The sequence below is a fragment of the Mauremys mutica genome, chromosome 6, assembly GCF_020497125.1.
Source record: "Mauremys mutica isolate MM-2020 ecotype Southern chromosome 6, ASM2049712v1, whole genome shotgun sequence".
NCBI classification, from domain to species: domain Eukaryota; kingdom Metazoa; phylum Chordata; order Testudines; family Geoemydidae; genus Mauremys; species Mauremys mutica.
This window is the reverse complement of record NC_059077.1, coordinates 12,871,883-13,160,240: the sequence shown is the minus strand read 5'-3', so window position 1 is coordinate 13,160,240 and position 288,358 is coordinate 12,871,883. Positions and strand designations below refer to the sequence as shown.

Sequence of the window (288,358 nt, the reverse complement as noted above, 5' to 3'; positions counted from 1 at the left end):
GCCTTTAAATACCAAAACAACAGCAACACATTCGCCCAGCGCTCCGCCTTCTATTATGCTATGATTTTCCATTTCTGAAACAGAAAACGTAAGTACTCCTGAAATATAACAGAAAACTCTCTTTGGTGAATTCAGAAGAGTCATTAACATTCAGCTTTAAGTGAATGTTAACAGTAAATAAAGAAATCTCTTGATTGTAATAGTTGTAACAAAGCAATAATAAACCAGTGGGTGGTCATCAGTAATGATAAATGTATCATTATTACTGTGTGTCTGGGAACTGGGTTTGGAAAGTACTTCAGACTTTTTAGTAGCAGGCTTGGTGGCAATTCGTTTCTTAGCCTGGAAAAAAAAGCCATATAATTTTATACACAATTTAGGTGAAAATAAATTTAAATCTGTATATTACATTTTTAATTTCAAGATAGTAATTAAAGTTGGTTCATTATATCTCCTCTGAAACTCTCAGTGCTCTTCTTAATTGCCTGTTTGTACAATTTGCTTCTAAGACACCCAAGGTTACTTGGTTCTAAAAGATGCAGAATTTAATTATTTACCAGCATTGAGTTTTCAGATGATCACATCATGTTTTCTTCAAAAGTTTGGTCTTGCTTTTCCTCCAACCCCAGTTGGTTAAGGCCTCATTTTCAATTGTAACAGTTTGTTTCTCTTTTAAATAACTTGAAACAAACGTGATTCTGGTTTCAGAATTTCAAAGAATGGTTTAATTTATACATTTTTAAAAATCAATAGCCGAGGTTTATTTTCTGGAGGTCAATTCACCAATGTCTAAATCTGCAGTTGCTCCCCTCCCCCCATATTAACTTCTATAGTCAGGACAAAGCTATAGAAATAAGGACACTTGAGTTTTTAAGGTATAATGGTCCCAAAAAGCGTAAAGAAGAGATACCTAGGAAGAATCTAGAGTGTAATTTCTCGTACTAAGCATTAAAATAACAGATTGCACCTTTAATACAATTCCAACACAGCAGGTTTAATGTTGATTGCTATGATACCACTTTAATATGCCTACAGTGGAACCATCCGGATATGCTTACAAAGGTTTGCAAATATCTTGAATAATCACAATCTCTGCCTTCGACGACTCGAAGCATATTTAACGGTGCAGTCAGCAGTTGCTGGGGTCTTCCTCCTACTGAAGACCTATCAACATCCACAGAAATATCAGTTCCCTAAACTCTCCCACTGCCTTTAAAGTGTCAGTAGAAAGAGACCATGTTGTGCCTCTTTCCCCATGATTCTGATTATAGCTGCATCTTTTAGACGCGTCTTTTGCCAGTGAAAACTCCACCTAGATCTCTGCCCTTTTGTTGTGTTTAGCTAGGAGGTTATTCAGGAGCAGAGACAAAAGCCTGAAGTGATGTGATCTAAATGAGCTCCGGGGTTTTCCAGATGGGGCCATCTCAATTCCAAATGCCCCCTTTGCTTGCCGATTAAAATAACGTTGTTGTTGTTGTTTTTAAATCAACTATTAAAGAGGGCTTCCATGTAAACAAAAAGTCCCAACATAAAATCATTATCAGTAATTTTAAAAATCATGCTTCAGTACATGAATCTATTTCAAATTGAAATTACACCTTGGGTGCCTATTACTTATAGCTGCAAGTTTCATTGGGATGGGGGTGGGGTGCGCATAATGAATGTGAACAAGGGTTGGTTTTCTTTGTGGCTTTTAAATGCAGCAAGGTAACCTTGGCAAGGAGTCCTGTGGCACCGTATAGACTAACAAACGTATTGGCGCATGAACTTCGTCGGATGCATGGTAACCTTGTTCCTCCTGCCGTGTCTGGTAGAATTAAGGCTGCTGGAGTAAATAAAAGCTGTGAGGGAGGGTTGATGTGGAGTAAACATGAAGGGCTGAGCTGGATCTATGGTATTTTCCCCTTTCTCTACAGTTGCTTTCAAATCAGCCATTCCTCAAGGAACAGGAATCACTTCTATTTGAATCAGGAGCGATCGCTATATACAGATTATTACGCAGAAGAGGGGCAGGGGGAGGCGCAGACCAAGCGAAAGAGTGACTTTCTCTGTCCACATCTGATATGTTTGCCCACGGTTCCTCTCAAGTCCTTCTTCAGAGGTGACCCCTGGCCCCGGTCCTTCCTTATAAAATAAGCCATTCAAGGTGGCAATTGACGGAGAATGTCTCCAGATTTGCTCTGTTACACCGGTGTAACTCCAGACTCCCCGAGGTTACTCCGGATTTACACCCTATAAGTGAGACCAGAAGGTAGAGCTCCTTGGTCAGAGAGCGGATCTCTTTACCTACAATCTGCTTGGCTGCATAATTAAATGACAGAGACGCTCCCACTAGAAAGCGAATCTGTTAGCCAGTGCAAAGCTCACTCTGTAGTTCTTCCAGCCAGTTAGCAGGCCACGTCTGAGCTAGGCCTGCCTGGATAGTGAATAGTTTTTTTCAGTGCAAATCCACAACAACCACGTTGCGTTGCGCCCTTCACGAATCACCATCGGTTCTTTTCACAAGGTTTTCCACAAGCAAATCTGGATTGTGGCTAAAAGGCTCCGCGTAGTTAATAGGACGCCTCCCCATGCTTCTTAACTGGGCAAGTCTCCTCTCACGTATGCCAGTTTTACCCTGGCTACTCCGCTGATTTAAGAGCAGTTACTTCTAATTTCTACACTGGTATAAATTACCAAGTGAATCCGCACCTCCATGCTTAAATAGGGAAAACTTCCATGGATCTCAGAACCAGTTGCTCCTGCATTAGTATTACCCGATGGGGCCCATTAGTGTTACCCAAGGGCTCCAGACAAGCTATTACAATCTACCCAGCAAAACAAAAACACGTTTAAAAATCTTCTTTAAAAATATAAGACGCTAAATATAAAACGCTGGCTAAGGTTCTTTCGGAATTAGACTCTTTTAAATATGTATTTCCTGTTGTATTATTTAGCTCATGAGGGAGGTTTGCTGGTTAAAGGTATTTGCCAATCTGAAAAGCTGTCCAAATGTGTTTATAGACATGCACTGGTGGCATCCTGATATGTGAATTTACATGCATTTCTATAGGACTATTTCCCTCTTTTCTGTGCTGCTGCAGAATAGCATCCGTCAAGCACAAAACAAAGTGATGATCTAACTTGGAACCAACAAGACCAAAGGAACACAAAAAGTTGAAGCAGAGAGAGACTCTAGCAATCGGGCGTCTAAACGGTGGCCAATCTGACAAATTATGTACGAGATTTTCCTCTTGATTGTTGGGATTTACAGGCCTAACACCCATTAGCCTTAATGGGAATTGGGGCTTTGTATCCCCAGGCATTGAAATGAATGTGTATTTATTCAGTATGTGCTGCAAAACCTAGGCAGGAGATAGGATGAGCACAAGTTTATCTCCACCTCTGCATTTCCTTGCAATTAGATCTTCTCTGCATTTCCTTGCAATTAGGTTTCTTCTGAAGTTATTTAAGTAAACTATTGTAATTTACTGTCAAAACCTGTTCAGAAACAGGCTCCAACACACTTGAGGAAATATATGCAGTTTTGACTATGAATGTACTGTTACAATATCAATCTAAATAACTCCATTTTCAGATACAGAGAAGCCAGTCTAAGAAATCACCAAAAATAATACCAAAATCCAAAATGATTTGGCTCTTCTGAGGCTGAAAGGCCTTAAACTGGATCTCATATTTTTGAGATTCTTCTTACTTTTGTTCAAAGATGCGTTGTTCTTAAATATTTTACCCGATAATGTGCATTTTATATATATAATCTATGTAATAAACACTTACATGTATATATGCACAGAGAGAGAGAGAGAGCGCGAACAAATATGTAATACAAACACATACATACGTGTATGTATATATAACGCTCCTTTCCTATCTGTACCATATACGAATCAAATACCAATTTAGTGAAGACAGGAGAGGAAATTTCTCCGTGGCGTGGTAATAGATCATACAATGTGTGACACTGGTTTAACCAATAAAACAATTTGAATCAATTAGCTTGCGGAGGAGAGTTTTGAAGTGTAAAATTCATGTCAGTCTGGCTAGGAAGCATTGATTAAAATGTCACCAATCTGAGGCGTACAGCTATTGCTCACACGAAAGCAGCAGGCTCCGATATGGAAGAGAATCAGAAAAGCGGGGGGGGGGTCCCTTTGTGACAATTGCTGTGTACGGGCTAGCAGGATTTAATAAAAGGTGACAGAAGTAGTAATAAAGATAGGCTTTTGCATTTCAAAGTTTTAGCGAGGATCAGGCGTTGCAAGGGCTCTGCAGGTTAGCTGTCTAGGTAAAGATTAAAAAGAGTTTTCCATATTTCTGGAATATCTGTTGGTAAATTATGCTAAGAGTCGAAAAGGAAAGCTGCAGCTCGCTTTAGCATGCACTGGATCCTTTATAAAACGCATTTTCGGGATTAAAAACCACGCGGAAAGGTTTCCCATGTTTCCCCTGATCTTTAAAAAAAAATCTTTAAAAAAATAATCTAAGGAATATTTAGAAATACCCAATCCCTTGGCCCTAGATCCATCCTGCTGTTTAAATGGATCTCAGCTGGATCTGTTTGCCGGATGCTATTCGGTTTTGCTTTCACTACTAGCAATGACCTGACAAACTTTAGAATGAGAAAACCCCTTCTCGTCTCCGGTTGCTATTATCAATACAAAGTTGAAACCTGGTCAGTCCAAACACATATCTTGTCAAATCTAAGGGGCGGGGGGGGGGCAATCAGGTGTTTGCTCTAATGTTTTCTCTTTGAAGAAGTGTTGAAGACCCGCTACATATGAACGATTGTTCATACAGCAAGGATACCACTGCTGATCTTTTTCATAGCATACAGCTTTTCATGCTCACCTCTGCATCTATCAAGGAGACCAAAGCATGAGCTAAACTGTAGCCTGGCATTCTTGGAAAGCTACAGGAAGGAAAGGGGGAGAAATATTTCGAAATCTTGAGAAGTTCCTTAAAGTCAAAAGAAAGAGGGAGTGTCAACCTTAGGCGTGGAAATTACTTATAGTTGGGCGAGGAGGAATAAACGTGGATAGTTAGATCGAATATTTTTCCTGCGCTATGCTGAAAATAACGCCAGCGTCTTTCTTTTTGTCAGGAAGTTAAAAGCGCTGATTATCTGCTTGACAAATACAAGTGCAAACTTTACTATCTTGTTTAAGACCTACTTCATGGTCGTTTCTTCATTTCTTTTGCCAATTTTGTGCACACAAAAAACCAGTCCGTCTCCTTGGGAGATTTTCACGACGAGCCGTCGTGGAGTCCGGTTTCAATATGTCTGTGCTGCCTGCATTAAATTGTTTAGTTTGCTTGGGGCGCCACATGTTTATGACTGTCCATTGCGTTTGTTCTTTAGTTCTTGCGCCTGAGCCTATCGGAGTCGTCTGCTAGAAAAGTTACATTGCACCCATGTCATGTAATCCTCATTCTTCGAACCAAAATGTTTCCAAAACAGTAGCTTTTATCCTCCAATTGACTCACCTCCGCCCCCAATTTCTTGGCAGGGCTAAGGCTTAAAACACTCAAAAACATTTAAACAGTTGTTACAAGTTAAATGTCATTTAAACTTTCTACGCTCTTCCCTCTCTGGTAAAACGTCTGTAATACTCCGTCCTAACTTCTGGCCAGTTAAGGGGCAAATATATTGACAACAGATTAATATCCTGCGCTCTTTATTCAAACCTCTCTTTAGGCAAATCTGCCATTGAGTTTGTTTGTACACTGCCAACTACCACTGGGCCCTAATCGCTTTTGGGGGTCCCGAGGCGCTGGGCCATAGGAACGAGACAGACACAAAATTACGTTCAAATGTTTTGCCACGATATAAAGAGCCGTTGATTTGCTATTTAAAGAATCGCGCAAAAAGGATTATTTGTTCTTGTTACGGTCATTTTAAACGTGGATCGAAATTCCCTTTTCAAGACAACCCGCGACATCTCCAGCTCAGCCAGGTCACCTCGCTACCCATTTGGACAATGCATCTGTTTTAAACACAAGGCAATCCACAGATTTATACTCAACCGACATTAGGAGTGAGTAGTCTGCATGGCGTAGTCTTTGTGCCGGTTTTCTTCAAAGTACGTTTGAGAAGGGGGTGGAGAGGAATTATCCACAGGGCTCGATGCTGCTATTCAGGCAAAAAGGGGAGTACGGGTCTCGGGATCGGTCCCCTGATGTAATTTTAAAGACGTCTCCATACTGTGTGTGGGGAGGGGTGGGGGGAGGCGTCTCCCCTCTCTCCACCTGTTGGGGAAGCAGCGGGAGGTGGGTTGTGAGAGCTGCTGCTGTGTGTAATCGGAGTGGGTTGCACGGTGAGGCTGTTACATTACCGGGTGACAACAGACCCTCTTTTTCCATGAATCCGGGGAGAAGAGATGCCTCGTTCTGCCAGGGTTGGGGCCCTGGCAGGTCGCCATGCGTGGCTGCACCGAGGCGTCCCTGAGCCCCCCATTTAAAGCCCATCAGAGGCTCCGCGAGGTCAGGGCGCTGCCGGTGGGTCTCCGCCTGCCCAGAGGCGGGCGCCCGGCGCACCATGCCAGCCCCTGGCTGCGGAGCGCCCGGGAGCCGGTGACGTCACCGTGCCCACTGGGTGTCGTCCTTTGGGTCCGCCTGGAGTTCGGCGGCAGAGGGGCAGGAGCTCCCGCGAGCGCTCCAGCTGGGGCTGGGCGCCGACCCGCTCGCACGCGTAGAGCAGCGGCGGGTGGGGGGGGAGGACTGATCCGGCTCGCCATCTGCAACCGCCATGCTCCGCTATCATTAACGCAGAGGACAGCCTGCCTGCGAGCGGAGGAAGCCTTGCGAGACTCCCTTGCCTGCTTGGTTTGAGGACATGCTCTGATGTCTCTTCCCTCTCCCCCCCTGCCCTGCTCCTTTTTGAGTCCCCCCCTGGAAGCCGGTCAGGAGGACACACATGTAAAGAACACCGTGATTGAGGAGGTAAATATTTCATCCTCGCTGCCTGTGCGGGTCAATGTTAGCTCCGGTCAGGTTTTCTGCATAAAGTTCAGGGTGTGTGTATGGGTGTAATGGGGAGGGACAGGCAGGTTATACATTAAATTAATTGGGGAAAGGGAGGGTGCTAGGGACCTTTTATAGGATGTTTGCTTGAGTAAAACTTTTACTTTCTTCCAATTGTCTTTTTTAATCTTATTGACATCTTTCACCAGTATTGATATATGACTTTCCCCCCCCACCCCCTCTGTGGCAGGGGAGGAGAGAAGGGGGAAGATTGGGGAAATGATTTCTAAATCATTTCCACTGGTTTAAACAACGCCTGGTTCACAAAAACCCTTGAAAAATCGTACCAGGAAAGTCTAGCGGGACTGAATCTCATTCAGGTCCGTGTCTATGGCTATGTAAAAGTCAGCATAGTAGCTGAGAGGATAAGAATCTTAGCTGGTCAGTGAGGGAGCTATTTGAAGAGTTTGTGTAGGGGAACCAGGTATAACTGTTGTCTCACATTGCCTATTAAGTAACTATCGCTCCGCCGGAGATAGTGTATGTGATCCATCCGAGGTGACAAGCTCGGTTCCTGTCATGTTTGAACGTGTCTAGGTTTGTTCAGCAGTCCTGAAGGCCAACCGTCTAATGAAAGCTGAGAATCAGAGAAAGCAATATTGTGAAATAGTAACGATGTCATATGAAACAAAGGTAGAATTAGAATTGTATAATGATCTTTCAAATCAGAGATAAATATGACCTGCAACTTATTAAATATAAATGATACGGTTGAGATGGTCAGAGAAGGACAATGTTAAGCAACTGATGTAGCCTTTGATTAGCTCAATTATTGCCCAATGCTTTCTAGGGAGAGAAGATGGTGTGTTGTTTTTTTTAAATTAGGTAAAAAGAAAAACCAGTTGTTTTGCCCATAGGCGTTTTTGTTGTTTGGTTTGATACGATTCATTCTAAAGCCTTATTTTAACTATTATTTGCTTTGGAAACATTCTTAACTGATGCATTTAAAGAATTGACTATTCTCCTAACCTAAGATGATATTAGAATGTATGCTTTTTAAAGCACTGACCTTTGAAAAGATGGCACTATCAACCTTTTGAAGATAGAGGAAACGTCCCGATAGCATCCAGAGAAAGCGGAAGTAATCAATTCAATATTTCTGCTGAGTGTGGGTGGTAATTGGGTGGCTTCCTTGAAACCTTGTCGAATTCTTAAACCACTTCTCTGTAACATTCTTTACACACCCATTGCTTTTCTAATGTCAACACAGTAATAGGTAAACATTTGAAAATGGTTTCAAATCAAATACCTTCTTCTATTTAGGAAATATTTGGGTCTCAGGAATGGCGATCCAGATTCATCCTGTTGATCAAACAGATAATATGGTTTTAACATTTGATGCGCCAAAAATAACTAAAATATTTCCGTTTTGTTTTAGAAGCTTTCTAAATTTTTCTTTTTAGCGACTGAAGACTGCGTTTTACACTGCAAAAATACCACCACTCACTGGAATACGTTGGTGAGGTGGATTTCGTTTCATGTTAGAAAATTATTTAAATTTTCGATTCAAAATTGTGAATTAAACCTGGTACTAAGGACAATCGAGTCATGTTAAATACGTTTTAGAATAAATACATTTTAAGATTCTTTGCCATTCAGAACTCCCACTGAAGTCAATAGATGTGCTAGGTATGGTAGGAATGCAGAAAACAATCATAACGTGAAATGACTCCTTTCTGGAGGTGGTGTTTCAGCCCTGTTGGTCCCAGGACATGAGAGACACAAGGTGAGTGAGGTAATATCTTTCCCAAAAGTTGGTCTAATAAAAGATATTTCCTACCTTGTCTCTCTCATGTGTAGATGTCACGTTTGTACTTTTACAGCGCTTGTTAGACTGGAATAAGTGTATAAGCGCTTGTCAGGTCTGATAACCTTTTCGCGTCCACGTTTTTTAACAAAAGGTTTAACTTTCCTCAGTCCGAATCACTTGTAAATAGACCAAAGTCTGTCCCAGACCCTGGCAGAAGAAACTCAAGTGTGGGGCTTCGGTTGGGTTGTGGGTTGGCCCGCGACGGCGGTTATATAATACAGTAGGGCAAATGTTCTCGGGACTGCCTCTGAAAGGAGTGATTTTTGTCTTTCCTCACTTCACTGTCCCATCCCCAGCAGACCCATGTTCTTTTCTCTTCCAGTGGGCCACAGAAGACTCCCGAGGCTGAGCGCTGAAGAGATGGCGACAAGCCCCCGGCCACGACCTACGGACATCCTGCTCTCCTCCCCCTCCAACACTTACCAGCCGGACTCCATGAGCCAGCAGAGAGCCAGCCACGGCAGCATGAAGCCTAACCAAGTGGGCCAGGTGATTTTGTACGGGATCCCCATCGTGTCTTTGGTGATCGACGGCCAGGAGCGGCTGTGCCTGGCGCAGATCTCCAACACCCTGCTGAAGAACTTCAGCTACAACGAGATCCACAACAGGAGGGTGGCGCTGGGCATCACCTGCGTGCAGTGCACCCCGGTGCAGCTGGAGATCCTGCGGCGGGCCGGGGCCATGCCCATCTCTTCCCGCCGCTGCGGCATGATCACCAAGCGGGAGGCGGAGCGGCTCTGCAAGTCCTTCCTGGGGGAGAACCGGCCCCCTAAGCTGCCGGACAACTTCGCCTTCGACGTGTCCCACGAGTGCGCCTGGGGCTGCCGGGGCAGCTTCATCCCGGCCCGCTACAACAGCTCCCGGGCCAAGTGCATCAAGTGCAGCTACTGCAGCATGTACTTCTCGCCCAACAAGTTCATCTTCCACTCCCACCGCACGCCGGAGGCCAAGTACACGCAGCCCGACGCCGCCAACTTCAACTCCTGGCGCCGCCACCTCAAGCTGACGGACAAGAGCCCCCAGGACGAGCTGGTCTTCGCCTGGGAGGACGTCAAGGCCATGTTCAACGGCGGGAGCCGCAAGCGGGCCCTGCCCTCCGCCCCGCCCCAGCCCGGCGCGGCGGCCGCCGCCCAGTGCCACCCGCTGGGCTCGGTCAAGGCGGCGGCCGCGGTGGTGGGCGGCGGGCTGCTGAGCCCGCACCTGCTGGGGGCGCCGCCGCCGGAGCTGCAGCAGAAGCGGGCGCGCTTCGAGGAGGACGAGGAGCTGGAGGCGGCCGCCGGCGGCGGCAAGAGCCAGCGGAGCTACCCGGTCATCCCGGTGCCCAGCAAGGGCGCCTTCGGCGGCGTGCTGCACAAGCTGCCCGGCTGCGGCGGCCTCTTCCCGCACCCCTACGGCTTCCCCGCCGCCGCCTTCGGCCTCTGCCACAAGAAGGAGGAGGGCGCGGCCGGCGAGGCCCACAAGGCGGCCGGCGGCCTCTCGGGCCTCTTCTGGCCCGGCCGGAAGGAAGCCGCCTTCTACCCGCCCTTCTGCATGTTCTGGCCGCCCCGCGCCCCCGGCGGCCTGCCGGTGCCCACCTACCTGCAGCCGCCGCCGCAGCCGCCCAGCGCCCTCAGCTGCTCCCTGGGCGACAGCCCCGGCCTGCTGCGCCAGGCCTTCCTGGACCTGGCCGAGCCCAGCGGCGAGGCGGCGGCCGCCGGGCTGGGCGCCCCCCCGGCCGCGGCCGCTCCGGCTCCCCCGGCCAGCGGCAGCGGCAGGGACCCGCTCTTCGAGACGCCCCCTGGCGGCGGGGACGCCGCGTCCCCCGCGGCGGAGGCGGGCGGCGGGGGCAGGGTGCCGGCTCGCCACCCCCACCCGCACCCGCACCTGCTGGAGGGCCAGGCCGGCCGCAAGGCGGGCAGCGGCTACCACCACTCCAGCGCCTTCCGGCCGGTCGGGGGCAAGGAGGACTCGGAGAGCCTGGCCAAGCTGCACGGGGCCAGCGGCGGGCCCCACCACCCGGCCTCCCCGCTGCTGCTGGTGCAGGAGGAGCCGAGCTGCGAGCGCCACCCGCCGCCGCCGCCGCCCCAGGCCCCCCACCGCCTCCTCTCCCCGGGCGGCACCAGCTGCAGCTACCCCAGCGAGGAGAGCAGCGAGGAAGAGGAGGAGGAGGACGAGGAGGAAGAGCAGGAGGTGGACGTGGAGGGGCACAAGCAGCCGGAGGAGGAGGAGCAGGAGGGGGACCAAGGGGTGGACGCCCTAGGGGGGAGCAGCCGGTACCTCCAGAGCCGGGGGCTGACGGAGAAAGGAGGAGGCAGCAGGGACCGGGCTGCTGCTACTGGCCTCTTCCCCATCAACTCCTCCAGGCAGCAGCAAGAGGAGAAACTAGGGGACACCAGTGCAGAGCTGCATCCTCCTCCCCCTGGCCCCCCGAAAGGGGGGAATAGCAGCAGCAGCAGCAGCCCAGTGCACCATCCATCACTGGAGGAGCAGCCCTCCTACAAAGATGTAAATATCCCCTTTAGGCTCCTTCAAGCTAATTATTATTATTGAAATGCACCTTTAGGCTGAATCGGTTCCACATGCGTAAGGAAGATGGATCGCTCGCGTTCCCCACAGAAATAAAATATGCGGGGTGGTTCATACAAATCGGCCCAATTGTTCTTGAATTCAGACCAAATGTAGAGGGTTATTTCTCTTCCTTACAGTAGATTTCGGTTTGTAAAGTGGAAAAATCACCCCCTAAAACAGAAGTAGGGGAGAGCTATCTGCTCCAAAGGTTACATCCTTCCCCAAAGAATATTTTTGTTTCCTACAAATGGGTCACTTGAAGGCCTTAACCATGTTTTTAAAAACATACAGCAATTTAGACATAATTCAAACCAGACCACAGAAGGGTTTGGGGGCTTCATTCTGTATTTAAATGTTAGTACTAGAAATCAAGAGGTGTAGAAGATTTATTAGGTCATCTTGTCTTACTCCCTGCCAGTATAGAATGGCTCCTTACAGTAAGTTGTTTTCAGTGGATGAAAGCATTAGGTCCTTTCTGATAGTTCCTGTCCAGTTAAATCTACCAGTGGCAAATTAGCTCAAGGAAGAAAATAATCCAGGCCAACCTGCACACCTCCAATCTCCATTACCCGTCACCCCACAAACACAGAAAGTAGAAGTTGTGTATAGAAGCTTGTAACATATTGAACCTGTACAAGGTTTATAAGGTTTCCAAAAAGCCAATCATCAAAGATAATGTCATGGGGGATTCCACAATAGTCACTTCTATTGATGTCCTTTTTTTGCTGACTTGGTATTTGCCTGGGATTGTATATCTGCATACGATTGTCTCTAGATATTGATTTTGTGTGTTTTAATTATTTTTATTCCTGTAGAATCAGAAAAGCAAGGAAGGTAACCAAGTCATTTTGGCTACAAAAGAGGACAGCAACTTTTCAGGTAAAGACAAATATATTTTCTTTTTCTAAAATCGATGCAGTCACCAAAAGGCTTAATAAACCACAGCTCTGTGGGTTGTATCAATTTGTTCTCTATAACATGACTTAAACAAAAATAAATCACTTCCATGATTTCAATTAAGAAAAAACATTCTAATAGACTCTTTGATGGCAATTTAACATTATATTCATTCACATCCAAAACACATCTGAGTATGTGTTTGAATATTAGGTATCTATTTTTGTTGGAGTCTACTGTTGTCTTGGGTATGCTATTTCCTGCTACTGAAAGCATTTTAAGTGTTGCTTTTGTTTTTTATTTTAGATAAGAACAAAGAGCATAATTTTTTCATCACAGAAGAGCCTTCAGGAGGAGACTTCTGGCGAGATATAGCAGGTATGCTCAGGAAAGTGTAGGGGATAAGCAGACAGAGACTAAAATTCATAATCAAATGTCTGAATATTTAGTGCAAGGGTAAAACAATTCCAAGTAGATATAACTAAGGAAAATGCAAATGGGGGAAAACAGTGACATTAATAGCAATAAGATTATTAATTGCTGGGCATATTTCAGCAGAAATTTCAGAAATATATCAGGTTACACAATGAAACAGGCTGGAAAAGCATAAAATGACAATAATTGAAATGTTCTCTTTGAAACCTTCCATTAAAAAGGATCACAGCTTATTGCTTTTAATATCTGTCAGAAAGACATTAAAGGTGTTTTATGACATCTATGCCAACATTTATATTATCTCCATGATAATGATCTCTACACAAAATGTATAATACATTTACAAAAATTACATTATACAAATTAAATGAAACCACCTTTTACTGATTGCTAAATGTCTCCAAGGGGTTTGGGAAAGACGTGATTAGAAGTTTTGATACTAAGTTGTCTATTGCAGTGTCTTAAGGAGAGGGTTTTGTTTCTTGGGAAAAAAGAATCTAATTTTCCATTTATGTAATGCAAACTGCCTTGGCTTTGACTATTCACGGTTAATTGACTGTCAAACGAGGTTGTTATCCTCAGGCAATGTCTGCAAATTTGCCTGTCAAATGAGACAGAGAGAGCAAGCGGGGAGAGGGGGGGAAGAGAGAGAGTTGTACAAGGAGTGGAAATGAAAAAAATAGGATCTTAAAGAAATCTTATATAATAGCAGAGAACAATTGAAAAAGATCACAAACATTTCTAAATTTATTGCATTGGTAAATTTATTGCATTTGAAAAAATGTTTCTTAAAATACTTAATGCATCTGTGATGCCTTTTATTATTGTTATGTGGAGGGGTGGAAAGAAAGCGCATTTTAAATCATGTGAATATGTGAAGAGATTGATATGTTATTGTGGGTCAGTAGATATCACTTGATTATTTTGGGTATCTTAAAATACTTGCTATTGATTAAACTTCCATGACAGTAACAAGTAATCCTGAGTGATGTAGTAAGAATACAGGGCACATTGTCTGTATTCCTCACTGTGGCCAATTTTTTTAAAGTACAATTTTGCTTTTTTAAGTGATTCCATCTATGCTAATTTTTAGACAAATTATAGTGATGTGGTTGTTTTTATTTAGCTATTTATATTGCAGCCTTATGCAAAAATCTGAATGCTTTGCATTCACTGATATTGCTAAACAGTGATAGCCATATATTTCAGTTACAAAATGTACATTTTAGTTTGCAAAGATGTATAAAACATTGCATATTTTGAATCTGTTAAGAGTCTTAAAGATACTAAGGAATGATCGGCAACACTTTGATGGTTAAAAGTGTTGGGACTGGAGGTGGAACAAATTGCTGCTAGAGAACTGAAAAAAAATATCTAAGGGCCTATTTATGAAAATGCTTACTATTAGGTGTTTTGCTGTCTTACCATAAGCAGTCCCATTATCTTCAGTGGGACTAGGTATGATAGGAAGTATTTTCAGGATTGGACCCAAATGGTCCTGCACAAAGTCAAGGTATTCATAATATATTTACAATGCCATTCAGTTGGATTCGGTGTTATCAAACTGCTTCCCAGAAATTTCTAAGTATTCAAATGACATTATATAATTATATATAATTAAAACTTAAAACTACGCATTTCAAAATATGGAAGAAATAGTTTAGAAATATTTTGACACATGTTCAAATTGTTCAGCAGTTCATCAGAATAAAAATAGCTTTAGAAGTAGCTCAATATCTTCTGCGTTGGAGAAACACAGTTGGGATAGTATGCGTGCACACTCAATCTAGCATGCAAATTAACCAGGGCTGTTTCCAAGGCTGAAGCAGATTGGGACTGAAACAGCCTGTACTGTACGCCCAACAGTCAGTGAAAATTCTTTTTTCTTTTTAATCAAGAAGTGTTCAGGAAAGAGTTCTACATTATTCAAATTCCCATGGCTATTTCAAGAGCTACCTGTGACTGACTTATATAACTGGTCCAGTTCTTTGGGAAAGCTGTGATAATTTACCACCCTGACCTTCCTTTAGCATATGGAGCTGAAGAATAGAAGGGCCGAAATTCCTAGGCCACAATTTGTGGTGCACTACAAATACTGCATATTGTTTACAGAAAAGCTCAGTTCCACAACTAGTGTACTCAAACTGCCTCAAATTTTGGCTCAGGAAGAAATTTTGGGAGTCGTGAAGTGGATGCTCAAAATTATAAAGACCATTTCTGATTCTCAAATGTTTTTTAATTGTAAGAATGACATGGCAGTGATTTCAGAAAAATCTAAATTATAATGAATGGGCCAAAATCTGCTTTCCTTTTCATTAGTGTAAATCCAGAGTAACTCAATTGAAGTAAATGAAATTACTGTAGATTTGCACCAGAGTAATGGAGAGTACAAAGCGGCCCAATGTTTGTTAAGCACAGCAAATTACAGGCCCAATCCTGCAGCCTCTATTTCCATAAGTAGGCCCCAGTGGCTTCAGAACCAGGCCCCAAATTTAAACGACATTAACATTTTCACACAAGCTGGTGGCAAAAACCGGAGAAGCCAAAACTCCAGTACTGGGAGAGAAAAGGGCAAAATTGTAGATTTAGGCCTTGATCCTGCAAATTGTTCAGTGGGACGCTACATAAGCAAATGGATCTGCACTCACAGAACAGATTGGGGCCTTCAGTTTGAAATAACTGGCTTCTGTCTCTTCAGGTTTTTCCCAAAGAACCTTCAGCAGTATGCCAAGTCTCTTGATTTTATCAATATTTGGTGTTTTGTAAACCCAGCTCCTGGAATCCTGTGGTTGCATGAAGAATCTTAGCTTCCATTAAAAAAGTAAATTTCTAGCCCTTGTGCTTGCAGAAGAAAACTTGAATATGTATCCTAAGGGCTCAAAAATCAAAAGGCAAAAAAAAAAATCCCAGATTTATGATTTCTTTAGTTTCAAATTGGAAGAATTTTTTTTTTAATCTCATGATTTTTGAGGACCTGATAATGGTTTTTGTATGTTTTGGGTTTGGTAATACTGGACCTCATTCTTCATGCACTCTCTAGTCATATAGATTTTTAAAAAATCGATTTCTTTGTTTTTAAACATTAAACAAAATAGACTGTAGTCTATAAAATAGACTTTATCTGCACAGAAGTACAACTGATTCCTTTTTAGGGATATTCTTTTCTTTTTTCTTTTTTTTTTTTAAAGGTAAATTAACCTTTAAACATCGAGCTTTTGAGAGATATATTGATATACGTCCTGATTCCGGAAGGCACTTAAGCATGTGCTTATGTGTTTTCCTGAATCCTGGTTTACATACTTATTAATCCCAAAATGTGACATGGCTCCTTTAGAAGATGTTTGAGTGTTTTAAGTAAATGCATGCCTAGGTAGGATTTCTTCAAGTATTGTATATATGTTAAAGCCACCGTTATTTACTTGTTAACACAGAATGGTTCCTTTTGGAGGTCTCATAGTCTTCCAGTTAAAAATCTATCTATATTTTTAAATGCATATTTATCTAATAGACTCTTGTGGCTCCACCACTGCAGCTGGTTGTTTATGTACGTAGGGCTGTATCCAGCATAAAATATCAATGGCCTCTTAGTGATATATATCCAGGCAGGCTATGGATGCTGACTTCATGGCAGGCTGAACTATCCAAGGGGGAGAGTCAGCCTGCTGTCGAAGTCTTTAAAACAAGACAATAGACAGCTCCAGATAGGGGTGAGATGCAGAGGCAGGGACTAGCCTGCAGTAGTTACTACAGCCCTAAGGCAGCTATGGATAGGGGAGCATGAATCCAGCTGACCAGGCTACAAATAAATTGCATGGAAGTGCTGAAGTAGGGGGAATTTTGTGAGAAAAGGAAGACTGGTTTTGGAGGGAAAGCGTAGTACTGAGTCAGAAAATACTATTACTGGGCTTGATACAGGCTTGCTGTGTGACTGTGGCCAAATCAATTAGGCCATATCTACATTTAAAATGCTACAGCAGCACAGCTGTAGCACTTCAGTGTAGACACTACTGTGATGGGAGAGGCTCTCCCTTTGCTATAGGTAATCCACCTCCCTGAGAGGCGGATTACACCAGGGGTCAGATCATTTTACCTGCTGGTTTGTCTACACTTGAAACACTACAGTGGCACAGGATTCTTCTGTCACCATAGGTAATCCACCTTCCCTCGACCCAGCACTGTCTATGTGGGGACTTAGGTTGGCTTAACTACATCGCTCTGGGGGATGGATTTTTCACACCCCCTGAGAGAGTTAGCTATGCCAATGTAACTTTTCAGTGTAGACCAGCCCTTAGTCTTTCTGTACCAACTTTCCCCATCAGTATAGCAGGGGCAGTGTGAAACTTATTTAGTCATTGTTTACAGAGCATTTGAACAGCCTCTGATGGATTGCTGTATAGAAGTGAAAAACACTTAAGGTGACACACACAGGGAGAAAAAATCATGGGTTTGTGTCCCTTTTGTTTCTTTATTGTGTGGGAAGATGCTCTGAAATGTGGGCTTTTTATTTTTCTTTTAATTTTTTAATTGGTTTCTTTAAATTAGAAATTCAGGCCTTTGCTACTCTGGCAACTGGAGTGCTAGTGAAATGTTGACATCACAAGAGCCAAGGCCTTGTCTGCACACCAACTTGCACCTGTTTACCTGTGTGTTTATAAACTGATGTAGTTAAATTGGCGCTAACCCCTCTGTGACAGAGTGCAGGGAGTGAACAGGTGAGCCTGCACGCTGATCATTTGGACACCAATTAGTTCCCTGGAGATAGCTGATTGAGGTAATTAGATGATCAGGCTGGCTGAGGTAAAGGGCCCACCAGTCCAAAAAGATAAAGAGACACAGGAAGGAAGGAATGGGGCTAGCTGAGCCAAGTCCCACGCAGACCTCATGGAAGGGAGACCTGTACCCCTCTCAGGTCCTGAGGAGAAGGTCTAAAGTGCAGAGGATATTGTAAATAGCCTTGTTGCATGGGCCTGTAATGGTGTTGGTGGAGCACGGTGGATACATTACCAGTAGAGTCTGAGCCAGTTTCTGTTGTGCAAAGAGGCAGCAGCAGAGCCTGCCCCGCTACACCCTCTATAGACACTCGTTATTTCCAATTAACAGTGGCCTATTTCAGTTTAGCTTAGGCCTGGTCTACACTTACAATTTATAGCTTTGGGGTTCATTGGGCCTGAAAAACGCACTCTTCTGAGCAATTTAGCTATGGTGACCACTCCCCCTGTGTAGACACAGCTAGGCCGATGGAAGAATGTTTCCATTGCTCAGAGAGGTGGAGTTCCTACAGAGATGGGAAAACCCCATCCATTGCAGTAGTCTGCATCTACACTACAGGGTTATACCAGCAAAACTACAGTGCTGTAGCTATGCTGCTATATTTCCAATAGTGTTGACATGGCCTTAATCTGCTTTCTTACAGGATTAAGCGAAACCAAAACTGGCCACTCTTAAATCTAAAATAAGTGTCTACCCAAGGCTTTGCACCAATTTAACTACTTTGGTTTTAAAACACACCTTTAGTTTGACAGGCATAAGCTTGTGTGTAGGAAAGGCCCTGCAGAGTGATAGCTGTGCTATAAAGAGGGGAAGGGATTTTTCCTTATACTGATTAAAATTGTTGGGGGGTTTATTGATTTTTTTTAGACATCTATTTAGCTTTTAATTAATATTTAAGAGAAAGGAAGGCCATTAAATATTCAACACCTCCTCCCTTTCAATTAAGGAGTGAGTGTACACAATGGATGCTGAGCCCCCTAGGGAAGTACCTCAGGAAAAACGGGAGACCAGACTTAACATTCCTAGATATATATCTATATTTTTAAGGTAAAAAACAAGTAGGGAAAAGTATCAGAGGGGTAGCCGTGTTAGTCTGGATCTGTAAAAGCAGCAAAGAGTCCTGTGGCACCTTATAGACTAACAAGACTTATTGGAGCATGAGCTTTCGTGGGTGAATACATCCGACAAAGTGGGTATTCACCCACGAAAGTTCATGCTCCAAGTAGGGGAAAAAACACCTTTTTTAAAAGGTTCAGGCCCTCTTTGTACATCAGAAACAAACACACACACACGTCATATGCTCTATTATTAAAGAAAACTCCTTCTCAGGTCACCTTTAAATCTCTCGCTTCTCCCATCCCACCCTCAGCCTCCCACAAGGGTAAGGGTTGGGGAGTTACAAAAATGCCTTTCTCTGCCTGATAGGAAGCCTCCCTACTCCCAAGATCTCTGTTTGTTGAAGCTGAAGGAGGTACCCATCATGCCATGTGCCCTTTCCTCCATTCTGATATTCAGCTTTCAGTCAGAGAGCCAATGACCTTAGACTATCCTTTTAAAGTTTAACCAAGCAAGTGGGGAAGAACTTTCCCTAGCACTATTCCATTTCTGTGCTAGAATGTCAGAGGATTGAACTTTCCCAAGAATCTGACAGCCATTTGTGACTTCCTTTAAAATGGGGGGATTGCAGGATACTTAAGGGCGCAGCTTCTGTGGTTGTAGAGAACGAAAAGCTTGAAGGACTGTGTTTACCAGCTGTAGCTGTGGTGCAGACATCATACTATGGTAATATTTTCCTCAGAATAACAGTTTAAAAAAGATCACCTGAACTCTTTGAGGAAAGACAGACCCAATGAGATGGACCGATTTAAGAAAAGAAATTATGGCTGTAACTTATATAGCAACAATATACATGCTTAATATAATTTGTATCCTATCCTGTCTCAACTCTGCTATATTCCTTAATTTTTTTACTTATCTTTCACATGCTCATTTAATACTTCTGTAACAAAATAACTACTGTCAACAATTCTGTTCGCTTTTAACAAAATGTTAGTAACTAAAAAAAGTTATTAATTCTGAGTTATACAAGCACCCAGTCTCTTTCCCAAAAGAAGTATAAACTGATCATCCAATTTGTATTTTCTCTTATTTTAATGTGTTTTTAAAAGCCTAATTTTTTTTAAAATTTTATTTATTTATTTTGGTTAAACATTTTTTCTGGACTGAAAGATCTTGTATATTTTATATCACCCCAGAATGAATTTTTACAATCCTATTATATAAACTCATCTTATAATGAAAATGCTAGCCCCACAGAAACTATATCTATATAAATACATAGGCATAAATGAGCTTTTATAATAAATGTAGAAGATAGACCAGATGTTGAAAAGGTACATGTTGAATATGTTTCATATATTATGATTTTCACGCATACTTGTTGTAAGTGTGCATTGATTTCTGGAAGTAAACAATAAATGTTTCACAGTAAATCTTCTGAATACATGTAAGAGTTTTACTTTAAAACTAGCTCATAATGAAAACATTCCCAATTACACAACAACATTCAGGATTTTTCTAAATAGTTGGCAACTTGCATGTTGTGTAGTGATTTATTTAGTGCTGTACTGCTCATATTTTTAAGAAGATTCTTTTTGGCAAATTCTTAAGCACATGAATAACTTTCTTCACCTAACTTCAGTGGGACTACTTATGTGCACAAGTATCTGCAGAATTGGTCTGTTGGCTAAAACAGTACATTTTGAAGAATTAGGCAACAAATTAATATCTTTCAAAATGTTGGGGTCCTGTTCTGCTTCAGTTGTAAACAATAGCAGATCTGCCACTAATTTCAATGGGAGCATGGTTTGGTCCTTCTTATATTTTTAAAATAATTTATTTTCCACATTTTCTGTCTCAGATATCTAAGAGTTAATGAAAATTCAAGAGGGGAAAAAGTCAAGTCTTTCCAGAAGATAATTAAATAGTACCTTATGCCAAAATGTTTACAATTTAGTTTGATAACTCTCTATATGAAGTAACCACATTTTTTAAAAAATTATAAAAAAATTCAAGAGAACATATATACACCTAGAATTACACTCAGAGTATGTAATCCAGAAAATTTACACCTTCTCTATTACCAAAAGTTGCATCAAAATGACTTTGACTTCCATGGAGTTTCTCCAGAATTGCATTGGCATAGCTGAGAGCAGAATTTGGCCTGTAAGTTCTCTATAAATGTAGTCAATCCAGTAGTTCCATATGAACAAAACTGCCATTGGAAAAAGTTTAGCAATACTGATCTCAGTTATATCCAAGTAAATCTAGTGAAACTCCACTGATTTCAGCAAAGTGACTTATTTTTACAGGTGTACCTGAGATCCGAATCTAGTCCATTGTGTGAGATTTGCATTATTTTTTCATTCCTAGGGTTTTAAAAGTTTTACCTTGAATTAAAATAACCAAATCAAATTTAGCAAATTTTTAACATGCATACAAAAAAGGAGAAACTGATTAAATTTGATAGAACGGAGTGAAAAACAGACTATGGGAAAACAAGCAAGAATATAGGAATAATACCTGTGTTTATATTATGTGGTTCAGGCCCCTTGAAACAGGCATAACCTTCCCATATCAGCCTTTAAGAGTTTTGCTGCGTTGAGACCTTTAGTGTTGGGAGCACATCAAAGCACCAAGTCTACTTGCAAAGTGCAAAACAAAAGAATGATGGACATGTGGTCAAGGGACTGGACTTGGAAATGCCTGGCTCTGCAATACGCTTGCTGTGTGTTCTTGGGCAAATCACTTAAACTCTCTTTGACTCAGTACCTCATCTGTATAATGAGGCTAATATGTCTTTTCTCCCACCCTTTGTCTGTTTAGATTTCAAGTCCTTCAAGGCAGCGACTGTCATTGTTCCTAGCACAATGGGACTCCAGTCTCAGTTGCAGGAGAGTAGCACCTGTACAAACAATAAAAAACAGGAGTATTTATTAAAAAGTAATCATTTCAAATGATTACCACATAGTAGTATCTGCGATACCACAGTTATCTGCTATTCTAGATCTGGGGAAAATGTGCTGACATTTTAATGGCAACCAGTATATAAACCAGGGGTTCTCAAACAGGGGGTCAGGACCCCTCAGGGGGTCGCGAGGTTATTACACGGGGGAGTTGTGAGCTGTCAGCCTCCACCCCAAACACTGCTTTACATCCAGCATTTATAATGGTGTTAAATATATAAAAAAGTGTTTTTAATTTATAAGGGGGAGTCGCACTCAGAGGCTTGCTATTTGAAAAGGGTCACCAGTACAAAAGTTTGAGAATCACTGATATAAACTATATTAATCATATCTCCATTGCAATCAAGCAGGCCAGGCTAAACTTCCAAATTCCTATCCCACCATGCATGGGGCTCAGTGTTTCATTTTTTTTTTTTAAATAATGTGAGATGGAATCTCTGGGGTTATTCTTTTTTGGTTATTCCAATGTCCTGGGCAGGAATCTGGAGGGGAGGTTCCTCCCAGTATGTTGCAGATGTCACCATTGACTGTGCTTCTTCATGTCTTCTGTAGTACAGGCTCTCCAGATCAGGGCTGTCTGTGTGTTTTGAGAGAGACAGAATTGGGGCATCCCCCTCTGCACTGGCTTGTGCGCTGTTTCTGGTGTGCATAACTGCACAGGGAGCCAGAATTTGAGCCTGTCTTTATCCCTATTTTTCAGTTTGTTGAAATGCAGTTCTGCTAAATCTGAATGTATTGCCTAGAGTCAGCCAAATGTGGTAAGGTGCTTTGCAAACATCCCCCTGAAGTTCTGCCAATTACCTGCTCTGCAAATCCCATTCAGTTCTAGATCTCTGTTAAGCAGAGATTGCCAATTATACCACATCTTTTACAATGTGGGCAAATATCCATTAGGTTCTAAGTGTGGAACATCAAAATGATTTCATTTACAGTATGATGTATACCAGATTTCACGCTGGGGGACTGAAGGAGGCAGACATTAATGTCTCTATATCACCTAGCCTCCTGTCTAGTCGTGTAACTAGCTTTCTGCTTAAAATTTAAGACCTTTGTCTATTTGTCTTTGCACAGAATTTTAAAAACATGTATAAAAGGAGCCTCGTCAATTTTAAATGTTTAAAGTTCTGCTAGTCTGCATAAGTGTAATATTTAACAAAGTCTAGGTTCCCAGGAATTATTTTAACTATCTGGCTTTTTCACAGATTTCAAGCAGGTAAACATCAGGAGTCGTGCTCCATATAGTAAATACAGCATGTTTTATTTACTTAGAACCAGTCTTGAAATTGGATTCCTTAGGGCAGGCTCACTGCAGGACTGGGGCCTTAGATGCTACAATACTAAGCCCAGATCAGAATTTTCAAAAATAGAAGCCTAAAGTTAGGCTCTTAAATCCATACTCAGATGAGTGGGATTTTCAAAAGCAGCTAAATGACCTAGGAGCAAAAGTCCCATGGAGCTGAAGTTGACTTTAATGGGACATTTACTCCTAGGTCACCTGTTCATTGAGGTCAACTTCAACTCAGTGGGACTTTCTCCTAGGTGACTTAGGTGCTTTTAAAAGATCCCACTCTTCTTGAGAAAATGTTGGCCATTATGTACAAACCTAAAACAGTGTATCAAACACTTTTAAATCCATGGAGAATAATATAAATTTAAAGTCAGAAATTACCTGAGTCCTCTAGCGCATTGGTTTTCAAGCCAGGGGGCATGCCCCTCTAGGTGGCTAGTTGCAATGAGCCTATCAGGGGGAGCGAGGTAGGGTGCAGGGCTGATGCTGTCCAGATGTCCAGGGCAGGGCAGCATTGGGGAGATCACGCAGGGAAGCCCCACCCATCAGGGGGAGTGCAATTCTGCACCAGCCTATTGCTCTCCCCATCCTGCCCGCTGGGGAATCTCTGTGCACTGTCCCTGCTGCTGCGTTGGCCTGGCCTGGCTGGCCGCACCCTATGTATTTTAAACCATCTGGAGCCTCTTGGAGTGAGAGGCTGTGGGGCAGGGGGGAGGGAGGGTGAGGAGCCCTCATCTGCTCTGCTCCCAGGAGCTCCTCCAGGGATGGAGCCAGCTGGGTCCTGATGCCAGCAAAGGCGTGAGCCGGATGGGTGGAACTTGGGCTTGGGAACATCTGCTCTACCATATCCTCTAACACAAGCTGTGCAAGACTTGTTTCACTGAATCCTTATGCTTGATTTTCTCTCTCTTCACAAATGAAAGTTACTCTGCTTTCCCTGTTATTTAGTATTGATTTAGCATCATAAATCTCTCACCCTACAGAGCTGCTAGAGATGCAGTCCCTGCAGTGAAGTGTATGATATATTTAAGGTAGCCAAGAAAGCTATGGGGTAAAATTTAAAAAAGCGCATAAGTTCCTTTTTCAAATGCATCTTGGACACTTAGGAGCCTAAATCACATTGACTTTCAGTTAGGTTCCTACGGTCCAGATTTGTAAAGGTATTTAGGCACCTGAAAATGTAGATAGGCACCTAGTGGGATTTTCAGAAGTGCTTAGCTGTCTAACTCCCATGTCCACAGTCTTTCAAGCCCTCTGCTCTTGGAACTGTCATTAAAGTCAAAGCGAGTTCTTCACACAGCAGTTTTGCAGAATCTGGCCTGCCCAGTGCTTGCAAAGAGCTAAATACCAGTACTACAAAAGTGAATGGAAAACTTGCTCCTAAGCCAATGACAGTGATGGAAATAGAAATGTTTCCTAAACAGATGAGATTGTTCTGTGTAATTTAGATTGTGCTGACCCCCAGAATGTACTAGGCCTCTTTGAAACACAAAAGAGGACACAGTCCCTCTTCTGAAGAGCATATAATCTAAAACCCAATAATTAGCATTGCCAGTGGGAATGCATGCTCCTCCCTCCATCCCGCACAAACCTCAAATCTTGTGCTAATTTAATACTCTGCCAGTTAATTCCAGAAAGGATATTCAATCTGTTGTATTCCCACATTCATTTTAAAGTATTTATTACATTAAAGCATTCTAAACACCAAATTAATCCATTTTAAAAACAAAATCTTTTTATTAAAAAACAAAAGAAAGGGATTCCTATTTATACAAGTTTATTGACAAAGGCCAATTATCCAGTATGCTTCAAATGTACCATGTTTGCTCAGATTTATCAAGTCCATGCTATAAATTAGGGCCTAATATCAGAGACCTCATGCAAGCAAAGAGGCTGCTTCAAAGAGAGTTTTGTCTGTAGAACTGGCCTGTTTCTAGCCAGTAGGAGCAGGAAAGGGTTCTGCCGATGGACACACCTTTGTGATGGGCAAAATAAATCCAAATAATGTCCTGCCCCTCTATTGGGTCACTTTTTTGTGGGCATCATAGATTCAGTAAGTCTTCAGGAGGGATGTGAATGAAGAGCAGGCAGTAGCTTGGGCGTTCTGTGCATAGGGAGTGGGATGGAAGAAGGTAGGGTGATGTTTGGGGGAGAAGTGAATGAGAGAGGCATTGAGGTTGGTATCTGTGACAGTGCAGAGGTGACGCAGTAAGAAACAAGGTTCAAGATGTAGAGTGAGACAGAATTATGCAGGGCCTTGAAAGTGAGGACAGGAAGTTTCAATTTGATGTAGAGAATGGGGAGCCAGTTGAGCCGTGCGTAGTTGGGGAGTGGGTTGACATGGGCATATCTGGGGAGGAAATTAATGTTAGTGACCACATCTTGGATGAGTAGGAGGTGGGTGATGTGGATATCAGGGAGGCCAGAGAAGAGGGAAGTGACATAGTCAAAGAATGGATGCAATTTCTTTAGCTATCGGAGAGAGGACCGTTTAGGACTTTGATATATCTTGGAGGAAGGGCAGCAAGATTTGGACTTTGCTTTCTCTCTTATTGATGTAAATCAGTAACTATTCCCCCCTCCATTTATCACATTTCCTGTCCTTAAACTAGCAGCAGCATGGTCTGCAGCATGGTCTGAACCCCACCCTGCCACTGAGTTGGGGAAGGAATGCTATCCCCTGCTCATCTGTGCACCTGCTTTGACCTTCGCGGAGCACGTATGCCAAGTAGTTACCATCTGAAATTAGGAGTTAGTGTACACTAAACAGCGTGATGATAAATTCTGTTTATAAAAAGTACTTCTAAGCAATGAAATTTTGTGCAGAGCATTTCTGAAGCCTTGGACATCCATGGTAACACTTAAGATCATAGAAGATATGACATCAGAAGTCTGCAAAGGCAGAACTCCCTTTGACATCAATGATGGTTTGTCCTAGACTGCAGGAGTGAGCTCTGCATGCTGAAACCTTCTGTCCAGACTTTCAAAGAGGATGTAAGAACAATAGCCAATAAGAAGCAACGTATATAAATCAATAACTTTTTTCCTTTCTTTATTAAGGTGAGCACACACAAGAAACCAATTCACCTCATTCACTGAAGAAGGATGTAGAAAACATGGGGAAAGGTAACAACTCCCCCCCCCCAGCTTTGATATTATTAAAATGCTCTTGGTTTTAATAGAATATAAGGATAAGAGGGAAGTATTTTTGTTCAGCATCATATTTTAAGCTTGACAAGTAGCATATGAATAATATATGGACCTTTGGGTGGATATAATTGAGATTAATGCATACATATCAATCAATACATGACACTGTAATACAATACTTTAAAATAATATATTACATTGATTTATATTCATGGATTTTGCACAAAATCTATCCTAGATCTATACAATGTTTTTTTTAAAACTACTAAAATATTTTCTTATAATAATGAATTGCCACACATAGCAGTTTGCTCAAGAGTTATTTATACAAATTAGTAAAACAGCTCTTCTTTTCTCTTTGTTAGAAGAACTTCAGAAGGTTTTGTTTGAACAAATAGATTTACGGAGGAGATTAGAACAGGAATTCCAAGTGTTGAAAGGAAACGCTTCTTTCCCAGTATTCAGTAAGACACATTTCTATGTTTTCACTGTTTGTAGAATGTCATCATTATTTATTATCAATTTATAAAAGTCTAGGAGTGATGTTCGTAGGTGTGTTTGTCACTAGACACCTGAGCTGGCCCCACTGAAGTCAATGGGAATTCTACCATAGATTTCAATGGCAGTAGGTCAGGCCTTTCAGGCATAAACTTGAAGCAAGATGATGTATATTTTTGGATAAGTATAAACAAGAATTTTGTCTCACTGGCTTTGGTAACTTTCCTCTCCCTGTTGAAAACATTAGGGGTCCACCAAGACCTGCACCACTATTGTATTCTGACCATAAAGCCAGCATAAGAACCTACAGCATTAGGGCCTATGCCATACCTGTTGTCCCTGCAGCTGGCCAAAAGGGAATGGCTGGGGCTTCACTATACCCTGTAATGCCCATCTGTTGCATCAACCCCATGAGGCCTTGGTAGCCAGTGGCCTTCAGGCTTTTCTAAGTGATGGAGGGGGACTGGCCCAGCCTAAATTTGAGGCACGTAAAGGCTACTTCTGCATTTTCCATCCTGAGTTGGATTGCGTGTTCTTTGGCCATTGTTGAGGATCTGGCCCATTAAGAGGTGATGGAATATGCCATACAAACAAAGGATTATGAGGAACGTCATAAAACCAATGTGGAATTGTCTGCCCTATGGTGAAAGACCAATTGCTTGAGGTTTTTCAAAAGAGACTGACTGGAGGAGTGGAAAATAAGCTGCAAGGGAAAATCCGGCACTGGCCAGGGTCAGATTAGACGACATAATAGGCCTTTTCAGTTTCTGATTTGTATGATTCTATAGCGCTGGGCAAGCCAAGGTGCCTCTGCAGCTCTCTGCTTCTTGTTATGCCATGCAGCACAGCACTCAGTACTGCAGTTCAGCTCTTCCCACGTGCAGCCCACTGTGCATAAGGAGATGTCACTGTCATGCAGCTGTTCAAGCACCCAATCCTCTGCTGCCATTTGCTCCACTGAAGAGCGGAGGAGCGAGGCTCAGCGTTAAAGGTGTCCCGAAAAGGAAAAAAACTAAACCTTTGGTGCCCTTTTCTGCTTCTTCCTGGTATCTAAAGAAGGCCTGAAAGTTTGGTTGCATTTTTGTTTTTAAAGTCTGTTTGCTTTTAACTTTAATATCAGGTCTTGTCTGTGCCCCTTTTGCTGCAGGGTTCTGTGGATTGACAGAGAATTATTGAGAGTAGGACATCACAAAAGCCGAGAAGCTGAAACTCAATCAGCTGGGAGGGGAAGGGATTTTAGTCAGATGCTTGTATTTTATCACTTATCTGACTGAAGGCACAGACGATTACTTGGGCAAAAAGCTCTAAACAATGCCATTTCTTCAGCTGCAAACCATTCCAGTTCTTTGGTCCTGCAAATAGTCCTTCCGCAAAATCAATGAAGACAAGACTCGATATGCCAGATATTCCCAAGGTTTAAAAAACAAACAGAAGAACAGGCCTTTGCACATCCCAGAGAAGGGAAAGGGGAGTACGAACAGTATTTTCCCCACCTTTAAGTAGATAGAGTAGAATTTTACCCCCCGTTCCCCCCCAAAGGCATGACATCAGGGAGAATACAGAAAAGCTAAGAAATGCAAGGAAGAACTCTCTGAATGTCTCCCATCTTTAGCCTGGATATCAAAAAGATTAGTACATCTTCATAAATTAATACAAAGCAAATCCTGAAGATATGTGAAATATGCCATAAAATAAGAATAACCGAATATGCAGTACAAAATCAGTCATTATGCTTGGAGCTAGAGGATTTTAAAGTAATTCATGTACACCTCTACCCCGATATAACGCTGTCCTCAGGAGCCAAAAAATCTTACCGCATTATAGGTGAAACCGCGTTATATCAAACTTGCTTTGATCCACTGGAGCACGCAGCCCTGCCCCCCTGGAGCACTGCTTTACTGTGTTATATCCGAATTCAGATATATCGGGTAGCGTTATATCAGGGTAGAGGTGTACTTCAATTCATGTACTTGAAAGCATTTACATTCATGGGATTGTAAAAATGGCATCTTGGAATCATGCCATTCAGGTCTCACATTTATCCTTTTGTTCTGCAGTAAAATTAATACTCCATCATTGCCATGTAAATAAACCCTGCAATTAAACCACATGAAATACAATTCATATGAAAGAAAATAATGCATACTGCTGACCAAGGAAGTGGCATCCGTGCACACCAGCATGAAAAATAGGTGGTTTCAATACACCACAAAGCAGTGGTCAATTTTACTCTAGTTTAAAATAGAAAACAAGTACTTGTGCTATAAACACTAGATGCAAGTGACTGTAAAACCTGTTTACAGATTTAGATTTACCAAACAAACAACCCCCTCCCCCCAACATATATAGTAAAATGGGAGAACAGGCCTTTCTCAAGAAAACATGTATAACATACTAGCTGTGACCCTCTTGACAGGTTGTTCCACAGCAGCTCTGCTGCTACCTGAAAAAGGAGTTTCTTTTTAAGTTCAAGTGCTAGAATTTTTTGGTTTTTGGTTCTGTAGGTCCCAGGTTTGCTCCACATTGACAGCTTGTGCTGGGGCCATCACAGAAGGACCAGATAGATAAATCTCATGGTAGATGGCAGTTGAATTGAAAATGGTGAGGAATTAAAAGTACAGAAAATGAGCACTAGAAGGAAAATGGACCTCTTCTTTCTGAGAGACTGATGACTCGAGGGCAGCAGAGTTTGAAGAAAGAGCATGGAGCTGGGAAGCAACAGGTCCTGATTTCCAATCCTCTCACTATGTGATCTTGAGGAAATCAGACAAAGGATTGAATGGGCTACGGAGGTGAAGCTACTCTCCCATCCCTAGAGCTGGCTGGGATGAAGGCATACTGGGTGGGGGCGGGGGGCAATTCTGGGAAATCTTGCACCTCCCCTTGCAGTGCTGGGGCTGCTGTTGCCTCTTCTATACCTCGTCTATGGATAAGAGGCCTTTGGTCTAACAAGTCTAACAGTTCACACCTTCACAATCAAATGTATTTTAAAAAAAAAAAGAGGGAAGCTTTCATCTCTGCCATAGGGCAGTGAGCCAACCCATGTACTTGGAAGACAGCACTGTAATAGCCTGGCAAACCAACTAAAGTTATCTCCCACAGCTTGGATTGTAAACCCGTCCGGGTGGGGCCCATGGCTTGCATGTCTGTACAGCACTGAGCAAATTGTGGGCACCGTATGAATTAATAGCATTGGCACTGCCATCCAGAGCAGTGCCACAAGGTCGTCTTTAAATATTCATCTCTGTTCCCCTCGGTATTGTGGAATGTTATCATTGCCACTATAAATCCATTTCCCTAGCGAGCTATACCGAAATTCTAAGCCATTCACACTGAAAAAATGATACCCTCTGTGATAAAACAGTGCACATTACATGGGCGGGGAGGGGTGTAATTTCTCAATGGCCTGGGTATGCCAGCTTTTCTCAATGCAAAACAGGTGTGTCCACCCAAAGGCAGAACTTTGCTCCCTCTTTGTAACTGTATAAAAAAATCGGTCACGTTTTTGTATTATTCAGGTTTCTTTAATGGACAAGAGAGAAGTCCTTCCAAAAGTTGCAAATGTCTCATTTCCATCAGTTGCTCTTTCTTGTTGAGGCAGCTTAGAGATGAGCGGTCAAAGGATTTTGTAGACGCTCATTTAGGAACTGAGAAATTGGAGATGAATCAAAACTATGTGGTCCTCATGTTAATCCTCTTAGGCAATGCAGAATTGTTTCCTATAGCATGTTTTCCAGGGCTTTGGTCTGGTCCAGTTTAGTTCTCAGTGACTCAAATAGTGGAGTTCCACCTACTTCCCTGGGAGAGACTGTTTCACGCTATAACAGACTTCATTGGTCAGATTTTTTTCCCTAATATTCAGACCAAATTTTCCTTTGTTTAATTTCAAGTTTCATCACATCACTCCTTATAGATTCATGGATTCCAAGGCCAGAAGGGACCATTGTGATCATCTAGTCTGACATGTATAACTCAGGCCATAGAACTCAAAATAATTCCCAACAGAACTTTAGAAAAAAACCCAGTCTTGATTGAAAAAGTGCCAGTGATGGAAAATGCACCACAACCTTTGGTAAATTGTTCCAGTGATTAATTATTCTTATAACTAAAAATGTGCGCCTTATTTCCCATCTGAATTTGTCTAGCTTAAACTTCCAGCCATTGGATCATGTTATAACTTTCTCTGCTTTGCAACACCCTAAACAGTTCCTTTCCTTCCTTGCTGTTTATACTCAGACACTTGTAGGCTGTAATCTTTCTATGCATCTTACAATCTTATATGGCCCCATCACCAGAGTATCTGAGCATCTCACAATCTCTGTGTATTTATGCTCACAATGCTACTGTGAGGAAAGAAGTGTTGTTATCCCCATTTTACAGATAGTGAACTGAGGCACAGAGAGGCCAAATGCCTTGCTTCAGGGAGTCCAGGGCAGAGGAGGGAATTGAATCAGATTTTCTAAGTCTCAGGCTAGTGTCCTGATGGCCAAGGGGTATGTCTAGTTCTTTTACTCATTAAGTTGCTCCTCATATAGTTGCTCTTCTCCAAATTCCCTCTGATTTGTTGGCATCTCTGTAGAGGTGCTGCATGCAATAATCTATGTGCAATATCATCAGTGCAGGGGAGGACTGTCATCTCCAGGGCAATGCCTCTGCTTCCCAACTTAAAATGGCATTAGGTTTGGTTTGGTTTGGTTTTTCACCGCACTGTATAGAAAGTTCCTATCCAGTTGTCCAGTGTCAGCCCCAGGTCACCTTCAATGTTGTTGCTTTCTAAGTATTTCTCAAATAAAGATCTTTATTTTAGATTGTATTTGTCCAAGTTAGAATCTCATTTTTCCCCCTTATAAATTAGTGGGACACATAGTCCAACAAAAAAAATATCTTTTATCCTAGTGAGCTTTTCCTCCAAGACCTTTAGTGTGAAATGGTTATCAAGAAAGAAACCAAAGGTTGTTGCTTTATCTTAGAATCAAACAGAGGAAAGCCAGCTTGCACTGTAAGCCAGCTGTCTAGGACATGGTGTTCTGTCTCCTCAAAGATCTCTCCCTTCCAGTTACTGTATTTTATAGAGTTTCTTGTGTTTCCTGAGTCTTCTGCTTGGGCTTTCAGTCTCCAGCCCTGCTTTATAAAGATTCAAGGCTTATCTATATAGTGATTTAGAGCATGACAGCCTGGAGTGTGAATCTGTAGTGCTAACCTGTCATGCACTAAGTGGACCCATCTGCCATGCACTAAATGTTCTGTAGTGGTCTTAGTAAGTCAGAGTGTGCTAATGCGCAATAGATTCACACCCCAGCTTGCCGCACGCTAAGTCGCCACAGAGACAAGCCCTGAGTCAAATCCTATAGCCTGCTACCCAAATTCTGTTCTCACTTATTGAATATCTCCACTGGAGTCAAGGGATTTATACCAGAGTAACAGAGAACAGAATTTGACTCTTTAGGAGATTTTGCTCTTCCCACCCAAGTCTATGGCCTAAGCAATGCCTGCAATTGAAAGAATGACATGGGATGTCCAGTTTCTTCTGTCCAGTTAGCACTGACTTGAACACCCAAATGCTAGATGCCTACAATGAGCACCTAAACTTAGCTGCCAGGATTTGAAAACTCAGTCTTTGGTGAAACTAAATTTGAACCATCCAGAACATTTCTGGAGTCATCCCCATGTTCTATCCCAGATAGGAAGCTTCTGTCAAGACTGCCCATCACTGGAGGCAGATAATTTTTGGACAAAGGACTGTGCTGCATTTAGTGGTGGTTTGACTTTATTTCTACAAATTCTGTGGTATGGGTTGATGGTTTTAATTCATGCACCTCCACTCTTTTTTTTTCCCCAACCCACACAGATAATTTTCAAGATCAGATGAAACGGGAGCTGGCATACAGAGAAGAAATGGTGCAGCAGTTACAAATTGTAAGTTGTCCTTCTCTACGGGAAATGTTAGGAACTATCCCTGTACTCTCTTATTTACATTGATAAATATATTCTTCAAATTTTGTTTAAGCAATACAAGTGTATTATTACTGAGCCCATATTAACTTCTACATAGTCAGGCTTGAGTGTGCAGTTTTCTCCGCTGTTTTGAAGTCTAATTACCAGGAGATTTACTTAAAAATACAGTCAGCAGGTGTGTCTGCAAGGTTCAGCTAAATAGGAACTACTTTCCATGGGTTGACTCAACAGACAGATGTACATCTTCAGTGAAACTGAGGACTTAATCTACACCAGTCTAATGAACAGTAAGCAATTAAATGTCTGCATATTGTGCTAGCAATGCTCCTCCTATCATAGATGCACACTGGGTAAAATTCACCTCTCTGCAAAAGATTGGCACCAGGCCCGAGCTTTAAGTTGTGCATAGAGAGAGGAAAATAGTGGTGTCCCCCCAGGGGTCTGTACTGGGACCAGTCCTATTCAACATATTCATAAATGATCTGGAAAAGGGGGTAAACAGTGAGGTGGCAAAATTTGCAGATGACACAAAACGACTCAAGATAGTTAAGTCCCAGGCAGACTGAGAAGAGCTACAAAAGGGTCTCTCAAAACTGGGTGACTGGGCAACAAAATGGCAGATGAAATTTAATGATGATAAATGCAAAGTAATGCACATTGGACAACATAATACCAACGATACATATAAAATGATGGGGTCTAAATTAGCTGTTACCACTCAAGAAAGAGATCTTGGAGTCACTGTGGATAGTTCTCTGAAAACATCCACTCAATGTGCAGCAGTAGTCAAAAAAGCGAACAGAAAGTTGGGAATCATTAGGAAAGGGATAGATAATAAGACAGAAAATATCATATTGCCTCTTTATAAATCCGTGGTACACCCACATCTTGAACACAGCATACAGATATGGTCCCCCCATCTCAAAAAAGATATATTGGAATTGGAAAGGGCTCAGAAAAGGGCAACAAAAATTATTGGGGGTATGGAACAGCTTCCGTATGAGGAGAGATTAATAAGACTGGGACTTTTCAGCTTGGAAAAGAGACGACTAAGGGGGGGGATATGATAGAGGTCTATAAACTCATGACTGGTGTAGAGAAAGTAAATAAGGAAGTGCTATTTACTCCTTCTCATAACACAAGAACTAGGGGTCACCAAATTTAATAGGCAGCAGGTTTAAAACAAACAAAAGGAAGTATTTCTTCACACAATGCACAGTCAATCTGTGGAACTCTTTGCCAGAGGATGTTGTGAAGGTCAAGACTATAACAGGGTTCAAAAAAGCACTAGATAAATTCATGGAGAATAGGTCCATCAATGGCTGTTAGCCAGGATGAGCAGAGATGGTGTCCCTAGCCTCTGTTTGCCAGAAGCTGGAAATGAGCAACAGGGAATGGATCAATTGAGGATTACCTGTTCGTTCCCTCTGGAGCACCTGGCATTGGCCACTGTCGGAAGACCGGATACTGGGCTAGATGGACCTTTGGTCTAACCCAGTATGGCCATTCTTATGTTCGTATAGACTTGTAGTGACTGTTTGCATAGGGATGAATTTCACCCATTTACAAAAAGTGATTAACAGCATTAAGGGTCAGATTGTCTAAGCCCAGCAAAATTTGTGCATATGTAGCTGTTAAACTTTTTTTTTTTTAACATGAATAAGTAATGTATGTTGCTCATGAATGTCGATGTCTACACATGTATCCTTAGGTCTTTCTACATGATTGGTCTGTTTTGAACATTTGGTCCCAAAGGTTTAACCTAGACTGACACAAACAAAGAAATTAGAAGTTGAGATTGCTCCAAGTCAAAGAACTGTGGATAATCTTTCACAGAGAAAGAAGTATCTAGTAAATGGAAGAGTTTCAGTTAATGTTCATCTTGTAAGTGCCAAACCTTCTTCATACACAGTCATCAGCCTGGTGTTATTAACACTTCTATGAGACAGGCTTCCCAAATATCCCCACTTATCTAGATCAGTTCTGCAATTGAGGATCTATATTTTCCTTGAGTCTGTCACAGACCCTGGGGTCATCCAACCTTTGGTTAATGTCATGACCTAGAAGATGATGTTGGAATACTATAGGGAAGCTGAAGGCCAAAATGATCAAATACCCATAGTGAGACACCCATGGGAGTGGTCTGGTTTTTCAGAGATGCTGAGCTCCCCAAATCCAGCTAACTTCAGAGAGATTTCAGTGGAAGCTGGGGGTACTCAGTATCTCCAAAAGTAAGGCCATTTATTTTGGAGCCCAAACTCTGTCCGAAGAAAACCTGACCATAGTTAAGAAATTTTCATGTTTTGGGATTACTGCAGTTAGTCTCCATCCCTTTCTCTCCCCCACAAATTTTGGAGGGTTATTTTGCTAATACGCTGGTCTTTGCCATGAGACTGGTCTTTGCCATGAGACTTCCATTGAAGTCAGGCAGGAACATTTGTCAGACCTGTTTATAGTTTAGTAGCAATAGCTGGAGATCAATGTCCCAATCTGGCAAATGCTTAAACAAGTGCTTTTAACTTTAAGACTTGAGTAGTTCCATTCAGTTCAATGGGAACACTCTCTTGGGAGTAAAATTTAAGCAAATGTGTAAGTGTTTGCAGAATTGGGGCCTGTAGCAGTGTCGAAGAGTCACCAATGCCGGCGCTCCTGCTGGTCATCTCGGGAATTAGCTCAACTCCAGCTCCAGAGCGCCCTCTGCTGGCCGGTGTCCCACCTGCCTCCGGCCCCGTGTCCCTCCCAGACCCGAGTGCCCCTTTACCTCAGAGTTCTGCCCCAGCAGGACTCCCACTCTTGGGGTTTCCCCTCTCAGGGGAACCTCCCCCCCTCTACTCCCACCTTGCCTCACTGGCTACTGCCAATCAGCATCTAGTCCCCTCCCACTGGGGCAAACTGCAGTCTGTAAAGGCCACTCATCATTGGCAAGGGGGTCAGACCAGTTGCCTCTGCCTAACCCCGGGCTACACATCTGCAACCCCAATACCTGCTTTGGCCTTTAGCAAGGCCCACAGCCTGGGGATTTGCCAGACTGGAGCTCCCCAGCTCCTCTTGTCTTTCTCCAGCCCTGCTCTACTCCCTTAGCTCCCAGGCAGCCAGGTCCTTCTCTCTCCACAGCTAGAGAGAGACTCACTGCCTTCTGGCCCTGTAGCCCTTTTATAGGGCCCAGCCTGGCCTGATTGGCTGCCTCTCCTCCGCTTTTTCCGATTGTCTCTCAGCCTCAGCCTTCTCCAAGGGCTGGCTTTTAACCCTTGCTGAGCCAGAGCGGGGTGACTACCCTGCTACAGGGCCCAATTAGCTCTCTCCCCTCCCATCCCCTGGAATCCTCTTGTTTTATCTGCACTTGCTGCAGACTACTATGGTCACTGATATGCAGCTAAATAGCATAACCTCCAAACCTGGTAGTGGGTCAAACACTTTTTTTTTTTTCTGAAATCTCTTTAGTAAAATCAGAAACTGGGATAACAATTTAAAGCTGCATTTTGCCTCCCTGTATAGTAGCCACTTAGATGGGTTCACAACAGCTTTGCCTCGACAACATATAGTTGCACCTCTGTAATGCTCATAGGTTTTGAGGAATCAGAGTTCTGAAGTTATATCGCAAACTAGATCTCCCAGATTTTCTTCTCCATCCAATCAACTAGGAAAATTTCCTTAATTTACAGCAAATGCAAAAATCACAAGGTTCAGTGTTTTATTGTTTTCGTGATCAGGAATAGAAATGTGATCATGGCAATTTATACCATCTTCGTTTCCCAATGCCTGCCAGAAATATACTAATAGTTGTTTAATAAATGGCTACATAGCACTGCATGGATGTATTTACAGTGACAAGCTCTAACCTGTATTTTTAAGTCCTGTGTCAAAAATCTAGGGATCTCTTCTCCATTCACTGGGACTGCCTAAGTTCCATTATTGTTTAATTTTATCAGAATATTGGGGGAAGAATAACAACTTTTTAGGCCAATTTCTGATCACATCTGTGCAGCTCCATTAATATCAGCAAGGCTGCAACAGTACAATTAAGGCCAGAATATGGCCCTTTGTATTTAAAGAATTAGCATAAAATAATGCAGTAAATAGCTGATGATTTCTTTAAATTCAGTGCAAAAATCTTCATTAATATTTCGATTGAGAATTTAAACACATAGTCAGTACATTTGAAGTTAAGCTTCCTACAGGAACTGTAAGCCATTTGCATATGAGTATATTCTGTTTTGTTACATATGGTTTTAATCTTTATAGACCAAATATATCCATGGTATAACTCCATTAATTTCAGGGGATTTACATCATAGATTAATTTGGTTTAAAATATATGTACGTTATGGGTACTTTGGGAATCATAGTTTGAATTTCTTGATTTTTTTGGTTGTGCATCCAGTGATAGCATTGCATTAATTTAGTTGTCTGCACTGAATTTCCTTTTATACTGAAACAAGAAGAATATAGAGAAGAACTATTTGTTGCCTATTCAAACAAACACATGGGCAAAATTCTGATTATATTTTCACTAGAGTGTAACTGGAGTATTTTTACTAACTTCATAGGAGTTAGTCCAAATTTACACTGTGTAACTGACTGCAGAATTTGACCAACTGCATTCGTTTAATGTAAGAGTCACATAAACACACTGAACAAGTTTTATATGAATGTTCTCATGTGTATAGGGTCGTGTAATGTGAATATATTATCTGTGCATGTTTATTTCAATGGGCAGAACTCCGGAAGAGCATAGATATGTCTTTAGCTCCTCACCTCATGATATTAAAAACAATTCATACCATGCTTGCACTGTATGATTTTCAAACACTTATAACTTTGCTCATTCTAAACCAGTGGCTCTCAACCTTTCCAGACTCCTGGAAGGAGTCTGATTTGTCTTGCATACCCCCAAGTTTCACCTCACTTAAAAATGACTTGCTTACATAATGAAACATAAAAATACAAAAGTGTCTCAGCACACTATCACTGAAAAGTTGCTTGGTTTCTAATCTCTACCATGTAATTATAAATCAATTGCAATATAAATATTGTACTTACATTTCAGTGTATATTATATAGAGCAGTATAAACAAGTCATTGTGTCTATAAAATTTTCATTTGTACTGACTTTCCTAGTGTTTTTTCTGTAGCCTGTTGTAAAAATAGGCAAATATCTAGATGAGTTGATTTACCCCATGGAAAACCTCTGCATCCCCCAGGGGTATATGTACCCCTGGTTGAGAACCAGTGTTCTATACCAAAGTTGTTCAGGTCTGATCATTGCTGACTAAGCCAGTGTTCATTTGGAATTTTAAAAATAAGTTGAATTTGAGTTATTCAAGCGCAAAAATAGCATTTTGAGGACAAAAAAAATCACCATTGGGCTGAGACTAAGCATGAGAGAGTTTAGCCTGAAGCATCATTTTCAGATGCCAATTACTCCCAAGACTTTCTAATGTAAATGACAATTGTGTCTTGATTGTTAATGTGGAAACAGTATTTGAAGCTAGTGCCGCATGTGCAGCTAATACTTACGTTGAATGCACATTCTTTTGTCACTATTCTTGAATTACATTGTGAAATTGCAATGCAGAACACTTGATAGATAATAAATTGCTAAACCAACAACATTGGATGAACTGGAGTGACAGGTATTTTGAAGCCATATATTAGTCTTGAAGTGCCCTCTGCTGTTTCCATGTGATTACTGCACTTTATGGCAGCCAGGACGCTTCATAGTTTTAAAGTTCTCCATTAAAAACTTCAATTAAAATAATCAATCAATACATTTAATGTTAATGTTTTTTCCACTATGGACTTGTAAAGATTATTTTATGACTTCCTGACAGGCAGGAGCAAAATTACTAATTTCTGGAAAAATCATGGGCCAAATTCAGCGCTCAGCTACACCCTCTGCAAAGGGTACTGACTTTGGTGGGGGTAACTGACTGCAGAATTTGGCCCAGTGTGGGGTTGTTTTTTTTTAACAGCAGTTTGACCCCAATGTGAGCTACAGCAACTGTCAACGAGAAAAGAGTCGATCAACAACAGGTTCATTCACTACGTGCACTGTAGCGAGTGGAAATGTTCCAATCTGTTCGCTCCTTCTGCTGAGAAGACAGGGCCACCTGGGGGGGGGGGGCACGAGAATATAGTATTCTATAGTAGTGCAGCTTTTTTTAATGGAAGGGGCCCCCAAATTGCTTTGCCCCAGGCCCCCTGAATCCTCTGGGCAGCCCTGTGAGAAGAAACTAATCATCGCCTCTAATGAGAAACTGGATTTTAAAACATTGGAGTCCTCTCCCTCACCAAAAACTGACAAAGTATAGTAGTTATGTTTGGAGGAAGATTACATGCTTGAAATAAAATACAACGGCTTCAGCCAGAATGGTCACCACACTTGACCTAATGGCTCATGAGAATGAAAATCTCCTCCTAGAAGGGTGGGGTAAATTCAGACCTAGTGTAAATGGGTGCAGCCCCAGTTGAGATGTGGCTTATGGTAGGTCTGATTTTGGTCCAACTTGACCAAACTGATGAGCATCTCCAGACTTCAAAAATCTAATCAGCTACTCTCTGAGCACCTGCTTGAGACTCCAGGTCCGACAAATCTGCTAGTATAGTCTTCTGAGCAGTTGCCTATTTATCTGTGCACCAGATGGAAAAAACCTGGGCAGCAATAAACAATGGGCAACACCCTGTGTTCCAAAGATGGAGAGAGCACAGTGGTTTTCATCAAATGCTTCCATTTTGGTTTTGATTTGACTCTGTCCTGTTTTTCACAATGGTTTCTGATCGACGTCTAGTATGCTCCTGTATATCCTTGGATATTTTGTCTGTCAAATACATCCTGCAGGTGAGGCGAACACCTTTCATACTGTCTTCCCATGCGTGGAACAGATCAGAGGTGACATTTTAGTCTGTTCAGGGCAACAGAAAAGGTTACTGTTTTGTTATCCTATGATTATAATTCAGCTCTCCAGAGGGTAACTAATAGACCCTTCTACACTCTACAGTGTAATGCAGCAGTGCTTTTATAAAAACTAGGAATGTAAACCATTCAAACAGTGACCTCACTTTCTATTTGGTTTTTATTTTAAAGGGACTCTGGCAAATCCTCCTCTTTGTTTGCTCAACTTTGGGCTGGTCACAAAGTTCAGATCCATAATTTGATCCAACTGGAATTTCCTCAGAGTTTGGATGTGCTGCATTTTGGAGCTATCTCCATTTCTGGCCTCTTTGAAGAACCGAGTAATCCAGCAACTATTTGACTGCAGAATTGATGTCTACCTCTCAGTCCCGCCATTCATGCAGGTTTTTAAATGATCATGAGCCACCAAAAAACAAAATTCTGCCCAACAATTTGATTTTTGAGGGCAGGAGACCACACTCCTCATTGGGTCCTTAATGTGCTACTGTAATTTAAAAAAAACAACCCACCAATGGAGTTGCACTACAATTAAAGAGCTCACAATTTATGTTCTATGAAGGACAGGCCCCTTTTTATGACCACGATGTTCAGTGTATGTGTGAGAGTGTATCTAGTTGTATGTGAATGAGTCAGATTAGGACCTGTCTGCCTGTCTGCCATTCAGAATTCTTTGGCTGCGAGTAGCAATGCAACTCAGTGTGTCAATGGCATTACCAGTTTGTTTCTTTGCCTAAAGTTTTTAGACTATATTGACCTTGGCAAGGATATTAGAGGCAGAAATCAGTGTTACGGAGTGGCTCTGGATTCCTCGAGCCCAGCCCTGTCCTCAGCTGGTACTTATGTCCATTGATACCCAGCTAACTATGTAAAAAGTGGCTTTGTGGGACCCCATTGTTGTTTCTTCCTGATATCCAAGTCAGATTTTCTCACTTTACAAATGAAAAGATGTTTCCCTTCCCTTCCCAAACATACCTGCCAGTTCTGCAAGCTTGGTTCTCTCCATCTCATGCATTATCACCAGTAATGGAGATACTTCAGGCCAAATTCTATGTTTGGTGACACTATGCAGCCCTGTTGTCTTCAAATTCTGCATTCATTTGACCTCTTTACAGAGAGACAAGTATAAACGAGAGCAGAACTTAGTCCCACAGTTGCTTGATTAACAACTCTGGTGAATGAGCTGGAATAGAATCCAACTCTCTTCCCCCACAGTTGGTTTTGGCTCTGCTGGGGTATAAAGCAGTAAAACTTCCTTTTGTTACTGACGTCAGCATATATGACTCTGAATACATACAGCAAGCTGCTCTGCTGGGTAATCAGGTGCCATTTTATCTAGTCGTTTGGTTGCCAATGGCTACTTTTTAAAATACCAAACCTGTACCTGTGTCCCTGAATGTGCTATGTTAATAAGATGGAACAATGCTCCTTTCCCAAGGTTTGGTAAATCCAGACTGGAAAAGGATGTCATTGTGGAGTCAGCAACAAAGAGTCCTGTGGCACCTTATAGACTAACAGATGTATTGGAGCAGAAGCTTTTATGGGTGAATACGAAGTGAGTATTCACCCATGAAAGCTCATGCTCCAATACATCTGTTAGTCTATAAGGTGCCACAGGACTCTTTGTTGCTTTTTATAGATCCAGACTAACATGGCTACCCCTCTGATTGTGGAGTCAGTGGTTGCAAAAAGTAAAAATAAAGAGGGATCAACCGAATGGCTTTCCTTTTAGGTAATTTTGTAATAGGGTCATCGGCACTTATTCATTTGACTGAAAAATGGTTGTCCTATGTATCCAAAGCCAGCTTTCCAAAGGGGCCTGAAACTAGCCACTGCTTGTGCATGTGCACAAAAAAGCATGCAATTTTTGTGCTCTGTTTCTTATACATATGAGAGAATATACACGCACCATACCTGATTGCACAAAGTGCAAAAAAGTGACAATCAGTTTACACTACTACCCAGTCACAATGAAAGAGCTTGATACTCACTCTCCATAGTTGTTTAAATGATTGCACAAGGTGGAAGAGAATCACACCCTTCCAGTGCAAACCCATTTGCATTGAATTTATGCTCCAGTTGGCACATGCTAAATGGAGGTTTCTGAACGCATGCTTTTTTGGCTTGGATACCTGGTTTATGCAAAAATACCACATGCATAAATACAGGCTGTTTTGAAAGTCTGGCTCTTAGAAGCAACGTTTGATGTGTGTGTTAAACTACACATCTGTTTGTTTCCCTTTATGGATAGTCTTTGTGGTAGGCTTTTTGCGTTGGCTAAACCAGAGTCTGACTAATTTTGTGTGTCTACCCACCTGGAGCAGTTTGGCTAAGCAGATTATTCAGATACAGAGTTAAAACAAGGGCACTGGACAAATGGAGATTCCAACTTTCAACCACACAGGTAACGATTTCAAGTCAGTACAGTGAACCACGTGTATTTCACATAGGATTACGACACAATGATGGAGCCACCTTCAGTGGATGGTACACAGAAACTCCTTTACTATTGCTGATACCAGCACACATTCTTGTGACGTAGGATATAAGGAACACACTGGATCTTCATGTCTATTTGAGGATCATTCCTGCTTTTCTGGTTATCTCTATTGTGATCACCACCACAAAAGCATAAAAACGGGGGACCCTGTTGTCAGAGAAGAGCATTAAACTCTGCTAGTTCCACTGCTGCTGTGGAGGCTTGAAATGGAATCTTCCAGAGAGGAACACAGAAGATGATTTGGTACTGCCCTATAGCTGAACTCCTTCTGGAACAAAATGGAAATTTCCCTCTTGGCCTACAGCTACATATTTGTAAAGGTAAAACGGACAGACCTACACATGTGGAGAAAAAGCCTGTCATGCCAAATATATCAGAGAAATTATTTAAGAACAGTTAACTTGTGACAATATGAACCTGTTATACTTGCATGGTCTGTAAAACCTTGGCAGATCTCCGGTATTCGTGCCAGCCATCCAAGTGGATGTTGTTTGCTAACAATTGTGTGTATGGGCAAGATTTCTACACCTTCTGGTGAGAACACTGCAGTGAAACTATTCGTAAAACACTGATTGTATTAGTGTTTGGGCATCTCACATTCAGTTTAACAGCATTGACTGTGAGTCACCCAAATGAGTAACCCAATAAAATACATGTATATAATCCCTGTCCTGAAAGATTGCTAATTTACCAGCCTGTGTAAACAGGGGAAGCCTTTCACTATATGCTGGAGATCACTAGGTTCATATAGTACAGGGCCATTGGAAGGAGCAGATTCCACCAGGGAGAGAGCGCTCTCTACTGTGATCCAGGCTCTGGCAGCAGGCCTCTCCTGCTCTGAAGGGAAAGGGAGGCAGGACTAGCCATTTAAACAGCTGAGCTTTGAAAAATCATGAACTTTTTAGGCCACCTCTTTCTGTTTTTCTTTCTCCCCTTCTGTCCGTGTGCACTCCCCTCTCGTGCTGTTTGCACCTGAGTGGGAGGGGAATACTTCTTGAAGGACTAGAGCCAAGAAGGCTCATGCATTTGTTCTCTCTAACATCTCATTGTTGTGGCTCTTGGGCCACTTTCATTCAGACTGGCCTCGCTTCATTGGCGATTCTATAACTCTTGAGTTGTAGAAGCTCTTTGATTTAGTCTTTTCATGGGAATTACCAGGTCTCTCATTTACTCCCATATATGGTTACCAAGCACATTCGATGATGGATAACACTGAGGTAGGGTAACTTACACAAGTACACTGATACCCTGAGTATAATGCAGATACTCTTGGATGCTGTGGGGTTCAGTGTAATGAAAACCAGAACAGGACTTTAAAATAATACAATTTGGGACAACTGAGAGGGGTTGATTTTCAGAAATAATTTCTTAGGTTAAGCCTACAAAATGTAGGTATGTGAGTGCAAATCCCTGTCTTCCTGTGTTGAATATGCAGTTGCATATGCAAAGTGGCTCATTGACCTCTTTCATACATTTGCACAGTTAGTCAGCCCTTTTTGCTCAAGCAGCTTCAGGCTTTAGGCCTGACTGATCTATCTCGCTTACACTGGTTTATTTGAAGTTACTCCTGATTTATACTGGTGTAACTGAAAGCAAAAGCAGGTCACTCATGTGCAATTACCTGTTTGTGTCCCCACGCGGTACATTTTGCAGTCATGATGAAGGCACTTCCGAACATTTAAGTCAGTGTCCAAATTTGGTAAATCTCTAGTAGTTTGGATTCCCAAACATGAAGAAATGTTGGGTGTGGCAGAGTTTTGCTGTATTCTATAGCCTACTGCATAAATCATTCCCAGCTGCAATATTTTCTCATGTATGTATCTTTTTTTCTGTGTTCTCCTTCCATTTTTCATTACTGATTCCACTGTAGGTGGTGTAAATCAAGGAGAAACTTATAAAGTCCAACAGGCTATGCTGATATAAATGAGTAGGGAATGAGACCCTTACTTTTTTTTGTTCTAATTGTACAGAGGTAAATACTTCTGCCCACTTTATTACACAGCAGCTGATTTTTGCTGCTAGGTTGGTTGGTTCATTTTTTTAGATTACTGCTATATGTGTTTAAGAAAACCCTCTCAGAACTTATATACTACATTGGTTTGTAAGACCTGGTGTGTTGTTTTTATTTTGTGTCTGCCTCACATTTGTACCAACTGCTTAAAGATCTCCTTGCTTTATTTCAAACCATCTTGTCCTAAAATATTACAGCGAGGCAAAATAAATTAACTTCCAAGGATTCCATTGTATTGAAGGATCTGGCTTTGACACTTTTTATTATCAAATTCTTGGCTTACCGCAGTGGCTTTGTCTCCGTGTCGTTGCAGATTCCCTATGCAGCAAGCTTGATCAGGAAAGAAAAGCTCGGCACACACCTCAGCAAAAGCTAAAAGGTGAACTTGTTAAAAAGGAATGTATTTTGGCAACTAACTCTTCATATTTCTAATTACTGCCATTGCAAGTATTAAGAGATTCATTGTGTGAGACAGAAGCATTGCTACCAGTACTAGCCTGAAAGCTTTATTTTGGCTTAGTCAGTACTCTGGCCTGATGGTATCTATAGAGGGGTTCACCCATCATGCATGTGGTACGTGTCCAGGATTTGGGTTTTCCCAGGGACAGCATGCTATAAATGCCAGGAAGGAGAAGGAAATGGATATAATTCTAGGGTGCACGTGATCTTTAAAGACTTCCCAAACTTAGGTTTTTTTAATAATTCATATTTTCAGTGATGTCTTGCACCTGATAATTTAATTCCACCATCTCGTCCTGATGTTGATGGCAGTGTTGACCAAGTTGATGATTTTCCAAAGTCATTGCTGGGTTCTTCAGTGCTGTCTCTAATTGGCAGTCTTGTACATTCTATAGGCAGAGTAGAGAGGGATTTGGACTCAAAGGACCAGATCCTCAAAGGGACTTGGGTGCTTAAAGCCCAGATTTAGGCACTGCTGCGATCCCCAAAAGCCCCACTCAGCTACCACCTAACCGCGTGGATGCCTAAACTCACTCGGTTCCTACATTTTTTGCTGTAAAAGGTCCTTTAGGTGCCTACATTTCTGCCTTTGGGCATGCGCACTGCTGCTTCAGGCCAGTTCTGAGGCATCTATCTCATGCCTTAGCCCCGGTGCGGTTCTCAAGCCAGGGGAAGACAGGTGTTGCTCTATCTCACCTGCAGGGCCTGAGCTGGTAGGTGTGCTCTGAGCATGTCTAATTCCACACAAAATGCATGGGGGCTCCATTAGAACATCTAGTCCAGTACTCACCCAGGATGTGGGAGATCCTGGGTCAATTCCCCCACCTGGCTGCTGAGGAGACAGGATTTGGCCAGGGGTTTCCCACCTCTCAACTCTGAGGTGAGTGCCATAACTACTGGGACTCTAGGATATTCTGGTGTGGGTCTCCCTCAGTCTCTCTTGTAGAAGATGTTCTCTAAATTAAATAGTTAAATATTAATTGGACCACAGACAGAATGAGAATCGCTCTATAGCCTAGTGGGAGGGGAGAAACCACTGGTCACATTTCCTTGTCCTCAGGCAGATGGGGGAATCAAGCCAGGCCCCTCCCACCTCCCCAGGTGAATATACTAGCCACTGGGCTAATGGTTATGGGATGCGATGGGATGGGATGGGAGGCTTCCTCCTCCTCCTCCCTCCTTGGCCATTTGGTGGGAAAAGGCCTAGGTGTCGAAGTCACCTGACTGCAGGAGAGGCGTTCCTGGCTGTGGATGGCAAGCAAAGAGAGATGCCTCCCTGCAGCCCGGACTTAGGCGCCAGGCTCCATGAGAGGGGCGGGGCTTAGGACACATCCCTCTCACCAGCCGTTCCCATTGGCTAACCGAGGCAGCACCCCACCTAGCATGCTGGCTTTTGAGAATCCCATTCTTTGGACCTCTCTCTTCCCCTGCGTTGTATAAAGAACTCGGGCACCTAATTCAGGCTTTGGGGATTCCAGTGATTTTTCTAGGCACCTAAGTCCCTTTGCTGACCTGGGCCAAAGGCACTGCAGGAAGCATAACATTCCCAAAGTCCTGGGAGGATGAGGCAGTTTTGGAGGTTCCATTTCCAGGTGGCAGAAGCCCCTGGCATTTTTGTTTCTGTTGCTTGTCTGGCAAAGCAAAGAAGGCTGGGAGGGGGAGAGACACAAAGCATATAGACTTGGTGGTGAGTTATCATGTCACAAACTCTGTATTGTGGCATCGCTGAATAAATCCCTCAAAAGGAATAGAGAGATTAGAAAAGAGAGAGCTTCTATTTACACAAAGAGATCACGGTAATCCTCAGTGGGAAGGAATTATGGAGAAAGTCTGGGGCATTTGAACAAGGTTTTGATAACATAGATTATTAAAGCTTGCCTGCGTTTTGTTGGGGGGGGGGAAACTGATTTAAAAATAAAAAACTTAGACATAAACAGAGAGTAGCTAGACTGATAACTAATGCTCCCTGCCCCCAAGCAATCGCATAGTTAGTTACACAGGTCAACATGACATTCAGATCATTCTATTCTACTCTGTATAGGTTCTTCCACCACTCTCATTACCATACTATCTGACTGCCTTCCAATAGATTCTGTATTAAATACCAATTTAAAATACAATTAAAACATATTAATAAATTCAATACTAAAAGAAAAATCCCTAAGGGAGAGAGGGGCCTCCACTGGAGTAATTCAATAAGGTGTTGATCTAAAAGAAAACCATTTGTCTGAGCATGACATTAGCCCTCTAATGCTCTTGTGCTAGAGGTCAGGTTTTCACACCCAGTTATGCACCGCACAGAAGCTGTTGGTACCAGTGAGATGACAGTGGCATCACAGCTAGCAATGCCTCACATTTATGTGCAGAAAGAGCGAAGGATTGATGCATTTCTCATGCTGTTTTTGTTTTCAGTGACATCCCTGCAGACAACAGGGATTTCTCTAAGTAGACCCTAGTGCTTTTGAAAGATTAGTGGTTACTTAAATGCTAAGCTAAATCAGCCAAGCGGAGAATCACAACCATATTGTTAGAAGTAATTTCTGATTCTCAATGTGCCAAGCCAAAAGGAGTTGCCTCAAGAGGAAATGTGCACATACAAAATACTCTGAGGGAGGTAAAGAAACTTTGCATTGCTGAGCAGCCACAGGCTACTCAATTAATGCCTGATGTGTCTGATGAAAGTCACCCTTGAAGTATCATCTCTCCTTCCACTGCCAGCAGGTGTATTGTGAACGTCCGTTCAGCCTCCTTCCGATAAACCATATCACGGTTTTTAGAAAATGCTCTGTGCCTCTCAGCAAACCTTTGTGTGCTTGGCACTGCTGCTTCCTTCAGCTGCCCTGAAGTGGGATATTGTTTGTACTCTGTATTGTGGTGTATTGACCACGCTTTGTTAACTCTTTGCATTTCACCTTTCATGAGAGGCTCTCACAGTTCTTTAGATACAATAACTAGCTAATTCTCACAAAAGTGCCTGTGAGGTGGGTAAGTTATTTCTATCCCGTTTAATGGATGGCATTAATTGAGGCACAAGAAAGGCAGTGGTTTGCCCAAGGTCACATAGAGAGCCAAGAATAGAACCCAGGAGTCCTGACTCCATTCCCCTCTTTTAACCACTAGGTGACACCCTTGATGAAGAAGTGCTCTTTTACCTGTTCCATTTGAATTTACTGTTATGAAATAAAAGGGAGACATCCATTTTGTAAAATTGAGTAAAGAAATAAAAAAGTGCTACCACTGATAAACTCTCATGTTCACGCTCTCTCTCTCTCCCTCTCTTTTAATAACAGAAGCACAGGATCCTCTGCAGCTGTTATCTTGTAAGATACAACCCACCACTCAGAAATCTGATTTGTATAAAGACTGAGAAATGGAAGGGCTTGGGAATTTAAAATGCAAACAAAAAATTCAGGTTCCTGTGAGCCCAAGGACAAGTGACCTCAAAGCATCATGGACAACCATGTAAAATAGAATGTAGCAGCCATTTATTAGTAAAAACAAAAAAAATCAAAAAATGCCTGTACTGGATCTTTTGGTGGTACCAAAGTTTAAGTCTCTGTGTTTTTAGAAGGACAATTGAACTTGACAGAGTCTGAGAAAATGCTTTTGAAGCACATGGAGAAGCTGCGAAAGGAACTGCTAAACCTTTCAATGCTACAAACACTGGAAACATCTGCAAGTTCATCTTTTGCTGTTGAATAGTGATTGTTTGATGAAAAGAAATGTGTGTCTTATCAGATGGGCCAGAATCACCTTTGACTGAATGGAAGGAAAAGCATTAGCCATACACAGTGCTTTTGAAAAGCAGACTGAAAATTCTAACGCCCCCTTCCTCCCGGCCCCCCTCCTCCTCCTCCTCCTCCGGTACTTTGCCTGCTGTATGAATTAAGATTGTACTCTTCTGGAAATATTTTACAATTTAATATTGAGTGTAATTAAGAATATAATCACTTATCGAAAAAAAAGGTATTTAACTCTGTTGTAGTTTCTTTATCATTCATGTGGATAAAAAGTCTATAATAAAAAAAAGAAAACTGACATAATAGTTGTGCTTCCCTGTCGTTTCATGGTACATTGATTTGCTAATGAAAAGAACAGGAATTCTGTACATGGGGACTTTTCTTCAAGGAAATATTTTAGCTTGTAATCATTTAAATGCATTTATTCTTAAAGTGGAAATCCATTTAAATGGTTATTAGAAAGTAAAGTTTGGCAGCAGATGAATGACGTTACTAGAGATGTACGCTTTTTAAATATGCTCTGCGGTTTTAGCTGACCTTTGCTCCCATTAGAGTCAACGAGAGTTTTACCATTGACATCACTGGAGTAGACTTAGGCCAGTTCTGAGGGCTTTTGAAATCAGACCCATAGTCTGCTAACGTATTTCCAAATTATATGCAATATGATTTCTTTAACGCTGAGTAAAATTCACCCCCGTTCAGGTGACCCACTTTAGGCCCTAGACACCGCATGATCCTTCAGTGTAGAGGTTCCGGGGTGTGAAGGACCTTATATGCTCCCTCGGCACCATTGTGAGTTTTACCTTTGTTCCAGACCTTACCCAAACAAAGCTGTGTTGGTAAGTGGTAAAGAGACTCAGGGCCAAAGTGGCATTAAATGTAGTGGAAAGAAGGCACTCTGATGGAGGTGCAAACTGCAGAGGCTGCAGGTCCCATTGCATGCTGGGACCTGTAGTTTCTGCAGGATGTCTCTCTTCTAATAAAATTGAAGGTATCCATTAGTTTTGTGTAGAACTCCCTTCAACCTTCAGGTTGTGCTTTTGACCACCCTTGTTCTAGAGTTGTATCAATAGTGAAGGTTATCCAGTTAGAAGAGGAACCCTCGCAGTTTCTAAATGGGGAGCTAATTTTCAGAGCTGCTGAGTGCTCACAGCTCCTATTGACTCCCAACAAGCAGATACTAAAGTTGTAGTCTTCTTTTTAAAAGAAAAAGCATTTATCCTGTAATCCAAGAAAACAGGTATGCCCTCTGCTTTGCAAGCTCATATTTACTCCAAATGCACTGTACGTCAAGAACTGACTTGCCAATGGCATGCAAATTAGAGTTAGGTTCTGTGCATCCTCTTTGCTGGAACATAGAATCTGGGCATGCCTGGTTGAGTGAGAATCGTGGTATAAATATAACTAAATGACATCTGCAATCTGAAGTAGAACACTAAAGTCTTATTACTGGGAATACTATCTAAAACAAGCCTATAAGATTTGCCATACCACAACAGATCAACAGATTCTTCAAAGGAATGCAAAAAACCTTATAAAACACCTGGCCAGTTGCAGATGAGGGAATACTTTTTCCTAAGTCCAACTCCTGATCGCTTTAGACATTAAAATCATATGGCTTTGATTTGCTACTTGCCAAGAGTCATACTCTACTGGAATTTACTACTTAGAATGGCATGGCAGCAGCTAAAGGGGTCTGGATAGACTTGGTCAAAGATTTTGATGTAATACCTTGGCATTGTTGTTCCAGTTACTGACCGTGTGTTGTGGCTTTAGGATTCTTCATAGGCACTGTGACAGGGTCCTATTGGGTTTTGGGGAGGTGGGAGGGTGCAAGCCCACCCACGGCTAAAGGACCCTTCCCCAGCCTGTGGGGAGGTTCCATTGAGCCCAGGAACTCAAATGATTACAGGGGACAACAGAAAATATAACAAGGGCAGGTGTTAAAGATCAAAACAAAGGGATCCTGAAGGGGACACTGAGCAGAGAGCCCTGAACAGCACCCACTGCTCTTTGAAAGTGTCAAGGGAGCCAGCGGACGCTGCCCAGAGGAACTCTGCCTGGATGCATGAACAGAGGGAGGATCGGAAATAGGCCCCACAGTCACAGAGAACCCCCTCAGCCAACATCCTCTCCCTGGCACTATAGATGGCCATTTTGGCTGTCACTAGGAGGAGATTGATGAGGAGATCCTGTGACTTTGTGGCGCCACAGGTAGGGTGTGTGTATATAAGGAGGTGAGGGGAGAAGTGCTGCCAAAAATGCAGCAGTAGGTCAAGGAGGAGCTGGAAAAGGGGCTGCAACCTGGCGCACTCTAGGTAGATGTGCACTAGGGTCTCTCTCATGCCACAAAAGGGGCAGGCATCAGGGACAGAGGTGAACCGCACCAAGTACACGCCTGTGCTCACAGCTCTGTGAAGGAGCCGCCAACCAATATCCCCAGTGGGCCATGGAACCAAGGTGGAATATAGGCTGGCCCACTGGGGTTCCTCACCCTCAATAGGTGGCAATAGGTCCTGCCACTTAGCATCAGGGCGGGACACGAGGGTGAGGAAATGGAGAGTATGGAGCACGAGTGTGTACAGATATGCCCTTGGCACAGTTTGAAAATGAACCGGCTGCAGGTCATGCAGCCGGCTCGGGGTGTGGGGGTGGGGCGGCCGGGGGGCTCACAAAGCCTATGAAGAGGTCCAGAGGGCTTGGGGTGCGGGGAGCACCCTCCCGCAGGACCCGCTCAAGGTAAACCCAAGCAGCAGACTACCACAGTATCTGGAGTGGCTCATGACTGCGTGCCAACCTCAGGACAGTGTCAAAAGCAGAGCAGACACCCCAAGCTGGTGGTATGTTCTATCATTAGATTTTACCAGTCCAGAAACAAATGTGAACTCCTGGATCTCTGTAATGGTCCTAACATGGAGTTACAGACAGTCCCCTTGGGCGTTCCAGTCTATCTTGCTACCCAGACAAAGTGGATTTAATGATAAATGGTCACTTACGCCAAAAATTACAAAATATTCAGGTTGCTTCCAGTCCCAAGTTACCAATCACTTACCCCAGATCAATTTGTACCTTAGATCTCACACCAAAGACAATGCTGGTAGCCAGTCCTATAGTAAACTAATTAAGGATTTATTAACTAGAAAGAAGAAACGAGAGAGTTATTTAGAGATGAAAGCAGGCAACATATATTCACAGATTAGTTCAGTCTATAGTTCCAAAAGGTGACAGAGATGTAGCAATCAGTCAGCACTGCATGTCTTTTCAGAGCTAAGCCACGGTGACCCTGGGGATCTGTTTTTTGCTCCAGCCCTTGGAAGAATCCAAACAGCAAAGAGATGAAAAATCTTCATGGTAACTGTCTTCAGTTCCTTCTTTCAAACTGTTTCATTCAAACTGAGGAGACAAGGCCTTCTGCTCATACTTCTCCATGGGTGGATGGGCCAATCAACAAAGCTTTTGTCCTACAATGGCCCACTTAATTTTGATAGTCCTCCTGGCTGGGGGCAGAGAGGGGTCTCTTGTGAACTTGAGTTCACAAGTTCATAGCAGGCTTTTTCACGATTATAAAACAAACATATTTTACCTTGTAGCATGGAATACAGGCATTACAGGTAAGATTAATGCATGCAGCAAATTACAAGCATTTTATAGAGTCAAAACACTAAACATATCCTTACAAGTCTAACACCTCTCTTGAACAATATTAATATAGAGGTGAGCTGATCTGGTTTCTAGCTATTAATGTGTCAGGGCTTAGCTGACCCCCTACAGACTTGTCCAGAGCTGGCACCTGGTTTACCAGCATCACAGAGATACCACTGGGACCCCCTGAAGTTATCTAGTTAGAAGAACAGAAGAAATTCTTTAATTGCCTATAAACCCGTGGTAAGAGCCTGGGTAACAAATGAGAAGAATTGGAATTGCTCATTTATGAGCGTAAATTTGATCTAGTTGGTATTACTGAAATTTGGTGGGATTATTTGCATGATTGAAATGTTAAATTAATGGTTATAACCTATTTAGGAAGGATCAAGTGGGCAAAAGAGGAGGGGAGTGGCAATCTATGTCCACAATGCCATTACTTGTTTCCAAGTGACTGACAAGTTGGTGGCAAATGATCCTGAATGGTTATGGATGAATGTTCTAACAGATAAAACACAAGATGTCTGCTACAGAACACCAGATCAGCATTACCAGGATGAACAGCTCCTTAAGCACCTATCTATAATGTGTAGGGGAAACAATGCTGCCTTATTATGGGGGACATCAGGCTGAGTGACATATGCTGGAGGTCTTATGCTGCCTTATTAAAATAGCCTCCGAATGTCTAAAAATTATAGATGACAATGTCCTAAGTCAAAAACTGTTGCATCTATCATTGGGGAACTCTGTATTAGACTGCATCCTGACAGATAAAGAAGAATTACAGACCGGTAAGTCTAACGTCGATACCGGGCAAATTAGTCAAAACAATAGTTAAGAATAAAATTGTCAGACACATAGAAAAACATAAACTGTTGAGCAGTAGTCAACATGGTTTCTGTAAAGGGAAATCGTGTCTTACTAATCTATTAGAGTTCTTTGAAGGGGTCAACAAACATGTGGACAAGGGGGATCCAGTGGACATAGTGTACTTAGATTTCCAGAAAGCCTTTGACAAGGTCCCTCACCAAAGGCTCTTATGTAAATTAAGCTGTCATGGGATAAAAGGGAAGGTACTTTCATGGATTGAGAACTGGTTAAAAGACAGGGAACAAAGGGTAGGAATTAATGGTAAATTCTCAGAATGGAGAGGGGTAACTAGTGGTGTTCCCCAAGGGTCAGTCCTCGGACCAATCCTATTCAATTTATTCATAAATGATCTGGAGAAAGGGGTAAACAGTGAGGTGGCAAAGTTTGCAGATGATACTACTCAAGATAGTTAAGACCAAAGCAGATTGAGAAGAACTTCAAAAAGATCTCACAAAACTAAGTGATTGGGCAACAAAATGGCAAATGAAATTTAATGTGGATAAATGTAAAGTAATGCACATTGGAAAAAATAACCCCAACTATACATACAACATGAGGGGGGCTAATTTAGCTACAACGAGTCAGGAAAAAGATCTTGGAGTCATCGTGGATAGTTCTCTGAAGATGTCCACGCAGTGTGCAGAGGCGGTCAAAAAAGCCAACAGGATGTTAGGAATCATTAAAAAGGGGATAGAGAATAAGACTGAGAATATCTTACTGCCCTTATATAAATCCATGGTACGCCCACATCTCGAATACCGTGTTCAGATGTGGTCTCCTCACCTCAAAAAAGATATTCTAGCACTAGAAAAGGTTCAGAAAAGGGCAACTAAAATGATTAGGGGTTTGGAGAGGGTCCCATATGAGGAAAGATTAAAGAGGCTAGGATTCTTCAGTTTGGAAAAGAGAAGACTAAGGGGGGATATGATAGAGGTATATAAAATCATGAGTGATGTTGAGAAAGTGGATAAGGAAAAGTTATTTACTTATTCCCATAAAACAAGAACTAGGGGTCACCAAAAGAAATTAATAGGCAGCAGGTTTAAAACAAATAAAAGGAAGTTCTTCTTCACGCAGCACACAGTCAACTTGTGGAACTCCTTACCTGAGGAGGTTGTGAAGGCTAGGACTATACCAGGGTTTAAAAGAGAACTGGATAAATTCATGGTGGTTAAGTCCATAAATGTTTATTAGCCAGGATGGGTAAAGAATGGTGTCCCTAGCCTCTGTTCGTCAGAGGATGGAGATGGATGGCAGGAGAGAGAGATCTCTTGATCATTGCCTGTTAGGTTCACTCCCTCTCAGGCACCTGGCATTGGCCACTGTCGGTAGACAGATACTGGGCTAGATGGACCTTTGGTCTGACCCGGTACAGCCGTTCTTATGTACTTATGTTAATTGATCACAGAACTAAAAACCGGTGATTGCATAGGTACATGTGATTGTGACTGGATTACATTTGTTATCTGCAGACAGAATGAAGTCCAAACCAGTAGTATAGATACTTGGTGATTTTAAAAGGTCCAATTTCAGAAAGCTGAAAACAATTCTGAACCAAATCAGTTGGGTGAAAGAATTTAAACAGAAAAATCTGAATGATTATTGGGAATTGTTTGGTAATATTTTACTAGATGCCTAGAACACCACAGACTCACAATCAAGAAAGAAGGCTGCACTGGTGAAAACGGGAAAGTGAAAGCTGCAGTAAAACTAAAATAACCCCACATATAATAAGTGGAAGAAAGGGAAAGTTGATAGTAATGAACATAAATCAGAAGTGAGGAATTGTACAAAATTGATAAGGGAAACAAACTTATTGCCCTTGATTCTGTTGGCCCAAGAAGGAGTTTTTTAAGTATATTAGGAACAAAAGGAATCCTAACAATGGTATTGGTCCATTACTAGATGGAAATGGTAAAATTATCATTAATAATGCAGAAACAGCAAATGTGTTGAATAAATATTTCTGTTCTGTATTTGGGAAAAAGCCAGATGATGTAGTCATATCATATGATGATGATGAAATATTTTCAATTGCAACAGTAATTAAGAGGCGCTCTCTAGCTGTTAATGTTGATAATAAATGTCTTGGAACACTCATGAAATTTCAGAGGACTGGAAGGAAACCAATGTCATGCTACTATTTAAAAAGCATAAACAGGACAACCCAGGTAATTATAGGCCTGTTCGCTTGATATAGATTAGGGCAAAATAATGGAATGGCTGATACAGGACTCAATTAATAAACAATTAAAGAAGGGTAATATGCCAATCAACATGGGTTTATGGAAACTACAGCTTGCCAAACTAACTTGATATCTTTTTTTGAGGAGACAATGAGTTTGGTTGACAAAGGTAATAGTATAGAAGTAATATACTTAGAACTTCTGTAAGATATTTGACTTGATAATGCATGACATTTTGACTAAGAGACTAGAACAATACAAAATTAACATGGAACATTACATTGATTAAAAACCTGGTTAAACGGGTTTGCTCAAAATGTATTTGTAAACAAGGAACCATCATACCGCAGGTGTGTTTCTAGTGGGGTCCCACCAGGATCAATTCTTGGCCATATACAATATAACATTTTTATCAATGACTTGGAAGAAAACATAAAACCATCACTGATCAAGTTTGCAGATGACACAAAGATTGTGGGAGTGATAAATAATGAAGATGGACGGTCATTGATAGAGTGATCTGTGCAAGCAAACAATATGTGTTTTAATATAGCTAATGCAAAGTTATACAACTAGAAGCAAAAAATGTATGCCATACTCCCAGGATGGGGGACATTAACCTGGGAGGCAGTGGTTCTGAAAATAGCTTGGGGGTTGTAACAGATGTTGCAAGCCCATGCAGTATATTTGGAGACCGTTGTATTACATTTATAAATGGTTTATGTATGATTGTGTTCTATTCTGTGGGGGAGGGTTATCACAACTCCTATGGAAACTAAAAACAGTAGGTGGTGGTTACCCCTGGGATTGTAAACAGCTGCAGAGAAGCACCACCCCCTGGGGTGTTTGCATATACCAGTTCAAGCTGGGTTTTTCAGAGACCAAGAGATAAAGAATTTGGGAGGGTAAATAGACTCTCTGGGCCTTCATTCTGAGTGAGCAAATGGACAGGCCATTCTGTCCAAGGGGAAGCTCCAGTCCTGTTGAAGGGTTGGAATGACTTTAGCCTACTAGGCCCCATAAGACTGATGGGCAATTTCTGATACATTTATTAGTAAGTGTGTAGGACCAGTTATTGTTTTTATATGCAAAAAGAACAGGAGTACTTGTGGCACCTTAAAGACTAACAAATTTATTTTAGCATGAGCTTTCGTGAGCTACAGCTCACTTCTTCGGATGCATAGAATGGAACATACAGACAGGAGATATTTATACATACAGAGAACATGAAAAGGTGGAAGTATGCATAACAACAGGAAAAGTCTAATCAATTGAGATGATTAGACTTTTCCTGTTGTTATGCATACTTCCACCTTTTCATGTTCTCTGTATGTATAAATATCTCCTGTCTGTATGTTCCATTCTATGCATCCGAAGAAGTGAGCTGTAGCTCACGAAAGCTCATGCTAAAATAAATTTGTTAGTCTTTAAGGTGCCACAAGTACTCCTGTTCTTTTTGCGGATACAGACTAACACGGCTGCTACTCTGAAACCTGTTTTTATATGTTTTCTCTATAATGCTTTTGCCCTAAGAATAAATGTACTCTGCTGAGACAGAGCTGCATGGTGACTTGTAACTCGGACGGAAAAAAAAGCACAGGTGTTGCCCTTTAGGTAGGCTGGATTGCCAGGGATATCACAGTGTAAGGCAAGGACCTGTGCAGCCGTAACACCCCAGATCAGAAAGAAGGGAGACGCGGGTCTCTGCCCAAGAGAGGTGATGGCTGGGAGCCTAAAACCTTAACTGGGTGCTCCTGAGGGACCATGGAGGAGCAATACAGGTGCAGTTACTCTATAAACTGTGACAAGAGTCCTGGTAGATAATCAGTTGAACATGAGCTTCCAGTGCAATGCTGTGGCTAAAAGGGCTAATGCCATCCTTGGGTGTATAAATAGAAAGGCGCATACACTCTGGCAAGTCAAGGGTAAAAAGTATAATTAGGCAGGCCAAAAAAGAATTTGAAGAGTAACTAACAAAAGACAAAAACTAATTGGAAATGTTTTTTAGGACATCAGAAGCAGGAAGACTGCCAATCAATGGGGCCACTAGACAATCAAGGTGCACTAAAGGAAGACAAGGTCACTGTGGAGAAGCTAAATGAATTCTTTGCATCGGTCTTCACTGAAGAGGGTCTGAGGGAGATTCCCAAACCTGAGCTACTCTTTTTAGGTGGCAAATCTGAGGAACTGTCCAAGCTTGAGGTGTCAGTGGAGGTGGTTTTGGAACAAATTGATACATTAAACAGTAAGAAGTCCCCAGGACCAAATGGTATTCAGTAAAGAGCTCTGAAGAAACTCAGATATAATATTGCAGAACTACTAACTGTGGTATGTAACCTATCACTTAAATTACTCTCTGATTGGAGGATAGTTAATGTAAGGCTGTTTAAAAAAAAAATCTCCAGTGGCAGTCCTGGAAAATACAGACCAGTAACGTAACCTCAGTGCCAGGCAAACTGGTTGAAATGATCGTGAAGAACAGAATGATCAGACACAAAGGTGAACACAATATGTAGAGGAAGAGTCAACATGGCTTTCATAAGAGGAAATCGTGCCCCATCAATCCATTAGAATTCTCTGAGGGAGTCAACAAACATGTGGACAAGGGTAGTCCAGTGGATATAGTGTACTTGGACTTTCTGAAAGCCTTTGACAAGGTCCCACACCAAAGGCTCTTAAGCAAAGTAAACTGTCATGGGATAAGAGGGAAAATCCTCTCATGGATCAGTAACTGGTTAAAAGACAGGAAACAAAGGGTAGGAATAAATGGCCAGTTTTCACAGTAATGAGGTAAATAGCAGGGTCCCTCAAGGATCTGTACGGGGGACCTGTGCTGTTCAACGTGTTTGTAAATGATCTGGAAAAGGGGGTTTACAGGTGCAGATTATTGCAGAGTGAGTCACTGTGCATGTTCTTTCTCTCACGGAAACTATATTTGGTTTCGCTTGCTTCTTGCTTTCCTTCCTTTGAAATAAATCAACTGGACTGAGAAATACATGTTTTGCTATTTGTATGTATGTGAAAGCATGACAATTGGGACATCCTAAACCAGAGGATACTGGATGCATTTTGACAAGGTATCTTACAGTTCTTTGATTGCTAAAGCTTTTCATCCCCCTTTAAAGACCTTTTCAGGTTTTGTTGTCCTTATTCAGAAATGCTTATGTGGAATCCAGTGAGTCATGCACAGACACTTTGAAAGTAACTATGTACCTGCTCACATGCAGCTGTGAATAATACTTTCATTCTAAAAAGCACATTGTTATCTTATCTCAGTACCAACAGGGTTCAATCAGCAAAGGATTTATAAGTCTGTAGGAGTTTTGCATGAACAAGAACTGCAGGATATGACCCAATTAATGGTCCTTTCTTCACAGGCAGGAAGTTAAAAGGCTGCTGGGATTTTTGTACAAGTCAGTGATCAAAATCCACTGGAGCTTATCACTTTTCAAGAAATTACCGCTGGGTCTTTCCAATTTTCCAGTTTCCTCATGATCATCAATTTCTCAATTCAAAATAAGAGCAGGTGTCCCAGGAGTCTGGATAGCAAGATGCTGGGAAAGCCCAGAGAAGAGTGGGAGCTGCTGTTGAGATTGCACTACCTCCATTTTACTAAACATTAACAATTAGTCTCTGCAATCTTACATTTACCACTGATTAACTCATTTACTGTTCTTGTGTCTTTTACTTTGTCTTTCATGAAGGGCTTTACCTCAGATTATCCTAAACTTCATTCTTCTTGTTCCACATACTTTCTGTAACACTTTAAGGCCAGTTGTAGCAAAATTATGGCTGTGTTACAATTGCAACTTCCTAGACAACAAACCTGTTTCCTGTATTGAGCTGCATTGAGTAGGGAGCGGTGTGTAGCTACTCCATACCAGGAGCAATGCGGAGAATTAACTAAAACCCAGAAGGTAACAATTCCTGCACCTCCAACCCAATTTCACCTGATTCTTAGAGCCCAGAGATGCCAAGAGTTGGAGTGAGATTTAAAGCCCCACAGAGTGAGGATCAAGGCCAAAGTTTGAGACTTTCCAGATGCTGTGGTAGGTCATTGATTAAGACACGGACTCTTATCTTTGGCAGGGGCGGTTCTTGGGATTTTGCCGCCCCAAGCATGGCAGGCAGGCTGCCTCCGGCGGTTTGCCTGCGGAGGGTCCGCTGGTCCCGCAGCCCAGGGCGGACCTCCCGCAGGCACGCCTGCAGAAGGTCCACCGAAGCCACGGGACCAGTGGACCGTCCGCAGGCAAGCTGCCAAGGGCAGCCTGCCTGCCGTCCTCGCGGTGCCAGCAGAGCGCCCCCCGCGGCTTGCCGCCCCAAGCACGTGCTTGCCATGCTGGAGCCTGGAGCCGCCCCTGATCTTTGGTCCTTGGTGACCTCTAATAGTCCAGGTTTTTAATCCAACCAGCACTTAATAGTTTGTTTTAAAATGTACCCTGCTTAATATTGCATATAAAACACTTAAATGTCCTAATTCATACTAAAGTCTAGGGCACATGAGAATTCTATATGCAATTCACACCAGTGGATTTTAATAAAAACAATTATTTGCTGATTGGAACAAAAACCTGGATGGTTGGACATCCCTGAGGCCCAGAGTTAATAACCTCTGGTTTAGGCACACAGTCAGTGGACAGAACAATTTATTTTTCAATATTTTTCTTGTTTTTATATAAACCTAACAAAAAAGAAAACTGTTTTATCATTACAAGACTAGGTTTATTTTGCATATCACCTTGTCATAGTGATCATCCCTTTGAAAAACATTTTACAGTACAAATATTATTTGGTTTGTATATTTTGTTCATGTTATATGTGCAGCAAATTAAACTAGTCAGATTTTAAAAAAATTGCAAAATAAATTAATTAAAATTAAATAAAATAATACACAATCAAACAATGTATTAAATGAAGATAAATAAAAATACCAAATTGAATTTAACTAATTTGAAGCTAACGAACCATATATAAAGGACTCAGATTCCACATTTCTTTTCATATCTAGTTTGTTTTCACATTTTATTCATGTGCTTTGTTATACTGCCAAGTGGCCCCCTCTGCTGTTTTTATGACTTCTTTTGGTGGCTCATGCTTGAAACATGGCTCAGGATTTGCCAGCTTCCCTTGGATAATAGAGGACAGTGTCCTGTCTAGTCCAAGGTTTGTCTGAATGGTGTCTTATTCTTTCGAACAAGACTGAAACTCTCTCTTCTCTTGCCTTTGAGTGGGGTAAAGCTAAGACAAGCCTGACAACCCTGGACAGTAATGGGAACTTTGAGAAGACCATTAGGGTTTTTGCTCTCAGGCCTCCTGACCCCCGCCTGGGTTTACTCCTTGCTAAGAGATGCCCACACAGTGTCCATCCTGTATTGCACAGTAGTTTTATCTGTGTCTGTTTGTAGTGTTGCTTTATCCCATACACACTAAGGGATAGCTGATTTCTGCGTCAACTGGCAATCAACAACTCCTCTTGCAGATTCTCTATTTCAGGTGGAGAGAGCGATTGAACATGTGCTGGTATCTGCCAAGTACTCAATCTGTTCAAAAGTGCAGTTTTCCCTAATATCAAAGCTCACAAATCCTGCCCTCTTTAACATTTCATCATTCAAAGGTAGCTTCTCACATGCAGACTTGGCTATACTGGTATAGAATGCTCTGGCTGCACAAAAGACCTTCCATTTTGCAAGAGGACTAATATCCTCTTGCCAGGGCCGGCTCCAGGCACCAGCATTCCAAGCTGTGCTTGGGGCGGCAATGTGCAAGGGGCGGCAGTCCCTGTTGTTTTGCCCCCAAGCAGCGCGCTGAATTGCCGGCGGGGGCAGTCTGTGTGCCCTTAGGGCGGCAGGCGCGTTTCCGTGGTAGCGGCAATTCGGCGGCAGCTTCTATGTTTAGCTGTCCGCGGTGGCTGCAGTTAAACATAGAAGCTGCCGCCGAATTGCCGCCGCTGCAGAAACACGCCTGCCGCCCGAAGGGCACATGGACTGCCCCTGCCGCCCATGGCGGCAATTCGTTGCGCTGCTTGGGGCGGCGAAAACTGTAGAGCCGGCCCTGCCTCTTGCCCTTCCAACTTCTATACAACCTGTTTTGTGACCAAACCTACAAATACTGTTTGCTGTCTCTTTCAGTGCCTGAGGTAAAAATATTTGAAATCTTTATATCTTTACTCAAAATGAGTGAGGTAAGCTTTGGAAGAGAATGAGATAGCGTGCTAATGAGCAGGGCCGGTGCAAGGATGTTTCGCACCCTAGGCAAAACTTCCACCTTGCGCCCTCCCCCGTCCCCGTGCCCCCGCCCTGAGGTGCCCCCCCATGGCAGCTCCCTCCCTCCGCCCTGAGCTGATTGGCGCCGCAAGCCTGGGAGGCGGGAGAAGTGAAGCAGCCACGGCGTGCTCAGGGAGGAGGCGGGGCAGGGGTGAGCTGGGGCGGGGAGTTCTCCTGCATGCCGCCCCCGCCCTTATTTGCTGCAGGTGGCCCTCCCCGCACTCCCCTGCCCCAGCTCCCTCTGCCTAAATGCCAGCGGCGACTGGGGCGGCTGAAGATCCGGCCACCGAAGAAAATGCCATCCCCCAAATCCTAGTGTCCTAGGCGACCGCCTAGGTCGCCTAAATGGTTGCACTGGCCCTGCTAATGAGTGAATCTCACACCCAGTGAGTGAGACTTGACATGTCTGAGAACCCTGTTATAACAGCATTGCTTTCCAAAGTAGAATCAAGCTCTAAGATAAACAGTTGGAGCTACTCCTTGACTGAATACCACTATATTACTATAATCTTCTGTAACTCTTTCTTTACTGTGTTCATCCATGTAGTTTTGTTTTATTTATGCCATCAAATGTATTTTCCTATGATGTTGGTCGATTGTTTGGTTTGTCCAGTGACACGTTATGAGAGTGTTCTGTTCCAACACTGCTAGTCTATGGCTAAGGAAATGTTTCAATAATAATACACCTCTACTTTGATATAAGGCTGTCCTTGGGAGCCAAAAAATCTTATCACGTTATAGGTGAAACCGTGTTATATTGAACTTGCTTTGATCCGCCGGAGTGCGCAGCCCCACCCCACCCCCCTGGAGCACTGCTTTACTGCATTATATCCAAATCCGTGTTATATCGGGTCGCATTATATCGAGGTAGCGGTGTATTATACTTAGCACTTACTGCACCCTGTGTTTTTCATCTCCAAACATTAATGAATCTTACCACATCCACATGAGATAGGTAAATAAGTCTACAGAGGAGGAAAGAGTTTAGTGACTTAAGCCAAGGCCACAGAGCAAAATCTTGGCACAGTCAGGATTAGACCATGGAAACCAGGCTCCTTGCCCTCAGCACAAACCTCTAGCCCACACAGCTTCTCAATTTTAACCTCTTAAGACATGTAAAATGGTTTACTAGGCCCTATCTACACTGGGTAAGCTGCACTGATGCAAATCAAGTCTTACGTTGACTTTTGCTTGGATACACTAGGGCAGGGGTCGGCAACCTTTCAGAAGTGGTGTGCCAAATCTTCATTTATTCACTCTAACTTAAGGTTTCGCGTGACAATAATACATTTTAACGTTTTTAGAAGGTCTCTTTCTATAAGTCTATAATATATAACTAAACTATTGTATGTAAAGTAAATAAAGTTTTTAAAATGTTTAAGAAGCTTCATTTAAAATTAAATTAAAATGCAGAGCCCCCCAGACTGGTGGCCAGGACCCAGGCAGTGTGAGTGCCACTGAAAATCAGCTTGCGTGCCACCTTCGGCACACGTGCCATAGGTTGCCTACCCCTGCACTAGGGATTTGCACTGATGGCTGTAACCAACACAAATCCCCTGCGCCATCCAGGGAAAAAAATCGCCATCCTCACTATTGCTCCAAATTCTGTGTTTTGTTTTTCATTTCAAACTTCGCAATGAAATCTTAATTTAGGGCTGGGCAGATACCCCAAAAACAAAATTGCAAACACTGTTTTGAATGAATTAAAACCATGAATTCACTTCAATGGTATTCAAGAGCCATTTTTTTCCTTATTTCCTCCAAATGTTCATACAACTGAATTTGGATTACAAGGATATTTGTAGACGAAACCATGTTTCCAAATGCACACATGAGTATTTTCACTGGAAGTGTTGACAGGAGCTGTGGACACTCAGCACCTTGCAGGAGTTGTTAAACATCGGACAAGACTGGGCTCCTTTTTTGTGCAAGTTGAGTGGATAGGAGATAAAATATCTTTCATATAGGGCCTGATTCAAAGCCTACTGAAGGCAGTGGAGAGACACTCAATGAGTTTGGACCCATAAATAGAATCCCAAAATGTTTCCATTCAGCAAGAGAAGGTAGGTGAGGTAATATCTTTTGTTGGACCAACTTTTGTTCGTGAGAGAGACAAGCTTTCAAGCAACACAGCTCTTCTTCCCATCTTCACTCCCAGTACCTTTCCCAGACCTGAACATTTGTTTCTAAGACAATGAGTAAAATTTTCAAATGTGCCTGAGTGATTTAGGAGCCTATGTCAGCAGGGCTAAACTGCAGAGGGATGGGTGTTGAGTGCAGTGGCTACTGGGAGTCCGCAGTGCTGGACTGTGAGGGGGGAGGAGTGGAATGCAGCAGGTACAGACTGGAGCCAGGAGGTTGATAAGAGTGTGTTGGCAGTCTCTGGGAAGGCGCATGGGAAAGAGTTTTGCAACAGTGGATGCAGGGGAGAGCGGGCATGGAGCTGCTCAGTTTGCAGTGTTAGTAGCACCTGGAGTGTGTCTGCTTGGCGCTCCATAACGTTTAAGAGCTGCTCCGTGGCTTCATTCCGGCGCGCCGCGTTCTCCTTTCGGTCCCTCTTCTCACTGTCCCGCCACTCCTTCAACTCTTGTTTTTCAGCCGCGGAGGGCATCATGACATCCCGCAGGAAGTCCTCTTTAGTTCTTCGTGGCCGCTTTCTAATTCTGCACAGCTGTTCAGCCATCGATAACAAAGAGGGAGGCTGGGCTCCCAAGGTCATCTCTGTGAAGCCAAAACGCAACATTTTACAGAAGCAGTATTGTTTGCAACACAGAGACCACTGATTCAGTGATTTCAAACACAGCCACTATTCACATACCTGTCACTAACTGGCTGACTCCAGGCAAGCACCTCACCTCACAAGACCCCCAGAATGGTGAGTAACCGCAGGGGCTGGGGAAATCAGAGTTCCAGGACCGTACTGGGCACGTGGCTCTTGGGGAGAGCCAGCACTGCATGGGGGCCTTATAATCATTCCTGTCCCCACATTTTCCACAGGCTGTGTTCATTATGGAAGGTATCTCGCTGCTGAGGGTGAGCAGGGAATCCAGGGACGGTCTTCTCCGAGACTGCGGCTTCCACCCTAGCCCTTATGCGGCTCGCCTGTGTGCAACAGGGATCCTCCCCCGCTGCCCCCAGAGACGGCAGAGTGGCGCAGGAAAGTTACCCTTAATGGGGCAAGAAACAAAGCAGCTCTGCCAAAGAACCTGTGGCAGCGGATTGCCCAGTATCTCCATGAGAGTTTCGTGGAGATCTCTGAGGCAGATTCCCATGAAGTGAGGGAGTCAATCAACACCCTATTCCGCCGCTCAGACTAGGCATGTGGTGGTACGTGCATCATACAGACAGAAGCCTGCTTTCTGCAACCCTCCTGCCCCCAACAACTCGCTTCAGTGATTCCCAAAATCAAAGCCACTTACCAGGGGCCTCCTCTCCCGTTTGTGCTTCATCATGCTCCACCAGCTGTGACTGGCTAGCCTCCTCCGGGGTAGAGAAGACCTCCTGGCTTCATACATCTCTGGCCTCTGAGTCATCCTCTGCCTCTGGGTCCCCCTCGCCCTCCACGTCTTTGTCCCAGATTTCCTCCTTCCGGCTTGGTCCACTCTCAACTGGCTTGCGAGCCACCGAAGTATCCACAGTGGCCTTTGCAGTGGAGGTGGGGTCGCTATCAAGTATCGCGTCCAGCTCTTTGTAGAACTGGCAACTCATGGGTGCAGCACGGGAGCAGTGGTTTGCCTCCTGCACCTTGTGGTAGGCGTTCCGCAGCTCCTTCACTTTGACCCTGCACTGCAGTGTGTCCCGGTCATGTCCCCTTTTTGTCATGCATCATGATATCTGTCCATAGGTATCATAATTCCTATGGCTGGAGCACTGCTGGGACTGGACAGCCTCCTCTCCCCAAATGCTGATGAGGTCCAGCATGTCGCCATTGCTCCAAGCGGGGAATTGCCTGGTGCGTGGAGCAGGCATGCTCACCTGGAAAGATGCGCTGAGACCACTGCATGCATCTCCGAGCAAACAGGAAGGGGACTTTCAGAATTCCCAAGGAATTTAAGGGGTGGGGCTCATGGTTGGTCACCTGAGGGCAGGGCAGTAGAGTTCAAACCGATGACCAGAGAGGCGAGAACAGGCATTGTGGGACACCTCCCGGAGGCCAATTGCAGCGCTGTAATCAACCAGGGTGTCTACACAGGCACCCCAGCACTGTACCCCTGGCACAGAAAGCTGTATGCCTCTCAGTGGGGTGGTTTTTTTACAGCGCTACAACTGTGCAATTTCTTTGCACTAAGTGGCTTGGCAGTGTGTACACCTCGGGAGTTACACCACAGAAAGCTGCTTTACTGCACAGAAACTTGCCAGTGTAGACAAGGCCAGAGTTTTGCTGAGAAGCTGTAGTGAACAGGTCCTTAGAGTGCTTCCATCATTTAAACAGCAACACGAGATTTGCCCAGAGGCAACATGCAAGGGGGGGAGCAATGCGGGGTCATGTGCTCCCCCAGATTGGCGGCTTGGCTTGTACTGAGCATGTTCACATGGACTGGGCATGCTCAGTAACATCGCTGAGGCAGACTGCCCTCACTCTGCCCCCTCACTATCAGCAGATACCGATCATCTCTGGGTTTGCCCCAACAAATCTTTCTTGAATTTAAATGATAGGAACTGCTTTAGCTCAATGCCAGAATACTTGCTGTAAACCAAAGCTTAGTATTTGCTAAGATTTCTTTCTTCTGACTGCTCAGCCACAGAACTGAAGTTAAATCCTGTTAGTTAACACATGGAGAAATGTACCTTTTTTCCTAATGTGGACGTGGCCTTGGAGTCCAATCCTGCATCCATGACAGCCCCAAAAATCCCACCAAAAGTCAGCTATATTCCAGCACTTGTAATTATATGAAAAATAGTAATGACACTTTTGGCTGAATTTTTTTCTGCGTAAACTTGATTTCTTTTTTTTTTTTTTGTGTGTGGAAAGTTTGGCAAAATTAAGATTGGCTATATTTTATTTATAGAAGCATGAGAAATAGTTGTTTTTCATGCTTAAAGATATTAAAAAACGTTTGTTTTGCCTTGGATAGCTAAAATTGTTTTATTTTAAAATTTTAAACTTGCAGTTCTCAGTGAGGATTGTTGGTGAACCAAGTTCAAAAAATCTAGCTGAAAAATAAAGAAATTATATTTAAGGCCTCAGTCCTGCAAATTTGCTTATGTTTACTCAATTGAATAATCACATTGACTTCAATGAGATTGGTAATGTGAACAATTAAACAGTTTGTGATCCACCTCCATATTTTATTGCTCTTCTATAAAAGTCGAAGAGTAATATACCCTATCATAAACACTGATTAGCAGAGTCCAACAAAATGAGTAATCAATCCAGGTAAACCTCATAGAATATTCTCATCCCCTCAGTCTGACAAAGTGAAGCCAACCAAAGAGTCGTCTACAACAACAAGGTAATTCAGAAATTTATATAATTTCCTCGTGTTCTTTTCTAGTTACTAGTTTCCACGGTAAACTGATTTTCCTTTGAAACAAAGGGCACCAGCCTGATCCTGAGAGGTGTCTCTCCAATTAATGTTAGTGTTCTAGTATGAAAAGAGAAGGTGGTTCAGTACGTGACTAGCAGACATGGTTCATATTGTGAGTTCAGTTGGAGGGGCAGGGGATCATCAGCTCTCAGGATCAGGCCTTTAGTTCTGCTCTTCTTACATACGTATTTCCCAAAGGAAATTTCTCATGTGAGTAAGGCAAGTGAGATCTGGTCCAACATTTTTTCCTTTAGGCACACGCACACACACACACACCCTCCCAGTGAAGCCAATGGGAATAAGTCGTGTGTCTGAAGGAAGAATTAGAAGACCAATCTGGTTAACTGTGCAAATGTGCTTTATGCTTTTCCTGTTCAATCTTTTTTTTTTAAAGGGGGTGGGATTTTTCACTATCTTTCCCAGCTTTTGCAGAATCTGGCTCATGCCAAACACAGTATTACAATATGAACAGGGTTCGTCATTCCAAGTTTCAAACCTGGTATTGCATTTCATATAAATCTGAGAGAGGGTTGTTGTTTGGGGGGGGGGGTGTTTTTCCTCAGTCACTTGTTTCTTCATATGCAACCTGAATGGATTTTTCACAATAAATCTATTTTAACTTAAGTTTATTGTTGCAGAGAGAATATTATTTAAAGTGCTACTTACGTAACACTAGGTACAAGCTCTTCTGATACCTGAGGACATACTGCAGTCGCTTGATTAACATATTTATTAAATGTTGGATACACATTCTATAAATCTACATCTCATTTATATTCTGAATAATGGGCTGCATAAATACTGGATGGAAACCAGTATATTAATAACACAAGGAAAAAGATATGTGTAAGTCAGAAGCCCTGGGATCAGTAAATAGGGGGAAATGGGGCTTTATAGCCAGAGGATTTAATGGAGGATCATACCTGAGTCTAACTTGGGAATTATTTTCTATAACTCTTATCTGGTGTTTTGTCAAATGTATTTTCCCAGTAACAAAATGTTATTTTTAACCATACTTTGAGAGAGAGAGGGATGGTCCTGTGGTTAAGGTATGGAACTAGGAGCAGGGAGATTGAGATTTAGTTCCAGGATCTACCACAGACTCCCAGTAAGACCCTGGGCAAATCATTAATAGCTCTGTGCCTCTGTTTCCCCATCTGGAAAACCGGGATAATAATGGTTCCCTACCTCACAGTAATTTCAATAATGCGTTTAAGCTTCTCATATCTTGGTGAGGTTAATTATGGCAAACAGCTTCATTGGAAGAAATGATATTTTGTTATTCTGCTGCAAAGCAAGAAATTGCACCTTGTATATCACATTATCTCCAATGTCTAATCATTCCCACTTAGAGTCTCTCCCATGATGGCTGAGGCCTTGCCTACATTGCAGATTTTTGTCGACAAATGTTATGTCGACACTTAAAAAGCGCTAAAATAAAAATGGGTATTGCATGTTCACACTCATGCCCTCTCTCAGCAGAGCGCATCCACACTTGGTGCACTAGCATCAACCATGTGCGGGTACCTATCCCACAGTCCAGCTTGACACCTTCTGCCACTGGGTCTTTTGGGAAGGCGGAACGGATCGTGACGCATCTTGGGTCCAGGCTACAATGTTCCATGATGCATTGCTTTCTGTCCCAGCATTCCATGGGCTTCAGGTTTTCTTTCACAGCATTTTTCAACAGCCCTTGTTTGCTGTGCATCCCAGCATCTTTGTGAGAAAGGATGGATCCCGCACTTCTCTCCTATGCTCTGATAACTGTCATTAAGACATCGTGGATGTTAATCGTTAAGTTCCCAACTGAAGAAGATTCCCAGTTGCCTGACATACTGCGTGATATGGATAGGAGCAATTAGATTGCTTTTGGCATTCACAGAACAGCTGCAGAGGATGGACCATCTTGGGAAAGAAGCACTGAATGGTGGGATCGTATAATCATGCAGGTGTGCAATGATAGGTGTGCAATGATGAGTAGTGGCTACAGAACTTTCAGATGTGGAAAGCTACCTTCCTGGAACTGTGTGCAGCGCTCGCCCCAGCACTGTGGCACAAGGACACCAGAATGAGAGCTGCCCTATCAGTAGAGAAGCATGTGGCAGTCGCTGCGTGGAAGCTGGAGACTCCAGACTGCTACCAGTCGGTCACGAATCAATTTGGAGCCAAATTGGGGCTGCGTTAATGCGAGTGTGCAGGGCAGTTCATCGCATCCTGCTACAAAGGACCATGACTCTGGAAAATGTGTGTGAAATAGTGGATGGCTTTGCAGAAATGGGTTTCCCTAACTGTGGAGGGGCTATAGATGGCACACACATTCCAATTTTGGCACCACACCACCCTGCAATGGAGTACATCAATAGGAAGGAGTACTTCTCCATGATGTTGCAGACGCTTGTGGATCACCATAAGCGTTTCACTGACATCAACGCGGGGTGATCCAGGAAGGTGCATCATGCAAGCATCTTCAGGAACACTGGCCTGTATAGAAAGCTACAACCAAGGACCTTCTTTCCAGAGCAGAAGATTACAATGGAGGATATTGAAATGCCAATAGTGATCCTGGGAGACCCAGCGTACCCCTTACAGCTGTGACTCATGAAACCTTACACAGGAAACCTGGATAGCAGTAAGGAGTGGTTCAACAGGCTGAGTAGATGCTGGATGACAGTGGAATGTGCCTTTGGCAGATTAAAGGCGCGCTGGTGATGCCCTTATGGCAGGTTAGACCTCAATGAGGATAATATTCCCATGGTCAAAGTTGTGTGTTGTACGTTGCATAATCTTTGTGAAGCTAAGGGTGAAAGGTCTGCTCAGGAGTGGAGTATTAAGGCAGACCACTTGGCTGCTTATTTTGAGAAGCCAGATACAAGAGCTATCAGAGGGGCCCAGATGGGGACAATTCAAATCAGGGAGGCTTTGAGGCAACACTTTGAAAATGAGAACCAGTAATGTGTTTGGAGCTGCAATGTTACATTACATGTAGTTTTCCTAGGAAGTAAGGATATTTGGGGCCTTACATTCCAGAAAGCAGATGATTAAACTGCCTGTATATGTATTGGTACTGCCTGCAATCTCAATTTGTAGGAAACAAATAAAGATGAGTTACCATTCAAAAACTTTGTTTTTATTGCACAAGAAACAACTCACACACACACAAAGATACTTGGTGGGAAAGAGGTACCAGGCAAGGACAGACTTTCAGAGCTGTGTGTAGATCCAGGTATCATTGTGAAAGTTGTCCAAGGGGGTGGAGTGAAGGCAAAACCGTGAAGTCCCGGCAAGTGGAAAGGACTGTGCGGGTGGAGTTGGGAGGGGCATGGAAAAGAGTTCTGAATGTTCTGCAGGGGAGGGAGGGCATGCGTCTGCTCAGTCTACAGCATTATTAAGGACTTTAGCATCTGCATTTGCTCCTCCATTACTTTAATCATCCACTCAGTAGTGTCCTTAACAAACTTCTGGTTTTCTTTTCTGTCCCGCCTTTCGGATTCCCTCCACTCCTTGTGTTCCCTTTTCTCTGGATTGAAGAAGTGCAGTACCTCCCAGAACATGTCTTCTTTGCTCCGTCCTGGGCACTTTCTTATCTGGTGGAGACACTTGGCCGGTGTTCCTGAAGGCCGCATCTGCTGAAGCACAAGGAACAATGCGCAGGAGCATGATTGTTAAATTCACGCATAGCATTGAAACATTTCAGTAAAATACACCTTTTGTAACATAACAATCACTTTCTCATTGACCCTTGGCAAGCACACATCTCTGCGAACACCCACAACATGGTGAGTGTTGACTGGAGGGAGGGGCACTCTACATGGGGACAAGCGCACTCTGCAAGGGTTGCGATGCAGCTGACTAGGGAAAAATTTATAAAATTCTCCCACACTTTTCCATAGGTGGGGGTCATTGTAGCAGATATCTCACTGCTGAGGGTAAGCAGGGAAGCGAGGGTACATCTACTACATGCTTGTGGCTTCCACCCTGGTCCCTATGCTGCTCGCCTGTGTGCCGCTTTGATACCTGCATAAGTGATTGCTGAATGGCATGGGAAAGTTTCATATAATGGAGGAAGCAACAAAGCAGCTCTGCCCAGGAACCTTTGGCAGAGGATTGCTGAGTACCTCCAGGAAACTTTCCTAGAGATCTCTCTGGAGGATTCCTGTGAGATCTCGGTGTGCATCAATACCATGTTCTGCCGTACTGATTAGCTACACAGGGAAATGTCCAGCTCACAGAAACACAGCCAGCCTTCCACATTTCTATGCCCTGAACCCACCTCCATACTACACAGACCACAGCCATTATCAGGCATCTCCTCTCCTGCTTCTTGCTCTCTGGAGAGCAACTGTTGAGACTGGCTAAACACCTCCGGAGTGGTGAACAGTTCCTGGCTGCCTGCCCAACCAGCCGACCCCGCCAGGAGCTCCACATCATCATCTAACTCCACCTCTTCATCAATGACTTTTTCCTCTGGGTTAGATCCTCTTTCCACTGCCTCCAGGCCCACCAAAGTATTCATGGAGCTCTTGGTGGTGGAGGTGGGGTCACCACCTCCCTCGCCTTATGGTACGCCTGCCTCAGCTCCTTTATCTTTGCTCTGCACTGCAGCATGTCCCGATCATAGCCCTTTTTGCACAAGCCTCAAGAGAAATCTGCCTGTAGGTATAAAAATTCCTATGGTTCAAGTGCAGCTGGGACTGCACAGCCTCCTCTCCCCATATACTGAGCAGATCCAGCAGCTCTGCAGTGCTCTAAGCTCTAAGGAAGATGCAATGAGACCTCTCCATGCCGAGCCAACAGGAAATGGAATTTCAAAAATTCCTGCGGCTTCTAAGGGGGAGGGGCGGATGGTTGTTTAATCTGGCTGCAGGGCAGTTGAGTTCAAACTGCTGACCAGAGCAGTCAGGATGGGCATTATGGGACACCTCCTGGAGGCCAATTAATCAAGTGTGGTGTCTACACTGGCACTTTATCGACAAAAATTTTGCACTAAAAGCTTTATGTCTCTTGTCAGGGTTGTTTTATTTTGTCGCCAAAACAGGGCTTTTGCCACCAAAGGTCCCATTGCAGTGTGTACGCATCCATTGTTTTGTCAGTAAAAGCTGCCTTTTGTCGACAAAATTTTGTAGCGTAGACAAGGCCTGAGATTGTTAAAGGAGCCTAAAGGAATTAGGCATCAACCATGGGGGAGCTGACAAAAGAGATTGCCCAGTGTTAGGGTGATAGCCTAGGCCTCAAGAGAACAGGGTTCAATTCCCTTCTCTACCACAGACTTCCTGTGTAACTATGGGCAAGTCACATAGCCTCTCTGTGCCTCAGTTCCCCATCTGTAAAATGGGGTTAGCAATACTTCCCTGTCACACATGGGTGTTATGAGGATAAATAAGGCTGGTGGTGTGCTCAGCTGCTGTATAATTACCTAGGACAGATGGACTGAATTTCAACAATAGTGCATGGTCTGACTCTCCTGTTTGATTTTGTTTTGCAGCATGGCCAGTGACGGTGACAAGACACTTCATGGCACAATGGTTCTCAAGCATGCAGGTGCCTTACTTCTCTAAGCTGTTCTCATAAGAACTTCCAATTATTATTATGCATTAGTATTGCTCAAAGGCCCCAGTCACTGTTTGTATAATGGGACAGCTCGGTGCAGCAGAAATAGGTCACTCACAGGACTGCAGGCTGGAAATTTGCTGCTTTATTTAACTGCATCACAAGAGTGGGGAGGGGGGGGGGGAGAACACTCCCACTGACTAAAATGGGAAGTAAATAAAGGGTGAACCAAGGCTCCATCACATAATACGCTGGGAAACCCAATTAACCTTCCCATGACCACTTTATTACAAGTATCAGGGCCCCATTGAGTTAGATGTTGAACAAACATGTAGACAGGCATGGTTCTCTGCCCCAGAGGGCTTGAAACTTAAATAGACAAAAGAGATACAAGGTGTGGGCGGAGTGATTGGAGAGACAGGCACTCGGCACCTTAGCCCCAGGTCTTTGGGGATTTTTATGGGATGGGTGGGGGAGAAGAAGGGATTGTTGGAATGGGAGGAGCAGGGAACAGGATAAGGAAGAAGACCAGGGGCCTGATTCAAAGCCCATTGAAGTAAATGGAAAGACTCCCATTGATTTCAGTGAGCTTTGGATCAGGCCCAAGGAGCCAAAGTGAGCTATGGTCTGTAGCGGCAGAAGAGGATCAGGATGAAAGGGGTCCAACAACCAATGGCAATATAGCAAATATGGAGGGAAGGTAGAATTCCAGAGGCCAGTTGTCAGAGCTGAGTGAGTGATGACATCAAGAAGCTGCAACCGCTCTTCCCTGTGGAGAGAGGGGGAGAGGAGTTCACCAGCCCTGTGCCCCAGCTCTCAGGCCCAGGAGGAGAGGCTCATGGAGACGACATACGCTGTGAGACCTCAACCATGGCTGGTGCTGGTTGGCTGCTCCTGGGGAAGGAGCCCCTAGGGCCTCGGCATGTCACCATCTGCTCACTGCAATTTCCTCCTAGCTCCTGCTGTTGTACAAGGAGAGGCCGCTTGCTCCAGTGGGTTTTTACTTCTCTCTATGACTAACCATCCTCTAAACAGAAGCATGTTTGGTTCTCTATGGCACCTTTCATACTCACGAAGAAATGAGTTAACAATGAAGGGAGCTGATATTTAGATTGATAAACCAAGGCTGAAATTACCCAATAATGCACATGTGAAGAGGCCGCATGGTCTGATGGTTAGAATATAATCTGGGGAGCTAGGTTACTCCTAGCTCTGCAACTGACTTTCTGTCTGACCCTGGGCAGGTCACTTCACTGCTCTGGGACAACTGTAAAAAACAGGCATTGAACTACTTATTTCAATAGTGAAGTGTTAATTCATTAAGCTGTAAACACTTTGAGATCTTGAATGAACGATGGCACAAATCGGCAAAGTATGCTTTTAAATGTCCACCTTACCCTCTGAAATTATCAGCCCGTCAATCCATGGGCTGCAATGTTGTTAAAATCCCAACTCCACAATAAACTGGAGAATTTGCCATTTAAAATAATAATTAATAATAATAAATTAATAGTAAACATTATCATCCTGGGACCATGACACAAAGGGCTGCACATTTTAAGGCTTTTGTTTGGCTGCAAAACTCATCCATGCTTTTTATATTTTGCTAGGTCCTTCCAACGCAATTTATGAGATCATCATGGTGTCTATCAGTGGAAGTATGTTACTGTTGGCTGTGATTATTATTGCAGTGAAAGTTCTCAGAAAGTAAGTATTACCACTTTATCCAGTCAGTGTTACTAAGGATGTTTAAGGAAGCCAGTTAAAGTCCTGCAGATATAAAATGCAATGCTCCACTATGCACTGGGCAAAGGCGGGATTTGGGGAGCCCATGCTCAGAGTCTGCCAACACCGTGGAGCATAACTTCATAGAGCCTCCTGTGCCCCCATGCAAGAGTGTTTGAACAAAAGCTGGTTGAAAAACTTTGTGTGGGAAATTTTTTAATTAAAATAATTGTTTTTGTTTGTTGAATTTTTTTCTCAGAAATGTATTGGGTTTTTATTGTTGAATAACAGAAAACCCAGAAAACAATTTTGTTGTATATAGCTGAAAAATTTTGGTGTTTTCAGGGTTTTTTTTATTTTCCACAGAAATGTTCATTTATATATATATATTTTAAAAGCTGTTTTCTTTCTAGAAAAACAAAACAAAACAAAAATCAACCCTTTCAAACCAAAAGCTTTGACCATCTTTAGGTTGGACAGGAGAGGAGTGGAGCCAGTGAGTCTGTTATTATACTATGAGGTAGAAAAATATAAGAGAAACAACATTGTTGATGGTCATGTCCAGAATCATATGTAAGCCAGAGATGTCACAAGCTTTCTTCCTTTCCTAAAATATGCAGTTCACAGTTGCATGTTCTTATTCACTGAAGTTAGAAATATTATGAATTAGATTGTGGAAGTGTCCAAGCCCACCAAACTCAGACTTATCTAGTAGCTAATGTTTGTTTTGTTCTATTTTTATTGTTCCAGGCAAGGTAAATGTTGCTGGTCTTCCAACGATCCTAGTACAACTGCGGTGGTTCTGGCAAATGTTACAATAAAGTACAATAGTGGTGACAAGATTTCAACAGTGGATTTAACTGGTCCTGCATGTGTAAATTACTTCTCAGAACAGGAAGCTCTACCCAAGGAGCTTTCTCAGCTCTGAAAATAAATTGTCCAGTTGAGTGCTACCTTACTCTTCATTCACATCCTCTAGTACATCCCCTGACACCTCCCCAAAGCAATGATGACACCATGGTTTCTCCCAAAAGCGAAGTTTTCATTTGGAGAGAAAAATACATGGAAAGCTCTGGGGTATACATGAGCAAAGTGAAGTCTGTTCCTTGCTTAACACAGCCCATCTTCATTTCCTTTGTCGTAAGGGCAAAATGTTGAGATGTTGGAATGCGAACCTGCAACATTCCAGGATTGAAAAATGCAGATTCTTTCCAGTGATGAAGAACAGATTCCAACTATTTTTGTGATATATGTATGTATGTATGTATGTACAGTATCTCTGTCAATAGCTGTATAAATAGAAGTATAAAAATATTATTGAAGAAAACCCAAGGATGGATCATTCCCTCCCCAAATGGAAATGCAAGCTCTCCTTTGCTGAACTGTCCCCCACTCTCTAGAGGTGTCTACTAGGGTTCAACTTGTCGAAGTGCTGCAGAACTTTGGGATTTGGGGGCCTGGCTCCACTCTGTAGTATCAATTCCTGTAGGATTTCTGCGCAGAACTCTGGCTTGGCGTTAATACAGTATTCGCTTTAGCTAGTTAGCCACCAGCGCTGCACCTGAATTGCCACAGAGGGACCCAGCCAATGGCAGCAGGTCTTCTTCAGGACACTAGTACTGCTGGAGGCAGAAGGAGGATAGGAACTATGCAGATGTCTCCTGCACCTTAGACCTTGGAGATCACTTCCTTCTGGTCCCAGTCTGAAGGCTTTAGCTCTGGCTGGCAAATTCTGTCGAGATCTATTCCCTTCCCCCTTCAGCGGGACATTTCACAGAAAAATATGCAAAGGGAACTTTTCAAAATTTTCCTGACCCTCCCCAAAGGTTCTCCTTCCTTCTGACTCTCATACATTATTCCCACACTTTTGAGCCACATTCTAAATCTCCTATATATGGTTTCTTATTGACAATAGCTGGGCCAATCTGTTGTGCTTTCAGACATCAGCACCTCCATGCATTGCTTTAGTGCAGTCAGGCATTGCCAGACCATCTATTTTTTTAATCTGTCTGTATTTATGATTCTAATGTGATATGCTCTATTAATCTTTAAACTGATCCCTGTGACCTCTAGTGTACAAATGAACTATGCTCCAAGTTAATAAAGCTTTGTCTGAGATGGTATGACACCAGCTTGTTAAGGATGAAATATCCATGAGGTCTTCTCTATCCGGGTGGTAGTTACAAGGAGCTAGATTAATTCCTGAGCTGACACAGAGACTTTTGTGGTCAAGTAGGGCCCTTGGCCCAGGCTAGGGTAGTCCTATCTTGTGTTCCTGCCTCACTGGCTTCTCTGTGTGTCACTGCAGGGGTGAAGGATGCCCCAGGCACATCCCTTCCCACTATGGCCTGCCCGCAACACATACCCTGGGCTTGGGAAGGTGGGCTCTTGAGGAGATGGTACAGAGAACCTCTGCAGAAGTATTCGCACAAAGGGTCTTATCATGCCCAGGACCCCAAAGGCCTGTGCATACTCATGGAGAAAAGTATTAATTACTCATTGACAGCATCTCGCCCTTTGTGTGGCTGTAACCATCAGCATCAGTGACCATAACACGCTCCTTCATCTTTGATCATTTCCGTGGCTCGAATTCAATGTGTGGAACTAGTGACACCAAGGTACATGTTTATTTCCCCCCCATACTGTTCCTCACAACTTCTTGTCAACTGCTGCAAATGGACCATTTTGATTACCACTACAAAAAGTTTTTTTCTCTCCTGCTGGTAATAGCTCACCTTAACTCATCACTCTTGTTAGAGTGTGTATGGTAACACCCATTGTTTCATGTGCTCTGTGTATATATATATATATCTTCCCACTGTATTTTCCACTGCATGCATCCGATGAAGTGGGCTGTAGCCCACGAAAGCTTATGCTCAAATACATTTGTTAGTCTCTAAGGTGACACAAGTACTCCTGTTCTTTTTTCAAGGTACATTGCTTTCTCCAAACTGGAGGCCTCATCCCCAGCATAATCATCTCATGGAAGAAACGAACAAAACGTTTTCAAATTGTGCATTTCCACACATCCCAGCCCCTGTGGAGATCAAGATGGATAGTAACAAAACCTAGGGTTTAGTTTACCTTTCCATGCCCTCATCCCCATGGTGTGAAGCCTCCATTTGGGGGTGTTGCTGTGGGCAGCCATTAGCTGGGGAAGCCCTCACAACATGGCTCCAGTGGAACCATTCTACCAGAAGGGCACTGGAGATCCAGAACTTCAGCAAGTTAGCATAAGGCTCGATGCCTATGAACTTTGAATAGATAAACTTTTCACAGATAAACAGCCCAGTGAAAAACCCCAAGTATTTGGGGAGCTGAAAACAGAGTTTAAGGGGAAGTTCTGACCACAGGTACATGAGTCAAGCACAGACATGTCCTGGCAACGAAATGACGTACATAACAGGTACATGAGATACATCTAAGGCTACCCTGCTTGCTTGCCTATATATCTTTTCTTATAAGTTTCTTATTTTCTTATGGCTTTCATTATTTGTTTTATTATAATAGATTTATATTAGAGTATATTTTGGCTATAACACAAGGGTCCTGCAGGCCACATCCTGTATGTTGAGCTAAGGCAGAGTTAGCATACATATGTTTGGGACCTTTCACCTAGATAGATGGTGATGAGCAAAAGCATAAGGTCTCTGTATGGCCGTGACCTTTAACATAGAGGATGTGTTAAAGTAAGTTGGTACAGGGGCTTCCTAAGTTCATTCTCTTTTAAACTTAACAGGTACACCACAACTTGGAACTTGGAAAGAACCGAAATAACCAGTTAGGACAGAAATAACAAATGTGATACCAAATCACAATAGGGCCATGGTAATGAATTGACTTATATGATAATAAGTTGAGATCATTGATATACTAACCTACAGGAAAAAGACACTCCAACGTTAGTAAGGTGAGGAAATACAAATAAGGAAAAGGGGGGAAATCCTCTACTGAATATGCATCAAACATAGCGGCATCAGCATAACATATTATAAAAGTGGCATCCTAGCCAAGGGGCTGTAGGAGAGAGAGATGTAGTCCTTGGGAGGTGTCAGAATGACGGCCACTGGTGATGATGGGGACTAGATGACTTCCTGAGGTCTCTTCCAACCCTAATCTTCTATGATTCTATGAACCTAACTCTCCCAGGCTGCAGATTGTGCTGATTATTTCTAGTCCCACCTTCACAGAGAGGGAGAACAATTGATCACCACCATCTTCTTTATAACATCCATTAACATTCTTGCAGACTCTTATCAGGTCTTCTTTAGGTATTATATCACAAATTCCAAACCTTCCCGTATCTCTGAGACAGCATTTTTACAAATATTTGCCTTCAAACTTGGTCACTATTTGTTATATATATGTATAATGTTCAGAGAAGGTGATTATCATAAAAGTATTTGAGAAAGAAAAACTCAAAAAGCTGACAGCACAAATAGATTAAGAGGCCGATCCCACTTCCAATAAAGTCAAAGAAAAGACTTCTTTTGCATTTAATCGGCTTTGAATCAGGCCCTAGGAAAGGATTAGATAGCACAGGTGTGAGAAGATACTTCTTAAGGAGTAATTAATACAAAAAATGAAACCTAAACCTAATTTCCCCAATACTAATTTCCCCCTACTGTTACTCACACCTTCTTGTCAACTGTCTGAAACGGGCCACTCTCATTACCACTTCAAAAGTTATTTTTCCTCCCTTGGTATCTTGATGTCAATTGAATTGTCTCGTTAGACTGACCTCACACTTGGTAAAGCAAATTACATCTTTTCCTGTATTTATACCTGCTCCTGTATTTTCCATTCCATGCATCCGATGAAGTGGGTTCTAGTTTATGCTCAAATAAATGTGTTAGTCTCTAAGGTGCCACAAAGACTCCTCATTGTTTTTGCTGATACAGGCTACCACGGCTACCACTCTGAAACCTGATAAATTGGATGCTATCAAAGGACCCAATCTTGAAAGCAGGGCCGGCTCCAGACCCCAGCGCGCCAAGCAGGCGCGTGGGGCGGCATTTTGCCGGCAGGGCGGCATTTGGCTCCGGTGGACCTTCCGCAGTTATGCCTCCGGGAGGTCCACCGGAGCCCCGGGAGGAGCGGACCTGCCGCAGGCATGACTGCGGAGGGTCCCCTCTTCCCGCAGCTCCGCTTGAGCTCCCGCAGGCATGACTGCGGCGGGTGCGCTGGTCCCGCGGCTCGGACGGAGCTCCCGCAGGCATGCCTGCGGATGCTCCACCGGAGCCGCGGGACCACGGGACCGTCCGCAGGCACTTCTGCCCCGGCCGCGGGACCGGGGAAGGGCGGCGCGAGCGGCGCGGCGCGCAACCCTGCTTTGGGCGGCGGAATTTCTAGAGCCGCCCCTGCCTGAAAGGTGCTGAATGCCTCCTGAAAGGTGCTAACACCATCAACACCCAGTGCATTGTATTCTGTAAACTTCTGACACTACAGAATAATAAATGAAGCTAAAATCATGGAAAAGTATCAGGACTTCAAAATACTTCTCCAGCCGGAGTGGTAAGCCTTCGGCATTTGTAAAGTGGTCTCAGACTCTCCTTTATGATGATTGACTACACTCTTCAGATGGTACCACAGAAATCTACTGTGATGATAGGTAACATTCCCATTGAGTCAAAAATATGTTTTCCTCTTTAATGCAAGCAACTCTGGTTTTCTTTTCAACCACGGTAATGTGATGATTCAGAGATAAGACTTGTGTGGTTGTTAAGTTGCCATAATGGATTTTAGAAAGATGAAAATCATGTCAAATTTATGCGAGATTTATAGCAGCTGCTCTGTGGAAATACATCTTATTTATGGGGTAAAAATATCAAGCCATAACTTGTATTCTTATTTTTAAAAAACTATTTTTGTAGTACCATACTTCACTGAGGTTAGTATTTATTTATAAGTTGGGTTTCACAAGGATATAACACAGGAAATGGTTCTTGTTGACAGTGGTTATTAGAAAATATTTTGACCCTTGATATTTATCTGTATTTCATTATAGAATCGTTACCAGGATGCTATAAGTTATAGCTGAATACAGAAGGTGCTCCCATTCTAGACCACTATATTCCAGCACTTGTAATTATATGAAAAATAGTAATGACCACTGAATTTGGCTGAATTTTTTTCTGCCTAAAGTTGATTTCTTTTTTTTTAGTGGAAAGTTTGGCAAAATTAAGATTGGCTATATTTTATTTATAGAAGCATGAGAAATAGCTGTTTTTCATGCTTAAAGGTATTCAAAAACTTTTGTTTTGCCTTGGATAACTAAAATTGTTTTGTTTTAAAATTTTAAACTTGCAGTTCTCAGTGAGGATTGTTGGTGAACCAAGTTCAAAAAATCTAGCTGAAAAATAAAGAAGTTATATTTAAGGCCTCAGTCCTGCAAATTTGCTTATGTTTACTCAATTGAATAATCATATTGACTTCAATGAGATTGTTAATGTGTACAATTAAACACATCCAAAAGTGTTTGCAGGAGCAGGGCCGAAATTTGGAAAGATTTTAGGCTGTGAGACAGGAAAAACCCATGCTTAAAATTAAGCATGGATTTAAATCCCATTCAGGACCGGCTCTACTGTTTTTGCCGCCCCAAGCAGCGCGCCGAATTGCCACTGCGGACCGCCAGGGCAGTCCGTGTGCCATTGGGCAGCTCGCGCGTTTCCACAGTGGCGGCAATTCAGCGGCAGCTTCTGTCTTCAGCCAGAAGACAGAAGCTGTGCCGCTGCAGACAGCTGAACATAGAAGCTGCCGCCGAATTGCTGCCTCCACGGAAACGCGCGAGCCACCCTAACGGCCCACGGACTGCCCCTGCTGTCCACGGTGGCAATTCGGCACGCTGCTTGGGGGCAAAAACACACAGACTGCCACCTCTTGCAGATTGCCGCCCCAAGCACCTGCCTGGGATGCTGGTGCCTGGAGCCAACCCTGATCCCATTGACTTCAATAGGAGTAAAGCACATGCTTAATTGTTTTTCTGAATTGGAATTACTGATGATCCAGGGCTTTAACTGGCAAACATTTGTATTACTGATTTCTTTCTGCAACCTGTGCCTCATCCTCCCATTCCCCCACTCCAAATGTGACAAATTTTCCATTGTTAATAAAAAGAATTTACAGAAAGGAAAAGTTAATAGCATATGATATTCTACACTTTTAGACAAATGGTGATCTCTTTTGTTTTCAGTTCCATCTGGCAATCAATTAATATTAAATTAATATCATGATTATTTAAATCCACAAAACTATACCTTGGACTAAAGTGCTGTACCAAAGATTGAGGTGTTTTCAAGAAATAAAGCTGAGGGAACTGAGAAATTGTCTCTGTGGCTGGCATACAGCCTGAAAATTCTGTAAGTATCTATTGACCATACCTGTACTGACTCCATCCCTGTAGTAACTGATCACTTCACAACCATTAATGAATGTATCCTCACAATGTGTCTGTAAGACAGGGAGGTACTTGCCTCTATTACATAGAGATGCAAGTGACTTGTCCACGATCACATAGAAAATCTATGATAGGGAAAAGAATAGAATCCGTGTTGCCTGAGTCCCAGTCAAATATGTTAAGCACAAAACCACTATATCTATCAAAACAAAATGACTACAGCAACTATAAAAATGCAGTGATTATGCAAATCATTGTGCTCTGATTGGGTAATAAAAGCTATCAACCATTCAGACTTAAGGGATTTGCATACTGTATGATTACTGAGAAATAAAAGTACTGTGATTATGCAAACAGAACTCCTCAGCCAATAAGACTGAAGGATGCAAGAGAGAAAAATTTGTACATTTACACACCAATAACTATACAGTATCCCTGAGCACCAGTTATTATTATTTTTGCTATTTGTATTACAGTTGTGCCCAGAGGCCCCAATCAGTATAATATAAAATATAATTGTTTTATTTTGGAGTCTATTAGAAATCTTGACTCCTGCGGACATTATATTTTGGATAGACAACGATTAGGATCTAAGGTGATTTTTTTATTTCCTACTAATGCAAACATTTAAATAAACAAAAATTAAAATTAAATAAATAAACCCACAGATATTATGCATCAAATTAAATATAAAGAGCATTATTACAATATTTAGCATTTATACAGTATTTAATATTTTCATAGGACTTCACTAAAATTTATTGATTAATGCATGAACACTAATTAAGACATACTTTCTCTAATCAATTTAAGTGCACTCTAAGGCCCATTCTTGCATTCCTTGCACACCCAGAATTGCCACTGGCTATAACAGGATGTAAAAGGAATCCAGAATTTTTCCCCTACTACCTTTATCCAGTTCTCTAGAACACCTGAGGCCTCATCAGGATGGTGCTGTGTGTGCAGCTTGCCGATAAGAACAGCCATACTGGGTCAGACCAAAGGTCAATCTAGCCCAGTATCCTGTCTTGCGACAGCGGTCAATACAGGGTGACCAGATGTCTGGTTTTCGACCAGAACACTCGGTCGAAAAGGGATCCTAGTGGCTCTGGTCAGCACCACTGACTGGGCCGTTGACTGTCCGGTTGGCGGCACCGTGCAGAGGGACTGGCAGGCTCCCTGATAGCCGTCATGCCACACCCTGCCACTGCCCCAAGCACTGACCCCGCAGCTCCCACTGGCCGGGAACCGTGGCCAATGGGAGTTGCAGGGGCAGTGCCTGTGGACAGGGCAGTGCGCAGAGACACCTGGCCGTGCTTCTGTGTAGGAACTGGAGAGGGGACATGCCGCTGCTTCCGGGAGCTGGTTGAGGTAAATGCCGCCCGGAGTTTGCACCCATGACCTCCTCCCTGGCCCCAACCCACTGCCCTGATCCCCCTTGTGCCCTCCAAACACCTCGATCCCAGGCTGGAGCACCCTCCTGCACCCCAACCCCCTCATTTCCAGCCACTCCCCAGAGCCTGCACTCCCAGCTGGAGCCCTCACGCAGCCCCACACCCCAACTCTCTGCTTCAGCCCTGATCCCCCTCCTGCACTCTGAACCCCTCAGCCCCAGCCTAGAGCCTCCTTCTGCACCTAAAATCCCTCATCCCTGGCCACCTCCAGGCCCTGCACCCCCAGTCGGGGCCCTCACCCCGTCCCGCAGTCTAACCCTCTGAGCCAGCCCAGTGAAAATGAGCGAGTGAGTGATAGTGGGGAGAATGAGCGACAGAGGGAGAGGGGAATGGAGTGCGCCGGGGACAGGGCCTCGGCGGTGGGGTGGGGCATGGGCATGGGCCTCGGAGGAGGGGCGGGCCAGGGGGGCAGGGCAAGGGTATTCGGTTTTGTGCCAGTAGAAAGTTGGCAACCCTAGGCCAATGCCAGGTGCTTCAGAGGGAATGAGCAGAACAGATAATCCAGTCCCGGAGTGCAGGAGGGAGGGCAGTGTGCAGCCCCAGCCTCCACAGCTCCAGAGCGCAGGAAGGCGGGTGGCGCGTGTCCCCAGCCTCAGAACACTGTGGGGCTGCCGCTGGCCTCAGAGCCGGGAGAACTACTGGAGCTGCAGCAGCACTCAAGGAGCATCATGGCAGGGGGGTGGGGTCATGCCTGGCTATTTGGGGAGGCAACGCCTACCCCTGCCTATGCAACCCGCCACCCACGCACACAACTGTGGCCCATGTGACATCCTCAGGGCCAGACAGGTAGTATATATATTGTGCGAATGTGGCCCACATAACACACACAGGGCTGCATATGCGGCCCACCATGGTAACTAGGTTGAGACCCACTGCTTCAGAGCATGGTTTTGCATCCCTGTCCATCCTGGCTAATAGCCATTGATGGACCAATCCTCCATGAACTTACCTAGTCTTTTTTTTTAACCTTGTTACAGTCTTGGCCTTCACATCATCTGGCAAGGAGTTCCACAGGTTAACTGTGCATTGTGTGAGGAAATACATCCTTTTGTTTGTTTTAAACCGGCTGCCTATTAATTTCATTTGGTGACCTCTGGTTCTTGTGTTATGAGGAGTAAATAACACTTCCTTATTTACTTTCTCCACACCAGTCATGATTATATAGACCTCTATCATATCCCCCCTTAGACCTGTCTTTTCCCAGCTGAAAAATCCCAGTCTTATTAATCTCTCCTGATATGGAAGTTGTTCCATACCCCTAATCATTTTTGTTGCCCTTTTCTGCTCCTTTTCCAATTCCAATATATCTTTTTTGAGATGGGGAGACCAGATCTGCACACAGTATTCAAGATTTGGGTGTACCACGGATTTATATAGAAGCAATATATTATTTTCTGTCTTATCTATTCCTTTCCTAATGATTCCCAACATTCTGTTATCACATTCCCCTCCATCACTGGAGATTTTTAAGAGCAGGTTAGACAAACACCTGTCAGAGATGGTCAAGATCAAGGGTCGGCAACCTTTCAGAAGTGGTGGGCCGAGTCTTCATTTATTCACTCTAATTTAAGGTTTCATATGCCAGTAATACATTTTAATGTTTTTAGGTCTCTATAAGACTATATTATATAACTAAACTGTTGTATGTAAAGTAAACCAGGTTTTTTTAAATGTTTAAGAAGCTTCATTTAAAATTAAATTAAAATGCAGCTCTTATCAGTTTAGTGCAGCGGTTCTTAACCTGGAGTGCACACCCCCCCCCCGGGGGTGCGAGATGCCCTTTCCGGGTGTTGCCGGCACAGAGGCCCGAGGCAGCAAACAGTGATTCGTTGCCCGGTGTGCTTCGCTCCAATAAACACACCAAGGTGGAGAAGCAGACAAAGTTTATTTGAGATCTCAAAGCTCGGTGCTCGGAGGCAGACAAGTCTCAAATCGAGCACCCCCCATATAAGCAGCTCTCTCTCTTTATACATGATTTTAGCTAAGCATCTCTATTACCCCCCACTACTTACTCCCCCCACCCCCCTTCCCCTCACGTTCCCATATAGCAAGTAGCAATTACACTAAGCAGGTTAAATCATACTTGGCAGCAAACAAATCATCTCGTTAGTGCTTACTTTTTGAACCTTTATCTTGTCTTACTGTTTGATTTGTTACTCTACCTCCTAAGCCAGGTGCAAGCAGGCCTCATTATCTCCCGGTGGTACCAGGGTTGAACTAGCTGTTATACATTCCATTCTTTCCATCTGGCCTATGGGGTCGATTACAGTTTAAACATGGCAGCGGTTTGGGCAAGCATAAAATAACTTTGGTTCACTTAGGCCTGCTACAGGGAGGCTTTATTGGCACTGTTTTCCACCCTTCTGTTAATACTGGGCCATGTCCAATGCCACCAACAATTCACTCCTTTGAGAATACTCAACAAACCTTTGGCTGAGTGTTCTCATATACTGTGGACAAAATGTAATTGAGTTCTATGGAGCTGGGGCTTTCAATGAGAGGGTATATAGGGACCTTCGGGGCACGGGGGGCACAAAGTTTAAGGAGGAGCAGTTTAAAACAAGCAAGCAGGAGGAGGGTGACCAGGCACAGTACCACACCTGTTAGGAGGAGACGCACAAGGCCACTTCCCAGTCCTCCTAGGTTGGGCAACCAACTCCAAAGGGAATCAAAAATTGTGGGTTTCCCTTCCTGGGCCTTCCACATCTCGAAGGCCTGTTTGGCTGACAGGATGCGTTTGTTAATGTCCTGTGAGTTGTCTGGGACATAAGTACAACATTCATTTCCAATAAGGGCACACACCCCGCCCTGAGAGGCTAAAACATAATCTAGGGCCTGTCTGTTTTGCAGGGCCAGCAACCGGAGCTGATAAAGCTCAGAGTTAAGGCTTTTCTCTATGGCCAGGGTGTCATTGGCAAACTTGGTGAGAAACAGAGAGCTGACGGTAAAGTTTAGCCCCACCCCATAAGATGGGAGGAGGATCATGTCAAGTCTGTCTCCCTCGCCAATGGGTTCTGGGACGTCATACAAGGACCTGCGCTGCCTGGGGCGGCCAGGGGGCAGCTTAGGGAGCACTCGAAGGGGAGGGGCAAGATATCCTACATAACAGCTTCCATACCACCGATCCGGGAGCCACTTATAGGCAGAGGTACCACAAATGTAAAAGGAGTGGCCATTTCCTACCAACCCATTATTCCCACTTCTCCATTGTTTTGCTTGGGCACCTCTAAGAGTTCCAAACCGGGCAGTGGAGTTGGATTTGCCATTAACATAGACCGGGAGAGAATCATTATCGTCAGGGGAGAAATAATACTGACAGGTGCTATTTCCAGCGGACCAAGTGTGATTGTCGGACTGGAACTGTCGATAGCACACTAACCCGGGGTCCACTGTCCGCAGCCTAATAGGGGAAGGGATATGTGTCGCGTTGGCCTGCGGTTCCCAGGGTTCGTCCCTCAATGCATACTGGGATTCAATAGTACAGTTTTATCTTGGTTATCATCATTGTGATCTTCCTCCAAGCCTTCTAGAGTCAGCTTCACCCTAAACCTAGATTTTTTAAATTTGTTCTTGGATATTGAAACAGGTGGTTTTTCAAAATAATGTAGACGTAATCTTATTTCAGTCTGACAGGACAGCCACCCAGAATCCAGAGTCTGAACACCATTATGGATTCCAAACTGTCCATCATCAACAATAATGTCATTTTCGAAAGGGGTTATTGATCGTGGTTGAAGATGAGTCTCCCACTTGTGAATTATGACTTGGCAGGGACCATCAATAATTTGGTAGTTGTTGTAGAGTTTCCTGCACCCCTATGTCCAACATCTAGTGTTCTTCTTGGTCTCCAGTATTTAGCATATGAAGCTTCCATATCACAACTGTATCCTGATATCGGCTTTATAATTATGTAGTCCACTCTGACTTTTCCAATGGTTTTTCTTGAACTTCTGCTCATAATAGGAAGTGTGAGAATTCCAGCACTCTTTCCCAGTTCTGCTATCATGGAGGATAACAGGCATGCAGTACCCACATGGCCTGGAAGTTCATCTCCTTGTAATACTCTTTCGCTTAGATCTTCTTCAAAAAAGTCAAAGACTAATTCCAAGTTATCTGGTTCCATTGTCTGTATGCTGTATTCTGTCCATCGATCAGGCTGCAAACCATAACCACATTCTGGTTGAGAGTGCTGAGATTTGTATTCAGTATCACTTATTAAGGAGATCTCCAGAGTGTTTGACATTTTCTGAGTAACATTCTGGCAAACCCTAGGCCTGGATCCATACTGAGCAAGTGATCCTAAGGCCTAACAATTACAATTCCCCAAATACCCACAAAATAACTACTACTAATAACAAGCAGATTACAAACAAAAGGGACCAGGCCCACAGGGTAGGCTGGCCCTGTGAAAATAAACACAGCCAACGCTCAGAGTTTTCACGGGGAGTGCGCTGCGACTGTCCAAAGGGGCCACAGGGCATTCCCAGCAGGCCTTACTGTCGCCTGAATAACAGTTTAAGTCCCAGATCGTCGCTGGCAGTCTTCTCCGCGGGCTGGACAGTCCACCATTCAGGAGTGGGCACTGCTTTCAGACGAGAGTGATGGATCCAGTTCTTGTATCCCTCAACCTTTGCTGCTGAGTGGGAGATCAGCAGGACGGTGTGGGGTCCGTTCCACTTCTCTTGGAGAGGCTCGTCCTTCCAGGTACGAACAAGAACGGAGTCACTGGGCTGCAGGGAGTGGACAGGGGCATCTAGCGGGAGAGGCTGCAAATCTTTGGTATACCTGTGGAGAGAACAGAGAACAGCAGACAGAGAGCACATGTACTGAGATAAGAAACCGCAGCCTACCTCTCACTCCCCTAACAGAACCGGTGTACCATTCATCGGCCATGCCCTCCCAAACATAATCTCAAAGGGACTAAGCCCTAACCTGCCCTTTGGGAGAGCACGAACTCGGAGCAAAACAAGGGGTAAGGCATCAGGCCACCGAAGAGAAGCCTCTTGGCAGACCTTTGAGAGATGCCGCTTGAGTGTCTGATTAGTACGTTCCACTACTCCACTGGCCTGTGGTCGCCATGGAGTGTGGAGCTTCCAGGTGATCTGTAGGACATCCGAAATCCCCTGAATGACTTGCGATGTAAAGTGGGGTCCGTTGTCAGATTCCATCCACTGGGGGAGTCCAAAGTGAGGAATGATCTCCTTGACAAACTTGAGAGCTACCGTTCTGCCAGTGTTGTTATGGCATGGGAAGGCTTCAGGCCATCCGCTGAATCGATCCACCAAAACGAGGAGTTATCTGAACCCTTGGGTTCGGGGGAATTCAGTGAAGTCTATTTGCCACACCAATCCTGGCCCTGGGGTAGGTTCCAGAGTGGCTGGCGGCACTGACACTCCTGGTCGAGGGTTGTTCTTTTGACAGACTAAACACTCAGCCTGTACCTGGGATGCCAGGGGTCTCAACCCAGAGGTTAGAAAATACTTTTTCATAAGCTGGGTGAGAGCCTCCCTTCCAGCGTGAGTGGTCTGATGTAGTTTCTGTAGTACTGGCCGTATCAGGCTTTTAGGTAGGAGGATTTTTCCTTCTGTGGAGTGGAGCCATCCCTCCTTTTCCTGGAGCCCAAGGGAGTCGGCCAGATTCCTTTCTTCGCGAGAGTACTGAGGGGCAGGGAGCTCACCCACTGATGGGATGAGGGCATGCATATGGGCCTCCTCAGCTTCCAATGGTTCCAGGGTGGCAGCTCGCTTGGCTTCCCTGTCGGCCCTGGCGTTGCCCTTGGCTATGTCCTGGTCTTCTCGTTGATGAGCCTTGCAGTGTACAACTGCTACCTCCAAGGGGAGCTGTACCGCTTCCAGAAGCCGGAGGATCTGTGTCCCATGCTTGACCGGAGACCCTTGAGCTGTAAGCATTCCTCTTTGCTTCCAGAGACCTGCATGAGTGTGTAGCACTCCAAACGCATATCTGGAATCAGTAAAAATGTTAACTCTTTTTCCTTTTGACAGTTCGAGTGCATGGGTTAAAGCTACCAATTCAGCCAACTGGGCTGATGTTCCGGCAGGCAAACCCTCCGCTTCCACAGTTTCGTGGAGAGTTACAACAGCATAGCCCGCCCTTTTTTGTTCGTCTGTAACGAGGCTGCTGCCGTCAGTGTACCACTGTACCAGTATGGTACCAGTGTACCATAGTCTGCATTCGGGAGTGGCTGATCTTTTAAGTCTGGACGGCTGGAGTATTGGGCATCTATGATTTCTAAACAGTCGTGTTCCTGCTCCTCTGTTTCTGGCAACATAGTAGCTGGGTTGAGGGAGGGGCAGGTCTGCAAGGAAACCTCAGGATTTTTTTAGGAGTTTAGCCTGGTACCGAGCTACCCGAGCCTGCATGAGCCAGAGACCACCCTTAGTGTCCAGCAGGGCTTGAACCATGTGAGGGGTTACCTCCAAAGTTAGCTTCTCTGCTTCCCCAAGCACCAGGGCAGTTGCCGCGACCGCCCGCAAGCATGCTGGCCACCCCTTGGCAACTTGATCCAGCTGTTTAGAGAAATATGCCACAGGACGCTTCCAGGTGCCTAGTAACTGAGTAAGCACTCCTAGGGCTACTCCCTTTCTTTCATGCACATACAGTTGAAACGGCTTAAAGAGGTCTGCCAAACCGAGGGCGGAGGCTTCCATTAGTTTTCTCTTTAACACTTTAAATGCCTTGTCGGCTTCTGAGGACCAGTGAAAGGGGTCGTGATCCGTTCCCTTAACACATTCATACAAGGGCTTAGCCCACAGTCCGAACTCTGGGATCCATATTCTGCAGAAGCCTGCCATGCCCAGAAAAGCCCTGAGCCGTTTACGATTCCTTGGGACAGGAATTTGACAGATTGCTTCCTTCCTTTCATTTGAAAGCTGTCTTTCCCCCTCTCTTATGTGAAATCCTAAGTACTGTACTTCTGAGAGGGCAATCTGAGCCTTGATCCGAGCTACCCGGTATCCTCGGAGCCCAACAAAGTTCAGGAGGCTCACAGTGGCTTGGAGGCAAGGGGTTAATCCCACAGCAGCAACTAGCAAGTCATCTACATACTGCAGGAGGAGGATCCCGTCCGGAGTATTCCACTCCTCCAGGTCTTTGGCCAATGCCTGGCCGAAAAGCGTAGGGGAGTTTTTGAACCCCTGAGCTAACACAGTCCAGCAAAGCTGCTTTTTAACCCTTTTCTCATCTTCCCACTCGAAGGAGAAAATCTCATGAGATTGTATGTCAACAGGAATTGTGAAGAAAGCATCTTTTAAGTCCAGGACCGAAAAGTGGGTGTACTGCCCCCCTATAGATGCCAACAGTGTATACGGGTTTGGAATAAGGGGATGCAGAGTCTTAACCCGCTTATTAACCGCCCTCAGGTCCTGAACCAGCCGATAGGTGCCATTGGGCTTTTGAACAGGCAAGATGGGGGTGTTCCAGGCTGACTGGCATTCTCGCAGTACCCCATACTTTAGAAACTGATTTATAGTTTCCTGCAGCCCTTCTCTGGCTTCCCTCTTGATTGGGTACTGCTTGATCCGCACCGGACCTTTTCCCAGCAGGAGCTGAACCTTAATGGGGGTGTGATGGATTGCCTTTCCTGGGACCCCCGATGCCCATACTAGGGGAAAAACCTGGTCCTTCCACTGGCTCCACTCTGGGGCTTGCATGGCTGAGGGCTCAACTGCAAGAGTCATTATCCAGGCATTCTCTGGGGGCAGGGTGAGGGTGATTTCATCTTGGGTGAAATGCAGGGTGGCACCTAAGCGACAAAGCAGATCCCGTCCCAGTAGAGGCGTTGGGCAGTCGGGGAGGTAAACCAGCTTGTGGGAGAGAGTTCTGTCTCCCAAAGCACATTCTGCTAGGGCATACACTGGACACTTGGTTCCTTTTCCTGTAGCGCCGACCACGGTGAGGGAATCTGCCACAGGCAGCTGGAGGGGTTGATTTACGGCAGTTCGAGCTGCTCCAGAGTCTATTAAAAATTCTATTTCCGAATTTCCCACCCGCATTTTTACTCGGGGTTCCGGGGGCAGGATAGTCCGTCTCCCCTGACACCCCTAGTCTTGATTCTCTGCTGCCATCATAGGGGTATCTTCCCTCTCGGGGCACTCATTTTTCCAGTGTCCCTCCTTTCGGCATACGGCACACTGGTTGCGACCCAAACGCCTTTCCTGTGAGCCAGGGCGCCCACGTCCACGGCCTCTCATTCCCCGGCCCCTTCCACCTCCTTCCTGAAACTTTCTCTTGTCACCAGCCTGTACTGCTGCAACCATCATCTTCACTTGCCTTTTTTCCTTCTCTCCCTCTCTAAGGCTGTAAGCCCTGTTTGCAGTTTCCAAAATCTGTGCCACAGACATGCCCATCAAATCCTCCTTTTTCTGCAATTTCCTTTTAATGTCAGGGGCAGCACGGCTGGTAAAGATACCCTTTATAATTGCCTCAGTTGCTGCATTATCAGGGTCTGCGTTAGTATTTTGTCGAATGGCATCCCAGATGCGCTGCAGAAAAGCGACCGTACTTTCCTTAGGCTCCTGTATGAGCTCGTAAGGTTTGGCCCAATTGTTATGGCGAACAGCTGAGTGTCGGAGTCCGAGCAAGAGCAGCTCCTTGTACACGGTGAGGTGGGTCCGATCCCTGTGATTATTAGGATTCCACCCAGGATCTGCTAGGGGGACCATATTGGCAGGAGTGGCAACATTAGCCGGATCCCGATTATGCCTTAGTTGTGCTTCTTCCCTTGCCTTAGCTATAACCTGATTCCTCTCCACTTCAGACAACAGGGTCCTCATAAGGATATTACAGTCATCCCAGTCAGGCTTATGGCTGGCAAAACATCCCTCAAAAACCGAAATGAACTTGCTGGGGTTTGTGGAGAATTCTCCTGCCTGTGCCTTAAAGGCTGCCAGGTCCACTGGGTTGAAAGGCACATGGGTGTAAACTTGTATAGTAGTGGCTGCGCGCGTTTCCGTTGTTGGGCTGGATACCGCGGTCTCAGTGATCAACGGATAGACACCCACCGAGGGGGCAATCCCCGGAGCACGGGGTACCTGTTCTTTATATGGTGGGGGTGTAGGAGCCGAAGGGGACACCGACTCTGCCATTACAACCAGGGAGGGGTTCGGGGAACTAACACTGGTGACTACCGAACCTGTCGGAGTCAAATTACACTCTTGCAACAGATCTGACCTATCTCTTAACGTCATAAACAACTGTGCATACATATGTTCATTCCACTTATTCATTCGCTGACAAAACAAAGCTAATTGAAGGATCGTGTTGTAATTAAGTGATCCCTCCGGTGGCCACCTCTCCTGGCCCTCTAGCTGGTACTGAGGCCAGTCTACTGTACAGAATCTTTTCAGTTTACTTTTAGTCAATGGATCTTTTCCAAACGCTTTCCAATTCATCAGGATGCATTCTAAGGGTGTACACCGTGCCCTGCCTGTACTCTGTCCCTGCCCCATACCTATGGGAAGACACTGGGCGTCCCCAGGTCTTAACAGGCAAACAAAAGGTTAACAGCACTGGACTGTTCCTACCTTATCCACGAGACCGGTTCCCCACCATCGCCCGCAGCTGCTTCTCCACTATTCGAGCGCGTTGCACCGTAGTGCCCTCCGGGGTCGACCACACCACGTCTCCGCCGAGGCCCCCGATGAAGTCACCGGTGCGCGCTGGGCGTCGGTCGTCGCCGCAATCCGTCGACCTCCAGGAGGGGTCCGGGCAAGGCTAGATTTTAGCCTCGAGCCCACCCAGGGACGCCAAAACTGTTGCCGGCACAGAGGCCCGAGGCAGCAAACAGGGATTCGCTGCCCGGTGTGCTTTGCTCCAATAAACACACCAAGGTGGAGAAGCAGACAAAGTTTATTTGAGATCTCAAAGCTCGGTGCTCGGAGGCAGACAAGTCTCAAATCGAGCACCCCCCATATAAGCAGCGCTCTCTCTTTATACATGATTTTAGCTAAGCATCTCTATTACCCCCCACTACTTACCCCCCCTACCCCCCTTCCCCTCACGTTCCCATATAGCAAGTAGCAATTACACTAAGCAGGTTAAATCATACTTGGCAGCAAACAAATCATCTCGTTAGTGCTTACTTTTTGAACCTTTATCTTGTCTTATTGTTTGATTTGTTACTCTACCTCCTAAGCCAGGTGCAAGCAGGCCTCGTTATCTCCCGGTGGTACCAGGGTTGAACTAGCTGTTATACATTCCATTCTTTCCATCTGGCCTATGGGGTCGATTACAGTTTAAACATGGCAGCGGTTCGGGCAAGCATAAAATAACTTTGGTTCACTCAGGCCTGCTACAGGGAGGCTTTATTGGCACTGTTGTTTTCCACCCCTCTGTTAAAACTGGGCCATGTCCAATGCCACCAACACGGGGGTGTGAGACATGCGAGATACTTTTAGAAGGAAAATCATCGAAAACACAGACAAAAAAGTACAACCACTTTGTTTCCTCAAACCTATGTAGTTATTAACATTACACAAGCAAGTGTGAAAAATCGGGACATGGGGTAGGGTAATAGGCACCTACCTATATAAGACAAAGCCCCTAATACTGGGACTGTCCCTATAAAACCAGGGCATCTGGTCACCCTCCGACAGACAGACGGGGCAAATCGCTGTCTCCCTGCCATGAGGGCGCCGCTGAGCGGGAGCCAGGATCGCTTTGTCCCGCCTCAGGCACAGAGGGGCCTTTCCCCTCAGCAACGTGGGCTTCTCCTGCCCCCGAGCGCGGGCTCAACCCGGGCCAGACAGCCAGGGACACCACCCCCTCAGGCCGGGGCGGCTCCCGGCCCCGCTCCGCCCCCCACGCGCGGCGCGGCGCGCTCCCCGCCCAGCCCTGCCACGTCCCGGCCCCGCCCCGGCGGCGGGCTGAGCGCGCGCGGAGGCCGCGGCGGGTGGCGGCGGCGGCCATGGCCTTCACCCTGTACTCGCTGCTGCAGGCCGCGCTGCTGTTCGTCAACGCCATCGCCGTGCTGCACGAGGAGCGCTTCCTCCGCAACGGTGAGCGGCCCCGCACCCCGGCTCGCGGAGAACCCCTCGGGGCGCGGGGGCCGAGCCGCCCCCCGCTGCCCGTGCGGGGCCGAGAGGGGTCTCCGCCTCCCCGCCGCTGCCGGCGGGCGCCTCCCTTGCTTGCCCCTGGGGGACCCTGGCCAGGCCTTGCTGCGCGGGAGGCCCCGCGGGGATCGTTTCCTCCCCCCGCGGGCGCTAGGGCATCTCCGGTCCCTTCCCATCAGCGCCGTGCCGAGCCCGCGGGGGGAGCGACCGCCCGCTCTGCCCGCTAGCCGGGGGGCCGGGAAGGCGCCGCGCTGGGGCTCACCTGAGGGCGTGTCCCTGCCGGGAAGTGCTGTGGTGTTACAAGGTGCAGGGGAGTCGTAGCGCTGCCAGGCGCCACATATTATTAGAGAGATAAGGTGGGTGAGGCGATATCTTTTATTGGCCCGATATTACTGCCTTGTGTAATTAAGGCTGCAGTTCTGTCAGGCAGGATGCCATGATGTCTGCAGCCCGACTTGCAGAGAGCACCGTGATGTTGGGGCGCTGCCACCGCCCGCTGCGGGGGACCCTTCTGAAGCAGCCCCGTCACCAGGGGCGGTGGCTGGGGGACCCTGTAACTGACCTGCCGCTGCAGTGGGGCCCCCGAGCTACCCAGCCGCCATGGGTGGCGGGGACACCCTGGAGCTCTCCAGCCGCCATGGGTGGCGGGGACCCTGGAACTCCAGCCATCCCTGGTGGCGGTTGTACCTGGAGTTCTTCAGACACCACTGGTGGCGGGAGATCCCTCCCCAGCACCCAATTACCCCAGCTCCCCAGTAGCAGGGGGACCCAGAGCTCTCCAGCCGCCACAGGTGGCTGAGGGACGCTGGAGTTCCCCAGCTGGGGCGGCGGGGCCCCTGCAGGTCCCAGTCTCACAGGTGGTGGAGGATCCTCCCCTCCCACCTGCCAGCAGTGGCGGCAGAGGGACCCGGAGCGCCTCAGTTGCGGTGGGGGGACCCCGGCAGCTGCTCAGCTGTGGCAGGGGGATCCCCCTCCAGCTGCTCGGCCCTGGCAGGCGGTGGGGGGGATCCCCCTCTAGCTGCTCAGCCACTGGGCAGTGGTGGGGGCCACAGCTCACAGCCACTGGGGCAGGATGCTGGATCCGCCTCCCTCTTCATTTTGTCAGGGATGTTTTTAGTAAAAGTCAGTGACAGGTCATGGCTTCCATGAATTTTTATTTATTGCTTGTGACCTGTCCATGACTTTTACTAAAAATATCCATGACAAAATCGTAGCTTTATGTATAATGCATTATAGTGTGTGTTAACTAGTGCTGTGTCAGACTGGATCTAGCTCTTGGCACGTGTCTAGATTAAGAAAATAGGCCACGTTTAAAAAGCATGTTAGCTACCATGCTCTGAATCATTAGTGTAGACAGGGTTTAACACCTTTAAAAATGTTAACTGGTCATGGTCAACCTTAGGGAAGGAGTAATAGGTTTTTAAACAGGATCTAGATGGGGGCCATGATGTAAACACGGGCCTGTTGTGTTTAAAGTTGTCAGATGGTATGCCTGTGACCAGCTAACACAATTGTAAACACAGCAGACCTTGTCTACACTGAATGCTAACTTACATATAAACAAGTGTTTTAAAAAAATAAGCCCTAACTGTAAATCACGTTAAGGAAACCTGTTGTACAAATGGAAACCAAGGCTGTAGTCTTGTTAAGGGATGTTATGCCCCCATGCTCCCCAATACTCAGTCTCCCTTGTTGAACAAAATATTCCTGATAAATATTTTTGACATCCTGCATTGTGAAAGCTTCAAGTTATTCAAAATTAAGGCATGCAAGCAATAAAAACATGATACCTTTTATAGATATCAAAGGGAATTGATATAAAAGGTCTGGGAGGCATCATGAATCTAAGCAACTTCAGATATATTACTACTTTGCATTTGGTCATGCTCTTGCCTGTCATCATGCTCTTGTCTGAGTGATGGAGAGTGGAATGTGTACAGGAGTCTTTTAGCCATGTATGATTATGAATTTGTTTCTTCTATTAAATGGCCAGTAATATTGAAGTATCCAGCAAACTAGGTAGTTTTGTTTGACTCCAGGAATGATCTGAAATTAAATGGTATATTTCTCTTAGATAAATTCTGAGATTCCTGAGGTGCTGGAATGTTGTGTGCAATAAACTTAGTTTATCAGATCTTCCAGTTTCTCACCTAATCCAAAGGCCAGAGCCTCCATTCCTGCTATAGGTGGAATTCCTATTGAAATCTGTGGGAGTTCTCTGTATAGGGGATTTGTAGGATTGATATAATCCCTTGTAATTATCTGGCAGTGGGCAGCATTACAGGTTCTGTAAATAATATGAAATGTAGCCTTTGTACTTTCAAACTGTTCATGTATCCAAGCATGTTTCTTATCATGTATTTGATATAATAAAAGTATGTAACCATTAGGAAGAACCCATTGTTAGTAGTTCCCAACCTTGGTGTGTGGGAGATGCACCTGGCCCTCAGTATGCTTGATAGCATTGTTTTTGTCCATTCTCTCTCTCCCCCTCCCTCCCTCCCGTCTGGTTTCTCTGTTTTGTCTTGTCTCTCTTCTTTTATATTTATTTTTTGCATTTTGGGTTTATTTTTATTTTTGTTCCCAGTATCTTGCTCCAAGATCTCGCCTCCATTTCTCTGCCTCTTTCTCTCCTTTGCCTCTCTGTAAAACCCAAGTCTCTAAATTGCAACTTAGATTTGTACTGTACTAGACAAAAGAGCATCCATCCCAAGCTCTGAACACCCTTGACAAAAATTTGCCAGTCATCTCATAAAATAAATAGACTCCAGGAATTTGTTGGGTATAGCATTTCCCCGTGACGGGCCAAACTGGGATTATTGGTAGGAATGCTGGTGGCTTCCCTTCTCTGCTCTTCCGCAGTGGATTCATGCGTGGGACACAATCGGTTGAGGCCGCTTTGTGCTCTGCTGGGATCACGGAACAAGCATTCTGAGTAGGCCTTTGCTCAAAGAGAAGAAGCCAGGCATAGCAATTCCAGACTGGATCAGACCAGTTGTCTGTCTACTCCAGTATCCTGACTGTGACAGTGAACAGACCAGATTTCCTATAAAGGAAGCCTCTTGTGGATAATTATGTAATAACCAGCCCCTAAAGGGAAAGTTTCTTCCAAACCCCTATCAGTGTTTGGTTTAGATCCTGAAGCATAAGGGGATTCCTTAGTAAGAAAAAAGTCCTGTCCTTTCTAATTTAACTGTGGATCTTCTCATCTATATAGCTGTTTAATCCTTAAAAATAAATGAATAACTCTTGCTAAGATCTTGACCTCAAGGATTTCTTGTGTATTGACCTCAAGGTTGTGATGTGTATTTTTAAATTCTTTTATAAGTTTTAAAATTGTTGCCTGTTAACTGTATTAATTTACCCCTTGTTTTTGTATTGCATGAAATGGTAAATCTGAACAACCAGTTTACTTTCTTTTTGCAACTGATTGTTTTGTGTACTTCAGAGGTGCCTCCTTTTATTTGTCTCCTCTCCAAACTAAAAAGACCCATTCTTTTCAAACTTTGTTCATATGGAAGTATTTCATACCTCAGTCATTTATGTCAAATGTCTCTAAACCCTCTCTGTATCTTTTTTCTTTGTGAGTGACTGATTCCAGGTCAGGGTATACCATTTATTTATATAATAGTATTATAGTTTCAGTATTTTTTTCTATGGCATTCTTTATATGTTCTAACACCTTGTTTGTTTTTTTAATACTACTACATGTTGAGCAGGGTTTTTTATTATGCTATCCCCAATGATACACAGAACTTTTTCCTGAGTGGCTACTTCATTTAGAATCCAGCTATAAGAGCTGTTCACATTATTCCTTCCAATGGGCACTGCCTTGCATTTGTCAACACTTAATTTAATCTGTCGTGCTATGCATTTGTCTAACTGTTGAGTCCCTCATGGGCATTTGTAGTCCTGACTAATTTAGCCTTGTCCTCTGAAAATTTGGCTGTCTTGCTCTTCACCCTTTTCTCCAGTTCATTAATAAATTTATTATAAAACATTAGTCCTAATGTAGAACCTTGGGGTACAATTATTCCTCCTCTTAAGGGTATGGCTACACTTGCAAGTTGCAGCGCTGGTGGAGGCTTTCCAGTGCTGCAATTAGTAAGTGGCCACACCTGCAGGGCACTTCCAGCGCTGCAACTCCCTGGCTGCAGCGCTGGCCGTACACCTCACTCAGCATGGGGAATAAGGATTGCAGCGCTGGTACTGCAGCGCTGGTCATCAAGTGTGGCCACACACCAGCGCTGTTATTGGCCTCCAGGATATAAGGGTGTATCCCAGAATGCTTTTAACTAAATTACTCCCTTTGTTTTGTTATGCAGCCTCTCTTTGTTTTGTTGTGAACCTCCGGAGCTCCGGAGCTGCTCATCAGCTCCTGTTTGCTGTGATCAATCTGTGAACAATCAAATGAGATCCTCCTCCCTGCGTGATTCACAGGGGTTGAGTGTTTGCGTTTTGCTTGACCAGCAGCGAGAAAAGGAGTCATTCACAGGGGTTGAGTGTTTGCTTTGCTTGAGAGAAACGGGGGGAGGGGGCAGAGGGGGGAAAGAGAGTATGTTGGATGCAGGCTGTTTGCAGTTAACAGTAAGGGGGTGGGAAAATTTTCTGATTTTGCACAGTGTCAGTTCCAAAAATCCACTCTCTCTTCCCCCTCCTGGTCCCTGTCACACTGCCCCACACCCCCCTCTTTTGAAAAGCACGTTGCTGCCACTTGAACGCTGGGATAGCTGCCCATAATTCATCACTCCCAACAGCGCTGCAAATGCTGCAAATGTGGCCACACTGCAGCGCTGGTAGCTGTGAGTGTGGCCACACACCAGCGCTGGCCCTGCACAGCTGGACGACCAGCGCTGCAGATTTGTAAGTGTAGCCATACCCTTTGTTTTCTATCTCCTAGCCAGTTGAGTCCTTGATGGGACTTAATTGCTAACCCCATGATTACTTAGTTTCCTCAATAGCCTCTTGTGAGGTTTGTCAAAGGGTTTTTTTGAAGTCCAAATACATTGTCAATCAGTTCTCTTTTATCCACTTCTGACATGCTGTGAATTGACGTAGGTTAAATAGGCACTTTTCCTCCACTGTTATGTTCATTTAGCTGTTTTATAATTCTCTTTCCACTCATCATTTCAGTAGATTTACCTGGTCCTGAAGTAAGGCTTACTGGTCTGAAATCTGATTTCATCATGTTAGGACTTTACTAGTGGCTGAAAGTAATCTTTTTTCAAGATAGATCACTTTCTAATATTGCTAATAACATGTGTGTGATTTTTCAATATGGTTTAACCATCTTTGTGTTATACAGTTGGCTGGGGAACAGACCAAGGGATTGGTGGATTCGGAGAAGAACCAGGAATTAAAGCACAGCTAATGAACCTTATTCGATCTGTACGAACAGTCATGAGGGGTAAGATGAAAAGAACAGTTTAGTTAGGTACTTACTATGTGTTTTTAATGAACCAGGCACCTGAATTAGGACTCTTGCGTCCTTAATACAGGCTTCATTTGACCCCTGTTCCAGCTTTACCATCAGACCTCACTCCTTGGCTATCAGTTTTACTCATTATTTTCAATCCAGTCTCTCCAATCCTCTCCCTAACCTACTTGATGAAAAATGCATGGATCATCCTTCTGATTGACTCTTAAGAGGGAAGCTGCAGGTCACATGATTAATGGCCATGTATGGCACCCAAGGCTTGATACAACAGAAAATACCCACTGTCTTCCAAGCCACACAGACCTGTAATGTTGACTCTGCAGCAGGCCATTCTATCCATACGAGTGTTCAGCCTATCATAAAAGCAATTCCCCCCCCCCCGCCCCTTTCCTGTGCCCCAAAACACAAAAAACCCAACAGCTCTGTGATGGAAAGCTGTGCAACTGTCTCAGGGAAAGGAGAGCTTATGTAATTTTTTTTCCTTACATACTTAATAAACTGTGACCATCCAACTACCCTTCATTGTGATAGCTGGAATTATTGTATCTCTATCCCCTGTATAAAATTGCCTTAAAAAAGGCGTGTGGTAGGAGCAGCCTCAATTTACTCACCAACTGCAAGAGCTGATCCCACCATGAGTTGGACTCTTCATTTCCTCCTCTTTCACCCCTCTCTCCAATTCTCTTCTCACCTTCCTCAGATCTGCTTTGGAAATGGGGCTTTGGGAGTCAGGGGATCAACAGGCAACAAAAAGGGGCTGTGTGACTGACTTCAGCTCTTTCAATGACTTTTCAGTCATTGGGAAAAGAAGCTGCCTAGCTGTTAGTGTCATGAGTTTTGTCTAAACAACATATATGGCAACAAGATGACATCAGCTAGTTCCTAGAAAGAAGGCATTTGTAGAATTCTGGGCTAGTAAGGGGATACTTACTCCTCCAAATAGAAAGTAGCCTATATCACTAGACCACAAAAGACCTGGACATTTTTTGTAGGCCAGCATCCACCAAGATTGTGTTCTGCATGGTCACACAGGAATCTTGATATTCCAGAATAGTAGCAGTGAGAATTAGCAATTCTTCACTGACCTGACTCTCAATTCTTACTTAAAGCATCATAATTCAGTTGATTCACATACAAAGTGTGAGTGGTGAGTGAAATCACAGTAATTCCTAGCAGTCTTAAATGTAAATGGGGCCTGGATGGCTCAGGAGAATGTTCATGAAAATACAGGACTCCTTCACTTGTAGTTTACTGATACATGTCCAGTCCATGTTGATAGTAGCTAGAGGCTATTATCTGATGGCTATTATGCAACATACCTTAAATAGTATCAGAGGGGTAGCCATGTTAGTCTGGATCTGTAAAAGCAGCAAAGAGCCCTGTGGCACCTTATAGACTAACAGAAGTTTTGGAGCATGAGCTTTCGTGGGTGAAGTGAGTATTCACTCACAAAAGCTCATGTTCCAAAACTACTGTTAGTCTATAAAGTGCCACAGGACTCTGCTGCTCATACCTTAAATACAGCTTGTATTTCTGTTTCGTATTTTGTTCTTTGTATCTTGGGTTGTTGGCTCTGGAACATTTCACAGACTCTCAATTTGCATAACCAAATTAAATTTGAAAAAAGCAATAATGAGTATTTTCCAGGCTCAATGATCATATGCCATTCTGTGTCTGTCCAATGTAAGAAGAGAATGTCCTTCATTTTCTGTTTTTGTTTTTTTCCCCACAGTGCCATTAATAGCAGTGAACTCGATTACAATTGTGTTGCTCTTGTTATTTGGTTGAAGACCATCTGTTGAAAATCAGTTTTTGAACATCTGAAGTGGAGAGGCCACCCAGCACCACCACCACTGAGTTTATTGGATCCAACATGGCTTAGCTGTCAAACTTGACATTCAATTTAAAATAATAAAAACACAATTTCTATTTATCTTATTTCTTAATGTTCACTTGCAGTTTCATTACACAAGATAATGTGATCAATGCAACAGTGCTGTAAATACATTGGACTGCAAAAAGCTTTACTGCTGATGGTTAATAGCACCAACTGTTACAGTGTGTTGTAATATATTGTAATGATTAGAAAACTGCACCCTTTTAACAAATGTCTTGTCACTCAGGGATGAATTTCCTTCCAGTACACTTTGGTTTATTTTTATTTTAAAAATAAGTTGTCAAGTTTTCAGTTTCATAGTTAACAACACAGTATTATTATATAGACACCAATTTGGCTATTAAGATGTGTTACAATTTTGGGAACAGATATTTTTTACTTTTTGGTGGATGATGGTGGGTGAAATCCTTACTCTGTTGAAGACAGGAAGAGTTTGTCATGGCCAGGATTTCACCCATGGTATATATTTTCTCAAACCAATGACATTTAAGCTAATGGCAAACAAAGTGTTTTGAAAATATGTGCAATAGCTATGCAAAATCAGAACTATGTGCCTAAGGCGAGGAAACCATGTAACTGAGTGTTAAAATTTAGATTAGCAAGTGAAGTACTCACTAGTATTTGTCATTGTTTTGTCAAGGATCTCTTAAAGTATTTGCTAAATATATGTGTAGTAAGTAGTATGTCTGCAGTGGTGATCTGTAGCAGTGTTTGTATTCTAAACTGTTTTGGATAATATTGGAGGAAAATACTGCAACCCTTTTTCAAATGCAGTTTAAAAAAAAAACCCCACACAACAGCAATACACTTCAGAGTCAGTTATGTTACCTCTGGAGGGTGGGGTTTGTTTTTTTTTAAGTACTCTGTTATTCAAAGTGAAACACTGCAGTCCTTACTCAGGCAAAATTCCTAAATCAGTATAGATTTTGTCTGGACTCAGACTGCAGGATCAGGCTTGGTGTTAAGTAGTAAGTTTGAATTCAAGAAGACTGATTCTTGTGTACCTTTTTAGAGAAGCCAAACTTCTGTTCAGCTTTTCCCATTTGCTAGAGTATGACCCAAATTCTTTTAGCTTATTTTTAAAGTGGGGAAGAAAAGAAGACTGGAGAAACCTGGTATTTATATTATTGTTTTTAGAACAGTTTACTTTTAGTTTATCACCTCTTCTTTTGTCATTGACTCAAGGTAAAATAATTTTTTTATACAAGGATACATTTGCAAAACGGCATGTGAATGAGTTTGGTGATCTTCCGTTGCAGGATCTTACAGAAGCTGAGTTTATTTAGGAGGATAGATTTTTTTTGTGAACATTTGTAAATAAATCTGAATTTCTAAACTAAGCACTCTCTTTCATAACTCACTCTCCATAAAGTGGAAGGATCTCAAACCAACCTGTAGCCTGTTTTGGGTACTGAAAATATTTATTTTTTATTTACTGTCGTCCATCCTGAAGGTTCATAAAGTATTTGCTTCTACCACCACTAAAATACAAAAAGAACGAGGAGTACTTGTGGAACCTTAGAGACAATAAATTTGTTAGTCTCTAAGGTGCCACAAGTACTCCTCGTTCTTTTTGCTGATACAGACTAACACAGCTACCACTCAACATTGAAATACAGTTTCCTCTGTGTGAGGGCAGTAGCCAATCAAATGCCAGCCTGGTGCACAACAGTAGGGGAATGGAATTTTTGGCCAGAGTGGGATCAGTTCCTACTGAAGTATCTTGGAAATTCCAGAGTAGGGAGAATATAATTTTTTTTAAGAGATCAGCTGAGACCTTAAAAAAAAAATTACACAAATGTATCAAGGAGGTTTTTTTTATTATTACACTAATGTTATACAAATATCTTCCTTCACTAATGTAAACTGGATGACACTGGTGGGTGACAACAATGCAAGACTCCCTACACAGCACTACCACTCTGTCAGTTGAGGCTACTGCTTTTGCTGACCATAACAGGGAGCTCACGCAGAGTTGGTCATTTCAAATGTATATTTGGATCTTAATGTAGAGGTAAGTCATATTTTGGCCCTAAATGGGTTCCAAGTGTCACCTGCGTATCACTACATATATGCCCTTTATTGACTCAGATTGTTACAGAACCCTAATTTTAATAAAACATTTCAAGCCTCAGCAGTATTTAAGGTGTGGGAAAAGGAACTGCTGCTCCCCCCACCTCCCAAAAAAGTTCTTAATGCCTCTCACTCAAGGCATAGTTTCCAGTCTGAGAGTAAACATTAACCTCAAAGTAGGTGATTAGATGTCCTACAATGAAAAAAACATGAAAGTAAGTGTAGCTATTTAAGAATGAAGTTAACTTCCTGTTATGTACCTGATCTTGTGCCAACTGTAGTCAATCAAAAGACCGGTTGATTTCAGTGGAGCTTAATGAGGTTCTTTGAGCTTGGATTTTTTAAAAAAATACAGCATTTCCTCCTCCATCTTCAGTTTCCTGATAAGAAATTGATCTTCCTGAAATGTCACATGCATTATCTTATTCCACAATAGAGCTTTTCTGAAAAGTTATGGAGTTTTGAAAACTGTTTACAAAGAGCAATGTTTAAGCTATCAACATACACATTTATAAAACACAGACTTGCTGCTGCGTACAGCTGGATGTTACAGCAGCTGTTGGGTTGAGCCAAAAATGGGGGTTCATCTGGGGACTATGAGATAAGGAAATTATTCAAGACAGAAGGATATAGATGAAGGGGTGGTGGGTTGGGAGGGATATGGACTTGGGTGCACATGAGGCCCAGTCTGAATTGAGGGGCTTTGGGGGAGGAAGGAGAAAGGGAGATGGTGGTGCAGACAAACAAGGTGGTATTGGAGGAAGCTGTAGTGTACTAAGTATATCAAAGGGGGAGGCAGGGTATTGGGAGGCATAAGGAGTTATGGAAATAAGACATGGAAGGGGGTTCAAAAGAGTGGGGGTGGTTTGGCACGGGTGTATAGGGAGCCAGGGTGAGACATGATGGAGGTATACACCAGGTATAACTATACTATGCACACCCACAAGGCTGCGGTGATTTGGCCATGTCATCAGGCTACTCAGTGGCAGAAGCACAAGGTATGGCTTAGATTGGATTCCACCTGCAGGGAAGAGAAAGCATGGAGGTCAAAGAATGACAAACTGCAGGATGATTGAAAAGGATGCTTCCATCATGGAAACAATTTACGACAGAATTAAACAAGACAGCAATGGGCAAATGGGTTGCCTCATGTGCCACTAGACACAGGAGAGTCTAAATCCAGTACATATACAGATTTGAGCAACTCTGCAGGAGGTCCACTTTGATAGGCCTCATAAGATCTATTGATGCAAAGATCCCCTCTTGCAGATTTTACAGGCCAACCCAATTTAAACTTCTGATGCTTATTCAAAAACCAAACCACCAGGGGAATTGCTAAACTAAATACTTTGTTGAAGAGAATGGTGAAACTGTTTTAGAGGAGTTCAGCTAGCCCTGAAAAATAACCATATGTAATATGGAACAGATTGTTATAATGGGGATAGTGCTTAATTGTTCTCCATGTCCACTGAGGGTAGGACAAGAAGTAATCAGCTTAGTTTGCAGCAAGGAAGAATTAGGTTAGATATTAGGAAAATCTAACTATACAGGTAGTTAAGTACTGGAACAGATTAGATAGGGAAATTGTGGAAGCCTTATTGAAGGTTTTTAAGAACAGGTTAGACAAACGTGTATCAGGCATGGTCTAGGTATACTTACCCTGCCTCAGTGTGGGTGACCAGACTCGATGACCTCTTGAGGTCTCTTCCAGCCCTACATTTCTGTGATTAAAGTGCTCATGAAAATGGAGACTGCTAGTTCCTGGGCAGACCCATTGAACATGTGAAAGCACAACAGTCAACAGAGAGCCAGGCATGATGGAACCTGCTGCTCACATGATCTTCACTATCATATGAGACTGCTCCTGGGCTGGCACAGTAGCCCTGCAAGGTAGGGCCTGTTGTCTCTTGTGGCCACAATGCTATATGAGAGTGCTCTAAATGGCTACAGCATGATCAGCTGTGACCTGTCATATTTGCAGATTGCACCACCACCACCACCACGAGATTGCCCTTAGCAATGCAGCCTGGCATGCTGTCCCGTCTGTGGATTGCACCGCCTCTGGTGATGCAGACCATGCAGGGACCCATACCCTCCATAGGCTGCACCCCACCTGAGACTGGCACTGGCAGTGCAGCACGCCACCCTCAGACCCATGATTTCTGTAGTCCGGGAGGTAAAGCTGTCTCTCCAAGTGCCTGTCTATAATACCAAATTCCTTCGGGGGAGGCTGCATTTTTAATGCAGGAATATCAGTCATGGAGCCACAAAACTACATGCTGCGAAAATCTCTCACATAGCTTTGGTCTTTGAAAAAAAACAACAACAGGCGTTTGGAGTGGGCAGCCGCTCAGAGCCCACGAGGACCCCATAGCGCAGGGACAGGTAGGTCCGGGGCACAGCACGGTTCGCTCCCCCTCCTGGGCAGGTGCTCGGCTGGCGTCAGGTGAGTTGGGCAGGGAGCGAAGATGGGGATACCCTGAGAAACGTGCCCTCCCCCACTCCCGAGAATGGACCGGTCCAAATCCCGCTGTCTCTACGGAGAAGGCGGGACCAACTGCGTGGTAAAGGGTGAGGAGGAGAGAGCCACAATCGTACCTCACACTCTCTGTGTCCCCCCCCTCGGGAGAATGGACCCTCTGCGGTGAGGGGACGGTACCATTTCCATGGCGAGGAGGGGAGTCCTCAGCCCTCACACTGCCACTTCTCACGTGGTGCATATGGGAGCGGCTGCGTCTCCATTGCCCTCCTGCCTTTCCCTAGTGTCCGGGGTGTCAGGCCGGGGAGCGGGGCGTGAGGGGGGTGGGGTTTGTCAGTGCCCACCCCTCGGGGGCGGGGCACAACCACAGGGCCCCGCCCAGGCCTCCTAGGGGTGACCTTGTCTCCTCCCATGTGGGGAGTTTAGCTGAGGGCCTTGATTTCCCACAATGCATTGGTAAGCCCCGTTGGGGGTCCCTTGGTAACACACCTCATGGGAGCTGCCTCTTGGGTGCAGACCCATAGCCTGTCTAGCCTGCGACAGGTCCCCTGGTGGAAAGTGATGGACTAACCTGCCCACAGCATCACTTCCTTCCTCACCCCAGGTGGAGAGTGGGTGGCTTGTGCCCTGGAGCATGAGGATTCACCACTCGCTCCCTCTTCCTGGGATTTATTTTCTGTAATGTAACCATTGTCTGCACAAATTGACCTGTGTGATCAGTGGTGACCCCCTGCAATCTAAGGAGAGAAAGGACATGTGGTTGGTAAAATAAATGCAGCTTAGAGCTTATTGCACCATGTGGTGTTTTAATTGCAGTACAAGATCATTAGTAGCATAATACACACTGGTATCAGAAGGTATTGTCTTTTGCAGAATCATTGCTGAAATATATGGGATAAAGTAGCTCATGTCCCTTACTTGATGCCTATTGCATCAAGTCAATATATCTTTTAAAATAAGGGGTGCATAGTCAAACTAATACTATATTGTTTTAATCACCTGCTTTATTTATGGCACTATATCAAACATATGTATTACAGTGTACAATCCCTTGTATGATTATTACAAAATGGAGGCAGGAGCCACAATGTGATACACAATGTGGGATGTTAGGTAGCAAATAATAGAGAGTAGTCAGCACAAAATGATAATTATGAATCACCCTAGAACTGTAGCTGACACTGTACAGTATGTTGAGTTCCTCATTGGCAGTATGCTGCAGTGAATGATTGCTGTATTAAAACTGAAGCTGGCCAGATAGGAATTTATCATAGACATTTTTATTGATGAATGAAATCCCTGAGCATTGACCCAATGTAATGCCGAGTGGCCTACTCAACTTTGAGGCAGTGGCAGAACTGTGTTTAGTTTTACTTATTTAATATGTGTTTTATTTCTTTGATGCTTATATGATTAGGCTTTTCTGTGTGTTTGACATATGAAGCTGAACAGTGCTCTGTTATATCTAATGTAAGGTGGAAAGGGTGGTATACCCATCAAATCCTGTGACAGGCATAGAGATTTACATAATAAAATATGTAATACATGAGTGTTCTAAATGGGAGAACAGGAGAAACCGTGTTTCATCCCCTAGTCTCTGAAATAGCAGATTGTCTTTAGAGAGGCAGAACATGAATACGGTTCACTGGGTGGATGCTGAAAAGGGAGAGGGAAGGATATGTCTTTCTCTGCCGTTCTCCAGTCTATTACATTAAGCCATTTGCTGTATAAGTAAGTGAGCATTGATGCCTGGATTTCAAAGTACCATAGGATTGACTGGATTTTGAATTTTATTCTTAAATCACTCCACTTTTAGGCTACTTTGAAAGGAGTTCTGTATATAACCAAGTTTGTTAATTATGGGGAAAGCTTGCTCTCCAAGCATAGCCTGAGTAAATGGGCTGCATACAGCGGAGTCAGTAGGGATCAGAGGTGAGGGGGTAAGGTATTCCCTCCCACCCATCTGGCCTTGAAGCTGCAGCATAGTCACTGTCTCAGCTGCTGCAGCTGTTTATATGAACACTACATGCTTGCTGTACAGGCATGAGGTTTGGCTGGTGAATTCATGTAAGCAGGACTGGTGGATCTGCTTTTCTGTCCCCCCTCATCCCTTAAAACCTCCTGTGCTAGAGTTCAAGGGCCTCATGGAAAACAACTCTGTGGCATTTAGGTAGTGTGAAGCCAGGCTGGTTCCATTGTATTCAGGGTATTTGGGCCAGAAGATTTGACCCTTGGAGAAGGTCTTGAATTACCCCCAGATGCCCTCTTTATAATGAAATTGCCAAAGATCCCTAACTAGCTCTGCCAATATAGTCATTTATTATCAGTTTTTTATCATAGAAGTTCGGCCTTCATAGTATCAGACTTATTTTTAAGATATGCGTAATCTTCCATGATACCATCTACCAGTATGTATTAAAGAAAATGTAGGCAGATCTGTAGAATTTTCCTAGTACATTAGACTTCAGGTTCATGACTGATTTGATCTCAGTTAAAGAGAAATGTTCCTTCATATGAATTGATAAAAATCTTCTGATAAAAGATTTAAAATCTGCTAAGGCAGGTACCAGTCACTCTGTTCAATACTGTGCCAAATTTCTTATGTATGGTGATCAAAACAGATCAACAGAAAATACTGCTTAAAATCTAGAGATGGCAGACTGTGCCATTAGGCAATTTGGGACAACTGGCTGAGCAAAGTTGTTCAAAGAGCAGGAGACACAGTTCAAAAGGGTATCTGAACTAGGGATATAGTAATGACTAGTACTAGTTTCTGCAGATGATTCTTCTGCTGCCACATGTGACTTGCTGACAAGCCTGAAAAACAGAATCCTTGTTCCCCCACCCTTCTATGTACCCCTGGAATGCTGCTTTCTATTTTAGGCCGAGTGTTCTGCACTTGTTTGTATCACGCAGAAGTGTTCTGATGTAAGATTGTTTGACTGTTGCCTCACAAAATGAGGGTCCTGACCCTGCTGGGTGCTGAGTACCCTCAGCTCTCATTGACTTCCAGATTGGCACGCTGCAAGCCTGTTTTTTGCCAGTTGTTTTGGGACCCAATCCTGTCAGTCTTCACTTGCTTTGTGGCTTGGCATGCTAGACAGGGTTTGGGACTAGGAGTTAGGCAACCTGGATTCTATTGTTGGCTCAGTCACTGATTCACTGTTTGACCTTAGGCAAATCCCTTTGCCTGTTTGTGCTCCTGTTTCCCCATCTGCAAAATGGGAATAATGCCCCTTTTTGTAAAACATTTTGAGCTCTATAGAATTGAAAGTGTTACATAATTGCTGAGTACTGTGTATTTTCATGCGAGTAATGCACTAAAGTCAGTGAGACTACTTAAATGAGCAAAGATTTGCAAGATGAGGCCTCCATCCAGCAATATCATACCTAAAAATCTCCTTCCCTATGGTCTTAGTTGCTTAGAAAATTTTTAGTCACTCAGATAAAAGCCCTTAAAAACAAATAGCACCTGATTTCCATATATAGCATCTTTGAGAAAATACCACCCCATCAATTATGTATTTTTTTTTAACACTGCTGTTTATTTCTCTATCTAAAGGGGCCCATTTAATACTATGAGTAATGTTTTGAGGAATACCAGGCTTGGCACAAATGAGACGCTTAACAGAGTTCCTCATTTTTATCGTCCATTGTCTCCTTACCAGTTTTTTGTTTCATTTATTTTTTCCCCCCTGGGGAATGAAGGATGGCAGCTCGGCGCATGCTGAAAGCAGTCTTGGTGGATCTCAGTGGCACACTTCACATTGAGGACTCAGCTGTGCCGGGCTCACAGGAAGCTCTTAAAAGGCAAGTTATCCCTCCCATGTTCCTCTGAAAGACAAAAATGCATGTAAGTGCTGTTTTTATACAGATACCTCATTAGCTGAATGGCTTTCCTGGAGCTTGTGCCTTGTACTCCTGATGTACATAAGCAAATATACACGTGGCCCTATTCCACTCAGTTACATTGAACTGACTCCATAGTAACTTCACTGAAGCCACTGGAGTTACAGTGGTATAAATTTAGAGTAACTGGGGGAAGATTTTGGCTCATAGGGTATTCTTTGGGGAGCCTACATTTAATTTGGCCTTTCTGCTTAGTTTTTGCTTCATTTTATTATCTCTCTTTCTTTTAAAACTTGTTCAGCGAAGCAAAAAGCCCAACTTTCGAGCACATTAATTTACCATGCTATGGAAAAGTTCAATAATCTAGCCCCTCTTTTCTGAGAATGTCAGAATGTTAATTAATCCTTCCAGCACTCCTGGTAGGTAGAGTCATTATCCCAAACACTCAGATGAGTGAGATATAAATACTTGTCTGTAAAATTGCACTGTTCTTATAGCCATGTTGATCCTAGGATATTAGAGACAAGGTGGATGAAGTAATATCTTTTATTGAACCAACGTCTGTTGGTGAAAGAGACAAGCTTGTGAGCAACACAGAGCTCTTCTTCAGGTCTTTTATTCAGGTGTATGTTCTCTATTCCTACATTAATGACCTGGAGGTAGGAATAGAACCCAGGGGTCTTGTTGCCATCTGCTAACTGCTAGAGAATGCTTCCTCCTGGAAAACAGATCCTAGAAAATATGGGGAGAAACCACCAACGTTAAGAAAATGATCGAATTGATTAAGAAATGACATCTCGAATGATGCAGAAGTAGTGACCTGAGTAGGGGGAAGATTTAAGGCCCTGATTCTGGAAGGACTTACACACATGCTTAACTTTATGCATAGCTTTGTGAATAGTCCCATTGTTTTCAGTTGGATTACTTGTAAAGTGTAAGGTTAAGCATGGGTCTTTGCAGGATCAGGGCCTATATATGTACCTGTGGTTTCTGAATTAGACACTTGTAGTGCTAAACCACTAGTTGGAGGGAAAACTCACATAGGGATCAGGAAACGCCCGAGTTTCTTTTCACTAACACTGGTGGAGACAGTTGCCTCCTAAACCTATAGAATGAAAAGGGAATGAGAACCACTAATCCCCCGGAAATCCTGTGGCAACATGGGTCCTGGTTGGCCACTGCTCCATGTTGCACCTGTGCTCAGGGAGAACCTGTGGAAGATGATATCAAGGGGGTCAGTATTATCTTCCATGGGGAAATCCCTATAGTTTGGAAGGGGGGTGGTGCCATAGAGATCATGTAGGCTCCTCCCAGGTTCCGTGTACACCTCCAGATCTTCAGTCCCTGAGAGGGAGAGTAGTGAAGGGGCTCGTGTGGGATAAGGAGATGGGGAGCTGTTTTACCACACAGCCACTGCTTCTCTCCTACTTTCTGTACCATCTCCGCCTGGTTTCTACTGGGATTTGCTCAGCCAGGTACTGTACTGGCCTGGGTCAGTGTGAGAAAGGGGGAGGTGGGAGGGGAAGAAGGTGTATTGCTCCTATAAATCATATTCTAGTGCATGCCCTGCCTGTACCTGGGATAGCAGCCCTGGAAAGAAGGCCAGTCATTTTCACTGCAAAGAACAGCCAGGTTTTTTTACTTGGAGACTTAAAGAAATATCCCCAGGTAATTGCTCTTCCCAAAAGACGCTGTAGCAATTGGCACATGGCCTATTCTGTGAACAAGTGAGTCGTGAGTGGCACAAACCCCAAATTGGTGGTGAGTCCTGTGCTTAGATTTCACCAACCAAGTATCAAGTGTGAACTCCTGAAGCACTATAGCAGCCTAACCGTGGAGTCACAGACAGTCCCCATGGCCATTCTGAGCTACCTTGCCACCTAGGCAAGCCTGCCTTTGTACTAGATGGTCCCTTACACCAAAAATATTTAGGTCACTTCCAGTCACAAAGAAATAGTCACTTATCCCAGCTCAGTTGTACCTCAGATCTCAAACCAAAGGCAGCGCGTGTAGCCAATCCTATAATAAACTAACTAAAGAAGTACTAACTAAGAAAAATAAATGAGTTATTTACTACTCCTGGGGGAATGCTGTGCCAAAAAATTAAAAATTCTGCACACAAGATTTTAAAATTCTGCATATTTTATTTGTCAAAGTAACACAATATAATCACACCAGTTTCAGTTATTTTGATAATTTTATTTCAAAATACCTGTCAGCAAGTATGTCTGCAACAATGCAGACCAAAAAAAAACATTCAGGAAATGATTTTTTGACAAACAGATTCCTTACTAGGCATATTCATGCAGAACTTTGAGTAATAATTCATTTAAGCTACATTACAGAAATGTATTTCCCACACCCCTCAAAAGAAGTGCAAAGGCTTAGGGGAGTCAGGCATAACAGAAGCTGAGGAAGAGGGAAGTCATTGCTGGAAGAAGCTGGTATGAACCTGGAGGGTTGTTGAGTATGGGTGGGAGAAGCATGGAGCAGGCTTTTTTGGAGGGGGGAATGTTAGGGAGTTGGGGAGGCCCCCTCTCATGCAGACCCTGGCTGACTCCTAGCCTCTCTCATTCAGTCAGGCACATCTGCCCCGGTTCCCATGTGTCCCTGCACCCCCACTCAGCTACCTCCCCTCCCCCTCCCCCTGTCCCCATGTGTCCCTGGACTCCTACTCAGCCACCCTCTTCCTCTGACCCCATGTGTCCCTGCCCCCTCACTGAGCCATCCCATCCCCATACCCATGTGGGCCTGCACCCCTATTCAGCCACCCTCTCCCCCTGTCCTCATGTGTCCCTGGACTCCTACTCAGCCACCCTCTTCCTCTGAACCCATGTGTCCCTGCCCCCTCACTGAGCCATCCCATCCCCATACCCATGTGGGCCTGCACCCCTATTCAGCCACCCTCTCCCTCTGTCCCCATGTGTCCCTGCCCCCTCACTCAGCCACCCCTGCTCCCCCATCCCTATGTGTCTCTGCACCCCTCCCCCCGTCCCCATGTGTCCCTGCACCCTCTCAGCCACCCCGCCTCCACCCATCCCCATGTGTCCCTGCACCCCCCGCTCCCATTCAGTTTCTGTTCTAATCTTCCCCCACAACTAGCTCTTCTGAACCCCAGTCTGTGACCCCCGAGCAGCCCCATATGCCCCACGCTGTCCGTTGCATGTCCCCCCCCCATCCCATGCCTCCTCACCAGCCCCACTTGTCTGCCAGCATCACAGGTGCAATACTGTGACCATGTGACACGTCCTGCTTTAGTGGCTGCTCCACATAGAGAATGCTGTTGCTGTTGCAGTGGAAGAGGTTCTCTTCCTATTGAGGACCCTGACTGCTTTTGTTGGGCAATGGGCCTTAAGACTGATTATTGACCCAACTGATTGAAAAACAAAAATAAACAAGCTAAATGGTCAGTTCATCATCAGCTGTTTACAGTTCTTTTTGGCATCTGTAATCTAAGGTGCAGCAAGGGAAGGGGATTGTCTTTTCAGAGGTTGCTTATGTACCGAGTGACCCTTTAAAATAGAAAGAAAATGAGTGAAAGGCACGTTAAAAATGTGTGTTGTATGTAACAAAATTCTCTAGTCAACTCAGCTTTGCTTTCCCTGGATTAGATTACGCAATGCTCCAGTTGCCATTAGATTTGTGACCAACACAACCAAAGAGAGCAAGAGAGACCTTCTGGAGAGGCTGAAGACACTGGAATTTGACATTGCAGAAGATGAGATCTTCACATCTCTGACTGCGGCCAGAAACCTCCTGGAGCAAAAGCAGGTCCGGCCCCTGCTGCTGGTGGACAACAATGCTTTGCAAGATTTCAGAGGTAAGGTGGTGATCAGCTGAACCTGGGAGCAGCTTTGGTGAGCCTTACTGAAATAATATTAGTTGATGGGACTTTTACAATTGTCTGTCCCATGTAAATAGGTGAGATCCCATCCCTGTCATTTAAGATGTGAAGCTGAGATTCTCAGACATTAAAAGGCCCCTAGCACTTATCAGAGGAGTAATTCATTCCATTGTTATTTTGACCACCTGTCTATTTGGGTAATTGCATTCCGCCTACTTAAACTCATCTGTAGATTATTGTATCCCATTGATTTGCTTCCTGTCCTGTAGTGTTGTTGAGCCCTTAAAACAGCTGTTGTATCCCCTCCAGAGTGCCCATTCCTTCTCAATTCAGATACATGACCATCTTTGCCCAATGCTGTAAATTGACTGAATGGTACTTTCATGTGTCATTTGTGTCTGTTCACCTTGAGATGTTATCAGCCTCCACTAGCAGAGGCAGACTAGCATGATATTTTGTTTCAGAGCTATCAAGGATTGGGGACAGAGTAGGGGTATGAGGGGTGGTAGTGGGAAAGGTGGTATGATAAGTCGTACATAGGGTGAAGGACTGCTGTGCAATGTTCCCTTGCACAAATTCAGGACCAGGATTGGACCTGCCTTCTGCCAAAAGGACAGATGTGACCATATAGGGCCTGTAAGTAGTGTAGAGATTAAAATGAAAATAAGGTTCACAGGCACTGACTTACAGCTTCCCTCGGGAGTGCTCCACTCCTTCCCCCAAGGCCCCACCCTCGTTCTGCCTCTTCCAGCCCCTGCTTCCCCCAAGCATGTCCCGCCCTCGCTCCACCTCTTCCCACTCCCGCTACTCCCCCTCCCTCTCAGCACCTCCCACCTGCCACCGAAGAGCTGATTGGCGGTGGATGGGAGGCACTGAGGGGGGAGCTGATCGGTGGGGCCTGCAGAACAGCTGATTGGCGGGTGGGTTGTGGATGCTGAGCACCCACTATTATTTTTCCATGGATGCTGCAGCCCTGGAACGCTCATGGAGTCAGCGCCTATGATAAGGATGCAGGATTGTTAGCGCTCCAAGAAGTGTTCAGAGGACCCCACCTCTGGGGAAAAAAATGGCTAGTTTTATGAATCACTATAGGTACCCAGCTACAGTGTTGTAATGTGTGTTTTGCTGATTTTAATTAAACCTCAGCACCATGAACTGTGCTATATTCTGCATGCTCAATGGACTGTTTGTGTAGGTTAGCAAAATCATCACAATCCATAAGCTACAACAATGATGAATGCTTGAGACCTGGATTGCTGTGCAGTCATCAGTAGGTGTGCGTTTCTTTACTTTAAAGAGAGTTAATTTTCAGAAACCTCCTGAAGTCAGACTCTTTTGTTCATCTACAAATAAACTCTGATTATCTGTGTGTCTTGGGGCGGTGTGGGAAGAAACAGCCAAAACCTTTGGATTAGCTGATAAAATGCCATTCCTCTATGCATTTCAGATTTGGAGGACAGTTAAACTAATTTTACAGTAACTCCTTACTTAATGTTGTAGTTATGTTCCTGAAAAATGCAACTTTAAGCAAAACGATGTTAAGTGAATCCAATTTCCCCATAAGAATTAATGTAAATAGAGGGTGTTAGGTTCCAGGGAAATTTTTTTTTTTGCCAGATACAAGGCATTATATAAATTTTAAACAAGCAATTTACTACAGGTATAAGTTTTAAACAATTTTAAAGAAACAATTGAATACTACAATCATCATTGCTGAGTATGAAGCAATGGGAGGTGCCCCCACCTTACCCCACACAGGCACAGCCCACTGGCACTGGAGTCAATGAGGCAGATAAGGACGCTGAAGGTGCCGTAGGCTAGGAGAAGTATGTTGTGCAGCAGCAGCTGCAGCTTCCCCTACTGTGCAAGTACCAGGGGCGGGTGGCTCAACCCTCCGCCCGCCCTCTCCACCCCTTCCTCCAAGCCCCCACCCTTAACACGCCTCTTCTTCCTCACCCTCCTCCTTCCCCTTTACTCCGCATGCCGGATCCTCACTCCTTCCCCTCCCTCTCCTGCCCGTGACAATCAGCTGGTTTGCGGCGTCCAGGAGGCGCTGATCCGTGGGATCCACTGGTGGGTGGGAGGCGCTGGGGGAGCATAGGGGAACTGATAGGGGAGCTGCCAGCTGTGGACAAAGAAGGCAGCCAAACAACGTTATAGCGGAGCATTGCACAACTTTAAATGAGCACGTTCTGTAATGGAGCAGGGACGTAAGATTGAAACAACATTAAGCGAGAGGACATTAAGTGGGGAGTTACTGTATCTGAAATTTGGATCATTGGGGTGTACTCTATCTGTAAATGTCAACATGTTTTATAGACTGTGTGTACCAAAGTGTAGGGAAACTGAAGTTTTCTTGTAAGATTTTATAGGGACCTTCTCTATACTGAGAATACTGATAGCAATTCTCTCAGTTCTTGGTCTGACACTGATGCAGTTCATTTTTTTACCACTATATCTGGCCTTGCCTTGAGCAAGGTTAGACAACAGAGTAGAATACTTGGATGCTAATATTTAAACTGTATTCTTAAATTTATTCACCTAAATTTGGGTTATTGCTGATTATGTACTCTATGTATCATATGACTTTTAAAAACAAACTCTGTATTTGTCGATAATCTAAGCACTATACCCAGATGTACAGACATTCTTCTCTCAACCTATGTATTACATAATTTTTTTAACATTAGCTTTAATTAAAAAATTTAAATCTGTTAAAGAAAAAAATGTCCTGCACACATTTCTAGACCAGTGATGGGAAGAACTGCTGAAAATTTTCAGTTTAGACTCAACCAGAAAGCTACTGCAATGGATTTGATGATATCACGTATCAGTTTTGTGATTATCAAATGTAAAAACCTAAGGCATTTGACTGTCATTTATCATGAATTACTAAACATGTATTGTGTTACCAGTAAGTCTTTATATTGAGGAAAAATGAAAATATCCCGTTTCTAAATTAACCTGATTTGCAAACCATCAGAATCTTAATATCCCTTAATTTTAATTCAAAGGGTGACAAATTTGTGGATCATTTGGTATTGTTCCCTCTCCCACCCCACCTCCAAACACACATGCCAAAAATGTTAGTCCTAACAGGTTTATGATTTCAGTAGGTTCTTATCCTTTCATGCCAGAAGCTGGGAATTTTCTATTTAAATTTCGTCCAACATTCTATTCAGTATTCTTCAGAAAAGTCGCAATGGGCAGTGAAACTATAATCTGTTCTTTCTGTTTTTTAAATCAGATCCCTGTAGCTGGGGATAGCTTCTGTATCCATGCTCTCAACAACCCTTATCTAGGCCAGGATCTGCAATTTGTTTCTAAATCAGTTTAGTTAAATCAGTGCCATTTCTGTGCATTGATTAGACTCAACATGGACTGCATTGGGTATTTTGGGGTCTTTTCCATAGGCAGAGTCTCTCATACATACTCTCAGTAGCATTCCTGAAACAGTTAAGTAAAATGGAGAATGTTTTAAATTTCTGTTAGTAACTACTGTTGGATTGTTCTTCCAATTTTCCCCATATAAGATTGGTCACAGATGGATGAGTGTAATCCATTCTTTAGTTAATGGACCCAGATGATTTCAGAGAGTGTCTTAATCTACATAGTGTCTCTGAGTGCTACATTTTGTATTTGGCTCTCTGAAAGATGTGCAGTATGAGACACAGGACAGTAATCTGTTTGACTTCAGACCTGTTGAGGCACAGAAGTGCTAGTTATTTCAGAAAGGATAGCAGTGCAAAAACGCCAGCATGTGCATGATGCTGCTGCCTGCCTCACCCTTGTGCTCCTGTCTCTACACTGGCTTCAGCTCTGCTTCCACTGCTGGTTCTATGACTTGATCCTGTTCTGCAAAGGTATTAGTGGGCCACGTTGTAGTTACATTAGAGATAACATCACCATCCGAGAACTGACAAAAAAGTTGTTCTCCTCTAGAACAGTGCAGGACAAAGCATGTGAGAACTAGAGATGAGATATTCTCAAGGGCACCTGGCTGTGTAACAAACTTGCAGAAGAGACTAATCCAAAGTGTGATGGCCTTCAGGTCCTGCTGCAAAGCCTTCCTCTCTGGATAGAGATTTTCCATCATAACCAGAATGACATTTACAACCATGGCTGCCAAAAAGAAATCTCGCCCCAAGCAGAACTTTCCATAACCAGAGGAGAGCAAAACACTCGCTGCAATTTACTATATCCCTGTCTAATTAATGTGCAAAACACCTGGAAACTAACCATGTAAATTAAGCATTCAGAGATTTCTATTTCAGATGATGGTGATGGAAGTGAAGAATTTGTATACTCTGTCCCTACACTAGCTAAATCTTTTTCCATATGTGTGGTTGGGTGGATCTGTCATCACAATTACTGATCTGGAATTACATGCCTTGTGGAGAACAGCAGATTCCTGACACATCAACCCCTTTATCTGTGTCAGTGCTGAAAGATGTAAATTAATGTGCATGTACTTATGGATCTGAGGACAGAACTAAAAGTGTCTTTTGTCAGGAAATGCTGACATCTGTTGTCCAATGGCTAACTGTACTCACAGTCTGCTTTTAAAATGAAAGGGTTTCAGTGTGTTAAACCAAAGAAGATAACACTTCTTCTGAAAACCAGAATTAATACTTGCCTCCGTGTTCGATAGAAAAGTGTTAACCCCAAGTGTTATCAACTAATGAATCCAGTCTCATCTGCCTCTGGGATCTTGAGACCCTGTTCCATCAGTTGCTATTGATCTGATTGCCCACTTTCCTCCTCACAGTGGTCCTTGTGGATTGTAATCAGCAAGTATCATGGAAGTTAGAGCTGCTCCATGTTTCAGAGGGTTATAATTTCCTAGGCCTGGTCTACATTGCGGGGTGGGGGGTGTCAAACTAAGGTACGCAAGTTCAGCTGAACTCGAACTACCTTAGTTTGAACTACTCACCCGTCCAGATGCTGCGGGATCGAAGTCCGCGGCTCCCCCGTCGACTCAGTTCCGGAGTCGACGGGAGCGCGTTTGGAGTTCGATATATCGCGTCTAGATGAGACGCGATATATCGAACTCCGAGAAGTCGAACGCTACCTGCCGACCTGGGCGGGTAGTATAGACGTAGCCTTAGTTTGTGCATTTGTGCAGGAAGAGAGAAGCCATTCATTGTTTTACTCCTCTTCTTCTACAGGGCACTGGGAACAGTGCAATCCTTTTACCTTTTATTCATAGTGGTCACCATTAAAATGTCCACATGTGTCTCTACAGGTTCCACAAAGGATTGCTTCCTGAGATGCTGTAGTTTTCCGTTATACTTAGAATGGGAGCTGTCAGTGGTAACTGGTCAATGTTGACTATTTAATGGCTTCTGCCATATTTAGATTAAGTGTGGGCCGGATGACCCGTCCCCCCTCAGCTTCTAGAAGTCCTGGCACAGTGGAACTACTGCTCTGCTGCTGGGTGAAGGGATAAGCTGAGAAGTAGCTGCATGCTAGGACTGCATACTCCCTGCACGCATGCTGCGGTAAATCTCTCTGGAGCAGCTTGGAGGGAAGGAAGTTGGGGTTGTACTGGAGACAGTCACCATATGGATCCAGAAGTTTCTGATTCCCCTATTTAGGGATCCTCTGTGGATCTTGTCTGCTAATAGAGTCCTGGGCTGTAGAAGTGGCATGTCCGAGCAGCCTCTCCACAAGCTATGCGGGTTGTAGGCATTGATTCCATTTCCCCCTGCCAATGCTTCTTAGCTGCCCTGCACGAAGCCCTTCTATTCTAACTTTGTATTGGAGGTCCAGGGCGGCATTTAGCCACATGGAAGGCTGAACATATATTGTTACGTATAAACTAATTCACTCACTGGTCATAAGACAAAAATTGTTGTTTACAAATGTTTTTTAGAGTAAGTAAATCTGAGGGGTTGTGTTTTGGTTTTAATTTTCCAGGGATACCTACAAATGATCCCAATGCCGTGGTGGTAGGACTAGCTCCTGAGCACTTTAACTATCAGATGATGAATAAAGCATTTCGGTAAGTCATGAGAAGATAAGAGCTACCTTACTGGCTCAGACCATGGTCCATCTTGCCCAGTATCCTGTCTCCAACAGTGGCCTGTACCAGAGCGTCGGGAGGAACGTACAGAACAGGGCAGTTATGGAGCGATCCATCCCGTCTTCCACTCCCGTCTTCAGATAACCAGAGGTTTAAAGTATTATGTATTATTTGTATTGTAGTAGCACACAAGACCCCAGTCAGGATCTGATTGGTGCTTGGCTCTGTACAAACCTATAAGAGACACCATCCCTGCCCTGAAGAGGTTACAGTCTAACTTACAACTAGACGCAACCAGTGTGAGAAGTAATAGGCAGGGGGGGAATGAGAGGTAACAGCAGCAAGAACACTTGGTTACTTAGGTGAGTCTCAAAGTGTCTTTTTCCGATGTCATAGGTATAATGCTGAGGGACAGCTTAACTACATCTGGAGGCTTAACTACATATTTACCTTAAGGTGGTTTAACATGGAATTAAACCACCTTAAGGTGGTTTCACAATCTGTAATTAAACTGTAGAACTATTGCCGCAGGATGTTGTAGTGGACAAGATGTGAGCAAGATTCCAAAAGGGATTGGACATTTGTTACGAGAACGTCGAGAATTAATACGTTTTGGGATCTCGAGATTCAGGATTTAAAACAACCTCCAATTGTTAGGGATTAGGAGACCTAATGTGGGGGGCACATTTGCTCCTCCACCCCCCAGCACTCTTGCATCTGCCTAATGTGGGATTTCTTGCATCTTCCTCTGAAACATCTGCTGCTAGCCACAGCTGAAGACAGAATACTGGAAAAGCTGGGTCCTTGTGTCTGATCCAGTCTGGTTGTTCTTGTGCTCCACTGAGAAACAGTATTTAGTCTATTTTGTCTCTGGATTGCTGAAATGATAACATGGTTAAAACAAGTGACTGCATTTGTGCCTGTTTTTCAGTGGCTTGTGCAGTGCCATTTTACCTACCCTTGTGCAATGTATTCAGCCACACACTGCTCTTCTACTAGTTTTGAGGCTTAGGATCCATTTAACTTGGACTTATTCTTGGTATTATTAGAAAACTGCTTTAGCTGTAGGAGACTGTAGATGAGTCTTTTGCACGCCCTACCCCTCAGTCACTGTGGGCTCCTGCCCTGCCGTGAGGAACAGAGAGGAGCATTGAAGAGTAAAATACATCGTAAATCCTGTGCTCTGAGACGACCTGAATGCTGCCCACCTCTCTGGGAGCCCATTAAAGCCTCTGCCTCATTGTTCAACTCTCTATTCTGCTATGAAACATGTGGCTTGTAGATGGATACCTTCCAGTCTGTGCCCCACCACACAATTGTTTCTTACTTTGGAGTCAAAAAGAAACATGGTCTCAGTTACTTTTTAATTCCTTTTTATAACCACTAAATTCAAACAGACCGTAGTGATCGGTCTTAGCTGCAGCTTGGAGATGGCATCTTCAGCAGGAAGTTGGCAGGATCTTATCTGCATGCCAAGCCTCCATGTAATAAAAACGTGTATTGACCTGACACTTACTTTCTAGCTGCCTCATTAGTGCACTTTACCAGTGGTGTTGGTTTTAGAGCTTTGCGGCGCACTCATGGGTAGACTCTAATTTCACAACTGCACAAAGTTAACCCATCAGATATTCCCACTCTTGCTTCAATTTGTTTATTGATATTTCTGTCATGAATCTATTGGAAGCTGAATGACAGCAGTTAACTGCCTCAGGCTGGAGACCTGGCACTTAAAGTGAGTGATTGATGACATTACTGCTCAGGGTGACTAATGGACCCAGTCTCCATTGTGCCACTGTGTGAAAGAAGCTGGGCAAAATTAATCCCGAGTGGAAGTGAGTGGAATTACTCCATAGCTGAATTGGGCCCATTGCTATTAACTATAGGCTTTGGTATTTGGCCTGGTCATTATTGTCATTGAGTAGCAAATCCAGCTCCCACCCTTGCAGCTGTGAAGGTCTCCCTCGCAGCGGGACGGGGCTGGCCCTGCTGCACCAGAGGGAACTGTATTGGGGGTGTGCACACTTGGTGTAGAGCATAGTCCAGCTTGGGCAGCTGTGTTTGGGAGACAGGTAGGTTGGGACTAGATGATCCACCATGGAATGAGCCCTCTGTTCCTTCAGCCACCTCACCCCATGACAGAGGCTGTTCTACCTGGAGGAAGATTCTTATGCAGATCCCTCCTGCAGATAGCTGGCACACATCCTGCTATCCAGGCTGGGCACCAGGTCCTGGGATGTGCCCTGAATGACTGGCTAAATACTGAGGAAAACCTGGAGCAAACTCCATTCAGCTGTTGTGGGTTTTGTTTGTTTCTAAAGAAAGTGTGTAAATAATGGTTTCATTCTCTCTCTTCTGGCTTTGTACTGGCACCCATCCGCATAGAATCTGAGTGCCTTCTCTTAATGAGAGAGTTTGGGATTCACAGTGCTTATAACAACATCCTGAGCACTACACCCCAGGAGGTGGGATGCAAGGTAAGTGGGGCTAGATCTTGCATTCCCTGTACACCAAAAGTTCCATCTGAAGAGATTGAACTTGTAAATTTGTTTTTAATACATGTGGTTCTGAAGTACCATATAGAAGAATCCTATAGGGCAGTGGTTCTCAAATGTATTTGAGCACGCTCCACTTCTTTGTGTCTGTAGTAGTTTGTCCTGCTCTCCCACCATACAAGTACATATACCAGTAAAAAAAAAAATCAACATGCAACTCTCACTGAATATTAAAAACAGTAAGGCATTGATTCAAACAGAGCCATTTAAATATATAATAATGTACATTTTAAGTGAGATACTGCTTACTTGCATCACACTGTTGTTACTAGTCTAATGGGATGCACCTGTTTTTTGGAGCAGAGCAATTCCATCGTTTGAGTAGCCTTTGTTTGCTGTTGCACAAATGAGCCAATGTTCCATTGTAAAAAGAACAAAAGCAAAACTGTGATTGTGGTTGCTGCTTACCATGAAATGTGCACACTGCGTTATAGCAAACGGATTAAGGTGCAGACAGCAATGACTTTGTGTAATGCTATGCAGGCTTAACAGAAGTCTGTCAAAATGCGCAGTGCCATCTAGAGTCAAATGCATAGTGCTATCTGATGACCTGATGTCTGGAGGAACCAGCTTTGCTAGTTGTTCGTTACTGTGGGTAAAATGTGTGCAGTAAGATTTTTTTCCCCCTAAAGTTTCTCACATCCCCCCTCCAGAATACATTCAGGGGCGCACCCCCCAGTTTGAGAACCTCTGCTATAGGGTGAGATTCTTCCACCTAACTATTGAATGTAAGTATCTTTGTGCTTCTGCAATATTAAATTCTTCCATATCCCAATTGTGTGCCCACACTGTGTGCAGATCTGGCTGTAGCAGAGGTTTGCAGATCCAGGTCTGAAAGACATGGTCAGGTGAATATATCTGAAAACCTAGGAAAAGCTAATTGCACATATTGTTAAAGGTGTCTCATTCTCCACGTATCAGAGGGGTAGCCGTGTTAGTCTGGTTCTGTAGAAGCAGCAAAGAATCCTGTGGCACCTTATAGACTAACAGACGTTTTGCAGCATGAGCTTTCGTGGGTGAATACCCACTTCTTCGGATGCAAGAAGTGGGTATTCTCATTCTCCACGTGCTCCCTAATAATGACTATGTCTACCCCTGTGCCAGTGGCTAGAACTCCAAAATAAATAGGTAGATATGGATTTACGCAGTTTAAACATGGGTTAAAACTGTAGCTCTTCAGTTGAGTTTCTGCCCCAAACAAGCTTCACGTCAGATTTCAGGGATGCATCTCTGAGGAAGTAACAGACGATTTTTACCCATGATGAGCAGACCAGTGATGGGTGCTTTGTTCTTGTTGAATCTGTTTTGGATTAAATTGATTCAGTGTAAGCGGTTTTTTTGGTTTTTTACTTGTACTAATGAAATGGAGTGAAATGTTATCGGTTTCATAATACTGCAGGTGCCTATGGCGCTTTGCAAATGCACATGAAGAGAGAGACTTGCTCAAAGAAGTATACTGCCTAACCTAGACCAGGATGGACTGATTTGAATCAAAGCGATTTAAATCACCAATTTTAATCATGATTTAAATCAGCAAGCAGAAAACCCTGATTTAAATAATTGATTTGAATTGTGTTTTTCATTTGTATTTTTTAGTTATTTTCCTAAAGAAAGGTTTGTTTTTCCCTGATAGGTAACCATTACAATTTTTACACTGAATTTGAGGCTTTTTTGTGCTAACCAGGGGGATACACATTTTTAAGCAATTGCATAGAGTAATGCAGTGGTTCTCAAAGCCGGTCCGCCGCTTGTTCAGGGAAAGCTCCTGGCGTGCAGGGCCGGTTTGTTTACCTGCCACATCCGCAGGTTCGGCCGATCACTGCTCCCACTGGCTGCGGTTCGCCACTCCAGGCCAATGGGGCTGCAGGAAGGGCAGCCAGCACATCCCTCGGCCCGCGCCGTTTCCCGCAGCCTCCATTGGCCTGGAGCAGCGAACCACAGCCATTGGAAGTCGCGATCAGCCAAACCTGCGGACATGGCGGGTAAACAAACCGGCCCGGCCCTAAAGGGGCTTTCCCTGAACAAGCGACGGCCCTAGTTTGAGAACCACTGGCATAATGTACATTTATTCGGATTCTTAATTTTTACATTTTTATGATGATAGAAAATGGTGAATGGTGCATTTCTTATTTACTAGATTATTACTTGTGACTTGTGTCAAGCTCTGTATGGAAATTAAAATTCAATTTAAAATGCACAAAAACAGCATTTACATTTTATTAAATAAAGCCACTTCATATGTGCTGGATACATAAACTTTTTGATAAAAAATTTTTTCTACCAAAATATGTTTTGCATTTAAAACAAACTGACTTATTAAACCAAGGAAGAATGATCTGTTGTTAGTGAATTGAATTGTTTCTGGTCACCATGTCCTTCCAGATTTAAAATTAGTAGATCTCCTCCTCTCAAACCTGGTTTTTATTCATAGACTGGAAAAGGAAAACAAGTTTTCCTGCTTTTTCAATGCCCCATAGTTGTTTTTTTCCTCACTTTGAATGATCTGGTCATTGAACCGAACTAGTTGAATAAACTGAAATAAGGAAAATATTGGAACTGCTGGCAAAAGTTGGTTTAGCACTTCAACAGGTTCTAGGTGCCTGGCCAGTGACCCAAACTACTGAACTAGTAGAACTTACTTTAAAACTTGGCAGCAAATGTACTGCTTCTATTATATTTTGTATTTTATTTAAATGATTTTAAATAAGCCTGCATTTAATATAAAATCGCATTTAAATAAAAAAATCCAATTTTAAATTTAAAAAATCATTTATATTTATTCACCCTGATTAAGACAGATCCAGTTCTTTGGGTAGAGGTACAGCAGAGTGCCAGACAGAAATTAGCATTGAAAGAATGTGAAGGGTCAATAGGAGGTTGCTCTCCACATTGGATTTTTCTGGAAGGCTTCTATGCAAGATAAGTGGGACTAAAAGGAGAAAAAGTCCCCCTTTCCCAGTGCAAGGAAACTGTCAAAGGGCCCCTATTGATTCCTGAGCTGTACTACTTCGTGGTTGTGTTTTCCACTGTACTGATTACATTTCTACCCGTTGTGATAAAGACTTAGAATTGGCTGCGGTATGTGAAGAATTTGCTGTCCAATCAAATGGGAAGCACTCAACGATCATTACCTCAGCTTTTATAGATACAATCTAGAGAGCTTTTATTGCAGTGAAACTAAAACTGGTGAGAGGATCGTAACAGCTGAGCACTGCTTGGTAGTACCAGGACCCTTCCTTCAGCTAAGCATTTAAGCAGACTTTCCCGTGTTACTGATTATGCTTTCGATGTTTATGGAGCTGCTGTGTCCATTGTAGAGAAGAACTATAATATAGGTGATGGCAAAATGTAAACAAAGAACCTGATTGTGAGGAGTGGAGCTGCCTTAACTCCTAGGACACTCACAGTCACGCCCAGTATTAGTTTAAGGAAACTTTCTTAACCGCTGACGCCCCAAATTACAAACACTCATGTTTAATTTATTATTTTGTGTTGCACTGATTCCTAGAGCTCCTCATCGGGGCGCCGTTGTGGTAGGCATTGTACACACACATAAAACAGACAGATGGTCCCTGCTCCAGGGAGCTTACACGCATGAGACAAAGGTGGATATAAAAAGCATGTGGTGGAGCACAAGATAACAGTGAGATGATGATGATTGTTGTAGTAAGCAGTAGTATTCAAAATACTATTCCATTCATGTTTATCTGGATCTTTCCAGACGATGCTGTGCTCGTGGCAGCTTTCTTCTAGGCTTCTTAGCATGCCGGTTGTTTTGGCAGGAAGAATGAAAAACTCATTTTATTCTTGCTTGCAGAAACCTCAGGTAGAATTTTAAATTTTTTACTGACCTCTACAGCATGCGTTGCTGGAGAATCGGAATAATAATAATGGGGCTAAGGAAATGTGAGAACAGCCTAAATTTGTGGGGGGAAGAAATAGCTCCTACTCTCTCAAAACATTTCTAGATCCACTTTCTGAAGCCCCCAGCAGTTGTGAACAGGTGAGAACTTCAGTGGAAGGATTTCCACTCATTAGTCTCTCATTATTCTAATCAGAGGTGTTAAGTATGTGTTGATCAGACATTTTGACTAATCTTCCATTCTGAATTTTTCTCTCCCTATAACAAGGAGATTGTATACAACTTTGTTCCTAAAATGTAACTTCTGATGGCACCGCTGCTGCTGCTAAGAATCAAACAGCTACTTGAGTGTTTAGTAGTGTATGTATGTGTGTGATGTGTAGGCCTGTGGACATGCTCATCTTCCCTTGTAACTAGTACATGTCTTTGTTTTAACATGCTTTTGTTTTCTTAATTCCATTTTGGATGTTTTCTGCCTGGAGTTCATCCTAGCCCCCATCAAAACTTGGGCATGCTGGAATTGGAATGTGGGAGTTGGAAGATGGAGCAGGCAATACCAAGATTTGCTCTGCTGAGTAATCTGTATTGCAGAATTCCTATGCAGAGTAATTTTGGAAGCACTGAAATATTAATCCACCCAGCGAAGGCCTTGGAAGATTAGCAGGAAATTAAATGTGTGCATCCATCAAAATCACCAGCACTATCTACAGTTAATATCTAATAAAATATTTACAAGGATAAATCAAATGAGTTCTTACTTCAGCCATAGACAAGGGAGAGTGACTCTGAGGTTCTGTTAGATAAAGGAATTAATTCCATCACTGAGTGAATAGAAATATATTCCTATCTTTTGAAAAAATCTTCTCTGGCTCTTGCAGTCTTTTTAAGACAGTGGCTTCATTAGATTTTTTTTTTTTTTTATTAGCTGGTTCTGATGACTGGAAGGAGGAAGGAAGTAACTTTATTTATGTAACTCGCTCAGTAAAACACTAGTTTAATTCTAAACCCTGCTACAGTCTGGGGCTTGATCCTGTTTCCATTAAAGCTAGTAGGAGTTTTTGGCATTTACATCACTGGAAGCAGGATCAGGCCCATAGTAGCACGTATCTGTGAATCCAAGGCAAAACATGTGGGTTTTTTTTTGTCTCTTCCCGTGGTTCTCTAGGTTGATCCTGGATGGTGCCCCTCTTATAGCTATACACAAAGCTAGATATTATAAGAGGAAAGATGGCTTAGCTCTGGGCCCTGGACCGTTCGTAACTGGACTGGAATATGCTACAGACACCAAAGCAACAGTGGTGGGGAAACCAGAGACAACCTTCTTTCTAGAAGCCTTATCGGGGACGGGCTGCAAGCCGGAGGAGACAGTTATGATTGGCGATGTAAGTGTAATAGCTGAGTAAGCACATTATCATCTACCTACCTCGGTGGCCCCCATGTCCATGGTATGTGAGCACTTTGAAGAGTATATTCTTCCAGCACCCTTGTGAGATAGGGAAATGTTAGAATCATAGAAATGTAGGGCTGGAAAGGACCTCAAAAAGTCATCCAGTTCATCCCCCTGTGCTGAGGCAGGACCAACTAAACCTAGACCAGTGTGTGTCCAACATGTTCTTAAAAATCTCCAATGATGGGGATTCCACAAACTCCCTTAAATCTAGTCCAGAGCTTAACTACCCTTAAAAGTTTTTCCTAATATCTAACCTAAATCTCCCTTTCTGCCCATTATTTCTTGTCCTGTCTTCAGTGGACATGGAGAACAACTGATTACTATCCTCTTTATAACAACTTCACTTAACATATCTGAAGACTTATCAGATCCCCCCCATTGTCAACCCCATTTTAGAGATGGGGGAACTGAGACACAGAAACACTTAGGGCCTAATCCAAAACCCATTTAGTCAATCCCATAACCTCACTGATCTTACCCAAGCTCACACAAATCTGTAGCCAGGAATAGAAATCACCTCTCCTGAGTTCCAGCTCAGTGCCTTAACTATAGGACCATTCTTCCTCTCTACAGCTATGCCACAGATTGCCAGCTCCAAATAAGCATTTCCATGATCCTACACCTATCTCAGATAACTAATTTTAAAAAAAATTAAAATATTTACCCAAAACAAGGAAAATAGTAGCTCTTTAAAGGGACACTGCCAACTTACTTGCTTATTGTGAGGGAACAAGTTTCCTCAGCTCCGTTACTAAGATCATGTAATTACAACAAAAAATTTTTAAACTCCAAAAGCTTGTTCTCACAAAATATACACTTGGGCCAGATTGGAGTGGAGTCTCTTTAAAGACCATAACTCTTGAATGTTTGGCTCCTGAATACTCTACTGGAGGTGAGGTTGAAATATTCCATATTTAAAAAAGTAATTACCTTAAGTGTGTGTTAGAGCTGTAGTAACCAAACGTTGCATATTGGCAGGAGAAAACTGGGCCTGTTCCTGAAAATAACTGCCCATGGGAACTCTACCTCCAGCCCGGGATGCCAATGAACCAGAGTTCAGCAGGTCTCATTGCAGGAATAAGGGTCTGTGAATAATGGATCCTTTTGCAGGATCAGACCTTTACGTTGTAATAGATGTTAATTCAGAGTACTTGATTAATGTTTCAGAACGGCTTTCATCTTGTATTATATTATAGGCAAGGCTGGTAGCACCACCTGTTAAGGTTGTCCAACACTTTCCATTAAAAGACCCTGTTTTCAGTTGCTTAGAACTTTGCTAACATTGGGCTGGAATTTTCCATGATGGGTGTTGTCTCAGGCTGATTTTTTGGGGAAGGAAATTTCAGCTAAAACGGTTCAGCTATTTCTGAGCATGACAAGGGTAAAATACACTGCTTTCCCCCAAGTTAAAAATTCTGGTGACATTTTCTTTGAACTGTGCTAGTACCACATCCTTTGGAGCAGGAACTTGAAATTTGGCTGATGGGTGGCCTCTGAGTCGAGTGTGTGTCTTTTGCTGGATCTGTAAAAATCTGCCCAAATTTGGGGGACACTTATAATTAAGATTTTGTCTGCACTGAGGATGCTCAAGCCTTTCACAGCTGCTGCCACTGACCAGATTTTTCATGTGCCATCCCCTCAGCGTGACTGAAGCCAGGGCTCCAGAGGAAAAGCCAGACTTCCCCTGTAATGGCTGCTCCAGGCCTGGGTGGGCTAAGGCACCAGAACTGAGAGTAGTGAGCCTGTTTCTCCTTTGCTTTCAATGATTTGCTGCTGGCGCCAAGGCTGCATGGAGGAGGAAGCCATATGATGTGAATATAGAGGGGACTAAAGCCAGACCACAAGGCTGGGAAAGAAGTAGGTTGGGACAAGGAGTCAGATGAGATGCAGGTGTCGGGAGAAACTAGGACTGACTGAGTAAAGAAACTAGGAATGGAACTGGGACAAGAAGCCTGAATGCAGAGTGGGAGAAAGAAGCAGGCATGGGGAAGTGGCACGACTGAGCCAAGGACAGACTGGAATGGACAGAGCAGAAGGGGTCAAGGCTGGGAGAAACTGGCAGAAGAATCTGTGCCCACTAGAGCATACTCCCTTCCAGAGCCTGAACGGAACCCAAGATTTCCATATCAACCTTCTTCTGTCAGCAAATATCTGTGACACCCACTGGCAAAGTATGTCTCATTCCCCCCTCCAGTGCTGGTCCACATAGAGGATGACAACCAGTTCTCTCTTAGCTCGAGTGGCAGAGGTCTGTGCGGTGAATCGAAAGGTTCCAATGATGACCCATGTGGGGGTCAATATGATGCTACATGATGGAATTCGGGTTTTTCAGTTTTTTTTAAAAAAAACCTACGTACATTAAAAGAACAGTGTTAACATTGCAAAGTCAAGTACTCAGGCAGCCTGAATTCTGGTATTTCCTAAGTTTTGAGTGCACCTGAAGATGCTGATGGCACACAAGCCGCCTTCCAAAAGTGCCTAACTCCCACTGATCTTGGTTTTTCTGAAAACCCCACTAGGCAACGCTCTGCATCTTTAGGCACATAAGTACTTTTAAAAACTAGTCCTTAATGTTTAGAGTATTTAAACCATGTTAGTTTTAGCTTAAATCTTGCAGTTCTGTCTCAAGCAGATCTCCCACATAGGTAACTTCAGTGAGAATTTTACCCAAGTGCTAATTTCAGGATATGGCCTATTATTGTTTTGATTAGACTGGGTCGTCGCGTGGTGGTGAACATCACAGAATGCCCAATAAACAAATTGTTTCTGTAACTCTAGATTAACCTTTTTTCTTCTCCTCTCTGCCAGGATTGCAGGGATGATGTTGGCGGAGCCCAGAATGCTGGCATGCTAGGGATTTTAGTAAAGACTGGTAAGTACTGCATGGATTTTGACATCTTGTGATACATTTTTTCACTGCAATAGAGCTGTATTAGAACAACAACTCCAGCACATATCTGAACAAATGTAAAACTGGGTCTGGGTTTTGGTCAAACTGCCCCTGGGGTGGGGAATCTCAGCCTACCTCTGTGAAGACTATTGGTGATGCAATAGGTCAAGGAGAATGCCAAGTGGGTACCCCTTTTACAGTGCCTTGTTGTTTGTGAAATACAAGTGATAGGGGCATCAGACAAAATCTCTCCTTGCTCCAGGGAAGACTTCAGGCTGGCAGGGCAGCTAAAGCAGCTTTTAAAAAGCACCTTTTTGTTCTTTTATTTCAGGTAAATATCGAGCAGCAGATGAAGACAAAATTAATCCCGCTCCTTACCTAATCTGTGAGAGCTTCCCACAAGCAGTAGACCATATCCTACAGCATCTGCTATGAGAGAAGTGTTTAGTTTGGAGAAACTTGACTCTGTTTTGACATTGTTGCCTCCCTTCCGCCTCACAAACTAAAACTCAGAGCACAGTGTGCATCACACCTGCAATCAGGCAATGAACACGTCTCACTGCAGAGTACTGAAAGGAAATGATACTGATGTGCAACCCAGTGGCAAATCATTGGTAAACTCTTTTACTTCCCTGAAGATGGAACACAGAGAGTGGAAAAGTAGGTCTCCCAGTGTTCGTCAGGTCAGATGGCAGGTGGAGGGAAACCAACCAGCAGACGAAACAATTTGCTTTCTTGTATCGTGTAGGGAAAGGAGGGAAATTCACATAGTCTTTCTTTGACTGTTTAGGAAGTAACTGTTTTAAAAAGCCCATCTGAAATGTGCCAAGTTAGTTAAACTATAAAACCTATGAGAAATGTGCCAAGATAATAAACATCAACAAAGCATAATAGCCATTTTTAGCCTAAATGATGATAGCTTTGTTGGTTCTTGTATGTTTGTTTTAGTTACCATGTGTCTCCTCTCTCTGCTGTAATCTGACTAATTTAAATGTAGAGATGGTACACATTAAGAGTATCTTACAATTTACGATATCACCATTACTAATACCAATCACTGCTGATTTCTCACCCTCTATTCAAACAGGTAACAATTGTTTTTTCAAGTTTTATGTAAAATTCAAACAACCAGTATTTTACAGATGTTTTAATTAGATGCTGTTATAAACAGGAATGGTGCAGAAATAAAAATCTGGTCCTTAATGGCTTTATAGGACATGAATTTTTGAAGTTAGACTTCAGCAGGGTCCTATTAACTATACAATTGCAAGATTTCATTTTTTTTCCCCTTTCTAATGCTATGAGAAAAATCCTTCAAAACCCATGGGACCGATTAAAGCTTTTAAGCACTTGGTTAATACAGCTGTAAAATGAAATCTCATTCTGCAGCATGTATTGTTCTTCCTGCATGTGTTAAATCCACCAAAATGAACTAACTTTGTAATGATGGTAAATGGCTTTCCTGGTCCGTTTGCAAGCTGTACTAATCAAAGTCCTTTCCAGTTGTTTTACAGTGCTCCTGAGTGTTAAGTTATTAGACTGTAATTGTACATCATTGTAGTACTCACCTTATTGAAAATATAGTTTTGTGTTAATAAGCCCCACTGCTTCTTGTTAAGAAAAAATGTAATGAATATGTAGCAGGCGCTATCTAAAGGAAAGCAAGTTTATCTATAATCTCTCCGGGTGGTTACATTTCACATGGAGCGAATTTCTGCAAATGACAGAAAGGGAAGCATGAATGTATGGCCTTGTCTACACTACAGGACTATTTCGAATCTACTTAATTCGAATTTGTGGATTCGACCTTATGAAGTCGAATTTGTGAATCCATACTAAATACACTAATTCGAACTTCTGAGTCCACATTCACGGGGCCGGCGTCGACTTTCGAAGCGGTGCACTGTGGGAAGCTATCCCACAGTTCCCGCAGTCCCCGCTGCCCATTTGAATTCTGGGATTTCCCCCCAATGCATGCTGGGGGAAAAAATGTGTCGAGGGTGGTTTTGGGTAACTGTCGTCATTGAACCGTCAATCACGCCCTCCCTCCCTCCCTGAAAGCGCCTGCGGGCAATCTGTTCGTGCACTTTTCTGGTCAGTGACAGCGTGGACGCCACAGCACTGCAAGCATGGAGCCCGCTGTGATCCTCGCCGTTTTCTCCTCCTCGCACTTTATCGTCCACCTCTTCCACAATCAGCTGCTGAGAAATTGGGCTACTTTTCAATGGTTCTGCAAGCACTGGGGGACCATAGGGGACGTTTTACCAACATGAACGTCGGATGGCCGGGCAAGGTTCCTGATGCATGTGTTCTCAGGAACTGTGGGCTGCTCAGACGCCTGCTGGAAGGTAGTTTCTTCCCGTACCACGAAATAACTGTTGTGGATGTGCATTTGCCTATAGTGATCCTCGGTGACCCAGCCTGCCCGCTAATGCACTTGCTCATGAAGCCCTATACAGGCGCCTGGGACAGCGACAAGGAACTCTTCAAATACCAGCGAGCAGCGTGACCTGTGACTGTTCAGTTTCTTTACAGAGAAGCTGAACCTGCCCCTGTTTCTTTACCCAGTTACTGTTGACTCTCCTTGTGCGCTGATGTAAAGACCGCCTCTAAACTTAAGGAATGACAGGCTCCTGATCGTACAGCGGTCCGCATTGCCGGACTGCTTGTTTCAACGGAGCCTGCCATCCCTCCTTTTTGGGATTCTGTGTGCGGGCGGCTATGTGGCCTTGTGGCGGAGGAGGACGGATACAGATTCCTCTGCTGCGTGACTCAGCGGTCCACAACAAGGACCGCTGTATAAGATCTGTACCCGACCTCCCCCGCTAAAAAGTCACATCCCCACCGCCCACACAGAACCTGGAAACCACCTCCCATACCGACCACGGTGCCTGCTGACTGCACTGTGTGTGTTACCCGCTGCTGATCCGGCCCCCGTGTCTGTACCCTGCGAAAGGTGCCTGTCCTATGCAATTAGCAACGCACTTCCCCACGCACCCCATTCAAACACAGTCTTCAGTGAGGAAACATGACGGAAACAGTACTTAACAGCAAAGTATTTTTATTACTTAAGTACACAGTTATGGGATGGGACTGGGATTGGGACTTGTTTGAGTCCGGAAGGGCGAACAATTAACTGAATCTAGGCTTTTTTGTTGAGACCTGTGCCTGCTGTTGCACAAATCATTTGCGCGGTGGATTCGGACAGGCACTGAAGGAGATAGAGAGCGCATGCTGCGTGAAATCTAGCACGAACCACGGACCTATGCAGCCGTGCTCTGGGATGTGTGGGCTGTGTAAGCTGCGTATTGGGCATGCAAGAAATAATGGAAGCTCTTTGGCTCTGAGGCTGTCTGTTTGCTCTGTGTTTGGCAAGGCCCAGCACAATGGGATCCTGGCTCAGGAGTGGGCTCCTAGGTGCTACTGCTATACAAATAAGCCACAATAAGTGAATGTCCCATGCTTAAAAAAAAAAACCAGTGCACAATCTTCCTCCGTCCCTCCCCAGCAGGACTTGAGGACTTGAAATTACTCTTGCAAACGTGGTTGAGTTTAGTGACTCCAACCTAACCTCCCACATCCTCTTCCCAACATCCTGTGAAAGTCAAAGGCTATGTAAGATAATGGAGCCCTTCCTTGGGCCACCTAAAGGATCTGTCTCCCTTACTCAGCTAACTAATACACACAGTGCTGAGTAAATTCACTCAGCCAACCAATCCCTGTATAACATCTGTGACAAATATAAGCTGTGATAGACCCAGGCCAGTTGTGAAGAGCAGAGTAGTCGAAGGGAGATATACTGGCCACTGGAGAAGCAGTTTTCTGTTCCCTGAGTGACCACAGCAGGGGCTCCTCCAGGCTAATGAGAACACCTGACTCCAATTAACCTGCTAAGAGTCAGGTGAGGCAGTTAAGCACCTGACTCTAATCAAGGCCCCTCTGATGCTATAAAAGGGCTCACTCCAGTCAGGTCAGAGAGCCAGGGAGCTAGAGGAGAGGAAGTGTGTGTGAGGAACTGGGAGTAAGAGGCGTGCAAGAAGCTGAGAGTGAGTAGGCAGAGTGCTGGAGGACTGAGAAGTACAAGCGTTATCAGACATCATGAGGAAGGTCTGGTGGTGAGGACAAAGAAGCAGTTGGGAGGAGGCCAGGAGGAAGTAGCTCAGGGAGTTGTAGCTGTCGCGCAACTGTACCAGGAGGCACTCTAGACAGCTGCAGACCACAGGGCCCTGGGCTGGAACCCGGAGTAGAGGGCGGGCCCAGGTTTCCCCCCAAACCTCCCGACTCCTGATCAAACACAGGAGGAATTGACCTGGACTGTGGCTTCTACCAGAGGGGAAGGTCTCTGGGCTGTTTCCCAACCCACAGGGTGAATCTGCGAGGTGAGCAAATCCGCCAATAAGCGCAGGACCCACCAAGGTAGAGGAGGAACTTTGTCACAAAGCCAACAGAAGGCTCAAGGATGTTATGTGCCATGTAAGTGTGACACAAATGCAGAGCTGGATGAGGAGGACAGACAATAGTGAGCAGAAGGAAAGAGAAAATCTCCCAAGCACAGCATTTTAAGTGTTTTAAAAATGTAACTGAGGCAGGAGTAAGGAGGGGTTGTTCATCTGAGAGGGAAGTAGGTGTGGGTATGTTGTAGCAGATCATGGGACATTTATACATAAGGGCAATTACACCTGAGACCAACAAAGGGGACATCTGGAAAAGATTAAAAGGGAAGGGGCATCTACTGCTAGTAAAGCAGTGAGAATTAGAGGAGGGATATAAAAGGACTGAGACCTTTATGAGGTAGTTCATTAGAAATATAGGGTTCCTAAAAGGGAATGCAGTCATTTAAAGGGTACAGGGCAGTGGTTTAGCTCCAAGTTACTTTCCTCCCATTCTGAAAATGGGAAAGGTCTCTATATTCAGATCTTGGATTTCATACCCTACTCCAGTACAAAGACTTGATTAGCTACCATATTTGGCCGTGAAACAGTAGTTAGCTACTCAAAACAGCATTTCAAGGCTGTGCTCATGAACCACACTGTGGTTCCACATCTCCAAACTCCTCCTATCCTTCACCTTCCTCACTGAAAGCCCTTGACCAGCTCACACTCACTGCTGCAACTTGCATGTCTGTGCCCTTCCTGTGCTTGCCTAGTCCCCACTCCAATCCATCCAGGACTCTGCAGCAAAAATCATCTGTCATCCAGTGCTGTTGCCTCCTGGATCAAATTCAAGCCCCTTGTTTTGACTTTCAAGGCCCTTTTGGCCCCTTATCTCCTTTTCCTCTTCACTGGCCTCTTTGCTTAGCCCAAGTCCCTCCCTCCTTGACTGTTCTCTGTGTCCTTTCTCCCCCCTACTGCCATGCCTTCATTCATGCAATCCCCTATGACCAGAGCCCTGTTTGCCAAACCCTCACTGTGGTCATTAAAACTGTGCAAAACTTGTTTCTATGGCCCTGCGCAGATTGTTTTTAAAAATATAGTCAGTAGCTCCACCTCTGAAGACGTGCTGTACTGTCTCTGGCAATCACATAATCCTTTCATCTTCACCCTCATCCTCCTCTTCCTGTGGCGGCATCCCCTTTTGTTGTGACTTAACTTGGACTGGGGGTAGTTACTCCATTAGGCTGTGGGCCCCCATCCCCAAATGGGTACATGCAAAGGCTACAAAGGCAGCATTATTTTGTGGCCATGTTAGCCATAAGATCTCCTAGGGTGTCAGAGGCAAGAGTAGTGTGAACAGGGGTGGGTACCTTGTGGCTAAGAGCTGATTGGGTTAGTATGTGGGGTGGGCTGGCTGTACTAAGATATGCAGGCCATGTTTCCTAGTTCTCACATGGAGAACCTGTGGAAGGGGAATTCCATGGGATGTGAGGAGCCCTATCTAATTGTGGCTTTTCGTAGAATCATAGGACTGGAAGGGACCTTGAGAGGTCATCTAATCCAGTCCCTTGCACTCATGGCAGGACTCAGTATTATCTAGACCATCCCTGACAGGTGTTTGTCTAACCTGATCTTAAAAATCTCCAATGATGGAGATTCCACACCCTCCCTTTATTCCAGTGCTCAGCCACCCTGACAGGAAGCTTTTCCTAATGTCCAACCTAAACCTCCCTTGCTGCAATTTAAGCCCATTACTTCTTGTCCTATCCTCAGAGGTTATGAAGAACAAATCTTCTCCTCCTCCTTGTAGCAACCTTTTATCTACTTGAAAACTGTTATCATATCCCCTCTGTCTTCTCTTCTCCAGACTAAACATACCCAATTTTTTCAGTCTTCCCTCATAGATCATGTTTTCTAGACCTCTTCTCTGGACTTTCTCCAATTTGTCCACATCTTTCCTGAAATGAGGCATCCAAAACCGGACACGATACTCCAGTTAAGGCCTAATCAGCGCAGAGTAGAGCAGAAGAATTACTTCTCGTGTCTTACTTGCAACACTCCTGCTAATACATCCCAGAATGCTGTTTGCTTTTTTTGCAACAGTGGTACACTGTTGACTCATATTTAGTTTGTTGTCCATTCTGACCCCTCATACCTCTCCGCAGTACTCCTTCCTAGGCAGTCATTTCCTATTTTGTATGCGTGCAACTGATTGTTCCTTTTGAAGTGGAGTACTTTGCATTTGTCCTTATTGAATTTTATCCTATTTACTTCAGACCATTTCTCCAATTTGTCCAGATCATTTTGAATTTTAATCCTAGCCTCCAAAGCACTTGCAACCCTCCTCCCAGCTTCGTATCATCCGCAAACTTTATCAGTGTACTCTGTATACCAGGGATCGGCAACCTGTGGTTCCAGAGCCGCATACAGGGAAGCTGTTTTTTGACGGGGTGCGAGGTGCAGGCTCTGTCTGGGAGGCGCTTACCACAGGTGGCTCCCGGCTGGTGGCTCAGGCAGGCTGCCTGCCTGCCCTGGCCCCACACTGCTCCTGGAAGCAGCTGGCTGCTGGCACAGCTCTGCGCACCCCTTGGGGGAGAGGGGCAGTGGGTCTCTGTGTGCTGCCCATGTCCACAAGCACCGCCCCCGCAGCTCCCATTGCCCAAGAACCAGCCAATGGAAGCTGTGAGGACGGTGCTGGGGAAGAGGGCAGTGCACGACACAGATACGTGCCAGCAGCCAGCCACTTCCAGGAGCAGCATGGGGCCAGGGCAGGCAGGCAGCCTGCCTGAGCCCTGCTGCGCCACTGGCCTGGGTGCCGCCTGTAGTAAGCACCTGCCAGCCAGAGCCTGTGCCTTGCACCGCCTCCCATACCCCAACCCCCTGCCCCAGGTCAGAACCCCCTCCTCCACCCAAACTCCCTCCCAGATCCTGCACCCCCTCCTGCACTCCAATCCCCTGCTCCAGCCCAGAGCCCCCTCCTGTTTATATTCAAATGGCTCATTACCAAGGCAACTGTTGCCTACCAATAAAACTCTTGGAATTTCTTGTGATAAGGAAGCGTCTGTGCTCTGTCCTTACTAGTATGTTCAGATGTCCAACAGTTTGAAAAAGTCTAAAGTCAGAAATAAAATTGAAGGTATTTATCTGATCTATCCAAAAAAAAATAAATAGAAGACGAACATCAAGAATTTCAAAATGATTGGACGGAGTGTTACGCTTTTATAGCGAGTTCAGCCGGACTCCCATTGTGCCTCATTTCCAACAATAAGAAATCAAACCTAGAAAGACATTTTGAAAAGAAACATTGGACATTTGCTGAAACCTATCCAGCTGGTGATGTGAGGAAAAAAACAGAGGATCTCCGACGTAAAGCAGAGCAAACAAGATGTATGTTTGCTAAATGAAGGCACCAAGCAGAACCACTACTGCTAGTTTTGTGGCAGCTCAAGAAATCATCAAACGAGGGAAGCCATTCACAGATGGAGAATATGTGAAAGAATGTTTCATTAAAACATCTGAGCACCTCTTCAATGATTTTAAAAACAAAGATGTAATAGTTTAGAAAATTAGAGAAATGCCATTATCTGCAAAGACTGTAAAGGACAGAACTATTAAGATGTCCACAGATGTAACCAGCCAGCAGATTAGTGACATTAGATCAACACCAGGTTTTTCTGTTGCCTGCGATGAGACATGTGATGTGGATAACATCGCTCAGGTTGCCTTACTCTGCAGATACGTTAATGATCAAGGTTCTCAAGAAGAGTTGATCGTGTTATTACCACTCAGAGGACAAACTCAGGGCGAAGATATTGCATCTGCTGTCACTAATGTCTGAAACAAAAAGATATTGACATCAACAGAATAATTTCTCTTGCTGCAGATAAAGCACCGAGCATGAAGGTGGCACACAAAGGTTTATTTTCTTTACTTTAAAAAAAGTATGGTGCATGATGTAATTTCATTTCACTGCATAATCCACCAGGAGGTGCTGTGTGCATAAACCTTTCCAGAGGAAATCTCAAAAGTACTGGAAATGGTCGTGCAGATTGTTAAAATAATGGCAAGGGCTCTCAATCATAATCAGTTTTGCGATTCTCATGTATTACAAGATAAGATGGCTTTCCAGAAGTGCAGTCCTGCTGAGGCTTGCGTCATGTCTTGAGGAAATTAGGGTGTTCCTCCGAGAAAAGGGCCTTAAATATGCAGCGCTAACGGATTCTCACTGGCTGCAGAAATTCAGTTTCATGGTGGATTTAACTTCTCATTTAAACATGTTGAATTGGAAGCTACAGGGAAAAGGAAATACTTCAATTTCACTTTTGGAAGAAGTTCTTTCATTCAAATGAAAGCTATCTTTGTAAGGGACATTGAGATGGGCATGTTAGTGTATTTCCCAACAGTGAAGCAATACAACCAACCAACTGTGATATTGACGTTTGGTTCCTTGCAGAAACAGTCATCAAAATGCAAGCTGCATTTGCTGACTGATTTCACAAGTTCAAAAGGGAAAAGTCCACTTTGTCATTTCTGTTGAAACCACTTGAAGCTGACGCTTTTGCATTGAATTTTTCAGCATTTGCAGGAATCGATCGAGTGCAATTTGAACTTGAATTAGTGGACTCACAAGACAAGGATTTATGGAATTCAAAATTGAAAGATCTTGTCACTGAACTTGAAAATCTGGAAAGGCAGAAATCCACCCTGGAGCTACAACACAAGTGGTCTGAAATGGATGACCTTAAATGGGAAGACCAGATTATATTTGACGTTTGGAATTGTCTACCAGATATGTACAGTCAGCTGAAGAAATAAGCATTTGGGCTTCTCTCAATCTTCGGTTCAACTTACTTCTGTGAACAAGTGTTCTCCAACATGAATTTAATCAAAAACAAACTGAGGAGCCAACTGCAAGATGTTAGCCTGGAGTCCTGTTTGAAAATGAAAATCACGGCATATTCACCAAACACTGAACAAATCTCTAAAGATGTCCAACAGCAGAAGCTGCATTAAAAGTATTGGTGAGTAGTAATAACTTTAATATGTTCAATTATTATTTATGTAGTTGATACATTCTAACTCTACAAGTAGCTTTGCGTGTGATGCCGCTCTCGAAATATTTTGGTCAAAGACAAAAACAAAAAAAATGGCTCCTCTTCTTTGAAAGGTTGCTGACTCCTGTTCTATACCATTATCTAAATAATTGATGAAGATATTGAACAGAACCGGACCCAGAGGTGATCCCCTGCAGGACCCCACTCGTTATCAGGGCTGCCGAGAGCGGGTTCGGGCCCCGGTGGAAAAAAATGTTTTGGCCCTCCCAGCAAGGGCGGACCGGCTAAACAGGGCCGACAAGAGTGGGGGGAAGCCGGGCCCCGTGCCCCGTTCTGGACTGCCAGGCCCCAGTAATTTGTACTGGTTTCCCCCCACCTCTCGTCGGCCCTGCTCATTATGTCCTTCCAGCATGACTGTGAGCCACTGATAATTACTCTCTGGGAATGGTCTTCCAACCAATTTTGCACCCACCTTAAAGTAGCTCTATAACGAAAGAATTTTGCCTCAGTGGCCTAGGATGCCTTATTAAGCTTTAAACTTAAAATCTAATAAATAAGTAGCAACAGACCATAACATTCTTCATCCTCCTTATAAAAGTGTCGCTAGCTTCACAAATATTCCTAACCCCATACATCACCTCAGCTGTCATCCGCTTACAATTCCACTTCAGCATGTGCATCTTCCATCTTGGTAAACACCTAAAAAATCCTGGCATCTAAAGACACCAGTTAGCATTGCTGTTTATGAACAGCAAAAAAGACCAAAAAGGAAGGATGAAAGACTATTAAGAACAGAATAAATGCTTTGTTTCACTGGAGCTCAGCTAATAAGTAATATGTAATTTAAATTAGGCGCTGATTCCTCAACAAGTAATATACTTATGAGCACTACAGCACTCTATTAAAAGCAAATGACATTGGTGCTAGTTGGGTAAAAAATAACCCAAAACCAAATTGAATGGGATGGATAAAACACATCAGGACATCGATACATGAACAAATTATATCCCGGACCAAAACTGCACCAAGTTGACCATGACTATCAGGCAATAATAAAATGTTGAATTTAATCCCAGATGGGTTTTAAAAAAAAAAAAAGTCTCTTATGCTTCATTGGCAATCGCACGGGTCCTTGCTAGTAAGTGCTAGACTGGTTGTGATGCACTAGTTTGAGTATTGTGAACACCCTAATCTTCTTGCTATTCCTGACATAAGCTTTCTACTCTTGCTCCTCTTCCCCTAAGAAGTGAAAATCATTTGCAATGAATAAAGATTGTGCAAGACTGATCAATTTATAAGGCTTTATGCATAAAATTAGTGCTAGAATCTTCATTGCATATTCACTGTAGACATTACTTTTCCATGAAGAATAACAATTTCTAATTGTCATTGAACATGGTAAATTAAAAATGCACCTTTCAGATTTGGAAGTACAGAGTCTCTTCAGTTTTCTGGGAGAAAAAAAAAAGAAAGTAATTCCTTTTCCATCATAGTTCACTCCCTCTATCTGTAGCTGAACCCCAATCGCAGATGCCATTTTGGATAGTGGGTATCTTTGATTTCAAAGTCTAAAGCCATTTCAAACAGATTCAAAATCTCTCTGCCAGGCTATGTACTTCTGACTTAAATTCTTGGCTGATGGCTTGGTGTGAGCGATCACATCCAGGAAATCTGCTGTTGTGACTGTATCCAGCCGGAGTTCGGGTAAATTACTGCTACCTGGAGAGAGAAAATTGACCAAATGCTGAAAGTGAATGAGATGCTGATCAGTGCTAAGAGATGCTCTTTTTAAGCCAGTGCATAATGCAACATACTTAACGGTTAATACACTAAGCAGAAGATTGGATATAGCAGGAGAGAACATGGTTCTTATTGTGTTCAGTGCACAGAAATTGACAGCTTCAACAGATGACCTGAGTTATGTAAATGTTGGCTTAATTAGGTTTTTACAAACATACAGTTTAAAACTTTTCTAAGCAAATAAGAGAGCTCCACCTACTGGTATGTGAATATATAATGCCTAGTGTTACAATGATAGATCAGCATTTGTCACATAGGATTCTCTATGAGAGCTATTGTACCTGGCTGATGATTTTCAAGAGCATTGAAGATTTTCCTCACTGGCCGCATAGCTGCTTCCTTGCAGACCAGTTTAACGTCAGAGCCAGAGTACCCTTCTGTCTCCTAATACAAGATCACAATTCACAGGATTACGAATCATTGCACGTGATGTGTATATACTCTCATGTTACTTCATTCTTGCTTTGAATGCAGAGTTGCTTTAGGCAGGTGTTAGCAAATCAGGCATTTGGTTTTTTAAGGACAGTTTTCTGCAGGTAAAATAAAATCATCATCTCTCTGTGCTTGTTTCCCACCCTTTCTGTCTTACCTATTTTGACTGTAAACTCATTCTGGACCTGATCCAAAGCCCTCTGAAGTCAATGAGAGTCTTCACTGGCTTTAATGGGCTCTGTGTTTCTGTCCCGTGCCTAGTAAAATGGGCCTCTAAGCCCTACTGAGATACAAACACCACCAATGGGACAGATTTTCAACGTTAGGGCTGCTCTGCAAAACATCACTTGTTCTGCGTCCTATCTTTTGCAAGTCTGAATGTGGATACTCTTATTTTAGGTTAAGAGCATCCTGTTTCCATTTAGCTAGGCCACTCTTAATCTGAACTAAAGAGTGTGTACGCACAAAAATAACAAGTGTGAAATAAAAGCAGTTTTGGTGCCAATTTGGGTGTAGACAAGTCTTTAGACATGCGCAACCGCACACCTCCTTCAATGCACATCTACTTCACACACACACAAATCTGATATGTGTGTGCACCCTAGGCACTCAACTGGCAAGGCATGGGCCCAAATAACCACTTGCCTTTAACTTAAAAAATCCTAGCCCTGTGTAATCATCTTTAAATGAAAACCCAACCATCCTGAGTGCATAGCATGGTCTAGCTTGTACCAAGCCGTACATAATGAGGTTCTCGTTCCAGCCAGTGACTGAGCTGATAATCATGCCACAGTTGGATAAGGATGGGGCTAGCTGGAACACAGGTAGCACTGTTCTGCCCAGCGTGGACAGGGCCAAAGGCTCACGAGAATCGACAGCTGGTACTACAACCTTATGTTTGCAGTTCTAGTGCATTGTAGTTGTTAAATAGTAAGAATTGTGTTTTTGAAATAGAAACTGAAATATTCTGTATGTCTCTATGAACAGAACTAAGCCATGGGCAGCTGAGCAAGTATTAGCTACTCTCAGCAGAGGTTATAGGTGACGACAGCCTGAATTTAGGCTCTGTAAGGAAAATATCTGAGCTCTTGGAGATTGATGCCCTGCTGAGCCTTTTCACTTTATTGATGCTCTTCCATACTGCACTAGTGTCCATTCTTCCTACTCAGCAGAGTGCTGTACCTCGCTCATCTCTGCTATAAACCGAAAGACCCCACTGTGGTGTTAGGAAGGGCTGGAGCTATACAGTTGTTTGTAATTTTTTTCTGTGTTTACATCTGAAGCAGTGAAAAGGTGACCCAATACCGGCATCAAAATACATCTTTGACTTCCAAGTTGAGTCATGCGAAACTGGTGATTTCACCTACTGAGACAAGTTCAATATACCTTCAGCTCTCATTGATGTCCCCTTGTAGGAAGAGTCCCTAAGCCTCCCATCTTACCCATGTTCAATCATTCACCTTCATAACTTGAGCTTTATTCTCGTTCCCCCGGCTATCATGTTTAAAGATGCTACTTGTAGCATGTATAGTTCACACCTGTTTCAATGAGAGCAGAATCGGGCTCACTACATTCCCACAATTCCCTCGCTGAAAAACTTCAGGAGTCTGAGTTGCCAGTGATGAATTGCACCCGCTTTGCTGTCTTCTCACCTGACCCAGCAAGCTGTATTCCAGCTCAGTTCTCAGCTCCACTCCTCCACTGTTGCTCATTGGGGGCAGCCAGTGCTGAATCATAGCCTGTCGTGCCTCTTTATTTGGGAGGTCAACCAAAATCCTCTTCTCCAGCCGCCGCAACATGGCATAATCTAATTCCCTAAAGAGAAAGAAAATGGGGATAAGTCTTCTCAGCAAGGTTGTGTGTTTGTACGGATGCTGGACTTCTGAAAACTAAGCTGCTTGTTGCAGGAAGCCACTTTACATTTTCAAAGCTACCAGGGAGCCTTTCAACCTGGTTATAAAATAGTAATTAATCATCATCACATTGTTGCCAATTAACTCTGTTTGGTTACTGACTCATGATCTAGGGACCTGGAATATGGAGTCAAGAGTTGTAGGTTCTTTTCCTGGCTCTGATACTGGTTCACTGTCTGGCTTTGAGCAGGTCACTTCTCCTCTCTGTGCCTTGGTTTAGCCCATTTTGTAAAATGGGGACACAACAACTCATCTCTGAGGCATATTGTGAGGATTAACTAATTGCCCAGAGATCTTCAAATGAAACGTGCAATAAATGCAAAACCTAGATTATAATCACTTTGGGGCACACGCCATTTTTTTTTTTAAATGTGTTTTCACCTAGCACAAAATGGTCCTGATTCATGACCAGGGCTCCTAGGTGCTATTGGAATACAAATAAATAGTAATAATATTCCCACAGGGCTGAGCATCCTTATTAAAAGCTGCAAAGAATGGGTAAACCATTGAAAGAGAAAGGTGCCAAGGTGCTGAAAACACTAGTAGTCTCAGATTATTAAAGACAAAAATTGGTGTGCCTCATTTATATTTTTGCCTCTTTGTGATGCATAAAAAAGGCATGAAAGAGTTTTACCCCTAAAATATTTTATTTTCTTTCTGCTTCTCTTTTCCTACAAAATATCAATACTGTCAAGTCTCGTCTTCCCTGGTTATACTGGAGGATTCCTTGGAAGTCTCAAGTATTCTGTGTGTGAGGTTTTCTCAGCCCTTAATCCAAAGGCTGTGGGTGTAAATCTCTTTTAAAAGACCTCTTTTCTCCTAACTGTTTTTCAAGCATTTGAGCTTAACAAGTATTAACAAAAACAACCTGCCTAAATAAAAATCAATTCACATCTCAGTTAATCAGGTGTCATTTGCATATAATAAACCTACAAGTTCTCCCATCTTCTACTGAGTATCCCATTCCTGTAGAATTCAAGTGTTCATTTAAAAACATTTTCTAGTCCTTATGGTTGCAACTAAAACCTTTTAAGTGTGAAATTGACTTAGAGGTACCTTGTTCAGTGCATACAGCCAGACAGGCTGAGGGTTAGAAAAGCGCTGTGAACACATTCCCGACTCTGAACCCTAATTATAGCAACTTATATCCCCACACCAGTAACTATTTCATGCTTATCATTTTAGCAGAGACAGCAAGCTATTCCAGGACGTTGGTGGAATTTTGGATTGTAGGCAGGGATTAAACAAAGCAGCCTGATCTTGCTCTTCCCTTTCTGACCCCTACGGTGAAATCCTTGCCCCATGGAAGTCAATAGGAATCTTGCCATTGACTTCAATGGAACCAGGATCCATTCACCACATGTAAGATTAACACATTCATGCTGATAGCAGAATTTGGTCCTTGGTTAGCAGTGTAAATGGGATGCTGTGGAATTTTGCACTGATGCCTACGGCACTATGTATGGAAAACACCCAGTGAAGTTACTGTGAGCTGGAAAAGCTTATCTACAACAAACTTTTGACGTAACAGTGAATCCTACTTCCGTCACTATTGGAGATTGTTCTTGTAATTTGTTTAATAATAAATAGCATTTCTCACTGATAGATATAATTTTTTAAGGGCTGTCAAGCAATTAAATTAATCGCGATTAATCGTGCTGTTAAAGAATAATAGAATACCATTTATTTAAACATTTTTGGATGTTTTCTACATTTTCAAATATATTGATTTCAATTACAACAGAATACAAAGCGTACAGTGCTCATTTCTTTTATTATAAATATTTCCACTGTAAAAATAAATAGTATTTTAGTTCACCTCATACAAGTACTGTAGTGCAATCTCTATATCATGAAAGTTGAACTCACACGTGTTGAATTATGTACCAAAAAAAAAAAAGCATTCAAAAATTAAACAATGTAAAACTTTAGAGCCTACCTGTCCATTCATTCTTACTTCTTGTTTAGCCAATTGCTCAGACAAACAAGTTTGTTTACATTTGCAGGTGATAATGCTGCCCGCTTCTTATTTACAATGTCACCTGAAAGTGAGAACTGGTGTTCACATGGCACTGTTGTAGCCGGCATTGCAAGATATTTACATGCTAGATGCGGTAAAGATTCATATGCTTCGACCACTGTCCCAGAGGACATGCGTCCATGCTGATATGAAATGGGTTCTGCTCGATAACTATCCAAAGCAGTGTGGACCAACACATATTCATTTTCATCATCTGAGTCAGATGCCACAAGCAGACAGTTGATTTTCTATTTTTGGTGGTTCGGGTTCTGAAAGCATGCTCGTCCCGCTCAGATTTTGGAAGCCAGTTCAGCTTTGAATGCTGTAGCTATCTTTAGAAATCTCACACTGGTACCTTTTTTGCATTCATCAAATCTGCAGTGAAAGTGTTCTTAAAATGAACAACTTGTGCTGGGTCATCATCCGAGACTTCTATAACATGACTTTATGGCAGAATGCAGGTAAAACAGAACAGAGTATATACAATTCTCCCCCAACACGTTCAGTCCCAAATTTAATTAAACACACTATTTTTTTAAACGAGTGTCATCAGCATGGAAGCACGTCCTCTGGAATGATGGTGGAAGCATGAAGAGGCATATGAATGTTTAGTATATCTGGCATGTAAATACCTTGCAATGCCAGCTACAAAAGTGCCATGTGAACACCTGTTCTCACTTACAGGTGACATTGTAAATAAGCAGGCAGCATTATGTCCCCTAAATGTAAACAAACTTGTTTCTCTTAGCAATTGGCTGCACAAGAAGACTGAGTGGACTTATAGGCTCTAAAGTTTAACATTGTTACGTAACTGCACTCAAAACAAAACAAACAAACAAAAATCTACATTTGTAAGTTGCACTTCCATGACAGAGATTGCACTACAGTACTTGTATGAGGTGAACTGAAAAAATACTATTTCTTTTGTTTATAATTTTTACAGTGCAAATATTTGTAATAAAAAATAACAAATTGAGCACTGTAAACTTTGTATTCTGTGTTGTAATTGAAATCAATATTTGAAAATGTAGAAAGATATCCAAACATATTTAATAAATTTCAATTGATATTTTATTGTTTAACAGTGAGATTAAAACTACGATTAATCGCGATTATTTTTTTCAAATTGTGATTAATTTTTTTTTAGTTAATTGTGTGAGTTAACTGCCATTAATTAACGCTCCTAAAAATTTTTAAACAGGTACCTAAATTAAGTTCCTACGTACACATTTAAGTGCTTTAACAAGTGAATGTTCAAAAATACTTAGCACCCAGCAGCTCCCACTGAAGTCACTGGGAGCAGCAGTACCCAGCACCTTAGAAAGAACCTATCAGGTTCACGAGATGTGATTGCAGGCAAAGACTGAGTAAGCACAGATTTAAAACAAATACCCAGCCAATTCAGAGCTTAAAGAAGAACTGGGAAATTCATTCAAATACACTCTACTTGAGGCCTGATAAATAAATAAGAGAATTTTAAAATCAATGCATATTTTTATTGATACTTGTTGCCAGTTTGAGTTATGTTTATTGTATATGACTGCAACAGCGAGCCAACAGATAACTAGGCCTTACGTGGTGCCTAGGCCTTGCATATTTCTTTTGCTCGGGGGGAATTTCACCCACCGCAAGGACTTTTTTGGAACAGACACCAAAGCAAAAAGAGAAATCTTGTGTGCCCCCCACCCTCCATACCAATACATGGCCTCACAAGGAATGTACTTGGCTAGGAATTCAAAACGGATTTCTATGCAAACTCACATTTAATTCTCTCTTACTCTGACATGGCTTAGTTACTAATATAAGGGGTTTAGGTCACCTACCTCAAGCTGACTTTATCTGAGAAATGTTTACGAAACAAAGAAAGGAGCCACATGTCATGCTGGGATGCCTCCTCAGCCAGGTGCTTTCTCATGTTGTGACTTTGTTTTGGAAAGCCAACTGTCCACATTTGGCCTGAGGAAGCAGAGCTGTGGATGCTAGAAATCCTATTGGTGCAGATCCTCAGCTGGTGTAAGTTATGATAGCTGTACTGAATACAATATACAGCAGGTGCCGATCTGCCCCTTCACCTGCAATGACAGTCCTTTAGCCTGGCTACATCTAGGTTTTCAAGTACATGCCTAGTATCCAAGCCCGCATTTAGGATGTCTTCACTGCAGAATTAACTCAGGTTCTTATTTGGGTGTTGCTCCTAGCCCCTCTCCACACGGGAAAACCTCTCAAGCTGTGTGAGGTGGTGCTTTTACCCATGCTAGCTGGCCCAGCAGGCTGAAGCCCGATTGCCACTTTCACTTTGGGCTGGTAACATCTTGTGGTGCGGCAGATATCCCTGTCCCAGTCAACCAGAGGTTAAAGAGCGCCTGTGGTCACAATCAGCCCCAACCCTTGCTGCACCTGTGCAGCTTGTCTGGCCTGGGGGAGGGCCCTTAAAAGGGAGGAACTCAGGCCAGTGGGGGAGGCTAGAGCTCCCAGCCCAGGGCAGTGGGTTAGGTGCTGGAAAACTGCTTAAAAGCACTGCCAGCCTGAGCCCTCTGAGATCAGACACGCTGGCATACGCCTCCATGTTTGAAATCCACATAGGGACCATCCCTCAAAGAAGAACTATTTTCCTTTGCGTTTGGACTGTGTTATGTCCCCTAGATGTGGTGGAATTGCTATGAGAGCCAGCCAGAGGGCCAGCCCCAGAGCCAGACCAGGGGCCTGCTGTTGCCTAGGGAATGTTGTCTGAGGTCAGTGAGGTGCCTGCATTCATCCCAAGGGGGTGATGTTCAGACATAACCTTTGACGTGCCCACTTTGCAGTGAGGATGCAGGCCAAACCACCGGACTGCTGATAGTCCTATAATTTCCCCTGTGTGTCCCCCCCCAAAAAAAAGACAAGTTCTGAATTCTCCCACAATTCACTGGGAAAGAATCATAAAGCACCTCAGCTTACTGCAGCACAAAGAACCATGGGATATGCTCCCAGAGAGCCTAACGACATACATTGAGGACAGGGGTTGCAGCACCAAGCAGGGCACAGTAACTCAAGTATGGCTGGTCTCACTTGGGCTAGGCTAACCTGGTGTTCGGACCAGGTTGCTGATCATCAGTTACTTCTGCAGTGAAGCCACATCCATAGAGTCTCAAAATATGTCCCACAGTCTGTGCAGAACAGTTGGCTGACAGCAGAACATCTAGCCACAGCATTTCCAACTAGACTTAGTGATATTCCCACACTTGACAACAAGATTTAAGGATAACAAAGAGAAAACCCTAAAGTGACTTTGCCGGGGCTGAATGGATGTCTTGCAACTTATCCAGACTCTTAGAATCAGACTATAAAACACCAGGCAAACACCCACATGGCCTCAGAACTCTATATGTTCCCTCCTTTACAGATGTGAAAAATGCCACCTCCCCTTCTCTTGTCAAGGCAGATATTCAACCGCTGGGTTTCACTCAAGCTGACCTGCTTTTTAAATGCAGCAGGTGACTGAGAAGGGAACAAGCCAGTGCCATCCACTCCAAAATTTTTCTCTGGTTTGGAATGTTTCTTAGTGAGAAGGAATCCAGGTGCTGGAAACCCACGTGCTGGCATTTTCAATGGGTACCAAGTAAAGTCAGTTACATTCAATGACTCAGCCTTCCCCTTTTCTGTTTACTGCTACTGCCATGTTTCCTCCCCAACCCCTCCATGCCCACAATTCAAATGAAGTGTCCTCAGCATTTTAAATACAATATGTATAGATATCCTAAATCATTGCTCTTGCAGCCAAGGGGCAGCCAAATTCTCTGCAAATCCTTGGGCATCTACTAAGTTTGGAAGCTGTGTTTGTATTTCCCTTGTAATAATTCTGAGCAACAAATTGTAACTCAAATGTGAGAAAGCTTATGAAGTGTCACAATAACCAATGATAAATCTTGATGGGAAAAGACGCAGAAGAGAGACACTTCAAACAAAAAGGCCTACTGATATAAGGATTATGTTAAAATCATGCCTGGTAAACAAGAGACTTATGGGACCAGAAATCAATGGACCAATGGTGTTACAAATTAGGCCTAATTGATGGACTAAATAATGAGGGGATGGGCTATTCTGCCCATCATTCCCCTTTTCAGGTCCTCAGAAAGAGACTTTGAGGGGAAAGGCTGGCTGTGATGCTGGCTGACTGAAAGATGGAAAAGGAGCAAGCTTCACCATCACTGCTGCTACCACCATCTCCTAGGACCGCAGGCCTTCATCATCCTAATCTGAGAGATGTCCTGATCAGGCTGGGCCAGAGAGAGGGCATCATATGACACTGAAACCGCTGCATCCTCTGGCTAAATCCCAACTACCACGGGGGATATGAGAGTTTGTCACATCCCTCCCTCTCCATGTGTGTTCTCTTCCTTCCCCACCTTATAGCTCCTTCTTATCACTTGCCTTGTTCCTTATCTCTAATAAGAGTCTGGCTTAGCTGGCAAAACTGCATATTTTGCAACACTGCTGTAAGCCTGTGACCAGAAAGGGGATGCTACATACAATGTCCTAAACAATCTGATGCTGCTACAAGTTTGCCACGTCTCAAGAGTGGCTGATCAGACTGTGCACTGTGCCTGTGTTTCTCAGCAGTGAGTTTGCAAATGAGAATCAACACCAGAGACAGAAGCTGCATTTTCTATCTTCATGGTTCTTTTCTTTCTTCTTCTGCCAGGATTTAACAACTGCTCTAGCCCCTCTGAACAAAACTCTTCTCTCTTCCCCAAACAGCACAGTTATGACCATCTAAAAGACTGGTAAAAGCAGCAAAGAGTCCTGTGGCACCTTATAGACCAACAGACGTATTGGAGCATGAGCTTTCATGGGTGAATGCCCACTTTGTCAGATGCATGCTCATGCCACAGGACTCTCTGCTGCTTTTACAGATCCAGACTAACATGGCTACCCCTCTGATACTTAAAAGACTGGTAAAAACCCTGGTTTACTTCTACAAATTCTCTTCAGCTAAAGGACACGAGATGTTTTTAAAATGAAAGCCTGACAATCATTTACATTTTAAGTACTTCAACTGTTTTTCCTTTTCTGTATCTCTAATCTTATGTATTGCATCTTTAACAAAAGGTTTTAAAGGATTTTTAACGGTGTGGTTGCAAGCTGAGGTCTCTGTATACCAACCCTCCCCCCAAATCTTGTTTACAGCTGTTTAAAGCTGGACAGTTAGGGTTGTGTTAACACCTTTGACTCTTTGGGCCCTTTATTCCATCTAAATACATACAACGCTTCTTACTGAGGAGAGCACTAGCTGGGGTCTACTTGAGGGGAACACAGAACCCTCTGCCCATAGCTCCCCCCCTGCCCCACACACACACACAGAGGAGGATATGGTACTTGGTTAATAATAGTAATGTTGCAAAAGCAGTGCTCTGTGGAGTACTAGCTCCTACTGCGCTTGCTGGTAGTATCCCCACTGGTTTGGGAAGGGAATGCAACAAAGAGTAAGGGTTCTCCATCCTTCCCAAACACAGCTCCAGGCCTGTGAAGTCCTGACCATGCACAGCTGGCTTGAGGTGATTCTGGGGAGAGACAGCACTTGCTTTGTTGGTGCTGCACACCCATGTCTGCTCCTGCAGGGTCTTTTCTGCCTGGTTTTACTTTTATTTGCTTCCATCCATGGGTTACCTAGGGAAGTGGTGGAATCTCCTTCCTTAGAGGTTGTTAAGGTCAAGCTTGACAAAGCCCTGGCTGGGATGATTTAGTTGGGGATTGGTCCTGCTTTGAGTAGGTGGTTGGACTAGATGACCTCCTGAGGTCCCTTCCAACCCTGATAGTCTATGATCTCTCTCTCACAGCAGAAAGGAGCTTAGGACCCTGCAATCTACTGAAGGCAAAGACCTTACTAGCAGAGAGCAATTCTGGGCCTGACTTAGATTCTGTGGTCTAGCTGTCCTTGACCCCATCTTTTTCAGCACACTTATGGAAGAGAAAATACTTCTCAATGTACCATTAGTACTTTGGCTTCTTCCCTCAGAACTGTTTGTTAATCAGTGCTATGTCCCCGCACCTACATTTTGACCATTGCCTGGGTGGGAAGGGAAGGGCAAATGATCCTATTCTATGCTAGTAAATTAAACTAATCAATGAGTTAGGAAAGACTCCAAAGGTACTGGGGGGGAAAACAGCATAGTTAAGGATCACTTTATCTTTTAGTCAACAAGGCCTTTATTTTATTTAATTATGTTTAATCATTTCAACAAGTAACTTGTCAATAAACCACACTGCTTTGTGATGAGTAACAGGAAGCCAGGCTGGGCAGCAAGGAGGGGATTGCTGAATGGAATGGAAAGATCAATAAGCTGCAATGTAGATAAGAGTGCATAAAGCGCTTTGTTTTGACTTCTTTTCCATTCAACTAAAAGCATCTTGGTATTAATTTTTCATCGGATCAACAACCATCCAAGATAAACAAATCTTTTAAAATCTAGTTCGGTACAAGGCTGAAAAAATGAGGCATAAAAAATATATATATATATATTTAAAATGACACTTAGGGCTGTATCCTAATTTTTTTGAGACACACAGTATAACTTGGCAGTAGCCAGGTATCTCCTGCACTACAAATCCCAAGAGCAAATTAGGACAAGTGCTCAGGATACTGTCCCAAAGAGAAGAGCTGCTGCTGAATTAAACAACTCTCCTCAGCAGAGATGACCGTGGTCTAGTAGGCTGAGCATGGGGCTGTGACTCAGGAAACCTAGCTTCTACTCTTAACTCTGCAAATGACTCTGTATGGCCTTGGGAAAGTAATCTTCTGTGCTTCAGTCACCTCCAGCTGTAAAATGGGGGATAAGGGTAACCCCCTCTTGCTAAGTGATCAACAGCTGACCAAACAGCACTACAGAAGTACAAATCATTGTCATCAGCCTTCTTCACCACCAACAAATATATGTAGGGTTGAATACGTGAAATAAATACAACTCACTAAATGCACTGCTGGGTAATACATTCTTTAATTACATAACTAACGGAAATCAATGGGCATACAAGAGCTAACGAATAATACTTGACACTTATATAATGCTTTAACTCTTCAAGGCCTTCTCCACAGCTCAACTAGTTTACCATGTGTATGTGCGAGGCATCACCTGCTTAACATGTGGTGTGGCTACTATTATCCCCAAATGTATAGATTTGTTGGGATGGCAGGGAAGGAAAGGAAAGGAGCACAGAGATGTGCTGAGTGACTTCCCAAAGTTACAGAAGGAGTCAATCTGATCATTGGGATTAGTACTCAGCCATTCCTGGTTCCACAAACCTTCCCCCTCGGTGTATAAACATAAATATGAATCCAATGAAAATGAGTAAGAACAATGCTCCAATTCCTTCCCAAATATACCACTTCCTGTTTGCCCTGTTGTACTACTGTGTTCACATGCTTTCTGCTCCATCTCCCTTCTACACTCCACTACCTCCGAGGGCCAAAAGCCCAATTCACATGCAAAACTATTCATATATAAATTCAGCTCTGATATTAGTAAGCCTACCTCAACTGAAGTCAGTGGTCTTACACTAGGACTGAACATAGCCCAGCAAGTATTTAAGAAAAATAAGAAAAGACCAGTATACATAGTGCTGGTGTGAGCAGGTACACTGATTTCAATTGGGTTTCACCCACTTAAAGCAGGTTTCTAAATTAAATTTATTTATTCATATTTACAGAAATTTCCATCTAGTGCTCTAGGCCCAATTTCTTCCCTCATTTGTACCCACACAAGCCAATGAGATTACACCCAGGTTGCTTGGGTGTAATGGAGGGCAAAATCTGACCAGTTTAAAAATTAAACTTTAATTTTTTAATTTTTTTTTATAAAAAAATAAAAAAGGTGTTTAAAAATTCTGAAATGAAATTCTAAAACTTCAGAGGCAAGACTTTCAAAACTGGGGGACAGATTCTGAGAAAACATCAGCTCCCAAAATAAGTTGCCATGTTCTCACAAGATTTCAGTCCTCTGATTGCCGAGTGCTTTTGCAGACCTGGCTGCAAAGAGTCTCGCTGGCAACTGCTGGGTGCTGAATTTTTTTTTAAATCTGGTCCTGGGTGCCTAAAGTTAGAGGGTGAAATCCTGACCCCAATGAAGTCAGTGAGAACTTTGCCACTGACTTCAATGGAACCAGATTTCACACAGACTTTTAAGATCCTTATTTATGTCCCAGTCCTCCAAACATCTATGCATGAGTAACTTGACACACAAGTAGTCCCATTAAAAATGTCTTGGTATTTTATTTAACCTTTTAGAACACTGTGTAATTTCTTGAAATTTCAGGGGGCTCTGCTTGAAATTAGGATCATTTCAGATGAAAATGCCTGTAGTCTATATTATATATATATAGACTACACACACACACACAGAAAAATTCAAGTATTTCAAAATTCCAAGTTTCTAAATCCACTTTGAATGTAAATTAATATTGGATTCAAAATGTGCAATTTTGAATTTTACATGTTTTTAATTTGTGCAAACTTTGCAGCATTTCTGGATTGTGAAGTGGTCCAAAATTAAATGCTGAAATAGTCAAAACTGTATTGTCACTGTAGCACAGCTAATCCCATAGCAAGATTATAAATCACATACAAAGATCAGACACATATGATCTGTTTATCTAGAAAACACACTGAGGGAGGTCAGCCTCATGGTTGCCTCAACAGAGGCCTGTAAGGTCCAGATCCTCAGGCATCCTGCTGTTTCTCGACTCCATCTTATAGTTGTTACAGGTTTGGCCACAGAGATCACCTTGGGATTTCACCTAATGTGCTGAAATTACCTCTGAGCCCATTTTCCCTGCCAGCTTGGGACTCCAGAACCCTGCCTTGTTGAGCCAGACACACTAGCCTGCTGCAACACAGACCCAGGGTCTGGGCCACGCTCCTGAAGCTGCAGATTTATCTAAAAACAGCTCAGCAGGTTACCTGTCTCCAGCACCCAGACCCCAAATGGGATCCAAACCCTAAATAAATCTGTTTTACTCTGTATAAAGCTTATACAGTGTAATTCATAATTGTTTGCCCTCTATAACACTGATCATAGAATATCAGGGTTGGAAGGGACCTCAGGAGGTCATCTAGTCCAACCCCTTGCTCAAAGCAGGGCCAAACCGCAGACAGATTTTTGCCCCAGATCCCTAAATGGCTCTCTCAAGGATTGAGCTCACAACCCTGGGTTTAGCAAGCCAATGCTCAAACCATTGAGCTATCCTTCCCCCAATAGAGAGATATGCACAGCTGTTTGCTCCCCCAGCTATTTATCACTTACTCTGGGCTTATTAATAAACAAACGTGATTTTATTAAGTATAAAAAGTAGGATTTAAATGGTTTCAAGTAATAACAGCCAGAACAAATAAGTCACAAAGCAAAATAAAACAAAACACGCAAGTCTAAGCCTAATACATTAAGAAACTGATTACACGTAATATCTCACCCTCAAAGGTGTTCCAAAAAGCTTCTTTCACAGACAAGACTCCTTCCTAGTCTGGGCCTAATCCTTTCCCTGGTCCAGTCTTTGTTAGATCCAGAAGACATCTCGGGTGGTAAGCAGCAGTTTTCTCATAACTGGCAGCCCCCTTTTGTCCTGCTCCACCCCCTTTTATAGCTTTGGCACAAAGTGGGAATCTTTTGTCTGTGCTTGTCCCCACCCCCGTCTCATCAATGGAACAGTACAAGGATTAAGATGGATTCCAATATCATGTGACATGGTCACATATCACTGTAAGACCCCTAGTCTCCATTTTTCCTGTACACAGGAAGGCTTGCAGTTAAATAAATCATTTACAACCATTTGTCCTAGTCAATGGGAGCCATCAAGATTCTAAACCACCATTAATGGCCCACGTTTTGCATAATTACAATAGGACCTCAGAGTTATACTTCATATTTCTAGCTTCAGATAAAAGAATGATACACGCGTACAAATAGGAGGAATATACTCAGTAGTTTATAACCTTTGTTATGATACTTTACAAGAGGCCTTTTGCATAAAGCATATTCCAGTTACATCATATTTCCATAAAACATACGGAGTGCAACATCACAATGGTTTCTGACAGTCCCAACTTCTCCCTTTGCGCTAGTGTGCATGGGCATGAAGACTTGACTTTTCTAAAGAGACTGAACCCCCTTTAATATTGTACTGCTGCATGAAGCTTAGCTACCTCAAGGACTACTTCAGCAATTGAGCATGAAAAGGAACTATGGGTTGTTCAAAGCCTCTCTTTTTAAAGGGTACTGATGCTGTAATAAATTACCATTTTTATAGTACATTACCAATGAACCACATCAGGAGAAGTGGATTATTAATATATTAACCGTTCACCTCAAAAGATAATTATTTGCATGTGCAATAGCTACTTATCTTGAAGTATTTTGTTAAACAATTGGATATTAGTGGTTTTAGAATGGAATTAATCCTATTCTGATCTATTTTTCTTGTACGTATTGTAATACAAAACAGGCCAGATTCTGCACTGATTTAAATCTACAGGATTGCCCAAATAGTAAGTCAGCACAGAATGTGCCATAATAAGACTTGCAATTAAATGCATAAAAGGCAGATGATGGCTTTGATTTTTATTTTCATTGCGCATGTAACCACAGAATCACCAACCAGGATATATAAGGATGAAAGGAGAATGCAAAGACCTTTATGTTAATTGATTTGTTCATTTTTTATTGTTGATTTAATGCTCACAAAAGGTGCTGTTATGAGATTGAAGTTGTCTATTTATCCCACAGCAGGTAAAACATGCAGGATAAAATCTTTAAGAGCACCTAAGTGCTCTTAAATTCCTAGGTCCCACTGAGTTTCAATCAGATTTAAGCTTCTAAGTGCCTACATCACTTTTGAAAACTGGGGCACATAAGTAATTTAGGTGCATTTGAAAACTCTACCTGCCTCAATCCTGACTTGGAGAAACCACTTATAGGTTAAGAGGGGAGCTCATTCTCTGTATCCACTCTGTCCTTGGCCTTTCTGATGAAAGTGCCTACAAAGAGATCAATTAGTTCCAACTCTGGTGGGGAATAAAGTATTAGTGAAGACTCATTTTACATCCTCTTGGAAAGTTATGACCGAGATGATGTAACACACAGATTTGTACATGTGTATTAAATTATGCATTGTAATTAAGGTTTTTTTCACATACATTTGAATGAAAGCTGTTGTGGATACATTGACTGCAGTTGTTCAGACAAACTGTCTGCTGCAATATAAATGACAACTCACTAGTCATAGACCAAGGATCTCCAGTCACAGAATGAGGCTCTTCCAACAAATGCCCCTAGGGTGTCCTTGTGAAAATCAGCCAGAGAACCACCAATCAAAATAAAAAACCCAGCAACAAAACATGTGGTTCTTGTGGGTGTTGAGCCCTCACTCATCTTGAAGCACTTTCAGATGACATCATTATGTGGTTGTCGCAATGCATAGGTAAGTAAGTGCTACAGAAATGGAAGTTCTTGTCAGTCAGATTCTGTGCGCTGCCACTATTATGTAAAACTGAAGAGTCATTTATTAATACTGATACTTTTCTGTGAACATCTGTTGAGTAGAAACAGAAGTTTTTTGTTTGGCTGAGGGGTCCTCAACTTTTTCATGCTGTGCGCCATAGTTTAAATACAGATTGTCTTGACCTTCCCTTTTATTCATAACCCCATGGACCACCTCTCCTTCAGTCCATGATCATATATCAACTACAGCACTTGCTCAAATTGGAAAGTAATGCTAGGGAAGTATTCAATATATTTGCCATCTTTTAAATTCATTTTAGTAGTAAGAGATAAAGGAACCAGCTCTCTGCAAACCTCCAGCAAGTGCTTCACAGACCAGAATTTGAGAACCACTGTTCTAATGCATGGCTATAACAGCTTTCTCCCTGCATCCTCTTCTATCATTAGACTTGGCAAATAAAGCAATACAGATACACTGCATTTGATAAACTAACTTCTGTAGGAAAACTATATTGGTATTCACAAGTCAGAAAAATATTGTACTGAACTGGTTTATACGTGTGCTGAGTGGAATCAGAACAGTTCAACTATACATCATCTTTCTCTTTGGCTGAGGCCAGATCGGTCCTCTTCTGCTTACATGACCTGAAGCAACCCAATTCAGGCTAAATGCATTGGGGGCACAGGAGTGGGGAAAATACTACCTCTGCTTCCATTTTCCTCATGTATTCACTGAGAATTTACAAAAAGAAAGAGACCTTATATAGGTGCACCACAGGAATTGGGAAGGGATCATGATGGCTGGGTGCAGGAAGATGTATGGAGTTAGGAATCAGCCACTTTCTGTGGCACTGTTCCCCAGCTTGTCCTGAATGTATCCCATTAGGAATTGATGCTGCTTCCTAGACCATAGATGCTATGGTGATGGGCACAATGTAGGAACACAGATAGACACACTCCTGAATTGGCTGCTACTTCACAACTGCAGAGGACTTAACAAAGGGCATCATATTTCCCCTGCTGAGGTCATGCTGCTAGGGGAAAGCAGCACTCTCAGTAGCTATTTCCCGCCTCCATGCATCTCTTCCCTGCAGAACCCCGCTCTATGCCCCACAAGGGCTTTCCCAGCTGCATAGATGGTTTCTAAAAAAAGCCATCTTACTGAGTTTCCTACCCTCTACCCTCATCCCACAGGTTTCTCTGAAAGAAAGGATCTTCCAGCTTCATAGCATTTAATTTATTCTCTCCCTCTGCTATTCTTTCTGAACTCTAGATATGAGGATACATTTTGTATGAAAGACACTAAATTATGCTATATTGTATTTTCTATTAACAGACCACTTATTCTTCTATAAAATTAATGAAATTAAAGAAACTGAAAGGTTTTATCCCCCAACTTTTAAAAGTCACATATTAATACCAATAAAATCCAACCTATTTATAGAGTATCTTTCTAAGCACTGGATGTTTTAAGCACCTTACAGTTCTATGCTGAAGCCCTTTTTAGCTTAAACATTGTAAATAACTTGGGTATAAAGTCAAATACTCCATTTTAAATATTAGCAGCTGGTCACACCAGCATATGTCGACTTGATTATGGATTATTCTCATGTGGCACAAATAGCAAGAATTGTAGAATTTAAAAGTGAAAGCTCCAAATTAATCTTTAAATGCTTTAACCAAATATCAAGGCTTTTTCTGCAAGAGTCTAAATAAAATCTTTATCTGTGCTTAGAGGCTCATGTAAATGTATTCAAAAATGTACTCTCTGGATCTCTTACCATGGCAGATTGGAAGCTGCTAAAACAAATACAAGATCATCAGATCGGGCCAAGCCATCCATCTGCACCAATAATTCTGTTTTCATCCGCCGACTTCCTTCGTGTTCACCACTACCAAGATTCAGAGAAATGTTGTTTGCTTAGTGCTTTAATGCAATCACCTTTATTTAGATTGTCATTCAGAGCAGCTGACCCCTAGTCACAGTTTTGTCCCAATTCAAAGCATGATTAAGTACCCTTAGCTAACATCCAAGCATTAAGTCAAGCTTCCTGATGATTACTTAAATGTGCTCACTTCAGTGCATTAGCTTGGAGTAAATCCACTATTAATGGAGTAAAAGAAAAATATATATTTTGTTTTATCTTTGCATAAAGATTAGTACAAAAAACTGAGTAAACACCAGAGCTGGTATTTAGAGGCAAATGTTGCTAAGCCTTGGGTTAACATTATGTAGGAGAATTTATAGAGAAGTAAAGGTTGCAGTTGACATACTAACATTGTTGATGTATTCAGTGCAACTAGAGTAAAGAGGAAGAGTTTGTGAGAGAATTTAAATTGGCACAGAAAGACATATTTACTACTGAATTTAGTACACTTCATGTCTTTTTGTTTGCTCCTGAGAAAACAGACCATGAAGAACTGAAACAGTAAAAGCCAAACACGTTCTTCTTTCTTTGAGACGGAGGGTTAGGAATCCCACCTAAGAAAAGATGAGGTTTAAGGGCTTGCTCCTGCAATGTGCTAAGAACTCTGGCCTCAATACAGTAAAACATTTTAGCAAGTGCATAAGTGCTTTGCTGGACTGAGGCCTGGGATCCAAAGTGCTCAGCACCTAGCAAGATCAAGCCCTAAGAAAGCTTAGAGCATATGCTCTGCAGTTCAGGTATCGGGTCCTTTTTCTGTAAAGTGTCATCTTGACATATGGTGCTATATCAATTTTTAATAAAATAACCTCATTCTTGGATATGTACCCCACTTCGATCCATCACTCACTGGAGTCAGGGAGAGTTATAAAAGAAAGTATGAGGGCAAAAGCTGACCTATAGTTTATAGCCATTAATTGGCAATGATTAGAAGTTGCGTCTTTATAATGCAGTGTACTGTATACATTCTTTATGAGGACATATAAACACCTGGACATGGTATGCAAAGCATCTAGAAACCTCTGTAAAGGGCACCCTATGCATGTACTGTAATAAAAACAACATCTATAAGTTGTTTTTGCTCTCAATCCCATCAGTTTTCAGATTTTTCTTAAACTTTAACTGTGTATTGTCATGGATGGCAATATTAATGTTGCTTCATTCTCGCTGCTACAAACTCTGTCCATAGTAATTCCTTTACACAGTGATGCAACTGCCTCCTCTCTGGCCTTACTGTCTCTCACCCGGTCACTCCCAACCAGTCCATCCAAAAGGTTGCAGTCAAAGGTCATATTCTCATTTTCCTCTGTGAATCCTTTCACTGTTTTCCCCATCCTCCAGTCCAAGTTTCTTATTTTAAAGGACATTCATAACTGCATTCTTGTACCCCTCTCCTACTCATATTCTTCCTGTGCCAACATATCCCAGTTAATCCCACTCTGCTCGTCATGCGTTCTTCTGTACCACCCCTTATGCTGATATCTATGGATTCATAGTGGATTATTGTTGGAATTATTCAGGCATGAGCCTTACAGGTTGAAAATGGGCTTAAGGAAAAGTTATTTTTAAAAAATTAAATCTAAAACAAAATCATTACAGTTACAATATAACTCAAAATAGTTATTCTGTCAATGGGATCTAAATTATAGGTCTTTCTATGGGCCCAATCATGCATCTATTGAAGTTCATGGAGTAGGTGCAGGCCTTATTGAACTAATGGTAACAGGCTCAGTGCACTGGTAAGTGTTGATTGACACCCAATCAAAGCACTTATTGAATATAAATGAGTTTTTTAAAAAGTATTATTTTGAAGCTATCGCAAGCTAAGTCGTCAATTACCCAGGATGATTGCCTCTCTGACTCATTACCGACTCCAGCTCATCCAAGAAAATTGTGGAGGGAGCATGATATCGGGCAAGTTCGAATAACACCTGTTCAAAGAAAAGAATCCACAAAACAGAATTAACAACTGTGGCAAGCAAAAAGGTGATATGGGCCATTGATACAAAAGCTAGATAATGATACATATATTAGTGCACAAATCACAAAAACCTTTTGGGGGTGGGGTGGGGAGGGGAAATGGAATAAATGTTCTGACTTGGTAGAGGGTCCCAGAGTCCTTCCTTAATTCTGAAAGGTTTATAAAAGGAGCGATAAAGAACACACACACACACATAATCCTGTCTTTACATTTAAATCTTTCCCTCTAAATCCTAGCCAAGTACACAGAGAATAATGGAATAGAAGAAAAGGATTGTGGGGAAATCCTGAATTGTTACCAGAAATTAAATATTTTTCTTCTTTTATTGCTGCTCCATTTGTCCCCCCCCAATCCTTATTTTAAAAAAAAATTCCAAAGAAGAACAAACAAACAATATTCTCTTAATCAGAATAAAGTAATTCTTTTATTTTTCCTGATGAGAACATTATTCTAATCAACAAAATGCTGTTAGTTTCTTTCACTGGAATTTTTGTGATTTTTTTTAAAATAAGAATTTGAGAAAAAACAAATGGAGCAACAATAAAAGAAGAAAAGTATGTGCCTGTCCCTAATGCTGAATTTCTTGTCGGAATCCTAAATTGCTGTAATTAAGCTGCCTCCACATTTCCTGTTTTTGTTACCCCATGACTGTGTTAGGCCTAATTTAGGCTTGCGATTGTAGAGACTTTTATTTGCCAGTAAAGTGCCACAAGCAACTGTAGTGATGGCTGTGATACTTCCCAGAGGTACCCAGGGTTGTAAGGCACCTTGCTACCACATGTCCTTAGCATGAGTAAGTTTTGTCTGTGCCTGTTATGGATCAGCACGACTCCACCATCCTCTGGCAACACGAGCACTACCTTCCAGGCCTCCCTCTCAACGAGCAGGTTAGCAATAGGCACACACACACTGCCTGGAGTCCTCTGAGCATCCTTCTGGAGTCCCCAGTCCCTGATCTACTGAACGGTCACTAAACTGTCAGATTCTCTATTCCCAAAGAAACAGCACACCAGCTTCTTAGATTCCTCGAAGGATCACCACTCCGCTTAACATACAGCACTTAGATATATTTATAGTGAAAACAGGAATAAAGAACAGAGATTCAAATGATAGAGTGAGAATATTGGAAACAAATGCTTACATATAAAACATAAAAAGGGTCATACTGGGTCAGACCAATAGTCCATCTAGCCAGTATCCTGTCTTCCGACAGTGGCCAATGCCAGGTGCCCCAGAGGGAATGAACAGAACAAGTAATCTCTGTTGCCCATTCCCAGCCTCTGGCAAATAAAGGCTCACAAAATCATAACATTCTTTCTAGAGCCTAAACTAACTCACAAGACATTCCCCAGTCTCCTATAGAATAGCTTACCCCAGCCCCAGTCCTTTTCCTAGCATTTTCAGACAGGAAGGCCGAGATCCCCCTTTCATAAGATCAAGACTGCTGGCAGATTGTCTTCACAGTCTGAAGCATGCCAAGGCACCTCTCTGCACCCTCAGACAGACAAGATCAGACCTGAAAACAGGGTGTCCCCCACTCCTGTGGTTTACTTCTTTCTGTTAATTTCCTTCTGAAGCCTCCACAAGTTCTTCATTAGCATTTGACTCAATACACTAATAGACTTCTATTTTAAGACACACAATAAGCAATGGTCCTCTGGGGAGATAAGTGTGTCTCACCTACTGTCAGGAGAAGTTTATCTCAAAGCATACTACCTTAGAGCAGTGGCTCTCAACTTTTCCAGACTACTGTACTCCTTTCAAGAGTCTGATTTGTCTTGTGTACCCCCAAGTTTCACCTTACTTAAAAACTTACAAAATCAGATATAAAAATACAAAAAAGTCACAGCACACTATTACTGAGAATATTAATATTAATGAGTCCTCTCATTTTTACCATATAATTATAAAATAAATCAAATTGGAATATAAATATTGTACTTACATTTCAGTATATAGTATACAGAGCAATACAAACAAATCACTGTCTATGAAAGTTTAGTTTGTACTGACTTCGCTAGTGCTTTTTATTAGGGCTGTCGATTAACTGCAGTTAACTCACGTGATTAATCACGATTAATTTTTTTGAGTTAATCACAGTTTTAATCGCACTGTTAAACAATAAAATACCAATTGAAATTTATTAAATATTTTGGATGCTTTTCTGCATTTTCAAATATTTGATTTCAATTTACAACACAATACAAAGTGTATAGTGCTAACTTTATATTATTATTTTATTACAAATATTTGTGCTGTAAAAATGATAAACGAAATAAATAGTATTTTTCAATTTACCTCATACAAGTAACTTTAGTACAATCGCTATCATGAAAGTGCAACTTACAAATGTAGATTTTTTTTGTTACATAACTGCACTCAAAAACAAAACCATGTTAAAAACTTTAGGGCCTACAAGTCCACTCAGTCCTACTTCTTGTTCAGCCAATCACTAAGACAAACACATTTGTTTACATTTAAAGGAGATAATGTTGCCTGCTTCTTATTTACTGTTACAGGTTGGACTCCTTGGGAAGTCACCTGATGTACTGAGATACCACTGAGTCTATCTGTTCTGCCAGCATGGACCCCCTTTAAACTGTCTTGCTGAGCCAAGCTCTTAAAACCTCCTTTAAACACACACAGGCAGGGCCACATCCAGCTGCAGATCAGCTCTGGGAAGACCCAGTTTAAGGGACTTGCTCCAGCACTCAGACATCCACCTCCCTTGGAGTGCAGACCCAAAGATATATTATGAAATTCGCTTCTTCCCTCAATGTGGAGGAGGGTGTACACAATTTTTCACTCCCCCAGTTAGCAATCACATAAACTGGGTTATATTGTAAACCAGAAACAAATTTATTAACTATAACAGGTGTATTTTAAGTAGTTAAGGGGGTAGCAGACAGAACAAGGCAGATTACTAAGAAAATAAAATGGAGCACACAAACTAAGCTCAATACACTAAAGAAACTGGTTACATGCAAGTTCTCACCCTAAATGTGGTTCTAATAATCTTCTTCACTGGCCAGATGCCCTTCCAGCCTCAGCCCAGTTCTTTCCCCCAGTTCAGTCTTAGTTGTTTCCAGCACTCATCTTGGGTGAGGTAGCAGGGGAGAACTGATGACCTGGATTACCTCACTTCCCACCCTTACATAGGATTTGCATAAGGCAGGAGTCTTTCTTTCCTAGTTTGACCACCCCTAGCTTCTTGTGGAAAAGTACAGAATTCAAGATGGGTTCCAGTCTTAGGTGACATGGTTACATGCCTCTGTAGGGCCCTTGTAGCCATTCTTCACAGGCTAACCCACACATTCACAGGAAGACTAAGCTCTTTTACAGTCCATTATCCTTGTTGATGGGCCATCCGCCCTGTCTGGCTTTTCCATTGTTGTACCTGAAGTGTTAGCAGTGAGTATCATCCAAAGTAGCATAGTTGAAATACAAATATATAGTCAATATTCCTAATTTCAGATACAGAAATTATACATGCATACAAATAGGACAATCACATTTAGTAAATCATAACCTTTCCAGTGATATCTCATCTGAGTCATTTGCATAAAGTACATCTCATTTGTCATATTCATATCATAGGCATATTTTCATAAAAAATATGGAATGACACGTCACAACAATGTCACCTGAAAATGAGAACAGGTGTTCACATGGCACTGTTGTAGCTGGGATTGCATGGTATTTATATGCCAGATATGCTAAACATTTGTATGTGCCTTCATGCTTTGGCCACCATTCCAGAAGACATGCTTCCATGTTGATGATGCTCGTTAAAAAAATAATGCATTAATTAAATTTGTGACTGAACTCCTTAGGGGAGAACTGTACATCTCCTGCTTTGTTTTAAGTGCATTCTGCCATATATTTTGTGTTATGGCCATGGCCAGCTCCAGGTTTTCTGCTTCCCCAAGCGGTGGAAAAAACCCCAAAAAAACAATCGGTGGCAGCTCAATCGCGCAGCTCCATTCTTCAGTGGCAGTTCAGCAGCGGGTTCTTTGCTCCTTCTCTTCCTCTTCGGCGGCGGTAAAGAATAAGAGAGGGACTGAGGGACCCGCCGCCGAATTCCGGCTGAAGACCCGGACATGCCGCCCCAATAGCGGACGAAGTAACACCCCTTTGTAATGGCCACCCCAAGCACCTGCTTCCTTAGCTGGTGCCTGGAGGCAGCCCTGGTTATGGCAGTCTCAGATGATGACTCAGCACATGTTGTTCATTTTAAGAACACTTTCAAAGTAGATTTGATAAAATGCAAAGAAGGTACCAATGTGAGATTTCTGAAGATAGCTACAGCACTTGATCCAAGGTTTAAGAATCTGAAGTGCCTTCCAAAATCTGAGAGGGACGAGGTGTGGAGCATGTTTTCAGAAGTCTTAAAAGAGCAACACTCCGATGCGAAAACTACAGAACCTGAACCACCAAAAAAGAAAATCAACCTTTCGCTGGTGGCATCTGACTCAAAGATGATGAAAATGAACGTGCATCAGTCCACACTGCTTTGGATTGTTGCCCAGAAAAACCCATCATCAGCATGGAAGCATGTATTCTGGAATGGTGGGTGAAGCATGAAGGGACATATGAATCTTTACCGCATCTGGCACGTCGCTGGCTACAACAGTGCTATGAGAACGCCTATTCTCCCTTTCAGGTGACATTGTAAACAAGAAGCGGGCAGCGTTATCTCCTGCAAACGTAAACAAATTTGTTTGTCTGAGCGATTGACTGAACAAGAAGTAGGACTGAGTGGACTTGTAGACTCTAAAGTTTTGCATTGTTTTATTTTTGAATGCAGTTTTTTTTGTACATAATTCTACATTTGTAAGTTTAACTTTCATGATAAAGAGATTGCCCTACAGTACTTGTATTAGGTGAATTGAAAAATAGTATTTCTTTTTTACAGTACAAATATTTGTAATAAAAAATAAATATTAAGTGAGCACTGTAAACTTTGTATTCTGTGTTGTAACTGAAATCAATATATTTGAAAATGTAGAAAACATCAAAAAATATTTAAATAAATGTTTTTTCTATTATTGTTTAATCATGCAATTAATCATGATTATTTTTTTTCAATCACATGATTAATCACGCTTAATTTTTTTAATTGCTAGACAGCCCGACTTTTTATGTAGCATATTGTAACATTTGGAAAATATCTAGAGGAGCTGATGTTCCCCCTGGAAGACGTCTGAGTATCCCCAGGGGTACATATAGCCCTGGTTGAAAAGCACTGTCTTAGGGTGACCTGCCTTTAACTATAAGGTCTAGAGAACATATTTTTCAGCATATACACATAACTCCTCACATATTTTCTATACATACAACTCACAATGGTTATGATGATCAGTGTGAGGCAGGCTTTCAGTACATACCTTACATGACCCCTTTTGGTGAACCCAGGGGATCTCTTTATCCTGATGTACCTCTGTGCCCTATGCCAGCTGGCATCAAGAGGTCTTTGGGTCACAGTGGCAGAGTCTGGAACAGACCATGACAGCTGCCATTCCCAGAGGGAGCTCCTCAGCTGATCGCAATCAGAAAGGAATTGAAACCCGAGCACTGCAGGGGGTGGGGCGCACTGAGGACTTACTGCCAGTAGATCTCAAAATTTAGTATGCCTGCCTGGGATCCAATGTGTCAAAAATCTTTGAGCGCTGGGGAGATCTGGTTCATCTTATGTTACAGAGCTGAAACACACCCACAAATCCAGTCAATACAACAACTTCATAAAAGTATTATTCCCATTTGACAGAAGGAGAAATTGGAACAGAGAATGAAATCACTTGCCCAAGATTTCAGAGGGTATCAGTATCAGAGGAACCACTCAGCATTTCCTGGCTCACAGTTCAGTGCTCAATCCACTAAAAAACACCTATTCTCCAGCTAATTACATTACACCTGTTAGAGTACAATGAATATGAAGATAACAATTCTTACCCGGACAAGTTTTTCTGAATCACCCCTCCATTTGCTGACAATAGTGGATGCTGAAATGTTGAAGAAAGTTGTATTGCATTCAGTGGCAACAGCCTTAGCAAGCAGAGTCTTTCCAGTACCTACAAGCAACAGGGATGAGGAAATTCACTCTGACTAAATAAAATGTAAACATAGGAGTAACTCCCTTCATCATCTTACTAGTCAGAAAATGAACATGGACAGCAAGAGTGGAAATGCAATTAGAACTATTTGGAGAAAAGCAGGTAATGCAGGCCTTCAAGTCACAGCACTATTGACAAATACCTCAGAAACTGTTTGAGTGTACTATATATTGAAATGAACAGAGCACCTCAATGGGCTATCTTGTGGCAAATAAATGCAAGCATATACAAGACCAGAACCAATGCTATTTCACTGGGAGTGGGTAGCAGCTTGTCTAACACACTAATAGTACTACAGACTCCCCAGATGCTCTCAGGTTATGTCTACACTAAAAATGCTACAGTGTAGACACTTGCTACAGCAATGGGAGGAGTTCTCCTGTCACTGTAATTAATTAATCTCCTTGAGAGGCAATAGCTAGGTCTATGGAAAAAAATCTTCCTAGTACTATCTATACCAGAGGTTAGGTCAGCATAACTGTCTCTCTCAGGGCTGTGGATTTTGCATGCTGATGAAAGTTTTCAGTGTAGACCAGCAATCAGTGTCTAGACAACTTTCCAGTGGTGCCTGTGAGGGTGACAGAAATAGTGTGGAGAGCAGCCTAGACAGTGAGAGCATTTGGAGAGACTGCAGAAGTGTTGTGGTGCAGGACAGCCTCCATCCCTGCTAGCAGGAGACCAACACCATTTTCAAAACTAACTCCTAAATGAGGAAGAGGGGGAGCTGGGACATTTTTCCAGGAAGGGATAGTCCAAGCCAGATTTCTCTCTCTTTGAAGGTCAGTTCCAGCCAAATTAGGACTATTGGCAACTATGGCAAATGGAGCAACAATATGAAATTGACATGCTCTGATTATACTTGGAGTCAAGAGTGTTGGTTGGAGGGAGGATTTAGGTGCAGAAATATTCTAGAGTTGTGGGAACTCTGGATGTGGCAAGAGGTAGATTGAAGGGCTAAACTCCATGTCACCAAGTAAATTTGTTATATTAGTATATTGGATCAAATTAGCATGAAGCTCTTAAAATGCATTTATAATTCATCAGTTTGGATAGAAACAAAAGTAGCAATATATGTAGATACACCTATATTTATAGTATAAAATTATACCTACCTGGAGGTCCATATAGTAATAATCCTTTCCAAGGGGAGAGAATCCCTGTAAACAGCTGTGGGTACTGTGGAAACAAAAGAGCAATTCAAGGATTAAAAAAATAAAATCTGAGTCAAAATGCTATTTTTTGCAACAATCCTGTACATGCAGGAAATCTAGCAAACTAGAAGAGAGGAAAAATAAAATAATTGTATAATAGATTTCACCATACAAAATGCTACATTTAACCAGATGAAATCTATTTTAAATGCATTTTTCATGTTTTTATTTTGTATAAATGGATATAGGTTGCTATGCTCTTCAGTAATTCATTTTCCTATAGCATGATGTGTCTGGCAGCTTTTCTTTAGGCAAAATTCCCACAGAATAAGTACTAACGGACTGGGCTTTTTCTATCCAGCAGCAAGGTATTTGTATATGAAAAGTTATATGGGGTGTCAACTTAAATTCCATTTGCTGACTAGGAATTGCATTCAGAAAAGGACAGATACAGTCAGAGCTATGGGACAGCACTTTACAAGAAAAATGTTAACTAGCTGGTGATATTTTGACCATGATAATGTACAGAAATGGTGTCCAGTACTGGTATTCTCAAAGCTACTTAGAGCCTTACCCTTATAGGATACACGACTGCTTCCTTGACTAACCGCTTGGCTGCATCAAGTCCAATAATGTCATCCCATTTTATGTTTGGATTATGAAGATAAATGTCCTGCAATGCACATTTGATCTTTTTTAGAAAAAATAATGTTTTCCTGTACAAATATAATAAACCCGGAAGTAGCAAAACAGCCCACTTATACCAAGGTGTGAAGTACTAGTGATACAAACTGTTTAATGTACAGTATAGGCTCTTAACTGTTAGCTCACGAAAGGGAAGCACTGGACACACACAACAGAAATTCCCAGAAAAAACACTGTATGGCTGGCTCTCATTGAAGCCACTGGAGATTTGCCATTGGCTTTAAGGGGAGCACAGTAATGGCCACAGTGGAGGAGACCAATGATCCATTTCTTCAACAGTGACTAGTATCAGATAATTCAGAGCAAGGTGCAAGAAACTCCTTCATGGATAATTATGGAATAATCTACCCAGGGAGAACATTCTATATAATAATTAGTCTATGCCCTGAAGAGTTCATTCCGATAATTTCATTCAATTCATCAAATTATCTAATCCATTTAAATCCTTCTAAGATCTTGGCAGATCCTTCTAATATTTTGTGGCAGTGCATTCCACAGATGAATTTTTGCGTAAAAAGAAAAATCACATCCTTAATATAATTCGTTGGGGACTTAATTGGGACCACATTGCTGAATCAGGGTCTTAATCCATGTCACTGACTTCTTCAGCCATCTTGGTAATATGTTAAAGGTTTTCCTTACAGCTGACTAATGTACAGTTTCTATAGAAAGGACATAGGGAAACACAATGCTGGTCTTGTCAATACAGCTCCAACAGCTTGGAGTGGTCAGTATATCCCCCAGCCCCATGAGGAAGAGTGTTCTAAATTATTTCTGTGTGTTCTAGGCCAGGAAAAAATCTTTTCTAGCATCATTACATGCAAGAAAGGGAAAACACATTGGGTCTAATTTATCACTGATGTAATTTTAATGGAGATACACCAGGAAAAAAAAAACTGGCCTGGTACCATCAAGAATGACTGAAATGAAGATCCAATCTTACTCTGCTTATAACCGTTGCAAGTTCTCTCATCTCACCACTCATGCCAATAAAAGCACTCAGAGGTTTTAACAATCGTTCCTAAAAAGACAGAAGTAAGTGGGTGTCAACAATTTATTTCAGTACATTTTTAATACAAATTATGAAGCAGTTTCAAAACAGTACCATGCTGAGGCAAAAATTTTAAAGGTACAAATAATAACAATGAAACTGAAATAAGTCATATTTGAGATGCCTCCATAGCTCTTCACTATAAGGGTAAGCCATTATAGGAGATCTCCCTAAATCCTAATGTGTGAAGTTATGACTCAGGGCTGGATTCTGCCACCCTTATTCACAGCAAGTAGCTCCCTTACTCCACAAACAGTTCTATTTATCTCAGCATAAGGATGGCAGAACCTGACTTCCAGGGATTAAGGCCCATGAGGAATATAAACGACTTATCACACTTTCTCATGTGCTGTTTTAAAGAATGAAGTTCCTTTCAAGTGTAACAGGCAGCCCTAGACTGGGTGAGAAGGGGTGATTTTGCTGGCAGCTTTGGCTTGTGGCAGGCAGCAGTGGCCTTGACCGAAAACCTCTACCCCAAAGATTTTAGGGTCCTGGGGAAGGACTAAAATAGAGAGATGTCAGTACCTTGCCATAAATTTGGAGACAGAAGAAACTGCTGGCTGGAACTTGAACACTGTCTGTCCCCACTGAAGTCAGGGGCAAGGATTTCACCCAGATCTGTTTTGTGGAGCTCTGAAAATTGTGCTACATTTGTGAATTATAAGATGTGATTTGTATTTGCCACAAACACCCCTGTTCGGGAAGTACAAAAATGTCAACAAATTAGACTAGTGTTAGTGTCCATTCATTGCTTTTTCAGCAAGGACATAAGCCACTCCAGAATTTCAAACCCCCTTCTTTACTACTTGGAAGTTAGGACCACGTGAATTATGGTATTTTATTTTACTTTTGTTCCCTATTGCACAGTTCGGTGCGTAGTTACTTCTAAAGTTAATTTTGTTAGATGGAAATAATAATCCCTTACTGAAGGATCTGGATCACAGTTAAGGCTGTTTGAGGCTACTTCATTTGATGCTCCTTTGATAGCATCTTGGATCATCCCACGGAAGTCAATTATTTGGCCCTGAAAGAAAAAAGAATGATGTAATAGGCTTTATCCTATCTAAATAAAGTATCTGATTCTACAGTTAAAACTTCATGAATTACACTTCTACCCCGATATAACTCTGTCCTCGGGAGCCAAAAATTTTTACTGCATTATAGGTGAAACCGCAATATATCGAACTTGCTTTGATCTGCTGGAGTGCGCAGCCCCGCCACCCTGGGAGCGCTGCTTTACCGTGTTATATCCGAATTCGTGTTATATCAGGTCACAGGTGTACATAGTACAAAGCAAGCTTAACAGGATCGCAGCTCTCCAACTACAAAAGGCAACAGGCCAAATTCTGCCCAAGAATCCCCATTGACAATTGCCCAAGAAGTCAATGGTAGCAGTGGGGAAAGAACCCAGGTGTCCTAACTCTCTGTGCTGTGCTTTAACTACAAAATCATCTGTCCACCACTTTCAAGCAGCAGAAAAAAATTATACATTCAGCTTCCATTTTTACTATTAGGAGTTGGACTTTTCTATTCTATTTCTACATTGTTCCTTAGTTCTATACAGAGTGCACAAACTATGCCAAATAATGGGCTAAGGATAAAAGTTATAGTCCACCAGCAAATACATGGGAGACCTCAGACAGCCACACAGAAGTAGTATTTTATGTAAACGTACAGAAGAGTCATATCAAACCTTCGTGTACAACTTCTTTGTTTTTCTTCATACACGTAGATGTGTTTTGTGCATAGAAAGTTTCTACTGACCCTTCTTGGGTGAGTGCTTTCTCCTCCACCACCTCTGTTGATTGCTGACACATTTAAACCAAAATCAGCTTGCTCCCGAGTAACTATATTGTCATTCTCCTAAAGAAAAATCAGTTTTAGAAAAACAATTTCTTTCCAAGCAGATGAGCGTTAGACTTCACCGTAGTTCTTCACACATGCCCAGACGGTATGATTTTTCAGCTGAACTTTTATATTCCACTTAACTTGTACTAATAATACCTGATTTTAGTATGTAACATTATTATGTGCGCCTTTAGGTCTCAATCTGGCTAGCTGTTGAAAGCAATGCAGAGCCACAGCTCTAGCACTCAGCATTCACTCATTTCCTCTGCAAAGAGTTTTCTGTAGTATGGAGAAATCAGCATAGTGCTCAGCAATGAGAAAAAACCTCTATGAGCACCATGAATTGAGCACTAGGGTACAGAAGGGATAACAGATGTGACTGAAAGAGGAGGTAGAGAATGTGCCATGTATCTGTATAAATGCAAATGATGGGCCATTTTAGAAGTTTAAGTTACTCCAACATCTATCCATGACTAGTGGCTACTGCTGTGTACTAAATTGCTGCACTTACAAAAAAGTGACAGCAGAGTCAGGCATGAGATCCAGCCCCTAACACAGGAATGTATCCAAGGATTTTAAGAAAACAATCTCCGCCACCTACTCAATGCCTCAAGAATCATGCTAGGCACAGAGTTCTGCCTGGTCATCAGTCTGGTGTTCCTGTTCCCCTTGGCTTACTTCACCTTAACACATAGTTAATAGCAAAGCATCATGTTCAGCAGCCCTGCCAGACTCGACCCCAAAGAGCAAAAGACCACAGTGACAAATTACACTTACAAAGTCAAATGTGTTAGACTGGGTTGTGTGAATGTGTTTATGACTGAGACTGGACATCTTGTTTGACCTTCCTTGGTCTGTAATCTTCCTTATCTCTACCACTATGGGACCAATCCTTAAGCCCACTGAAATTAATGGAAAGATACCTGTTTCTTCATTTGCTGACTTCATTTGCTGACGGATTAGATCCCAATGTGAGATGTTCTTTTCCTTTATGTGCCTTTTCCCCCCCATTACCATCTTACCCAGATAGCATCTCCCACTAGACTCCTGTGTTGTTATACTTACATAAGCAATAAAACTCTTTACTCACAAACCTCCAAAAGTTTTCTCAGCCTCTTATTGACTATATCATAAGACCATAAGAACGGCCATACTGGGTCAGACCAAAGGTCCATCTACTCCAGTATCCTGTCTTCCAACAGTGGCCAATGCCAGGTGCCCCAGAAGGAATGAACAGAACAGGTAATCATCAAGTGATCCATTTCCTGTCACCCATTCCCAACATCTGGCAAACAGAGGCTAGGGACACCATCCCTGCCCATCCTGGCTAACAGCCATTGATGGACCTATCCTCCATGAATGTATCTAGTTATTTTTTGAAAACAGTTATAGTCTTGGCCTTCACAACATCCTCTGGCAAGGAGTTCCACAGGTTGACTGTGCTTTGTGTGAAAAAATACTTCCTTTTGTTTGTTTTAAACCTGCTGCCTATTCATTTCATTAGGTGGTCCCTAGTTCTTGTGTTATGAGAAGGAGTAAATAAGGGCTTGTCTACACTTACCAGGGGATCGCCACGTGGCTATCGATGCATCAGCAGTCAATTTAGCGGGTCTAGTGAAGACCCGCTAAATTGACTGCAGATCGCTCACCCATCGACTCCTGTACTCCACCCAAACGAGAAGTGCAAGGGGAGTCGACGGGAGAGTGTCTCCTGTGGACATAGTGTAGTGGGGATCCCGCGGTAAGTATATCTATGTTGACTTCAGCTACGTTATTCACGTAGCTAAAGTTGCGTAACTTAGATCGATCTCCCCCCGTAGTGTAGACAAGGCCTAACTTTTCCTTATTTATTTTCTCCACACCAGTCATAGACCTCCATCATATCTCCACTTAGTCTCTTTTCCAAGATGAAAAGTCCCAGTCTTTTTAACCTCTCCTGATATGGCAGCTGTTCCATACCCCTAATCATTTTTGTTGCCCTTTTCTGAATCTTTCCCAAGTTTAATATATTTTTTTTGAGATGAGGCAACCACATCTGCACGCAATATTCAAAATGTGGGCGTACCATGGATTTATATAGAGGTAATATGATATTTTCTGCCTTATTATCTATCTCCTTCTTAATGATTCCCAACATTCTGCTCACTTTGACTGCCACTGCACATTGAGTGGATGTTTTCAGAGAACTATCCACAGTGACTCCAAGATCTCTTTCCTGAGTGGTAACAGCTAATTTAGACCCCCTCATGGTCCAAACTAAAATAAAATCAATCCCAACTGCAATGCAACATAGTCAACACATTTGAACCTGTTTGGGGCTGTCCTTGCTAGATGGTTTAGGCTCTGTTGTCCTCCCAGATGAGGTTTTTGATAATGGCCGCTGCATAGTTTGATGCTGGTTGATCCTAGGAAGATTATGAGAAGAGCTACTTGCCGTCCTAGGATACAAAAAGCCTTTCAGGATGTAATTTTTAACTTCTCATTTTGTTTCCAGCATACCTCACAAGACAGAAGGATTAATGGTGGGATTTTCCAGAAAATACAGTGTTGTTCTAACTTTGGTCCCACTGAAGTCAATGAATTGAGGTCAATGCTGAATGCTTTTTAAAATCCCACCGTAACCCTTTATATGTGATAATGGAGGGGATATTTCAGATACTTTAGCAATCTATGAATTAGGTTGGGGAAAAAAAAAAGAAGTCTTACCTAAAATTTTGTTAGCTTTTTAAAAGAGACAGAAATTCCACCATTTAGTTTCCAGCGTGCTCACTGGTATGTTAGTTTAGCACCTCCAGGGTATCAGAGCATTAGTGCAACAGTACCATGTTTTACTCTTAGGGGAAAATCTTCTGCCCAGTGCCCACTCCAAATGACTTTTCCCTTACCTTCTTGGTTTTCCTCCATTTCTTGGTTGCTGTTTATTTTCTGCTGTGGCAAAATAAATATTGAAATTAGAAATAAATAAGAGTGGGATGCCATGGTCAAGGAAGAAAGAAAATTTCATTTTTTCTTTTAAAAACATTTTTGAGTGAACCTTGTGCTTGTGAAAGTTGCGAGGTTATGAAGCTCAGAAACTAAAGTCACCTTATAAAATAGGTACAACACTGGCAGTAACAGAGTAAACCTCCCAAAGTGCCTCAATCCTGACATGACTAGTGGAGAAAGTAGTTCAGGTTTATTAAGTCTTTAGTTCCATTCAGTCTTTGGTCTCTCTCCTGAGACTACAAACAAGGTGCCAAATCGACATTGGTTACTGTGATACGGACCCTTCTTCACTAGGAATTGGACTGAGCCCACTAAACTCATTTCACATACAGCATTGTAACTTTTACCCATTGCCAAATTAGGACAGATTTAGGGTTGCAACCAATAACACTTAAAAGTCCATCCTTAGGACAAAGTGCTGTTTCACACCATTTTAATCACTCTGCTTTAAAGCTGCCAAGCTGCAACGTCATCACAACAAAAATGTCACAACCTGATGATGCTCTATTAACCCTCAAGTTATTTTCCAAGAGTGCCTGATATAAGATTTACACACACACCAGAATGTGAGGTCACTCAAAAGCCTGGATTAGAACCAGTGACCCAGAGATTAAAGGTTCTGTACCTCATTAGCAATCTCCCAGCTGTTTTGAATCCCTTATCCTCCTAGTATCTATAGATAGATTAGGAGGGACAGATTTTGATACTCTTCAAGGCACTGATTCAGTGAGACTGTTTGGGAACTTGGGCATTACTGAATCTGAGTAAGGGAATCACAATCTGGCTGTAAATACGATCTAACAAATGCTCTACAATGGGACCCATTATCCTTTATTTGCAATTAAGTCCATCATTTATACATTGTAGGACTGACTTTTTTTTTTAAACTGACTCCAAACACTAGACCCTGTTTGTAAATCTTGCTCACATGCACACTTGCTTCCAGCCACTACTGATCTTTTACATCATTGTGAATGTCAGTATGACTGGTGGGTTTTAAAAGCATTTAATCCATGCAGGCACTATTCTTTTTATATGCTTCAGTAGTGTCCCATTTACCTGGGATCTTCAAACTTCCTAATAAGCTTTTGAAGCAACTGAAACTGCTTGGAGATATTCTCTGCCCACTCATCCCCTTCTCTAACAATTAACACTCCATAACTTTGCCTCTGCTTGTATTGTTGCTCTTCTGCCTTCTGTAACCCACCTGTTGCACACAAGTTCAAGAACACTCAAGATCTCATGGTCCAATCTCAATATGTCTGTTCTGACTTGCATCATACAGTATTGCCTTTGCTTGTGCCTCTAGAGTGCACGTCTTTTGGAGCAAGGACCTGTTATTTTCTTGGTAGATACCATTTAGTGTAAAGCATTATGCTACATTAAATTAAATAATAACAATGGTGGGAATAAACTTTGAAGAGTGATCTTAGATGACCTCTAGGCTACAATGTTTCCCTTTAGTTATTCATTTTGTGTTTGAAACTAAAATCAGAAGTAGAACATTCTTAATATTGTTACCCAAAGAGGAAAAAAAATGAGAAAATATCTATATAATATTTTGCACTTAGATATTATTTTTTTACCTGTAGATCTCAAAGTTGTTTAAAAAAGATGGATAAACATCATCATACCCATTCATACAGATAGCAAAACTGAAGCACAGAGAAGTAAGAGGCAGAAAAGGAAACAGATCCCAGGTCTCCTGAATCCCAGTCCCATGTTCTAACCACAAGACCTCCAGCTCTATAATCATTTGAGAGCTTGGGGACAGAGGAAACAACATTAAATAAGGATAAGTCTGAGAAGTGTTGGGTATTTTAGTCCACACATTTTTTAAATTATAAGAAACAGAAGTTCAAAAGCTTTATTTTTGGAACACAGCCACGTACCAGTGTCTAGGGCCTTTTTGGTAATTTTAGGGTATTTTTGGAATTTTACATAGTAATAGCTTTCATATTCCATCAAAATAGTCTCAAGATCAATGTTGTCACAAACTTCAAAGCGGCGTAAAGCTAATTGGGTTTCTTGTTCCAAAGCATTTGCAGCATCAGCATACCTGGTAATTTCAAAAGAGCAAAGAACATAAAACTGAATGTCATTATTTTATAAAATTTGAGAGAAATAGTATACAAGGAAATGTGTTATAGTTCAAACTGTGGCAACCCTACATAACTAATAACCAGTAACAATTATAAGCACTTTTCATTCACAGGCCTCAAAGTGCTTCCCAAAAGTTCAACATAAGATCACATTGCAAATTAGTAACAGAGCTATGACTAGTACCCAGTTCTGTTGACATCCAGAATTGAATCCTATCCACCTCATTAGTATTATTAGCTTATATCAATTAATTTAAAAACAAATAAGAATAACCGGTGTGGTACATTTGACTATCTTCACACCACTGTGCAAATATTAACCAATTAATCCTCATAATGCCTCTGAGACTTGTCCTTTCTCTGTTTCCTCATCGGTAAAATGCAAGCCAGATTCTGATGTCAGTTACATCAGTGTAAACCTAGAGTAACACTATTTGAATAAATTCCTAGCTATAAAGATTCACACTGTTGTAACTGAGATCAGAATCAGGCTTGCAGAGATGAAGGGGTAAATATTCAAAACGGCTGTGTCCCGGGCTGGCAAACTTGTACCTTCCCTTTTGCACCCATAAAATCAAATCCAGGTGCAAATCATACAATCTATACTTCTTATTACCTCACTTCAACGCAAATCACAGAGTTAAAAGCTGAAGAACCAAGATTCGCACCTTCAATTCAAATACAAATGTAAAAATGCAGGGGGAAATTTTTTGCAACTGCAAATTACACCAGAAAAAGGAAGGCCAGAGCTTTTGAAAATTTTACCCAATTGCTTGTTCAAAGTCACACAATAAATTGGTGGAAGTCAGGATAATCATAGAATCCTGATTCCCCAGTCCCAAATTTACTCCATTATATCATTACGCTTTCATACTAAATACGCTTATACCCTTTTAAAACCCATATATATACACACACCTCCTCTGTGTTACTGTAACTTCCATTAAAAGTAATGGAAATTGTGCATGTGTGCAACAAGTCTCATGCTATAAAGAATCTGACAGTTCAATGCTGACATACCTGATGTAAGCCCACCCCCAGCCTCCTCTGTTGTCCTTGTCTTCTCCAGAAAAACCAAAAGACTAACTTGATATTCCTGGTATTAGTAGTAAACACCTAGAGGAAGCTTTTTTTAAAACCTTTCAGATCTTTGTTACATATCATAAAGGGCACAACCCCGATTTAAAAAAAAAAGCCTTTAGAGATTATTGTAAAAAAATTCTAAGTAACACCTGATACAACCTTTTTATTTTTATTCCATAAATTGAAATAAATAAAATGAATTTAAAAGTAAAATGTCCATGTTATATGCTAGTATTAGAGACACTGCAGAGCAATATAATTAGCAGGGCAGGCCTTCCATTGCATCCACTAGAGGGCAGAAGTGCACATTACCATGAAAGACCAGAAACACACACATATAAACAACTGTAGTGTACTTTTGTTTAGATAACATACCCTTCCTCTGTTAAATAATGTAAAATTAGAATGAGAAGATTTTTTCGACGAGCTTCTGTCCGCATCTCATCCTGTGAAGGAAGATAGAATTCTAGATCAAACGTAATAATCAGATTCTATTTATAACTACAAACAGCATCAAAATGTCCAAATAAATCCAATTAAATAAAGACAACAGTATGTAAGAACTATAAAACAGCTTGAAGTAAAAAAACAGAAGTAAAATGGTTTTCCACTGTAATTTTTTGAACACTATCAGGCATCCTGGCTAGATAAAGGCTTTTTCATAGAAACAATAGTTTGAATTAGAAATTCCTTTTACTGTTTGTACTTTTGTGAAATTTTGGAGTTCAGCTAGGCCAGTAAGGGGTTTGGTTACCATCTGGAGTGTCTTGTGGCTGTGCAGCTTTCATCCAGAGCTCTGACCCTAACAGATTATCAGCAGCCCACAAGCCTCATCCTGGCTTTACCCAACCTGGTTACTCCTTGAAGCCTGACTTTGGGTATGATTCCAGCCACGAATTTGTCCCAAACTCATCTGACAGCAGGGACCAGTCCCTCTGACTGGACCCTCACAGAAGAAGTGTTAGGTTCACTACCTTTACAGAGACAGTCAATCACTCCAACCTGTTAGCTTTCTAGAAGCGCACACTTCTCTGAACTTGTATAGCACTGATGATTTATAATGAAAGCAAACCAAGTTTATTAGCAAAAGAACATGGATTAAGTGATACCAAGTAAAAGGGATAAAGATTACAGAAGCCTGGTTTGTACGCCAAATCGGAAAAGTGCACCTTCGACTAGCCCATCATTGAATTTTTGGAGTACATCATTTCACCAGAGTGAATCCAGATGGATCCACAGACTTTACTGTATCAGAGGGGTAGCCGTGTTAGTCTGGATCTGTAAAAAGCAACAAAGAGTCTGACGAAGTGGGTATTCACCCACGAAAGCTTATGCTCCAATATATCTCTTAGTCTATAAGGTGCCACAGGACTCTTCGGTGCTTTTTACAGACTTTACTGTGGAACTCCCAGCATCTGACGGCCAAACATTTGTGGACTTCCTGATCCTCCTCCCCAGCAACCAGCTATGCTCTGCTGAGACTACCGCCCACCACCTACTGCACAATGTGGTATGGCACCATGGGTTTACCAACCACATAATTTTTGACCAAGGCTCACAGTCCACTTCTTGCTCCTGGCATGAAGCATTTAGGCTAGGGGTGGGCAAACTCCAGCCTGCGGGCTACGTCCGCCCAGTCAGACCTTTTAATCTGGCCCTCAAGCTGCTGCCAGGGAGTGGGGTCAGGGGCTTGCCCCACTCTGCCCGCCCGGCACTCCAGCCAGAGTGCGGAAGCCGGGTCAGAGGCTTGCCCCGCTCCACCCGCCCAGTGGTCCCCAGCCTCCAACTCACAATTCCGGGATGAGCACCATCTTCCCTCATGCAGAGTCACACCGAACAGGTGCGACCAGCACTGCTTATCCAGACTTCACCACGCTGTTTCTGGTATTGGAACCCTGCCCCTATGCACCCAATCCCCGAAGTGCCAGCCTCTGCCCAGAACTGGCCAATGATCAAGGCCAGATACATTGCAGGATACTGCCCCTAATTGTGTCCAATTAGGAACCACAACCTCCTTCATCAACCAATCTCTGAGGCACAGTTCCTCCAAGAGACTTGCCTTATTCCTCATCAGCCAATCACCGCAGCCTGGACCTTCCCAGTCTCCTATAGCCCCACCCTTGAGACTCTTGAAATAGTCCAGGGGCCATACCCATCCCAGCTAGGGTGCCTCTGCTTCTGGCGTATATTACATTCTCAAAACTACAATACCCGCACGAGGAAATAAGGAAACAGATCAACAGAGCCGACGTGTACCCAGAAGCCTCCTACAATAAGACAAACCCAAGAAAGAAACCAACAGAACTCCACTGGCCATCACATACAGTCCCCACCTAAACCTCTCTAACGCATCATCAGGGATCTACAACCCATCCTGGACAATGATCCCTCACTTTCACAGGCCAGTCCGCGCCCACAGACAACCTGAAGCATATTCTCACCAGTAACTGCACACTATACCATAGTAACTCTAACTCAGGAACCAATCCATGCAACAAACCTCGATGCCAACTCTGCCCACATATCTACATCAGCGACACCATCACAGGACCTAACCAGATCAGCCACAACATCACCGGTTCATTCACCTGCATGTCCACCAATGTAATATACGCCATCATATGCCAGCAATGCCCCTCTGCTATGTACATCGGCCAAACCGGTCAGTCCCTACGGAAAAGGATAAATGGACCTAAGTCAGATATTAGGAATGGCAATATACAAAAACCTGTAGGAGAACACTTCAACCTTCCTGGACACACAATAGCAGATTTAAAAGTAGCCATCCTGAAGCAAAAAAAACTTCAGGACCAGACTTCAAAGAGAAACTGCTGAGCTCCAGTTCATTTGGAAATTTGACACCATCAGCTCAGGATTAAACAAAGACTGTGAATGGCTAGCCAACTACAAAAGCAGTTTCTCCTCCCTTGGTTTTCACACCTCAACTGCTAGAAGAGGGCCTCATCCTCCCTGATTGAACTAACCTCGTTATCTCTAGCCTGCTTCTTGCTTGCATATATATACACCTGCTGCTGGATATTTCCACTACATGCATCCGACGAAGTGGATATTCACCCACGAAAGCTCATGCTCCAATACGTCTGTTAGGGCTGGTCTACACTATGGGGGGAAATCGATCTAAGATACGCAACTTCAGCTACGTGAATAATGTAGCTGAAGTCGAAGTATCTTAGATCGAATTACCTACCGTCCTCACGGCGCGGGATCGACGTCCGCGGCTCCCCATGTCGACTCCGCTACCGCCGTTCGGGTTGGTGGAGTTCCGGAGTCGACAGGAGCTCATTCGGGGATCAATATATCGCGTCTAGATGAGACGCGATATATCGATCCCCGAGAAATCGATTGCTACCCGCCGATACGGCGGGTAGTGAAGACGTACCCTTAGTCTATAAAGTGCCACAGGATTCTTTGCTGCTTTTACAGATCCAGACTAATATGGCAACCCCTCTGATGCAAAATATTTACATACACAATCACTCAGTTGCAGCCGGGTCGGCTCCAGGGTTTTTGCCACCCCAAGCAAAGGGGGAAAAAAAAAAAAAGCCGCAATCGGCGTCTGCTCCACCACACCACTTTCTTCTTCGGCGGCAATTCAGCAGCCGGTCCTTCCCTCCAAGAGGAACCGAGGGACCCGACGCCGAATTGCCGCCGAAGAGCCTGACATGCCGCCCCTTCCCCTTGGCTGCCCCAAGCACCTGCTTGCTGAGCTGGCGCCTGGAGCCGGCACTGGTTGCAGCTACTTCTGTGTGGAGGACCACTACACAGCATATAGCATAATGCACACGAGCGAGAGGGGAAAGTTCAGCAAAGACATTCACTTTTTTTTCTGATGCGAAGTGTCACAAGGTCTTCAATGACCAAACAGACCAAATATGCCCTCAGTTTTTAAGATCTTACTGGAAAAAAACTGTAGGGAATGTATCTTAGAAAGAAGAGGTTGGCCAACCTAGCTAGGATTTGAACCTGGGCTACAGGAAGATCAGATATTTCTAAACCCAGACTCAAGCAACTAAGTTAGTAGCACCAGTTTACACTAAAGTTTGGAAGGCATCTAAATGTGAACAGTATAACTTTGGCTCCCATTTGGTTAAAAAATAAAAATTATGATATTTAACATCAATATATAATATTTTGAACAAATGATCCTATTTAGTATTTTTTGCATGCAGTGAAATCTGTCCTAAAGAATCACCCAAGGTCTAGTAGAGTTTGATCTTTAAGGACATAATTTCAAAGATGGGCACTTGCTGCTGTGTGTAAACAACAGCATGTCCAAACGCCACTTATGCACATACAAATCTGGTATGAATAGCTAAACAAATGAATAGCTAGACTCCTAACTGGACATTGTGTGAACAGAAGTGGTATTTACTAGGGCTTTCGATTAACTTCAGTTAACTCACACGATTAATTAAAAAAAAATCATGATTAATCGCATTGTTAAACAATAGAATACAAAGTGAAATTTATTAAATATTTTTGGATGTTTTTCTACATTTTCAAATATATCTATTTCAATTACTACACAGAATACAAAGTGTACAGTGCTCACTTTACATTATTTTTATTACAAATATGTGCACTATAAAAATGATAAAAGAAATACTATTTTCCAATTCACCTCATACAAGTACTGGAGTGTAATCTCTTTATCATGAAATTGCACCTTACAAATTTAGATTTTTTTTGTTACATAACTGCGCTCAAAAACAAAACAATGCAAAACTTCATGCTGCGGCTATTGTTCCAGTGGACATGCTTCCATGCTGATGATGCTTATTAAAAAAAAAAATAATGCGTTAATTAAACTTGTGACTGAACTCCTTGAGGGAGAATTGTATGTCTCCTGCTCTGTGCTTTACCCGCATTCTGCCATATATTTCATGTTATAACAGTCTCGGATGATGATCCAGCACAGGTTGTTCATTTTAAGAACACTTTCACTGCAAATTTGACAAAATGCAAAGATACCAATGTGAACTTTCTAAAGATAGCTACAGCACTCAACCCAAGATTTAAGAATCTGAAGTGCCTTCCAAAATCTAAGAGGGACAAGCTGTGGTGCATGCTTTCAGAAGTCTTAAAACAGCAACACCCCAATGCAGAAATTACAGAACCCGAATCATCAAAAAATAAAATCAACCTTCGGCTGGTGGCATCTGACTCAGATGATGAAAATGAACATGCGTCGGTCTGCACTGCTTTGGATTGTTATGGAGCAGAACCCATCATCGATGCATGTCCTCTGAAATGGTGGTTGAAGCATGAAGAGACATGAGACTCTTTAGCACATCTGGCACATAAATACCTTGCGACGCCAGCTACAACAGTGCCATGCAAATACCTGTTCTCCCTTTCAGGGGACACTGTAAACAAAAAGCGGGCAGCATTATCTCCTGCAAATGTAAACAAACTTGTTTGTTTGAGCAATTGGCTGAACAAGAAGTAGGACTGAGTGGACTTGTAGGCTCTAAGGTTTTAGACTGTTTTATTTTTGAATGTAGGGTTTTTTTGTACACAATTCTATATTTGTAAGTTCACTTTCATGATAAAGAGATTGCATTAAAGTACTTGTATTTGTTGAATTGAAAAATATTATTTCTTTTGTTTTTTTACAGTGCAAATATTTGTAATAAAAAAATAAATAAAAAGTGAGCACTCTACACTTTGTATTCTGTTGTAATTGAAATCAATATCTTTGAAAATGTAGAAAACTTCCAAAATATTTAAATAAATGGTATTCTATTATTGTTTAACAGCACGATTAATCGCGATTAATTATTTAAATTGCTTGACAACCCTAGTATTTCCACATAGAAATTAGGTTTGTGTAGAGGTTAATCTTTGAAATCAGGCACAAAATTCGAACCAATTGTATACAAAACCTGGGGATATGTTAAAGTATTCACTTAAAATGGGGCTGCATATTAGAGATTACTCTCAGGGCAGGTTTCACTGTATAACATTTACCATAAATAAAATGCCAGTGCTACGATGCCTTAGGGACCAATCCTCTCCCCTGTTCCTTAAAAGGCAAAAGGACAGGATAAACTCAGGACTTCTAGCACATTATCACATTGTTCCCCCAAGAGGTGGGCCCTGTGGCAGAATGGATCCGGAAGAGGAAGTGTGCAGCCAAACTGGTAGTGAATAGTTCTGCAGGAGATAAACCCACAAATCCTTGACCTATCCACAACAGAACCCGCCCTTGTGTCCTTTAGTGCCACAGCACTAATTTCTGCTGTATCTGTCCATCTGGAGCTCACAGACAAGCCACAGAGTTACCACTGTTCATAACTACTTTAACATTTTAAGTCCCAAAGGACATAAAAAAAGAATATGTATGTAGAAGGATAGTTCCCCTTTGTCTCCATTGTCTCCTAGAACTGTGCTCTATCATAGCAACCACAGAAAGAAGAAAGGTACCAAAATGTAGTTTGGGAGGTTGAACATAGTGCATAGCCAGCCTTCTTCTCCTTGGTCAGATTAGAATTATTCTGCTCCCCCTCTGTGCTTTGCAGTATAGAGGGTACCATATGCCTGTAGCAGGAAGAGAGCCTGAGACATAAGCCCTTTTATCTGGGCTAAGGTAGTGGTCAAAGCTTTGCTAATATAAAGCAAAGTCAGCAAGGCTGTAAAAACAGGAGTCAGGCTCTGCCTGCGTACACACTCACAGAGCCTGGCAAGAACAGGGCTGGTATTGCAAAAAACCACACATTCCTAAGAAAGGCTAGGCACAGCACACTCAAACAAACATTCCAGAAGGATGGTGCCAGAACACCCCGATACCAAGTATGGTACAAACCCCCCCCCCCCCCCAAATAAAAGGAACACACTCAAAGATGAGGTCAGGATGACAGTATAATGGATAGAGATGTTTTGATCAAACCAACATGTACAAAGTAATGAGTGGTAACTAACCACGTCAGAGGGGCAATATAGAACTTGTTTGTACTGGTATATAAAACTGAGTCTCAGAGGGAGTGTCTTTGGCCTGCGGAGGGGGCAATGGAAAGTCCCACCATTCACTGAGCTGCATCCATTGTCACAGGCATACATGAGCTAGTGTAACTGTAGACATTGATCCGGGGAGCTAAGACCATGCTTCGCCAACAAACTTGGCTGGGTGCCTTTGTACCTTAATGGATCTTGTGGTCATTGGGCAGTTCGCTCAAGATCTGCCATGCCAGCTACCTGCACAGAGCAGGGATGCCACACAAAGAGAGAACACACACGCAGCCAAACATCTAATGACAATGCCATTCACCTTCTGACTTACCTATTTGAGATAATATAGTTAGTTACTTCATTTTAAAGCTGGTGACTATCCCTTTGTTTGTTCCAAAAGGCTATTTATTTATCTGAAGAAAAACTGAGAGGCGAGGCAGGGGGTCATCACAGCTATCATACTCTTTTCCCTTGGAAGTTTGATTTAAGTGCAGAGCCATCTAGTGGAAAAGAGGGGGGAAAATTTACAGGAAATTTTCCCAGGATTTGAAAATGTACTTTTCTCATTTTACTTAAGTGATGGAGTATACGCTTAATTTCAGATTTCTAAAGGGAGAACTATGAGGAGTTCAAGAAAGAGGTATTAAAATTTGTAATCCGAGCTTTAACATACCCTACTTCTGTTGCCTTGGGAAAGTTACAACTCCCTCTGCCTTAGTTTCTCTGTCCTTAATACAAGTACAATAATAATTTCCTATCTCCAAGTGGCATTGTGAAGATTAATACTTTGAGGATGAAAAGTGCAGATTATTATTAAGCTCTAGTCTGGGGTAATTTGCTTGTACAATCACAACTGTATTGGCAGGGATGCTGAAAGAGAAGATGGATTAACTTTGTGGCATGTTCTCAGCAAATTAAAACAAAACTTGGCACAGGTGGGATGAGGGATTCTCTCAAAGACAGTGTTTTGAAAATAATCTTAAAATTGGGACCCTTTTACAATTCATCCTAGAATACTTGTCTCTCTGTAATTACAGCTTGAGGGGTAGGAAAGGGGTTGGAGTTATTACTACTGGAGATGATTGTGGTGCTCCCTTATATCCATTAGCCCAATTGACAGAGCACTTACACAGGCTGTAGGAGACTCAGGTTCAAATCCCCACTCTATCTGACCCCAGGGCTCCCACGTCCCAGGAGAGTGCCTTAAACACAGAGCTGTAGGGTATTCTGGGGGGATTTGTCCCAGTCTCTCCTGTTGAAGTGGTTCCACTTGATATAAACATTTAAATAGTCACTGAGCCAGAGACAGCATGAATGACTCTACAACCTAGTGGTTAGCACATTCACACTGGAGACCTAAGATCCCTTCCCATTCCAGTGGCGGCGCCACCTCCTCCACTGTGTCTTGTACGGGGCCCGATCTGGTAGGCATGCTCTAAGGCTGTTTACATCACTGTTGCTCCCATTGTTGATAGCGACGGTAGGCTATATTTTGCCAAAAATTCCCCCATGAAGAAGCCTCCTAAAAAATGAAAGGTTAGTTTAGATTCCATGGCCCATTCATTGTTTGTCATCTGGTGAAACTGACACAAAGTGTGCCACTTGTGATAATTAATATTGTGGTGTAGAAACCTGTCCACTGAGAACTCAACTAATGGCTTCTCTACACAAACAATTAATTTTGCAAGCTGGATTGTGAATCTACCCAGCACAAGCCTGCTATGGAGCAACCGCCCACATGGACCCTCCTGAGGCACATTAATGTTCTCTGACCTAGTCCCATTTCAATAATGAATAGATCAAGGCACATGAATGAACTATTAATGCATGTCAGCAGGGTCCTCAGAGGCAGTCCACAACAGGCAATTGAGGGGTGGATTCACCCCCCAGCTTCCCACAAAACTAAATGTCTGTGTAGACAAGCCCTAAGACTACCAAATCATTTCACATAGGGCACCAATGAGCCAATCAGATGATAGCAACTTTCATTCACAATCAACCAAGATCGGATCGGAACCAAAAATACAGAAATGCAAGCCTCTGATCCCGATCCTGTGATGTGCTGATGAGCCCCGCTGAAGACAAGAGGAGTTGAAGCCAATGAAAACAGTACAGGATGGATTTTCTATTGCATAACAAATCTAGTGAACCACTCAGTCAGCCCGCCCAGTCTATTCCATACAAGCAGACAGCCTGAAAGCAAACTTTGACAAACTACTATCACACCAGGGACTTCAGCTCTGGTTAGCAAGGAAGTGGTAAATCTTATACATGTGTGAAAGAAAAGGAGCGCTTACAAGTAAAAAGTTATTTAAAATTCAGTTTAGCTTTATAGTGATTTAGCCTTGCTGTTTAATTAGTACGGTATTTAGAATGGCATGTTGTTTATAGTCATTGGTATTTCAATAGAGGTTTAAGTGTTTAAAGTTTAATAAGCTCCTATTCTTAGAAGAACAAAAAATGTGCGTAATTACATTTTCAATTACTATAGAGAATTTTTTGGGTCCATGCAATTAATAAAAGCTTAAGGCATTTAAACATGATCTTGTTTTAAAAGCTAAATAGTTGAGCACTTCACTAATTAGCTCCACTTAGTTTTTTTTTCTAAATTAACAGAATAAAAATGTCATGTATTCATTTCTTTGTAGCTGATAAAGACACATGAGTTTGTAAACCAGTTTAATTTTAAAACTGAACTGTTCCCATATTTAATTCCAAATCTTTTTTTAAAAAAAGGTACAGGTTATGGTCAAATTAGTTTCTTGTGTAGCTCCACTAATTTCAGGGACTTCAGTGTAACTCCTCATACACTGGGGATTAATTTAACTAGAATTCTTCATTATTATTTGATCCTAATTTTCTACATTATAATGTATATTACAAATAAAAATTAAAAGTACTAGTTGCGAAGTACTTCACTCAAAAGACAGAAAGTGCCAGATATACATTTGCCCTTGCCACTTTAATTCTGGGCCTGTGTGCATGAATCCTATGCACTGAATAAGGCAAGAGTCTGGCAGAAAAAAATAGTAAGTGATTGTATCATAATACATATACACGAAGAACCTGAATTAAAGTCGCATGGACAACCATAAACCTGACATTTCCTAACTTTCTAGTCCTTGACTTTTTAAATAAGACAATCTAAATAACTTTATTGTACCAGTCTAAAAAAACCCAGAAAATTACATACAAATAAAGGAAAAGGGTAAAAACCAATTACATTATGTAACAACCCCCGATCATATATCAGCAGGGTGCGATCCAGAAACTTTAGGATTGTAGCACAACCTCAACCACTTGAGCTACAGGCCTTGCTAAGGCAGTGGTCCCTAAGCGTGCCCCCCTATGGGAGTATGGAGGAACATTTGGGGGGCACAATGGGGCCTGGACCAGCCCCTATGCGGGGCAGGGAAGGAGCACCACTCAGCATTGCTCTGCCCCCAGCTCTGCTCCAGCCCCACCCCCAGCCACGGCTCTGGCCCCGGCCTCAGCCCCCAGGTCTACTCCTGGCCATGGCACCCATCTGTGGCTCTAGCCCCCACTCCTGGTCCTGTGCTCTCAGCCCCACAACTATGGCCCCAGCTCTCAACCACAGCTCGGTGGGGGGGTGCAGACCAGTTAAGGCAGGGGTGTGGCCGTAAAAGTTTGGGGTTCACTGAGCTAAGGCCAGGGTACGTCTACGCTGAAGCTGGTGGTATAATTTCCAGCTCAAGTAGAGGTACATATGCTAGTTTTGATCAAGCTAGAGCACTAAAAATGGCAGCCTTGCTGTGAACAAGCTGCTTGATTATTTACCGAGGACTACATTGTACCTGGCTGGCTCTCCCATGTCACCGCCTATTCTACTGCAGTTACACTGCTATTTTTAGCACTCTACTTTGATCAAAGCTAGCTCATGTACATCTACTGGAGATGGAAATTACATCTCCAGCTGCAGGATACCTTTCATTAGCTAGTAGCAGGACAAAGCTGTTATCCCAGAGGGAGGACAGGCCACTAAGGACATCCTTGCCTGGTTCCTTTTCTGTTCTCTCCCTTCAGCCGTAAGGGAGTCCTACGCCAATCAGTGCCTCAAGGGTGGGGCTTGGCCCAGTTCTCTCCCCTCCCCCACTTTGAGGAATTATAAGAGCTTCTGCCCCATCTGGTGCCCTCAGAGGTGTCCATTTCTGGGTGCCACATTTCAGGAAACATGTGGATAAATTGGAGAAAGTCCAGGGAAGAGCAACAAAAATGATTAAAGGTCTAGAAAACATGTCCTATGGGGCAAGATTGAAAAAAATGGGTTTGTTTAGTGTGGAGAAGAGAAGACTGAGAGGGGATATGATAACAATTTTCAAGTACATAAACAGTTGTTACAAGGAGGAGTGTGAAAAATGGGTCTTCTTAATCTCTGAGGATAGGACAAGAAGCAATAGGCTTACATTACAGCAAGGGCAGTTTAGGTTGGACATTAGGAACAACTTCCTATCAGAGTGGTTAAGCACTGGAATAAATTGCCTAGGGAGGTTGTGGAATCTCCATCATTGGGGATTTTTAAGAGCAGGTTGGACAAACACCTGCCAGGGATGGATAATACCTAGTCCTGCCATGAGTGCAGGGGACTGGACTAGATGGCCTCCTGAGGGCCCTTCCAGTTCTATGATTCGAAAGCTAGAGATAGGTGCCCCTGGAATTTTCAAAAACTCCCATGGTCCCTCCCCCTTCTCTAAGGAAAAGGATAAATGGACACAAATCAGACATTAGGAATGGCAATATACAAAAACCTGTAGGAGAACACTTCAACCTCCCTGGCCACACAATAGCAGATCTTAAGGTGGCCATCCTGCATCAAAAAAACTTCAGGACCAGACTTCAAAGAGAAACTGCTGAGCTCCAGTTCATCTGCAAATTTGACACCATCAGCTCAGGATTAAACCAAGACTGTGAATGGCTTGCCAATTACAGAACCAGTTTCTCCTCCCTTGGTTTTCACACCTCAACTGCTAGAACAGGGCCTCATCCACCCTGATTGATCTAACCTCGTTATCTCTAGCTTGCTTCTTGCTTGCTTCTATATACCTGCCCCTGGAAATTTCCACTACTTGCATCCGAAGAAGTGGGTATTCACCCACGAAAGCTCATGCTGCAAAACGTCTGTTAGTCTATAAGGTGCCACAGGATTCTTTGCTGCTTCTACAGAACCAGACTCACACGGCTCCCCCTCTGATACCGCCCCCTTCTGTGTCCTGGGGGGGGGGGGGTTAAGATGGTGGGTCCCCCCCCGTTTGTCTGCGGGGGGGGGGGGTGATCAAAGGGTCTCTGCTTTAGCAGGAGGGTGGAGTCCCACAGGTGCAGGGAGATCGGGGATTTCCCCCATGCATGGGCGGTGAGACCAGACGCCGCCCACGGCTCAGGACGGAGGTGACTCCCCCTTTACTGAGCGCGCCGGGTTCCTGCTCCGCCCCGCCAGAAACAGGCAGCCCGCAGCGAGGAGCCCAGACCGCCCCGCGCCTGCGCACTGGCTGAGGCCTCCTCCTGCCGGCACGACGGTCTCTCTTGCCCATGCGCGGTAATGGCGCCTCCGGCCGCCCGGTCTCCATAGTAACGGAGAAGCGCAGCGGCCTCCCTGTAGCACTCACCGCCTCCTTGGCCTGGTGGGTGGTCTTCAGCGTCTGGTAGGAAAGCTCCATGGGTGCGGGCTACGCGGGGAGAGGCCCACCTCGCTCACGGCACGGGCCGGGGGAGTATAACCCGCTCGGGGACGCGGGACAGCCACCCCACCGCGCCTCATCCGCACACCGCACAGGGGGAGGGTCTGTCTGAAGATCTGACCAATCAGCGGGCGCTGTCCGCAGCCCGAACCCGTCAGAGCACCGGGAGGTGGGGGAAGCGAGGTTGAGAACTGTCCAATCAAAAGATGGGGCTACTTGACAAACTGGCCAATCGTCATATAGGGAGGCAGGGCCCGCCTGTAAAACTGACCAATCACCACATAAGGCAGTGGCGAGGCCCGGTTTTTAACTACTGAGGAAGTGAGCAGGTGGTTGCGTGCTGTGAACGTGAGGCGCGGAAGGTCCCCGCCGCGCCGCCTGGCCGGCTACCCCCTGCTCCGCTTCGCCCCCTTGGCCACGTTTTAACCCCCGTCAAAGCAGCGCGCAGCGCCTCACGGGTATAAGGGCCGGGTGAAGGGCAGCGGCGTTAGCAGGTGCACTGAGCATGCGCAGTGCGCCGTGAGTAGCGCGTTACCCCGCAGAGCCGTATCCGACCTACGCTACACCGGCCGCTGCTGCTGCTGGCGCGGGGCAGGACCCGGCGACCCGCCCCTCGGAGGGTTTGGAAAGCACCTTGCAGGCCCTGCCCGGAAAAAGTAACCCGCCAGTTCCCTTCCTCGCCGGGCGCCTTCCGACTGGCCTGGGGCACCGGTGTGTGGGGTGTGTATGTGTGTGTGTGTCCACCCCCCGCCGTTAGCTCCGTGCCCGCCCCTACAATGCCGTTAGTTCCGTGCCCGGCCCCACGTCATGGCACATGCTGAGCAGTGTAGGACCCCTCTCAACATGTTCCCACCCTGCCTTTAGCTCCCCTCGTGGCAGGGCATGTTCTGATGGCTATGGATTGAACACCTCTCAGAAGGCGCTCACCCCACGTTTTCATCCTCTGTCCGTAGCAGGGGATATTCGGAAGCATATGGGACACCTCTCAGAACATGCCTACCCTTACAAACTTGCACGTGATAAACCAGCTGCTGTTTGCCATCTGAGGAGGTGTGGAGCCAGAGAGATTAGTGGGTCAGGGAGGTATTTCTGAGGGGAGGTAATATGGGGGATGCGGCTGAGGCAGGTCGGAGTGGGGCAGAGGATAATATGAGGGACATAAATGGGGTGGGGGAGTCTGCCCCAATAGATGATACCTAGGGGGCACAGGAGCTGAATTGGTTTAGGACAGTGCAAATACGGATGACATGTAGTTATCCAAAGATAACTGGCCCTGGTGGGTGTGGGTGCACTGAACCAATTGAATTTAAACCAAGTTCAATACAACTGGTGGCTTAATTAAAAATGTTTCAGGTCACTAGCATAGACAAGGCCCTAATGGTAAAGCCAATCCTAAATCTCTAGTTTGCATCAGATAAGATTGCTGCTTGGTAGTTGAAAATCAAAATCACTATTTATAGAAAGTCCTGGAGTTCTACTCACTGAATGAAGATTCTGAAACAATGACAGGTATTTCTAACAACTTTTGAAAAAGGAATCTTCAAAATACATTGTAGCTATAACTATACTGAAAGCTATAGGTAAGATTGCAAAATGGTTTCAATTATGCCATTTCCATTAGATTCTGAAAAGTTTTCCTTTTGGGATGAAACTGCTCATATTTGGCCTCAGGCTAAGGGCTGGTTTTGTTTGTTCAGTAAGAGGTAAAAACTATATTCTCTTCCCACTAAAAAAACATGAATCATGTTTTTTTTATTATTAGCCAGAGCTACAGCAAAACCTGCTATAGTATGAAAAATTGCATGTATAAAATAGTACCTATTGAATAGTGCCTTGGTTTGAAAGACAATGTTTGTTTGAAAAAGAATAAGATACCATATAGGTAGGGTGACCAGGTGTCCCGATTTTATAGGGACAGTCCTGATTTTTGGGTCTTTTTCTTATATAGGCTCCTATTACCTCCCACTCCCATCCCGATTTTTCACACTTGCTGTCTGGTCACCCTACTAAGAAGAAATGGGCATTTAAGGCTGGCTTGTTGATTTTAACAGTGCCTGAGCAGGCCTGTTTGCTTCTTTGTAATATCACTTTTGTATATTTTTCTCTCCATCCAGCTGGACAGATGTAGGGCTGATAATAGGATTAAACTATACAAGATTGAGAATAGACTAAGTGGTTTCAAACCCCCTCTCCCCTCAAAAAACAAACCTTGACAATTGGGATAGGAAAAATTTCAGGAGTGAAAGTATTGTGGCTTTAGCAATTTTTTTGGTGTGTAACCATACCGCTACAAATTCTGATTTTTTTTAAAGGCCCTGATCCTTTAAGCACATGAATAGTCCCATTTACTCTAATGGAACTGTAGGGTTACTTAAAGGAAAGCACACATGTAAATATTTACAGGATTGTGGCATCTATTTCTTTCTCCTTCCATCATGAGAATAGGAGTCCCAGTGAAAATTAATATATTGCTGTCCCTTTAATTTAGCCTAGCAGAAAATATCTCCAATCAAGCAAACATGGGAACTCAACATGTTCTCTCATTTCACACTAATGGGATGTGAGCCTGGAAGCATAATTGGAATCCCATGAATACTAACATTATACATAGGAATTTCTCTTTAAGGATGATGAAAATAAAAAACCCAAGCACAGCAGGTAAAAGGTAACAAACTTACTCTGCTGCAACATTAAGGTTGTAAAGTTGAACTCAATACAGAAGTTAACATTAATGTGGTCCACATTGCACACCATGTATGTTTTATTGTCTAAGTCTAGTAAATAGATATGCATTAAACTACACACTTAGCAGGAATGAAAATACACTGCAGTGTAACTGAATTAATATTCCTGGAGGAACGTTAACTTCTATATTTCCTTATTTTGAATGTGAGCTCTGAAGCCATAACCATTACTTTGCATTAAAATATTTTTTGCATTTAATATAGCTTGCTCAATATATGTTTTTGATATGGTATTAAAACTAAGGATATCCCTCCTAACTCACCAAGTAAAAGGCTATTTGTAAAGAAGCCAAAGCTAACGAGTGGTGTTTTGTAATTGGCGTATTGATCATGTCATCTCTACGCATGCAGGTTAAAATGCCATCTTATAAATTTTGTTCCTTTAATGGTCAAAAATGGACTGTCACTAGAGCTATTTCCTATCCATTTGGTCCCCAGCAGGTGTATTTACTTGGTGCAGAGACCATGCATCTTGGTGTGCCTCACTGGGAAAAATGTGTGACGCCCTCTTCAGGGTGGCCACCTGTATGACCAAATCAGCTATCTTAGTCTGAGCAGCAGTCTGGCCGTCCTGCTTAGAATGCAAAGCAGTAATGATCTATCACACCCTGTGCAGCTCATTTCATATGCACAGTCCACGTGCCTCAGTGAAGCAGTGAGCCTCTACATGCTGCCTTTATAACCCCTCTATCTGCCACACCATGGCCTTGTTCTGGTTCACCAAGACCTCGATGCATTCCCAGGGATTTTACTCCTGAGAGTCCTGGCCACCACCATCCGGATTAGGCATGGGATCTGCTAGCTTACCAGATCCTCCTTAGGGGCAACATGGGACAAGCACAAGTGGGTGGCTGTGGAACTGCTCTAGTGACAGTATTGAGAGATGCCATTAGACAGATTTAGTCCTGGGGTGTCAGAGCCTTCCTCTGATGACAGGTATCTGCATCCGTCCTGCTTTGAGCAGGGGGTTGGACTAGATGACCTCCTGAGGTCCCTTCCAACCCTGAGATTCTATGATTCTATGATTCTATGATAGTTGGTTGGGTGGCGGGAGCAGGTCGTCTGGTGTGATGATTGGCATACTTCTAAGGAAGCTCAATGGTCAGGGGGTGGGGATGGTGTGATGTCTGCAAGAGAGTAAACATACTTTGCTAAGTCTGTGCTTGATTTCAGTGGTGCAAGATCAGCCCCAACACCTAGTGGTTCAGGATCCATGGACCCATGCAGTAATGACATATGGCATTACATACAGCTAGGACTATCCTTAGGCTGCTTTCCTGGAATGGGAGAAAGGGGCATGCCCTGGGGTACTGGACAGTATATTGCAATAGTGGGCAGTGGGACATATAACGGGTGCATCCATGGCCTGGAAACTGGGTTGATGTGACTGCTCACCATTAAAGTGCATTGCACTCTCCTACTCACTATGGGCTGCTGTCAATATTTACATCTTGCATATGCCCAGTGGGTCACAGTACTAGCTCTCCCTCCCCATGAAAGACATCACAGGCCTAGTGGAGCTAGCCACTTGTAGGTATTTTGGCAGCTGGTTGCTCTGGCCCTTGGGAGTTAGGCACCGATGCACTTTTGAAAATCCCACCCAGAGTCTACCTGCATCTTTAGGTGCTTAAATACCTTTTGAAAATCTGGTCCTTACTCTCTGATGGAAGGAAGAGCCATGAATAAATCATTCACAAAAAACTCTGTGGACTCACACACGTACATAGCAAGTGAGGCTATTTCCTATGCTGTAAAGTGTTTATAAAAGCTCAGACCCCTATCTTGCAACTGGTTCTGCATGAGCAAGTCCTACAGGCTCAGGGTTGCAGTGGGCAATCAGGTAATCCAGGCCCTAAATCTAGGGTGTGTAGAGAGGAAAAACATACCAAACAATGTAATAGAAATATTTTAATTAAATTAATAATGGTCAGTTAAACAATTGTATTTCTTGACATTAAATAGTCTCTTGTTTTGTTTATAACCAGTACTTTGGAGCACTGTGCTAGTGTATTGAGAATAGGAAAGTAAAACAGGCCACACTTCTTTGCCAAAGCCAATCAAAGGACAAAAAGTAAGTAGTGAATAGTAAATTTAGATTGTTTCATTTTAAGCTGTTACTATTAGTACTGTAACCAAAGAAGCATTACTTTAACCTGATAACATGCCTTTAGAACTATATGGATTTTTATCATCTGGTACAACAGATAGAGGGTTGAGTTATACTGCTGCCTTCCATTTCTAAGCTTTGTTGTGCCAATGATCAGGGCTACAGGTTATTCCAGGAATAAGACATAATGGGTGTCTTTCTAACAAAAAATAATTTTTCTTCAGCTATAGATAACAGAAGAATAAAGCTTATAACAGGCAGAGCACAAACTGAAACTATAGACAGTAGGCCTGATTCTCCACCAGGCTTTACCTTGGGTAGTTGTTAACACCTGTGTAAAGAGGATGTTAAATACTACTAAATTAGAATTCTCTCACTTTCATTGGTGCTAATATGTTCCACTCTCTTTGCACAAGTGTAACAAGACAATGAATCTGACTCTACTTGCAGCTTAAAGGTTAAACATCTGTATGGTTAAACATAGTGAACCCCATTCAGCCTGTACTTGTTTCAGCTGCAAAACACAGCCTGTCCCTGCTGTTAGTTTGTATTAATTATCCATATAACTGTGATCAGTAAGGCTAGAGAACACAGGAATTTGTTGGAGTGTAATGCTAATAAGCCTAATTTGTTAGATTGCTGTGAGCAGCTGTGGGGTTTCTAACTGCCTAGCCCAGGGCTTAAACCCTGGCTTGCAGGTACCACCTAGGCTTTACTCATGCTATCAATATTTTATTAGGTAACAAAGCCATGGGAGAGTCAGTATTCACTAGCATGCATGGCAAATGGCCTTGAAAATATTATTATTAAGCTAATGATGTATTTCTCTATTAACAAGCCTATCTCTATGAGGGGAGAGAGCACCCTAGTTCTAGAGGCTTAACTCCCCAGTTTGAGCAGTGTTTGTATAGAAAACCCTGCAGTTCTGGCTTCCTCTTACTAAGAGGTACTGCTTTGCTGATGGCTACTTCACAACAAGGCACAGTGTCTGCTCCACAGATAGCTGTCTCCTCATCTTGCTCTGTGCCTTTAACTACAAAACAAGAGAGGACAGAAGTAGGAAGTGTGGGAGAGGCTCCTGGGCCAGGGGCCTTCAAGAGGCTGAGGAGAAGGAGGAGGTGGAAGAAGCTGCCAAGAAAAGTCACCGTTGAGGTAAGCATGTTTAAAGCTTAGATGAGGGGTTGGACTGGGAGGGGTGGGGCTGAAGTCCTAGTAGGCTGCTGGGGGTGGCAAAGGCTCAGGGTGGCTGAATACCTGGGGGTGATGGCTAGGGAATGCCTTTGTATGTGGGGACACTGAAAGGCTGGGGCTTGTCTATATGCGCAAGGGATAGGTTGAAATTCTTTGGGGATGCTGAAGGGCTGATGCACCAGGAAGGGGGAGAACCCCCCAGAAGTAGAAAATTGAAAGACAGCCCTGGGGTAGGAAGAGAATGGGGCAAGACCTTGAGTGCAAGGAAGAATGTGACTGGATGGGTTCCCCAAGAAGGTGGGGAGCAGGAAATGAGAAGCGGGGGAAGGGAAAAGGGGAGACTGGGAGGAGGACCCTGGAGGGGGAAGAACACTTGTGAAAAGAAGAGAGTGGGACCTGGGGAGGGAAAGAACATTGCAGGAGGTGGTAAGTGGGGAGGTCTGTGAAGAGAGGAAATAGAAAGGGCTGGGGAGGAAGACTGGAGAACAGAGGTGAGAGGGAGGAAGGGTTGAAAGGAAGAGTTAACAAGCGGGAAATGAAGCCAAAAGAAAAGTAGGAGACAGCAGACTGGAAAGAAAGGTAGACTAACTTTATTTCTTATTGTCTTATAACATGTTAGATGTCAAAACATTCCAAAAACAGTCTGCTTGCTTATATAGCTCACCTGACATTGGGAAATGTGATTCTGTAGGTTGCTGGGTCGATAGATGTGGCTGTGAATTGGAAGAGGATAGAGAAGCCTGGCGTTCCTCTGTGTGAGGGAGAAAATATTTTGCTTTGATGTCTTTTATATCTCCAATTCTGTCTTGAATATGTTTGTTTCCATATGCAGCTGAAGGGAAAAATATGAGGTGCATTGCAGGGGATGGGAGGGTCTAACATAAGAATGGCCACACTCAGTGAGGTCAGTTGTCCATCTATCCCAATATGCTGCACTCTGACAGTAACCAGTGCCCGATCCTTCAGAGGGACTGAACAGAACAGGGCAATTATCAAGTGATCCTTCCCCTCTCATTCAGTCCCAGCTTCTGGCAGTCTGAGGTTTAGGGACACCTAGAGCATGGGATTGCATCCCTGACTATTTTGGCTAATAGTCACTGATGGACCTGACCTCCACGAATAAGGTCTGGTTTGGTTGGTTGGGCTGCATGATGTGTATGTGATGGTCTAATTGAACCTAACTTTTTGAACTAGCAACTTATTCTAGTACAGAATTTCAGATGCTACATGGGTTTATTTAGTTCACTATCTTGAATTTTTGAGTCAGATTACGGTAGGTTGTGCAGAAGGGATGGGACAAGGGCACCAGGAGCTTTCCTTCCCCTAGGCTAGCCACAATGGGCTTGTCTTTGCTTAAATAAATAAATAAATGACTAAATCAGGTTGTGTTATGACAATCTTGAAGAGTTGTGGCAACTAACATTGTTAAACATGAGTTTACAGTCAGTAGACGGGGCAAGTTATCCCTAATCATGGTTAAACCTTGATGGAACCATGAGGTCTATCTGCAACCAGCTGACATGATGCTAAACACAAAGGTCCCTGTCTGAACTGACTGCAAATTAGTGTTTAATACTGAATTAATGTGACTCCTCAAGGTTATAACATGAAGCAATCTTCTAGAGTTGTTGATACCAATGTGACTAGAGAGTATCAATGCTGTGTATGGCATAGCACTACCAGCCTCCCCAAAAGATCAAGGGTGGTGCAATGTTTGCAGTCTTCAATGGTCAGCAGAGCTGATTGGACTTGAGTGGGGATTTGCATGTTGTCCTCTGTCCCAGGGCAGTGGAATTCTCGCTTCAGTATGCACTTCCAGGGCCGGCTCTAGACCCCAGCGTGCCAAGCCGGGAGGGCGGCAGGCGGCTCGGGTGGACCTCCTGCAGACGTGCCTGCGGAGGGTCCGCTGGTCCCGCGGCTCCGGTGGACCCTCTGCAGGCATGCCTGTGGGAGGTCCACCCGAGCCGCGGGACCAGCGGACCCTCCGCAGGCATGCCGCCCCAAGCGCGCGCTTGGCGCGCTGGTGTCTAGAGCCGGCCCTGCCGCCAGAGCACCCCCTGCGGCGTGCCGCCCTGCTTGGGGCGGCGCAATTGCTAGAGCCAGAATTCTTCCTGACCGCACTTGTTGCAGCATGGCCTGCTGCACAGGCTCTGGCTAACTCATATAGTCTAGAGCCCTTTGTTTTGAAATGTTTTTTAAAAACATTTTGTATATTTGTTACAAGCTTAAAATAAAAGTGCCCCTTCTTGCTGACTGCAGGAAACTTTGGAATTTCAAAACCTTCTGGGTCAGGAAGCCTAAAGCTTTCCTTTTTTAATGCCCCTCTGTGTCTTCTCAGTCTCGCTACTTGAGCTGGTCTGGTTGCTTGCCTGTTTGTTGGCTCCATTCTTGCCTTTTAATAAATCAATTTGATTTAACAGCAACATTGCCAACAAAACTGAATATTGTGACTAGGCAATTACTGTAACTAGATAATTATCTCTGGCTGCTTTTGAAAATATGTATTTCAGTTGCACCTCAATGTTTGTTTTGCTGTAAATGTCTCAGCATTTCCTGTGCAGCAGGAGATCCATTATTCTGTTTCAAAGTTTACTGCCGATGACATTTTTTCTTCATTTTTTATTAATAAAATGTATCTCTATCACTTCTGTTGTGATGAGACTTATCTGATAGTAAATGGATAAAACTGAGAGCAATGAAATTTATGAATAATTTCAATATATATCAATATTGCACTTTAACATGTTTGGACTTATGCTACCTTCCCTCACATTAATAAAATAACATCACTTCATATAAACAAAAATTCAATATTTGGAGCACACACTTCTGTTCAAAAGAATAATAAATACTCCTGTTAAGGCGCTGGACAGGGATTCAGGAGATCTGGATTCTAATATCTGCTCTGCCACAGACTTCCTCTTTGATGTTGGGCAAGTTACTTAATTTCTTTGCTTCCATTGCCCTTCTGTAAAATAGGCTAGTACGTCAATAGATACTACAGTGCTGGAGAGGTCAGAGGTAAGACTAGAAATAAAGCCTTAGATAAAATATGGATAAATGCATTCTGCACCCATATGTTGTAAGACTTGTTAGAAATTAAGGAACAGCAAAGAATCCTGTGGCACCTTATAGACTAACAGAAGTTTTGCAGCATGAGCTTTCGTGGGTGAATACCCACTTCTTCGGATGCAAGCAGAAGAAGAAGTGGGTATTCACCCACGAAAGCTCATGCTGCAAAACTTCTGTTAGTCTATAAGGTGCCACAGGATTCTTTGCTGCTTCTACAGAACCAGACTAACACGGCTACCCCTCTGATACTAGAAATTAAGGGTTTCTTTGGTAAATGTTTGACAGTTGTGGTGGCTGAAATCCTCTATCCACAGAACAGGTACAATGTTAGTGCGAGCTTCCTTATATGTGCTACCACTTCTTTTCATATGCCTTAGTCCAGATCTGGAAGGATGATTTGTGGGGTGAGGCTCTGATCCATGACTGGGGCCCCTAGGCACTGCTGCAGTACAAATACATAATGATTTTGAGGAAGACTCCATTGTGAAGTAGTTAAAAAGCATTTTTAAAGTATTTCCCGATTACCGCATATAGTGGTAGATTACTCTTTTGAAAACAAATATCTTGTATATTGTATCTCATACCACAATAAAAGGAGTTTTAGAAATATACAACACTTGCAAAGGTTTATGGGGCTTTACAAACATATATGGTGATGTTCCCTGACCAGTCCAAGACAAGAGAATGGACAGTAGTTCAGAAGAGGAAGGGTTTGAAGATGAGGGATTGGTAGAAGTGGTGGATTTTATAGGAAGATATTTCAGGCATAGGGGGCAATTTATGGTGTGACATGGTAGATTTTGGATTGTAAATGGTTTACGGCAGGGACTGTCTCTTGTTATATGTCCACATAGCACCTAGAATGCTTTGGGTGCCATATACAATCAAGAATAGTTATATTTGGAGGTTGTGTTGTGATGATATTCTGGGAGAGTGGGACAGTAAGTGATCCTGTGCAGATGGTGGTGTGAGGGGAAGCCAAGTGTTGAACTAGACTGCAACACTGTAGTGGGATCATGGGGGGCCAGGCCATGATGCTGTATAAAGGCCACATAATATGGAGGGACAGTGCCTAGTGGAGAAGATGTGATGCTTTGTGGAAGCCTCATTGCAGGGGGCTGCCAAGAAGAGGAGGGGATGATGAGAAGGTGATGCTGTAAGGAGGTCTCATGGGGGTGGGGGAGGACATTGGATATTAGGAAAAACTTTTTCACTAGTAGGGTGGTGAAGAACTGGAATGGGTTACCTAGGGAGGTAGTGGAATCTCCTTCCTTAGAGGTTTTTAAGGTCAGGCTTGACAAAGGCCTGGCTGGGATGATTTAGCTGGGTTTGGTCCTGCTTTGAGCAGGGGGTTGGACTAGATGACCTCCTGAGGTCCCTTCCAACCCTGAGATTCTATGATTCTATGATGATTCTATGACAACAGTGACAGTTGTGTTTGGGACAGTCATAGTGATCTGTGACATCAGATGGGGTGGCCTTGTTGCAAGGGGGACAGTGCCAGGTGAGGAGGCTATGTAGGGGGGGATGTAACAATTTTGAAGGGAGGGTGTGTGGTAAAGAGGATGGTGGCAGGTGGGCAGGGGATGTAGTAGGGGCAAGACATGGTGATGTAGAGGGCAGGGTATGTGGCAATGGGGGATGATGCCAGGTGGGCTGTAGGGAGGATATGTTGTAGGGAGAACAGTGGTGGGGGGCGATGTAGTGGGGAACACAGGCTGTGGGGGATATGGTGTCAGGTCAGGGAGAGACAGACATTGTGATACTGTGGGGAGGGTATGTGGCGGGAAGGGGAACTGTGATGCCATGGGTAGGAGATGCTGTCAGGTACTGGGTGAAATGGGTGATACAGTGATGCTGTGGGGAGGGGATGCTGTTAGGCATGGGGGTGCTGTGTGGGAGGGGATGCTGTCAGGGAGCATGAGGGGGCAGGGGGGATGCTATTGGGTGTGGGGAGGACATGGGGTGCTGTGTCAGGTGGGGCGTGAGGGGGCAGGGGTATGCTCTTGGGTGGGAATGCTGTGGGGCGGGGGTGCAGGGTATGGGGGTGCTGTGGGGGAGGGGATGCTTGTCAGGTGGAGTGGGGGGGCAGGCGGGTGCTGTGTGGAGGGCATGGGGTGCTGTGGGGGCGGGGGTGCTGTCAGGTGGAGTGTGGGGAGCAGGCGGATGCTGTGTGGAGGGCATGGGGTGCTGCGGGGTACGGGGGTGCTGTCAGGTGGAGTGTGGGGAGCAAGCGGATGCTGTGTGGAGGGCATGGGGTGCTGTGGGGGCGGGGGTGCTGTCAGGTGGAGTGTGGGGAGCAGGCGGATGCTGTGTGGAGGGCATGGGGTGCTGTGGGGGCGGGGGTGCTGTCAGGTGGAGTGTGGGGAGCAGGCGGATGCTGTGTGGAGGGCATGGGGTGCTGTGGGGGCGGGGGTGCTGTCAGGTGGAGTGTGGGGAGCAGGCGGATGCTGTGTGGAAGGGAGATGCAGTGGCGGAGCGGATGCCGTGTCCCTACAGCCTGGGCACGGAACCACCCCCTTCTCCCCGCACCTGAGGAGCCCGTGACCGAGCGCCCCCCTCCCCTTCTCGTCCCGCCCCCGTGCGCAGCGGGGCCGGATGGGCTGCGGAGCCCGCCCCGTCACGTGGGGGGCGCACAGAGGGTGCAGGATGGTGGCGGCTGCGGCGGCGCCCGGCGGCGGCAGCGGGTAGAAAATGGCGGATTTCGAGGCGCTGAGGGTGAGGAGAAAAATCCATCCCTAGCGACCCCCCAGACCCCCGCCATTGCTAGCCAGAGCGGCCGGCCTCGCCCACAGCTCGGGCGGGACCCCTCAGCCGGGGCCGGTCACTGATACAGGGTCTGACCCCCCCGTCTCACCCGCTCCCTCGGGCCCTTTTGGGGGCTCCCACCTCATCTGCCGGTCCCCACCAGGGTCTTGCCCCGCAGGGTCTTCACCCACTAGCCCGGATTCCCTCCCCCCCGCGGTCTCCGTCCCAATCTGCCGCCTCAGAGTGTGCGCCTCCGCCGCCCCCCCCGCCCCCCCCGCTCCCACGCTGCTGAGGGCCCAGGTTGCCTTCATGATTCTCAAACGGAGATGGAGGGGAGGGGCAAAGTGGAGGTGCCCTACTCCTGCTCCCCAGATCTGGAGCTTTCAGTGATTGCATGCCCGGGCGCTGATCTCTAATTATTTACCAGAGTTAGATGGGGGCGGGGGGAGAACTAGCCTCCCCCCCCCTTCAATGTGAATGTGGCTTTTTTTTTAATCTTTTGACTAGGATAAACTAGTAGTAGTATAAAATAGCCAGTTTTGAGGGGGGCGGGGGGAGAAAGACAGTTGCCAGTAATTCGTACCAGAAAACAATCAAAATTATTTTTAAAAGGGAGGACACTTGAGGTGTCTTTTAAATGTCTCTTGAAATTAGAGATGAATGCAGGCCTCAAATTAAGGTGCTTTGTGCACACACGCTATCATTCATTAGCACATCTCAGCGATCTTATCCTCACCTGTACATTCTTTGACTTCAAGGAAAATGCTTTCTATTGCCTTACTTTTTTTTTTAAGAGGTGGAGGAGTGGAAAACTTGCAAATCCTGGTTTCCATTTTCATGTTGAGATTGTTTTCCGACATCTTGAAATCATCCTTGTACATCCAGTTTACACTAGTATAGAAAATTTCTGCCCACTAAGTGAGATGACTTGCAATTGAGATATGAAAGGAGACAATTCCGCAGTCATATATGGCACCTTTTTTCTATGTCTTACAGAAATGTATATCATTTTGTATTAATTGTGGGATGGGGGACTCAAACTGATTTTTAAAATCAGATTTAAGAGAGGTTAAATTTGCCATGGAAATACATTAATTGAATGCAAATTTGTGAACAATATGCACAAATGCAAGGACTATGGAAATCGGTATTTTTTGTGGCAGAACTATTCCATCTACTCATTCACTTGATGTCTTTTTACACAGTTACATTGAACTCCTGTAAACACTTCCAACATCAAGCACATTTCTTCCTTTATCAGAGGGGTAGCCGTGTTAGTCTGGTTCTGTAAAAGCAGCAAAGAATCCTGTGGCACCTTATAGACTAACAGACGTTTTGCAGCATGAGCTTTCGTGGGTGAATACCCACTTCTTCGGATGCAAGTGGTGGAAATTTCCTGGGGCAGGTATATATAAGCAAGCAAGAAGCAAGCTAGAGATAACGAGGTTAGATCAATCAGGGAGGATGAGGCCCTGTTCTAGCAGTTGAAGTGTGAAAACCAAGGGAGGAGAAACTGGTTCTGTAATTGGCAAGCCATTCACAGTCTTTGTTTAGTCCTGAGCTGATGGTGTCAAATTTGCAGATGAACTGGAGCTCAGCAGTTTCTCTTTGAAGTCTGGTCCTAAAGTTTTTTTTGCTGTAGGATGGCCACCTTAAGATCTGCTATTGTGTGGCCAGGGAGGTATTTCTTCCTTTGAAATATCTGTTAAGTCTAATACAAAGAGCTGACTACTTCTGCTTTTTAAAAAATATAAACATCTTTTTAATTTCCTTAAAACTTCTGCAAACATCATTTTTGGTACACCGCTACCTCGATATAACGCCACCCAATAGAACGTGGTAAAGCAGTACTGTGGGGTGGGGGCAGGGCTGTGCACTCTGGTGGATCAAAGCAAGTTCAATATAACACGGTTTCACCTATAATGCGGTAAGATTTTTTGGCTCCCAAGGACAGCGTTGTATCGAGATAGAGGTGTATATGACATTTTCCTTCATATTCTTATTTCTAGTAAGTAGAGCCCAAGTCTGCAAGAATGCCATGCTTGCAGTGGGAATTTTATGTATAGGAGGTTTACAAAACAGCTCTTAAACTTATGGTAGGGATTTCTGCTGTCACCAATTAACATGAACCCCAGGGCTAGCACCAGTGGGAGCTCTGGTGTAGAGAAGGCTCTTGTAGCCAGGCCACTTTTCACCAGGCTTAACTAACATGTGGGAAACACTGGCAGTTGCCAGAGCTCTGCCTGTTAGGGATTCTGCCAGTGCTAACATTGACCAGTTTGTTGGAACCATAGCTCTGGTGGGGGAATTTTTTCAGAAAATATTCCTAATCCAGATAGGATCTGAGGGAAGAGCAGAGTTTGGTCTTCCTGCATATGGGCTTTCTGAATTGATTTAGTAAGACTTTTTTTAGGCAATATAGGTGTGATTTTTTTTTTTTTGGCTTTTTTGGGTTTGCTTGTTCAACCCCCTTCCCATGTCATACTATCAATTGTCTTGTCTTTCTACTAACTTTATACCAGGAAACTTCAGTCTTCTGTTTTAGCCCACCTGCAGTTTGCAATAGAAAGGAGGATATAGCAAAATGGACGTTGTCTCAAAGGAGGTATAAGATAAAAAGTTCCCATAAAGTTCATTCCATCTTGCCCCTAATTACGTTGAGTGAATTGGAAATATACATCTGAAATGTCAGGTGTGAAGGTGGACATCCTGAATTTCTTCACTAGACGATGTAGGTTTTGACACAGCTTAAATTATTAAATTATTGTCTGTAAGGGACTCTTCTTTGTCCATACTTCTATAGATGGAAACTTATGTAAATTTTCCCCCTCTACAATTTGATTGTTGATAGTGCTGCTTTATCTTCCTCGCTATTTTCTATCCTCATAACACCAAATAACAGGAAGTAAGTTATATGTGGTCTTTAAGCATCTTACTACTGTGCAGGCGCATAGCTAAAGTAGCTTTAACTGTAAGCCCTTTGAGGCAGGGATGTGATTTGTATGATGCACTAATAAACCATACACATCTATGTAGATCAGGGGTAGGCAACCTATGGCACGTGTGCCGAGCTGATTTTCAGTGGCACTCACGTTGCCCAGGTCCTGTCCACCGGTCCGGAGGGCTCTGCATTTTAATTTAATTTTAAATGAAGCTTTTTAAACATTTTAAAAATCTTATTTACTTTACATACAACAATAGTTTATCTATTACAGACTTATAGAAAGAGACCTTCTAAAAACGTTAAAATGTATTACCGGCATGTGAAACCTTAAATTAGAGTGAATAAATGAAGACTCGGCACACAACTTCTGAAAGGTTGCCGACCCCTGATGTAGGTTGTCCCTTGCTATGGCTGATAGAGGGCTGTATGATCCAAGAAAGCTTTATATTATTACTAATGTGGTGAATTAAATGATCCAGTAGAGCAGTGGTTTTCAAACTGGGATATGCGTACTCCTTAGGGGTACGTAAAATTTCATCGAGGCATGTGAGAGAAATCCTGTATTGACAGCCAATGCATCATGTTATCCCTTACAGACCTTCTCCCTCTCCTCCTCCTCCCCCCCCCCCCCCGTTTTCGTAGGTATATTATGACCTTTTCTCCAATAGGGGTACACAGTAGACTGCATTATTTGGAAAGGGGTATACAGCTTAAAAAGTTTGAAAACCACTGCAGTAGAGAATAGGGGCAGGATCACATTCATTGTAAATTATAGGAGCCTCCAGCTTCCATGATGGAGGGTAGGATTTGATGAGAAAAACTATGCTTTCCCTTATCCTCGTACCCAGTTTATATTCCTGCCTCAGTTACTGGTTTAGATAAGACACATTGCTAGAAAATAAAATCCCCATTATCATAGTACCTCAGTGCCTCACAGTCCTCAGTGTAGATATTTTCAGAACACTTCCTCCGAGGGAAATGTTATCTCCATTTTACAGATAGGACAGTGGGGCACAGATTTTTAAAAAGTATTTCAGCATTGGAAGACCCAAGTACCATTGACTTCAGTGAAACTTAGGCTCCTAAGTTACATAGGCCTTGCATTGCTGAGCGAGTACTGTCCATATTTTTAGAGGCATTTAGGTCTTAATGACTTGCCCAAGGTCACACACGAAGTTTGTAGTGGGGTAGGGACCTGGGTCTCTTGAGTTCCAGGCTAGTGCCTAACCCCTGGATTACCCTTTCTTTGTAAAAGTTGTAGAGTGATGCTAGATAGTGACTGTTGGTCCAAAGTGATGGCTCTGATATTTCCATTTCTATTTATCTTACCTGTAAACTGGGGTGTCTGTGATCTAGCTTCTCTAGTTCAGAGACTATCTTGATGTCTGTTTAGCACTGGGAAGGTGGTGGTTTAGGATCTCTTTTTGTGATCCTATGTTGCTGCTGGAGAGAGTGCAGTGCATGTCTAGCCATTAAGGCCTTTACTCCCATTGATAAATCACAGTTTAAAAGACTGAGCATGACACTCACCTGTTTGGATTAGTGTATCTGAATTACAGAAATTCAATTCACAGGTATGAAGTTTCTTTTTGACAGCCACTCCTGCATGCCCCACAGTCAAGGAGGAGAATGGCTTCTTCTCAAACTGCTTTTATGGATTAACCTCCAGAAATTAGTGTTTTGTGGATTAATCTACAGTATTGTCCGTTTCAGAGTGGTAGCCGTGTTAGTCTGTATCAGCAAAAACAACCGAGGAGTCCTTGTGGCACCTTAGACTAACAGATTTATTTGGGCATAAGCTTTCGTGGGCTAGAACCCACTTCATCAGATGCATGGCAGAGTTGCTTGCTGCACTGATGCTGAGCAAGCTGTTCACCTCAATATGTGGTCTCTACCTGTCTTGTGAAGGGACATTAGGGCAGCTTGGAAAGCTCAATTTTTATTAGTAAGCTCACTGGAAGTTTAGAAGCAGCAGATCAGGCTTCAAGCTTGATTCTGGTGGGTTGTTTTTTTTCAGGCCAGTAGAGTATGGGGATGCTGTAGTCAGTGTGCTCAGCTTTCTGGGGTGAAGGAGCATTTTTATGTTGTGTTTTATGATTGTGGTATTAACATACTGTGTGGGGAGCCACGACCAAAGAGTTGGAGGCAGGAAGCCTTTCATTGTGGTTAAAGAAAACCAGCAGATCTTGTAGGAGCCGCCATATTCCCAATTTTTTTGGAGAGGTGTCCCTGATTGTCATGGTACTCTATTTAGTTTGTAGAATTGACTGCTTTTTATTATACTTTATACAAATACACCAAAGACTATTGCATTAAAGTATAAGCTTTTGTTGTCTCTTGTGGAAATGGTCGTTATCTTTCCCGAGCAAAATAATGCTCTGAATGTAGTTTGAAGAAAGTCTTGAGAGAAGTTGTCATCAAAAACATCCAGAGTAAGCCTTACCTCTCACAGGCCTTAACATTCTGGAAAGATCAGATGAATTCTGAATAAGATGGTTTAATTGTATAATATAATGGTGTTTCTTTTAAAAGCATTTTAGCACTCTGAGGAACTTGAAGGTTTAGGTTGAAAGAAGCACAATTTTGTGCTTATCTCTTAATATTTTGTGTCTTGCAAGACTTCCATCTGTGTGGACAATAGAAAAGTTTTAGGTGAACAAGAATATACATGTTCATTCCTTTTACATTAGGAAACAAATTAGGTGTGACATTGGGAACCTGTCATGCCATTTGGAAGGAAAGAAGAATGTGCCAGCAGAAAGAAATTCAAGTGGATCCACATTTCTGTACCCAAAAAGAAGTTTGAATCCACACCAGGTTTCATTAGGGCTTGTAAACAATGGAAAGTAAGTAGCATCTCATTTTAATAACTGCATCTGCTTTCAGACTGGGTAATACTTGCTGACACACATCTAATCAAGGGACTAATAACATCCTAGTAAAAAAACATGGTGGCTGAGAGGAGTGCATGCAAGTTTGGAAGTCTCAAAGTTCTGAGTTTTAAACTTAAGTTGCACAACAGAATCCTTGTGCCGCCATAGATAAGATCTTTAACTTTTCTGCATCCATCTCCACGCTTTGTAAAATGGGGAGAATAGTTGCCTACTTAACTAGGGTATTGTAAACATTGTACAAATACTAACTAATCCTCACAACATGTAAAATGCTATATGTGTCCTTAGTATTAAGAAATAGAGTAAGAAAATGGTTATGGGATGTGCAGGTGTATAAAACATTTTGTATATCTACAGTATACTGAACTATTGCCATACTGTGTAACATTAGTTGTTCAGGTATAAAATTAAAACCACTGCACTTAACACACTTAATTTTATCCAGTATAATAATGCATTTTAAAGTGTGGATTCTCAGTTGCTAGCCAGGAAGGAAACAGCATATTATAAAGTGGATGAATTTTGTTTATCTTGTCATGCCCCATTGTGCACATCTTTCAGTTTTTGTCATGTATTACTTGCATCAAGGGCTCTGGGTTTATGATTTCTAACACAAAGCCAATGTGTAATTCTTGATAAAACTTGAGTGGTGGAATGCAGCTGTGACTAGACCGTGAACAATTGTCTATAACTATATGCTGTAGAGATCACGACATTGTTTAAAACATTCTATTCATTATGTTTAATAAAATAACTGATTGTAGCTGTAAGGTAATCTTAACATTTGGGACTTCATCCTGCAGTCCCTGCGCACACGCATCCCACATATTTTGAACAGAGATTTTGTGTTACAGGTTTGGTACCTTAAATATTAAATGGGGTTGGGGGGGAGATGAATTGTAATACTCTAGAGTTTTAAGATCCAGTAATTCACACAAGCAATATTTAAAGAATGCTAACGGGGCAGAAAAAAGTGAGATCATCTATTTCATAGGATTAAAAAAAACGATGGGATGCTCCTTGATACCTGAGTGGTGAGCATGTAGGGCCAAGTTTTCAGAGATTTGTGCATCCAACACAAACATGCAGTTATGGTTTACAATACCATGCACTGGGATGCATGCAGCTTTGAAAACCTACTGCTTAATTTATACGTTTCCTCATTAGCTATAAATTGTATTCTTCTTGCCCTCCCTTTTAGGGCCAGATAATCAGATGGTGTAAACAAGCATACCTCCATTTATTTCAGTGCACATACTTATTTTCGAGTTGATCTTGCTAACATTTTTGTTACATGAGTGTAGAGCAGAGAACTGGAATCAGGAAGCCTGGTTCTGTTCATGAGTCTGTCACAGTGTTGGTGAGCCACCTTGGCCAAATCACATAAACTCTCATTGCTAGAGCCCTTCCAAATTCCTGGCCGCGAAACGTGTCAGACCATGAAATCAAGCTATTGGATGGGAGGGGCAGGGTTGGGGGCACCCCAGCCAGGGGCTCCTACCTGGTCCCCCTCTCCAGCTGCCAGTCCCCCCTGGGCTTGGAATGGATGGGACTTAATCTTCTCCTGCACAGCTGCTTGTGGGGAAGGGGGAGGGAATCAGACCCACCTCCGGGTACCTATCCCAGCTGCAGGAAGCTCTGGGACTGGGCAGGGAAGAGCAAGTCCTGTCCCTCCCCAGCCTAGCTGGGACTAGCAGCTAGGAGCACCCCCAGCAGCACGGGGGAAGTCAGACTCGCCTCCACCTCCAGTAACCTCCTGTGATGGCAGAAAGTTCCGGGGCTGCTGCCTTCAGAACCTAGCTCTGAAGGCAGTGCAGAAGTGAGGGTGGCAATCCCATGGACCATGCCCCCTGACTCCCTTTTGGGTCGGCACCCCCACGGTTACAACACCCTGAAATTTCAGATGTGTAAACATCTCAATGTGAAATTGACTAATTTTTAATTTCGGTGGTCATGAAATAGACCAGAATGGACTGAGAATTTGATATGGCCCTACTCATTGCCTGTGACAGTCTTGAGATCTTTGTATGAAAGGTGGTATGTAAGTGCATTAGCAGCACTATTAGCAGTCTGAAGACTAAAAGATGAGTTGGGGGAAAAAAAGAATGTAGAGATTCAAGTACTTCTTGGTTGAAGTTTTTTCCAAGTAGAGTAGTGGATTTAGACATGTCTTCCATTAATTTCAATGGAAAATACCTAAATTCCCTAGATTGCTTTGAAAGCTAAGTTCCTATTCACTTGCTAAACTTAAGGCTTGACTTGAAACAATCATGAATAGTAACTACTTCTTATTTGATTTCAACTTTTTTAAATGGGTGAAACTTTCCTGTCTATATTTGGATCTAATGGCCTTCAAAATCTTGTTTTTGCAAAAACACACTTGGATTATAAAAGCACAGGAAAAACCCTTGAAGCTCCCAGACTATTTTTCCTGTTTAAAACGTAAACTTTGTTCAACAAAACTTCCTTCAAACTTTCTCCACCCTTCTTCCCCCCCCCCCCCGGGGGTGGGGGAAGAGAAGCTGATTGGATGAAACTTTTACAAAGCATGAAGTCATAGCTAGGAAGAGATTAGATTTTTACATCTGAAGCTTGCATCCTTGATTTAAAAAGGGCGAATGGTGGTTATATGTAAGAGAGACTGGAAATTTAAAAGTAAATCATAAAAGCACCATCAGTAGCCCATATCAGAGCAGTAGTGTGAAAAACATGCTGGTAACTAGGCTATAGTTTTGCAGTATCTAGAGAACAAACAAACAAAAAACGAAAACAACTTTTTGGAACCTACATTAGGTCTAACTTATAAATGGAAATATTTACTAGAAATTACTTAAGGCATGGTCTTGCAAATAGATGCACAAGAGTAGATGCTTATGTCCCTACAGGATCCTGTTGATTTTAATGGGAATCCATAGAAACATAAGGTCCATTCTGGCAGATCTGTTTGCAGGTTCTGGAAGTAAATTATGAAGTAGGAACTTGATCCTGCATCCCTTACGCATCCAAAACTACGGTTGACTTAAAGGGAAAGCAGAATCCAGCTCTAAATGAAATGCTCTGTTATTGAGCGTGTTTGATTTTACTGCAAGTGATTGATGTTAGCAATATTTTTCTTCAAAAGCACAAGTTTTGTGCATCAATGCAGTGTACATGTATTTCTACTTACAAGATGCATCTGAGGTGCATTGACTCTCCATTTAACTTGCGGGTTGTCACATTGATACCAATATGCAATAGCAAAATGCTAGTCTTTAGAATTTCCACATTAAGCATGAGTTGTTTCTAAACATACTTGACTGCAAATTTTGCCTTGATTAATTTTCAGGAATGCACACAAGCAGTAAGGGAAATGGAAAGCGTACTGCAAGGCATAGCCTGTTTCTTTAACTCTTGATCGAAGGAGTTTCCACATTACATTTTGGTTTAAATTCTCTTGGTCAAAATGGATTCCATAAATACTATCAGCAAAAAGTTTTATTCCCTGAACCTAAATTAAGAACTTCCCAATGCTATTAAATTCCTTTGTTGCATTTTGTATGTAAACAGTCTGACATCCAAGAGCATGTTAATTTAAGCCAATTTTCTTTCTTTTTAATATTTAAAATCTTATTATTTTCCTATATTTTTTTTTTAAAATTTGAAATACATTGTAAGACTCTTAATTAAACTGTTAACTTAAGCTAATTTTTATAAAGCCCCGTTTTCTTTAAATCTCCATCCCAGGCCCAAAAATAAACCTTAAAAATTTGACTTCACAGGGAGCGTGATTGGACCTGAAGGAGGGAAATATGTCAAAGGATTTTAAAATATATATGTCCTTTTGACAGTTTGATAGTCATTTCTAGATGGCTGGATATGTATATCTGTTTGTTTCTAATCTCTTTTTTCAATATGTAGTTTTTGGAGATTTTCTGCTTTAACTGAAGGGAGTGAGAATTTGAGGTGATTTTGGGCGGGGGGCAGTCAACTTGAGAATTCCGAGTCTGTGCTAATTTTAGCAGATGTATTATACGGTATAGTGTGAGAATTGTTACATATCCCCAGTAAATTTATTTGAAAAATAGTTCAAAGATCATGTCAATACCTGCAATATGGCTAATAACTGCTGACAGCCAAATTGATTATAGTGATTCTAATACCGTTGTTACAGAGAAATAACTGTATATTGAGAGGTGTGAATTGGACATACAGAGCTGGGAACTATATAACCATAGGGGGTCGGGGGAAGAGTAGGATAACATCAGTAACTGTGTTGCATCTCTGCTTTGGTGGAGGCAACTGATTTAGACTAAAAATAACTTTTCCCCTACCTACCTAGTCCACAATTGTATGATAGTTTTATCCCTTATTTTGGTATTAGAGCAGATAAATCCATCTTGAAATGTATTATCAACAGTTTCCAATATCAATATTTTATTTACTTTCAGAAATTGAAGACCATTTGAGTTGGCAGTAAACTAACGTTTTATAGAATCCTAGGTCCCTGCCATTTCAAACTTCTATTTAGGTCATCTCGTTATCTCCCTGATAATTAGTATTGTTACTTACAGTACATTTAAAGCTATCCTGGACAAAATACTAGAATGTGTCAGATCATACGACTCCCTCTACTTCCCCTGGAAGACTTCCACATTCCACACCTTACTGTGTTTCACTCTCATGAAATTTCTCCTGATAGTCACCCTAATTCTTCCCTTCAGCAATTTTGGTTCTGTAATTTCTAGCAATATAATGTATCATTCTACGTAATTCCTCTCCATATTTATATGGTTCAAATAACTGTAGCCAGTTATTGTAGTACATTTAGATGGCATCTTTTAGCCAAGTATTAATGGGAATTTGCACTAAAAAGATATCAAGACTGTCCAAGACAATTGCACACTTATGAGAAATTACCTGTCCAATCACAATTACTGTCAACTGCTAATAGTCTAGGAAAAACACACCCCACTTCAAACATTTAGATTCTAGATATTCAAGATTAGTAATTAAAGGATAAATTGAGGTTGAGTATTTAATGATAATAGGGAAGAAATAATAGAAATTTATGGCCTGGTTTTCTTGTTTTCCCTTCATCTTTCTCTCTCAATTCCAGCTGAAGTCAATGGGAAGTGTGGGTGCTCCACACCTTTGAAAATGAGGCTCTTAGTTGTTGTCATAGTAAGACAGAGGGGCATGCTTTACAGAACATCGTCTGGGAACCAGGAATAAACTACAGTAGAACTCTATTTAACTGAGCTTCCATTATCTGGCTCTCCATATTTATCAAAGCACTAGCTGCCTGAGGCAGACAGTGGCCAGGGCTTGAAACCATTCTCTGGTTTATCCGGATTTTTGTTATCCAATCTGGCCCTAGTCCCAATTAGATTGAATAACCGGGGTTCCACTGGAGTTTTAACACCAGCTCAGCAACTGGTCCCCCTGTTGTGTTGAGTGAGTCTCTTCAAGGAACACTCAACTTGCAATTTTTTTGTTAAACTGACTAGATCTCAGGTCGCCTCATGTCCTAACCTGCCTCTGATTTATTTCCCCCCCCCCGCCAATCTTGTGGTTTTGCATAAACATTTTCCAGTTATGTCCCCCTCTATCTTTAAAAATTATCTTCTCTGTGGAATAGTACAAACAGGGAAATTGACTGAGTAGCAGAATATGTAGGAGAAATAGTAAACAGTCTAAACACAGAGGGCTCTCAAATTCACAAAGTAAACAGGCTGAAGAAAGATTTTATTTTTTTAGGTGTTACTTGTGATAATAGCGGGGAAAGGTCAGGTAGGTCTGAAGTTTTAAGTTGACAGTATCCTTTTAATTTTCTCAAGCATAAAATCAGACAGTTCTGAAAGTTAATGAGTTAATTATAAAATGCCATGTAATAACTATTTTTTGGAACGTAGATGCACTATGATGGGTACTTTAAAAAAAAAGTCATCATAATTACCTTTTTAAATGAGTGCTAATCCTTTTTAAAATTTTATTTTGATTTTTTTCCAAAGTAAAGTTGAATGGTGGTAATTCATATGAAATTTTGCGAAATTAGTTATCTATCTAGTTCACCGTTTCTCTAACTCTGGAAAGCTGAACCCTTCTTCAGGAAAATGAAACCAGCTGTGCCTCCTTTTGATCCTACCTGAGGAATTGATCCCACTTTTTAGGAAACACTGGTCTAGTTGAATAGGCAAGATGATACTCAAATTTTGGAGATGCGCAAGGGGCAAAGCTATACTCAGGGAGAGATTTTTTTTTTTTTTAAGAATAAATCTTAAAGCTGAGCTATAAAAATCTATATACTTTCAGAAATGAATTTTATATGCTATACATATTGGGAGTACTGTGCTAACCTTAACTTTTTTTCTCCCTTTAGAATATGGTATCAAGTTTTCGAGTTTCTGAACTACAAGTGTTGTTGGGCTTTGCTGGACGTAATAAAAGTGGGCGCAAACATGACCTCCTGATGAGGGCACTGCATTTATTGAAGAGTGGCTGCAGCCCAGCAGTTCAAATTAAAATCCGAGAGCTTTATAGGCGTCGGTACCCAAGGACTATTGAAAGTCTGTCTGACTTGTCACCTATAAAACCTTCAGTTTTCAATTTGGATAGTAGCTCCTCTCCTGTGGAACCTGACTTGACTGTTGCTGGAATCCACCCACTACCTTCTTCTTCAGTCACTCCTCAATCCCCTTCATCGCCTGTTGGTTCTGTGCTGCTTCAAGACACTAAGCCTCACTTTGAGATGCAGCAACCATCACCTCCAATTCCACCTGTCCATCCTGATGTTCAGCTAAAAAGCCTCCCATTTTATGATGTGCTTGATGTTCTCATTAAACCTACAAGTTTAGGTAAGTGTTAAATTAAGCAATCTGTAGAGTTTGTTAAAACTGACTAAAGCAACCATCATTTTGATCATTACATCTGATCAGTAAATCCAGATCCATAAAATAGTGAGCTTCCCAAATTATACATTTGTATAGAGGTCAACATTTCCACTTTGTAAAGACAGTAAATGCTGCTTGGCATTTTATAAATTGCTCTAACTTCCACTCCCAGAAGCAGTAATGTTCTTTACCTGCAGCCAAGTGACACTCAAAATCATGGTTCTTTTCTGCCTTTGAAAATACTAAAGAATTTACTTCCTATATGATCTTTGAAGCAAAATGTACTTATGATCAGTATAAGCAAGGAGAAACTTACAAGGGCCAGTAGAAAATGGATTTTGGAAAATAATTTTTGATCCATGTGGGTGATCACAAATTGCGCTATCATGTTGCTAGAAGGAAGTTTCAAGGTTAGCAAACTGTCCTCCAGCTACAGAAAATTTGAGATGTTTGTTTTCAGGGTAGGGTCTGAAGAGCCTAGCTCTTCATAATGAATTTGACATTAAATCTACTGCACTCATTTGGTATAATCACTTGATGAATGATGTCAAGTATCAGAGAGGTAGCCGTGTTAGTCTGGTTCTGTAAAAGCAGCAAAGAATCCTGTGGCACCTTATAGACTAACAGACGTTTTGCAGCATGAGCTTTCGTGGGTGAATGCCCACTTCGCCGACAAAGTGGGCATTCACCCACGAAAGCTCATGCTGCAAAACGTCTGTTAGTCTATAAGGTGCCACAGGATTCTTTGCTGCTTTTGATGAATGATGGTTGTGAAGAAGTGATTGTTCACTTTACCTCTTATTGACTGAGGCTATGGCTATGCTTGCAGAGTTTTTGCGCTGTCAGTTTCACCAGTGATAGGGAACCAGTAAAAGAAAAGTGCAGGTTTGTGTTCTCTCTTACTTCCACAGGCATCAGATCGTGTTCACGTGTGCAGCACTTCCATGGCCGATGAGAGCAGCCCACTGAGGGCAACTATCCCATAGTGCAGCTCTCTCCATTTTGAGGATAGGTCTTGTGGGAAAGGAGGGTGATCGCATGGTATCCTGGGTCCGTGCAGAGACTCCTCTCCCCAAACACTGATCAGCTCCAGTAGCTCAGCACTGCTCTAAGCAGGGGATCGTTTGCTCGATAAGTGAGCACTTGCCAAGAAAACAGAAGGGGGAGTTTCAGAGTTCCTGGAGCTTTACAGGGAGAGGGTCGGACATCTGTTTACCTGGTATCAGAGCAGCAGAGCTGCTCGCCAGAGTGGTCACCTTAGGCACTGTGGGATATCCTCAGGAGACTAAACGCCGTGTGAACAGGAAGAACATGTCTCCACTTGCACATCAACGCAAAAGTATCACTGGTAAGAACTGTATGCATCTCCTGGAAGTGGTTTTCTGTTTTTGCAGAGAAACTTTCACCGCAAAAAGTCATTGGCAAGTGTAGATGCTCTCATGGTTTTTGCGTGAAAAGGGGACATTTTTGCGCTTTAAATGGCAAGTGTAGACATGCCCTGACTGGTTTTTATTGGAGTACAGAATAGAGCTGTCGTGTGCGCTTCAGCAATTTGAAGTCCTGCTTATCCTCAAAGGCCCAGATTTGAAAGGTATTTAGGCCTTGATGCACTCAGTGTTGCAATGCTTATGTGATCTTTTAGGGGCCTAAATCTCATTTTCAAAAGTGATCTAGTCCAAGGCTCTAAGTGCCTAGATCACTTTTGAAAACAAGATTTAGGCTCCTAAATGACGTAGGCGTTGCAATGCTGAGTGCACTAAGGCTTAAATACCTTCAAAATCTGGGTCTAAATCCAGCTCCTTGAAAACATATACTGTATCTTTGTGAATATGTTGGTTTCTGCTTTTTTAAAAGTTCAGTTTGATGCATCACATTCAATATTCATACTTCTAAAACTGCACATAAGGTGGTCCCTACCTCCCATCTGTGCTCTCATTTTCCCTCACACTCCCTGCTTATTGTGGGGATTTTTCTTTTCCTAATTCCTTTTCTTTTTTCCCCTCCCCTCTTCTGTACCTGTGCCCCCATGACTATGATAGACTATTTTGTCATTCGTTAGTAGCTCCCTCTTTTCTTAAAACCCATTTCCTCACGCAATCTCTTATAAGTGATCCCTATACTCTCTCTCAATTGAACTTAATCTTTTGAATTGTAAACTCCACAAGGCAAGGATTGTATCATTTTCTGTTTTTGTACAGTAACAAGCATGCTGGTGCTGAGCAAGTAATATAATAACTAGGAATTAATCACAGTTAACTCACGCAATTAACTAAAAAAAAAATAATTGCGATTAATTGCACTTTTAATCACACTGTTAAACGATAGAATACCAATTGAAATTTATTAAATATTTGTGGTTGGTTTTCCTACATTTTCAAATATATTGATTTCAATTACAACACAGAATATAAAGTGTACAGTGCTCACTTTATATCATATTTGCATTGTAAAAATGATAAAATAGTATTTTTTTAATTCAGCTCATACAAGTGCAATCTCTATCGTGAAAGTGCAATTTACAAATGTAGATTTTTGTTACAGAACTGAATTCAAAAACAAAACAATGTAAAACTTTAGAGCCTACAAGTCCGTTCAGTCAATCGCTCAGACAAACAAGTTTGTTTACATTTAAAGGAGATAATGTTGCCCGCTTCTTATTTACAATGTCGCTTGACTGTGAGAACAAGTAGGACTGAGTGGACTTCTAGGCTCTAAAGTTTTACATTGTTTTATTTTTGAATGCAGGGTTTTTTGCATATAATTCTACATTTGTAACTTCAACTTTCATGATAGAGATTCCACTACAGTACTTGTGTTAGGTGAATAGAAAAATACTATTTCTTTTGGTTTTTTTTACAGTGTAAATATTTGTAATAAATATGAAGTGAGTGCTGTACACTTTGTAATTGAAATCAATATATTTGAAAATGTAGAAAACATCCAAAAATATTTAAATAAATGTATTCCCTTATTGTTTAACCGCAATTAATGACGCAATTAATCACAGTTAATTTTTTTAATCGCTTTACAGCCCTATTAATTGTTCATCTTACTTGGCTTGTTAATTTTTCAGAGCTGTGAACATGTCTTAATGAGTTAATAAGTTTATTGATGGTAAGTAATGGCTTGTTCCAGTAGTATGAATAACTACCACAGTTAGATCTTCAGCATGATTGTGTTCAACTAGCAAACGTTTTGGAAAAATACTTCTATATGGATACAGAATTACTTTAAACAAGGATGTAAGTGTAATCCAACGATTTATATATCACTATAGCATGCTTTATTGGGTTACTACTGACCAGGTAGTCTAAAGCAGTTTCTCTGTATTGGTACAGCCTGGAAGAGAGTAGTGCACCTGTCTTAGGTCTAGCCACTGGCTAGACCTGGTTTTGGAAACTTTTTTAGATGTTCCAGATCTTGGGGTTTGTTTGTGTGGTAGTATGTGTAATTTTTCTGGGTTGGTTTGTTTTTGTTTTTTGAGGAGGAAGGTAGAAAACACGCTTTTTTTTTTTTTTTTTTTCCTCTTCCCAATATTTCAACCAGCTCTGGCAGTGTCAGTATCTTCCAGGGTGCACAGCATGCTGTAAGTGAGTTTGCTGACAGAGAAATGTGAGGCAATGAATATGCAAAGTTTTTTGAATCTACGTAAATATAAATTGTTTTTCTACAATGGTTATGATAAAAAGGAAACTGATTAGGTTTTGAAAATGACTTGATATTGAGTATTACGAGCACTGAACCAAGAACAAACAGATCAACATACTGCAAGGAAGTTGTAATCGAGATTTGGTGGTTGTCAGTTTTTCTTTTAAGACATTTATTAAAATTTACTTAAAGTTTTGTGGCTTGTTTATAAACAGTCTGTGCATATTACTATTCTTAAATGGCAGGGTACAGAATAACTTATGTTTTTTCACTGTTGTATATCATGAACCAAAAGCTGAAACTGGCCTAAAGTACTCTGTGGAAAATATTGCTGTATGCAGTAGGGTACTCAAGCCATGGCTCAAATGAAAGTCCCCATATGCTAGATTAAAGATAGGGGTCCTAGTCTTTGTAGATATTGGATGCTTATATACTATGGTGTTGGGTGCCAATATAAAGACACAGATCATTAACAAGGAAAAAAGAACATAAGAATGGCCATACTGGATCAGACCAGTGGTCTTATCTAGCTCAGTATCCTGTCTTCCGACAGTGGCCCCTACCAGATATTTGAGGGAATGACGAGAGAGGCAATTATTGAGTGATCCATCCCCAGTCATCCAGTCCCAGCTTCTGGCAGTCAGCGGCTTAGGGACATTGGAGCATGGGGTTGCATCCCTTACTGCTTACCATCTTGGTTAATAGTCATTGATGGACCTATCCTCCATAGAATAACCTAGTTATTCTTTTGGCCTTCACAACATCCCCTGGCAGTGAGGTTTATAGGTTGACTGTGGGTTGTGCGAAGTACTTCCTTATGTTTGTTTTAAACCTGCTGCCTATTAATTTCACTGGGTGACCCCTGGTTCTTGTGTTATATGTAGTAGTAAATAACACTCTTATTCACTTTTTCTAATCTGTTCATGATTTTTTTTCAGACCTCTTTCCCCCACCCCCTTCTCTTTCCTAAGATGAACTGCCCCAGTCTTTTTAATCTCTCCTCGTATGGAAGCAGTTCCATACCCCTGATCATTTTTGTTGCCCTTCTCTGTACCTTTTTATATTCTAGTAGGTCTCTTTTTTGCAATGGGATGGCCAGAACTACATGCAGTATTCAAGGGGTGGGCATACTATGGATTTATATAGTGTCATTATATTTTCCTCATGTATCCATTTCCTAATGGGCTCTAACAAGGACCACTTTTGCTTTTATAATAGTACACTTCTACCCCGATATAATACTGTCCTCAAGAACCAAAAAATCTTACCGTGTTATAGGTGAAACCGCATTATATTGAACTTGCTTTGATCTGTGGGAGTGCGCAACCCCCCCCCCCCGCCCCCCCCCCGGAGCACTGCTTTACCCCGTTATATCTGAATTCATGTTATATCGGGTCGCGTTATATCGGGGTAGAAGTGTAATATCAGTTAGTAGAGTCAGCATAGGAAACCTTCCGAAAGAGATCTGGGGTCAAATTTTGATATACATGTGCATGGCTTGTTGGTGGGGATAGCATTTTCCTTACAGAATTCAGTACATTTTCTTTAAAAGATGACTCTAATATTAATTAGAGTGAAATTTCACTTATTTTTTTTTGCATATGTATGCCCTTGAAAACAATGAAAGTGAAACAATATTCTGCAACTGTAATGAGATGGCATCTCAGCTCTGTTTTGAGCAATGCTAGTTAAGTATCTCTATCTTCTAGTGGTATTGAAGCTTCATTTTGTTGTTAGTATTTCTGTAGGGCATTAAATTTTAAAAGTACTGTGCATTGTGCCTCTAGTGATCTCCACTTTCGGGTGGCTTGTGGAGCTGCTTTTGTTTTAGTCATGATGAAACACTTAATTTTGATTTAGGGATATTCTTTTGTAGCCAAATGCAGATTTCATATAGGATTTTTAGAAGGTTTCTTTCCTATATAAACTAACTAAATAAGCACAAACCAGGAGTTTTTCTATCTGTTGCAGGTGTTTATTTGTAAAAGCAACTGATAGTCTTGACAGAAAACGTTAAATTAGACAGAGTATAGAACCAAACAGCAAAGTTTCCTTAAATAATTACTACACAGGGAACGGCCAGCAATATGGGGAAACTTGATAAAAATTAATGCTAAATCTAGGAGGAGGAAATGAACAGGTATTCCCACCTTGAGAAGCTGTCCACAATATAAAAGCACAATTGTGCTACATGTTTGCATTCCTGGAGCAATTAAACCCTTCCCCTTGTTCCCTGCCGAGTATCATGCTTATGAAGTCACCTTTTTTAAAAAATGTGTTCAATTGCAATATTTTTCAGCCTTTCAAAGCCATAAGCATCCTCAAAGATGGGGTGAGATGGGCCAGTAAGACACTCTCTCTCTCTCTCTCTCCATTAACTTGCAAATTGTGAAGAGGAGTGATACTGGGCAGTTGTCGGCAGCATCATGTGTTGGCTTCCCATGTTTGAAGAGGGCAATGACTATCACTTCATGACAGCTTTTTAGGCTCGTCACCTGCTAAGTATGACTACCTTTTAAGAGTTCTCAAGGTGCTGCTGATCTATCAAGAAACTCATGCTGCAGACTACAAGCAAACTGCAAGATGCAACATTCATGGTTATGAACTCATTGCTACTGTGTATGACGACGTTAAGTGTGGCCTGGGCATGGTCTTAAAGATGTCTGAGTCCTGGAGGATCCCAAGACCACGGGAGATTCTGTTGCTGCAGTAAGAGCTTGGACAACTGACCGTAATGAATGCTTGCAGACCTCCAAATCTTGAATGAATGAAACCTGTATTACCTCCCGCCCATTTGGCTTTGTACCTTTGTGACTTAAATAGCTACCACTCACAATAGGGCTATAGCAGACATGATGCAGCTGGTAGACCTCATTTGCAGATGTCTACCTTCTTTGTTTAAGTTCAAAATCCGGGACTTTTTGCTCTGGCAGATAGAATACTGAACACAAACCGGACCTCTGCTTTCTGATGAAAGACAATAGTGTTTTTCCTCTGAAAGCTTCACAGACAGTGCTTGGAAACTTTGCTTGCAGCCAACACTGCTCTGCTATTCTGCATGTCAGTTTAGCTGTGCGTTGCATATGCCGCAGCAATTGTACAAAGGATACACCATATCTGGTCAGCCCCAGGAATCTCTGACCGCCTTGTTTATCATCTTACCAAAGGTGCTGTGAAACACATTCCTCACAGCTATCACATGGTCTCAGCTGCTTGCTGGCAGCTGAAGAGTATGAGAAGAGCTATGATCTGGACAAAGCAAAAGCACTAATAGTCATTGAATTCTGCATGCCTGAAAAGATGAAACAAAATATTAGATGGTCTTCATTACGCTCATTCTAGTAGTAAAGCCTGTGAGCTTGAAGTCACTGACCTAGGAAAAACACTGTCAACCAAAAGTGACAGCCAATACTATCACCCACCCTCCTTTGTAATTCAAAAACCAAAACTGACCTGTTTGGCTAGACAGAAGGTTTAGAAAGAGCTCTTTCTTAACATCCAACAAAGTTCTGCCACTTCACCTATATATCCCCATATTGCATAGTAGAAGAAATCAAGGGTCTTGTGGCCACTAAAAAAGGAAAAGCTGCTCGCAAGGATAGCATTTATCCTGTATTCCTGAAGAATTTGGTGTCAAATGATGAGCATGGTTGGCAAATGTATCCACTGCCGTACATTCAATAATAGAATAGTCATAGGTGACTTCAGCTTGTGTCCATGTTAGAGTAAGGCTGTACAAGTGATTTTGGGCAGTGGGGAGGAACATCACCACTCTTACTTAGCAGATGTGTTCTCTGTGCATGTTCTGATTCTATAGAAGTCAATAGAAGTGTTTTTACTTCTGGTAGCCTTGCACAATTGTCAATGAGTGCAAGAATTTTGTCTGATTGAATTATTAACTACTGATTTTTGTGTGTGTGTAAGAGAACTGGTTTTAAAATAAAACTGACTTGGATTATGCATAATCCCATGTAGTAGACCCAGGAAGGCTCTTGAGACCAAGAACAAACAACTCACTGTGTGTAATTTGAGAATTGGGGATTTGGAGGGCAAATAGACTCTCTTATGGTTGAGCAGCTAAGGAGTACAGTTATTCCCTTATGACTTTTTGAAGGGACGAGTAGTTCATATATTTGCAAACTAGCAATATAGTGGTGACTTTTTTGTTTATCTTAAAAAAAACAAACCACACATAGGCAGGAGTATTACATTAGCCTTTCCAAATGATCATGAGAATTTTACCAGCTCAGGCCCAAAAAAATACCACGGGCACACCCTTAACTCCACTTCTGCATAGTAAGAAAAACTTGTAATATTTTCTGGATCCTGACCTTTCCCAAAATCTGAGATTTCTGGACTACTCCCCTCTTTAAATACTGGCAGCCCAAGCTTTTCTATGAGGCTCAGAGACTTGGCCATGCCCCTTCTGCCTTTGCCCCAAATTCTCTGCCTCCAGTGGTACAATCAACATGGCAGTTCAGTGTTTCCAAGTTGCCTGTTGCAGTCCTAGTTTGTATAGGCAATTTTTGGAGCCATAGTAGCAAAATCTCTAAACCCACACCTACTCTTCTCTACTTTTAAGAGATGAAAATTTCACTGGCCTTTTCTCACTGACAGGGAGGACAAATGGAGAGCCCCTAGACTTGTAAAGAAGTCTGAACATTCTACAGACCATTATCCTCTGATCCCACTGAGGATTACCAAAAGAAACTACACCATCTTTCAGGGAGTTTCTTAAGCAGAGCACAGGAACAGATCTGTACAGACACATGCCTAGAACCCCAACCAGGGGTATTCTGATTGCTACCCAAGATCCATAAACCTGGAAATCCTGGACGCCCCATCATCTCAGGCATTGGCACCCGAAAAGCAGGATTGTCTGGCTATGTGGACTCTCTCCTCAGGCCCTACGCTACCAGCACTCCCAGCTATCTTCGAGACACTACTGATTTCCTGAGGAAACTACAATCCATTGGTGATCTTCCATCCTGGCCACTGTGGATGTAGAAGTCCTCTACACCAACATTCCACACAAAGATGGACTACAAGCTATCAGGAACAGTATCCCCGATAATGTCACGGCAAACCTGGTGGCTGAACTTTGTGACTTTGTCCTCACTCACAACTATATATTGTCCCCAAATGTGAAATACCTTCAAGTCAGCAGCACTGCTATGGGTACCCACATGGCCCCACAGTATGCCAACATTTTTATGGCTGACTTAGAACAGTGCTTCCTTGGATCTCGTCCCCTAACGCCCCTACTGTACTTGCACTACATTGATGACATCTTCATCATCTGGACCCATGGAAAAGAAGCCCTCGAGGAATTCCACCATGATTTCAACAATTTCCATCCCACCATCAACCTCAGCCTAGACCAATCCACACAAGCGTTGCATTTCCTAGACACTACTGTGCTAATAAGCGATGGTCACATAAACACCACCCTATACCGGAAACCCACTGATGGCTATACATGCCTCTAGCTTCCATCCAGGACACACCACACGATCTGTTCTCTACAGCCAAGCTCTTAAGATACAGCCGCATTTGCTCCAATCCATCAGACAGAGACAGACATCTTGTAGGTGTTTATCAAGCATTCTTAAAACTACAATACCCACCTGCTGAAGTGAAAAAACAGATTGACGGAACCAGGAGAGTACCCAGAAGTCACCTACTGCAGGACAGGCCCAACAAAGAAAATAACAGAGTGCCACTTGCCATCACCTTCAACCCCCAACTAAAACCTCTCCAGCACATCACCAAAGATCTACAACCTATCCTGAAAGATGATCCCTCACTCTCACAGATCTTGGGAGACAGACCAGTCCTCACTTACAGACAGCCTGCCAACCTGAAGCAAATACTCCCCAGCAACTACACAACAAAAACACTAACCCAGGAACCTATCCTTGCAACAAAGCCTGATGCCAACTCTATCCACATATTTATTTAAATGATACCATCATAGGACCTAATAATATTAGCCACGCCATATTGTTCGTTCACCTGTACATCTACCGGTGTGATATATGTCATTATGTGCCAACAATGCCCATCTGCCATGTACATTGGTCAAACAGGACAGTCTCTATGCAAAAGACTAAATGGACACAAATCTGACATCAGGAATCATAACATTCAAAAACCAGTAGGAGAACACTTCAGCCTCTCTGGTCACTCAGTAACAGACTTAAAGGTGGCAATTTTGCAACAGAAAAGCTTCAGAAACAGACTCCAACGAGAAACTGCTGAGCTTGAATTAATATGCAAACTAGATACTGTTAACTTGGGTTTGACTAGAGACTGGGGGTATGGATACACTTGCAGCTGTACAGCGCTGGGAGTTAAACCAGCCTTCGTACAGCTGAATAGGGAAAACGCTGCGGTCTGGCCACACTGACAGCTACCAGCGCACTGTCGTGGTCACATTTGCAGCAGCATTGGGAGTGATGCATTATGGGCAGCTATCCCAGCGTTCAAGTGGCTGCAACATGCTTTTCAAAGGTGGGGTGGGGTGGAGTGTGACAGGGAGCGTGGGGGGAAGAGAGAGTGGATTTTTGGAGCCGACACTCTGTCAGCATGCTGCCTTGCAAGTTCTGACCCCCTCCCCCATCCCTCTCTCACTCACTGAAAGCAAACAGCTGTTTGTTTTTTCCTCACAGACCAGATAAGCAGCTGCTCTGAAATAAGCCCCCCCGCCCGCCGTGCTGCTTCTCTCCTCAAGCCCCCTCCCTCCCCCTCTCTTCAAGCAAACACTAGCTGTTGACCTTCCAAAGGGAGCCCCCCTGCCTCTGCTCATTCACAGCAAAAAGTAGCTGTGTTTGGTTTTTTTTGATAAGCAGCTCCCGGAGCCCGGAGTTCACAACAAAACAAAGAGCTGGACCTGCACTTAAAAGGATTATGGGAAGGTTCCGAAGGTCAGTTACAGTGTAGTAAGATTATTCCCTGTTTACACTGGAGCCCCAGCGCTGCAGCAGCAGCACTATACTCTTTATTCCTCTCGGGGAGGTGGAGTACAAGCAGCGCTGTAGCCACGGAGATATAGCGCTGTATGTGCCTTCCCAATGTGGACGGGGAGTGAGTTACAGCGCTATTAAAGCTGCCAACAGCGCTGTAACTCTCAAGTGTAGCCAAGGCCTGGGAGTGGCTGGGTCATTACACATATTGAATCTATTTCCCCATGTTAAGTATCCTCACACCACCTTGTCAACTGTCTAAAATGGGTCATCTTGATTAGCACTACAAATTTTTTTTTCCTCCTGATGATAATAGCTCATCTTAATTAGCCTCTTACAGTTGGTATGGCTACTTCCACTTTCTCGTGTTCTCAGTATGTATATATATCTTGGTTCCATTCTATGCTGTAGCCCACAGAAGTTTATGCTCAAATAAATTTTAGTCTCTAAGGTGCCAGAAGTACTCCTGTTCTTTTTGCGGCTACAGACTAACATGGCTGCTACTCTGAAATTTAGTATTATGGGTGAGATTGGTCCCAGAAAAGAAATCCATAAGGGAACACATTTTGACCCTGTTCTCATGTTAAAATAATTACCACCACAAATAGTCAAGTAGGCGTCTGTAAGAGGATTCTACCATTTGTCTGATTTCCTCCCTGCCTCCTTAAATATTCACAAGGGGGATCCCCAGGCACGTTTAGGCCTTGTCTGCACTACAAAGTTTTGGCTAAAGTTATGCCTCTTTAATTAAAGCACTTTAATTAAAAAGCACTGTGGCATGTCCACACTAGCTCCTTGTGTCACCAGAGTGCATCCACATTCACAGCTCTTGCATCAACAGAGCGGTGCACTGGGAGTAGCTATCTCACTGTGCAGCTAGCTGCAGGGTGCTTTGGAAGGGTTTGCAGTGCCTCATGGGGCAGGTACAATGTCACATGACACAGATTTCTCAATCTCATGTTCCAGGCATCCTGGTAGATTGTAAACTGCTTTTCAGCTGAAGTGGGGGGCGGGGGGGAGGGAGAGGAGAGCAGAGCAGAGTGGTGTGTCTTGGGCAGGGGAGACAGCAGGCTGATTGACCTATCCTGAGGCAGGTGGAGGGGGACACCCCCCCCCCCACACCTCATCCCCTGGCTCAGTACAGCAGTCCCTTCCCCAAGTCTCTTCCGCTCTGCCTGCCTGGGGTTCTGTGATTCACTCTGAATTCTCCCACAGCCTCAGCTGCTGGGAGTGGCATCCTGAGCAGCTTTGTGAGCTCTCCCTGCTGAGGAATGTCAGTTGTGTGTCCTCCTGTCCAGTCCCCGTTCTCTTCTCCTCCTCCCCCCGCCCCCCCCCCGCGCCTGCCCCTGTGTTCCTAGTGCAGAGCAGAATAGGAGCATTCCACATTGATGATTTGCTCTTTGTTCCCCAAAGGGAGCTGCACACTCAGCTGTCAAATACTTCCTGGAGCTTTGAAAGGGGAGGGGTACGTGCCTGCAGGGCAGCAGAGTTCAAAACAGTGAGCAGAGGTGTCACGGCAGGCATTGTGGAATACTGGTGGAAGCCAGTTATGTCAACAAAACAACTGATGCTTTGTCATTTTAACTTTGCCACAAAATGCTTTATGCCTCTCATTGAGGTGGTTTTATTTTGTTGGCAAAACAGCTGTGTTTTGCCACAAAAGTAGCTTTGTAGTGTGTGCATGCCTCCCCTTTGTTGTGGGCAAAAGACAGCTTTTGCCGACAAAACTTTGTAGTGTAGGCAAGGTCTTCGTATAGATGTTAGCACTGAGGTCTGGTACTGTCCAAAGGTGTAACTTCCTTCACTGCTCCTGGGATTAAAGCAGTTTTCCAGTGAAAGATTATTCTCCATCTGGCCAATAACAACTTGTGCACATCATGCTTGTCTGATAACTACTTACTGTAATATCTCAAACTCTACTTACTATATTTTTATGTGGGAGGAAATGCAGGGTTGCTGTTTGCTTTGCATGTTTGCCTGACACCCAGCGAAAATTCTGGAACACTTCAACTCTGTATAATCCCTTGTAAAATCTAGGAATAAAATAAACCTAGTTTTCCAAGCGGCTAAAGAGGGCAAAAATGTCATTTTAGTATTGTGTAATTTTAATATTAAGCTATCTGACTATAATTGAATGATTCATATCCATTCCTCATTGACAAATGCATGCAGTCAACAGCAACTCCATTATTATGTGACCTTTGTTTTGTCCAAGAAAGCAGAGTTGTGGACTCTTCTATTAACTCACCACCCTTGCAATCATTTGGACTTTTGTTAGTGGACCATTCTGTTTTAAAGCTGCTTTGCATGTCTTCTCTCAGTACAGAGCAGTATTCAGAGGTTCCAAGAGAAGTTTTTTATCTTTGCTTTAACACCTCAGCAAGTCAGAGAAATCTGCATTTCCAGGTAAGAGGGAGTGCCTGGCATTTATTTGTGAGCATGTGTTAAATCACTGCTTTTGCAAAGTTGCAGGGGAGTTTCAGAAAAATCTTCCTTCACATTTCTCTTCGCCTGTGGAACAGTCTTTCAAGTAAAGTGGTGGGTGGTAGCCTATTATTCAGTACACCTAAAACTAGTGTTTGTACAAACACTAAATGGTTATGTTGGGGGACAATCCTGAATCATCAGGGTGTTAGATAAGAAAATGAGACCTGATTAATTGAAATCAAATAGCCTTCATGGCTGCTGCAAGAGTGGCAGACTGTTTTCTTCCCCATGTTCCCTGGTTGCTGGTAGGGATGTAAAATATTAAACGGTTAACCGGTAAGTATTAGTCTAACCATTAACCCCGTGTGCGTGGGTCTTGACCATGTTCTGGCAAGAGGGGATTATGGCAACCAGGAAAGGGTGGGCATCATCCCCATCTTAAAGGGGCCGGGTCGATATTAACACTCTATCCCAGCAGGGTTTTCACCCCAAGGGCTTTGCAGAGAGGGATGGGCACGGCCAGCCAAGCAGGGTGTATGTGTTTGTCCAGGGGGGTTGGCAGGGGCTGCGGGCCCCATCGTGGAGCGAGGGGGGGGGGTAAAGTCATCCTTGGCTTCTCCCTGTGCTACTGGAAGGGGTTCGGCTGCGGAGGCGGTCAGCACACTGGTAAGGGAAGCTGCTGCTGGGGTGGCATGGAGTGGATGCGGAGGCAACATTGGGACAAACTAGGTACCTGGGGCCCCTCTCCCTTTTCCTGGGTACTGAGGATGCGAGGGAGGTGCTGGGCCCCCTCAACTACCCTAAGCTCTCCTGGCTAGGCTTGTTGTGTCACCCCTGGTATGAGCACAGCTACCCTTCCCATCTGTCAGGGGTAAGCGGGGGAGGGGAGATGAGCCATCCTCAGAACAAAGGTCCTGCCTGGAATGGAGAGAGGCCTGCATGTGAGGCCCAAATCGGTTATCCTTTTAAACGATATTTACATCACTAGTTACTGGGGTGGGAGGCTGATTCTACCCTCTATCCTTGTTTGTCAGTGCAATGCAGTAGGGAGGACCTCCTTTGGGCTGGTTTCCCCCCTCGGGTGGTGTCAGGTTTTTGTGGTTTTCTCTCCACAACCTCCTTGGCGTCCTAAGACCTGGCTGGAGGGAAGGCACAGACCTAGTTTATCCTTTTAATTAATACAAATAGATTGTTTTGGTTACAAGTGCTTTGTTCTTGTACTACATGGGTAGTGTAGTAATGAGAAATGTAAGAGTCTTGAAAGTAACTAGAGCTGTTGAAGCAGGTCTGTCCTTTTTTTCTATGTGATAAATTGGAGTGTGAGATTTTGTTTCCCCTCCAACCCCTGCCACTCCCCCCTCAATGGACTTTCTTTTTTTTTCTTTTCCCCCAACAGGGACTTCTTGCCAGGGGGCAGGAGGGATTACACAGTCCAAGTTCAGCTAAGGTGATTTAAGGTTTTTCTTCCATTAAGTTTGTACTTCATTATTTTAATTCAAGTATATTTTAACATATGTAAATAGTTTTCTGAGTGTAACGTCACTTAAAAATGAAATTTCTCTTTTGGAAATAGGTTATGCCTAGCAGAGACTAGCTGCTCTCAAGAAGATAACTATCCCAATAGTTTGTGCATTAAAGTAAATGGGAAGTTATTTCCATTGCCGGTAAGTTATTGAAATTCTATTCAATATGTAGCTTTTGCTGATAGATTAGTTTGCTTAAAGTCTAAAGTGGGGGAGAAAAAGGGTCTGACGCTTTTAAAAAAAATATTGCTCACAAATGTATGCCTAATTTGCCTGTGCAGCTACTGATCTGTACATTGGGCATTTGCAGACACTGATGATCACTAAGACTCCAATGCTAATATTTAGCATTTTACACATTAAAGGTACTATGTAGATATTAATTATTTTGGTCCATTTGTGACAAAGATAAATTTGCAGCATAAAGATTCTTCTTAAAAATTTTGACTGTGGCTGTGAAGGAAGCCTCTCTACATAGCATCTGCAAAATCTTATCGGTTTGGTTGTATGTAGCCTGTTTTTAATGAGTGTGCGCTTTTTTTTTTAATGCTCAATAGGTGGCTTGAATTCCTTGAGTTGTGAGGAAATTTCTTAAGATATCTCACTCCAAAATTTGAGCTCTTTATAGCTGTGGGGATATAGCAATATTCACGGTGAGGATGAAGGACAGACAAATTCTAGGGCTTCAAACATTGCCAATAGCGGGAGAGCCAAACAATGTTAACAACTGTAGGAAACTTGTTTTGCAAGATCTCCCTAGCACAGAGAAGGCTAATAATGTGAGACTTGTTTCTACGGGCAGGTGTTTTCATAACAGTTAACATTTGGGCAAGGTTGTGACTTGTATGCACTAAAACTCTGAAGCTTGAGGGTAGATGAAAAGGGAGGAGAACGTTACCCATTTACAGATAATCTTTGTACAGCTCTGTAAAGCTGTACAAAACTTTTCTATATTGATAAGTTTCAGGACAGAGCATGTAACTTGATGCGTACCCAGTCACTAGACCAGGGGTTGGCAACCTTTCAGAAGCGGTGTGCCGAGTCTTCATTTATTCACTCTAATTTAAGGTTTCGTGTGCCGGTAATACATTTTAACGTTTTTTAGAAGGTCTCTCTCTATAAGTCTATATATTATATAACTAAACTAGTGTTGTATTGTAAAGTAAACAGGGTTTTCAAAATGTTTAAGAAGCTTCATTTAAAATGAAATTAAAATGTTGATCTTACGCTGCTGGCCCGCTCAGCCCGCTGCTGGTCTGGGGTTCTGTTCACCTAGGCCGGCAGCGGGCTGAGCAGGGCCTGCGGCCGGGACCCCAGCTGGCAAGGGTCCGTCAGCCAGAACCCCAGACCAGCAGCGGGCTGTGCGGGGCTGGCGGCCAGGACCCAGAGGGCTGGAGTCAGGGCTGGGGGCTGGGTATGTAGGGGGGTGTAGGTGTCAGGGCAGAGGGGGGGCTAGGTATGGGTGGGGGTGCCAGAGTCAGGGCTACGGGTGTGTGTGTGGGGGGGGTGGGGGATGATGAAGGAGTCAAGCAGAGGGCTGGGTATGTATGAGGGAGGTACAGGGCTCAGGGCAGGGGGCTGGGGTGTGTGTGAGGCTCAGGGCAGAGGGCGTGGTGTGTGGGGGGGGGGGGTCGGGTGTCAGGGCTCAGGGGAGAGTGCTGGGTGACTGCCCCCCTAAAAACTCTCAATCCTGCTGCTCCTTGTCCCCTGACTACCCCCTCCTGGGACTCCTGCCCCCCAGGACCCCACCCCCTATCTAAGCCGCTCTGTTCCTTGTCCCCAGACTGGACTCTACCTCCTACCTGTCCCCTGACTGCCCTGACCCTTATCCACACCCCTGTCCCCAGCCAGACCCCCGGGACTCCCATGCCCCATCCAACCACTCCCCGCCCCCTGACAGGACCCCCAGAACTTCTGACCCATCCAACCCCCCCACACACACTCCCTGCCTGCCCCAACCCCTCTCCACACCCCTGCCTCCTGACAGGACCCCCAGAACTCCCAACTCATACAACCCCCCTCCAGCTCCTTGTCCCGACCACCCCCTCCAGAGACCTCCCACCCTAACTGCCCCACCCCCAGGACCCTCCTTGCTCCCGGTCCCCTGACTGCCCTGACCCCTATCCACCTCCTGCCCCCTCACAAACCCCAGGACTCCCATGCCCCATCCAACCCCCCCGCCCCTAACCACCCCCTCCCGGGATCCCACCCACCCTGCTCCCTGTCCCCTAACTGCCCCCACCCCGTATCCAATTCCCCCAGCCCTGGGCCGCTTACCATGAGGCTCCACACAATGCTAGATACGCTGCTCCGTGGGAGCACACAGCCCCGCCCCTCCAGTTGAGCAGGGAGTGTGTCTGCCTCCCCGCGGAGCCAAATGCTGCCCTCGGGAGCGCGAAGCCCCAACCCCCAGAGCGCTGCGCGCGGTGGCAGGGCTCCAGGGGAGGGGAGAAGGCGGGGGAGGGGCGGGCAGCTTGCTGCGCTCGGCCCCGTGCTCTGGCCCGGGAGCGCGGACCCCGCGGCTTGCCGTGCCAGGAGAGTGGGGTCATTTGCCCATCCCGTGCGCACAGCTATGCTTCTGCTCCCTGCCCCCGCGGGGGGGAAGTGGAGGGCAGAGGAGAACGTGTCGGGCTGGGCAGGATTTTTAGTGGCATGCTAGAGTCCCGGCAGGCTCCAGCGTGACATTGAAAATTGGCTCACATGCCGTCTTTGGCACGCGTGCCATAGGTTGCCGACCCCTGCACTAGATGGAAGTAAAGGTCTCTTTGCTAGTGATTACAAGGTGCTTATTGGGGTGGGAGAGAAGGGTAAGTAAACGATTTGTGATAGCAAAATACAAAAGGAGTGCCAAAAACTAACTTCAGACAACAGTATTTTTAACTTGGTATAAAAACTTTTGTTTTCCAAAAACCTTGTAATGGTGTCTCTTGGGTAGAATTCAGAGCACAGTTGGAGTTTGACCAGAGTACAATCTATAAAATTGTAGAGGAACACTTCTTTTCTTCCTTACTGCAGGGATATGCACCACCACCAAAAAATGGGATTGAGCAGAAGCGACCCGGCCGCCCATTGAATATTACATCTCTAGTTAGATTATCCTCAGCAGTGCCAAACCAGATCTCCATTTCTTGGGCATCTGAAATTGGAAAGGTAAACTATGTTCTTTGTAGTACGAGAGTAACCTCACTCAGTATTACTCCTTTTCCTTCTGTATCCCCCTCAGTGATCATAACCTCCCACAATAGCTACATTCACCAGTGATAAATCTGTTAACTGGTAGTGGAAGCCTCAGGAATGCAGAACTTTCACAGGCGCTGGATCTATACTGTGGAACTTGTGCCTGCAAGAGATAAGTATGATCACAGACTGCTTTAGAACTCATTCAAAATCACCACCACCACCACCACCACACACACACTTGGCTTCACTCAGTCTCCTCACATGCATTTAGACAACTTTTGCGCACTCAGACATAACTATTCCTCCAACAGGCTTCAAAGGAAGAAATGTTTTCATTTCTATTTTTAAATACTTAGGAGTGTTTCTGTGTTTAAATAGGAGGCACGCTGATACTACAGTGATGGGAGCCATAAGACCATAGCTAAAAGGAAAGAAAACTGGCTATGAAGAACTATAAACAAAGGGTTATAAGCAGCACATTTTGTTGTGAGGGGAAGTGTCTAGTCGGGGTACTGTAGTGTCTTAATCTTCATCAGTGATCTGAAAGAAGTGATAAGTGAATTAATGAAACTCGCAGATGGTATGAATTAGGGAGCAGTGGTAAACACCAGTGAGGACCAAAAATTGCAAACTCAGATCTGATTTAGAAAATATAACCAAGGAAAAATAGACCAAAACAGATCAATAATGGAGAAACCTCAAAAGTAGTAATGGTACAAGTGTACACCAGACTAGACTTGATTTTTGCCATATGATACAGTAGTAAATAGACCAATACCTTCATATATGTAGCAAAAGGTGGTGTAATATCACAGAAAGGTAATGGGTGTGACCACACCTGAAATAGTGTGCTATGTTCTGAGTTTGACCAAAAAGATGGTAACAAATTGGAAGGCGTTCAGAGGAGAGCATCTAAAGTTATGAGGCCAAGAGTGCTTAATTTGCAGGAAGAGTGAGTTAAATGTTTCATTCATTTGAGTGACAGTTATGTGTGGGATATGCCTTCTAATATTGACAGTGTAAATAACAAGAACAGGTGGAGGTGTTGTTTGACATAGTAAAAGGAAGTATAACTGGGAGTACAGGGTTGCAGGTAAGAAGGGGAAAACTTAGGGTAAATCGGGGGGGAAATTTCTGATGATGAGATCTGTAGTACTGAGGAATAGTCTTTCAAGTGAAGTACTGGTGTCCAGGTCTTGTAATCCAACTTAGACCATACAAGATAGTAATAACTGTATTATAGAGAACTATTGCACACTGGAGGGAGGATAGAAGAAATTAATCTATCTCTACATTATTACTTTTTCCCAGAAGCAAACTCCTGTCTTGAGCTCTGATCCATTCTACTACTGGTATTGGAGATGTCTAGATGTAATATTACTCTCCTGCAGTTGTTCACTTGGGAGCCTGCTAAAGAGACGTGGGAGAAAGTAATAGTGTTAGTATTAGTCTGAAATGTGCACTAATAATGATTATGTGGGCAGGCATGTGCTTTTGTATAAACAGTTTTATATTCTGTTTTGGGTCACCTTTTGAGATACCTACCATAAAACTGACAAACACATGACTTGACATCTGGCCAAGTTCTCTGTTGGTGTAAGAGGATGGAACTTTATGAAGAAGTGCACAGTCTTGAACCAATTGTGAATTTATCCCACTAATTGCAATAGCGTCAGAATTTGGTCAGCAAACTAATAAATAGCTTTACTTAAGAAATTCCATTTCTGCACCATCATTAATCTATTAAAATTTCAAAAAGGTGTGACCATTTGTTTTATTGAACTAACAGATAATTGATTTACATTTAATTCTGCTAGCATATTTTATAATCTTACTGTATTGTGAGGTATGTCTGTTACCCGTTTTATTTCATGCAGTTGTTTTTTGTTTGTTTTTTTCAAATAAAAGGCAGGGAAACTTTTACATCCTTAATCATATTTTTCTTCCTTTGTAGAATTACTCCATGTCTGTATATCTCGTTCGGCAGCTTACTTCAGCCATGCTTTTGCAGAGGTTAAAAATGAAAGGTATCAGAAACCCAGACCATTCCAGAGCACTAAGTAAGTTGGTTGAATTTTTCTACTTTTGTTGCCTGCCTGTGATTGATTGATTTTTATTTATTTATCTGTCTAATCTAATCTATCCAGATTTAGTGACAGGTACCAGATTTACAGCATGCAGATTTACAGAAGTCTTCTATCCCCAGTAGAGAGAGAGCTTGCACTGCTTTTGCTCATTCCAGACCATGAGGGGAACACCTACTCAGTGTCTGGACTCTCTCTCCTGATATTGCTAAGAGCACCTCTGCAGTGGTGGGCTGTAAAATGCAGCACTTGTGTTGACATCAATATCCATTAATCTCTCCACATATATGAGGTGCCGTTCACCTTTTCTGTGAAGTGTAAAGACTTTTTTTTTGGAGGCCCCCTTGGAAGGTTGTATTTGATTCTGCCTATATGTAGGTTAGGGCCCACTCCTGCAAACACCACTTTGCCTAGTGCTAACTGCTGTGGGGCATCAGTGGGATTACTCTTGATGGCAGTAAGTACTCTGCCTGCCAGTGTTTGCAGGATTGGGCCTAAAACTAGGAAATCAATGCAAATTTGATACTTGCTGTAAGCAAATTTCCCAGCGTCTCAATTTAGATGACTTTACATGAAAATTAAGCAGTATATTAATGAGTATCTACTCAAACACCTGAGTGGCAAGAATGGCATTTTTAATAATGGTTATGTAATGTAATTTAAATTGTTTTTCATTGTACTAGTTAAAGAAAAGCTGACCGCTGATCCTGATAGCGAAATTGCCACAACCAGTTTGCGGGTATCTCTGATGTGTCCTGTAAGTAAGGTTGTGAAGTAGAATATGCAATTAAATTTGAGGGGGGGTGGAATCATCCTTTATTTTTGTTCATCTTAAATTCAAAGTTGGATTATTATAAAAAGGATCCACAACTTAGAACTTTGTAAAATAGCTTTTACTGTTAGAGGCATTTCTATAATATAGTAAGTGGTATTTTTTTTAAATACAAACAGTAGTCAACAAGTTAAAGTATAAAAGTGCAGTGAGAGCATCCAGTGCAACATACTTGATCATGTGTGCCTCTCAGACCTTTAAACAGCAGAGGAAGTATTGCTGTTCTCTTCCCCTCCCCCCCCCCCTTTTTTTTTAAGAGGGTGAAACTGAGGCATTAAAAATTGACATGACTTGCCCAGAGTTTCTCAGCAGATAAATGGCAGAGCAGGGAGCAGAGTTTAGATCCTCTGATTCAAATGTCCTATCTACTATACCAAACTACCACCTTTTTATAAGAATAAGCCAACTCTTGATCACTTTGACACTGAATGTCATAAGACCTACAAACTGAAGCATAAGACCTACAAATAACTTTGGGATTCTCTTTGAGCCTGTTTAGATTGAAATCATGCTGGAAATAATGCTGCAAGTCTGTAGTAGTGTAATCTTTTAACAAGAACAAGATGCCTAGGAGTCAAAACTCTTAAGTTTTATTCCCAGCTCAGTCACAGATTTGTTTGTGTGACTGTGACCAGCTGAGTGATCTGCTTTGTTCTTCAGTTTACCCATCTGAATTAGTATTATACCCACTTTATAAGTCAGACTTCACTAATCAGTGTTCATAAAGCACTTTGAGATCCTGGGATAAAAGTTACAAAATACTATGAATGCTTCAATCATTTTACTATAACAAAATCATAGCAATAGAACACTGACATAGCGCCAGCACAATCTGCTATTAAAAATGCCTCTGCTGGGCCTTGACATTTAGAGACAAAACCAATGTCTCTGTGAATGACACAGTCCTGTATTCTTTCTGCACGTACAACTCCTGTTGATTTTGATAGGATTTATGGGCCTACCAGGACCTTGGGATTGGGCATTTATTTACCAGCAAGAAACCATTCTTATCCTGTGACTGGTTTATTTCATTGTTCTCTCTGAAAATATATTTCGGTTCCCTCTTGTCTGTCATGCTGATATTTGTTTCTATTGCATCTCCTGCAGCTGGGAAAAATGAGACTGACAATCCCATGCCGTGCTGTTACCTGCACACATCTGCAATGTTTTGATGCTGCTCTTTATCTACAAATGAATGAAAAGAAGCCAACCTGGATTTGTCCTGTCTGTGACAAAAAGGCAGCTTATGAGAGTCTAATATTAGATGGGTAAGAGATTGAGTTTGTCATTTACCTTTTTTACAGTAGTTCTGTATCTTAGAATCTGAATACAGCAAGTACAAACCTGTGCTATGGTTTCAACATTGAGATTTGCAGTTTCTGGCTCTTATTTCAATGTTACTTTATTTCCTTGAATATTCAGAGATGTCAAGGCCAGAAGGGACCATTTATGATCATCTAAGATGACCTCCTACATAACACTAGACCATAGAGCTCCCTCCAGTAATTCCTGCCTATAACTTCTGTTTGAGCTATAGCAGATCTCTTAGAAACACATCAGTCTTGACTGAGACTTCAAGTGATGGAGAAATCACCATGTCACTAGGTCAGGGGTCGGCAACCTCTGGCATGCGGCTCGCCAGGGTAAGCACCCTGCCGGGCTGGTTCGTTGGCACGTTCGGCCGATCGCGGCTCCCACTGGCCGCCATTTGCCGTCCCAGGCCAATGGGGGTGACGGGAAGTGGCTTCCCCCGCTGGGATGTGCTGGCCGTGGCTTCCCGCCGCCCCCATTGGCCTGGGACGGCAAACAGCAGCCAGTGGGAGCCGCGATCGGCCGAACCTGTCAACATGGCAGGTAAACAAACCGGCCCGGCCCGCCAGGGTGCTTACCCTGGCGAGCCGCGTGCCAGAGGTTGCTGACCTCTGCACTAGGTGTTTACATAGGCAGGCTGTACTTCTGAAGTCTTTTTATGGAATTGGACCATAAAATATTCTGTAACTGCTTAAATCTGTGTCAAGCATTTATTCCAAGGCTATAATTTTATCTTTAATCCCTATTACTCCCCTGAAAAGGTTCATAAATACCAGTAATGCTCCCCAGGTGGAGTGGGTGATGGATGTTGTATTCTGAACAGACTTGAAATCCATAGAGAAGGACAGTTGCAGCAGTGTGATTGTAGAGTAATGTTGTTGTTTATACCCCGGGTAGATGAAACTTTTTTGTTTTTTTTCTCTGTAGCTTCCTTGATGCAATTCACACTCCATCATAGCTGGCTTTTAACTTCATCACTTCTGATTTAGCTCAGGACAAAACCAAAGCAACTCAACTTTATTTTCCAGGCTCTTTATGGAAATCCTTAATGAATGTTCAGATGTGGATGAGATTAAATTCCAAGAGGATGGTTCTTGGTGTCCTATGAGGCCTAAGAAGGAAGCTCTGAAAGTGTCCAGTCCTCAGTGTACCAAAATAGAAAGTATGTATATATGTGTACTGAATATCAAATGGATAAAAATATCTAAACATTGTATACTCTCGGATGTAACTAGGATAACCCTTTTAGCTACCAGCAGTGAGTTTGGGGGCTTAGTATCCTATCCCTTCACCCATTTAGATTTTAAAAACATCCCTTTCTCTCTTTAAAATATATAATATTTCATGTTGATTCTTTTGGGACTGTTCATTATCACTGGGAGAGGCACAAGAAGCCATTTGTTCCCATCTGGTAACACCGAGATGTACTGGATGATCTAGGTCTTTTTGGGCTGGTCTTTACTATGGCGCTAAATTGGCACCACTGTGATTGATTTCAGTGGCGTCAATTTAGCGGGTCTGGTGAAGACACTATAAATTGACTAGAGAGCGCTCTCCCAGTGATATAGCATGGTGTAGACATCGCATGAAGTTGGTGCAAGTTACCTCGCTCAGGATCTTTTCACACCCCTAAGTGACGTAACTTACGTCCAATTAAGCAGTAGTGTAGATAAGGCCTTTGTGGCTCCCAGTCTTTGGTGCAGGGAGTAGTAATCCCAAGGCTGCTTCTGAATTCTGATTTCCTATATAGAGGCCAGAAAGCCCATGTTTCAGTTAAGTACAGTAGAATTTGAGAAGCTATTCATACCACAAATGGAAACTGCTGATGTTAACATCACTTAAACAATCATGCTTCTCCTTTAGGTTCCAGTGTTGTCAGCAAACCATGTTCTGTGACAGTGGCCAGTGAGGTAAACAAGAAGAAAGTAGATGTTATCGACTTGACAAGAGAAAGCTCTTCCGATGAAGAGGAAGATCCTCCTGCCAAAAGGAAATGCATATTTATGTCTGAAACACAAGGAAGCCCAACCAAAGGGTTTGTTAATTTTAAAGTTAGTTGTTGTTCTGTAAGGTCTCAGATAAGCTAACATGTGGCTGGACTTGTAAATCTCTCTTCTGGATGCAGTTCCAAATTTCCACATCAGAACTTCTGTTAGCTTTCTGCAAGAAGTAACCTGTATTAATATATGGTATCTACATACAGGTGATTATTTTATATAGTTTTACATCACACAGAGATTTGCTCTCACTTGCTGTGTATGCAGGAATGTACTTCCTTGGTGTGATAGCTGTGGCAGAGGGGATCCCCAGTGCAAAATACTGATGCATTCCTGCTAAACTAGCTTTCATTTAAGGGTTGAAAATACCACCAATAGTAAAGTGCCTGCATCCTGAAATCCTATAGTGCTGTTTCATTGATATGCTGAAGTCCAGCATGTCAGCCTTGAAAGGGAAACACTACACTGTGTTGAATCAACTCCTAGATTTTTCCTTCCAAAGTCTGCATGCAGCTGAATTTCTTAAACCTGATCATCAGCCAGAAGAGACAGAAAACACTCTGAGAGAGGAGAATTAAGTGGAATAGAAGAAGCAGCAATGGGAGTTAACGACCCCCCCCAAAAAACCACAAAACCCAACCCCAGAAGATTGGCAGAGATGGCAAAAAGCCATCTTGCTAAAAACAAGGCGGCCACATTCATTCCTAATACAATTCTGTTGCTTTAGTAGAGTTACAAGGGGGATGGATTTTGTTCAGTGGCTTTTGATAGGCCCTGTCAGAAGTGCCACTTCCTAAAAGTTCTCTTCTCTCATCATCCCCGTTTTTCCTAGCTAGATACAGGATTCCCAACTTCCAGTGAAATTACTTACGTTACCAACATTTTTCTCTTCTGGGTCCCTCCCATATTTTATATCGCTCAGCAACAGTCCGTAACTACATCTTCCCATCAGGGCATTTCAGTTGGAGTACTTTGGGGGCCTGAGAGACCTTTAGATACTTATCTAAAGAAGGGGATTACAGTAAGTCCTCGCTTAAGGTTGTAGTTATGTTACTGAAAAATCTCGACTTTAAACGAAACAATGTTAAGTGAATCCAATTTCCCCATAAGAATTAATGTAAATGGGAGGGAGGGAGGGTTAGGTTCCAGGGAAATTTTTTTCACCAGACCAAAAACTATTATATATACATATACGCACAGTATAAGTTTTAAACAAACAATTTTATACTGTACACAGCAATGATGATTGCGAAGCTTGGTTGAGGTGATGAAATTAGAGAATGGAAGAGGGTGGGATATTTCCCAGGGAATGCTTTACTGGTAAATGAGAACTAGTGTTTGGCTGAGCCCTCAAGGGTTAACACATTGTTAATGTAGCCTCACACTTTACAAGGCAGCATGAATGGAGGGAGGGGAGACAGCATGGCAGACAGAGACACACTCTGTGTGAGAGAGAAATGCCCATTGCCCCTTTAAGTACGCAGACACCAGGCTAAGTGTATTGCCGGAAGTTGAGACAGCAGCTGCGGCCAGCAAGCTCCCTTTGTCCTGTCATGTCCCCACCCTGCTCTATATGGGGAAGGGGTAAGCAGGGGGGCAGAAGCGTGGGGGGAGGGATACACCCTGACAGCCCCCCCCCCTCGCACAGCAAGCAGAAGGCTCCTGGGAGCAGCTCTAAGGCAGAGGGCAGGAGCAGTACATGGCAGTTGGGGGAGGGACAGCTGAACTGCTGGCAATTGGTAGCCTGCTGGGTGGCTGCTGCACAGGGAACTTAGAGGAGCGGGGAGCTGATTGGGGGGGGTGGGGGGGCTGCCAGTCCCGGCTCTTCCTGCAAGCAGAGGACAAAGCAGGCAGCTGCCAAGCAACGTTATAAGGGAGCATTGCACAACTTTAAACAAACCGGGATGACTTTAAGTGAGGAGTTAGTGTATTTGTTAGGCTGACCATTATTAGAGCTGACCATTGCTCTGCCAACCCACTCCAGAGGGTCAACCTTCTGGCATCACTGACTGGTCACAATCAAATTTCCTACAATATCTGAGAGTCACAGCATAGTAGCTCCTGTCCTTTCCTCATGTTTCCTGTGTGAGTTTCTATCACTGACTTAGGGTTACAAAAAGATCTTATTCAAATATGTGAAGGGATAGTTGGCCCAGTGGGTTACTGTACTGTCTTGCACCTCTGGAGAGCTGAATTTAACTCTTGCTTTAAGTTGTGAATGAAGATGAGTTTGGTATTTTCATGCCATACATTGGTAAGAGAGGACTGATAAATGCTGGACCAACTTTATTTGGCACTAGAAGTCAGCATTGAGAAGCATGGGCGTAGCGATATGTGGGGAAGCTTAAACAAGTGCCAGCGTGTCCTGTTCCTGGCTCCAACTAGTTCTTCGAGTGATTGCTCCTATGCATTCCATTTAGGTGTGCGCGCCGTGCGTGCACGGCTCTCCGGAACATTTTTAGCCGATTGGACCACGAGAGAGTCCGGGGTTGGGTGCACGTAGAGATATTCGTACCCTTTGGGCGGGACGGAATATTTCCTCTCCACCCCTCGCGCCGTGGGGGGGACTGAGGAGGGCGACTGCCAGATGGTAGCATTATTCCGCTGAATCGTGCGGATAAATGGCAGTGCTACTCTCACGGGGGCCTCCGCTCCCACGACATCGGTGACTGGGTCATCGACCTCTTGGACCTCCTCAATGGGCAGGTTAATGGCCTTTGCTACACGTCGGAGAAGGTCCTGGTGTGCTTTCAGGTCAATGGGCGGGGGTTCGGATGGTGATGCCCCCGCCACCGCCTCGTCAGGTGAGGAGGACGAGGAGTGTCCTGGCAGTACCTCGTCCGATGTCTGCTCTGCCGTTGGGCGATCAGCCGCCACTGCCTCCTGCCCCAACGCCGGGCCTTGAGGCAAGGTGGTCTTTCCCGTTGGAGACGGGGGGGGGGCCTGCTGACTGTGGCCTCCGGCACCGAATGCTCCGTACCCGCCGGCCTCGGTGGAAGGGGAGGCCCTTGTTCGTGTTGGGCCCAGGGAACCCAAAATCCCCACTGTTGGGGTCCATGGTCCCGTCCATGAGACTCTGCCCTGAAGTCCACTGCACTGCCCTCAGGGGAAGCGATGGAGGGCTCACGAGAAGGCCAGGGAGGAGCTGTGGCGATCCCCGAGCGGGCGACCGATGCCGGCGTCAAGTGTCTTGCCAGTGCCGAAGGTTGGTGCCGGTCATCGCGTGACCTAATCGGGGAGCGGGACCTGCGCATGGCGTGGTACCGGGAGCTCGACCGGCGGCGCCGGGAGTGGCTCCGGGAGTCTCGGTGCCGAAAGCGATCCTTGGAACTGGACCTCCTGCGGTGCCGGTGACTCGGTGACCGGGACTGGGACCATTGCCGGGAGTGCGACCGGTACCGCGATTGAGAGCGGGGCCGGGACTGCGACCGGTGCCGAGACGGGGAGCGGCGTCGCGATGTTGACTGTCTTCCGGAACGGGACCGGCGCGGCGGCGACCGTCTCCGAGAGTGGGACTGGGATCGAGACCGAATCCTGGAGCGCCGACCGTCTCGCTCGTCCGGGGAAGGAGGCCGCATCATCAGCGGCTTGCCCATTGACTTAAGCGCCCGCACCGGCGGGGCCGGAGGCTCAGAGCTTCCGCAACCTCAATCAGCTCCCTCGCCGTCGCGAACGCCTCAGGCGTGGACGGGACCCGCAGCTCCTCCTCGGTGGGTACCGGGGAGCTGGGGGGTGCCGGACTCGACGGCCCTTGCGGCGCCGGAGTCGACGTGCACTGCCGGTGCACTGCCTCAGCCTGAACCGTTTTTGTCGGAGGCGGCTGGGCTAACGGTCTCTGCGGCTGCTTTGCAGAGGCCGTCTTCGGTGCCTTATGCTTCCTTCCGGGGGAGAGGGAGCGGTGCCGGGACTTCGGTGCCGGGTGTCGAGGGTCCTCAGCACCGGAGCGGCTCGGTGCTGCCGGTGCGCTGCTAGCCGAGGAAGGCTTCGGCGCCGGTGGAGTTGGCGCCGGAGGCTGGAGCGAAGCCTCCATCAGCAGCTGTTTGAGGCGAGAGTCCCACTCCTTCCTCGTTCGGGGTTTGAAGGCCACGCAGATCGGGCACTTGTCAGTCCTGTGCGACTCCCCGAGGCAGCGGAGGCAGGAGTCGTGCGGGTCACTCACCGGCATGTGCTGCTGGCAAGCCGCGCAGGGCTTGAATCCCGGTGCCCCGGGCATAAGCCCGCACCGGGAGCGGAAGAAGAGGGCTAACCCCTCTAATTCCCTACTATACTACACTATACAACTATATTTACAACTACAACTACTAACTTAACTAACTACTAACAACTATGTACACTAAAGCTATGGAGAACGCTAGGGCTGTGGAGGTAAGAGAGCACTCCACTGTTCCTACTGGCCGTCACGGGCGGGAAGAAGGAACTGAGGAGCGGACGGGCCGGCTGGGGTATATATCCAGCGCTATAGCGGCGCCACTCCAGGGGGCGCCCAGCCGGCCCGCCGGAGTTGCTAGGCTAAAAATGTTCCGGAGAGCCGTGCACGCGCGGCGCGCACACCTAAATGGAATGGATAGGAGCAACACATCTCGAAGAACAACAGTTACTACGGTGAGTAACCGTCTTTTCTCAGTTCCTCACTTCCCCAGAGTACTTAATTCACTTACAAATAGCCATTTATATTCCTGGAATGATAGTGTTATAAATGACTGCAGCACTGTACTTTGTTTTAATGCCAACTTGCTCTTGTCACAGCTGCTGTTGAGAGCCAAGATACGTTCATGTTATAATGAAGACTGTTATGAAAGAGGAAATTAGAGTGGAGTACTGTGTAGTGAGTAGCCACACTATAGTTGTGTTGTAACATAGTGACCTTGTGAATGAGAATGCACCGTGGTGCAGAATTTCTCTCCTCTTAACTAACAGCCAGATTGTTTGTAATTTCCCATGTTGTTTAAAACAGGGTTCTCATGTATCAGCCATCTACCGTAAGAGTGCCCAGTGTGACAACGGTTGATCCTGCTGCTATTCCTCCTTCATTAACAGACTACTCAGTACCATTCCACCACTCCCAAATATCCAGTATGTCGTCAGACTTGCCAGGTAGGTGGTGGTGAATTTTTTTTAACATATTCCAACACTCTCATTAATAACTAATGAGATACTGCCTTACTGAGCCAGATTCTACTGAGCACTGCACTGATGCTACATCTAAACAAGAACAGTGCAAGCAGGTCACTAAGGTGTCTTTCCATGCTCAGATTCCAGTCATATAGCTTCCTAAATGGTGACGTCAAAAACATTGCTCTAATGAGCACAAACTCGAGTTTGTGTGTTGGTAAATCAGCTAGAGAAGAAGTCTCACTATGATGGATTAGGTTTCATTAGTGTGATCACCTGGCTGATGTGCTTCAAAACCACATGACAGGGAGAGTAAGCATCTAAAGTTGTGACTGCTCACCTCAACCTTACCTTGCTTCTAGACAAGGAGAGAAACCTTTTACCTCGATCTAGCTGGTTGAGGTTGTCCCTAATGTTACTCTGTCTAGCCTAGGAAAAAGATTAAGGTGAGCTACAATGTGTAAGCTCTGACTTCTGTTGCCTTTTTTATCTAGACATACCCTAAATGCCCATGGTGCATTCTTCAACACTGCTGCTAATAGCAATCAGAAGGTGGGAAATGGTGGTATTTTCTATCCTAGCTCTTTACAAGAATGCTGTTTGTGAGGATTCTTGGGATTCTTTCTACCTACACTAGTACACAGAGCCTCATGGTTTCAGCCAACACCCACCTCTTTCCCTGACCTGTCCATGTCCTCCCTGCTACACTTGTGGCTTTTTTTTCCTGTTCCAGCCCCCACCTGGATGATGGCATTGTGATCACCTCCTCTGTGTTTCACTGCGCTCTCTGGTTCTTTTATTGCTCCCTCCCTCCCAACATGCCTCCCTTAAGAAAACCCAGGGTCTTTCTGTAGAATACTCAGGAAAGCCTTCAGTTCACCTTTAGTTCATTTTAACCTTAAGGAGAGAATTAAAGTTCTAGAATTTCACAATGAGAATTGTGGATCCCTTATGGGCTCGGTAGAGAAATCTCCTGAATCAAATCTCCCATCCATTTTCTCAGAGGGTGGGGGGACAGACAGCCTGCTGGTGAGGGAACACCATTGCCTAGGTCCGGTTGGAGGCCAGGGCTGGCAGGCAAGGGAGGGAGTAGGAGGTGAGTTCTACAGTAGCCCATTCCATTCTCTATTCTTTTGTCTTTCTGTCAATATGGAGAAGGCAAGGCCAGGATTTTCAAAAATACAAGACTAAAGTGTCTCTAGCATTGGTAGGCTTCTGTTTTTGAAAGTTCTGCCCTAAATGCTTAAGCACTGAAGGTATATAAGATGGAAGAAATTCAGTCACTGCTCCTTGAAGCTTGTAGTTTGAACTGCTTCTCCATTCCTAATGTTTGCAGACTGCTTCAGCACAATGGGGATGATGTTAGAAGTGTTTCCTTTGTTGGCTGCCTTTGGATGGAGGAGAGGCCTGCTGATTGGTGGTGGACTTGGTCACATTGTGACCTTACTTCGCTACAGCATGCTTACTAAAATGACACACTTTATGTCCAGTTGATTAAAAGTTACGATCACACAGTGAATCTTGTGCTTTGCATACACTTGCAGTATCTCCAGTTAGCTACCTCCTCATCTATGCAACCATGTTAAAATCACCCCAGTGTATCCAGTGAATACACCCTCATCACTCTACCTTCATGTAGGGGAAAAAAAACACTTGTAACTAGACAACTTTATTTTTCCTGGCTCCTGATAATTTCAGACAGGTATTACCATGTGTCCTTCACCAAGTACTCTATAGCTAACACTACATAAGAACGGCCATACCGGGTCAGACCAAAGGTCCATCTAGCCCAGTATCTGTCTACTGACAGTGGCCAATGCCAGGTGCCCCAGAGGGAGTGAACCTAACAGGCAGTGATCAAGTGATCTCCATCCTCTGACGAACAGAGGCTAGGGACACCATTCTTCCCCATCCAGGCTAATAGCCATTTATGGACTTAGCCACCATGAATTTATCCAGTTCCCTTTTAAACATTGTTATAGTCCTAGCCTTCACACTTCACTAAGCAATTAACAGTGATAAAATGTTTCTTAAAGCTGTACAACTATTGATAACAGAGGAGACCAGCATTAATCTCTCTTATTTTTCTAGGTTTGGATTTTCTTTCACTAATCCCAGTTGATCCACAGGTATGTTTCTTGGCTATATTGATGTTTTGTTTTTGTTTTTTAAATTTAAGTGTTTTTTGTTTTTCATGGTTACACACTTCAGAAAAATGAATTGCAAATGGTCTGGACCAGTCGGGTGGTTTGATTAGTCAGGAATCCTGTCTCAAACAGTAGCTAGTACCAAACATTGAGAGGAAGGCACAAACCATCCCATGATAGACCAGTATAGAATAACTTTTCAATAAGGGAAGACTCTCTTTCTACTCCTCTTCCCTCCCTCCCCCCCCCCCCCCCACGTAGGTAGGTAGCTAGTGTCCTTTTCCCAGAAACATGAGTTTCCATCCCTTTGTAACGTAACTGACTGTACGTACAGTCAATCGGGCCTATTATAATCCATTCCCCTGCATAGGCAGGAGGCTATATCAGATATTAAATGGATACTACACTTGATCTTAATTAAATAGACAAGATGAGACTAGGATTTGAGACAGATTCTGATCCTCTTCTGAGCTTTCAGGACAGCTGTCATCTGCCCAACCCTTGGAGAAAGAGGAAATACTTACTGTAGCTCTGTCAGATGGGCAGGGGCATGCGCAGGAATTTAAATTTGAACACTTTTGGAGGGACACTAAATGCACAAATGTGTGGACCCTCCCTTCCCCCCCAGTCTCGAAATGCCTCTGGTGGGAAAGCCCAGCAGTGAGGAAGCAGCATCTTCCCCTGCAGCAGAACTCTCCATGTCCCTGCAGCCTGGGCAAGGAGGAAGGAGCAGGGCACCTGGTTGCAGGCTTCTCCCCCCACTCCTATAGCTGCAGCCTGCTGCTGTGCTTCTGGAGTCCCAGCGCTGCTGCCTGCTTTGCAGACACAGCTGAGGTGAGTCAGGGCCTGGAGGCAGAGGCAACAGGGACTCCAAAAGCAGGGAAGGAGAAGCAGCAGGCTGCAGCTGGAGGGATGGAGGGAGGAGGCGCTCAGCCAGCAGCCCTGCCATTTTCTACTGGCCCAAGGCTGCAGAAACACAGATTGGGGGAGGGGTGGAAGAGCCCCTCCAGATGGGCCAGATAGCAGGGGACTCTGAGTTGGGGATCCAAAGGCTGCCAAGCTGGGATTGATAGAGGCTGTACACAAAGGCTATAGATTGAATATATTGCTGTAAAGCAACTCCTCCAGCCAATTCAGACATTACAGTCTGATTCCAAACTGTTGCTGTGACCTGAGGTCTCAGGGTGGGATAGTTTTGAAGACACCACACAAGTAAGAAATGAATCAATTTAAAAACTAGTATAGTACATTTTTAGGGTGCATCAAGTAGGTAAAGACTGAAGATATTCCGATCCCTTTTGGGTATGGACTCATTAAAACCTACTAGAGATTTAGTAGTGCCTTAAACGCTCCTTGCTGTCTTAAACCATAATAATGCTAGTTTAAAAGGAGGTTCTGCCAATTCAGGAAACCTATTTTGGATTTGCATGAGTTCAGTTTAACCACCCCCTCCCCCCCCAAAGCCCCAAAATCAGACTATTGCAGCCCATTTGTCATTGGTAAAATGTTCTTAGAAAGAGTCAAGTATCTCTTGCTGAAGTGGCTGCACTTCAGTGGTGTGGATGAAGTGATTCTTGTAGACATTGAATTTGCGAAGCACATTTGTGTCATTGAGGAGTAAAGGTGCCATGTAAATATAAGGTGATTACACAAATGACAGGAGACCCTCTTATACTTGCACATCTGCAGATTGAGGTAAATTTTCCACTAATGAGATGTCATCGTAGCAACACAAGACCTTGCTACAGTTCTGTACTAAGATTTCATAGTATGCCAGTAAATGTTCTGTAGCATACAGATGTATTAGAAATAATGAAGTGTTGTTAAAACTAACCTAGCCTTCTCAAATAAATGAGCAGAATATAGTTTGATGCATTCTTTGCTTGCTGTGTTCTTGCTTGCTGGTTTGTAAAAGTCTGGTTCTTATTGTGCATGTATTAGCAAGTTTCTGTTGTAGTTAACTTACTTGTTGTAGGGAAGCTGCATCCTCAGAGCTTACTTTTCCCTTGTGCAGTTAAGTCTCTCTTCCTTATCGGCATCATTGTTTGTTTCAAGCAGTACTGTCCTCCCATGTTTTTGGATAGTCTCACTTCAACCTTAACAAGCAGCACCCCTGGCAATATCATCACATCTACCAGCCACCAAGAGAGCAGCACTCACGTTAGTTCTTCAAGCAGGAGTGAGACAGGAGTCATAACCAGCAGTGGGAGCAGCATTCCTGACATCATCTCATTGGACTGAAACACTGGCAGCAAAAAAACTCTAGGAGTAATTGCACAAAGCTGCTTGTCATGACTGGAGAAGGAACTGCAGTGTCTTGGAAGCTATTTTGATATTTATTAAAAAGACAGATTGATTCTGTTGCCTTCTGAAAGTCAAGTAAAACTACATCTACAGTAGGAACTGAAATGATTAGGACTTTTTTTTTTTTTCTTGGTCATAAAATATTTGGAGTGTAAAAGACAGTCAGAACAAATGTACCATTTGGCTTGTTCTGGGGAAACTGACTTTGTTTTGTTGTTGGATGGACTCCTACACAGCAATAATGTAAAAAACAAATTTTTTTTTTAAAATAAAAAAGGCACTTAACCACTCTAGAATGAAAACAGCATATGTTTATCCTGGATACAAGAAAAAGGTGCAGAAGTCTGCAGTGTTGAATTCTTTCACTGCAGCCTGTAATAAACTTCATTTACAATAATGAGGGTTTGTGAAATAGCCATGATTTGTGCTATATTTGTTTGTTTGTTCCTTACACCCTTCTTTCCCCTTCCTCCCCCTTCCATGGCAAAAAAAAATCCTGTAAATAGTTTTTTCCTGACTGTGCTGTTCACTTATGAATGCAAATTCCTAAAGTGTTCTTCCTTGTGTATTTTGGAGAAAAACTATGCAAACCCTTCATCATACAGATGTTAATGTGCTTTCAATTCATAGTGTAAACACAACAAACAAACTGCTATGCAGAACCTGGCTGTAGTCCTTTAACTTCTGGCCAGGCCTCTTGTATAAGGTGGAAAGTTTTATATAAAAAAAAAAACTGTTCAGACTACGAAATCCTTGTTCTTCCTTCATGTACTTGCCTACCCATACTAGTTCATAAAACTAAACTGTCTGTCCTTCAGTGCAGCTGTTGGAATCACAAAGTAGTTTCTTATCTGTCTAGTCTGTCCCTTGTCCAGTGCAGGATTGTTCTCTGTGCATATTTGCCAAAGCTTTGTCTAGTTGAGCTTTAAATGATTCAAACAGCTTCACCTGCCTTTTTGACTACTGCACAGTATGACACTAGGTTTGGGGAAACTTTCTTCACTCTTTCAGCCCATTATTCCTTGTTATAACTTCATGGTAGACTAGAGGGTTTCTTTGTTGTGATAATCAAACCAGTGTAGACACTGTCTCTGCCTGGTCAAAATATACATATGGGGCAAATCATGCAAGGTTTCTTAACAGTACTATTGTGTATAGTGTCTAGAAGGGTTTGCTGATCAGGACTATAATTTAATCTTTCCTCCTAATCCCTCCCTTTAATATTTCTTTGCTTTCCTCTTACCTGATATTTTCTTTGGTGGTACCCAGAATTGTACACGGTATTCTGTGGATGATCTCAGTGCTGTATGTTGGAAGGGATTACAGACCAGGAAAGTGGTAAGGAAATGCTTTGCTTTAGAGCTGGAATCTTGGTATTGTCTATATCTCTTGACATTGCATCTTTTCCAAGTATAGTGTTTCTGTTGACTATATTTAAAATTCTTCCCATAACAACTCACTTTTATTCTTTCCTGTCTCTTCCCTAATATCTTTAGGTACTAGATGAGGAAGTGTTGCATTTAGTTCAGTGTGATTTACGCCTCCGAAAGCAATACTTATGGCACTTGTTACCATAGTATTTGAACTAAGTGTAAATACAGGAGATGGTAAGACAGGGCTTATCGCAGATCATTTTGCCATCCTCCACACCCACCCAAAATAATCGGCATTGCTGTTACTCGTAGCTTTTTTGTATGCTCTTTCAGCTAGTCTTCAGTTCATGTCAATCTTAATAGTGCACCCCCCATGCTTTTCCCTTTGTCCACTAACTTTGTATCTATTAAATGAGCACGTTTTTTCTGGCATGATTTGTTAATAAAGCCAAGCTGCTTATTGTTTCTAATTTTCTTTAGGTGATTAGTGTTTTTCTCTATATTAATTGCATAGTTGAAGTAAAAATATCATAGTCCTGTTAATTTTGGGACACTAAAGATAGACAGTATTTTTAGAAGTTCTCTTGTACTTTGCAGATGCACTAAGTCACTGGCATGGATCAGCATTTGTCACACTCTGTCAGTACGTAGGCCGGGGAAGCTAATGATCCAACCAGTGGACCAAATTCAGTGGTGAATCCTGGTCATATGCCGCCTGAGGCACGTTGTACATACACTAAGATGACTGGAGTAGAAGTCCATGACCAACACTGGCATTCTGATACAGTGGATCATAAACTAACATGCCAAGCACTGAATTGCAATATGCAGTTCTATAATTTCCTTGTTTGTTGTATCTGCTCAATTAGAGGGAAAGGTTTTCTTTTCTCAGAGCAGCAGACAACTGAGGACACATACTTAGAGTTGCCCACAATCAGCAGATTTGTTCCGTGCTCCCTTCCATTTGGGCAGGGTGGAAGGGTATGTCTGTACTGCATAGTGTGCCTGTGCCTCTACGCTTGCTTGGAACATCCATACTGCAGCAGTGAAACGAAGTGACAAGCTGTCCCCTCACCGTTTGAGAACCATATGCGGAAGATTTTGCCAGTGATGCATGCAATTCTACAGCAACTAGTGAAGTCTTTTTTTTCACTCCTCAGACGGATGTCTACTGTATTGGCTTCAATTGCCAGAAGCCAAACTTGTGTGGTATAACTGCCTTAGTCCCTGTCCAAAAAGTGATGTCTGGTTTGACCTGTATAGTTGAGTGAAGATTCTTTCCTGTATGTAAAACTGAATGTAGGGAGAGCCAAAAGCCCACAACAACCCTCTGACCTGGACTGGATTTGAAGACCTGGCTGTGCAGCAATGAGAAATGACTGTTGGTGAAGTGCACAGGACAGATTCTGTGCCTTAGCTCCAGGAGGCCCAGCACCAAACATACCCAAGAGGCAAAAGGTGGCTTTAAGCCACACTTTTTCCCTCTGCCTAATTCTTGGTTGGCAGGAAGCCTGCTGTAGGCTGAGTGTAAATTAGAGCTGCCACGGGGATACACTAGTATACAAGGGCCTTTAAAGTGCTGCTCTGCAACCAGGGGCAAGAGAAAATGATTCACCTGACAAACCCACTCCCAACGGTGGGCTGCATGGGTGCATGATGGCCTAATGTATCCTGACAGACAGGGCCCCCTACAGAAGCTGCGGTAGAGGGGGATAATCCCTCTCTCAGCTTTTCTTATGCTTTGATCAGTGCTCAGTTTCTCAACAGTACGTTCTTCGTGAGAGACCGAGCAATGGAATTTACAACAGAATTGAAAGTAGCAAAGAGTCTTGTGGCACCTTATAGACTAACAGACATTTTGGAGCATGAGCTTTCATGAGTGAATACCCACTTCGTCGGATGCATGTAGTGGATGCATGTAGTCCACTACATGCATCCGACGAAGTGAGTATTCACCCACAAAAGCTCATGCTCCAAAAAGTCTGTTAGTCTATAAGGTGCCACAAGACTCTTTGCTGCTTTTACAGATCCAGACTAACACGGCTACCCCTCTGATACTTAACAGAATTGAAGTATTTCCTTGGCACCACTAGTTGATATGTAGCAAACATTTCATTAGTATGAATCAGGTGCATTGGGGAGAAGAGCTGTTCAGCGGTATAACAATGATCATTGCATTTGCCCCCAATTACTTAACGTAGTCTTCACTTTCAAACACAGCTCTTAGGGGAAGCTTACAAGCACTGAGAGGAAGTCAAGTTTGAGCTCTGTGTGTAGTTAAGCTTGACAAACGTAATTTAATTTTGTCCATTGCTGTTTTCCTCATCAGTTGCAAACTGGCAATTGTAGAATGAGAGGTGAGTTATGGCAGTAGTTTTTTAAAGTTGGGCTTCTTTTGTTTTAAAAACTGGCAAAACTTTTTGTTGGATGTCTTTGCAAGGTTTACATTCAGTTAATAGGAAAGTGTAGTTCTAAATATCAGGTGCAACACTACAGTGAGAGCCATGAATGCAATTGAAAGACTTCTGTGGACAAACTAGCTGGCTACAGTTCTAATACTATACAGATGTACATGAGTCAACAATGTGCCCTTGTTGCCAAGAAGGCTAATGGCATTTTGGGTTGTATAAGTAGGGGCATTTCCAGCAGATCGAGGGATGTGATCATTCCCCTCTATTCAGCACTGGTGAGGCCTCATTTGGAGTACTATGTCCAGTTTTGGGCCCCACACTACAAGAAGGATGTGGATAAATTGGAGAGAGTCCAGCGGAGGGCAACAAAAATGATTAGGGGGCTGGAGCACATGACTTATGAGGAGAGGCTGAGGGAACTGAGATTGTTTAGTCTGCAGAAGAGAAGAATGAGGGGGGATTTGATAGCTGCTTTCAGTTACCTGAAAGGGGGTTCCAAAGAGGATGGATCTAGACTGTTCTCAGTGGTAGAAGATGACAGAACAAGGAGTAATGGTCTCAAGTTGCAGAGTGGGAGATTTAGGTTGGACATTAGGAAAACCTTTTTCACTAGTAGGGTGGTGAAGAACTGGAATGGGTTACCTAGGGAGGTGGTGGAATCTCCTTCCTTAGAGGTTTTTAAGGTCAGGCTTGACAAAGCCCTGGCTGGGATGATTTAGTTGGGTTTGGTCCTGCTTTGAGCAAGGGGGTTGGACTAGATGACCCTGAGATTCTAGGATTCTGTGATACAGCAGTTACTAGCGATGATGTCTGTGGACCGTTCCTAACAGACTGCTTTGACATGTCAGCCATACCAGCCCTTCTAGTAGGAAGTTTATACTGAATATTTTGAGTACTCTAGTGAACACAGTTGAGTGTTGGAGAACATGCTGAATTGGGCAGCATAGGTTACCCTTATTGTACCCATGCAATAGGGGGAGAAGGGGGAACATTTAAGGCTTTGTACTTCATGTTCCTTGCTTCATAGCAAGATTGATGTATAAAGTTTTTTTAATGTAATGTATGGAGAAAAATAAGAGTGCTTCCATTTAGCTTCCACTGTAAAATAACCTGTTGTTTTTTTCTTTTTCCCCTGCTTTGAGTGTAACTGAACATAGCCAGATAGTGTTCAGCTGCTAGAGGAAAGTTTCTACCACTATGGGTTTTTTTTTTTTTTTAAATCCCTACACTATTACCTACTCTGATGGGTAGAGAAAATAGTGGTAGATAAAAGCAAAACTAGCCTCACCCCACACAAATTGATGATAGCTATTATTTGGAGCAGCTCTGGAGAAGATTTTCCCTAACACTTTTTTTAGTTCTAGTTTCTGAAAGAGTTCAGTAATGTAACAGGCTAGTAAGAAATTGTGGGCTGTTTTTTCTAATTGTCTACTTCAGTTTCTCTAATACCAAAACAGATAATCTAAGTTCATTCATAACTTTAATCTTGTGTTATAAAAGGCTTGGTTTCTAAGATCTACTATAGTATATTACTAATCTTCAAGAACATGTACGTTTTTCAAAGGGGTAAGTGAAATAGATAATTAGCTTTAGGCTTTTCTTTTTAGTCCCCTTAAATTTAATTAAGAATTCCTGCATAATTCTATAATAAACTGCCTCCATTGTTTTCTACATCAGGTCAGTTGTGAAAGTCTATGTATTAATGGAGAGAATCTCTTTTAAAAGAACTTCAGGCAGTTATTTCCCACTTCCTTTTGTGAAAAGCGTAGGTAACTAAAGAGTAGCCTGCTTACAAAAATAACCCCTCTAGTCAGTCAATGCAACTTTTTTTAATAGATTTTATTTTTTGGCAATGAACATGATATAACTGCAATATGCATGATTGTATTCAATGTGATGTTCTCGAAGCTTCCTACTTCCTTCCTGGTTTTGAGGAAATGTAACAAGCAGAGAAGGTGGTTACAACTTATCTAAGAAGTCGTCCAGAGATGGAATACCCTCCTTCAAGCCTTTGCGCTTGCGTGTTTCAGCCACAATTTGCCAAGGACGAGAAGTTGCATCATGAGGATCTCCAGGCAAAACTTGCCAATGATCAAAGATACATTGCGGGAAAGCTTGACCACCAGTGTTGGACCTCAAGTCAGCAGTGAAACCTGGTTGGCGGGGTGGAGAGAAGCAAAGTCAGCCAGTCATACCTGCTGTGTCTAGGCAGAGTTAGAAGTCCTACTCTAAATCGAATAGTTTTTGCTAGAATGGCACAGTGAAGTGAGATTCTTGAGGTGCGTGTTTCACTCTGAAGCAGAGCAGCCAGAGAGACACAACATAGTGAACTCCAGTTACTGTATAAGAGAGAACCTCTTCTTGCTAGCTGCGTAAACATCGAGACACTAAGCTCAACTTGAGCAAGAGCATGGTAAAAAAGGCACTAAATTAAAATAGGCAGTGTTGTAATTCTTCCCCCCCACCCATTGTCCACTGTTTAATTCTTAGAACATCAGTGACAATCACACAAAGCACCTGGTTACTTCACACAGGAGTCAGGTACCTCCAATCCTTCCTTCACACCTACCACTCCTGCTCCCAATGCAATCTGTTGCTCTGTGCTGGTTTCTTAGTGGAAAGTGAAGCCAGAAAAAAGGTGGTGGGATAGAGTGGAGCAGTCTTAGCTTGACCCTTCCTTTCCAACAGCCAGAAAGTATTGTAGGGTACAGTACTGTATGCATATGCTTTCCCAACTGCAACCTTTCAGAAACTGACCAACCTGAGGTCAGGCTGATGCCTGAAGTTTACCATTTGGGGGGGGGGGGGTTGGTTTTTTTTCTTTTCCAGGTTTCTAACTGAACACATTGACCTCTTATTTACTTTACAATTAGGTGAAATTATAACTGAACTGCTAGTAACAGTATTGCAATGGTTAACTCATAGGCACCCTGCTTCCTGGTGGAATCTTAGCCTCTACTTAGGCACCCGTATTCATTGTACAATGCACAGGGGAGACCTAAGCCCCGCAGAAGCCAGCAAGCTGAATGGGGAGCTGCCTAAATTAGCCATGAGTGAAATGCCAAGAAGAGTGGGTGGATGGGGGAGAAGAGACCCACTCCATTACAACCAGGGTACTCACCTGGGCTGAGGGCGAATCAGCTTCAATCCCTGCTGGGGACTTGAACTTTCATCCCTCATGAAAGATGAGTACCCTGACCCCTGGGTTATTGTGCATTCTGGACCCACACACCTGTCTCATGGATGGGGCCCAAACCCCCAGGTGTGCTCTGAGAGTGCCTATAGTATCAGGCCCTAGGGGGAGATAGGTGGAAGACCACTAGCATGAAAAACTGCAGGGTTTGAGCAAAAGCTGTGGTCCAGTGGCAGGAGTGCTGCTGGCTTTTGTGCATGCCCATCAGCAGAAACGTAGGTGGCAGCTGAGTGGCAGACACACCTAAATGATAGACTTAAGTACCTTTGTGGATCTTACCTTTTCTCCCTACATGAGCAATTCATATGCATCGGAACTACTTCGGCTGTAAGTATATTTATTAAAGGATGACTGACCTATTTCACCTTTCCCTCTTCACAAAACTACTGCCTCCTTTCCCCCCCTCCCCCCAGCTGCAGCAATTCAGCTATGTAACTAGCTCCTTACTAACTGCGATATCAGTACTCCTGGGAATGCAACGTAGTATGAGCTATAGGAAAATACCAGTTTTTTTAATATCTTCAGTTCATCAGCTGAGAATGACAAGCCTTACCTATACCAAGGAAATCTAGGAGCAACTGCTTCAGCAGTTGGGTTTCAACAAGATGCTCTGGTTTAAATTATGACGCAAGGTACAGAATAATGTGCAACCTCCACAATGTATCCTATCACTAGAAAAAGTTCAAACTTCTGAGTGCAAATAGCACCTTCCAAACAGGAAACAAAGAACCCCGTGTAATGTCTGTCTGAATTGCCAGAGAAACAAACAATAGTTCTGATGTGTGAATTGCCTTATTCTTACAATGTTAACTCTGAAACCTAAAGATGATCCTTTAAATACTCATTTCATGCTGATAATTTCAGCAGAACGATCCAGTTAATATGCTGCTCACAACAGCGCGCTGTCTCAGACTATGGCAAAAGCCCATCTATTATCTTGTCCCCCTGCCCCACAGCTGGCAAAGCCTCCAGCTTCACTACTGAACACATCCCCACTGCCAAAGAGCAGTTTCAGTTTAAAAAAAACAAACAAAACAAAACAAGCACATTGAACGTTGACAAGTTATGGGCAGTGACGGAAAGGGATATAATGTCAAGTTAATCAGTAAGGCTATGTAGATTGTATTATTCGTTTAAAACATCAGGCTACCTCCTTGGCTGTGGTACGCTGGTTACACACAAGTTTGCTACAGCATAAGAGGGGCCTTAGGTCCTGCTTTTAATAAATAGCTTTAGTGACAGAAGCAGCGGCCTGGTCAGCCTGGAATGTCCTCAGCTGGGAAGAGTAAGTTGCATGTGTCCGCACAGGGTGCCAAGGAGAAATTAAAGCCTAGCGGAGAAGGCTGCCTATCAGCACAATGAGTCGAAGATATAAAAAACAGCAGGAAGGAAGTCAGATGTAAGAATTCCTATTTCATTAACTCCCAGCCACTTTGTTGGAAGTCCTCCCCCACCATCCAGGCATACTTAAGGAAGGTACAAGGAGTTGGCTAAAGACAATATGGCTTCCTTACCAAAAGACTCATTTACAGGTAGATAAGCCTTGACCACAAACATTGGGGTTCCTGCCACTTGGAATTCGTCAAAGACGTGGCCCCGTTTCCTGTTCAACACACCGTAGATGCCACCAACCACTCGTTCGGGGCACTATGAAGGAAAATGTTACTAAGGTACATACAGATAGCAGTGGCTTGGTCATTGAACATAGCAGCACTAAACTTAGCACCAGCCAATCCCTTTGGATTCTTCTCCCACCCTGGAACCACCTCTCTGGGTGCCTGCCTCCCTCCTCCAAATCTCTCCAAGGTGCTTCCTCACCAACCTCTGCACCAGTCTTAGGTTGTACAAGTCCCAGCCTGTCATTTGTGTCTACAACAGATGGGACTGCAGCATGTGTTTGTGCCACACTGTCCAAAGGTGGTGTGGTTAGTAAAGAACGTCTGCTCGCTTTTTGCCCCAGAATAATAATTCTCTGTCTTTTAGTGAAAGGGCAGATCAGTGCTAGGCAGGACTCCCATCATTTGTCTAAAACTAAATGCACACTAAGGTAAACATGTAAATGGAATTATGTAAAAGAGTGCTTGACGCACACTGATAACACTATGTTAAAACAATCAAGGTACTACTACAGGTGCTAAAAAGAATGGCTTTGCAGCAGTAGCCACAGCAAGCAGATCCAATTCTTCATTGTGGTGCCCTCACTTAGCTGGAGAGACTGCGGGAAAGTGAAGTGATTCAAGCAACTCTAAAGATAGAGTGTTTTCTGGCAGGGGATTTTTACCAGTACACATTTCTAAATTATGGCAGGCATTGAACTTAAGGTTTTTTTTTAAAAAAGGCAAACCAGTACGTGTTTTGCTGTAGAAAGTAATACATACTTTTAGTACAAATAGAAATTTCCTGAGGTCTTGCATTTGCATTTACCAAACAAAGTAATTTGAACCCTTCCTTCCTGTGCGCACCCCCCCCCCCCCAAAAAAAAGAGAGCGAGAGAAGTGAGTGTAAGGCTTGGTCTACACTACAGAGTTAGTTAGGTTGCCATAAGCTGCCTTATGTCAACCTATGTCAGTGTCTGCTCTACAGCCTTGCTTTCACCGATGCATATGCCCTACTATGCTGACATAACTCCACCTCCACGAGAGGCTTAGTGCTTAGGGTCGATGTAGACACTGTGTTCCTTCCATCAGAGTTGTGAAAGTGATAAGAAAGCTGGCTCCCAGCTGGGCTGCTGCCTGGTCTCGGCTCCAAGCTGGGCTGCCACCCGGCTCTCAGCCCCCCAATGCTGCCCTTCTTCAGTTGGTGGAAGGGCTCCTGGTGACTGCAGTGGCTATACAGGTTGACTTAAGATCATAGTGTCGACATGCCCTTACAGAGTAGGTCAAAACTCTAGAAAAAACTGCTGTTTAAGTATAGAGAGAGATATTTAGGACTAGAGCTGCTTATACAGCCCTCTTTTCTGCTCTGGTTTAGGTCCTCAGGACACTTGCCTGGAGACCCTCTTTTCAAGGGTTCAGTTACCCCAGTTTTCTCTTGAATGTCCTTAGTAATAAAGGACAGAAGAGAAAGGCAGAACAATTTCTTAGTTTCCCTTTGTGGCACTGGCAGTTCATGAAGAACATTGTGATTTAACGCAATGCATGTAGCTGTCACTGCTCAAACTTGACCCTGTTCCAGACACACAAAACTCAAACTCTGCCATCCTCAGAACACAGGACCAGTTTCTAAAAAAAAAACAAAAAACAAACCACAGCCAGTGCAACATTCTTAGCCCAGAAACAATACTTGTACAATGACATTCCTTTCATGTCTCCACTAGATCACCCTCTTACGTACCTGGATCTCCAGGAGATAGATGGGCTCCATAAGTCTGGGTTGTGCTGTAAGAGCAGAGGCATACAGGACATTCCTGGCAGTGGGAATTATTTGCGCACCACCACGGTGGATTGCATCAGCATGCAGAGTAACATCATGGATATCAAAACGAACACCCCTCATGTTCTCCCCACACAACACACCCTGCAAGAGAGTCAATGGCCTTTTACAGAACTGAAAGGAAAATGGTGAATTTGATACTGTAACTTTTTACTACTTTGAACATTTTTACAGATATGGGAGTTCACTTGGAAATATATTTGACAATGTGCTTATACTGACACCTCGACCTTCAACTTAGAGTCATGAACACTCCTTTTGGTACTGAGCAGATACCCTGAAGGAACAGAAGAACTATTCATTGCAACGTGGAAATGCAAGTTTTAAGAACACAGACGTTTTCACAACAAAGCTGCACTTGGAACCAAAGTTCAGCCACTCGCAGACTGCAAACTATTTTATTTTTAAATATTTGAGTGGAGGAATTCCATGCATTCACAATCACTAGAAATCTTCCATCTAAATAGAGTTACAGGGTTTTTTTCTGTTCTTTGCTGAAACTGTTCATAGTTTTGTGTAATTTCCAAACCGTTCTAATAAACAAGTTGTCTTTTCCTAAAGGTTACGTATATATTCTATCAGAAGATAAAAAGTGTTTGGATAATGTGAGAGATCTTTAATAATATCCTGCATGTAAACTATTATTCATACTTACCTCCTTTGTTGCCCACTGGAAGCTAGCAACAACACTGTCTTTGATTTCATTTAGGTACTGGACACCCTTGGTCATGTCAACCAAGATATTTGGACCAGTTCCATCAGGTCCAAAGCACCAGATCTTACGAACTTCAGACACATCCCACTCATATTTCTCTGCCAGGTAATGGGCACGCTGCTTCGGTTCTTGACGGGAACTGACTTCTCCTTTGTCTATGTCCTCTGCCAAGCCATCAGGGAAGGGCCGAGCTTTCATATACAGCCTGTTGTGTTTATTGGCAGATTTAGACAAGCACATCTGGCTCGACTCTTCACTGATTGTTTCACGATAAGATACAACTGGGTCTGATTTCTGTGAGGTAGCAAATTCCAATAAAATTGTAATAGTGAACATCCGTTTTACACTAAAATTACAAAAGGACTCTACTACGTCCTGTCTTCCCACATTTGTATTGTTTGCCCTTTTTATAACAAAGTTCTAAATCATTTCTTTGCCTTAGGCAGCAGGTTTTATTTTGTACTCCTGGGGGAATTCTATGCCACTGCACATACACAGTAATCATGTCCCGTGCAGATTTCCTCCCCTCTCCCCCACAGAAAATACATTCTGCCCCAGAAGTGCTGCAGTTCTGCCTTTCAACCGTCAGAGGCTGCTGTGGTGCCAGAACACCTGGCTGACCCGCAGAAACTGTGTTCATCACAGCAGCCTGCCTGTGGAACCAGGTTCAGAGGCAGAGAGGAGCACATGGGGCTGTTGGAGGGGGTGTCACAGACTGAGGTTCAGAAGGGCTAGTGGGGGGGACAGACTGGGGTGCGGGCTCAGGAGCAAATGGGGTGATAGCATTGAGCCAGGGGCTGAATGGGAGGGTGACTCCAGGGCCACATGGCGATAGGGGCAGATGTGTATGACTGAATGGGAGAGGCTCGAGGTCAGCTGGGGTCTTCATGGGGAAGGCTTCCCAACTCTCTAATAATCCCCTTCTCCCCAAAAAGAAACTCTTCCATACTTTTCCCACGCACACCCTGTTACCCAGGGTTCTTGCAACCCAAAGCTCTTGGTAACTTTTACTCTGTGCGAGGAGGTGTCAGGAAATAAATCAGGAGAGACACGGCCGTCCGACCGAGAGATGGCTGGCACAAACGGGACAACACGAGAGTGCTTTCACTTAAAGCTAAACTTTACTAGTCTCAAGCACTTACGTCCGCAACAAGATTAGTAAAAAAAACAACCCAACCCTTGATAATTACTGAAGCTGAGTGTGGCTCTCGAGTAGCACAGTGGCAGCCCGTCTGCCAGTGGGGAACACAAGATGCATCCAGAGGGAGAGACCAGTCCCGAAGAGTCCCCCCATCTCAAACTTTTCCCCCTTATTTATACATTAGTAATACAATGACATGTCCCTTAAAGAAAACTTGTCAAGCAAACAGTTCCAATGGGCAAGCAAGAGGCTCCTTCTGATTACTGATTAACCAGGTGTGGGTTTTTCCAGAGTCTGCAGCCTTAAGATCCCAATAGACATTCCTGGGGCATATCAGCAACTTCAACACAATTCTTATCAGGAAGGATGTGGGGTCAAGCTGCCCTTTCTGTGGCACCCTAAACCCCCCTCCCCTCCTGCTTTGGTCAAGCTGCATGGCCACTTTACAGCCTGCTGACTAGTTTGCTTTTTAACTATAAGCCATAGTGGTTTTAGGCACTTTACTGGTTTGCCAAAGTCTCCCCATACAACCCAACAGTCCTCCAGGGTTCACTCCCAGGCTCCTTCCCTCTGCCTCAGCTCCTCCATTACCCCTGGCTCCCCCAAGCCTTTGCATTGCTTCTGAGGGGTACAGGAAATATGTTTCTGTATTGTAGTTTAAATGAATTACCCAAAGTTCTGTATTAATATGCCTAGTAAGGAATATTATTTGTCAAAAAAACATTTCCCGAATTTTTTTTTTGTCTGTATTGTTACACACATACTCGCTGACAGGTATTTTGAAATAAATGATCAAAATAATTGAAACTGGTGTGATTATATTGTGTTATTTTGACAAATAAAATATGCAGAATTTTAAAATATTGGGCACAGAATTTTTAATGTTTTGGCGCAGAACGCCCCCAGGAATAGTTTTGTTCAAGGCAGACTTTAAAGCCAATTTCATTCTCTAGTACAAGTGTTCCCTGACACAGACCACAGACTGCTAATTTCACTGACACAATAAAATGCAGCTGAAGAACTGCACTGTATTGACAAGTAGGATTATTATCTTCTGATTCCAAGATTTTGTGTGAAAAAAACCTCAGGACTTATAAATATGGAAAATATCCAGTGAGAAGGAATCCTAGTAACAGAAATATTTTTCCATGGCCAAATACATTTCTTAGAGCAAATGAAGATGTCTGTGAAATGAGCATGGTATTTTCAAAGAAGCCTTAGGAAGTTAGGTGCCCAATTTGCATCAAATATCCTTTGAAAATCCCATCCTTAATGTGTAATCATATTCTGTACATTGCAGACATAGACACAAAAGAAGCCTTTTATACCTTGATTGGAATGCAAGCATGATCTTCTTCCAGATCTTTAAGGCAAATTTCTAGATGCAGCTCACCAGCTCCAGCAATGATGTGCTCACCCGACTCTTCAATAGTACACTAGAACATGAAATACTAGTTGTGTAAGAGTAAAAAATTGTTTCTTAAATTAATTTAAATCAGAACATTCCACGGGCATTTTATGTTAGATTAATCTGTGACTGATTTTTTCTAAAATTGCTTAGTAATAGCTGTTATTGTGGAGATTAACCAGATATCATGACATTTATGAAGTGCCTTTCATCCCAAGGACTTAACAATGAATCACCTCACCCACCAGTGAAATGTTGCAGGTGGTCTAACATCATACAGCAAAACTACACAGTAGCTTACGATAGGAAGTGAAGCGCGCTCCATAACACTGGAACTGTATATGGAATTCAGGCAGGCAGGCAGAAACTGCCCACATTAATTTAGCCAGACACTAAGACTAATAACATCCCCACATTCCCACACTTTGGAAAATCTGTAATGACAAGTAGTCAGGATCTCGGTTTTAGAATCTCATCTGAAAGATAAGCAACTCCCAACATCATGCTGGGACATTGTTTCAATACTAAATCAAAGGGAAGAGTGCTGCCTAATGAATAACCAATACTACACATTGCAAAACCTGGGTTTTCCTTAGAGATGTCCTATCCAAGTTCTGACTAGGCCCATCCCTGCTTAGCTGTTTAGTTTCAAATGATTACAATGCAAGTGGTATGGCTGCAGATTCTAAACATCAGGTTATGAAAGCTATCATGAATAAGTATCTTTTTGAATAAAGTCCCTCAGGAGTACTTCACTGCAAACCAGCAACACTAAAACTAACACTCACCTGAACACTAACACTCACCTGAACCATGGGATCAGACTTGGCCAGACGCTTTAGACCTTCAACTAGTTTTGGTAGATCAGCAGGGTTTTTAGCTTCAACAGCAACACGTACAACAGGGCTAACACTAAATTTCATCACTCGCATGTTGTGTGCATGCTCAAAGGTGGTAATTGTACCCGTCTTCACCAAAAACTGGTCAACACCAACTAGACCAACAGTGTTGCCACAAGGTACTTCCTCAATGGGCTCAACATAACGACCCATCATCAAAATGGTTCTATAAAGACAGAGGTTGGGTAACAATCCTTAAATATCTGTTGAAACTATCCCTTTTTATACATAAGGAAGTTTCTATAACTGCCTTTTATTTGCCTGCATTCCTTCTGGTACTCATTTTCTGTTATGTAAGCCAAAAAAAAAATCATACTAATTTGGTATTTTAATAGAAAAAAGTAAACAATCCTCCTTTTATTAGGTTCCCAAAAATAGGCTTTGCAAGTTTTTTTTTTTTGCATGCATGCATGCATTCTTCTTCAACAGAAGCAAACTATTTCCATCTACCTTTGAATAGATCTTAGGTAGAGATCTTCCTTCTTGCCAGGTGTGTAGTTTGGTCCCATGATTCGAACTTTCTGTCCAGTGGAAACAATACCAGAGAAGACTCTTCCAAAGGCATAGAAACGTCCCTTATCAGATGTGGGGACCATTTTGGAGATGTACATCATCAAAGGGCCCTTGGGATCACAGTTTTTGACACCTACAGTAAAACAATGCATTTCAATGAGGCTTCAAAATCTCTTTAAAACTAGGCCTAATATTTTACTGAGCATTTCCTTCCTCTTCCACTTTATAAGCCTTGTTTTTCATATGGTACCCATTATTGTGAAGGCCAGATCTGACAGGAGGCCACACTATCTTCTTGCCAAATCTAGATGGTCTTTGGATCCATATTTATTTGGGTTTCTAAAAGCAGTGAAATGTCAGGTGGACACTGAAGCTGCAGATTGTCTTTGTGACCTAAGAGAAGAAACCATCAATGAAGGACAATATTATAGAGACTATGAGTTCTGCACAGTGCTTCCTTCTCCCTACCAGCATCATTTCAGACTTACCCAGGTTCAGCCTCAGCCATTTACTCTTTATCCAGTTGCTGATCTCAGCTAAGCCTTTGGATAGCTGAGAGATGGCACCATTTGCCTCTGATGTAATGGTAATGCACAATTTCCCTTAGTGGCTTCATACAGATGTTGAACAAGATGGAGGTGATGATAGTTTAATATAGGACTCCACATAAGGAGTTTGGAAGTGGAGGAGCAGGTGCCCATAATGATTCTCCAGGTATTGTCTGATACAAATAACCAAGACATCTCAGCACGATCTCACTGTGATGGGGTAATCTGCCCCATTATGCATGCTGAGGCCTACAGATCAACCCATCCCCATCACAAGTTGTGGCCTTTTAAGATTTTGGGAGGTCTGATATATACAAGGATCCTAGGGTATATTGGTAGAGAGAAAGTGGTTCTGGGAATTAGTGTTGGGAGGACATACCATTATCGTTTCTTTAAGGGACCAGGAGCTTTGCAGAGTGGGTGGGACAAGGCTCTCCTCTCTCCCAGCCAACTGGAATGATCTTTAGGATGGGAATCAGCATATATACTGCCTTGTTCACAAAAGAAGGCCTGCCTGCTGAACCTGAGGACTAATTGGGTAAGGCCCTACTGCTGGCCTAAGCTACCACCACAGCTCCAAGAGGGGAGCTGGGGAACTCCTGCTTGGGAGAAACCATCTGAAGTACAAACCCAGCTCCAGGAAAGAGCGCCTCCTGAACAGAGGCAAGAAAACCTATCAAGACTCTTATATGGAGCTAGAGTGGGCATGAATTCCAGCAACTAAAGAAGTGATTTAACACATCAGAACTCCACAAAGTGGGTATGTGCTCTGAACTAATCCGGCCTGGGTAACCGACTGGAAGAGTCCAAGCGGGTGCTGTGAACAGCGTACTTGCACAGCTCCCTAACACGTCGTGTCTCGGGGGTGGGACAGCAGGATTCCATATTTGATAATAACCAATGCTGCAGTGATATACTTGCTGTTATGTTGCTTCGTGCTGTACATCCAAGGGTTAGTGCACACCATCCTCCAAACTCATCCCACCCACGTATTCTCAAAGACTGAATTAAAGACCATCCAGCACATAAGGAGGTAAGGTGGATTGTGCAGCAGCATGAAAACACTGAATTATTATTACTGAACAATTGTACTGTGGTAGTACTTAGAGACCTCAACCAGTTTGGAGCCTCACTGTGTTAGGCACCATACAAACACAGAGTAATGGAACAAATGACATTTTTAAAAGGCCAGCACAATGTAATAACCAACTCTGAGCCAGATTTATGTGGCTTGTCACCTAGTCAGTTTTACTCCACAGGTTGTGTATAACAACCTATTTTTAATCTTTGCTATGGGCATTGTGTAGCTAGCGTTGCAAAGTCAAAGAGCAGCCTCCTTACCCATAGCAGCTTCATCGTCAGGTGGCCCCTCATACAGAAGCTCACAACGATATTTCTGTGCCGTTACAGGAGAAGGAAGGTGCATGGTGATCATCTGAAGCAAGGCATCTCCAGCAGGCAGCCAGTGGCGCATCACAGCCTGAGAAACACAAATGTTGCATCCTCACTGAAACTAGATTTGAGATGATAAACGTAACAACTGACCTCAGAAATAACGAATGCCCTTCTACACACTATTCAAAAACAGAGTTGGGGCAAAAACCAGGATAACTAAGCAAAGCTCTCCTGGGACCATTTAAAAGCTCAAAAGACTTTAATCTAACTAAGCAGTTATTCCACTCATTGCCTGTTTGTTTTTTTCTTTTTTAATGAAAACCTTCGCACTTGAATTAATCAAATGGAGCGTTCTGAAAACTCAGTTTTTTCCAAGCTGGTGCACTATATTTCAGGAGGAAGCTATGCTATGGGCCACATTAAACTCTGAAGCTGTGAATGGAAGCAGCAGTTTTAATGTTTATTGACAAACCATTAGTATAACTGTAAATTTTCTATGTATAGTTTTGCCATCAAATTTAACTAATCAGTTGTGGAAAACTGTGCTCTACAGTAGTAATTGCAGTTCTTTCTGACGGCTGGCTCTGCACATCCACACCACCCACCTGCCTTTCCCTCTTCCATGGAGTCTTATACCCTTAAAGACCTGGGGTTTAGCAGAAGAACTGAGATAAAGCTTCTTACAGCCTCTGCTCTGAACACTGAGTGCTGCAAAGTGGTACCTGTGAGTTCCCAATAGTCACTGCTTTTCTAGACATTTCCCAAAGCTCATCCCATATGTGGGAACATGCAGACGCAACTTTCACAAAGTTATAGTTCTCAAGGCAACCGATGCAAAATACATATATATGTGTGTTGCATTAGCAGTTTTCTTCAGTTATTTATTTATTGCTTATCTGAATGTGAATCTAAGTTCTCTCCCTCTTAACCAATATGCCTTTGTTTGGTTGTGCAGTATCAGACTCAAGTCCTGTTCTCCTATCTCAAGGGCTCACACTTCCAAATAATTTATTGTCAACTGTGGCACTCTAGATACACAAGGTTTTCTTTGTTTGGCCCCCTATGACTAGTTGATAAACGTTGAGATTTGCAACTGACAAATAAGGTAGGTCCTTCTAAGACTCATAAAGTATTCTAGAAGGCTGTGCTCTGTAGCAAAAATAGAAGTGGACCAGCGGCAAATGTTGCAAAATCTTTTTTAAATACCTTCAGAAGTGGTTTGCCTTCTTTGTCTCGATCTTCACCATCTAGCTTGATGTTAAGTTTCTCTATCAGCTTGGCTGTCTCTTCCTTGTTAAAGTTCATAATAGCATCAAAGATCTACAGAGAAACGTTTGGTAAAAGAAGATTTACCATTATGCATCTTAAATCTGTTCCAACATATTGCTGTAAGTAGTGGATCTGTAACACGCAGATTGAAAATGTCCTCACACTGTCTCCAAATTTAGGTTTTTATTTAATAATTCATGATTTCCTGCAAAGATCTGAACGATGATAGTTACACCAAACTTATTTTCTAAACCTCCCAATGAAAGATCATCATTTAGAGCAAAACCTTTGATTTGGATAACACCAAAATAATTTCTTTTGTATATTGGAACAAATTGACTGCACTAACGATTTTTCTTTTTTTAATGGAGAACGACAAGACCTGTACCACATTCCATTCCTCTTTCAGACTTTGTGTTGCCTTCTTTCTCCTTAGTGCCGTTGTATGTAGTTTACCGTCCTAGATCATAAGTTCCTGAAGGCAGGGACTGCACACACTGTGTGCGATATACAGATAACCAGCTTTTGGAGCCCACATTTGGTGAGTGAGCCTCTGTCTTTTTCTAGGCTGACTCCTACACTTATACCGCTGGATGAAAATGCCAGAAGTTGGGACAGCTACAGATTAACTTTTTGTTTTACCTTAAAGATGGGATCCAGAACGAGCTGGCAGAATGTCCGTGGCAGTTTTCTTCCATCTGGGCTGGTGGCTGATTTGCTGAATTTTCCGGTTGCTGGATCAAAATATCTAAATAAAATGTTTAAGGCAGAGGCGAATTAAGATGTATTTGGGCCCTGGGCACAAAGAACATTTGGGCCTCCCACACTCCGGGGGCCTACGGGCACCAGAACTGGGTTGGCTAGGGTGGCGATGGCCCACCCACTTTTTAACATGGGGGTAGTAGCCTCGGGCAGCGCGCCCCAGGGAGCAGGGACATGGGCTGGAGGCTGCTCTCAGGCACTCCAGCCCCTGCCCAGGGCACGTGGAAGGTCTGGGGCTCCCCACAGCGGCCCAGGCTCCCTTGGTGGCCAGCTCCAGCTTCCGGCCTGGCCAATAGGTGGGGCCCCTGGGGGAAGAGGAGGAACAGGGGTGGAGCTACCGTTCCAGCACCAGTGGGCCCCCTCAGACACACTTTTACACAGGTGTGGTTAGCTGTTCAGCTGCATGTGTGTGTTCTCCCTGTGTGCTGCCCCAGCTCTGTGCAGACAGCCAGCACAGCAGACCTTGAGCGAATCGCTCAATGACCACAAGATCCGTTAAGGTACGAAGGCACCAGGCCAGGTTTACTGTCAACAAAGCACAGTAATAACACCTGGCAAACTCGACGAGAATACTAAGACATATACGCCCGTGACAATGGACACAGCTCAGTGAATAACGGGACTTTCCATTCCCTCCTTGGCTGGACAAAAGTACTCCCTCTGAGATATATCTTTATACCCTAATACAAACAAGTTAGTACTGCCTCTGACATAGTTAGTTACTGCCCCCTGACGTGGCTATTTATTACCCATCACCTTGTACGTGTTGGCTCAATTAAAACATCTCTGTTACATACTGTCATCCTAACCTTATCTTTAAGAAGGGGTCAGTGTGTTCCCTGTTATCCTTGGGGAATGTTTTTATACCTTAATACTGAGATGTTCTGGTACCACTTAATATTGGAATATGTTTGCATAAGTACTCTGTGCTTAGCACTTCTTAGGAATGTGTATTTCTGCATCATTAGCCCTGTTCTTGCCAAATTTTGTAAGCAGGTCTTGCCTCATACCAGGCCTCTAATACAAGGGCTTATGTCTCAGGCTCTCTTCCTACTACAACAGGTTCCAGTGCCACTCTGGGGGGCCCCAAATTGGCCAGGGCCCCTGGGCACAGGCCCCATGGGTCCATGCATTAATCCGCCACTGGTTTAAGGTGCTTTACTCATCCAGTTTGAACTTTAGAGCAAAAGTATTTAAAGAGATGATAATCATCCATGGTTTGAAAAGTTTTCCAGATTTCTACTGATCAATCACTTTCTGAGAACAAGACTGTGCTTCAGTGTGGAACACCTTGAATTATGTACAGGGCACTAAAATAGTAGGAAAAGGAGAGATTCCTACTTGGAACATTTCAGAACTGTTCCAGTCATAGGGAGAAGAGTTAGTTGCTTTGGATAAAAGAAGTGCAGGGAGCAAGTGTTTTTGTTTTGTAAGAGATACCCATGCACTGGGATTAGATTTCTGTTTTCAATCACCAAAATTGGTCTAGTGGCTTGAGCAAAGAATTGGGTGCCAGGAATTCCTGATTTCTAATCTCAGGTCTACCTAAAATACCTTTCGTTATCTTGGATAAATCACTTCAACTGTATGCAAAATATCCCCATAAACTTGCTTATCTCATGAATAGGGCCCTACCAAATTCACGGTCCATTTTGGTCAATTTCACGGTCATACGATTTTAAAAATTGTAAATTTCATGATTTCAGCTATTTAAATCTGAAATGTCAGGGTGTGTAATTGTAGGGATCCTGACCCAAAAGGGAGTTGTGGGGGGGGTTGCAGTACTGATACTCTTACTTCTGTGCTACTATTGGTGGCGGTGCTGCCTTTAGAGCTGGGCAGCTGGAGAGCGGCGGCTGCTGGCCAGGAGCCCAGTTCTTAAGGCAGAGCTGCCACCAGCAGCAGAGCAGAAGTAAGGATGGCCTGGTATGGTATTACCACCCTTATTTCTGCGCTGCTGTGTACAGAGCTGGACCGTCAGTCAGCAGCCACAGCTCTCCAGCTGCCCAGCTCTGAAGGCAGTGCAGACGTAAGGGTGGCAATACTGCGCCCCACTAAAATACACTTGCCACCCTGCTGCAACTCCCTTTTGGGTCAAGACCCCCAATTTGAGAAACCCTGGTCTCCCCTATGAAATCTGTATAGTGTAGGGTAAAAACACAAAAGACCAGATTTCACAGCGGGAGACCAGATTTCATGGCCCATGATGTGTTTTCCATGGCTGCGAATTTGGTATAGCCCTAGTCACGGAGTGATATTAGATTTTATTTAACATCTGTAAAGCACTTCCATAGTGCCTTTCACCTGAAAATTTCTTTCTAAGCATTAATACATCTTCTAATAATTAGCCTGTAACTTCCAAACAATGCAGTTATAATTCATTTGTGCATAATTATTCCTCCTGCTATAAGGCATGATCCAAATGTAACCCCTAACTTGCTGCACATTCATTTTATCCACACGTTGTAATAAAAGCAAACTCCATCCTCAAGTTCTGGCAATAATCCAGTTCCTCTCTCTCTCTCTCTCCCCTCCCCCCCCAATGGTTTATGCCATCAGAATCCCCCTCTGGAATATATTTGTATCACATACGTGTAGTATTCCTAATAGTTTTATATATACACACACATGCACACAGACATATTGTTGAGCCATACATGTTAACTATGTCTAGTTCTTCAGGCTGCTCATTAACATTCATTTTTTGTAAAAGCATAAGCTACTTCTCCTCAAACTGTCTGCATTAAATATGTATAATATGGGGTGCCTTGCCCAGGGGCAGGAGAGCCTGGGGCTAAACCAGCCCTGATTACAAGATGAGCCCCACCTGAGAGAAATCAGGGGACTCCTATATAAAGTGCAGCAGGCAACTGCAGGGGATGGTGGATGAGAGAGCAACTGAGACTGCTAGAGGCAGGAAGCCTGATACTAAGCTGAGGAAGTTTAGGAGAAAGCTTTCAAGGCAAGGAGAGATCCTGCCCAAGAAGCAGGGGACAGATAGCAAAGGCCTACCTGGAATGGCCTGCAGAGAAGGACAGACTCCAGGCAGGAGGTAATGGGAAGCAGACAGACCCTCAGGAAGGATGGGGCTGTGTCTAGCTGAAATTGGGATGAAGATGGTGAGAGTCTGTGTTCTGTTTTCAAATACACTGTGGTATTTTTGACTACAGAGAGAGAGACTGAACTGGAGTTGGGCCTGGAAAGCCAGTGAGTACCCTGTGAACTAAATAAATGGGACCCCTTGTGGGGACTGGTTGAACTACTCTTGAACTATAAGTAGGGTTCTACTTAAATCATGGAGTAATCACACATTTTTTTTGCAAGTTGGTCATGGCATAAATAGCAAATTTCATGAATGTGTTCATACCATGCTACCCTTACTTCTGGGCTGCTGCTGGTGGCAGTGCTGCCTTCAGAGCTGGGCACCCAGCCAGCAGCTGCTGCTCTCCGGCCACCCAGCTCTGAAGACAGTACAGAGTAAGGGTGGCAATACCGCAACCCCCTGACAATAAGCTTGTGACCCCCTCTTGGTCAGGACTCCCAGTTTGAGAAACGATATGTACTTTTGTATACTTTTACAGTATAGGGTGAAAGTACCCAAAAGACCAGATTTCACGGTTCGTGACACATTTTTCATGGCAGTGAATTTGGTAGGGCCCTAATTATGAGTTCTTAAAGAGTCCTAAAGAGGGAGGGAAAACCAAGCCACTGTGCTAAATATATACACTTCATTAAGATATTCCTGAACAGCCTATTGCTGTGGTATCTAAGCATGTGCCTATGTATACATGTGTATTTCATCACTCACTTGTCTCCCCAAAGCTTTTTCATCATATCTTCTACTTTCTTTGAATATTCGGCTGGAGGGAGTGATGCTTTTTCACCTTTGGCAGCAAATTTGGCCACATACATCTCAGCAAACTGCTTCAAAGTAAATGCCCAGCCATGTAAACCAGAGCCAAACCCAACAGTACCAATAAGGGGATCAATCTAAAAACAGAATGATAGTTAATGCGTGTGACAAGACACTTTGCTTTCACAGGGATGTAGCATGTGACTGAGACTCCCAAAATATTCTGCAGTCTTGACAAGACTGGTCTTGTTGGATCTTACTTTGAAGCAAGAGTTCTATTTTGTCCCATTTTGCTAATCCAATTACACCCAAAGAGTTCTGATTATATTTTACAAAGATATCTACAGCAAACGTTTATTTAAAGCCTTCCAAATATTTCCATGAATTTCTGTAAATTTTTGGTATTTAATTACCTCTGGAAGTTGAAACCTAGGTGCCTAAAGTTAGGCAAAGTGGTCTGATTTTTAGTGGCTGGGTATCTGCAGCTCCATTGAACCCCAGTGTGTCTCGGATACAATCCTAGCTAATAAGCCCTTGTTCTAACTACCAGCCCATGACGTTGTAGGTTGCGACAGAGGCCATCTGGTAGTTCAGTACTCTTTGCAGCAGCTCTTGTCAGGCCTGACATACTTACTACACCTAAACACACTGTTATCATAATCTGTATCTAAAAGATATTGTGTAAGATATCAGTGCAAAACTAATAACTCACTGATCATTAACATTCTTGCATGGTATAGGTACCGGGTGCATAGAAAGTTATGAATATATGCTAGAGTTATGTGCTTGGCAAGCAATGCATAAGCCTAGTCTGCCCTAATGGACCAGTGTATTTGTTCGTCTGACCAGCCTGGCCATCAGACAGAGCCAATGAAGGTATTTATTCAAAAGGTAAACAAAACCATCAAGCTAACAAGGGGAAGAGGTAATGACTCAATTATCACCAGTTGGGGAGGAATCAGCATGAAATCTTCACCAGACAACATGGCATCTCTTCCTAAAAGGATCTTTATCTGAGAATACATTTCAATGGTTTACTGGACTATAGAGACAGGAAGTCTGAATCCCAAATGATAGGTAATTTAATCAACTGACTATATACAATATTGCTGTATTATAATAAGTGATCAAGAAAGGTCTCTTATTAATCACCAGGGTGTCATTAACTTTCATATCATTGTGAAATGTAAGTATTAACACTACATGGAAGAGTTATGAATACTCATTATGGTTTAAACAGGTTTTCTCCCAGACAGGAGGGAAGGCAGCTATCTACCTGTCACTGCTGAAATTAAGCAAGGTGTGACCAAATATAATGAAAGCCCCATTTACATACTCCACAGTTAGGGAAGAACAACATGAGGTTATCCTGAGTTTGAGGACAAAACAGTGAATTGGGGAAGCTATAAGGGGAGAAGAAGATGTCATCTTGGCTTCCATCACTGGACAGATACAAAGGGACAGAGCTCTTGCAAGCTCAGAAAAATGGATCCTTCAACCAAGGGGGTTGAAGACTCTGGGAACTGCATATAGGTGAGAAACCTGCTTAGGCAAAGACCCTTTACTGAGAAAGACAAGGGGAACTAGCACCTTGTACTTCTGTGGAAGGTCTTGACTGAAAGTCAGCTGTGGCTGGAAAGGAAAAAAAGGTAAGTTCTACCTGGAACTAAGGTTGTAGCTTGTTGAATTAAGTCTTAGCCACTAGAAAGCATATTTTACTTTTCTTTGCTTGTAACCATTTTGACTTTATCCCTTATATTTGAACTCAACACCTCCTTTTTAATTAAATAAACTTGTTTTACCTCAGGGTTTCTCAAACAGGGGTCGCCGCTTCTGTAGGCCGCGGATCGCTGCTCCGGGCCAATGAGAGCTGCTGGAAACGGCGCGGGCCGACGGACGTACTAGCCTCTGCTTCCAGCAACTCCCATTGGCCCGGAGCAGCAATCCGTGGCCAGTGGGAGACGCAATCGGCTTGACCTGCGGACAGGGCAGGTAACCACACCGGCCCGGCTCACCAGGGTCTTTCCCTACAGAAGCGGCGACCCCTGTTTGAGAAACCCTGTTTTACCTTTTAGTCTAAAATCTAAATCAACCCCATAGTGTATTTGACTTGAAGTGATTATTAACTCCAGTTACAGCAACAAGCTCCTATGCTTTTGACTCTTTAGAGGAGCAATGGACCTTATTATGCCTCCAAATATTCCAGGAGAGGGCTGGACATCTCAGCACACACACTTTTGGGGAAATGAGGGCCTGAGGGTATGTTGGGGTCACCCTGCAAGTAGTAACCAAGGCTGGTGGAGACCACGGTGGGGCTGTTGTGTTGTAGGCAGGCTGCTGGGGGCAGAGTACTGAACAGGGGCTGCAGAGCACACAAATATTCAGGGAACAGCATGTTTGCTGGCTGTTGGTGTGCACACTGTGAACTGTAGCAGCAGAGCATTTAAGGCACTTACGGTTACAGGGCAGAAGAAGACACAACCTCTCATTGGTCTAAACCCCAAAATGTGACATAGGTATTGTCAGATTTATCAGTTAGCTGCAAGACAAGTTAGTTCTTTGAGATTACAATTTTCAAGTTGGCTGCTTCTAAAATTAAATATGGATTTAGGAGCTAAACTTTAGGAATCCAGGCTTGAAATGTGTGGCTATAAAGAACTAGCTTGTCTCACAGCTAATGTATTAAATTGATTACACAATACTTACTACAGCATGATCTAGTGGTTAGAACACAGGACTAATAGTCAGGATTAGATTTTAAGCTCTTTCATATTGACTGTAATCTTGGGCAAGTTGCATCATTTCTCCATGACTTGCTATTCCGAACTGCAAAATGGGAATAATACTCATACATCTATGTCAAGCACCAGATAGAACAGCTTTCATTCTAGGCTATGTATAATATATTATTACTGTCAATGGTTTTAGCTCCAAATAGCCTAATTAGGTAGATCAGAGGACAGCAAATCCAGTCTGTGTGCCATAAAAAATGTTATAAACTTCTAATACCAGCTGGCATCTGATGATTTTGAAGGGCTTCACATATAATTGTTAAAGGCGCCTCACAGGATCCCTGTGAGGTAGTGAAATATTGTTATCCTAGGATGGGGAAACAGAAGCACAGCAAAGGACTTGCACAGTATCATCAATGAGTTAAATAGCAAAATCAACAAAATAATCCAAATCTCCTAACTCCTGGTCCTTGGTGTGAACCTCAAGGCTATGCCTATGTCTTCACCTTATTCTTCTCTCAAAGGCAGAAGAAATCCTGACCCTGAAATGCTTTAAAATTCACAATATTTTAATATCACAACATGCATATAGGAGTATCTACATTTCTCTCCTTTTCTTCAAGCTGTCTTCCCTCCTGTTGCTCCATCTATTCCCCGCTATCTCTCTGACACCCTCCTGCTACCTTTTCTCCCCCTTCAGCTTCTGATTTCTAGTTGCTTCCTTTCTCAACTGGTTGCCCTCTCTCATACATTTCCTGCTCTGAATGAGGATGAAGCAATACAGGCAGCAGGGGGCTGATCGGAGGTATGTTCATGTGCTAGGCCAGAGGATCTTGAGTTCAGGAAACTGCCAGCTTCCACTGTGGAAATATTTTAATTCATTCTCCTATATAAAATCTACAAACACGTTTGCGACGGGATCCTGATAAGGAAGTGTGAACTACCACAGAAGTTTCTGGATACATTAATTCTTGGTATCATTTAAAGCAAAACTTGAGTTTTCTTTACCATAATATTACCCATCGGTCCAGTTTCACCTTCTCCAAAGGTGGAAATGATGACATTGACACTTTCCACAATACGCTGGAAGGTCTGATAAAGTTCCTCTGGTTTTAGCTGTAACTCCAACAGAGCACGATCCATCTTATTCATCATCAGTACTGGCTTGATGCGCTCAGCAACTGCTTGACGCAGAACAGTTTCTGTCTGAACACACACCCCTAAGAGGAAAAAACGTCAATGGTTCAGATTCTTCCGTCTGCTAAGACCACTTTACGCTATATAAACTGGCCAGAGAATCCTAGCACAGAATTCCTTGTGTAGCCTCAGTGCTTCGTGCAATTGGCAGGGACAGGCTGAAGCTATTATTCCAGTCTATAAAATGGGATAGCAATTGTAAAAGGCTAGGAGGAGAAATGGGGAGTCTGAGCAGCAGCCTTGCACTCTGATGCTGGGTTGGAGAATGGATTTCACTTCCCCAGCCACTCTGCCCTTCACCCACAGAGCCTGAATGGTCAGATTCATCCCTCGTAACGTGAACAGGAGAACATGCTAGGGACTAAGACCCACCATCAATTCACTTTCAGTCTAGTTCCAAACTGAAACAACCTTCAAAGCAAGAAGGCCAGTGCATTAAGTCACCCACCAGGTTTTTTTAACTGATGCAGCAAAATCTTTTAATTAAAGCACACTCACCTGAAACACAGTCAACAACTACAAGGGCACCATCAGTGACACGAAGAGCTGCTGTAACTTCGGAGGAGAAATCTACATGTCCAGGGGAGTCGATTAAATTAATAAGAAAACCCGAACCATCTTTGCACTCTTTGACAAAGGCCAAGTCATTGTCCGAGAGTTCATAGTACAGAGAGATTGCCCTACAAGAGAGAACATTTTATTTCAGTAATTTTAAACCTACATTATGTAGTCTCCTGCAGTTCCTCTTTAAAAAACACGATCATCATGATGTACATAAATTAAAGGAAAATGAAAGAGGAACTACTCAACACTATTTTGGGGCTCACTCATAAAATTCTTGGGATCCAACATTTTGCTCTGGCTGTAAGGAATTTCTGTTTTGATTCATGACCAACATAGCAGAATAGATGTCATGCTATAACACTATAGTCATGACCCAAAGCATCTGCTCTACAAATTTATTTTCAACTGGTTAACACTGCTGCACTGCGTCATATGTCACATGTTGAGATGCTATTCTCAATCATCACAAATGGCCAGATACTACTCACTGACCAGAAGTGGCAGAATCTTAAGCCTGGTCTACACTGTGGGGGGGAATCGATCTAAGTTACGCAATTTCAGCTACGTGAATAACGTAGCTGAAGTCAACGTACTTAGATCTACTCACCACAGTGTTTTCACTGCAATGAGTTGACTGCTACCGCTCCCCCGTCGACTCTGCCTGCGCCTCTCACGCCGGTGGAGTACAGGAGTCGACGGGAGAGCGCTCGGGGGTCAATTTATCATGTCTTGACTAGACGCGATAAATCATCCCCCGCCGGATCGATTGCTGCCTGCCGATCTGGCGGGTAGTATCAACATACCCTTACTCTACTGCAAGTAATCCTGTTAAGATCAAAGGAACTACTCAGAGTAAGGTACTACTCATTTTGAGTAAAAGTGTCAGAATCTGGCCCAAAACAAGTAGGAGAGACCACTACCTGCCGTTTATAAGCTGAACCCTGATATCGTCTATTTTACAGAAGTATTTGTTACAAAAATAACTCCAATATACTTAGCACTACCTACAATAAATAAATAAATAGGTATATCTCCATATATTTATTTATCTCATAGAACTGGAAGGGACCCTGAAAGGTCATCGAGTCCAGACCCCTGCCTTCACTAGCAGGACCAAGTACTGATTTTGCCCCAGATCCCTGGGTGACCCCCTCAAGGATTGAACTTACAACCCTGGGTTTAGCAGGCCAATGCTCAAACCACTGAGCTATCCCTCTAAAATAATTTTTAAATGTTCATATTAGATTCTTAAAACTAAAAGCCATCACATTATTTCAATTTAAATTCTAAGTGCATGAGTGAAGAAAAATGGCAAAAATTTAATACTTAAAAAGAATGAAATGTCAATTAGTGGATTTCATTTTAAATGTGTGCTGTTTCAAGTAACAAATAGAAAATATTATATTAGAAGGGTGCACCCATAAGACTCCACTTGATGATTTAGCACTTTAAAAATAAAGATCATCACATCTATATGGAGGATATAATATATATTCTCAATTCAAGAAGCATAGCTGCAGGACATATTGGCTCAAAAGAAACAAGTGGAACAGCAAATAATTAACAAAGAAGATATCCCCATCTATCCTGTAAATTAAAGGTCCTGGCATTGATGTAGCAATGCTTTGATAGTTGAATTAATAAAATTAATATAGCACTAACATCTGTATCTTCTGTAGGTAAGGAATTCTGAAAATAATCGCTACTATGCTTTAAGTAAAGTATGGTGATACAGTCATCAGACGGCATGGTCTATTAACATTAATTCTATTAACAATAACATTGATCCCTGTATGAATATTCTCATAAAAATCTGAGTGTGTGGGGGGTTATGACGAGGCAGGTTTACAGTGCTGCATTACAAGATTCAGACAAAGGTTAAAAATAACTTTATGGTACTTACGTAGACTTGATTGTGATACATCTTTCTTGTTCATCTTTCCGCGTGTCTGTGAATCGTGTTTCACCAGCTTTGGCTGAAGCAATGATACCTGCTTTCGATACCAAAGAGTCTGTCAGTGTTGATTTGCCATGATCAACATGAGCAATCACAGACATGTTCCTGATATTGGACTTTTTGTCCATGATCGCTCGGATCTGGTCTACAGTGAAATTCACCTGAGGGGGGGAAAGAACTAGTGCTATAGATGACTTCTTTAGGATAAAAAGATAGTATTTTATACTTCAATGACATCTGAAGCAAATTACTTACACATTTCCCCTCATGAAAATTGCTTATTTTGTATTATTGTTAATTGTGACATTTTAAATCATCATCATTAGGCTTCAGAGTTCAAATACAAGAGAGCTGAATGGAGTAGTTCCTAACTCTCTGAGCTATTGTTACAGACATCACTTCATTGAGAGATACTCAGTTCACATTTTGCAGATAAAACAACGAGGAGTCCTTGTGGCACCTTAGAGACTAACAAATTTATTTGGGCATAAGCTTTCGTGGGCTAAAACCCGCTTCATCAGATGCATGAAGTGAAAAATACAGTAAGCAGTATATATATTACAGCACATGAAAAGATGGGAGTTCCCTTACCAAGTGGGGGAATTTTGCAGATAGTTTTTGTAACTATGAAGTCTAGAAATTTTATTTTAAAAATTACTTCGGTTTCACAGCACAAATTGGCAACTTCTAAAAAAAAAAAATGTATTAACTTGCTGAGGCAGCATAAGCTGGCCCAATGTGACCCCATCCTGTTTCCCACAAGTCAGGAGATAGAGAGCTTAGGTGGAACACGTGTGGCTATAGTTAACTAACAAAACAAGAGTATTATGAGATGTACTCTTACTAATTAAACCCTTTCCTTCTGTATTTGTAGATACCCTTACTCGCATGTCATAGGAATCTAGGCCAGGCCTACACTACGCCATTTTATTAATTTATGTAAATATTGTATCTTTATTTCCTTTAACTTTATCATTGATTTTCTTAAAAACACACCTGGTTTGCTGCTCTCCCCATGCCAATACAATGCTAATATAAGTAGAAAGTTATTTCTACACCTACACATGCAAACAATGTACTGTATATTCCCATTTATCCAAAGGGCCTGGGGGACATCCAAAACTTTTGGCTAACTGGGCATTCAGATAAGCAGAAGTTCTAGTGACTAACGTGGGCATGCACCTGGATTCAGATAACCAGGATTTCCAGACAAAGGGAATTTGGACACCTACCATTATACTATATTTGTTTTGATTATTTATTTTTTGAAATAAGGGTCAGAGTCACATTACCTGTTTAGGCCACGTCTACGCTACTTAACTTACAGCAGCACAGCTCTCCTGTCAACATAATAAAACCACCTAAACAAGAGGCAGTAGCTATGTTGGCAGGAGAAGCTCTGTGCACACAAGTGCTTATGCTGGCGAAACTGATGTTGCTTAGGGGGGAGTTTTTTTCACACCCCTGAATGACATAAGTTTTGCCAACATAAATGGTAGTGTAGACATGGCCTTAAATTTTCTGTATTCTTTGCTTTTAACACAGTTGCTTTCCATGCAGCTGTTTAGTTTTTCAATATTAGTTGTCAGTGTGAATAAAAGTATTACAGTTCACACACTTCTTTCGCAGGACTGGATGTTCTCTAAAAGGTGTTAAAGCTGCTCCTATCATTTGAGTTACACTGATATCAGTGAGAAGATTTGTACATTGCAGATTTGAAATGCCATGTATTTCCAACATCACTATTTATATTACAGTAGCAGCCGAAGGCCCAACCAGGAAGGGGAGGCAGGGGGCTTTGTATTAAGTGTTGTAAAAACATATAGGAAGATACAGTCCCTATCCCACAGAGGTCTGAAAAGACAACAAACAGATGAAAGAGAAGCTCTTCAGGGCAGGGACTGTCTTTGTTATATATTTGTACAATGCTAAGCACAACTGAGCCCCAGTCCCTTACTGGGGCCTCAGATGCTACTGCAATGCAAATAATAATAATTAATAGCGGCACAGGAAAGGCATACAAGCAAAGTGACCCAGTTAATCCCATGCACGTGGAATGTCAGTTCTAAGGGTTTGTCTGCTTTTTCATTTTTAATGTATTATTTATATTACTATTGCTTTTAGGGGAGTGGTTGAAGGGGTAAAGAAGGGGGTACATAAATAGTAGAGGGAAACAGGAGAGTGGTAGAGGGGAAAGGAGATAAACACAACAGCAGAAGAGTGAAGTTAGGCAGGGTCAGGGCGGGATGAACCAATGAAAGTCGGGGAAAAATTCCAGGGGAGTTGCTAGTGTAGTTCCACTGAAGTCACTGAGTGGAGAAGCCGGCTCCCAGACCTCAAGATTCAGAGTTGAATATTGGTGTCAGAAGACCTGGGAGGCTCCTCCTGGCTTCTGTTTCCTACGGGGAGGAAGAGACAGGACCGTCCCTAGCCATTTGGGTGCCCTACGCAGCCCCAGGCCTCCCCCACCCCAGGTTCTGGGAGGCAGGAGCTGTGGGGAGCCACTTTTGGGGGCCCCACAGGCCCAGAGTGGCCCGGGGGATTGGCGGGGAGCCGGGAGCAGCCCATTCTGCTTCCCTCACCCAGGCCTCAGCTGTGTAGTTCAAGGGAGGGGGATTGGGGGAAGGGATGCCCCACCCACCAGCAGTGGCGGGAAGTGAAGCAGCCTAGTCCCACCCTGCTCTACTCCGCCAGCTCCCAGCCGCAGCACTCTGCTTCCCGCCGCCAGTGAGTGCAGGGGGGCGATCCTTTCCCCAACCCGAGCGACATGGCTGGGGTCAGGGCAAGGGAAGCGGAGTGGGTTGGGGCTGCGTCTCTCCGCTTCCTGCCGCTGGTGAGTGTGGGGGGGGGGGCGATCCTTTCCCTGCACTCACCGGCGGCGGGAAGCAGAGTGCAGCAGCTGGGAGCTGGCGGAGTAGAGCAGGCTGGGGCCAGGTTGCTCCACTTCCCACCGCTGCCGGTGAGCGCGGGGTCGTTGGGGCAAGAGGTGGAATGGGGGCAGGCTGGGGGCGGAGCAGGGGGGAAGGGTAAGAGGCAAGGCAGAGGGAGTTGTCCGGGGCCACACACATCCCTAGGGACAGCCATGCCCCTTGCATGGGGGGCCGGCCGAGGGATAGGGCTGGTTGCTGGGGCTGCCGCCTATGTAGCACGCAGCTGCCTAGGGCACCATGAAATTTGGGGCAATTTGGTGCCCCAGGTTTCATGGTGCCCTACGCAGCTGCGTATGCCTACGGACGGCCCTGGTAGGAGAGGCCACTGATCTAATAACCAGGGCAGATCCCTCTGTTTCAAGTGCGCGTGTCCGTAGAAGATGTGGAACGTAAGAGAAGCGGAAAGCCCTGACTTAAACTCGGTGGCCTTGGCTGTGGTTGGTGCTATTTTAGGAAAGGAGCCCCAAGGATCTGGAGATTTCCATAGTTTGTCCATTACGAGCTTTCTCAGTACTGCTCAATATGTGGCGAGAGTAAGAGGGAGGCTGCTGGGCCTGCTTCCCTGGGCAGGCCTCTCTGAGTCCTTCTAAAACATGCAGTGAAGACTAGCTTCTCCTACACATAAACATAATAATGTATTCTTCGGCTTATCATTGCAATCTGTGATAGTAATGCATTTATGATAATATAATCACAACCGATTACCTTCTCATTTTCTTAAAATTGGCCTAGGAAGGATTTTAGAAAACAAAGAAATTAAAATTGTGCCTTTTTTGCTTACAATGTATAAAGGTAGCCTGCAGCAGGGTTACACTGGCAAAATCAACAAACTTGGAGTGAATCTGGCCCTAAACTTCAGCTATATAAGTCAAACCAACAAAGTAAGATATACAGGACAGGAAGAGGGACTTGTAAATCAGCAGCATAAAGTAGAAATTACAAAAGCAAATGAGAATACTCAGGAATAAAGTCTAGAGAGAGAAGAGAAAGGAGCAGAAGACAGAACCACTCTGTAGGGTTCCCATAGAGAGCTTTTGCAGGACAATCTACATCAGGGGTCTCAAAGTCCCAGCCCGCGCGGGCCATCTGCAGCCCGAGAACCTCCACACTGCGGCCCACAGAAACTTTTTATAAAAGTTCTTTCATCCAGCCCTCATGGCTGCCGGCCAAAAGAGGAGTGGGAGGGGAGTGGGCAAGAGAGATTCACATGCCCCTCCCCCAAACATTGCTCCATCCTGCTGCTCCTGGGACCCTCCCAGAGGTTGCACTCAGCAACGTGTCATTCACCTCGGGCAGCTCGGCTCCCTGCAAGTGGTTCCCTATTCCTGCTGTTGCCAGCAGAGCCACGGAGGAGAGACCCATAGAGCCAGGCTGCCAGCTGTCTGCTGCAGGTGCCGCCCCCGCAGCTCCCATTGGCTGGGGGGAGAGGGACAGAGATACAGTAACTCCTCATTTAATGTTGTAGTTATGTTTCTGAAAAATGCGACTTTAAGCGAAACGATGTTAAGTGAATCCAATTTCCTCGTAAGAATTAATGTAAATGAGGAGGTTAGGTTCCAGGGAAATTTTTTTCACCAGACAAAAGACTGTATTATATATACACACACACACACACACACACACACACACACACAGTATACATTTTAAACAAACAATTTAATACTGGTACACAGTGAGATGATTGTGAACCTTGGTTGAGGTGGAGGAGTCAGAGGGTGGGATATTTCCCTTACTGCTAAATGATGAACTAGCAATTGGCTGAGCCCTCAAGGGTTAACTCTCTCACTCTGCAAGGCAGCAGGAATGGAGGGAGTATGTGTGTGAGGGAGATATGCACATTCCCCCTTTAAGTACACTGCCTTGTTAATTAGATCAGCTTGCTGAAGCTGTGGCTACACTCAAAACTTCAAAGCGCTCCTGCAGTAGCGCTTTGAAGTGCGAGTGTGGTTGTAGCGCCAGCGCTGGGAGAGAGCTCTCCCAGCACTGCAGGTACTCCACCTCCCTGTGGGGATTAATTTACAGCACTGGGAGCCGCGCTCCCAGCACTGGGGCACTGTTTACACTGGCGCTTTACAGCCCTGTAACTTGCTGCGCTCAGGGGGGTGTTTTTTCACACCCCTTGAGCGAGAAAGTTGCAGCGCTGTAAAGTGCCAGTGTAGCCATAGCCTGAGACTGCAGCTGCTGCAAGCTCCCTCCGTCCTGAGCCCTGGTGTGTCCCCCTGCTCTATGGAAGATGGGGTAAGCGGGGTGCAGGAGTAGCAGGGAGGGGGACACCCTGACAGCCCCCCTCTTCCTTCCCTCCCCCTCTCCCCGCACAGCAAGCAGGAGTCTCGGGGAGCAGCTCCAAGGCAGAGGGAAGGAACAGTACAAGGCAGTGGGGGGAGGGACAGCTGCAATTGGTAGCCTGCTGGGCAGCTGTTGCACAAGGAACTTTGGGGAGCGGGGAGCTGATAGGGGGGCTGCCGGTCCACCTTGGTTCCAAGCCCCCACCAGCTAGCTGCAATGGGCTGCTCTTTCTGCAAGCAGTAGACAAAGCAGGTGGCTGCCAAACGATGATAGACGGGAGCATTGCACAACTTTAAACGAGCATGTTCCCTAATTGATCAGCAACATAACAACGAAACAACGTTAACCGGGACAACTTTAAGTGAGGAGTTACTGTACCATCACTAGTCGCCGGGCAGAGTCAGCCATGGAGGCAGTGTTTCTAATCGCTGGACAGTCAGCCAGAGTGGCATGAGGCCAAGGGAGTGAGGGAAAAGGGTGGGAAACGGGCTGGGAGGTGGCAGGAATACCATCTTCAGTGATATTATTGGCCCGCTGGGAGGATTTGAGGACTGGCACTGGCCCTAAGGTAAATTGAGCTTGAGACCCCGATCTACATAATGATTTGCAGACAATTTAAACTATGGCATGTCTAGATGGTTTAGGAGACAAACATTCCTTTCCACTATCTCCAGAGGATCAAAGAATTCTGTAACTAAATGTTTATTTCCAAATATGCCCATCTGTTATAATTACAGCTTTAAAAAGAGACTTAACATACAACTACAAACACCCTGTATTAGCTTCTATAAATGTTCTGGATATGAGAGAGGCAGAGGCACCAACTTCTCCAGTTCCCCGGGGGTGCTCGATCCCCACTCTGCCCCAGGCGCCATCCTCACTCCACCCCTTCCCCCATCTCTGACCCGCCCCAACCACTCCCCCTGCCTCTTCCTGCCTCCGCTCCTCCTCCCAGCACCTCCTGCACGCAGCTGAACAGTTGATTGCAGTGGGCAGGAGGTGCTGATCGGCTGGCCTGCCAGTGGGCAGGAGGCTGGAGGGGAAAAGAGGAGGAGCTGATCTGCACCCACTATTGTCAGCACCTATGGGCACAGGAACAATAAATGCAGCTGAAGTGAAAGTACCTTTGATCAAATGACTATCAGTAATAATCTGTTTACTTTGTCGATGTTATTTTCAGAACATAAAAAATTGCAACTTCTTCAAGGCATGCTTATGCAAAATGGATTATAGAAGTCTGAAATATATTAAGTCAACACAGTTACCTTTATTAACCAAGCCTGTAATCTTTCACCAAAAAGCAATATTTTCTATAAAACCATGTTGACTGGCATTAATTATAATACCCTCCTTTAATTCTCTATTGATTTTGTCACAGATCACTCTTTTCATGATATTTTCATGATATTCAGGACTATGGCCAGGCTAACTGGCCCAGAGTTACCCAGGTTATCCTGTTTATCATTTTGAAATATTGGTACAACATTAGGTTTTTATTTCCAGTTGTCTGGAACTTCCTCAGTGTTCCAATATATGTTGAATATCAACATTAATGGTTCAGATGGCATTAATATTGGGGAGCGAAGGGGGAACTGGGGTTGGTAATGTCCATTTAACATTATCTGTTCAACCTTTGACCTGTATACTTGCCTTAAAAAAGAAGAAAAAATCATTACATCATCTTTTAAAATTAATCCTTGTAACAGTTTTAAACTGCCTTTTTTTAGCTAGTTTTGTAATTCATTGTTAAACATGATTGTTTTTGTCCGCATAACAGGTACAATCATGTTTCACAGCACTTTTAACTTGTTTTCTAATACAGTGCATTTTAAGAATATAGACAAGAACTCAGTGAGTTAAGTCTCAGACCTAAAGAGAAAAGAAAATATGGAGATATACTTATCTCCTAGAACTGGAAGGGACCCTGAAAGGTCATTGAGTCCAGCCCCCTGCCTTCACTAGCAGGACCAAGTACTGATTTTGCCCCAGATCCCTAAGTGGCTCCCTCAAGGATTGAACTCACAAACCACTGAGCTACCCCACCCCCCGCTCAGTTTAATGGTTAATGTTAACTTTTGCATCCCATCATTTTTAGCACATACATCTAGCTAATGTGTTTATCCCACAATCCTCCCAAACTGCCTCCCAAAAGCCCCATCTAAAACCTTAATCAACTGTAAAAATCTCTAAAACCACCCCTGACAAATTCTATGTTACAGCAGCGTATTCCCCATACAAAAATTTTTGGCATAAAAAGTGTTAGTCTTTATATTCAATTAATTTAAAGGATTTTGATTTACATTAAAACAAAGCTGCTGCTGAATTTCCAGTATGCTGCAACAGACTGCCGTAGAAAAGAATCCTGCCACAAAACGCAGGTCCAGCTTGCCACAGAGTAGATGGGGCTTAATAGTATGGAGACAGGGCAAGTGGAAAAAGTAATCCAAAAATGTAGAGTATTTTTCTCCCTTCCAGAAGTAAAATACAGCAGCTTTTCAAAAAACACTCAAATTTTACAGCCACAACTGTGAGGAAAACAGAATCACTCCTGGACAATTACATGACATCATCTTGGCAGGAAGATCTGCGGCAGTGCTTCTCACCAGCTCTCAGCAGCACCAGGACAGGGGAGAATAAACCTCCTTCCCCTCATAACAAGCTTCCCCCGCTTCTCTTGGAAGTGTTTAGATTCCCACTGTAAAAGCAGCAAAGAATCCTGTGGCACCTATAGACTAACAGACGTTTTGCAGCATGAGCTGATGCATCCGAAGAAGTGGGTATTCACCCACGAAAGCTCATGCTGCAAAACGTCTGTTAGTCTATAAGGTGCCACAGGATTCTTTGCTGCTTTTACAGATCCAGACTAACACGGCTACCCCTCTGATACTAGATTGCCACTGTAAGGCAGGGAGGAATGACCCACAATCCAGTTTCAAGTCAGGAACAGACAGTGATATAAAGTAAATATTGTACAAACCCCATCTAAACTTATTGCTGATGGAGACACAAGTAAGGGAGGTATAAGTCCGTAAAAGTTGTGCATCTTGTCAAAAACACTCCCCTTCAAAAAGTTGCAGAAATAGAAGGACTAAACTGAGAGATCCTAACAACATTAAAGAAAAGAGCAAAATCGTGATGGCATTTATTTATCACAGAACCAGGCTCCTTACAGATTGATCCCTACAATAAAAATATTCAGCAGTGATGAGATGCATTATTAACAGCTAATGCTATTTAAAGTAACAGGGCTGGCTTGCCAACAAAATAAACAAAAATAAATAAATAAAAAAAACTAAACAACCCAGCAGTGTCTCCAATCTCCCAGGAAAACCCAGATGATCTGACCTGAGGCATAACAGGTCTGAGCGGGTGTAACACGGGATGTGTATTGACACACACAGACTCCCCTTCAGAGATCGTCTGAAGTGGTGCGGTACCTTCTACCTCCCGCACCCGTCCGTGTTCCAGTCTGTCTGCGCCGGTGTAAGGACACAAACAGCTCCCGCTCCCAGTTCCCTCCGGCCATTGTTTAACCCCAGAACCGCATGGGAACTTGGGGCTCAAGGGAGGATGGGCAACATGTACAACGCAAAACGAAGTCCTGGGGGGGGGGTCATGATCTCCAGCCCACCCCCCCTAAAAACAGAGCCGCCTTTCTCCCTGCGGCCTGACTCAGGCGCCTGCCATCTTTACGGGCACAACAGGGATTGTCGGGGGATCAGAAAGGGACCCCGGAAGTGAGGCGGCGCAATGGCACCGTATAAACGGCCCCAAAGCGGAGTCGGGGGCCGCGGGGAGCACTGTGACTCCGGCACGAGCCGCAGGAAGGCTCAGGGCCGCTGTTTGGGAAGGGCCCCGCCCCCCATGGCGCCCACCCCGCCGTGAGGCTCCGGCAGGCCCCGGGGCGGGCTCTCCGGGGGGGGGGGGCTCATCCCGCTCGGGACCCCGGGCCGCGGCGGACTCAGCGGCCCCTGGGCAGCCCCGCCGCGGGGTCAGGGGCCCTGCGGGGAAAATGGCCGCGCCCGGCGCCGGCCGCCCTCTCCTCGCGCCCCGGAGCAGGCGGGGGGCGCTGCCGCGGCGGAGCGGCCCGGCTCGGGGAGGCGCTGCGGGGCCCTTGCGCCCGGGGGCCACTCACCATGGCGGCCGGTGGCTGCGGATTCTGCCCCCGCCCTCAAGCCCGGGCTGCCGCTGTGATTCAGCAGCCTCCGCCCCAGCCCAGACCGAGCCAGGAGGAGCCGGGCCCGGAGCCGGGAGCGTCGGGATGGGACGACACAACCGCGCTAGGGCGCCCGCCTCCCCCGCGGGTCCGGCTGGGGGCTGCTCGGCGCGGGCGGTGAGGGGCCGGAGCGCCCCTGGCTTGAAGTGGTTTCCATCATACATGGGGGTTACTTTGGTTCAGTGGCTTTCAGCCCCCCCCTGTAAACGGTTCCTCTCCCGTGCCAGTTCCCCCCATCCCCTCCCGTGCCAGCTTCCTGCAGTATTCACCTTCCCCCAGTTCCCCCCATCCCCTCCCGTGCCAGCTTCCTGCAGTATTCACCTTCCCCCAGTTCCCCCATCCCCTCCTGTGCCAGCTCCCCCCTGGTACCCAGCTATTCCATCTTCCCCCGCCCCCTCCCATGCCTGTCCCCCTTGGTACCCAGCTATTCCACCTCCCCCTGCCCCCTCCCATGCCAGCTCCCCCCAATATCCAGCTATTCCACCCTCCCCCTGCTCCCTCCCATGCCAGCTCCCCCTGGTACCCAGCTATTCCATCTTCCCCTGTCCTCCCATGCCAGCTCCCCCCGATACCCAGCTATTCCATCTCCCCCTGCTCCCTCCCATGCCAGCTCCCCCTGGTACCCAACTATTCTACCCTCCCCCTGTCCTCCTCCCATGCCAGCTCCCCCCGATACCCAGCTATTCCACCTTCCCCTGCCCCCGTCCCATGCCAGCTCCCCCTGGTACTCAAGTATTCCACCCTCCCCC

The 288,358-nt window shown here is 43.5% G+C and overlaps 6 protein-coding genes across 20 annotated transcripts; 4 read left to right on the top strand and 2 right to left on the bottom strand.

The window, feature by feature from the left end:
* The first annotated feature begins 9,190 nt into the window (after positions 1 to 9,190).
* Positions 9,191 to 48,181, top strand: SKOR2 (SKI family transcriptional corepressor 2). The gene is made up of 8 exons (XM_045021350.1): positions 9,191 to 11,314; positions 12,193 to 12,256; positions 12,581 to 12,652; positions 25,853 to 25,918; positions 26,308 to 26,406; positions 32,289 to 32,356; positions 44,130 to 44,195; positions 47,566 to 48,181. Exons 1-7 carry the CDS (start codon positions 9,191 to 9,193, stop codon positions 44,190 to 44,192), a joined length of 2,556 nt encoding a protein of 851 aa, XP_044877285.1. The 3' UTR covers positions 44,193 to 44,195; positions 47,566 to 48,181.
* A 45,286-nt stretch (positions 48,182 to 93,467) lies between these two features.
* Positions 93,468 to 101,070, top strand: IER3IP1 (immediate early response 3 interacting protein 1). Its single transcript, XM_045020325.1, has 3 exons — positions 93,468 to 93,641; positions 99,001 to 99,102; positions 100,865 to 101,070. The coding sequence occupies exons 1-3, from the start codon at positions 93,551 to 93,553 to the stop codon at positions 100,918 to 100,920; spliced, it is 249 nt and encodes an 82-aa protein (XP_044876260.1). The 5' UTR covers positions 93,468 to 93,550; the 3' UTR covers positions 100,921 to 101,070.
* Positions 101,071 to 105,440: 4,370 nt separating this feature from the next.
* On the top strand, positions 105,441 to 131,648 carry HDHD2 (haloacid dehalogenase like hydrolase domain containing 2). Of its 5 annotated transcripts, none has more exons than XM_045020322.1 (7): positions 105,441 to 105,487; positions 109,290 to 109,391; positions 113,042 to 113,250; positions 119,194 to 119,278; positions 126,879 to 127,095; positions 129,972 to 130,035; positions 130,385 to 131,648. In XM_045020322.1, exons 2-7 carry the CDS (start codon positions 109,291 to 109,293, stop codon positions 130,486 to 130,488), a joined length of 780 nt encoding a protein of 259 aa, XP_044876257.1. In that variant the 5' UTR covers positions 105,441 to 105,487; position 109,290; the 3' UTR covers positions 130,489 to 131,648. The 5 variants fall into 5 exon arrangements, with proteins under 5 accessions (XP_044876257.1, XP_044876256.1, XP_044876259.1 ...); XM_045020321.1 differs by having other exon boundaries at positions 105,465 to 105,548; XM_045020324.1 differs by lacking the exon at positions 105,441 to 105,487 and adding an exon at positions 105,549 to 105,673.
* Positions 131,649 to 139,723: 8,075 nt separating this feature from the next.
* KATNAL2 (katanin catalytic subunit A1 like 2) lies at positions 139,724 to 191,046 on the bottom strand. Of its 5 annotated transcripts, none has more exons than XM_045020872.1 (16): positions 190,645 to 191,046; positions 178,430 to 178,500; positions 176,762 to 176,928; positions 174,770 to 174,809; positions 174,193 to 174,289; positions 171,801 to 171,899; positions 170,962 to 171,060; positions 169,929 to 170,006; positions 168,855 to 168,953; positions 168,242 to 168,305; positions 166,969 to 167,087; positions 160,875 to 160,966; positions 158,892 to 159,002; positions 143,365 to 143,527; positions 141,562 to 141,664; positions 139,724 to 141,199 (listed from the first exon to the last, which is right to left on the bottom strand). In XM_045020872.1, the coding sequence occupies exons 1-16, from the start codon at positions 190,693 to 190,695 to the stop codon at positions 141,060 to 141,062; spliced, it is 1,593 nt and encodes a 530-aa protein (XP_044876807.1). In that variant the 5' UTR covers positions 190,696 to 191,046; the 3' UTR covers positions 139,724 to 141,059. The 5 variants fall into 5 exon arrangements, with proteins under 5 accessions (XP_044876807.1, XP_044876806.1, XP_044876805.1 ...); XM_045020871.1 differs by having other exon boundaries at positions 139,725 to 141,199; positions 174,770 to 174,812; XM_045020870.1 differs by having other exon boundaries at positions 139,726 to 141,199; positions 174,193 to 174,322; positions 190,645 to 191,045.
* A 4,402-nt stretch (positions 191,047 to 195,448) lies between these two features.
* Positions 195,449 to 250,613, top strand: PIAS2 (protein inhibitor of activated STAT 2). 6 transcript variants are annotated; one of them, XM_045020868.1, is made up of 16 exons: positions 195,449 to 195,531; positions 196,567 to 196,719; positions 208,213 to 208,368; positions 214,775 to 215,249; positions 228,220 to 228,304; positions 229,722 to 229,772; positions 229,899 to 229,989; positions 232,864 to 232,998; positions 234,983 to 235,088; positions 235,796 to 235,869; positions 237,052 to 237,212; positions 238,284 to 238,417; positions 239,119 to 239,290; positions 244,207 to 244,346; positions 246,456 to 246,493; positions 248,567 to 250,613. In XM_045020868.1, exons 3-16 carry the CDS (start codon positions 208,246 to 208,248, stop codon positions 248,750 to 248,752), a joined length of 1,971 nt encoding a protein of 656 aa, XP_044876803.1. In that variant the 5' UTR covers positions 195,449 to 195,531; positions 196,567 to 196,719; positions 208,213 to 208,245; the 3' UTR covers positions 248,753 to 250,613. The 6 variants fall into 6 exon arrangements, 4 of the variants coding, with proteins under 4 accessions (XP_044876803.1, XP_044876802.1, XP_044876800.1 ...); XR_006580372.1 differs by lacking the exons at positions 195,449 to 195,531; positions 208,213 to 208,368 and adding an exon at positions 244,859 to 244,916 and having other exon boundaries at positions 196,252 to 196,719; positions 248,570 to 248,671; XR_006580373.1 differs by lacking the exons at positions 195,449 to 195,531; positions 208,213 to 208,368 and adding an exon at positions 244,859 to 244,916 and having other exon boundaries at positions 196,252 to 196,719; positions 248,567 to 248,665.
* A 3,799-nt stretch (positions 250,614 to 254,412) lies between these two features.
* On the bottom strand, positions 254,413 to 287,678 carry LOC123372627 (elongation factor 2-like). Of its 2 annotated transcripts, none has more exons than XM_045020864.1 (15): positions 287,529 to 287,678; positions 278,124 to 278,338; positions 276,155 to 276,336; positions 275,468 to 275,679; positions 271,683 to 271,864; positions 267,755 to 267,860; positions 267,050 to 267,163; positions 265,790 to 265,928; positions 263,838 to 264,033; positions 263,295 to 263,553; positions 262,409 to 262,516; positions 259,880 to 260,233; positions 259,126 to 259,308; positions 257,307 to 257,439; positions 254,413 to 254,752 (listed from the first exon to the last, which is right to left on the bottom strand). In XM_045020864.1, the coding sequence occupies exons 1-15, from the start codon at positions 287,529 to 287,531 to the stop codon at positions 254,559 to 254,561; spliced, it is 2,580 nt and encodes an 859-aa protein (XP_044876799.1). In that variant the 5' UTR covers positions 287,532 to 287,678; the 3' UTR covers positions 254,413 to 254,558. The 2 variants fall into 2 exon arrangements, with proteins under 2 accessions (XP_044876799.1, XP_044876798.1); XM_045020863.1 differs by lacking the exon at positions 287,529 to 287,678 and adding an exon at positions 286,739 to 286,762.
* Between the last annotated feature and the right edge of the window lie 680 nt (positions 287,679 to 288,358).

Coding starts and splice junctions, on each gene's coding strand:
- SKOR2 (XM_045021350.1), top strand. CDS start 9,191: ATGGCGACAAGCCCCCGGCCACGACCTACGGACATCCTGCTCTCCTCC. Junction 12,257..12,580: donor AGAGGACAGCAACTTTTCAG/GTAAAGACAAAT, acceptor TTTTTATTTTAG/ATAAGAACAAAGAGCATAAT. Junction 32,357..44,129: donor TGGTGCAGCAGTTACAAATT/GTAAGTTGTCCT, acceptor GTGTCGTTGCAG/ATTCCCTATGCAGCAAGCTT.
- IER3IP1 (XM_045020325.1), top strand. CDS start 93,551: ATGGCCTTCACCCTGTACTCGCTGCTGCAGGCCGCGCTGCTGTTCGTC. Junction 93,642..99,000: donor GGAGCGCTTCCTCCGCAACG/GTGAGCGGCCCC, acceptor TGTGTTATACAG/TTGGCTGGGGAACAGACCAA. Junction 99,103..100,864: donor TGTACGAACAGTCATGAGGG/GTAAGATGAAAA, acceptor TTTTCCCCACAG/TGCCATTAATAGCAGTGAAC.
- HDHD2 (XM_045020319.1), top strand. Junction 109,392..113,041: donor TCACAGGAAGCTCTTAAAAG/GCAAGTTATCCC, acceptor TCCCTGGATTAG/ATTACGCAATGCTCCAGTTG. Junction 113,251..119,193: donor TGCTTTGCAAGATTTCAGAG/GTAAGGTGGTGA, acceptor TTAATTTTCCAG/GGATACCTACAAATGATCCC.
- KATNAL2 (XM_045020869.1), bottom strand. CDS start 190,695: ATGGAGCTTTCCTACCAGACGCTGAAGACCACCCACCAGGCCAAGGAG. Junction 178,501..190,644: donor CCCACCAGGCCAAGGAGGCG/GTGAGTGCTACA, acceptor CTTCCTTCACAG/GATGAGATGCGGACAGAAGC. Junction 170,007..170,961: donor ACTGTGATCCAGATCCTTCA/GTAAGGGATTAT, acceptor CTGTCTTTTTAG/GAACGATTGTTAAAACCTCT.
- PIAS2 (XM_045020865.1), top strand. CDS start 196,528: ATGGCTACTTCACAACAAGGCACAGTGTCTGCTCCACAGATAGCTGTC. Junction 215,250..228,219: donor CATTAAACCTACAAGTTTAG/GTAAGTGTTAAA, acceptor GTCTTCTCTCAG/TACAGAGCAGTATTCAGAGG. Junction 228,305..229,721: donor AGAGAAATCTGCATTTCCAG/GTAAGAGGGAGT, acceptor TTCCCCCAACAG/GGACTTCTTGCCAGGGGGCA.
- LOC123372627 (XM_045020863.1), bottom strand. Junction 265,929..267,049: donor AAGGCAAACCACTTCTGAAG/GTATTTAAAAAA, acceptor TGTGTTTCTCAG/GCTGTGATGCGCCACTGGCT. Junction 260,234..262,408: donor ATGCTTGCATTCCAATCAAG/GTATAAAAGGCT, acceptor GCTACCTCACAG/AAATCAGACCCAGTTGTATC.